The sequence below is a fragment of the Haliotis rubra genome, unplaced genomic scaffold (assembly GCF_003918875.1).
Source record: "Haliotis rubra isolate DU_JTF1 unplaced genomic scaffold, ASM391887v1 Scf298, whole genome shotgun sequence".
In the NCBI taxonomy this organism is placed as follows: domain Eukaryota; kingdom Metazoa; phylum Mollusca; class Gastropoda; order Lepetellida; family Haliotidae; genus Haliotis; species Haliotis rubra.
Genome location: NW_025766966.1, coordinates 890346 through 1162266, shown reverse-complemented (window position 1 = coordinate 1162266; position 271921 = coordinate 890346). Strand labels below are relative to the sequence as shown.

Genomic DNA, 271921 nt, shown 5'->3' with positions numbered 1-271921 from the left:
ACCGTTCGTAACTTATGGTTTGTGTGTTATGATTATTTTAGGGGAAGGGGGTCACCCATTTTGTTCTGGGGAGGTAGGGGGGTCAGCAATCTTGTACACATGTACTTGGGGGTCAGCAATTTTGCACATATGGATATTGAAAGATAATGATTAAAAATTTGGGAAATGGGGGTAATTGATATTGTACATGACATGCAGGGGGGTCGCTTACTTTGTACATAACTTTTAGGAGGGGTCGTTCACATTATACATGCTTCTCCATAAGAATGATCATCATCCCCCCAGACCCCTTATGTACAAAATTGCTGACCCCCAGACCAAACTTGGTGACCCCAACCCACCCCACCGCCTTAAAATCGTCATCATCACACCCAGCCCCACCACCCTTGCCATTAAATAATGAATGGTCCCTTACATTAGTAAACAGATTTTCACCAGTATTCCAGCTACGAATTTACGCTCATGAACGAAATTCTCGAGGCGGCAGAAAGACAGTGATACCTGGTCGTTAAAGTACACCTGGAACCACCAGGGTTCGTCTTGATCCTGCGTAACTGACACAAAATACGCAGGGAAAATAATTATTGCATCATATATGACGCAAATAACTCACATTTTCATATATTATTTGCGTCAACTGTGACGCAGTAGTTACTACCCAATGTGTACTGTTAATGTGCTAGATCATTTCGTTTGGCAAAAACACTGTCAAAATGAGTACACTGTGTGAAGCCCATTTCTTGTGTCCCCCGCCGTAATATAGGGCCCGTAGGTAGGTCAAGGCACTTCGCGAGACTTTACGTTGTTTAGTACTTCCGGTGACAAACACCGTTTTACGGCAATGGCGATAACAGTGTTAGATGGACAGTGCCCTGGATAATCATACCCGACACTGGATGTGACTCAGAAAACTATTACATATAACAGGTTATATGTGTCGGTCGCGCAAGTTGGAACCAGAACTGGTTCTTGAGTACTCGCTTGTCACCGGAAATCTGCAGACCCGTGCCAGTTATATTCGGCCACATAAAAAGTAACTTCCATAGACTTACATAACTGTTAATTTAGTGTCGCATAAATTATTTTCATGAATTTAATTTTCGTATGATCCAAATCAAATTTTGCACATTTTTGAGGAATCATCTTACCTACAATCACATAATTTCTGTTTAATTTTCCGTTCTTATTTATGAAATGGCAACAATTTAATCAACATATGTACAGTGCCGTGAACTCCTTTAACTTGGCGGCCTAAGGGATTGTGCATTGTTTGAAACTATGCGTAAGTTGATAAATGTGATGTCATTAGTTAAATAGTGGTCGGAAACTTGAACTGAAATTTTGTGCGCAGAGCAGAGATGATTTCAAATTTGCCTGTCAAATTTTACAAAGATCTATCCTAAACTCACCTCATGAACATTATTTATGCTACACTGAAATAACATGTAAGTCTATGGAAATGACGTCAAGTGTCCGAATATAACTGGTGGCGCTTCTCGAAACTTACTGGCGCTATTGCTGGAATATTGCCAAAGGCGGCGTAAATCTAAACTCACTCGCTCACTCACACTGTCATAACGATCAGATCTCGCTGGCTGTGATTGTAACATTGTTTATTTAACTGTTTAAATGTATGTACAGACAGTTTATTCTTGCAACCAAGCGATAAGTATATATGACCACTTTATGTTTCATACTTGTATTTAAGTTGTACATTATGTTGTAAACTTGTACCTCTAATGCCGCAGAACGCGGCCGGAGTGTAAATAAAGTTCAGTTCAGATTCCATTCTGGCTAGATATAGGGGGTGAGGGTGGTCTAGTAGTTAAAGCTACAATTGTTTACACTAACTAACATAAGACATGTAATATTAGCTTAGGAAAATCCATTTGGTGTGGGGAGGCAGGGTAGCTTAGTGGTTAAAGCGTTCGCTTGTCACGCCGAAGTCCCGGGTTCGATCCCATCAATATGTGAATCCCATTTCTGGTGTTCTCTGCTGTGATATTGCTGAAATATTACTAAAAGCGGCGTAAAACTAAACTCATTCAGTCACTGGCTAGATATAGACACACACGTCAGATAGTTCCTTGCTGCCTAGAAGGGAAGTGTAGTTGAAAGGCGGGCCTACTCTGATCCTGGCACAATTGCGATGTCGGTCAGAAAAAGTCATCCTCCAAGGAATACATTTTGATAAATCTCCACTTGTATACCCTAGAGATTATCGAGGACGAACGAGCAACCGAACCTGTGAATAATGTAGAAACCTGTATAAAACAAACATAGCTGTTTATTATTCTGTTTTGAGCATGCAGTAGCCACAGTATGGATGTTCGTTCTATAAATCTAGATTGGATGAGGTGTACATCCAGAGCACCAACGGAGTACGACAAATAACAATTAACAAATATTCATTCATCCAGTGGTCTTCTGCATCTTCAATTTTATTGATGTTTTCTTGACTGTAGACTATAACATTCCTCCCTGCCACACTGTCAAAAGAAGTCAAACCTCTTGCCTTGCCTTTCTGCATATTTATGTAACATGTCAATTATGCTTTCTCCTCGTTGGTATTTAGAAACATAAGTTTATTTTTATGGGTAAGTAGATGGCATATGTTGAACAGAGTGACCTCCCTTAATCATGTCAGGATGCAATGGTTGTGGACTCATCCAAATTTGAACTTATCTTATATATACAATTAACTCTCATACCTTGATAAAACTGAGATCTTATTTTTAGAAAACTCTAATGCGATATTACAACTGTGATTTGTTTATTTTTTTGCATTATGCTTTACCGATATGATTCACTAAATATATATATGAATGATATCATCATTCCCCATGTTATTTAATATTCAGAAACAGCAAGCCTTCGTCCGTATATTTGCCACACTTTTTGTGACACTTGCATGTCCTGGTGATGACAGTTAGCAGAGCCGGACCCCCCGTGGGTTCTGACAAACTATTGAAACTGAAACACGAACAGTAACACCAGTATTCTGAATACTTCCAACAAGCTGCGACCGGAGGCAAGCAGAACAGTTATCACAGATTGTGGTATTTGGTATTAACATATACTTAGTCACAGAACTGTAACCCTGTTCCCATGTATCGTTTTGCTACATATTTATTGATTATACAAAGTCTACTAGTACATACTAACTACATTCTCTTCCTACAGAGGTTACTTGTCATGTCTTCCTATGAACCTCTGTTCTAATACGGCCATATTGCTCGGTTCTCGTAAAATCCCCTAGCGGCAAAAAATCGCGACACGAATTATCTCCATTCTTTCTATCCAATCAGAACACGTGTTACGTCGACCTAATACAAGCAAATGTGGGGTCACAAATATCCCTCCTCTGTCGGGGACTTGTGTTGATATGACACACAAGACATTTAATGGCTAGATTGTCCGTTGGCAACGAGGGCGATGGAGACGCCATTGATCCGCCATTACGTGAATGAGTTCTGTGTAGAAGAAACGTTTGCGCATCGCACAGGGGAGGAGGTTCTAGTTTTCCAGAAGCATACGGAAATTACTTTCACTTTTGAAACAACGTCGCTGATTGTACAACTAAATCTGATTGCAACCAATAACGAATCCTGAACACTCACACCAGGAAAGGGTACCTTGAGTAACCTCTGTAGGAAGAGAATGACTAACGATGGAACCAACTGTTTCTTAATGTATATAAATTTAATATAGTTGACTTTTATAAGTTCAAATTCTGTCTAGTGAAATGCATTGATACCTAATTGATAATACTGTATTATATAGACTAACTATGACGCCAATTGTTTGTAAAGATATATAATATGATAAACGTAACCTTTAAACGTTCAAACTCTGTACGGGGAAATGTACTCACTAACGTACCGGCCAAGAAACATGACGGCAACAGATTTTCATGATATATTAAGTTTCCATGGTTATCTTTCAATAAACAATCTGATGAAATGAGACTATGCTGCTGCGGGGCTTCACTTTTTGAGAACTTTGTGGATATTTGTCCACATCTGAAAAAGTAACTTCAGTCAAAAGTCCATTCCATCCTGGTTTTTTTAGCTTTCAATAATCATTTTATGAATTGTGTAATAATAATTTATTCTCCTTATGTTTGGGACTAGGTTCTAAGACATGTTATATGCAATGAGTCAGACAGACAGTCTGTCAAATGGACAGCTGAACCCGACTCGTGCTCGAGTACTCGAGTACCCGTGGTACCACTAGCAATGACCAAATGCATGTCGAAGAGCCCGTCCATTGATCTAACAATATTATTCCTTGCATCACTGTATTTACATTAATATGATGACGTAAAATAAATATGTTTTCATTCAAAATGACGTTCCAAATGTTTATGAAGCTTTAATAGTGTGTGTACATGGTATCATATTAACACACTCTTGCAGGATTTACATTGACGTTACCGCTTCGAAGTCATAATTTATGTCCCGAAGGACTGTGCACTTTCACTCCCAGTCAGTGTTCAAAATCACAGCATTGGAAGCAAACTAACTGGTGACGTATGTAAGCTTTTATTTTTTCCATATATATTTAATGCAAAATGCGTGTATGTCTTACAGCAGTGGTTGAAACACATGTAGCCTCCTCCTACCATCTCCTATAGGTTTTGAAACACGGACTGCTGGGTGAGTATAAACTAAAAGATAATACAATTTATATCATCCACGTGGCACACTCGTGTTTCAAACATTGATAATATTAACAACGCAATATGCAATAGGCAATAAGCCGTGTTATAACAAAACGATGGATTGCAAAAAGGTCGTTTCTAAATATAAAATCTATAAAATCTCACAAAGATTGTTTCTGACACCCTTTTTCAGTTGATCGCACCACACGTTGCTGTTGCTATGGAACAGGAGTGGTTGCTAAACGTACCTACAAGACGCTCAGCACTGCATATTTCTGTTCGGTATCAGGTCACTTCTCATATGAATAACAGCTGCCAACACAAGAACACAAATCTACTCCATGTAATCATCCTGATATGGATCCTGAAACAGAAAGATTCCTCCAGGAGCCAGGATGCCAAGGCAAAAGCTCCCTGAAGATGGTCGTAATGGGTTATCAAGGAGCTGGGAAGAAGACGCTTGTGGATGGCATACAGAGGAATTGGTCGGAACTTAGAAGCAGGAGTAGCAGGAAGGGCGAACGTACTGATGATTTAGGAATCAGAGGTAGGGATGTCAATATTGAAGTCATAGAAACTGCAGTTAAACGACCTTTCCCCTTCATCCAACGATTGCCGTCTTGTGATGCGTACCTTCTGGTATATTCCATGGTCTGTGAAGATTCCTTCAAATCTGTGACGGCAGTCAGGGACCAGATCATTCAACAGAAGGGAGACAGCATCCCCATAATATTTGTGGCCAACAAGACTGATATAGCTCAAAACGTGGACAAGACTCGGCGTGTCTACAGGGACCTGTTCATCAGTTGTGAATGGGAACATGGCCACTACGAGATATCAGCAAGGAATAGCACAGACATCAACAGAGTCCTACAAAACACAATGAGGAGAGTCAATAAAACGACCCCTTGATGGCAGTTGCGAAGGCTGGTGTAAATCTAAGCATTGGCTGAATGTACAAAATGTTACTCAATATTTAAGTACAAATATCAGATTATGTTGTAAAAGCGTGTTGTATTTAACTAGCACTGATCCTATTGCAACTGGGCATTCAGGTTAATCAAAGTCACATGTAGTCTGGATTGTGATGATTTGTTATTGATGTAAATTTTAACTGAAATGGTAAATGTGATAATGTATGTCAACATGCCGTAGGGGTTATGTTGCTATTCTAAACAAACAAAACTTAGAAGTAATAGGGGGTTGTGGTGTGTGTGTGTGGGTGGGTGGGGGTGTTTAGGGGTAGGGTAGCCTAGTGGTTAAAGTGTTCGAGTCCCGACATCGGTACAATGTGTGGAGCCTTTTCTGGTGTCCCCCACCGTGATATTGCTGGAATATTGCAAAAGCGACGTAAAACTAAACTCACTCACTTAGCAGTAATAGGGTACATTGGCGTTCACGTGTCAGTATTGTGTCCATGCTGACAGATCAGGGATTGTATTCGTTCTAAAAAGTATATACATTTTTACACACACACAATTACAAAATGTATAACAAAATTACGTACTCCTGGCAGGTTTTTGTCATCGTATCGCGTGGTGACAATCACTGGGTTGTCTGGTCCAGACTCGATTTGTTTACAAACAACATCGTACAGCTGTAATACTGCTTAAACAAATATATGCTCATGATATAGTCAGAATTGTACACTCGACTCCGCATTTAGCAGACATATCTTGTGGATGTGGAAAGGGTTTTGTCACTTCTATTAACATATGACAAGAAATTACAGTAAGTGTGTATTTTACTCACGTGTCCTATACAAAGACCCCGACCAACCATCCTGACATCCATTTGGACGAAGTCCAGATCTCTTGTCACAGTGGACACCTCCAGCACATTGACCACATGGCTGACAGGAAGTCCCATACGTGTTTGGAAGACATGCTGGAATGTTGACACTTTAGGTGTTAACAGAAAGGTGGAAGACAGGCTGGAATGTTGACACTTTAAGTGTTAACAGAAAGGTGGAAGACAGGCTGGAATGTTGACACTTTAAGTGTTAACAGAAAGGTGGAAGACAGGCTGGAATGTTGACACTTTAAGTGTTAACAGAAAGGTGGAAGACAGGCTGGAATGTTGACACTTTAAGTGTTAACAGAAAGGTGGAAGACAGGCTGGAATGTTGACACTTTAAGTGTTAACAGAAAGGTGGAAGACAGGCTGGAATGTTGACACTTTAAGTGTTAACAGAAAGGTGGAAGACATGCTGGAATGTTGACACTTTACGTGTTAACAGAAAGGTGGAAGTCAGGCTGGAATGTTGACACTTTAAGTGTTAACAGAAAGGTGGAAGACATGCTGGAATGTTGACACTTTAAGTGTTAACAGAAAGGTGGAAGACAGGCTGGAATGTTGACACTTTAAGTGTTAACAGAAAGGTGGAAGACAGGCTGGAATGTTGACACTTTACGTTTAACAGAAAGGTGGAAGACAGGCTGGAATGTTGAACTTTAAGTGTTAACAGAAAGGTGGAAGACAGGCTGGAATGTTGACACTTTAAGTGTTAACAGAAAGGTGGAAGACATGCTGGAATGTTGACACTTTAAGTGTTAACAGAAAGGTGGAAGACATGCTGGAATGTTGACACTTTAAGTGTTAACAGAAAGGTGGAAGACATGCTGGAATGTTGACACTTTAAGTGTTAACAGAAAGGTGGAAGACATGCTGGAATGTTGACACTTTAAGTGTTAACAGAAAGGTGGAAGACAGGCTGGAATGTTGACACTTTACGTGTTAACAGAAAGGTGGAAGTCAGGCTGGAATGTTGACACTTTAAGTGTTAACAGAAAGGTGGAAGACAGGCTGGAATGTTGACACTTTACGTGTTAACAGAAAGGAAGGGCATTATTGTACAATCGACTCTGCTTTCAGCAGAGATTTCTTATGGATGTGGAAAGGGTTTTGTCGCTTCTATTGTATTCCTTCATATTGTATGAGAATCGTGTTAAGTGTTGTACGGTTCCTCTGTGAGTAAATGGCTGTGTTACTACACCCCTCTTTGTTTCATTTGTTCGTGATAGTATAATAAACCTCTCATCAGTTATAATTATTGTTCACAATGGAAACAGTAGACCTGGGTTTCGTGAAAAAATCGCATTTTTTTTATATGCTGATAGATCACCAAAACCGTTAAACCCATCTCACTCACTCACACCAGTCTTGGAAATGGTGTTAAGTATCATTAATGCACTTACTCACACATTCAGCTGAGATACTCATATCCACTTGTTCGCTGAATGTCATGTCAACATTCGATATCTCAGGGCCGGAAACATCATACCAGTGTTAACGTAATTTCAAAATCCAAACATTTCCTGAACATCGATCACCTGAGATTAGAAACTACCGGCGAATTATCTTCGACATTTTGACTATATGAAGCAACGGAAATATTTCATAACCTTATTTGAGTTGGTTTGTTAGCGCAAGTAATTTCTGTACAAGGATGTGTCACCTATATACTCACAATACACAGCGCAACAAATTCGACTGACAACGATATGGAGGAAATATTCTGCATGTAATTTCGGTTTCGCTTCCCGTGAAAGACAACCTTTACATTCCGATCATATTTTAATCTCACTGCCAACACCACTGGAGTTGTGGACCAGTGTGTACTTTAATGGAGATTGAATGAGGATGTTGCTGACTACATGAACGGCTTTCCACGTGTAAGGGCATTACGTACTATGAAATATTACCGGTTAAGGGGCGGGGCTTTAATTATCCCGGATGTGTTAGGGATAAGATCATTTTCCGCGATTACTGTTAAAACACATTCTTTCTATGAAAGACGAAACAAGCAAACTTTCTATGTCCAGAAAAACACACACACATGCATACTCGCACACACACTACTGCAAACACTGAAACATATACAAACACGCTCGCGCAATGCTTGGAAACATAAACCGACTACCGACATAATTAATTATATACTCGAAACATTGATTCGCAGTTATCACTACTATGCCAATGGATTTGTGAATATCAATAATAAAATAATAAGGCCACTTGTATAACGCTAAACTCCACGCCCCACAGGCATGCTCGAAGCGCATACAACGTAATGGACATCATTACCCCGGTTAACCCATGCTGCCTGTAAGGCGCTAGAAGGTTAATGGTCATATGTACCAATCCCACTGGGTACCCGTTTTTGCTTGGTGACCTGAGAATTTTGAACAAACTCGCTTGCCTAAAGGGAGATAGCATGTGTCACGTGTGCTTCGTTTCGGGCAGACTCGTGAAAGATCCGGGTTAGAATTGGTCTTCAGTAACCCATGATTGTCGTATGAGGCGACTAACAGGATCGGGAGGTCAGGTTCGCTCACTTGGTTGACACATGTCATCGTATCCCGGTTGCGTAAAACGATGTTCATGGTATTGATCGCTGGATTGTCTGGTCCAGACTCGATTATTTACAGACCGCCGTCATATAGCTGGAATATTGCTGAATGCGGAGTTAAACAACAACCAACCATCATGAAAGTCCAATGAACTAGATCTACTTCAATTACAAGTCAATAGTGTCAGTGACAAGTGTGACAGGAAATAGAAGGTTGTACTGACGTACGGAGTATCGGTATCGATGTGAAACAAGGACGTGCCCCACAAAACTGTTCTTCCACTGAATAAGCAGCGAAAGACAGGGTAAGTTCGCATTTCTAATGATTGCATGAGAATGTTTCATAAGATAAACAGCCTATTTCATTCATCAAACGTTCCTTAAAAGCCTCACACTCAGAAATATTAACGTCTCATTGTCATACATGGGAATTTGTATTTGTCGTTAAAGGGGGAGAACCATTTGCCATATTGTATTTGGGCTCACCATGGTTCTTCAGATGCCATAATAACCCACAGTTGAAGACATTGTGAATCTACAAAAAACACTTTACCATTTACTTATTCCTTTAGGATGAATAACTGCACAATCTCAGGTAAGTGAACATCGTATCACCAAATTTCAGTTTCGTGATGACGTGTCCTCAACATTATTAGTGTAAGCGGAATGCAAAACACGTATCCTGGATAATGTTAATTTTTTACATCATCTTGCACCTGCTTCTTACTTATGAAACAGGTAATTAAAGTGTGGGGAATTACGATGAAACACTACCAGAGGCAATGGAGATTACAGAGAACTTACATTTCACAAGCAATGAAGGTTGTGCCAGTATAACGAACTGTATATGACCTATATTCGTCCCTCCTATATTCTTAAGACCGCCTCCGTGGTGAAGTGGTTAGAGCGTCCTCCCGGAGAGCGGAAGGTCGCGAGTTCGATCCCCGACCGCGTCATACCAAAAGACGTTAAAATATGGTACTTGTTGGTCCCTGCCTGGCGCTCGGCATTAATGGGTACAACAAGGACTGGTCGCCTCGGAGTCAGTATAATGTGTCTGAGTGGGGTATTCATGCTTCACTGCGGCATGGTATCTCAGTGGGCTAGCACTATAAAACCAGCTTCAGTCTGGGCTAGTACAAGCAGCCGCACATACACATACACACGCATGCACGTCGTCATATGAGCGAAATATTCTCAAGCACGACGTTAAACCCAATTTCACCTCAACCTCACCTCACCTCACCTCACCTCACCTATATTGTTAAACTTCTACTTATCCCGGCAGCTGGCAGGGGTAATGGAAGCGAGGATGATTTTACACCTTTGGGGCGGTTGGGTAGCCTAGTGGATAAGGTGTTTGCTCGTCACGCCGGTGCCGAGTTCGATTCCCTACATTCACACATGGTGCAATGTGTGAAGCCCATTACTGGTGCAAACCCAGCACCCACCCCCCGGTGATATTGCTGGACTTTTGCTAAAAGCGGCGTAAAACTAGACTGACTCACGTTCACTTTTCACGTTTCATTTGTTCTGAAAGCAATTTATCGGCGAGTACTTTATAAATTAATAGATAAACGTGAATGTTATATAATTTAATATAAATTAATTTTAACCTATAATTTGCTGGCTTATGCAGCGGTTTAAATCTGCTTCTAGTGAATATATTGATTCAACTATTTTCAACAGAAGAGGTGCACAGAATAGTCACATCTATATCAAGTGGCTTGCTTGCGGTTATATTTGTGATAGAACTCATCACGTGCATCTACCGTGTACGCCGGTAAGTCCTACATTACGTCAGCCTGTATACTGAACATGTACGTAATACGTTAAAAGGAGTTTCACAGTGTGCTGCCCATCTCTGCGGAAGTAAAACTTATCAGACAGAAGTTTAAAAAAATATAAACGTTAAAAAGTAAAAGTTGATTAGGAACCCCTTTCTTTATAAATGGGTTAGTCAATGATTTATCGATTCATCCAGTTCACACCCGTGATCCGGATTAGAATTGATCTTCAGTAACCCATGCTTGTCGTAAGAGGTGACTAATGGGATCGGGTGGTCAGGCTCACTGACTTGGTTGACACATGTCATCGGTTCCCAATTGAGAAGATCGATGATCATGCTCGTTGATCACTGAATTGTCTGGTCGAGACTCGATTATTTAGACACCACCGCCATATGGCTGGAATATTGTTCAGTGCGGCGTGAAACTAAACTCACTCACTCACTCACACATCTAGATCACAACACATATAGTGTGTTTGAATCACCTGGTTGATATATGTGTATACGTACTCGTGTTATATGCAGGCTTTATTCTAGACATATGTTAATGTTCCGACCAAAGTAATCTGTTGGAGGGGCGGTGTACCCGCGCGTCTACTCGTCCGGGTTCGATTCCCCATATGGGTGCATAGTGTGAAGCCCATTTCAGGTGTCCCCCGCCGTGAGATTGCCGGAATGTTGCTTAAAGCGGCGTACAATCATAGTCGCTCACTCATTCATCTGTTATAAGGACACCCCTAGGTCAATGTTTTGTCTGTTTTTCAGTCACAGGTATCGCCTCGTCAGAAACAGTCGCCGTGTCAGGGCCAACTCTCGTCGGTGAGTCCAACTGGATGTCTCACTTAGTTCTAGCCATATATTATATCCATATACATTATTATATTATGAAGGGATCACTGAAAATCATTGATGACACCAGGTGTTCAATGAGTACACCGTGTTAAGACTGCTTGGACTCACTCACCCACTACCCGTACTCATCCGTACGCGCCAATTGTCAGATTTGCGTAGCACTACGTACTCATACGTACTCAGTACGTTTCCTTGTTCAGTTCCAGGTTGGCAACTACTTCTCGTGACGGTTCGATGAGCTGCCTGTCCAGAGGGAATGAAAGCAGCCAAAGTTTTTGTTTAGAAGCGGTAAACGGTATGGTATTTGATTATATAATAATTATTGGTGAAAGTTTCATAAGTACCTTGCGATAGACAGACCGCCGATCAATTGGTGTATACACGTGCATCGTTGTAATTCAGAATAATTGATATTAACCAGAGTTAATTTGACTATGTATTGAACCACACTCTGAGTAGGAAAGATTGTTGTCCATTGAAAGATATCAAATTTAAACTAACTACATCTGTGAAACACGATAGACTATGTATTGAACCACACTCTGAGTAGGAAAGATTGTTGTCCATTGAAAGATATCAAATTTAAACTAACTACATCTGTGAAACACGATAGGTACGTGTTAGTGACACAAAGATAGTGCAAGACAGACTTTACACTAAAATACGTGAAGATCCGGGTTGGAACTGGTCTTCAGCAAGCCATGATTGTCGCAAGAGGCGACTAACGGGATCGGGTGGTCACGATTTGGCTGACACAACTCATTGCATCCCAATTGCGTAGATCGATGTTCATGCTGTTGATAACTGGATTGTCTAGTCCAGACTCGAACAACCAACCAACCATCTTTACACTACAAAAGCCAACTGTTTATTTTAGAGCTCCAGTCAGTCGGGAATGCTGCTGTCGACAACACAGTGTACGACTCCCTCAGCCTGCAACGTGGCCATCTCCATAGACGTCCTTCGACAGAGCCCCACGAGATAGACATGAAGCGATGTCTACAGCTCTTCCTAAGTACCAAGTGTTTATTCAAGCAGTTTGAAGTAAGTGTCATGGTAAATACACAGGTCAAACGTATCTACTACTGAAATGTGATTGGCAAGTTTGATGCATGTTTGTTTTTTTCATTTGACATAAACATAATCATTTTTCTTAAATTGACTTCAGTAGTCTTAAATATACTTTGACCATGACTGACCTCAAATAACATCCGATACATCTCATGACCTGGTAGGTCAAGGAAGACCGCCCTTCCACAACCCACACCGTGAGAGGTGAAGGTCGGGTGCTCGATGCCCCGACCCGGCCTAGTCATACCAAAGGACATTGAAATATAAGTACTTGTTACCCTGCCTGGAGTTCGGCATTAGGGGCATAACCAAGGACTTGTGGCTCGGATGTTTAAGACATCGCGCAAGTGATAGTTAAAAAACAATTGGTTCCTTTCAAAATTCTTTTTTGAATCTAAATAAACAAATTGTGTCTAAAATATATTAATGCCTTTAATGTTTGATTTTCCACGTGTTTTCAGGACCTACCCAGAGCCGACTACACGCTGTGTTGTGAAGCGCAGAAGGGAAATAACATTTGCAAGAACAGATACCGGGATGTTCTTCCTTGTAAGTAGCCTCTGAGTACCGTAGGCCATGCACAATTACACCCGGACAAGGCAGAAGTGTGACTGATATGTTCCTGGTGAATTCATCGCGAGCCTTCATGAGAGACACCATGATAACTAACTCAAGGGAGATAATCTGTATATAATCAGCGTGGACAGAGATAACAATTCAGGGGAGATAATTTGCTTGTCGCCAAATGAAACTACAATGTATATATTTTGCGAGTGGCCCGGTTGATGTACAAAGTTAAGCGTTAGGCTTGCCTGTTTTCAGCTTTTCGAATCCCAGATTCATCCTTATCATGAGTACAAGTTTTCCCAGTTAGCGTCCAAGAGTTGCGAGCTCGAGCCTTTGGACATTCCGCCCCGTTAAGCAGTGAAAACTGCGAAAACTGAAATGATTGTCAAAACGTCATGTACTCGAAACCATTCTTGTGTTCGTCAAAGAAAGCGGGTTTGTGAACAAAGATTTACTCTATGATGGTAAACCATCTTAAAACTTGTTTGTCAGCATTATTCCAGACGGTTTGCTGTAAATAATGGAAGCTACTTAAAATGAACAACGAGCCATATCGCCAACGTACAACAACATCTGTTACTGTGCATTAGAGTCCGATCAATTAAACTGCCTCGGACAACAAGCACATGTGGCTATTTTCACCAGTATATAATGGCATTGACATGCGGGAGTCTTTTTCTGTAAATCTCACTGAGAAATATATTACCCATATGTTATGTTAATAAACCTTACAATTTCAGATGACAACAGTCGAGTTGTGTTAAAAGCGGTCGCCGAGAACGTCTTCAGCGGATACATCAATGCTAATTACATACAGGTATGTAGCTTGTTTATGGCGCTATTTACCACACGGGGCGCAGGTCGTGTTCCAAACACCGTAACAGTTTGTTTCAAGCAGTGTCTCCAAGACAGCAGTCTCCACTGACTGTTTAAATTCCATGCATCATATTCATGGTTTGAAGTTTCCACTCTAAGATTAACTAGACACACGACAAACACTGAACACAATGGCGGTGAACCCCTCCTAGCCATTTAGGTAATTCCACGTTATATGTAATCATTCTTTAACAAACAAAATATTGTACAGTTTATAATTACATCAGAAACAAGGGAATTCAAATAATTTAGCAGTAAATGTTTAAAAACTACTATACGTATTTCCTCACCTTTATATGAGTCACAATACACCGTATATACCCTATACACATTGACAACGATAACCCTTTGCATCAGAGTGTATTTGACTGTGTCCAGTAAGTGAGTATAACCAATATAAACTGCTGGGAAAAGAATATAAACACTTTGGATGCTGCCGACACTGTAACACAGCGCGACGTTATATTCACTCAATAACGAATACTCATTTCGTTTTCTGTTACATTTAAGACTCAATCATACAGGAGTATACACTTTCTTTTGTCCAGTAGGGTACGTACTAGTACCGTGTATATAAATGTGCAGAAAACCCCGTTAATACGGTATCCCCGCCCAGTGGACGATCATCACATTACTACGCGTCTCTTATACGTAATACCTGACCTTTGTAAAACGGAAGTTTGCACTTGGAAGGACGAAATAACTGGTTTCACTGTGTTCAAATATAGACAGACATACAGACATATAATTTATTTGAGTCTCACCTCAACTTCACACCTATGTACATAGAACAAAATAATACAACGTTGAACCAATCTTTACAGACTTATGAGAGACTATATAACATATAAAAATACAAAACTAAAAGAATATAAGATACATTTAACATTATTTACCAACATAACCAAGTTAAGAGTATAAAAGGGCATGTCGCCGCCGTAAGATAAGAAAGCAGGTTTTGGCTGTATCAAAAGACACTTGTGGATTGGACAGTAAAAATCTAATCTTATCAATGTCACTAAATGACATAAAACTAACAGTAAGCTGTTCTCATTAACTAAAAAGGGCATCTCTTTCAAAGAATAAAGCGGACAGTGTAATAAAACATGACATTCATCTTCAATAAACTCTTTACAGTAAAAACATGTTCTTTCCTTTAGAGGAGTACAATTATAAATGCAGTTTTAATGGCATTTTATTTCTCACCAGGGTGTTGGCTGCCTGCAAAAGTTCATAGCCGCTCAAGGTGAGCTACAACAGTTCTGTGAAAGGGATTAATAATACGAGCATTCCACAGCAGAGGTAGCTGGTACAAACGTGGAAACTGTGCATGAGATTCTAATATTTTACCCAAACTGTCATGTTTGTTTTTCTACCACTTCAAGTGTTGTCTATTCTTAAATCACACACTTTTCATGACCCGAGTCCTGACCTGACCATGGATGAGATGACACTGATCACATTGACTTCATGTTTTCAGGACCATTTCTACGTGTTGTTCCTGACTTCTGGAGGATGGTCTGGGAGACTGAATCTCGACAGATTGTCATGCTTACAAACATCATCGAAGACGGAAAGGTTGTGTTACAAACGCCCATTGATTCATTTGATATATACTACCCATCAATAGTTTAGACTCACTAGTGTAAACTACTTACTTCAGTCAACTGTTCTAAACTAGATTTTGCAAAAGATTCCATACTGTTTAAAGGTACTGTTTAACACATGAGCTGATGTATTGTAAAACAAATTCGTAACGTTGAAAAGATTATTGTCATGAGTGTGGTACCCATGTCAGTGTAATAACGAGGTTAACACAATGACACGTTATACAGAGTACTGAGATACTAACATAAACTGTGTTGTTTCAGATGAAGTGTGCCAAGTACTGGCCAGGCGAGATCGATGAAGTAAAGGTATTCGATGACATCACGGTGGAGTTTGTGCTGGAAGAAGTCAGCGACTCCTATGTAAAGAGGACGTTCAACATCAAGGTGTGTAAAATAAACCTTTTAGTTAAAATCCACTGATGAAAGAGGGATGCAGTTAAGATGTAAGTATATGAAAGTCAGTGAGTTTTATTTTCTCTGTAACCGGATAATTTAACTGATTATGCACATGACCTCAAACAAATCACACATCATATATGTGAATTATTCACACGCGCACGAACGCAAGCGCATACATTTATTTATACACTCACTGTGAGGCAGTTGAAGCTTTCGCTCACCACGTTGAGAGCCTTGGTACGGTTCTCCGCATGAGCACATTGTGTGAGGCATATAACCCTACTCCACCAATCTCTCTCTCTCTCTCTCTCTCTCTCTCTCTCTCTCTCTCTCTCTCTCTCTCTCTCTCTCTCTCTCTCTCTCTCTCTCTCTCTCTCTCTGTCTCTCTCTCTCCTCTCTCTCTCTCTCTCTCTCTCTCTGTGTGTCTCTCTCTCTCTCTCTCTCTCTCTCTGTCTCTCTCTCTCTCTCTCTCTCTCTCTCTCTCTCTCTCTCTCTCTCTCTCTCTCTCTCTCTCTCTCTCTCTCTCTCTCTCTCTCTCTCTCTCTCTCTCTCATGGTACAGTTATGACCAAAAAAAATCCTCCACAAGGATGTATAATAAAGGGGATGATTTCAACTTTCCTTTCATGTTGATCAATATCCCAACAGCTCCAGCCTTTTGTAGTTTACATTTCACAAACTTTGAGGTACAATCGAGTATGCTGTTTTTACCAAGATTACAAAGAACGTCATACCACTCTTGCACAGAATTTGTTCGATCAAGGTGACAACATTCAAGGCCTCAGTAAACTTTTTAAAGACGTTTTATGGTAGACATGTGGAGAACATTTCCAAATTAATGCATCAGAGACAAAAATGTACTTTTAAGGGACGCACGTATGAACGTCGCGCTTGCCTGCGTTACATTTACAGTAACACGTTCTTTTGTGCCAGTCGGGAGAAATGTCCAGGGAAATATTCCATTACCACTACACCGCCTGGCCTGACTGTGATTCTCCACGTGATGTGTCGGCATTCCTCGACTTCCGGTCAGCGGTGTTCCGGGATGCGTCAGCTGTACATGGACCAGTCATCGTCCACTGCAGGTAATCCTACTTTCATTGTGCTATCTGAATCAAGTTCGTTGAGTTTGGTGATTCAAAACAAAGATGTACTAACACATTACCATTCATTTACAGTGCTGGGATCGGCCGAACTGGAACATTCATCGCTCTGCACTACCTTCTGTCTCAGGCTAAAGCTGACGGTATTGTGGATGTCTTCGGGTGTGTGGCACAGCTCAGACAGCAGCGGATGGAGATGGTCCAGACAGAGGTTGGTACAGAAGCAGAACTGACAGAACTGGATTTTGTGACGAGGGTGTCAAGTGTCTCTCCTCCTGAATCCATATTATATCATATTCTTCGCTCTCTTTGCTCAGCCCTGATTCCCCAATACCAACAACACGAAGCTTTGGGAAAGGGGTATCATTTGAAGTTAACTTACTGACAAAATATCGGGGAAAGAAATTATTAAGATGAAAACCATAACCCGTTATTATTTTCTTTATATATATTATTGATAAATTAGCGTGCCAAATACGATTATATTGGCCTCATGCGTACAGCCTAGTTCGTACCCTTTAAGTAGATCCCGTATCCCACGTTACCAAAAGAAAGTTGTCAGCAGTAGCTGATTGCCCAATACTTGCAGACATTAAGTTTCTTTTGGCTCCAAAAACCATGTCCTGAACCCTACATTAGTTTTCAATGTGTTCTCCTGTATTTATGTTACCCGTGAAGATCCGGGTTAGAATATTGATCTTCAGTAACCAATGCTTGTCGTAAGAGGCGACTAACGGGATCGGGTGGTCAGGCTCGCTGACTTGGTTGCCACATGTCATCGGTTCCCTATTGCGAAGATCGACGCTCATGCTGTTGATCACTGGATTGTCTGGTCCAGACTCGATTATTTAGACCGCCGCCATATAGCTGGAATATTGCTGTGTGTGGCGTAAAACTAAACTCACTCACACCCTGTATTTATGTACAATATTGTGAAGCGTGTCGGTGTTTGATTCCAGGAACAGTATGCTTTCCTGTTCGAGGCGCTGTACGAATATACAACGGAGCCTACAGTGCGTATCGGGCATACTCGGAGATGAGCCTGAACCTTGGCCTTGACATTGTAGTGGTAAGTGCTTACTGCAGCTCAAGGGGTGTAGCATGGTAGGATTGAGTTAGAGTATAGTTTGTGTCACCTGTGGAGTGACATACACTGCAATTGGTACTGACAGTTAAGCTTCGTGTAGCAATGGAATATATAGTTCAAATGCCATTTAGAATCACTTTTGCAAAGTGAACAAATATTCTCTGTTACATTAAGGTTCATGTTCAGTTTCACTAATAATAGCATGGTGGGGTTTAGTTAAGCGTATATTTTGTGTGACCTGTGGAGTGACATACGCTTGTTACCGACAGTCATGCTGTGTAAATATCACACTTCGTGTAGCAATGGAATATAGCTGTGCCGTTTAAAATCCCTTTTGAAAAAAAGTGAGAAAATATTCTCTTTTTCTTTAAGGTTAATGTTGTTTTTCGTCCAAATTCACTAATACCATGACACTGAAAAAGTTGACACAAACATGAAATCGGAAGTTGCCTGTGTTTGTCAGTGTTTATGTATGGCAGTTGTGATATGAACTAGGTTCGATTGCTCTGTTGTGTTGTGTTGTACCTAGGCGGATCCAGAGGGGGGTGCAGGGGTATGCGCGCGCGCACCCCCCCCCCTTTTGAGCTGAAAGTGTGTTAAATGACCATTGAAAATGAAGTGTGCACACACCCTTTTCCAAAAAGCTGTATCCGCCCCTGTTGTATAATAATATTCACAAAATGTCATCACCAGCAAAGACGGAAGTATGCAGTAACGCTAACACGTGAGAGGTATCGTTTCAGAAACTGAACCTGACACAGACCATATTGAATACAGGGTTACCTCCCTTTGATAATGTTGAGGCTTTACTGCAGTCACTGTCAGTGGATTAGGCGCAGCTTCTTTCTGATACTGAACATTGCTAAACTACACCTGATACAACTGGAGGTAGAAGCCAAACAAAACTACTCATGGGGGACTAGCTGGAACTGGCAACTATTCCAAGGGTGGTCCCCTTTAAGGTTCCAATATACCACTGCTGCTGCAATATAAAACGGACATAACATCAAGTGAATCGAAATATACTGTACTTCATCCCAACTTAGTTTTTATGTGACGATAGGCAGAAGTATTTTATGTAAATGTTTTGAAACTCCCCTTTCAATAGGAAAGAAGTTTGACAGTCACAAAATAACAATATCCGAGCACATTTGATGGTATATACCTTTGTTTGTTCAGGTAATCATCCTGTTTTGTGAAGTTTGTGATCCGTTAACAAGAATTAATCATATGCTAGTGATGAATTATTTGAAAATTATTCATGTTGAATATTTTACTCTGCGAATGGGAAGATTTGAGATTGTCGACATTTCTGTTTCCAGACGCACCTGTAAGATCCTGAATCCTTTCATCTCACCGAGGTCCAGATCAGCGACCCGGCTGTACATCTGAACGCACGTCTTCTATATACAAATCATACAATATACATGTAAAATAAAAATAAATGTTCTTGTTGAGTTCAAGCTTTGTGTTTTAATCCTGGTATTAAACCAGGCGGGCCAAGGTAGTGTTGCTACCGCCTTTTGGCCTACGAAATCATCAACGACACGTAAACGATATGGCCTAGCATTGGTCGGTCTTGTGGTCAGAGGATAATGAGTTTGAGGATGTTTGAGTGGAATTTTAGAAGTTGAGACGTACAATATAGAACACACTTTATGGGTAACAGCTTCTTTGTTTCGCGAGTGCGACGTTTCGATACAGATTCTTGTACCGTTGTCAAGGGGGCTTGCATTCTTGTACCCTGACAAAGGTACAAGAATCTGTATCGAAACGTCGCACTCATGAAATAAAGAAGCTGTTACCCATAAAGTGTGTTCTATACAGAGAATGGTCATCGTAATATGGTAAAAACAACCCTGTCTAGGATGTCCACGATTTACCGTTGTCCATTCAGATTTTGTCTAATCATCACAAGGTCGGGTTCACACTGATGTGAGACACCACGCCATTAATGAACTCCAGCCTAACGGTACTTGTTCCAAGATATTTCGTTGTGCATTTGCAACGTTTCTGCAATGCAAACACGAGTTCCGCCATCAATAGAGAGTGAGTTTAGTTTTACGCCGCACTCAGCAATATTCCAGCTATATGACGGCGGTCTGTAAACAATCGAGTCTGGACCAGACAATCAAGTGATCAACAGGATGAGCATCGGTCTACGCAATTGTGAACCGAGCTCAGCGAGCTTGACCACCCGATCCCATTAGTCGCCTCTTACGACAAGCATGGGTTGCTGAAGATCAATTCTAACCCGGATCTTCACGGGTTTCGCCATCAATAACACCTCTAAGATCAGTCATGAACTAAAGAAATCGACTTTCGTCCTACCAGTGCACCCTTCCCCACGACGTCGAATTACAGTGACCGTGACACCAAGGTAGTCGTACTGCTTGCAGCTCTGGGGAAAACAACGGACGTGTGATAAGTCGTCTGGCATTGTGCCAGGGCTGATGTTAGGCGACTTCGGACCGTTCTGGTAGAAGCCGATTGCCACTTCACATGAAGGAATGAAGTCTTGTGACTCTGAGGGCTGTATCCTCCTTGGGTGTTGTTACTCGTGGACGACTTGAACGCTGACGGTCCTTGACGTCATTATTTGGCTGATGTTTTCTGACCAATCGGCTGATATTTGATACTTGCTATCTGCTTCATGACTTGATGCGCACTTTGTTCGCAGCACATGTATACCTGAAATCAAATCAATGTACATGAAATTAATGCATGTTGCACCCTAAGAGTCAAAATATTCATACAAACAAACATAATTATGATATGATTATAATTGGCAGTATGGGTGTTAAAAGATCAGGGCCTTGATTTTCGAAGCTTTCTTAGCGCTAAAGATAGTCGTAAATGTCATACATAAACATTAACTTACGACTATCTTAGCGTTCCCTTACATTTATTCCATACGTTTTCCATGTGTGCATTCATACAAACACATTTTCCGTTCTTAAGCGGGCATGAGGAAACTACAAATGATACTACATCTTGATACAGGCATATAGTCATCAAGGTCCAATCACCCGAGATTCCACTAGCCGGTACATGACATAGAGTAACATTTACGTATGCAAAACGTTTAGAACTGCGGTAATGACAGAAACTCGTTTCATAAACATTCAGAAATACTTTACAAAGATGGAGAGGAGAGAAATCAGCCAGCTGAATATAACCCATTCAATTTTCATTGTTAAAATGAAACTAAACCAACTGATAAATGAAATATAAAGTTTTCGTCCAACTAAACCATCTCCGTATAAATGAAATATAAAGTTTTCTCTTGGGTCGTCCAACTAAACCATCTCCGTATAAATGAAATATAAAGTTTTCTCTTGGGTCGTCCAACTAAACCATCTCCGTATAATCTGATTTGTTCCAATTGCCTGTCCACATAGTTCACAACACTGCGTTGGTCTCGATACGCAAGAGAAATAATCATTGAATTCAAATATGGAAACAGTTATCGCCACAGGTAAAACATGAGGTTAGCTGTATCGGACTGAGTGACAAATGCAACATACTAACATTTTAAATTAGGTGATAATGATTAATCTAATGAAAAATAAGCTATGTGAAATTGTTTTACGCCTACACACCAGATGTAAATAACCAGGAACACTGACGACCAAATGCGGGGACACCAGTTAACTATATATCATCGACAAAATTAAGAAATGTCAATGAATCTAGTCTAGCTAAACTACACCCACATACTAAACCCAACACTATAAACCTATGAAACTCATATGTTTAGTAACAGGATAAATACGGTAAGTGTGTGGTACTGGGCAAAGCTGTGTAGATAAACGTGAGGTTCGTGCTTGAGTCACGTGAACAAGGTATTATAAGTTACATACCTGGTAACTCTCACGCATTTGGCTTGAGACAAACGCGATTCATTACTCATCTCAATACAAAACTGATAAATCTCAAGCAAAACTAGGTTCATGTGAAAATGAAAATGAAAATTCGTAAAAATCACACAAACAGTTATGATTACATCGTTTTCAGTTTCTGCTTTTAGAAAGGAATTTTCCATTGTGCGTTGGCTTCTGTTGGGCTTCAGGACCCGGCCGAGGAGGGCGGCCCTGGAACCCCTGCTTATCAAGCTTTGATCTCTCTGGAGGTTCCAAGTTTTGAAGTTATACGTTATTACTTTCAAATTGTTTTTTTTTTTGCTTCTTTACAAACCAAATTATGTTGTGCAAATGTTATATTTGGGGTTATGCTATTCTGGCACTCTTTGGTGTGTCGCATCCATGAGAGTGAGGCACACAAAATCGGCGATCTAACCCACTTAGCCATGTAGCTATATTTGGCCGCACTCAGCAATATTCGCTATGGCGGCGGTCTGTAAAATCGAGTCTGACCAGATTCTGGCATCGATCTGCGCAATTAGGAACCGATGGTGTCAACCAAGTCAGCGAGCCTGTCCCGGCACCGTCCAACTGGTACTGGGTTACCTACTTTGGTTTGTGTTTGCACTCCCATCAATGGGTTTTAAGAATGTGCTCAAATGAAAAATTATGTTATTACATTCAAGTCCCTCAGGATGGGGTGGGTGATGAGGTCTTTATTTGTTTGTCTATCATAACCCAATCATGGAAGGGTATCATTTAACTATCATAACATGAAATATCAATTATCATACCTAAATACGTGAATATTTGCAAACATAAAGATCTCAAAAGGTAAATTCCGACCTTGGACGATCTGGACGTCGGAGTAGACATGAGTCATTGTGTCTTGATAAGGGACCACAAGGTCTGCGAAGGAGATAAGCGAGGAATATATATATGGATCTGATGTGAGAACAGATTGTCACACCTGTTGGGCAGCAGCCATGATTCGAGGCAGTGCTCTTGCTCTAGCTCTAGTTCTTGTCCAGATTGTATCTGGACTCGAGGTGCTGAAAAACCCAGGGTTTGAGAGTTCAGATCTGTCAGACAACTGGAATGGATGGGGTTTCAACATTGTGAGCATCACTGATGATGTTCATGGTGGGACTCGTGCTGTCAAAGTCTCCGGAAGGTAATTCAATATTGACACAGAGGTAATCGGCTTATCTGACATTAGGAAATCTGTATATCTTATCGCCTACATACACGAGTTAATGGTCAGCCTAATGCGATATAATAAATATATATTATAACAATACTATTTGACTATGACAAAGGTCCCGTTCTACACGTACACTAGTTACAAGAATTCTTACCTGAAAAGGAAGTTTAGAGATATTTCCATTGTACTTTGTATGCATTAAAGTTGTTTATTGAAGTTAAATATAAACTGCAATGGTTAAATATGTCAAGGTCAGTGTCTGAGGAACCTTGATTGCATTATCATATTCGCGATAAGGTTCAATATTTGGAACGGAAGAATTAGGTATACGGATCAAATGTAGAGACATTTGTACGAGGTCATTTTTTCACACGCTCGCACGCACGCACGCACGCACGCATGCACGAGTAAGCTTCAGTCATAAAGAGCTCAAAGTGACCATTAATTTTTAGACTAAAATACACAGCAAGTGCTCAAAAAACAACAACAGTTCGTCATGAGTGTTTTCTTTGTAAATGTTTACAGTAGTAAAACCGACAAAACACTTTCCATATATATGTGCAGTTATCAGAGGTAATATCAGGTTAGTGAAATATAGTGTTCTGTGAATCTGATTATTAAGCGAGATGTCTTCGACAAGGATGTTCCACTTGTCTCAAAATGTTTGTGAAATGATCCTCTGGTCACATTAGCTGTGCTAAGAATGTTATCACTGTTCTCCTTGGCGAAAGAGGATATAGGCATTCAATAATCATCCGTTTGGACAAATGATCAAGTCTGGGATGTTGGTGTTATTTAGTTTATAATCTGGTCGTAAATCTTTTCATAAAGAACAACACTAATTGTTTCGGAAACTTTAACAAGTCACAGCATGATGTAGAATATAAGTCGATGTAGTTCGGATCAGACTAGGTCGTATGAAATGCAATGTAAAGCAAACAATGTTATCACGTTACAGTACTAAATACTTAAAATATATCTCAAGATCATAATTATGCAAGAACTGTCTGTTGGGGTCGTTTAATCTCTAATATGTGTGAAGTAAATATCAAGTAATATGCGTTTCAGAACAAAGACGTACCAAGGTCCTGCTCAGAATGTCCAGCTGCAGCCGGGTGGCCGCTATTCCTATACCTCCAGTGTTAAACAGCTGAATGACCACACAGGAACGTTGTTCCAGACCATCAAGATCACCATTGCATATACATGGGCTGATGACGGTATGTACTGTAGTGCGAAGAATCTATCTCTGTTCTATTCAGGTCTCAAACGGGTGGTCTAAGGTTCTAATCCCTGATTCGCCTTGATCAGTTTTCATCATACCCATTGGTTGTGGGTGTCAACAAACTGGTAAGCGTCGAAGACAAGGATGGTGTAGAGCTATCCTCCGATATCAAGCAGTCATCCTGCAATGTGACGTCACATGCTATTCAAAGCTGCACTCACACACTCACTCTGATGACTGGACACTTTTCGCTCTACGTTGGTTTACGAAGTTTGAGCCCCAGAATTCTACTCGGTGGGAAGCAAAACTACAAAATTAATTCCACTTTCAAGTAGTTTTGAAAATGCATTCAAAGTGTAATTAAGGTTGGGGACAAGCGAAAAAAGAACGGGGTGGTGGCGGGAGGAAAAGGCACTTCTGTTTTCGGCACTGATCCGTCACGATTCGTCATACTTCGCCACCATAAGTATTTAAGATATATATATATAGGTTTTGATCACAGTATGTTCAACTATTTAGTCTTATATCAGCAACAGAGGTTGCTACTTTAACGTTCTGCTTACTTCTGATTGGCGGAATGAAAAAATATATATTATCATTAAGTTTTCATAGATATGTGATCTGAATAAGCGACATTCAAAGAGTTTAAGTAAGAAGGTTATTTACAGCATACCAACGTCAGTGAGCAATGATCTGTCTCCAATATCAAATAGATTCCATAGGTCATATAAATGTCTAAATAGCGATTACCATCTCAGGGGCGGATGCAGGATTATAGGGAGGGTGGGATTGCAGATAAAATATGAAGCCTAATGGTCAGGAGGAAATGCTCCTCAGGGGAAATATTTGGGGGGAGACGGTTGGCGCTGGTGGTGATGGGTCTCTGGATCCGCCCATGCATGCTTATTACTGTAAATAATAAGAGTGTTTTATGAGACACGATGCTAAATATCCTAACCCAATGACGATTTTTGCCCTACGTAGGTAAAACGGATTATTACGACATCGCTCAACACCCATTTGTTCAGTCTGCCAATGGATGGTTCAGCCTAGACGGGGATTTCACCGCTCCTTTGAAAAGTAAGTCCAACTAATATAGATATTCACCCGTGACGATCAGGGTTAGACTTGGTCTGCACATGACTGACGTGATCGCTTGGTCATGTTTGCTGACATGGTTGCATGACAGATGTCATCGCATCCAAATTGTGTAGATCCATGCTAATGATGTTGATCACTGGAGTGTCTAGTCCAGACTATATTATTTTAAGACCGCCGCCATATAGCTGGAACGACACTCAACAAACTAACACAAACAAATTCAGCACTGTCATTTTCCATGTAATCGTTGAGGCGAATTCGTAGCTTGACCACATTGTCAAGTCAAGCCAAAGACCCATAAGTGTATGTCCACTTGGGTGCAAGTGTGCGAAGCTACGGATACCAGCATGCTTGTGCTGCTGCTCCATTTATTCACCGTACATAATGAGCTCAACTGACCAACTGACCAACTGACCATCGAGCAATATCTAGTGTCAGTCAGAATCATCATATTTTCATGTTTGGCTGGCGGTCAATTAAACGATTTTTCAGTCAACAAACGGAGCACAAGACATTGTGTATGCAAGGGGTGTGTCCATGTATTTGGCAAACACATACATTTCATGGAGCGGTACTTGTAATATCTGATACCATGAATCGCTTTGTTGCTTCTATTAACGCAACCCTAATATAATAATGTCTGAGTCTCCAGAAGACATCAATAAGGCCAATCTGTATCTCTCGTAGACAAATTCCAGACATGATCTTGAACTGTGATTAAGCTTCCGCTTTTAAGGTGTGCAATAAAGATTTCCATTGACATATACTTGAATATATGTCATGCTGTAATGACTATTCTCCATTCACCTCCAGACTTCAGCAAGGCGAACCTGTACTTCCAAGGCCCCGATGCAGGAATCGACTTCATCGTTGACGACGCTTCTCTCCTGACGGTGGACGAGGACATGAGTTGGAAGGCCGAGGCTGATGCCAGAATACAGAAGATTAGGAAAAACAACATCAATGTTCAGTAAGCCTGTCTACTGTTAACCTCGTTCTGCTCTGAACATACCCGAACCAATTGCAAGCAGAACCTTTGCAGTAATCCGTTTGATAGTCGTTTTGTCATACAATACTCACCACATGTATTACTCAGTCTGAACGAACTATAAAGCGAAACGCCTTGTGCCTATGGATATTCATATTTGCAAGTTATATGACTTTTAAGGGCTGAACATATTACCATAAAGTAATTCAACTTAAGGTAAGACATACTGTTAAAAAGTGGTCGAATCCCGGCAAGTGACCTGAAGGTTGAAAATGTGTGAATATATTTCAAACGATTAATCAAGAACCAGCATTGCATTAATATTTTTGATATGGAATGTATGTGAAGACAAAAGTTTTTTATAGTGTGGACCACAATATGAGACATTTCTGTGTTATATTTACTTGTCTTGAACAAACATGTGACTAAAACGTACATGGATCATCATGTGTTACAGAGTGACACATTCATCTTCATTCAACCCAGCTGATATTGAAATTAAGGTTAGATATAATAATTCTGTTCATGTTGTTTAAATATGATAACATCCAATACTCAATATACTCAATTTCGATGAAGTATAATATAAATATATACAGTATACAACCTCTTTGCATATACCTATGGTACACTTGTTATAGTCATAAAATATTCGGAAGCGAAAAAGTGTATATTCCCAAGTGTTGAATGTCTTTGATATATGTACTTCAGGACATTTTATGTACTTCTCTGAGTTACAGATTGACCACAAAAGACATCTCTTTGGATTTGGGTCAGTGATAAACGAGGACTATATGACCGACCCTGGTTACAAACAATATCAAAACTTTGTGTATGACATGTTTAACTGGGCGACAGCAGGGTCCTTCAAGTGGAAGTATAACAGAGGCACCAAGGTCTGTTCATGTCTTCATTTGTTCCTTCTGAAAGTAAAATCGAATTATTGTCCATTATTTGGATTAGATTTCTGCATGCAAAGTAATTCTCCGAAAAATTACCATCACAAATATGTATGCAAGACTTACTATGACAAAATATTTGATAAACATTATAGTAGCTATCCGTCTTCTACAGGACCATCCTGACTACACAACTGCTACAAATGGTGTGAAGGTGCTTAAACAACATGGGTACGTGTCTTACAAATGCGGATCAGTGTTATTTTACCATTATCAGAGAAGTTACAACAGCTGAGAGGGGGGTTACAAACAGCTGATGTTTTTCAGCACGAAGGTTCGAGCACACAATATGTTCTGGGGGTTCCAAGGAAGTTATAACAGCTGGTATGATATTTTTCAGCATGAAGGTTCGAGCACACAATATGTTCTGGGGGTTCCAGGGAAGTTATAACAGCTGGTATGATATTTTTCAGCATGAAGGTTCGAGGACACAATATGTTCTGGGGGTTCCAGGGAAGTTATCACAGCTGGTATGGTATTTTTCAGCATGAAGGTTCGAGGACACAATATGTTCTGGGGGGTTCCAGGGAGCTCGCCTAGCTGGGTTGAAGCCTTAAACGGTCCGATGCTGAAAACAGCCATTGCAGACAGAGTCAAATTTATGACTGGCATCACAAAGGGGATGTAAGTGAACTGCATCATTCGCCATGACCGCGTTTAAAATAATAACAGTAAAATCAAATATACAATGAACACACGAAGCCAATTATTCATACATGTCTATTTAGGCCTGATTAATAGACTGAATCAATGAATATATTTGAAAGTATAATATCACTTTTTGTACTTTAGATTAGATCATTGGAATCTGAAAAAATGAACTTTTCCATGGTCAGTTATATAGGAGAAAACATGTGCTTACGTCTATTTAGTGTCCATTAACAGATGGTGATAGGAGAATAAAAATATATTTGAAAGTATAATATCATTTTTGAGGGGCGGTGGGGTACCCTAGTGGTAGAACCGTTCGATTCCCCACGTGGGTACAACGTATGAAGCCCATCTCTAGTGTCCCCTATTGCTGGAGTATTGCTAACAGTATTCCTAAACCCTAACACTCATTCACCAATTGTTATGTTGCTGCTATAGACTGGATCATTGGGACGTGAACAACGAACTTCTCCATGGCCAGTTATATGAGGAGAAAACAGGCGATCCCCGGTACTCTGAGAAGATCTACGATATGGTACACAAGGCTGATCCGGTGCCCACGCTCTTTCTCAACGACTACGATGTCGTCGCAGTGGGAGCCGTCACTGATGTATGCTGACAATACTTTTCGTAAACATGATGATCGTAGCCCTCACTCTACCATGTGTGTCACGTAATAATCACCATGACAACAACGTCAATATGTAAATTTGCAGTACCTCCATCTACATGTAGTCTAAAGGATAAAATGAAGGTATAAAATTGTATCCTTCGGTGTCATATATGGATGAAGATGAAAGTATGAGATGTCGGGTAGGTAGAGCTTTCAGTGTTGATAAATATGGAGTCGCCAATGCCAATATCCTGGTAAATACCCTACGCTAGGAATGAACCTCATGAGTTTGCTCTTAACACAATATATTTACTCCCCTTATATAACAACTAGCATGAGAACTGTACATACCATGTGTTTGTATTTACATACCATCTCCCCATTCTCAACACAATTGCCCCGCCCGCAGTATATAGTTCAAGTATTGTTTGGTGCTTTGCTGTGTATGGACATTGTGTGAGTTAACTGCGACATACTTCACTTTTTCGCGAACACCTGGTGTCATCACGGACTTTCATTGATTTATTCATATACTTTTCACCACTGTTTTGCCTATTACACCCAATGGAATCTGTTTGGTATATGTGTGTATGTGATGATATATGTATTTCCAGGCTTACGTCGATCAGGCTAAAGAGTTCAAAAAGGCCAATGTTGGCCTGGGAGGTCTTGGTCTACAGAGTCACTTCAGAGACTATACGCCTCCAGATCCCACACTTCTGAAAGTAGGCCTTTTCTAGCTAACGTTTATATTATTGTCAATAATCATTCTCATTCTACTGCGTAATGACAAACATAACATTGCCAAGTACCATTACTACATATAAGTACTCTTTTACATTTCCACTAACTGTATGTAAACGTACTATAAATATCAATGACATTTTGAGAACGAACGGGTGTCGTATTTAATGTTACATCAGTAAAACGTTGACGACACGATATATATCTATTGGCAACATAATATTTCAGAGGCGTCTGGACAAACTGGGGTCTGTGGGACTACCTCTGTGGATTACCGAGATGGACCTGGTGCACCATGACGAGAACATCCGGGCGGACTGGTATGACTGGGCTCTGAGGACATACTTCAGTCACCCAGCAGTGGAGGGCGTCATTTTCTGGGGATTCTGGGATCATCAAATGAAAAGCCCTTACGCCGCTCTTATCAATGGATACAACTTCTATGTGAGCATAATTAACTCGATCTTTTAATATATTCTTAAATGGTATTGTTACTGAATATTTGTCAATGTAAAATGTCACTCTGTAAGATATGTGTAAAGGTAAAAATCGGGCCGTATTTAAAGGGATAAATAAGATAAATTAATGTTGATTTAAGAACACGTCTACTGATGAAACAGACCATATATCAAACCAGGTACAGATAACACAACAAATATATTTCAACACCGGGTACAGATAACACAACAAATATATCTCAACACCAGGTACAAATATCATACCCATATCTCAACACTAGGTACATATAACGCAACAAATATATCTCAACACCAGATACAAATATCATTCCCATATCTCAACACCAGGTACAGATAACACCACAACGATATCTCAACACCAGGTACAGATAACACAACAAATATATCTTAACACCAGGTACAGATAACACAACAAATATATCTCAACACCAGGTACAGATAACACCATAACGATATCTCAACACCAGGTACACATAACACAACAAAGATATTTCAACACCAGGTACAGATAACACAACAAATATGTCTCAACACCAGGTACAGATAACACAACAAATATGTCTCAACACCAGGTACAGATAACACAACAAATATATCTTAACACCAGGTACAGATAACACAACAAATATATCTCAACACCAGGTACAGATAACACCATAACGATATCTCAACACCTGGTACAGATAACACAACGATATCTCAACACCAGGTACAGAAAGATTAACAAAGATATCTCAAGACATGGTACACATAAAACCACAACGATACCTCAACACCAGGTACAGATAACACAATTGAGCAATAACTCATACATTGTACCCATGTAAAAACCAAAACGGTCTTTAATGTAAAGCCAAACAGCTACCGCGTTCGCCCGTCATCCGTTCGATTCTTGTATTCGCGTAGTTGTGAAGCCAGATGTCCACAGTATAATACTGAAAGAATATATTACACACTCAAAACAATTAATTAAACCTATATAACTAATTTACTTTTTTTCTTGAAATACATCATTTCATAGCATTGTATAACTCGGCGTAAAACCAAATCAGTTCGCTTACTCACTCACTCATAACATCATCTAATTAGTACTGGACAAAAACTAGATAAAATATACTGAAATACAAAAAGTATATTCTTGCAGGTGAACGCTGCTGGTCAACGTTACTTTGATCTAGTCCAGAAGGAATGGTCAACCCATGTAGCTAAAAATCTCTCCGATGGATCGTCCTTCACTGTGAACGGTTTCCATGGAGACTATGACATCGTTGTGAACTACAAGGGGAAGTCCATAATGTACCAGGAATTCCACCTGGGGAAAACAGATACAACGCTTAACCTGGACATCAGTGGCGATGGACGTAAGATATTGCACCAGTATAGAATACCATGGTGGTGATATAATGTACGGCATGTTCATGTCTATGACGGGTTGGATAACCTCCTGTACTATTTCAGACAATGTTATCTACATTCTTCGATGTCTGTACCTAGCTACCAAGCTCACAGATATTAGGTGAGGTGAGGTGAAATTGGGTTTAACGTCGTACTTGAGAATATTTCGCTCATATGACAACGTGCATGCGTGTGTATGTGTATGTGCGGTTGCTTGTACTAGCCCAGACTCAAGCTGGTTTTATAGTGCTAGCCCACTGAGATACCATGCCGCAGTGAAGCATGAATACCCAACTCAGACACATTATACTGACTTCGAGCCAACCAGTCATTGTTGTACCCATTAACGCCGAGCACCAGGCAGGGACCAACAAGTACCATATTTTAACGTTTTTTGGTATGACGCGGTCGGGGATCGAACCCGCGACCTTCCGCTCTCCGGGCGGACGCTCTAACCTCTACACCACGGAGTCAGGACTTTTATCTAGAAAATACTAAACTGTTGCAAGACAAATGGTCCATTATTGTCATGTAACGGGACAATTGATAAAGTCGTTGTATGCAAATATTATTATTTATTAATATGAGCGTAGGTACTAACACCGTTATCAAGCAGGTAGTGTATCCATAGAACTCTTCCCGTTGTTTATCAGAATCATCACACCAACTTCAAAATGCCACTCAAAGAAGTCAAACATAATTCCTGAACTTTTCAGATCAAGTGACACTCCCAACAACCATTGATCCATTCGTGCACATCACTCAAGCTATTCAAGTCTCCCATAACAACGAGCATATTGTTGGTAGAATGTCATCCAATGCTAACAACAACGACCTCCAGTGTGTGACCCGCTCGTCCCAGGTGTCGGAGGTCGGAGATGACAAGCCTGCATTTGCTTCCTGCCTGAGTGACGAAGTGATGACTAGCTGCTCCGGTTATCACAAGGTATATATATAATCGACACGATTAGGTCCTAATATGATTATAACACTGATTCAGGTAGCCTCAAACCAACCTCACTCACCGGTTGGTTGGTTGGCTGACTGGTTGGCTGGCTGGCTGGTTGGTTGGTTGGATAGTTGGTTTTTTGGTTGGCTGGTAAATGGCATTGACTAATTAAGTAGTTTTAGCATTTTTTTAAAATTTGTATTCTGGCTACTGGTTGGTTTCACTAAACTTCGAAGTCTTGCAATCCCATCTACACGTGGCTTGTATGATGTGATATACAAAATTTATACAATTCAAATTGAGGCAAAATGAACTCTCTCTCTCTTCTGATATATTTTGTTAGTAAAACTTCAAGACATATTCTGCAGGTAGTCCATAACCAGTCTTAATTTTAGACGATCATACATATGAAAACTATATTGTTTTCCCATCAAATGAAACAAACTGTGAAAATTAGTACAACTGATGTATGTGTTTTCAGCGATGTACAAATATTAGAACCACTGGAGACGGAAGAAATCTATAAATACTATTTAATTACAATATGTATCTGCATGTAAAGTTGACAACTTCTTATAGTCCTGTGTTCCGGGAAAAAGAGACGGTTGGTAGCCTTATGGTTAAAGTGCATTTCTGGTGTTCCCTGCCGTGATAATGCTGGAATACTGCTAAAAGCGGCGTAAAACCACACTCACTCACTCACTCACTCACTGTTCCGCTAAAACGTCAAGAAATATTTCAAAGAGTGTTTCAGATTATCGTCTATCGAACTCATTTTTCCAGCTTTATCTGTAATTCAAAGAGCAACAAAGGTGAAATCGCAAATGGTAATGACCGATTTTCTACAAGAATAACGTCTGGTTTTCTTCAGGACGGAGAGTGGTACCGGGATGGAGAGACCATCGAGGTTAATAATGGCCGGGTGGCTTGTAAATCAGTAAATGGTTGGAGGTCAAAGCAAGGTGAGCATGATACTCATAACACGCCATAGGACAGATGCTCAAAAGTACGCTTTTTGTTAGTTTGTTTGACTGGGGTTTTTTAAACGCCGCATTCCAGTATTCCAGACATATGGCTGTGATCTGTACATGACTGAATCTGAGCCAGACAATCTAGTGAACAACATCATGAGCATCAATCTACACAATTGGGATACAAGGACATGTTTTAACGGAGTTAGCGAGCCTGACCACCCGATCCCGTTACCCGCCTCTTACGACATGCATGGGTTGTTGAAGACCATTTGTAACACGTATCATACATACATACATACATACATACATACATACATACATACATACATACATACATACATACATACATACATACATACATACACACACACACACACACACACATACATACATACATACATACATACATACATACATACATACATACATACATACACACACACATACATACATACATACATACATACATACATACATACATACACACACACGTACATACATACATACATACATACATACACACACACACGTACATACATACGTACATACATACATACATACATACACACACACACGTACATACATACATACACACACACGTACATACATACATACATACACACACACGTACATACATACATACATACACACATACATACATACATACATACACACACACACGTACATACATACATACATGCATACACACACACATACATACATACATACACACATACACACACACACATACATACATACATACACACATACACACACACGTACGTACATACATACATACATACATACATACATACACACACACACATACATACATACATACATACATACATACATACATACACACATACACACACACACACGTACATACATACATACATACATACACACATACACACACACACACGTACATACATACATACACACACACGTACATACATACATACATACACACACACGTACATACATACATACATACACACACACACACATACATACATACATACATACATACATACATACATACATACACACACACACACACACACGTACATACATACATACACACACACGTACATACATACATACGTACTAACATTTGTATAGCGCCGATATCCAGTTCTGCTCAAAGGCGCTTTGTTTTTCCCTCGTTCACTGGATGTCAATCTCAACGGCACTTCGTATTGTCAATCTCAACTCCCTGATGATCATACAACTCTTGCAGCCACTAGGCGCACCGAGATATTGTGGCATTCCCATCCTTACGAGGTACCCATTCACAACTGGGTGGACTGGGACACATAGTTACAGTACTTTGTCCAAGTTCACTGCACGTTGTTGTACCCGCAACTAGGTGTTTGCACGTATTCATGTGATCATCATCTGGTAATATACCAACGAATTCGTGGGTTCTTTTAAGTGCACAGGGTTGTGTACTGTACACTAGGGACGTGCTCAAAAGTATTTTGATCAGAATAGCAACACTCAAAACCAAAGGTGGCTTTCAAAACAAAAGACAATTTTCGAATTATACGCTCTAATGACCATAATGACGTCCAATGCGATTCCCTATTTTGACTTTTATCATGTGGTCTCGTGTTTGTATAGACAAACACTTGACTTGCCATTTCATGTGTTTGTGACTATTGGTAGGTCAGGAAAGGCTAATTATTTAGTGTACATCGGTAATCATCACTATTAGATAATAATTCTTAAACACATAGTCCAAATTACACAATGTTCATCTTCTATTATCATTATTATTATTACTGAAGGTTTTTTGGGGCTGCCATGGCTAACAGGACATTAACTACGGTGTGGTGTCTAAGTCTGGCTATTGAAATATTGGGCTAACTTAAAGGAATCGAGGTATTAAGAAAAGGAATCGAAACGATATGTTTGTTACCATCCATATTTGCCATTATGCCATTTGCAATCCATATATTATAATTTAATTGTAAAGTCTTTTGTTTGGTATAGTTTGGCTGTGATGTAGCATTTTCTTGTCCAAACAGTGTCAGAAACGGTTCATTGACAGATTCATGTGTCATTTTCATAACTTATGTTGAACCTCGCCATACCAGGTGTTCAAGCAGTCATCCGATGCTGTAAGTCAAAGAACATGCAGTGTGCATACAGAAGCTCAGGTCCATCTGCTAAGTCTGTTGATGCCAGAGTGGAAACAACCTGTATGAATGGTGAAATAGCCACAGGTGAGTTGACAGAATTTGTGAATGGCACAGCTGACAGTACTGTATGTGATCTATGACAACTTTTGAAGCATCAAAGAGAAACCAATCATGATCCATGGACAAAGAATGGCATCGCTTTCCGTTCGTGGTCTTGTGACGGCTTAACATTAAAAGCTTTGAGTATAATGCTTAAACTTTACGAATGACATGTTGGTATATAAAATATCACACTAACAGGTAAACGTTCAATTAAAAAGTGTGAATGAGAATTATGTCTGTTAGAATGTTGTAACTACGCTACTTATCATCATTATACTGTGATCTTCTGGACGTCGTTACTCGCTCTGTTGAGACTAAGAAGGCGAGGAAAGAACCCATGCCGGAATCAGAGCTGATAGGAATAAGGTCGTTTCGTCGGATGTTTCGAACTCTGGATAAGTCAAACAATTACTCCGGTCCCCAGACTTAAAATCAACGGGACTCGACTTTTTACTCAATGAATTCATTCTAAATGGTACATCGATTTGCTTCCTCTTCCCATTCAGGCTGTACGGCCTGGACATGGGACTCCGAGATGATAGGAGCGTTTCCTTCGGACAATCAGAAGGGATGCACTGCCTCAAATGAAGGCACTACCGTTGGTCAGTATAATATTATTGAAGCAGCTACTATATAGTTGAAGCTTAGTTTAATGCCCTTACATATTTATAGAAATAAACCGCTTAATGTTATCTGAATGTTCTCTTTCTGTTTCTTTCCAAATGCAAATATCTGAAAATGATTTACGCATCCTCTCAACAAACATAATAATGATAACAATATTTGTTAATTTTTTTTTGAAGTAAGCGGTTTATTGGTTGACACCAATACAATCAATGTGTCCAACTAAAGAAGTGATTTCAATTCTAGGTACGTGGTCTTATGCTGCCTGCTGTACTGCCCCCAAACTGACCTGTAAGACGGTGGTGTCCAAACCTAGTGGTCTCATCAAGGGAGAGAAGGCTACTGTCTCCTGTGGACCTGGTACGGAGTTACTGGGATGCAGCGTCCGAGCCAACTATGGAAAGTCAGCTGGGGCATATATTGGAGGTAATTACGTTTCTCTTAGAGTGAGTGAGTATTGTTTTACGCCGCTTTTAGCAACATTCCAGTAATAATGCCGCAGGGGACACCAGAAATGGGTTTCACACATTATACGCATGTCGGGAATCGAACCCGGGTCTTCAGCGTGACGAGCGGACGATTTAGGCTACCCCATCGGCCCCGTTTCTAGGTACTTGCGTAAGAAATTAAATACTACTCATATGAATCATTCCTGTCGAAGCTAAAGACTTACCTTCTATATGAAGCCATGGGCATTCACCATCGTGGACACCGCACTGAAAGCGTTATGTTTCTTATGGTTCAAATCCGGAAGAAACAAAAGCTTATATCACTATCACGAACAAGAACAGGTAGATTCCAGAAAAATCCCATATCAGTTACATTTGATCATTTCTTTGCTGGGCATTTAGAAGTTGAGGTGATAAAGAATGATGTATCATCTTCTACATTTGATGATGTCTTTGAACATATACCTCCATTCTGAATTATCAGCGAGTGTGAGTGAGTGAGTTTAGTTTTATTCCGCTTTTAGCAATATTCAAGCAATATCACGGCGGGGGACACCAGAAATAGGCTTCACACATTGTACCCATGTGGGAATCGAACCCGAGTCTTCGGCGTGACAAGCGAACACTATAACCACTAGGCTACCCCACCACGCCTGTCAGCGAGAGGTTTCATATAACAATAATTACCTATAACTGATAGAGCAGGAAATGTAGGAATTGAAGTTAATTTATTGAGTATTTTACAAGTTCCAGACACTTCCGAGAGCTTGACATTTAAACCTCGGTATCGCGCATTACGGACGTATTTGTTGCGATTCTTTCAGTTCAGCAACCTGTTCAAACCTACACTACTTCACCCACTATCATCGATGACCCGTAAATTCCAGTTGGATAATTTTGAATAACAACTGCTGTGAAGACGTACAGATATTCCGATGCTTATAAGTAAAGAATTTCAAAGATGTTTGGAAAATAGATTTATTATTACCTGTCTGCATACTGAGTCGTTCCATGTGTCATGCTATCTCTCTGTTTGTTTTCTAGGGACAAAGGCTAATGGAGAACAGTGTATTGCCGTGAATGGAGAAGATAAGTTTACTGGCGAAGAAGGGGTGTTGGCTGTGGCCACGTGTTGTTCGCTTAATGGCCAAGGTGGAGGTATCGTCGGTTAGAGTCTGTGCCTATATATATATATATATATATATATATATATATATTTCACTGATACTTAAGAAAGGTCAATAAAAGCCATAGTTTACATGCTCACCATATTTTGTTATTATATTTTGCATTATTATTATTATTTTGTTCAGAGTGAGATGAAAATGCAGCAGAGAGGGTTGAGGTGACCCTGGCACAGTCAGACTGGTAAGGCTTATTATCAGCTCAGGGCCCTTGCCCCTTCTACACGCAGCCCAGACAGCGAGTTGGACTTCTCCCAGGAAACGCTGTCTAGTCGAACCCACCAAGAACTTTGTAGACTCCCCAACACTGCAGCCTTCTGTATTACCCAGAGTGTCAGAAGGGCTGTGTTCCCGGTGGAGAACCCGGGCACTCTCCTGATCTCCTAAAAATGGGGAAACTGACGACTGTGTACTTGGGATGCAAGCGAGACATTTCAAAAGCGAGGTCCGCATATGTAGCATACTTTTCCCGAATCTTGCCAGTCACGATGCTGTTAGAAGGGACAGACAATTCAATAATATAAATAAATTCATTGGCTTTTTCAAAAAGGACAAGATCAGGTTTGTTGGCTGGAATATTTCTGAGGCCGCATATGGGCCTATTCCAAAGAAGTTTAAAGCTGTTTTTGCCATGACGCCCTGAACATGTTCAGGGTCGTACCATGGATGGATGGACCTGGGAGTCAAAGCCACAGGCATGGCGAAGACGATGGTAGAAGCAACGAGCCATGCCATCATGTCTTTTAACATATGCTGTTTGTGTCAAGTAAGGGCATCCACTCACTAGGTGTTGGACAGTCTCTGTAAATTCATTACATAATCGACATTTCATGCAAATACTTTCTTTAAGAATCACATTTAGACGATTGCGAATGGGAAGTGACTGGTTCTGGGCAGCCAAAAGGAAGCCCTCTGTTCCACATTTAAGACCAGCCAACGTCATCCAGGCAAAGGAGTCGGTTGGATTACTGTTCTGTTCCACACACCGCATATATACACGATGCAGTGGTTTTTCAGAAGGCTTCTCCACAAAGGACCGACTCTGGGCAGACTTGGTGAAGGACTTCACCTGGTTTACTCCATCGCTGTACTGTCCATCAATACATCGCCATCAACAAAATCTACCTCAAATTTAAGATTCTGTCCAACAACCTTGGCAAGCTTAAAATAGCTGTGGAATTCCTTGCTTTCATCACGAGCCCTGACATGCATCACCAGAGGATAATCCGATAAATAAATATGTGCAAAAGTACACAATAAAATTCTATCTTGAAGAGCCTTCACATTAATCAAACCCCACCCTCCAGAATTGACTGGCATATATAAACGATTAAGAGAGGACCGAGGGTGGTGGGCTCTGTTATCAGACATGATCCTTCTGGTCAGGCGGTCAAGACTCTGGATGTCTTGTTTTGTCCAATCAACTACTCTAAAGGAATAGGAAATGACTGGCACAGCAAAAGTATTGGTGGCTTTGACCTTGTTTCGAGCATTTTGCTCTGAGCTCCAGATTTTCTTTAAGCGAGTCTTATACTCGGCCCGAAGTTTGTCTTGAATCTAGGCATTCTGGAGTTTGTCTCGAACTTGCATTCCAAGATAGGTGTAGGCCTGATCTTCCTCCCCCTTATTATGTTGATTGTAAACAAAAAGACCAGACAATACTGTGCCATACGATGACATGTGTTTATGAATCACTATTGTCGTCACTGGGGTTTAGGCGTTAGTTAACCCTATTAACAGTCAGCTATTAGCATGGCCGTTCCACATTGTCTGGGGTGATGTCAGCTCAAGTTATACTCGCTTGGTCCGTCAGGGGCTGCTATGTCTAGGAGTGAGAGGTCGGACGACCGGGAATCCTAACTACAACATTGCATTCAAGTACTGGCACTCTGGCATACAATGAATAACTCAACACCGGGTTCTATGCTCACATAGGTTTACTCGATCCCCCTCTTCATTACAAGGTGACTTGGACTGGACAGGACAGGGCAAGCTCTTTACCAGATATGGAACTGATCGATCGCGATGCGAACGTTCTGCTGACTTTGCAACCCACACCACTTGCTAGCGCGGACGGTATCTTTTTAAGCTGTTCGAGCCTGCTCCGCCCTTGTCACATGCCCAGAGACAATCTTTCTGATTCGTTTAAAGTTACATCACTTCATGGTCTCATGTCGTACCGCGTGATCGGAAATTACTGTCCACTACTCATCGGTAATTCACCGTTAATTGCTACTTTTGAGTCTTTTGTGTTCTGTTACTGGCAGTTATTATGTTCTATAGCAATTGGTTTATTACCAAGCGGTGATAGCGTCAATTCTATCAAGAAATAACCGTAATTCTCAATAATGGATTTGTGATACTTTTCTTGTATAACAGACGCATTTTTTAACCTTATAACACTATGTAATAGCGCTGGTGCCAGGTGTCCGCGAAAGGGTGAGCGTTTACTGCCCCAACGGTGGCACCCGTCATAAACATATGCAAAGTTTAGTCAACCCGAAATAATTTGGGAACATATCGACAACATATTTGTCAAAATATCGGACATCATTTTTGTCTCTGATGTCTTCCACATGTCTACCATAAAACGTCTTTAAAGGTTTTACTGAGACCTTGAATGTTGTCACCTTGATCAAACAAATTCAGAGCATGAGTGGTATGACGCTCTTTGAACTCTTGGTAAAACTCTGCATACTCGATTGTACCTCAAAAGCTGGAGCTGTTGGGATATTGCTCAGCATGAAAGGAAAGTTGACTATTGGGAAGTTGAAATCAACCCCTTTGATCTTGTGGAGTATTTTTGTCTTTTTTTTGTCACCTTGAACCATGTTGCACTATGACAGATGTTTACAGAATGTATTGACAGTAATCAAAAGCATTCATTCTTGTCACCACACACACACTCTATAGACATTCACCGAAAACCTACATTGCACACGTCGTTCATCCTCCCTAGCCCCGCCGAGATGAAGCTATAATGAGAGGTGCTATAACCTGAAAATCGTTGTAAATACGTTTTAAACCAATGCCAAACCCACTAAAATCGGTAGTATATGATATTGTGTTATTTTTTTATCTATTCAAAATAAGAGGAAGAGGAATTCAGGTGTTAGCTTTCGTAAATATTTGCATAACGGTGCCAGGAAGTATTGCGTGAGCAAACACGACCGAGCTAAAAATAGTTTATACGAGTCGGTTTCAACAGACATTACACTGAGATATGGAGTCTAGAGGCTGATTCTCGACGGTTAGACAACCAAGGTACAGTGGAGCTCTGAAACGAGCAGGGCTGCAACGCTGCACTCAGCAACATTCCAGATATATGGCGGCGATCTGTAAATAAGTCTGGACCAGACAAACCAGTGATCAACAGATCCCGCTAGTCGCCTTTTACGACGAACATGGCTTGTTGAAGACCAATTCTAACCCGGATCTTGACGAGTAGCTCGACGTTTTGGATAGATCTGCTGGCTAACACAATTGTTCGCACAACCTTGTCTACTGTCCGTAAGGGCAGCGGAATTAAACTTTGAGAGAACTTTCTGTACCCTGACTGATGTGTGTGTGTGTGTGTGTGTGTGTGTGTGTGTGTGTGTGAGAGAGAGAGAGAGAGAGAGAGAGAGAGAGAGAGACAGACAGAGAGAGAGACAGAGATAGAGGGAGACAGAGACATTGAGAGAGAGAGAGACAGAGAGAGAGACAGAGAGAGAGAGAGAGACAGAGACAGAGAGAGAGACACACAGAGAGAGACAGACAAAGAGAGACAGAGAGAGACAGACAGAGAGACAGACAGAGAGAGAGACACACACACAGAGAGCATCAGCCGGTATAGATCGTTTTATACGACACGACAAAAGATATATTTTCATCCCTAATTCCTGTACACTGGTAGCAATTTATTGCTGGCACTATTACTTTTCCAACATTCGTTCATTACAAATTTGAAACATTTATTCATTCATTATACTTTTCAAACATATATTGGGATGTGGTGGAGTGACCTAGTGGTTAAAACTTTCACTTGTCACGCCGAAGACCAGGAATCGAGTCTGGTGCACCTCCGACATATTGCTGGATTATTGTTAAAGTCAATCAATCAATCAATCAATCCATCTCTACTTTCGTAAGTATGTCTTCAGTTGTTGTTCTTTCATTTTGCTTATCATATCATGTGTACGTGCCATAGTCAGTGTATAAACTGAGTGACATTTCCACTTAGGTCATGTACAACATGCCTGATATTTCACTTATTTTACAAATTGGCTGACAAATCGGTCCATGTATTTCAATTCATAATGCCAAACATTTTGATGTTTAATGGATTCACCTCGTGACTGAAATGATATGACAAAAAGAAAAAGAAAGTCAATACATGTATATATAAATTTATATATTGTCAGTTGTAATTTGCATTTGCATTCTGTTGGCGCTGTGATACATATATATTCACTGAACGTGTGTTTTCAACATAGACGTGAAACGTTGCTTTATGTTTCAGTGATAGTAGTGTGTTGATAATGAAGAAAGACGTTGACTGGCTTGCCTTCATATTGCATGTAATGGTAACACTTCAGTTTATCGCGATCGCACCAAATGTCCGCACGATTTTCCGCTGTCAAGCGACCTCTCTAAGAAGTCAAATACAAGATCGAAGCCTTATCTAAGACACGACACCGAGGACATTCTTCTCACAGCTGTGAGATTTACTGATAGCATTACCGAGACCTTGGGAATTGTACTGTAATCCTGATATAGCAACCTTTCAAAAAATGGCGATCTGTAATGAGGAAAAACACTGACTGGGCTGCCTCCCAGGTGCCTGTAAACACCTGTATAGTATAACACGATCGCACCATATGTCCAGTACCACATGTCATTATAAAACGAATGACCTCAGGTGATCTGTCAAATGGTCAAAAACTAGATCTGTCCACTTTGGGAGCAGTATACCGAACACGCACCTGCTATTGGGCGTGGCCCTGGAGTTAGGCAGGGAATCTGGCCGTTAGTGACTACTTCCAGCATTGCGTTTCGTCATCTGAAACATCTTTGCATGTTATACATTGTCACAAAACTGATAAAACATTTTTTTCTAAATATTTAATTATGAATATTCTGTCGCCTCTAATTGGAAGAGGGGCGGTGGGGTAGCCTAGTGGTTAAAGCGTTCGCTCGTCACGCCGAAGACCCGGGTTCGATTCCCCACATGGGTACAATGTGTGAAGCCCATTTCTGGTGTTCCCCGCCGTGATATTGCTGGAATATTGCTACCAGCGGCGTAAAACTGAACTCGCTCACTCACTTATTGGAAGACCAGGTTAAAACGCCGAGTTGCAGTTTTACCCAAATACATTCAGGGATATTTTGCTATAACACTTTTCGATCTGTTTGAGGGGGCGGTGGGGTAGCCTAATGGTCACGCTGAAGACCTGGGCTCGATTCCCGACATGGGTACGATGTGTGAAGCCCATTTCTGGTGTTCCCCGCCGCGATATTGCTGGAATATTGCTAAAAGCGGCGTCAAACCAAACTCACTCACTCACTTCAGGAACCAATGTTTCTTGTAAGAGGTGACTAACGGGATCCAGTGGTCATCCCCGCTGACTTGCTTGACACATGTACTTGAATCCCAGTTGTGTAAATCGATACCCATGCTGTTGATCACTGGATTGTCTGGTCCAGACTTGATTATTTACAGACCGCCTCGATATAGCTGGAATATTGCTGAGTGCAGCGTTAAATATCTATGTATCTATTTATATATCACCTTTAAGTATGTCTTTCAAATTTAATTAAAGAAATATGGACAGTTTTGCAAAACTGCTCCAAAAATAAATTATGTACATTTGTACATGTTGCTCAATCTGTCGTCAGCAGATGGCGTCCTGATACCAGCATACACATAACGTCGATGATCGACGCGGTTCCGCACGCCAAAGGGCAATAACTTCACTTAGTGAAGGCGAGGGCAAACTGCCACTAGGATAAGGTACTGGTTGTAACAGGCTTTCCTGGACGGTGTAGTATACATGTAGTCTGCATAGATGGCATCTGCATGCACGACGTCGTGCAATCCCATTGTTTACTACACGTCAAGTCAATCGTTGTCGTCAGATGAACGCCATCACTGGGATATTCTAATGTCACTCTTTCTGAGGGATTAAGGTCCATTCTCAATTTGCATGCATGATGGAAGGAATACACCATTATCCACATGACGTCGAAGCCAATACCCAGTTCTGTCTTTCTATCCGTAAGTGTATGTGTAAGTACGCGTCCGAGTAAATGTAATTCGCAAACAGAATCTGCCGGCCATGCGTGTGCGTGCGTGCGTGCGTGCGTGCGTGAGTTTATGACGCATTCATGTCTGCAGTTTTCTGGGAATGGGGTGGTGATGGTGGTGCAGCATCTACTCAGCAACTAACCAAGAAGTGTACCTGACATCATTAAAGACACGTCTTCACTGTCAGCCTGCATAGACTATTTGTAGATACACGGTATATCCCCGTTACCAATGTATACCTTGGCATTACAGCCATAAAAATAAAACTGTAATGAAGAAGACCCGCGCCAGGGTGAACTTTTAGAGGAGACGATGTTTGGGACAGTACTAGTGAGTTTCACCCTTTGTGTTTGCCACATTGTTACAGTTTAGAAATTGCTGTGATAAAAGGCTTGTCCCCTTTAAACCAGCAAAATATAACACAGACTAATATAATATTAAATTGTATATTGAATAAACAAGGTTACAATGAATGACAGTACAGATTTCTAATACAGTACTATTGCATCACAAATCTAAAATAATAACTCACCGAAGTATTGATATTCCCAGTAAAAACAGACGTACTGATTGAAGATTCTTGACAGCTGTTGAAAATTCAATGACATAATTTATACAAACATTTTTGCCTTTACCTGCTTATTTTGAAAGTGTTATTCGTTTGCGATTCCAATGCAGGAATGAACTGTATTTTATTTCTTATCATTCACGAAAACAACTCTGCTCCATTCGTGTCAGCCACTTTCCTTTTCTTCGGACGATTCTCGGGAACACGTGGCACATATGATGTGAAGCTGAGACTCTAGAGGTTCCGTGCACAGTGACCAAGATACTATGTTGCCATAAGCGGACCTGATGCAGAACACCCCTTACCTATACTACTTGTTGCCAATGCACGAAATGTTCATCAAATGTGTGAGTGACATTTTGAAGACGCCGCCCCCTGTTATTGGCGAATATATTCAACCTTATCTCAACTGACATACCAGAGTCTTCTTCACTCAGTTGTAAGATTGTCGATATACAGCTATGATTCTTTCACTATCTTGCTCTGCTGATAGTATTAATAACATCTGGGCATGGACTCGAGTTATTAAAAAACCCGGGATTTGAGAGTCTGGACCTTTCTGACAATTGGAGAGAATCTGGATGCAGACTCGACGTAACCACCGACGACGTCCATGGGGGAAGTCGTGCCCTGAAAGTTTCCGGCAGGTGGGTAGATCCCGTGGGAAGGGAGGTAACTGCTGCTCTGACGCGCGAATTACTGACAGCTACATTCAGACAGAACTTTACTGTTGTGTAAATGTATACTATGAAAAAAGAATTTAGGCAACTTAGTACATCCAAGAAGGGAAAAGTTTCTGGTAAATGAGGTTGACTGGATTTTACACGTTAATATAGTACGCAACAAGGACGGTGATGAGTTCCTCCGACAGTAAGGGACCGTTCATAATTTATGGCTAGGGGGGCTGATGATGATTTTAAGGGTGAGGGGTGTCACCCATTTTGTTCTGGGGAGCAAGGGGGGTCAGCAATTTTGTACACACGTACTAGGGGGGTCAGCAATTTTGTACATAATAATGTTTAAAATTATGCTCAGAAATTATCGGAAGGGGGGGGGTTCATTGATTTTGTACATGACATTCGGGGGGTCACTGATTTTGTACATAAATTTTAGGGGGGAGGGCATTCACATTGTACATGCTTCTCCATAAAAATCATCACCACAACCCCACCCCCACCCCCCTAGCCATAAATTATGAACGGCCCCTAACAACAGATATTTTAGGTTAACTGCAACTTCTTTTGCAATTCCCTGTTTTGACTTGTACCATACGTTCCCAAATTATTTCAGGTGAACAAATGACTAGACTTTCATATGTTTATGACGGATGTCACCGGTGGGGCAGGATACGCTCACCTTTTGGCGAACACCTGGTATCATCACTATTTCATAGTGATTCATAAACACATGCCCTGTCATTGTATTGCATGCTGACAATCACTGGATTGTCTGTTCAAGACTCGCTTTTTTTGTAAACAACATCGTACAGCTGTAATACTGCTGAAACAATATACACTCATGATATAGTCACAGTTGTACAAACGATTCCTTATGGTCGCTACTATACACTCATGATATAGTCACAATTGTACAAACGATTCCTTATGGTCACTACTATTGAGACAGTCGTGTTCTGTATCTTCGATCATAATTTGGACATTTATAACAAACACATGGCATGATGTAACCATAAGCTTCCAAGAACGTTCGAAAAATAGAATACAAACTGTTTGATTGGCGTTTTATAAATTAGCAAATAAATAATAAAAACATTATAGATAACTATACTCAGGATCTACCTGGTCTGTCTGAATTTGGTGGCAAAACAACGGCATGTGTCCAGTTTCCTACTCGATCGCCTTAATACTAGGCGGCGACATGTTGGTCTGTAAAAGTTGAAACCTGTTTGTACACAGCATTTACATATATATATTTATCTGTAAATGTCCCCAAATGTTACCCTTTTTCCGTTGTTCTTGTTGAAATACGAATCCGTTATATGATATGAACCAATAACAGATGAAAACGTTATACACACTTGCTTGTAACACAAAGCCTTACAATTTTTCTGAGAGGCTAATTTGCAGGGTTGTATTGCCAACAACTGCTTATCATAGGTCTGCTGTACTTTATCGGAGTTGAAAAGTTTAAGTATGGAAACTGACAGGTTGTGTACGGTAAATTATGTACACAAGGATATGTATATATACATGGAATATTCCATGGAAAGAATTGCACCAGTTTCATATGTCATTACCAAACACATGTATTTATCGACCACGAATTGCGACATTACAATTATATGATTTAAATGTCGTTTGTTGCATGTAAAAACAGCAGGTTGAATGAATATTGTAATTTATTACATGTCCCCAATAGAGTCCCTGGTCGAGATTTCTTCATTGCCAACTCGTCTAGGTCGTGTTATTCATAAAAGTTATCTTTTAAGTTGTCGAAAAAAAGGAATCATATTTAAGTGTAACATTACAATATTAATCATTCTTTTTTTTCTCAGAAAAACCTGGGATGCAGATCCTGGTGAGGTAATTCCTCTGACACCCGGTGGTCGCTTTCACAATATTATCCATTCTGTGTTTTACTCAGAAAAACCTGGGATGCAGGTCCTGGCCAGGTGATTCCTCTGACACCCGGTGGTCGCTATGCCTACAGGACCAGTATCAAACAGTTGAACGACCAGCCCGGCACCTTGTTCCAGACCATGAAGATGAACATTGCATACACCTGGTCTGATACTGGTGTGTACAGTAGTCAAACAGACAGTCAAACTTGTTTTGCGTTTTCACCTTGCTATACTCATCACGTGACGTACAAATGAAACAACCACGGTGACAATTACGTTTGACATATTTTGAGGTAAACATAGATAAGTAGAAACAAAAAAATCTAAACTTTCACAAAAAATCGTATTATTCTTTTTATAATTAACGCTTTTTCTACATGGATTACAGGAGGGGTTTAGATAAAAAAATGTTCAAATATTTAAGCAATGAACCCTGGTTGGGACTGGGACCAACAACATAGGCGACTTCAAGTATTCTTATAATTCTTATTTTGTTAGGATTCTTGCTGTCTTGTGTTATCTGGTGCTGATTTTAGAAATATACGTCAGTTTGGAATTTTCCGTCGCAGAAACGGATAACTGTACTTTGACGGTATATTTCTCCATGTTTTTCATGCAACTCATGCTGCACGTGCTGTTCACAAGGACCAGCCCTATAAAATGCACCCCCAAACCTGGTTGAAACAATCACATTACAACGTCAGCAGGATGCCGCGACTCACGACAGCTCAGAGGAACCAGGCGCTAGGAAGACTTGAAGCTGGCCACACTGCACAAGCCGTTGCCAATCACTTCCAGGTCAACGTTCGGGCCATCAACAGGCTGCAGCAACATTTCCGGGCCACCAACACCACAAATGATCTCCCCCCGTACTGGCAGACCAAGGGTGACCACAAGACGACAAGACCGCCATGTTGTGCGACAGCATGTACAGAATCCCTTCATGCAGGCATCTGAAACAGCACGCCAGACAGTGGGAACACACGGAAGACCAATCAGTACTGATACAGTACGCCGACGTCTTAACAACGTGAACCTCCATTGCCGTAGACCTTACCGTGGACCTATCCTCACCCCTCATATTCGGCGTGAACGTCTACAGTTTGCCCTACAACACCAAAACTGGCGATACAGGCAATGGAGAAATGTTCTGTTCACAGATGAGAGTCGGTACTGCGTATCAACTGCAGATGGCAGAACAAGAATATGGCGACGACGTGGCCAGCGTTACTCAGACCAATGTGTTATGGAAAGAGACTCATCGGAAGGTGCAAGCATCATGGTATGGGGTGGAATAGGCCTGAACCAGAGAGTGGGTCCTGTGGTGTTCCAGAACCTTGGTTCAGGGAGAGGAGGCGGCATCAAAGCGGTGCGCTACATCGACCAAGCTCTCAGACTCTACGTCATACCACATTTCGCACGTCACCAGAACAACATTTTCCAGCATGATAACGGGCCTAGAGCTACACGGGACTTCCTACAGCAGAACGGTGTCAACATTATGCAGTGGCCAGCCCTTAGTCCTGATTTAAACCCAATTGAACATCTTTGGGATGAAATTCAGAGAAGACTGAATAATGTCATACCAAGGCCGAACACAGCCGATTTATTGCGCCAGGCCTTCTTCAGAGTGTGGTTCCAGGTGCCAATGGCCTTCATCAATCGATTGTTGCACTCCATGCATAGACGCTGTGCTGCAGTTATTGCCGCTCGTGGTGGTCACACTAGATACTGAAGTCAAGAGTCTGAATGGACTGCAAACGTTCACGTGATGTCTTGAAATTGTGCTGAGTTATTCATTGATGTGTCAGGATATTGTACACAAAAAATGTTTTGATCCTCTTATTATGTCCATTTCTGAAATGATTTGATTACAGTGCCTATCTAATTTTGAATTCGTACTGACGGGGTTTTTTTTGCTGCTGAGTATGTTTAAACGCACCAAACATGATTCAGCTGTAATCTGTTTGTCTGTGTGACTTATCTCGGCTATTTATGGCCTGGAAATAAACCAAGGACACGATTATAAGAAATTGTAACGTTTTCTCAAACACGTTTATGTGTTTTTCTCTCAGACCTGAGGGCAGTGGCACCTCATCATCACCCAAATATGTGTAGTTTAATGCGTCTCAATTCGATTGATACCAGGCTACGTTATTTGCTAAAATACAAATAATACAACATTTCTAACAATTGTTGGAGAAATTAACTAGTATGAGACAAAATGTTCGTACTACAGAATTCGCAAACACCTGGTATCATCACTGAGAATGATTCTTAAAATAATCGAAATCGGATCATGGACTGTTTTCATGCATGGAAATGATTTTGTCGTTCATATTTACAGCATGTATGCGGCAAACGGATGAATTTGTAATCGGCTAATGTATTATGAAAGACATTATTGAATTTGGATCTGTATCGAAGGACAATCAAGACTGGTTATTCTCTAGTGACAAAAATAGGTCCGATTTTATTCCATATTTTGACTTGTACCATACGCTCTCGATTCCTTGTCAGGTGAACAATTTGCTAGCCTTTGCATGTACTTATGTCCAGTGGCACCACTGGGGCAGGATGCGCTCACCTTCTCGCGAACTCCCCGTGGCATCACTGTTTGATTAACACTTACTCTGTCATTGTAACTCAACCCGTGAAGGTCCGGGCTAACTTGGTTGACACATGTCATCGGTTCCCAATTGTGCAGATCGGTGCTCATGATGTTGATCACTGGATTGTCTGGTCCAGACACGTTTATTTCCAGACCGCCGCCATATAGCTGGAATATTGCTGAGAGCGGCGTAAAACTAAACTCACTCACTCATTGTATCTCATGCTGTTGAGCACTGGATTTTCTGGTCGAGACTCGATTATTTACAGATCGCCGTGATACATCTGTAATAATGCTGAGAGCGGCGTTAAACATTCAAACGCATGGTCCTAATTTGGTCGGGACTGTAAATCGACTTTGTTTTTAGCAGAGATTTCGTATGAATGTGGAAAGGGGTGTAGTTTTACTTGAAGTGGGTTGATGTTTTTGCTGGTTGAGTTTCATCTGAAGCTAAGTAGCATTTAATTTTTAATATCTATACTGCATTAAAACAACACACCACTGTGATGCAAGACGAATATATTTCTGGAACATAATTTGTGTGTGCTTATGCTCAGCAGAACTCCTGCACCTGTTTACATCAGACGCAATTCGAAAATAATGCTTTGATAGTTTTGACAAAAACGTTTGTATGAGTTTCAACAAATTCTGTATTTTCACTATCGTTACACTTGAGTTTCCATAGCTTGATTGTCTGGATTGTTCCAGGCCGCCGTTGCTTGTATGGCAGATGCTGCCAGAGGGGCAGGACATGCTCACTCTGTTTTTCAGTACACCTATAACATTCGGGGCGTTGGGGTAGCCCAGTGGTTTAAGCGTTTGCTCGTCACGCCAAAGACCCGGGTTCGATTCCCCACATGTGCACAGTGTGTGAATGCCCATTGCAGGTGTCCCCCGCCCTGATTTTGCTGGAATATTGCTAAAAGCGGCGTAAAAACCACACTCACTCTCTTATAAAATTCACAGTTAATGTGCTCTTTGCCTGAAATGGAATCTGTTTCAGGCGGATAATCAAGACCTGTTTAGAAAATTCAAAAAAATGTTCTGCTTACAGGCAAAACCGACTACTATCCCATTGGTCAGCATCCTTATGTCCGGTCCTCTAATGGGTGGTTTTCCCCTGAACGGAAATTTCACCGCTCCCCTTAGAAGTAAGTCAACAGTTCATGAGTTTATAACAACCACCATCCTTTCAGATCATAAATCTGTACTTCATTCAACAGGTGTGTGATGACTGTATCATTATGCAGGCTTCAATTTTAATACATAATTTGTGATTTCCTGAACCATAATGTATGGCACATAATGTTAGAAACGTATAGTGCCATTAGACATTTGAATATTGATGCTTTTCATCAAACAATCGTCGAAAACTTTTCGAAATAGACATGAATTACTAACAAGTATTAGACGGAATACTAATTTACAACCATCTTAACCAACAGACATGAGCAGGGCCTATATACATTTCCAAGGGCCAGTACCTGGCATTGACTTCCTCATCGACGACACGACACTGGTGGAAGTAGATGAGGATGTTAACTGGAAGGCGGAGGCGGATGCCAGGATCCAGAAGATTAGGAAAAACATCATACATGTCAAGTAAATTACCCTTACTTTAAAGAAAGAAATAATTCATTGACAACGCTATAACAACGACCCCATGCAGTGTTCCAACATCACGGGAAAGTATTCGTGTGGACCCCAAGTAGCCCATGCATGTAAGAGGCGGCTAACATGGGATGACGAGCGAACGCTTTAACCACTGGGCTATCCCACCGCCCCTCAGTGCAAAAGACTCTGCTTTCAGCAGATATTGCTTTAACTCCCCTGGTCAGGATTCGAGTACGCACACAGACTATCGTGATATAGTTGGAACATTGCTTAATGTGACGTCAACCACAATTCAATCACTCATGGCCAGAACAAGCAAGCCCTTTGACAATTTGCATATGAATTTCCATTTTCTAATATGACTGTCATTTGTTTCAGTGTTACCCGTTCATCTTCTTTCAACCCAGCTGATATTGAAATTAAGGTTTGACATACACAGATTATCAGTGCAAATGAATCTTGTATTTCTCATTTCACTTAATACGTACGATTTTACCTGTTTTCATCATTCAATCTTGTTGATCCTATCTTTTGCATAATTCATTGCATCCCATTTCGTCTACAGATAGATCTCAAGCGACACCTTTTTGGATTTGGATCTATGGTAAAAGAGGCTTGGATGACAAACGATGACTACAAAGGATATCAGAACTTTGTCTACAAGATGTTTAACTGGGTTACTGCTGCGTCTTTTAAATGGAAGTATAACAGAGGAACAAGGGTATGTACATCTGTCGCCGCAGTTGGATTCACACCGCGTCAACTTCACGTTTGAAGGGAATGTACTAGTGTATGTGCAGTATATGTTCTATAGTGGACTTTTTTATGGATGAATGTAATACATTTGATTAATACTGAGCTAAACCTAAAACCATGGGTTCATGGATTCTCTATATCTCTTCGGTTCTCATTTCTGGAGCCATTCCAGTCGTTATCAAAATCTTGAATTACCCGCCCTTGGTTTTCATATGCAGATTTGATTGCGCGATACTTCTGTTAACGTACCAATCAGAATGCATGTAACAGCCAGCCTTAATGTTGCGTTGGCAACATCAACAGCTACTGCATTATGATCGTGTTTGTGAGAAATTGAAATCAGACAGTGACGTAAAAGAAAGCCCTACAATTGTTTTTGATAGAATGATATCTTCATATCCATTCCAGCTGGCAGTGGCGTTGGTTTCTCGATAATACGAGTTACCTCCCCTACATTTTCCCTTTGCTTTATTTCTACGTTTGATAAAAAAGTTAATAAAACTCAAGGGCGGTTACTTTGAGATTGCGACAACTCCGGAAATGGATCGAGGGTTTACCGGAAATACAAGCCCTGGGAATATGGAGGATCGGGAGCATGCGGGTTAACGGTACTTCCTGTCTGACTTCACTCCAAGGACTGCTGGAAAATAGTAATCATCATAAATACTGTCAATACACGACAAACATAGGTATATTGATTATAATATGACATCATGTCGGAAAGGGATGTCGTGGGAATGCAGCTGCGTAAAATTAGGAATATGTTTTTCTGGTTTTTCACTTTTGCTTGACAACGGTACAAGAATCTGTATCGAAACGTCGCACTCACGAAATAAAGAAGTTGTTATCCATAAAAACGTGTTCCATAATGTTTTTCTGGGGTTTGCAGTTTTATGGGGTAAAAATTTAAAGGTTTGTACAACATTAGCTAAAGAACAAATACATTCTTTGTAAGAGTTAAGAGCAGTAAAGGTATACAAGTTACACTATGTTGTAGGACAAGCCAGACTACAAGTATGCTACTGATGGTGTGAAGGTGCTGAAACAACATGGGTATGTTGTCATCACTACTGCTATTAGATTTACACGTACGTGTGTTTCCATATAGTACATTGAGATGACTGGAGCGATTTACATTCAAGTTAACATATTAACTGAGTTATGTTTTTCTTTCCATTTGCGCGTTTTCAGTATGAAGGTAAGAGGTCACAACATGTTCTGGGGAGTACCAGGACACTCTCCAAGTTGGGTTGAAGCTTTGAACGGAACAATGCTAAAGGCTACCATTGAAAAACGGCTCAAGTATATGACTGGCATCACCAAAGGACAGTGAGTAGATATGTAATATCATAGTGTGGCTCAAATATAGTGGGCGAGTGTGTTAATGATAAACAAAAGGTAATTTGCTTTAACTCCTAATTAATACCTGGATCTTCTAAATTACCGTGCACAGTCAGTCATATCAGATTTCATACTGAAATGATTTTTTTTAATAATGCATACATTGTTGTCAAGAAAACGCGTACGTTTGATATGATACGAGATGATCTCAGATAATTTGCGTTATGTATGTATTACAATAAAATGTTAACATCTGGTTTAACATTGTTTAAGATATTCTAAAATTCCGTGGACCACCCACATGATTCCCACAACTATTGTTACACCAAGTGGAATCTGTTTCTAGGGGTAGTCAAGACGAGGTATTTTATCCAAAAATTCACACTGGCGTTCTCTATTTTCAGATTGAACCACTGGGACGTGAACAACGAACTTCTCCACGGTCAACTGTACGAGGAAAAGATAGGCGATCCTCACTACTCCGAGAAGATTTACGACATGGTCCACAAAGCCGATCCTTTTCCCACACTCTTTCTCAACGACTATGACGTCGTTGCCGTTGGAGGCGTTACTGACGTACGCTATTAATACTTTCCGAACTACATTACGAGATGGGTAATTCCATAACCATTGTGGAACCTTTCTTCACTGATCTTGAAATGAAGATTTAGTTTCCGTAGTTGTAGAAGCCGGTGGTGCAGTAGCAGAAGGGCTGGATAAGTTTCTTCATATTGTTTATATTGTCCTTTGTCGATATATTGCTTGGATATTACAACACGTCACACGATATGCAAAGCGATATTGACTCGTTAGTTGGTTGGTTGGTTCGTTCGTTTACTCACTCACTCACTTCATTTTCGCAGGCAACTCATTCATTCATTCATGTATACAACTATACTGTTTCTTTGCAGGCATATGTCCAGCAGGCTAAGGCTTTCAAAAACGCTAATGTTGGACTAGGCGGCATGGGTCTTCAGAGTCATTTTAAACCCTACACACGACCCGACCCAACGTTATTGAAAGTATGTTTTTGTCTTGAGCATTTTTAAAAATAGCTCTTCCTTTCAATTATATGAGAATCGAATTTCATTTCAGCACATTAATGAAAATATATACCAGTTAGTAGTCAAATATTGAGAAAGATAAGTTAACCTTTCAGATTACACCATTTAATATATTTTTCAAAATAATTAAATGGCATCACTCACAACCTCATGTTTTGTTAAATTTGCTTTCTGTTTCCAACTGTTGAGTAGGTTTTTAGGAACAGTTCTGAAATGATTGATTTTTAACAAACTTATTCTAACTATAGATACGTTGTTCTAAAACCAAATTTCACCTAAACATATTCAGTGATCTGCAGACGTTATCCCTGTTTCATCTGTTCTCGACCCGTGAAGATGCGGGTTAGAATTGATCTTCAGTAACCCTTGCTTGTTGTAAGATCCGACAAACGGGATCGGGTGGTCAGGCTCGCTGACTTGGTTGACACACGTCATCGTATCCCAATTGCGTAGATCGATGCTCATGATGTTGAGCACTGGATCACCACCGCCATATAACTGAAATATTGCTGTGTGCGGCGTAGAAATATACCCACTCACTCATCTGTTCTTGGTAAAACTTACCACCCAATGCATTAACATTAGCGACACAATGCTGCAGACCCGTCTGGACAAACTGGCAACTGTAGGACTGCCCCTGTGGATCACAGAGTTAGACCTGGTGCACCACGACGATACTGTCCGGGCGGACTGGTACGATATGGCTCTCAGGACCTACTTCAGCCACCCAGCAGTCGATGGCATCATATTCTGGGGGTTCTGGGATCATGACATGTCGAGTCCTCTTTCATCGCTCGTCAGTGGATACAACTACTTTGTAAGCGGGGTTTTTTTCATCACGAACGTGGTGATATTGTTATGGTTATTCATACTATTGGTCAAGAAGTTATATCTTTCACAATAATTCTAGGGTTCTGACGGTAGTGGTGGTGTTTAGAATAACTCGAGTACGTTAAAGACTTCAGTCCAGCAGTGGTGGAGATACCCCACGTAATGACTTCTCCGAAGTGTGCTGGACGAGCAACTATACAGTGTTTGGCTACAGTTTCAATTGTCTATTTGTTGCATAGTACACTTTGGGAGTCCAGTCGGCTTTTTAGATATTTGGCTCTATTTGAATCAGTAAATAATTCAACATGTGTCACGTTAAATTCTATTAAAATCGATGAAATTCGTTCAATTATTGTATGAAATATTTACTAAAAGCAGAGACGATTATACAATTCCGTCAAAATAACCAGCATGTGTTTGTGAAGCACCATCAAACAGCAATAATACCAGGTGTTCGCGAAATGGTGAGCATATTCTGTTTCACCGGAGACAGTTTTGGTGATTTAGCAAGCATGTGATATGATCCAATATGCAGTCACACCAGACTGTACCACGGTTTACGACGGTCCCGATCGTCACAACAAACTACCAATCGTTCAGACCCAAAGTGAACATATTTCAATACTGCACCGCCCTTCACTCTTGTTGATTATGATTGCAGTTGAACGCTGCTGGTCAACGGTACCTGGACCTTATCAAAAAGGAATGGTCAACCCACGTAGCTAGAAAACTCTCCGAGGGATCGTCCTTCACTGTGAATGGTTTCCATGGAGACTATGACATCGTTGTGAACTACAAGGGGAAGCCCATAATGTACCAGGAATTCCACCTTGGAAAACAGATGCAACGCTTAACCTGCTCATCAGTGGCGATGGACGTAAGAGAACAGGGTTCACTTTTATATTAACATTATATACACCAAAGAATTCTACTTAACATTGACTTGAACCATATCGCGGGGCAGTACGGCGGTGCTTCACGTAACACTATATTTCAGTGGGTATGGTTTTACGTACCATCATAAACGTGATTCACACATTGTAACCAGGGAATCAAATCCGGGTCTTCGGCGGGACGAGCCTACGTTTTAACCACTATGCTACCCATCGCCCCCTATATTTCGGGGACTCGGGAGAACAATGAACTGTTACACGTACTTCGTGTACAGAACTATTCAATAAGTACGTCGTGATGTAACAAGCAGACGTCTTTAAGGTAATGATCCGATCCTATTCATGAGCATTTATATGTCTTGATATATTTTGTTATTATAAAGCTGTCACGTTTAAACAAAATGGAGCTTTAGCACTTACGTCAACTTTTGCTTGGGATATAATAATGTGTGTTAATTTGTGTTCACAAGCACATCGCAACATTGTCATTGTCGGGAACAAATAATGAATATCTGCCCAAATCATGTAAATATCTACCAAATCAATATCGAAACTATCCTGCTTGCATGAATCCGCAGTGATCTCAAATACCCTGCAGCTGATGACAAGGAAGAAAGGCAATGAACAATTAAGCAGAGTAGATTGTTTTTTTGTCTTTTAAATTGATCAAATAATTTCTTGAAAAAGCGTGATTCGACCACGCACAGTCAATGTACATAGCATTTGAATAAGTTTATAAGGGATACCGGCCAAAAGCACCTCAGAACATATACCCCTTGGTACAAAAGCCCTTCGACCAAAAGCCACACTGGTCAAAACCCTCTCGCTTCATTTATTTCATAAAAGAATGAGCACTTCTCATGGCTCTTACATATTTTATACAGTATTTTAAGTAGGAAATAGTATTTTATATTTTATAAAGTATAATGAACTTTTCTCATTGCTCTTATATATTTTAAACATATTGTAAGTATTTTATTGCATCAATGTAATCATTTGCTAATGACATATTACTATATATATTACTGTGGTCATTATATTATGAAGCAATAAAAGTGTTCATGTCATTGATCATTTCTTGTCTTTAATCTTATTTTCCCATTAATACATAAAGTGAGGGGCTTTTGGTCATTTTTCGAGGGGCTTTTGTCCAGAGGGGCCTTTGTACCAAGGGGGCTTTTGACCTAGACTCATTTATAAGAGCAATCTATAAATGAATTGGAAGAAACAGTTTTTACTCAGTAGGTTTAGCTGTGTAAATACAAGTAGTTGATAGCAAATACAGAGGATACATCGACATGTTCAAGTTATTTGTAGATGATAATTAACATTGCCTATGTTGGTCATATAAAACGTTACCCTGACATCGAATTTATACATCTGGAATGAACCAAACCATTGGAAATATCTATCTTTTTATACAATTTTAAGTACCAAGCTATTGATATGTTCTGTCAAGATAGGCATTCTACCCTCTATGATAGCTCATTGTATGACTGTTACAGGACATTTAAACGTTTACTTCAGCCTGAAAATTATTTATATTTCATTCAAAAGATTTAAGAAATATTTCTATCAAATTTAGACTTGGTTTGTTAAATTTAATGGTAAATGAAGGCAGAAAAATGCCCATAGAACAGAAAAGGAGAATTTGTTTTGAATGTCAGTAATGTAAGACTACATAGACAGCTGAAGTGTACACCTATATTAACTCACTCACCCATATATTTGCGGACGTTTCACACTGTTGTTATTGCCCCCTAACACTGATCCCTCCACTGACCAGACCAGGTAACTCTTCCCACGACGGTTGATCCGTTTGTCCACATTACCCACCCTGTACAAGTGTCTCATAACAACGAGCATGTGATTGGTCACATGTCTTCTGGAGCCCACAACACCGACATCCAGTGTGCCACTCGCTGGTCGGGGTTCTCACAAGTCGGTGATGACAAGATGTCGTATGCTTTCTGTCAAGGGGATGAAGTTATGACAGGCTGCTCGAGTTATCATAAGGTATTTTTGTGATTAAATGTTCACTCGCAACACGAAATACATTTTTCACATCCAGATGTCGTAACAATCTTAGTATCTCCTCCTGCTTTAAAACGCAGCCGCAAGTTTGTGCAAAGTGGCTTTGTATTAAAAAATTCAATGTTCTTTATCTGCTTTTGTGATCCGACCATCAGACTGAGCAAAGCTCAATCTAACGTCATAGCTTTGAGTGGGTGGTCAGGTTCCTGTTAAGTTCTGGCATATGCGGTACTGTGATTTTCTTTTACTCATATGGGCCTCTCTCCGTCAGCATCAATTCAAAGAGACTGTTCCGCAACATTTAACACACGGCGACTCTACCCCAATAACATGGTCTAGTTAAACCTTTACACTTATTAAATCACTATTTGATCATTGAAACGGTTTTGTTTGTCTGTACAGAACGGGGAATGGTACCGTGATGGCGACCAGTTCCTGATGCACAATGGCCGGATGTCTTGTAAGGCTGTTAATGGCTTCAGATCAACGAGCGGTAGGTATATTTACATGTTTCATATCCATTTCAGTCCAAACATACTTTATCAACAATTTCAAGGAATATTCAGATGACACTGCGTTGTCAGAAAAGTGCGATAATGAAGTAAATGTAAACGAAACATGAGGGCTTCTATATCTATTGCACCAGAGATAATGTTTGTTTGTTTAACGCCGGATTCAGCAATATTCCTTCTAGATATATATCCAGCTGTAAATAATCGAGTCTGAACCAGACGAACCAGTGATTGAGCATCGATCTACGTAATTGGTCCAACATTAATATTCACGGGGTTAGCCCGCCCTGTTGTTCAGGATGCAATGACATCTCAAACATGTATCGCAACTTTGCACATTCGCGTGTTTTCAAAATAGTATGCTCTTTACACTCATCACCACTGTCGGTCATTAAGAGCACAACATATTACGTACATAGTTGATGTCAGCGTCAGCAAATAGGTGAACAATTTAAATGTGAACACCATTTTGTGCGCATACAACGGTTCAAGGAAGACAGATATTGAACTGATTCAAATTCTGATTGACTTATAAAGCGTCATCTTTCAACGTAAGTCACCGCTAACCTGTAAGTGATTCCTGAATATGTAACCAGGTCTGCAGGCAGTTGCCCGATGCTGCAAGACAAAGAACCTCAAGTGCACGTACAGAGGATCAGGACCATCTGCCAAGTCTGTGGATGCCAGAGTGGAAACAACCTGCCTGCACAATGAAGTAGCGACAGGTATATATAGGGTTCCTTCAGCCTGTACATGGAATTTGCCTTCAGAAACATGCCTGATAACAGCCAACAGCCTTTCACTTGACTGCCATGAAAAGTAATAGCGTGCTAACTGAAAAACATAAAGAAACAAATGGCTGTATCATTCAAGCAGAGTTTACCGTAGTATAGTTATTAAAGGTTGGCCAATTGTTAAAGAAACAAGATGTATGTGAAATTCACAATATATTTTGGAAAATCCAAACTTGGTAATATTATCGAAGTCTGAACCATATTTTTCCCATAAAGACAAACGCCCAAATTCCTAATGCAAATAGAAAACGTGAATCTTTCCCAAAAGAATGTGTCATCGAATTCAACATTTAATTGAAACTTATTGAAGTCATTTATGACATTTTCCTAAACAAGATCTCCACCCATTTTTCTTGTGTAGAGTCAAGAGTGTTAATTTGCACTATTACGCAAGATCATAGGGTCATTATGTCCAAATAACGATGTACTTCATACAACATCAAAGAGATTGGTTGTGTCCTAGGCTGTTCTGCGTGGACATGGGATTCAGAAATGTTTGGAGCCTTTCCATCACTGAACAACAAGGGATGCGTTGCCTCCAATGAAGGCACTACAGTAGGTTAGTAAAATGTTATTACATGTATCTAAAACTTTAATTTCAGAAATATATTCTAGTCCATTTGGACTGCATTCGGTTTTAGCAAATGCGTGTATTCAATTACTGAAGAGGATATATCGTCTTTTTTATATTCTAGTCCACTTGGACTGCATTCGGTTTAAACAAAATGCTTTTATTTTATGACAGGGAGAAGATATATCTTCTTTTAAGTTAGATCGATGTTGTGTAGTGTCTGGATACATGTATTTATTGTTTGTGATCATTTCCTCTACTCTTCAGGTTCACAGCCAGAATGGTGCACTGCTGTGAATGGTCAAGATAAGGTTGCTGGCGAAGAAAGGCGTATTGGCTGTGCTACTTGCTGTTCACTTGAAGCTCAGGGTGGACCTATCATCGGCTAGAGCTGGTGAACTTAATGGTCCAAAATGTGTATTCGTGTTTCTTTATACAAAAACAATATCTACCTCTGCCAATGTCGTGGTTTTATGTCTTTGATCATAGACTGTTCTGGGTTATAACATTGTGATAGAAAAAGTTAATTCATGGCATCAAAGAACTTAGCTTAGTAGCTCTTAGTTTGCCAGGTAATGTTCATATTGAAAGCATCAGTCAGTGAATGGGTGACAGTTTAAGGCAGCTGTAAACAGTGTTAGGCTAGAGGAACAACCGAATGCATGTCTCAGAAGTTTACTCCTTTGCTGACAAACAACAATTGTGATGAGATGACAACGGCACGTAACAGAAGGGAAGCCAGGAGTTATTTGGTGGTCGAATGATGTCTTTGAATGGCTTCACTAAGTAATTTCTGGCTTCCCTTCTTAAGTGCCCACCATTGTCATCTTATTACTGTTGTTGTTTCACGTGTACTGATGTAGCTACCTGCTTCCTGGTTTCTTCACCTGACGAAGGAGTAAGAATATACCCCGAAACGGCGTGTCCCTCGTCTTACAGAAGTTGACATCTATAAACTTTTACCAGTTCTATACTCAACAATGATCCAACCTCAGTATTTTCTATGGGTCTGGGCGTATTAATACCCGGCCAACTTTATGTACAAATCTCATCTACATTAAGAAAATGGCTTGTGAATCCGTAAGTTACCAGTTTAGTGGTGTCAACTCGGAAGCTTTCAAGTTACAAAACAATCTTACGCTGATGTACCCCAGCAGACTGTTGTGGTCTTGTTATTCACACAGCCAGGGTGGTGTTCCAGAAGTAAATAGACCCATGAGAATTTACTGTTCACATACTACCAGATAATACTTCGACTTTCTACCCTCGTGCACTAAAACCTCACTTGTATAATTAGCGCTCTACATCGCGAAAACTGTTGTCGATAGTAGTTTCCTGGCAATGACAATATAACAAACATCTAATAATTTGAGATCTTTGTTTATACTTCATGCAACAAATATAAGCCCTTGACCATGCTATATTTATTCGAATGTGTTTAAAATAGTCCGTTAGAATTTCCCAACAGGAAACAGTTCCCATTGTGTGTATAAGAATAGGACACTGGGCATTTCACACACATTACATGTGACATCTTGAATGATACTAGGTAAATGACAACTAACGGTCTTCAAAGGTACATTTGACGACAATGTCCGATAACGCAGTGTACACGATGACATAAACGATTAGTCGCAGCATCACTTGACATCACGACATCCACTGAACTTCAATTCAATAAGGACAACCGCACGACTCTAGCTAACTTAACAGGAAGGGGTGTATTAGCACTTGTGGTCTTCTGGTGTGTTTCTGTTTTGAAAAAGACCTTCATAGTGCAATCATGTGCCTCTAACTCTAAGATTCGTCACGGTAAAATAGTCAGAGGTCTACTCGTTCGAGGACAGATGACGAAGACAATGATTAGTGGACAAAGAACATGACCAGTTACAACATACCCAGTTTCAACGTCCTTATCCGTGTAATACTGAGGTCAAACCATCCATATCAGCATTTTATAAGACGGATTGACCAAGGGAATTCACATCAGGCGGAGAAGTAAAATACTTCACACTGAGTAATCACTAGTATGCAAATCTGAGAATGCTGTGGCTTCACATGAGGATGGGATCAGTGTTGAAATGTAACCGAAACACAACACATGACATTTATTTCACGCTACCTATACAATGTTTAATTTACACAAATGGATATTTTATGCGCGTGTACAGTGTGCATACGATGGCAACGCGTGATCATATGGAACGGATCAGTATTATCCAGATCTGTACAATATTTATACTGTTCCGTTAACAAAGTGATGTTTGACAGTAATCTTACCAGGTATTTACTCACAGACCAAGGAGGAAATATATGCCAATGTGCCAACGCTTCGCATTAACAAAAGCGCATCGAAATGTGCATCACCACGATTAAGGAAAGCGAGTTTTTACAGCTGAAGCCGTGGTGTCGGGACGTTTACAAAGATCACATTCAGTGTGTTCTTTCTGTGATAAGGAATCAGAAACCATTATTCATATGTTCTATGAGTGCAAACAAATAAAAATATTGTAAAAGCAATTAACACATTGGATAGACATTGCACCTAGAAAAGCGAGTTTTTACAGCTGAAGCCGTGGTGTCAACGTTTACATTACTTTCTGTGATAAGGAATCAGAAACCATTATTCATATGTTATATGAGTGCAAACAAATAAAAACGTTGTAGAAGCAATTAACACATTGGATAGACATTGCACCTAGCACACAGTTAGAAGTGAACGTAAAACACATTTTTGTTTGGATATATTGAAAGAAGAGAGGACGTCTTAAATCTAATTGTAATGTCCACAAAACAATTCATCTATTCAAATAGATGTTTAAAATCTATCCCAACCATAAACGGACTAAAACGCCATCTAAATATCTTATATCAGGTAGATAAATGTGCAGCATACTCAAGATGGCAGTACACGAGGTTTTGGTCTACATGTCATAACCTCTTCATATGACAAATTTAAATTACTCTTCAATCCTTGGTTGCCATGTGAAAACCCCTTCACATTAAAGAAATTACTTAATGGTTTTTTTCATTCGATGTTCTCCAAATGTACAAATGAAAATATATTATATACAATATTATATCAAACGTATATGTACATGTATCTCAAATTATTCACTTGACTGTGTCTTTAATCATGTAATAACCTGTACCTTTCAAAAAAGAAATAAAGTGATAAAAAAAGATGCACATACAACGTATAAGAGAAGAAAGGAATATGCAAGCATGTAGATAGGAATATGTACACGGAAATGTGTCCCCATGCATGGAAGACTGTACGAGTATCATGTAACCTTCACAGTAGAAACTGTCAACATACGATAGAAAATCTCAAGTATCTAACAAACCAGATTCCATTGTGCTTAAAATACATAGGAGCGGTGGACATCTTATAAATCAATGACTAAAAATCAGTGATGACAGGTGTTCACTAAAAGGGTAAGCAGGCGATATCAGTAGCCCCCGATTTGCGCAAGAATATGCATTTGTTGCCTGACAATTCAAAGCAAAGCTTATGGATGGACTTTCTATTGATAACGTAAGTCGTCCACAGAGCAATAGGTGCACTCTTTGTGGGGCTATCTCATCTTAACCCCAACTTAAAACAATGGTGTTTCATATATATGGTCTTCTAATTCCTCCGTTGGCTGCCGTGTGGTGTTACTCATGGGAATGTACGCGTCAGCTTGGGCATCATCGGTTTGGATGCTGGAAGCATGGGTGGGCCTCATGATGCCCAGGTAGGCAGGGCATTGGTCGGATGGGACGCGATAGCCACCGGTCAGCATTGGGGGACCAGCTGTGTCGTATTGGTCGATGGTCTTCTGTCGTGGTTGTCGCTTTCGTCTGCAGGAAAGATTGTTCAGAAACATGTTAAACGTGTAACATACCATTGCCATTACTTACCCTAAACGAGCATTGGAATAAACATTAAAATATACATTTAATGACATGTCACGATCGTTCTATGGCGTAGTAGAGTAGCTCAGTTGTTAAACCTTTGGCTTTTTATGCCGGAGATTTAGGATTAATTCCCAAAACTGGGGAAAGGATGCAAATTAGAATAAAGTGCTTCATACAATATTTTGGTTTCGTGAAGCTCACAACGTTTCAGTTTACAACCCTCAAACAATGAACATTAATTCTCTCTGCACAGAATTGTGTATTTGATATACATTACCTGACTAGTACGGCTACAGCAACAATGGCAATGATGACAAGCAGGACAATGATGACAGATGCGGCAACAACTACAAATGCAATACATGTAACTTACAAAACATGTAGTGTACGTTTACATAGTTTCACAAGTAAATTCTCCATTATCCAGACAAATTGGAGATATTCAAAACGAAAGACGATATGTAGAGGCATGTATTACATATGGATCCTTCATTATACATTCGTGATAGGAACCAAAGCCCCCACCCCTTTGTCCTGAAAGTATTTTAAATGACCATTGAAACTCTCGTGAAACCGGGTGAAAATGAACTGTGCGCGCGCGCAAACACACACACACACACACACACACACACACAGAGCGATGGACAAATACATTATGCTTATGGTAATAATTTGGCTTCAATGTATGTAAAGAAAATACACTCTTCAAAAATGAAACGCACAGGCGTTTTCAGCAGTTCATTTCCATATATTTTGACAGCAATCGTCATTAAGACAATTCCTATGTTTGAATCCCTTTAATCATGTCGTACATGTTGTTTAGTGCGCGCGCAAACGCATCCCAAAATGTGTTTGTAAACGTTTGTCATAAAAAATGAAAATGATACATGAAAAAGTACATGCAGAAAAAGTTGTCCACGTAATGCACGTGCATTGTGGACGTTTGGAAGCAGGTGAGTCCCAGTCTGCCGCTGCAAGACACTTCAACGTCCACCACAGCACCAAATCTCGATAAGGCATCGATATACCCGTTTCAATTCTACCCAAGATCGTCCCAAAAGTGGAAGACCAAGAGTGACCACTCCTGCTCTGGACAGATTCATCCGGGTGTTTCACCTAAGTCACCGATTTGTTACGGCAACGGACACTGCAGGACAGGTACCTGGTCGTCGAAGAATTTCCGACCAAACCATTGGAAATAGTCTGAGAGAAGTAGAAATTCGAGCATATCGACCAAAATTTGGACCTGTCCTGAAATGACTACACCGACAACGACGTGTCTAGTGGTGCAATAGGGTACAGGCATGGGAACTGGCGACGCGTAGGGTTCTGCGATGAATTGCGTTACCTCCTGCAACGACGGGATGGGAGACAACGTGTCTATCGACGTCGACTTGAACGTTTTGCGCCGAACTGAGTTCGACAGGTGGACATATTTGGTGGAGAAAGCGTCATGATGTGGGGAGACATGTCCTACACGGCTACATCAGAGCTAGTGGTGGTTCAAGGCAATCACTAGCAATCACAGCAAATCACTACATCGACCAAATCCTGCAACGTCACCTCCACCCACATTTTAACAGCCAGAGGGAACTGTTTCAACACGACAACGCGCGACCCCACACAGCTCGTGTAATAGGTGCAAACGTCAGTGTCCTTCCCTGGCCTTCCAAATTGCCTGATCTGAACCCAATCGAGCATGTATAGAGCGAACTTGATCGACACATCCGTAATCGTCACGATCGTCCTCAGACACTTGCAGAACTTGCCAACACGTTGCAGGGGGAATGGCGAAGAATTCCCCAAGCAAATATCCGACGAATTCTGCCATCCCTTCCCAGGTGGTGTCGAGCAGTGACGGCTGCAAGGGTGGTGGCACCAGGTACTGACCTGAACGCCCCATTGTATCCACATATGTGCAGTGAGTGAACTGGCTTAATGCTGACAATGACAACAATACATATGTTTATCCGTGTGTCAAATTTCCTTCATCTATGTTCAAGCTTAATCGACTTAGTACACTTAAATACGTTCAATACATTTCCTTATATTTGGCCTGTGCGTTTCTTTATTTGAAGAGTTTATATCATTGCACACGCATAATGTGCACATTGCCGACGCATATGGAAAATACATTGATATAATCCCAATGTTAGTCATTCTTAATCACAACCTTATTGAACACACTGTTTCATCCGGAGAGATTACATGAATTCTGATAAAGCAAATATTGTAGTTGATAAAACATGGTTTATCCAACACATAATTGTCTTACTTAGAACGGACATATTGCTTGCTTCTTGCTTGGTGCTGCCCTGCATGTCTGAAATGTTAAGAACAAAGTGTTAGGTTATCTGATATTCGAAGATTATAATATAAGTATTGTTCAGGAGTTGCTCGAAAGTGGTATGATACTCGCACATGTATAGTAACATCACAACAGAGTGACGAGACGTCATCACCTTAATGATTTATGACAATGGCCTTATTCATTGTCTATGCATGAAATACGTCCGGTCGTCATTTTGGGTCGGAGCATTAGAGCAATGTATCCAAGCCCGTCACATTATCTTCGGACATTTCGATAGATTTAATGTGTGCTTTGTATGACTCTGTCATACGTGTTTCTAAACATAAATAATAGCAGATAACGTGGCGCTAAAAGAACGAACACCCAAAACAGTCTGGGCCCCGTTTCACAAAGCTTTCTATGCTGTAACATTGACTCACGACGGTCGTAGCGCTACGAGAGCTTTGTCAAACGGGGTCCTGTATTTCACTGAGACCAGTTTGCAGGATTATCTAATCTGCAGGATGACTACGTTACTTTTAGCAGAATGAGGTTAGCAGGATGTACACGCTTCCTCTTCAGCCCTGGTGTTTAGGTGGTGACGAGTTGACGTGATGGCGTGTACGTCATTCATTCGACTCTGCTACAATATATATTCACCGTTTGTCTAACTGAGCTCAAATTCACTTTGATTACTCAAGTCTGAAGGTATTTGAATACCTTCATCACACCTGTCTCCACTCCAACCTGACTGACACCCATCTGGGCATTGGCCCGTCACGTGATTACACACACTTCCCAGCATGCAGTGCGAGCAGAGTGATGCGCAGTTTTTACCGTAAGTGCCCGGTTCACATTCTAGAAAGAAAACAACATTCAGAGATTGCTATGCTCTACTAATTTTGTAATCTCATTTATGTCATTCGACCTCAATCAACGGAAGCACACCCAACGCTAAATTAAATACCTGTACACAATAGTGGGGTAAGATCTTATCATCATGCAGTGAATTTAATTGCGGCGACCATTGCGGGTGGGGATTGCATAGTTTTGAAAAGATCTGCTGCAGAAAATGCGTTAATGATTTATGAACATTACCTCACAAAACTGAGGTGAGGTGGTGTAGCCTAGGGGTTAAAGCATTCTCTCGTCACACCGAAGACCAGAGTTCGATTCCCCAGATGGGTACAATGTGAGAAGCCCATTTCTGGTGTACCCAGACGTGATGTTGCTGGAATATTGCTAAAAGCGGCGTAAAACCATACTCACTCACTCCAAATGTAACGCCATGACATCGACTACTGACAGGCTTACCCTCGTCACATTTAGCACCGCTCCATCCCTGTTGACAACCTGCCGGACATCGACCAGTCGCCTGGTGACACACACTTCCTGTTTTGCAGTGGAAACAGAGCGATAGACACCCCGCACCATATGTACCAGGAATACATTCTGGAAATTAATACATCAGCTATATTAAAACATTACATATTTCATTCCGGGCCATTTGCATTATCTTGTAGACACGTGATTCCGGGCCATGTACACTTGTGTTCGATTACCACGATAGGCAGTCTGCACCAGACGTTGGGTATGGTGACACAATAAGCCTGGTTATAAACTGTAAATGAGACAAAAGCAACAAAGCCCTTTCAACATCCATAATAAAACTCTTGGTCCATTAGGTGCGGTGAGGTAGTCTAGCGTTAAGGATTTCGTTCGTTAAGCCGCGACCACGGTTCGATTCTCCACATGGGCACAATGCGTGAAGCCCATTACTTTTAGTGAAATGAGGTGGTGTCTAGGTGGTGACGAGTTGACGTGATGGCGTGTACGTTATTCATACGACTCTGTTACTCAAGTCTCATGCCCATTTCAATATGTCGTACCTTCATCACACTTGTCCCCACTCCAGCCTGACTGACACCCATCTGGGCATTGGCCCGTCACGTGATTACACACACTTCCCAGCATGCAGTGCGAGCAGAGTGATGCGCAGTTTTTACCGTAAGTGCCCGGTTCACATTCTAGAAAGAAAACAACATACCGGAGATCCTACACTTTCAAATTGTACAACAAATTTTATGGATTTCATTTATTGTCATTCGACCTCAATAAACCACATAAACCTCTGCCATGGAATATAGTTTCACTCTCACATATGCTCCATAAAATACGTGAAAGAATTGTGAACATATCCACACAACACTGAGGTTACCAGATAAAAGGCTTTATAATTATATTCTTCCACCACGTCTTCCAATCTTAATGATCCGTGAAGATTTTGGTTAGAATTGATCTTCAGCAACCCATCCTTGTCGTAAGAGGCGACTGACGGGATCGTGTGGTCAGGCTCGCTGACTTGGTTGACACATGTCATCGTATCCAAAATTGTGTGGATCTATGTTCTAGATGCTGATCACTGGATTGTCAGGTCCAGTCTCGACTATTTACAGACCGTCGCCATGTAGGTGGAATATTGCTGAGGGCGGCGAAAAGATAAGTGCACTCACTCACTCCAATCGTAATGGGGAATGTGGTGTAACCTAGGGGTTAAATCATTCGCTCGTCACGCCGAAGACCCAACATTCCACACATGGGTACAATGCGTGAAGCTCATTTCTGGTGTCCCCTGCAGTGATACCGCTGGAATATTGCTATATGCGACACAAAACCAAACTCACTCACTCACTCACTCACTCACTGCAAACGTAACGCCATGACATCGACTACTGACATGCTTACCCTCGTCACATTTAGCACCGCTCCATCCCTGTTGACAACCTGTCGGACATCGACCAGTCGCCTGATGACACACACTTCCTGTCTTGCAGTGGGAACAGAGCGATAGACACCCCGCACCATATGTACCAGGAATACATTCTGGAAATTAATACATCAGCTATACAAAAACATTACATATTTCATTCCGGGCCATTTGCATTATCTTGTAGACACGTGATTCCGGGCCATGTACACTTGTGTTCGATTACCACGATAGGCAGTCTGCACCAGACGTTGGGTATGGTGACACAATAATCCTGGTTATAGACTGTAAATGAGACAAAAGCGACAAGGCCCCTTTCAACCTCCAAAATACAGCTCTTAGTCGATATGGTGCGTTGGGGTAGCCTAGCTGTTACGGCGTCATATTTGGAAGTGTCCCCCTCCCTACACACACATGTCTGCAATAAAACCTTTTGAAAGCTTTACTGAGGCCTTGTATAATTGTAACCTTGATCAAAGAGTAGACAGTCGTGTGTCACTCTTCGGTATTTTCGTGCTCCTCAATACTTGTGAAATCTAGTCTCCGAAGGTTGGAGCTGCTTGTAAACTGATCGACAAAAAGAGAAAGTTGAAATTTGAAATCATTCCTCTTGTCATAAAGAGCGTGTGTGTTTTTGTTTTGTTTTGTTTTGTTTTGTTTTTTTTTTTTTTTGGTTTTTGTGGGTTTTTTTGTTATTTTTATTTTTATTTTTTTTGAATTTTTTTTTTTTTTTGGGGGTTGCTTTTTTTTCTTATATTATTTATTTTATTTATATATTTATTTATGTTTTATATCTAAATATGAACCCGGACCTAAACAAGCAGGTCAGCGGGAAGGGGAACACAATTAGTTTCCATTGTGTCTAGGGCTGCGCAATATAACCGGTTTACGGTATTTACCGGTTCAGACATAAAAACGATACGTATTGCGATACACTGATTGAAAACCGGTATTTTGACATGCATTCGGAAAACTTCGTACGGAAATCGTCGGATATTTCCGTTTTTCAGACCGGAAGTTTTGGCGACCCCTAACAACGAACAATTTATTGTGGTGCCAAAATACAAGGACAAAAGCTTCAGTATGGCAGCATTTGGGGTTGAAAAACTTCACGGTAACTGGAACTATTGATAAGACTAACGCGGTATGTAAAATATGCAATGGTAAAGTGAAATGCTCAAGCGGGGCGATTAAAAGTTTTTAATTAAGCTTAATCAAGCATAATGATTTTGTTCTGTTTTTGCTATATAAATCAAGCATTACCTCGATTATGAGTAGTTTTTTTGTTAAAAAAACCTTCTTGCAATATATTGCAATACATATCACAATATATGCTTTCGCATCGCAATATATCGCAATATGAAAATTCTCTGCAATACCCACCCCTAATTGTGTCTCTAAGCCCCACCAACTATACACCGATTAATAGATATTTTCACTGACAAAGTCTACCATTTCGTATATAGTTTTCTGAGAAATCTGTCCGAACCTCTGAAGAGTCGTTGTTTCTAACGATTGTACAAACTTAACTTCGTACTTTTGATAAATAAACAAAAATGATATACATTATCGTCAACTACAACTCTGACCACACGACATCGGCGACACCCATAGACCTGAATGTACGTACCACTTATTTAAACTCACGAGTAAACACACTTGATGGGGATTCACAACTGTCAGATAAATTGAGATAAAGTGGGTATCATCACTGTGATACATATTCATAAACACATATTCTGTCATCGTATCACTGGATTGTCTGGTTCAAACTCGATTGTTTACAAACAACAGCTGCAATGCTACTGAAACAAATACAGTCTCATGATTCTGTCAGAATTGTACAGTCGACTCCGCATTTAGCAGACATATCATGTGGATGTGGAAAGGGTTTTGTCGCTTCTATTAACATATGACAAGAAACTACAGTAAGTGTGTATTTTACTCACGTGTCCTACACAAAGACCCCGACCAACCATCCTGACATCCATTGGCACAAAGTCCAGAGCTCTTGTCACAGTGGACACCTCCAGCACATTGACCACATGGCTGACAGGAAGTCCCATACGTGTTTGGAAGACATGCTGGAATGTTGACACTTTAAGTGTTAACAGAAAGGTGGAAGACATGCTGGAATGTTGACACTTTAAGTGTTAACAGAAAGGAAGGACATTATCAGATAACGATCACATCTACTCAAAACAGTATATGAGCTTTATCTATTGAAAGACCACACATTCTGGATTATATAAGATCCAGTTCTCTCAGTGCATGACATATTATGCTTACCCCGGTCACACTTGTCCCCAGTCCATCCATTTTGACAGCCAGCTGGACAGACACCCAGGACCTTGTTACATGGGACCACTCCTGCACACATCCCACACGGGGCACAGTCAGGGCCGTGGGTGTTGGCTGGACATGCTTTAGGGGTGATTCCTTCGTTCATGAAGTAATGAAAGTCAGTCGGTCAGTCAAACCACTAGAATCAGCAAACGTTCATGTAAGTCGCATCTTACAATTTAAGGTAGAGTGGCGTGGTTGTCCCAGCATGCCCACGTAGTACAAAATGATACATGCATGTAAAATTAGAATTACAGTGAACGATATCTCGTTACCTCTAATGTCCTTAATGTCTTAATGATTCTTAATGTCATAAGAACTATCAAACATGTACACAGTAAGGGAATGTCAACACCAGTCTACCTGCTACCGATGTTTTGTCCTGAACTTGTTTGCAGTCACTGCCTTTGTAACCAGCGACACATCCGGCCAAACATTTTCCAGTGGTCTTCTCACAGACAGATCCCTCATTGCAGTTCCCACATTGCTCGCAGTCGTCTCCATATTGTCCCACAGGACACTCTACAATGCCCATAGTAATAAGTATTGATGCGAATTACATAAAAGACTTACGGCAGACATCTGAGGCTCAAACCTAGGTTTGTACACGGTACACATAGTTTCTGTCTTTCTTTCTATGTTGTATAATGCTGTATTCTCTAGGGTTGTGAGCACAAATACGCACACACATATAAAGTAATACGAAAAGACGGTACTGTTCATTATATTTGATTTGACAGTTGCAATGCAATTTTTTTTTAAACATATTCTAGTAATCATAAGTAATATACCAGTAAGGCAGAAGCAGTCGAACTTGCATATGTTGTTCTAAAGTTGGGCAGAATGTAAGCTGCAGAGACTGACTGACAGAATCACAGATGTCACTGTTTCATTAAACATTGAGACCATGCGGCAGTTTCCGGTTGATAGCCATATCAACACTTGTTCTCTTAGAATCGTATAATCGCATGTTTCTATGAATATCGTGACATTTTCAAACAGTGTAGATCAAGGTGTGACATGGTGCTTCTTAGTTTATACACTGTTCGTTTCTTAGTTAGGTAATGTTCCAACACTGTGTACATTACATTGTATTTAGTTGTAAACGATTCCTCGTCAAGCCGAAGATCCTGGTTCGATTCCCCATATGCTTACAATGTGTGGAGTCCAGTTTGGATCAGAATATAACAGTTTAATGTATGCTCTACTTCCAGTTCCAGTAACGTGAAAAGACTTGTAATTCAATGTTTCTATGGCACTTACACAATTGTAGAGCATCATTACAAATTACCCGATGGTTTTCTGTTTGAGAATACGTGGATTCCCACAGGCGTTGTGATCTGTGTTGACGTCATGGTGCCCGTTGTCCCACCGGTTGAAGGTATGTTGAATACTGCCCTAAAATGACAATGATCAGTAGATGTTGATATATGCTTGCATTTTGATAAACGGCCATTTCAACCACGGCGTTTGTCTGGTTAAATAGTGTTTAATATGCCGCTCCATGGGTCATGACGTTTAATCATTATGACGTCATAGCGTTGGTAGGTAGGACACATATTTTAGGAAACATACATCTGTATGTACATTCTTTTCTTGTTAAGACTTAACCATAGAACAAACATCTGGACTTCACTATGGGAAAACTCTTGGAAGCCATAGAAACCCAATGTCAGAAACCTTTGATTAACAGAGATCAAGGGTTATTCAACCTGTCTAATACGAAGTATATATCAACCATTTAATTACTTTATCTAGTCAGTCTATCATAAATGGATTTAACGCTTTCATATTTACGGACTTTGCTGTTTCATTACATACGCGCTCTTGGTTGGTCTTAATTAGTTTAACCCGCCAATCCAACTCAAATTGATTTAACCTGTTCATATTTACTTTGCTGCTTCATTATGTGCTGTTTGTTGTTACTCTAAATCTGTCTGCATCTAGTTAAGTGCTACTTGTTATCCATTGTCGGTTTGTGCGAATGTTAATTCGTGTTTATCACTGACAGCATATCTTGTGCATATACCTATCATTAATCTCTCATTTGGCAACCATATAAGAATCCACATCTACACTCGCTTAATGCTATAAAGATAATATCTTTCCCTCGTTTCTAGAATGCCAAACAAACAATCACCAAGTCGTTTTATCCCTATGCTGTACTGGTTTTGGTTACAAACTCGGTTTCACTGTTTTATGAATTTCAAAGTCCGTAGCAAATCACTCGGTACGCGGAAGTAGTACTTCCTTCACTTCCTGTGACTTGTTTCCGTTTTCCGGTTACAGCGTCACGTCACATGTTGGTGTTGGTCAGCTACCCTACATTACGAATGTCGTAGAAGTTTAGCACCGTGGTGTCACCCATCGGCACTGGTACATTGTTGACCCGCCCGGGATGATGATAGGCTTGAGCCCAAGATTGGAACCTCAGTACCGGATCCGGCCGCATGCCGATTGTATCTATTTTTACGTGCAAATCGAAGCGACAAATAAATGTTATCGCTGCTAAAACAAAAGGGGTTCAGTACGATTTCCACTAATTCATAAGCAAGTCTGACATTTAGATATGACACAAGGCAAGGTGGGCATATACTGCATTGGCACTCATTGCAAACAATGCAAAGGCGCGTCAAATAAACACGATTGCAAGTCAGAAAGCAGACTTCAATCGGACACCATTTTGGTCGCTGATGTCGCAAAGAAGTATGACGTCTATTAAGGCACTCACTAAAAGAAGTGGCAGAAAGTCACCTTCTGTTCCTGTCCGTGAAGTAGATGACGCCGTCGTGAAAAAAGATCCCGAAGTAGCGAGCCCCAGGTTCAATCAGCAACACTGTTCTCTGTGTCCCGTCTACCCGCACTGATTCTAATCTGAACGTCAAGGAGTCGCACCAGTAGAGTATTCCATCTTCAGTTGCATGAGATAAGGAAATAACATACAACTGTTATAAGGTAAAAATGCATCCCTAAATCAGTAACTGAATTACATCAGATTCCGTATATAGATTTGCAGTTTGGCTCATGAGTGATAACGGTTAGACACTGTTTGGAGACAGAAAGACTAAAGAGAATGGGGCTTAGCCGTAAGTCGTGAGACAGATCAATAAAAATGGGAGAGTGACCGAACGGTACTTACCGATAATTTTCCTATCATAATAGGATTAACGAATCAAAACAACAAGTTGAAACATGTGATCAAGATCAGGCCAGGCTCGAACCCTATAAAAAGACAGCTGAGCAACTGGTGCGCGCTTTTAAGTGACGGTAGCCAGTCCACGCCACTCAGTTTGCCCGTGTGGTACGAGCCTACCTTGTCTGTTGATAAAGTTGTACTTAGAGATGGACTGAGACAGAGTAAACTCTGTGAGTATAAAACTTGGTGTTGCGTTTATCTATGAATGTATGTGTGCCAGTACATGAATGTAATGTGGTTAGTTAGGAGTCACAGTCATCCGACCCCTCATGATCATTCCTGGACTAAGCATCCTGCAACGGACCAAGCGAGTGGAGCGCCAGAGCTACTATCTCCCCCTGACAATGGGAACGGCCACAAGTAATAGGTAACTGTTGTAGGGTTTACTGAAGCCCAGACGCCAGCTACGACACTACTAATGTGGGATGTCGCTTTGCGTAGTGTTCATGGCTTGTGGGCACTGCTACTCAAATCTCGAAAATTATTCTGTTCCAGATTTTTCTAATGGAAGATGTATGTATCTTATAAGTTTCGTTGTTGTATTCTGTAGTCCGGTCTTATATTATGTAATAAGTGTTAGTTAATTGATTATTAACTGATCTGATTCGTTTACTTTATGTATATACCCAGTGTGTGAACTATAAGTATATGCTGTACACACAGAAGGTGTATCTTAGCAGGTGCGACATTGCAGATGCATTTTCCGTCACTGTTATATTGACTAGCTTCAGCGCCTTGAGCATGCACTAGTGCATTGATATGTGCGCTATATAAATATCCAATCATAATAATAAATAATAATAGCTTCAATAATTTGAAATCATTTTTGTCAAAGTGAACTCAAATGTTACCTATTCTCTGACAAAATAGTTCAACCGGCTATGCAAAAAAGAATATTAGGGTATCTCAATTGGAAATAGAAGGAAAATGTCTGCAAGCTCATACTATATATTTTAGTTCCTAAGTGAAAAGATTCTATCATTAGAAAATGAGAAAACCAAAAGTACCAATAGAGAGAAGATTTGGTTTCATGCTGCTTTGCAAATCATTTCAGAAGCTCGAAGTCGAAGAGGTGGAGTTCTTTACGATTTTACCGTTTGATGGCACCCATGAGCATGGGTATATTTCGGACAAACTTGGAAACATAAGAAGGCCAAGCAGAATTCAAATCCACGATCATAGCTTCCTGGCCCGCGATATGAAGGACGTAACTCTGTACGGCAAATGATAAAAAGACGTGTGCCTCCAACCTTCACTCTTAATTTAAGTAAGATACACTATAGAAACTCACTCCTCCTGTCCATTGTTAGTCCGTTCGGCCAACCAAGACCTGTAGTGACGATCCGACTGATGTTCGTACCGTCATAATTAGCTGATGCTATGTATGCGTCAAGTCCCCAGTCTGTCCAGTACATCTTCCTGGAATGAGAAATGTTCCAGATATTAATTGATCCTTCATGGATATTTCATTTTTTCTGTAATTAACATTATATATGCACACCTGTTTTCTTCGTGAAGAACAATTCCTCTAGGTTCGTTAAGTCCACTATCAACGACGATCTCACTTCCGGTACCATTCATGTTCAGTACAACAATGACGTCATTTCCGGTGTCTGTGTAAAATATCTTCCTGGCGATGGAATCAATAGCTATTCCATCAGGCGTGGCATCTGTAATAAAGAAGAAAGACCACAAGTGTATTTCGAACTCGTCTATGGCTTTTAGGAAATCTGGTGTTAGTACAGAAAATTAAGTATATTTTATATAATTATTTTATATAAGATCGTTAAATAGTATATATACTATTCCAAACAAGAAACGCATAACCCAGAAATCTGTTGCGAAAATGTTGTATTTTCAAACATGTATAACTCGTCCACAAAGAGACTTTACTACATGAATTTTTACATCAGTTCAGAGGAAGGAAATGTCTACACAACCAAGTGGATACGTTTAGATAACGGAGACGTTGAGCGCGATGGTGACGACGTAGCACGGTCTCTCTCAGTCCAATCTCGCTCAACCAGTTCCGTACAGTTTGACCGGATATCCTCCGATGCCCAGGGCCCCGTTCCTCAAAGCGATCGTAGCGCTACGACAGTCGTAAGTCTATGTTAAAGTATGGGAGTTATGATCACCTTAGCGCTACGATCGCTTTGAGGAACGGGGCCCAGGCACCCTAGCTGCTGTGCTCTCACCCGTGGCAGTACGATCACGCAAATGTAGTACTCGGATGTACCGATCTTGGGCTGCAGTGGTGACTCGAGGTCTTACTGTACGGGGACGGTCATTTGTTATGCCTGTTTGGTTGTAACGAGCTGCAACCGTGATATCATGCTGGAACTAACATTCAGACGCCTGGCAACAGAAGATTGGTAATCTCCAGCGTGCATTCTTTCAATGGCGATATTCGTGTTGCAGCGTCAAGACGTGGCGTAGTGATTTGACCTTGAAACTCCTTCAAACCGAATGCCGATTTCCGAAAGTAATCTGGATTTTTATAGCCAGACAGTGCATGCTCTTTGCTGCACAATTTCAACTGGAAGGTGATGTCTGTTGCGTTGTGGCGATGCCTTTTTAATCCTTGTATGAAATCTCATCAAAATCAACATTTTTAGGTAAAGTCGATTTTTCACTTGTGCAATTGTGTAAAATCATGTTATCAACACTTTTGTTACATATTTTGACGATTGTTTGAACACAATAGGTAATGAATAGATTTTTTTAAATGCAAAACGCCCATGCGTTTCTTTTTTTTGGATAGTATATTAAATCAATGGAAAACGTGATAGTCAAAGATGATTTGATCATTGAGATATTATTTCAGGAAGTTTAAATCAGGATATATTTCGTATAGCGTGTAACGGTGAGCTTGTTTAACCTGTACTAGACATTCAAAGACTCTAACTATAAGAATATGCAAATTTCGATTGCCCCACAAAGGATAAGGTTAATCAGTTATAATTACTTTGCTATAGCGTATTTCATGATATTTCAACTTTTGATCGTATCACTATTTTGCATGTAGTTCTGTGACTTCCACTCCATGACAAGTGTGTTTGGGAGATGTCTCTACTACATCGGTTGACCATCATGTGAGACTGACTGTCAAAGAACCCCGATTGCGCGGAACAGTGCCATGGTATTATTTGTTGGATTGTCTGGTTTCCTACTCAAACAGCTGGAATGTGCCGTTAAGTAACGAGCAAGTAACAACAAATCCACATACTTGAATTCAAGGACAGGATGATCTCATTACTGTTATCGTTGACGTCCCTTGCTAAGATCGCCTTCAGAGCAACATCAGTCCAGTAGACTTTCTGTTCTATGGGGTCATAATCGATCCCTACAGGGCGCAAGCTGTTCACCAAACCGGATATTCGTGCCGCCGATGCAGTAATAGATAGTTTTAGTATTTTCCCGGGGTTCCAGTTACTGACGAGAATAGTCAGTTCAGGGTTTTCCACTGCAATCAGAATTAAATGAAATGCATAACTTAACGGACTTAGCTAGCAAGATATTAAAAATCTCCATATTCATAAGAAATACGATGTCCATAATACGATGTCGAATGTGTCATATGTATTAATGAATATCTATGTAGAGTGAGCTTATTGCCCTGAGGTAATTCCTGCAAGGGCAAGTCCGATGTTCCTGAAAAGAACATAGGAAAGGTGGAAGCCAGGATACTTTAACGAGAAATGTGCCTTAAAAATGGCGTAGACATGGTGTTAATGGTGTTAAATGATGTAGTCATCATCAAACAAGCAAATTGGCTATTTCTCCATTATTGAGTGAGTGTGTACGGTTTTACGCCGCTTCTAGTAATATCACGGCGGGGGACATCAGAAATGGGCTTCACACATTGTACCCATGTGGGGAATCGAACCCGGGCTTTAACCACTAGGCTACTCCACTGCCACTCTCCATTGTTGAATAATATCAGATCATGGGCATAATGAAGCTCAAGTTGAACATCTGGTGCCGTTTTCTCGAAACAAATTTAAGTTTTTACTCAAATTTCAAACTGAGTTTGACAATTTGAAACAGCTGAATTTTTAACTCAACTGCATTTTTTCAATAAAAAAAGCCCAAACAACTTAAGTAATCTATCCACCAAACTCAAATTGTCTACTAAGTTTAAGTTTAATATTGATTTCAGTTTATTCTGGGAAATGCATTTTCCTGCATTTTCTCAAATTTGAGTAAAAACTCCGACTTAAGTCAAAACTCAGACTTAAGTTTGTTTCGAGAAATCGGGGCCTGGTGCCCATTCGAATGCCTACGTCTTGCCTAAAGGCCTGCCTTTCAGACACCGGTTTCTTATCACCACAGTGGTATATTCTAGTATTATCATACTTTCACCACAGTGGTATTATTCTAGTATTATCATACTTTCACCACAGTGGTATATTCTAGTATTATCATACTTTTCACCACAGTGGTATATTCTAGTATTATCATACTTTCACCACAGTGGTATATTGGTATATTCCTAGTATTATCATACTTTTTCACCACAGTATACTTTCACTCCAGTGGTATTCTAGTATATATTATCATACATACTTTCACCACAGTGGTATATTCTAGTATTACCATACTTTCACCACAGTGGTATATTCTAGTATTATCATACTTTCACCACAGTGGTATATTCTAGTATTACTTTCATACTTTCACCACACCATATTCAGTGTATTATCGTCTTAGTATTATCATACTTTCACCACAGTGGTATATTCTAGTATTATTATCATACTTTCACCACAGTGGTATATTCTAGTATTATCATACTTTCACCACAGTGGTGTATTCTAGTATTATTACACTTTCACCACAGTGGTATATTCTAGTATTATCATACTTTCACCACAGTGGTATATTCTAGTATTACCATACTTTCACCACAGTGGTATATTCTAGTATTATCATACTTTTCACCACAGTGGTATATTCTAGTATTATCATACTTTCACCACAGTGGTATATTCTAGTATTATCATACTTTCACCACAGTGGTATATTCTAGTATTATCATACTTTCACCACAGTGGTATATTCTAGTATTATCATACTTTCACCACAGTGGTATATTCTAGTATTATCATACTTTCACCACAGTGGTATATTCTAGTATTATCATACTTTCACCACAGTGGTATATTCTAGTATTATCATACTTTCACCACAGTGGTATATTCTAGTATTATCATACTTTCACCACAGTGGTATATTCTAGTATTATAGAACACTTTCACCACAGTGGTATATTCTAGTATTATCATACTTTCACCACAGTGGTATATTCTAGTATTATCATATACTTTCACCACACCACAGTGGTATATTCTAGTATTATCATACTTTCACCACAGTGGTATATTCTAGTATTATCAGTGGTATTATCATACTTTATTCTAGTATTATCATACTTTCACCACAGTGGTATATTCTAGTATTATCATACTTTCACCACAGTGGTATATTCTAGTATTATCATACTTTCACCACAGTGGTATATTCTAGTATTATCATACTTTCACCACAGTGGTATATTCTAGTATTATCATACTTTCACCACAGTGGTATATTCTAGTATTATCATACTTTCACCACAGTGGTATATTCTAGTATTATCATACTTTCACCACAGTGGTATATTCTAGTATTATCATACTTTCACCACAGTGGTATATTCTAGTATTATCATACTTTCACCACAGTGGTATATTCTAGTATTATCATACTTTCACCACAGTGGTATATTCTAGTATTATCATACTTTCACCACAGTGGTATATTCTAGTATTATCATACTTTCACCACAGTGGTATATTCTAGTATTATCATACTTTCACCATTGATCATCCTGTTTAAAACCATAGCCAGGTGGTCGGGGTCGCTTTAGTAACAAACACATCCAACAGTGGCGGAGAGTTATCCGGTAATGACATGAGTATCATATATGAGTCCCCTTAATACAGCTATTATCCTGCCTGCATCATGGTGTAATGGTTTCCGAAATCAAAGGCAGCTAAGTGACCAAGCTTAAACACTGCGCATGAACTGTCTGATATTGAGAACATTATGTCCAAAAGGTTAACCCTAAAGCTAATGTGTACAACTATTTTTATGATTGATTATTAAATTATTGCCCGACGATTCTTTCTGTCTTTTAAATACTCTATGTGTCTTTTCATGACGTGGATTACTGAAGGTACGTTTCAATAGACACAATAATGTATCAGTGATATATTTCTATCGTTAATCTGTCACCAAATATAGATGACATGTTTTAGTAGAATATATCAAATCACGTAGAAAAAGTGAATTGCTTACCATTGGCATAAACCTGGTGGAGACACAGACATGCACACAGAGTAGCGTATTTCCCTACCATCTTGACAGGCGGCTATAGTTACAGTGCAGAGGTTGTGTAAAGTACTTCCTCTTATAATACTGCGTATGGGATGTGATCAGGTTGTGAGGGGGAATTTCTGTAGTTTTTCGTAGAAGTCATATTAGTAATCGGAAGGAATTCATATATTAGATAGGGTTTTGAGAAGGCATGGGGAGGGTGGGGGAATACAAATTTCTTCTCTCATGATTACTCTTTTAAGATTGAAAATAATTCTTCTTTTCTGAAGTCGCCTCTCACAAGCATGGGTTGTTGAAGACCCATTTTAATCCCTCTCTTCAGGGGTAGAAAAAATACTACTTGTAGATTTCTATAGCATGTAGTGTCATGACTTCAGTAACCATACTCAAACATGTTGCTGTATGGTTCTAATGACCTGACAATAGTTTGGATAAACTGGAAATTGTATTGTATTACATTGTGAAAATTTGTGTACAAACGAAGTCTGTTAGTCATACACAAAATGAAGTTCCGACCTGTTAGTCATACACAAAATGAAGTTCCGACCTGTTAGTCATACACAAAATGAAGTTCCGACCTGTTAGTCATACACAAAATGAAGTTCCGACCTGTTAGTCATACACAAAATATTAAATTCCGAAAGCAAGTTGCAACTTATAGAATTAGTTACTGAAATAAATATTCTAGTGAATCAAATAAGTATTGTAGTTGTGACTGGTGTTAACGTATTTGTGAGATGCTAACAAACTATCGATCACAAGCATTATAACTGAAGGTCCGAACCCCCGTTCAAGGGATCATCGCAAGGGACGCAACTCTGCGCGTGGAACTGTGTTTTGACAAGGCCATTTTGCGATTGGTTGTTAAGAATGCATGGGATGTTGACAGAACAAGTCTTGTACAGAAGCCATGGTTCCTACGGATATTCTCTCGACATACAAGAATTACAATCTTAACATTGGACTGTTAAATGCCAGATCTATAAAGACATGTGAACCTTTAAATGACAAAGCACGAACAATTCATGATCTTATTGTGGATAGTAAATTAAATGTTCTGGCAATTACAGAAACCTGGTTAAAAAGTGATGAAACTGATGCCTTGCCAATTAACAAACTTGTTCAAGATGGATACAAACTTACTCACGTACCCCGATCTAACAGGCGAGGTGGCGGCGCGGGTGTTGTGTATGAGGATAGATTAAAAATGCGTCGTCTGACTGATGTTAGACACTTTGATTCATTCTGAGTTTCTACCGATTCAGTTCGTTACTGAAAATCAGTGTGTAAATGTTATTGTGCTTTACAGGCCACCAAATTCTGGAAACATATTCTTTGATGATTTCTCGGCACTTTTGGATACACTGAACACAGTTAATGGAAAACTGTTAGTGTGTGGGGATTTCAATTTTCACATTGACAATCCTGAAGATGCTAACGCAAAACGTCTGCTCTATATCCTGGATACCCATGGTCTCATACAAGTTGTCAGTGAACCAACCCTTTCTAGGGGCCATATTCTGGATCTAGTGATCGTCCGTGAGCAGGAACTGGACATAAAACACATGACCTTTGATCACTCAGTCAAGTCGGACCACACATGTATTATCTTTACTGTGAACATCAGAGTCAAGAAAAGATCGAGGAATGTTGTCACGTACCGGAAATGGAAAAACGTTGACATTAAGTCTCTCGGTGAAGATATATCAACAGCATGTGTCAGTTACCAAGGCATGTCTGTTTCTGACGCTGTGGACATGTGGACAAAATTGACCATCCACAAACAGATGCATAGTGAACAGTGTAATGCATTAGCATCACTGATTGAGGCTGCAAAATCAGACTTCTATAAAGATGCCATTAATACAGCTACTGGACAGAAGGAAGTGTTCAGAATTGCCAACAGCTTGTTGTTTAAACGGAACTCTCTTGTTCTCCCATCTCACACATCTATTGATGAACTGGCTAATCGGTTTTCGGGCTTCTTCACTGACAAGATCAACATCATACGCCAATCCTTCAAATATCACCATGATGCCGCGAAAGTTCCAGTAATCACGAACTCCCTCCTTTGTCCTCGTTTAGATCTGTGACGGAAGATGAAATGTCCAAACTTGTCTCCAAATGTCCAGCGAAATCATGTTTGCTTGACCCATTACCAACGTGGCTCCTGAAACAAACCATTCAATCTCTTCTTCCTATCTCTACGTATATCACCAACAGTTCGCTAAGCCAAGGTGTAATGCCTGATCAACTGAAGACTGCAATTATCACTCCCTCATAAAGAAGAAGAATCTCGATCACGAATTGTTAAAACACTACAGACCAATATCCAATTTGACATTCATTTCTAAGCTGATTGAGCGTATTGTTGCTTCTCAATTCAGAGACCATATGAGCAGAAACAGCTTCTATGAAGAGTGCCAATCTGCCTACCGATCCTTCCACAGCACGGAAACTGCGTTGCTGAAGGTTCAGAACGACATCCTAAGAGGAATAGACACCGATGGAGCGGTCATTCTTGTATTGCTGAATCTCTCAGCTGCTTTTGACACTGTTGACCATTCTGTGTTACTCTCTACCCTTGAAAACAGGTTCAGTGTCAAAGATCTTGCATTAAGGTGGTTTTTGTCTCCTACTTAACAGACCGGAGGCAGGCAGTTGTCATCCAGGGTGAAAGGTCAGAGGCAACGTACTTGAAGTTTGAGTGCCTCAGGGCTCCGTTGTAGGCCCCCTACTTTTCACATGCTACACATCTTCCCTCGGTGATATTGTAAGGTCCTACAACTTAAGTATGCACCTCTATGCTGATGACACGCAAGTCTACTCTATCCTTCAAGCCATCTGACGCATCTTCAACCAAGTTCTCCTTTTTTAAGAGAAGAAGAATGTGTTGATTGTATCAAGAGTTGTATGTCATCGAAATATCTTAAATTAAATGATGATAAAACTGAGCTCATTGTGTTCCACCCTCTTCGACTTCAGAAAAAGCTTCTGCTTCCAGTTTTGCATCGGTGAATCTGCAATAAAAATGCGGCCACACGTTCGCAATCTTGGTGTAATCTTTGACTCTGCCCTCAGCATGGAACCCCATGTTCGCAATGTCTGTCGCCAATGTTATTTCCATCTGCGCAACATTGGTTTGATCCGTCGATACTTGGATGTGAAATCTGCACAAGCTCTAGTTCAAGCATATATAACATCCCGCTTGGATTATTGTAACTCTTTGCAGTCTGGTGTGCCAAAACAAGTCCTCTACAGGCTACAGAAGGCACAACATTCAGCCGCATCGATTGATCTGTCAAATTAAAAGGACTGAACACATCTCTCCTGCCCTCAAAACCCTACATTGGCTTCCAATTCGCTTCAGAATCGACTACAAAATCCTGCTCCCTTGTTTTCAAGTGTCTAAACGGTCTAGCTCCAAAATACCTCTCGGATCTCCTTACACCATATCACCCAACTAGATCACTCCGCTCAAGATAATATCCATGTGTTGCGATCATACCTTAGAACTGTCTTCCCATGATCTCAATGTGTCTACAATATGGCTGAAATACTGACAGTGTGGCTTAAAATCTTAACTCGCTCCCAATTTGTCAAGATGGTTGCAAGGGATGAATTGTTCCCTTCTTCAGTAAGAGCATTACCGAGTTCCGCCGGAAGTACAGGACGTGGTAAAACAGCAATCTGCAGCTCCTTCTACGTTTTAATAAAGTTGAAATCTGGTGAACCGAGTGGCCACTGCAAGAGGAATATGCTCTGCTGCTGTAACTAGACATCAACGGGCACGGCATGAAGTTGCTACTTCACTCGCGCCTGACTTCACCCTTGGAGACGGTAATCCACAATCACATACGGTCGCACCAGCAACTCAAGAACAAATCCAGATTGCCTTGCCTGTAACACACATCTACCATTATTGTTTGAGGACATGGGGACTGGTTCTACAGCTCTACTGATACCAGCTGGAATCATGGCCTCGGTATCCTCAATTTTTTTCCCTGTTTATGCCACACACCATCTGAGAATTCCAATGCCAGTGATGACATGTATTGGTATGTCATGGGGGTCTACGTCTTTCAGTCAACAGGACAGGGAGCAGAATTTGGTGTTCATTCTGGTAGCACAGACTGGACATTCAATGTTTGTGGTTATTGGAGTTAGAAATCAGTGGCACTGTTATACCCAGTGATAGTGACATTACACCTAATGATCTACACCATGATGCAGTCGGACAAACGAACACTATTCATGCTGTCATCATTTTGTCAAAAGTGAAATAGCTCATACAGTCATGCAAAATTGAGTCACGAAATCAAACATTACAGGACAATTTTATCTGTTTATAGTTTTAATATATTGGTACAGTTTTAATCTCTTACCAAATGCACTCTATGCTCTGAATGTCATATCTAGGTGGCACCTTTGAGGTGGGAAATAACTATAATGGATAGGTTAATGTAAGTAAACTGTCAGAAGAAAGCACAAATCCAATGATGTTATTGCTAATATATCAAGTCTTATAATGCGATATCGTTTTTTGACTGGCCATCTGGCATCCCGAAGGGTTGGGTGGAGTTTGGACCTTATCAACAAAAATACAGCAAACTACATCTATAAGAAACATGTATATAATGAACTAACTGATATGAAGAACAGTTTTGGACCTGGCCACTTGTATCAAATGCATAGAATTACGGTTATAAGAAAATAAACCATGTGGTATCTTTGACTTCCTTATAACCTTAGTTTACTGACCTTGTTCCAAATAAATAAATGGGTTGAAGCAAGAGGTGCATGACAAAATTCCATTGTTGCAAGGTGTTTTAAGTTCTTTTTACAACACCGCAACACACACTCAGATCCCTATACTGTCACATGCTTGTGGGTGGTGGACAGTCATGGCTGTAGATGCCCTTTATACACAGCTGGGCAAGTTTTAACATATACAGCATATACTAAAATTTCAAGTTATAAGCTGAACAGAAACCAACTAAAGAAACAAGAGACATAAATATATCCCAAACAAAATATTGAAAATAATTTGAAATATGTATAACAAAAACAGGTAACAAAACAAATAACAAAGACATATATTGTAGCATTCAGTACAAAATATATAACCACTATTAAAGACATCAACTTCCTCGTATATTGTATGCTAGGACTTGCATTGCTAGATGGGTTCATTACTTACATGATTTACAGTACGTCTATGAATAACTAGCAAGTCCACAAGGGATACATAACCTACATCAATTCCATCCATGCAAATATAATGCCTGGCAAGGGAAACTATACACCTGACAACTGCGTCCACAAATAAACTGACAAAGGTTATCAAAACCAAGCTAGGCCGAAACAGTGATCAAAACACTGAAAACCTAAGGCCTAAAATTTAACTATACCAATATCAAACATATCCTCATTAAATAACCATTTTAATACTTTTTCATTTTTAGCCAACATCAAAAATGGGTGAATATATTACTTAGCCCAGCAGTTTATACTGTATGTCTAAGCATCTAACATTTTGACCAATAAAGAAAATGTAACACATGCATCTCTTCTGGTAAGCATATTTGAATAAATACAAAATAAAAACCTACAACTATTGTCTGTGCTGATGTTTGTAAAACAAGAATAACAATAACAATTTTCTCATGACCCTCATAATTTCCCAAACCCCACCCCTTCCCATCCACAATCTCCATCCAGTCCCTTATTTTTTATATTAATATATTTTATCAAACTTCAACAAACTCTGACAGTCTCACAACTGACCTCCCATGATGACAATGACAGTACACACCCAGTACACACACTTGTATTTGCTGTAAGACACACACACTTTTAGCACACTCACCACACACACCAGTACATGCCTGTCAGTACCACAAACACTTGTATTTGCTGTAAGAAGTCCCTTCAATTATTGCATACAAGTATTCACACATGAATATTCAATACATGTATTCATGTTTGTGCCAAGTTAATAAAAAAAACATGCTGAAAATGAAAAATTGTATCCATATTCAGTTAACCAGGCTCATCTAAAAACATAGATAACAGTAAATAATATACATTAGGAGATGCTGTGTGAACCGTTTGAACCACAGTAAATGCAGCATCATGCAGCTCTATGACAATACCCCCCTATACAACACAAATGTCTAAAATGTAAAAACATTTTCTAATTGTCTTAATTACACAAAGAGATATAGTGTAGTTAAAAATAACAACAAAATTAAAGCTACAATGATTAAGACTGAATGAAGCTGACGCTCTCTATTTTACCAATACTTGGGCTTTGTTGGCTCTGACATGGAATCAAAGTCACAATCACAATCACAATTACAGCTTAACACATGTTACTCCTGTGGTCATCATGATCAGTTTTTGCCACATTGTTTGGCCCAGTTATATTAAACTATGAGAACTAACATCGTTTCAGCACAGATCAGTGGATCCTTATAGCTAAGGGAAGCAACTCTTCAATGCAAATAGTGGCAGTTTGGACCACAAGATCACCACAAGGCCACCAATGAGCTATCACAGAAAATGTTACACATATACATATAGACATTACACTAGGAAATATTATATATATCATAACACCAATAAAAATTATAATGGACTTTACAATAACTTGTCAAATAAAATTAAAATAGTAACAGCCTTTATATATCATAATATCACATTTTCTTTATAACAAATTTGGTGCTATACATTATGATAAAACATTATCACAGGTTCTCTATCCATGTTCTCTGTGCAGGTGAGCTTCTACAGCACTATTGGCATCATGTAAACACTCGGACATCTTTATCAGGAGATGACACATGTCCGGGACTTCTTTTCCTTCGTCACTTCCTGTTCCTGTGCCCCTTCCGGCTCCCCCTGTGGCTCCCCTGGGGCTCCCCTTGAGGCTCCCCTTGAGGCTCCCCTTCATCCTGCTTGCACTGATGATGGTACTTCAGCATTTGCTGCTCTCTGGAACAGTCATGAAGAGTGAGTGAGAGTGTTGGGTTTTACGCCATTTTTAGCAATATCACAGTGAGAGACACCAGGAATTGGCTTCACACATATTACCCATTTGGGGAATCAAACCATGGCCTTCGACGTGATGAACAATCACTTTAAGCACTGGGCTACAGCACCACTCCAACAACAATCATGAAAAGTGAGTGAGTGAATATGGTTTTACGCCGCTTTTAGCAACATTCCAGCAATATCACGGCAGGGGGACACCAGAAATGGGCTTCACACATTGTACCCATATCAACCAAATATACCACTTTTTGGTGACCAATGACAAACCTTAATCAGGATAAACTGGGATTCAAACCCATGATCACTGGTTCCTGACACTCCTAAGGGAGACAACTCCTTATTGATAAAGAAGAGTCACTGACAACTATTGACAGACACTCTTTGAAGACTACATCACATTTGGTTCTTTGATTTCTTCACCTTACAAGCTTCCTTCCCAGAGAACAAGCTGTTAGTATTTCTGCTACAATGATAATAATGAGTTACAAATCACCTTTCTGCTCTGGACAATCCTCGGTCTGTTTCCATTTCACTCTCATCTCCGGAATATCTCTCTGATCGAGCTGTTCCAGCATCTTCTCCTGATTGGGCAGTGTTGTTCAACTGCTGAGTCTCACCAGAGTCTTGAGGTCTGATAGTCTCATACACTGTAGATTCACTTCGGCTTGTCCCCGCTTGATTAGTGAAATGTTTGAAATTAGATTCATGTATACACATCATATAACTAGCAGTGATCAGCATATATCCAAACCTATTTATTGACATAGAACAAGTGTTGCAAAGAAGTTACTCAAATTGTTTAAGTGAGTGAGTGAGTTTAGTTTTACGCCATACTCAGCAATATTCCAGCTATATGGCGGAGGTCTGTAAATAATCGAGTCTGGACCAGACAATCCAGTGATCAACAGCAGCAGCATCGCTCTGTGTAACTGGGAACCGATGACATGTGTCAACCAAGTCAGCAAGCCTGACCACCCGATCCCGTTAGTCGCCTCTTACAACAAACATAGGTTACTGAAGATCAATATTCTAACCAGGATCTTCACGGGTCAAATTGTTTAGGTGTATAGATATAACTATCAGTGATATTAAACATGTCCAAACTCATTCATGTAAATAAAACAGGTGATGCAAGGAAGTTACTCAAATCGTTTAGTTTTCTGATCAGAAAACTTGTTTGCTACAAATTAGAGAAGTTTGTATTCTATATAATCTAGTCACACTCTTCAGCTAAACAGAATATGACAGTTAAAAAGGTTATTTTGTTTCAAAGAAACCCATTGCCATGGTTATAGAATATGTATTTCTTGAAATATTATCATTGGAAGTGCTCACAATCAAATACTGGTGATGGTAAGATGCACAAAAGTGAGTACTTTTCCTGAATCATCAAACATTTTAGGACTCAAATGATGTGAATTGTTATGAATTAAGGTTTAATGTTTTCTATGAATAAATAATTGCATCGTCTCAAGGAAGAAAGTTCTACAAATATATGCTCTGTTTTCAATCAATTGCCCATTGGAACATACATTTAATTTTCACTTCAAGTCATTTTCAGCATTCCCAGTTTTAACACTGCTAGCACTGATTCACTCAACACAAGCTAGCAGCACCTCAAGATCTGGAGGTTGACAGACTCAGTGGCACTGATCTACGAATTGGTCCTATTCTTGCAAATGTATGTGATATTGCTCAATTACTTCAAAGCTGTGTTACCAATCTAAATTCCTTATCAATAATAATAATGTCTGCACCGTCTATATCTCCTGGGTCACATTTAAGTAAACCATCACCCCCCTATCTACCCACATGTTATTCTCCATCTTGAATTATCTGCCCTTGATTTTCATTCACATTCTACCAACCAATCAAACATAAGGTAAGGAAAAAGGTAATCAGTAAAAGAAGATAAAAAGAAGAAATCCTTTCAATCAGAAGGATTTTTTCAGGTTTCTCTTGTCCATCAATCTTTAAATGTTGAATATCTCGTCTCATTAATACCAAAATAAATGGGATTGACTACAATGTTGTTGATACCAGCAAACCAACATTGTTTGAAAATAACATTCTGATTGGTCGATTAGATCAGGAGATTACAAAACTGATGAGAATGGATCCCGGGGTTAAACCATTAGCCAGCCCTGTAGATATACAGCATGTATTGTCTCATGACTGTCGATAAACCAACTCATTCATTTTTTCACAGACCTTAAGTCGTCTTGTCCAATATTATTTAAATATGAGCAGTTACTTCTCTTCACTCTTGTTCCAAAACTTCTTTTCATTGTGTTCATACATGACATTACTGTGCAGTAATATTAACTTCTTAGAGTCAGCTTTCATCCTCCCCTACAAAGTTGGAACATATCAGGCTAATATAAGTCCAACGATAGGCCCAATATTACAGGTTTCATGAAAATTGGAAGAGCTTATCCAAATTATTGACTACAAGCAAAATAGACCATAAGTTCATAAATTCAACACTTGGTTAATGGGCCCAAGCACTACCGTGGGTGTCTGGTTTTGTCTGTAACAGGGTCTCAGAAATAAAATATTAATTACAAAGAATGATAAAATATGAAATCAAGCTGTCACATGAATACACAAAACCTTTTAAAAGTGTTACATTTGGGATTAAACAGAAAAGTACAAATTGTAGAACACTTTGGAGTGAGTCCCATATGGTCCATATGAACCAAAAAAGTACAAGAATCTGTACTTTACTGATAAAGTTGTAACATGTTTGTTAGCAATGGCAACATGTATAAATACTCTTTCACATCTTTTTTTTTCACATTAGAGACTAAATTAGCAGTATAAATACATCACACTCAACTCATTACAAGTATTTGAGCTGGTACAGATACAGGGTGAGTCAGTGTCTCTGATACACTGCAACTGAGGGCTAGGTGTACAGATACAGGGTAAGTCAGTATCTCTGATACACTGCAACTGAGGGCTAGGTGTAGAGATACAGGGTGAGTCAGTGTCTCTGATACACTGCAACTGAGGGCTAGGTGTACAGATACAGATCAGTGTCTCTTATACACTGCAACTGAGTCAGTGTCTCTGATACACTGCAACTGAGGGCTAGGTGTAGAGATAGGGTGAGTCAGTGTCTCTGATACACTGCAACTGAGGGCTAGGTGTAGAGATAGGCTGAGTCAGTGTCTCTGATACACTGCAACTGAGGGCTAGGTGTAGAGATAGGGTGGGTCAATAGATCAACCTGAATATCAAGAGCATTGCTGGAGATGGTTCAACCAATCATTAACATCAGAACAACCAAGATGAATCTTTATACTTGTTTTGAATTTGTGAAGAAGACATTTTTCTTAACTGCTGAGCTAAAGAAACCATAAAATTGAAACCTGCATTCGACCAAAAATTACTAATGCAATGCCATCAATTGTGTACGATAGACAACATGTTGTCATAGACATATTGCAGGTGGACCAAGATAATACAGTGTATCATTAGCTGAACCAATAATTAAACCCCTGTTAGGCGTCACACTTCCCATCCTCCTCCTGTACACAATGTCATCATGAGTAACTTCAATAAATATAAACAAACATTTAGCATTTACTTACTCATAGTCTCTCTGTATCTGCAATATTGTTATAAAAAGTCTTAAAAGAAGGGCATCATTTTAATATCTGAACACTAAGACAGTCATCATATGAAATGCACCTGGTGGAGTAAGACCTCATTATTAGTAAAATGCTACTTATTGGAATTGAAATTTACAAATATGTCAAAATTAGTAATATTGCAACTACTTCTAAAAACAACTTAATTGCAAACTGTTAGGGTATAATCGAAGGATGATTATTTAAGCTAAGCTACCACTATCAATGCCACTGTCGTCTACAACGAACCTCCAAACCTCTCAGACGCTGGAACACCAGTTTTCCTGGGATCACACACAGCTTTATCAGCCTCACTTTCATCTGAACTGTGGAAGAAGTTAGGTCCTCGACGCATTTTATTCTGGAACTCAGCAATAGAGTTGGCCATCTCACCTTGTCGAAATTCAGCGCAGAAGTGCCAAAGTCAATATCTGCATAATGTCCCGTGGACTCCCGTAGTCTGTCATCTTTGTACAATGAGTTCTCTCTCATGTTCTGAGCCACTGGTGTCTCATACGTGTTGCTAGGGGAGACAGGTGGCGATTGAGTTGGGACAGGCGGAGGTCCGCTCCTTGTGGTCACAAAATATTCACATGATTATAGTGAAAAAAAGAGTAGAGATGGGGTAGCCTAGTGGTTAAAGTGTTCGCTCATCACACCAAAGAATAGGGTTCGATTCCAAACATGGGTAAAATGTGTAAAGCCCATTTCCGGTGTTCCCGCCATGATATTGCTAGAATATTGCTAAAAAAACTCACTTACTCACATAGCTAAGAATGAGAACTAAAACGTATAGAATTATCACAAAAATGCCCCATGTTATCAGAATCTCCGGGCCATAGTAAATGTACAGTTGACCTGCATGACCATAAGTCTGCATTCCCTAATGATGGGTTGCTATCTGTTTGACTTATGTGAAAACCCTGGCATCACAGTCTTTTGTGATGTCATGATGTTTAATGTTGCATGACACTGCTATTTGTAAATCAGTTACCTAATTGTCATGATTTTAATACAGCAACTATACTATCCAGATGTTAGCTGTATTTAACATTGTGGGATTAGCTCCTTATAGTACATTGTTAGATTTCACCTATAACAACAATGGGGTGGTGGGGTAGCCTAGAGGTTAAAGTGTTCGCTCATCACGCCGAAGACACGGGTTCGTTTCCCCACATGGGTACAATGTTGAAACCCTTTTATCGTGTCCCCGCCGTGATATTGCTGGAATATTGCTAAAAGCGGCATAAAACCATACTCACTCGCTCACTATAGAAATTATGGTTGCTGATAGTTGAACAGTTTGTCAGAAGTCATCATGGGGCAGCTAAGGCCCTCACATCATGACATGAACATTCGCTAGCTGGTCTTAACACTATCGTTAAATGTGCATTTAAAACACAATGTTGCTAGATGATTGAACACAATTCAGGAAACAATTTCCTGATACCAGCCAGACTTTAGTCAAATTAATGTATACTTTGGATGAAAACATGTCACCAAATGAAGATTTGTTTCTGCACCTACATGCCCTCTATTCCGGATCCATGATGTACGTCATCCAACAGAACAAGGACTTACGGTATGTCTGTCTCCTCGTGGCTTGATTCTCTCTCAGAATCTGAATCTGAATCTTCTGTATCCTCCAACTCCGACTCTTGGCTGTCATCACTGCGTGGCAGCTGGAAACAGTTACAATACTGAGAAGTTTACTGTCTACATACACATGATAAGTATCGTGCATTGGCAACACCCCATCAAGCAATGACATCACATAGGACAATGTGTCCACAATGGGAAGTCAACCAGAACACCCCTTCAGATAATGGGAAGAGCACACTGACAGTACAGCATCACCCAAAATTGTATCTTAATTTGAATGTCTTGATTCCTACATCCTTCTATAATTTTGACTTCATCAACCAATGATACCCCATATTGGGGGAGTATTTTTTGTTAACATTTTTCTGATTGATTTAGATCAACATGAGTATGCAGAAATACAACAATGCCAAACAACTCTCCACTCAAGTTCCACTCAAGCACCACCACAAGACATCGCACACCACATGCCATTCTAAAACTGCCAAGCATCTTAGCTTGTACCTCTTGTCAAAATATCAGATGCCTCCTATGACAGAACGTCACAACAACCAATAGCATGACCTGATAATATTGAATGGTTCCAATCATTGAAATTGAACCTGCCATACAAAGACATCTGAAAACTACAACAGATTTCCTTGAACGAGAAAGCAAAATCCAAAATCCTAAATGCTGCAGCCTTGGTGCTATTACAAACTCCACTATGTCTGCACGGAAGTCAAAGCATTTGTTTCTATTTACACACATACATACTAACATTTGTATAGCGCCGATATCCAGCTCAGCTCAGCTGCTCAAAGGCGCTTTTGTTTTTCCCTCGTTCCCTGGATGTCAATCTCAACGGCACATCGTATTGTCAATCTCAACTCCCTGGGGAGCATACAACTATTTGGTAAACAGATGTTCACACTCACCTTTTCATGGTGGACATCGACCTTGACCTGTTCTCTATGGTTCACTTGTTGGTTGTCATCATCATCTGAACTGTCCACAGTTGGTTTCCTAAACCTCAGACTCTTGGTGTGCGACAAACCGTATTCCTCTCTCTTCATAGCTGTTTTGAGTGCACTTTCTGGCCTACTGGAAGAGGGACGTCCCTTTTCTTCCACTTTCTTCTCTGCCTCCTGATCTTCCTCATCATCTACTTCTTCATCTCTTTCTTCCTCTTCTTTGTCAGCGTGGCGATGTCCATTTACTTGGGGCACCCTGGGTGTTCTAGGTGTCTCAGTTTCATCAGGTGTATCTGCATCATCATGCAAGAGATTATAGTCAAACCATCACCATCTCAGATGGCTGGGCAAAGTAATCAAGTGAGACTCATAAAAACTTTGCAGAATATGTGTTGTATAAATGAAGTCAGATGGAAACTTATGTCGAACACAATGCAAACTTTTACTGTCAAACAACAGTGCTATAAGAGTCTGGTACACATCGTCAGGTGAAAAAAGAAGAGATCCTGTGGCTATATATGCTGTTACACTCACCACAACCTGTGACTGTAGTCATGGTAACCCTGTCCACTGGACCTCTCTCAACTCCTCCCTCTACACTCACCACAACCTGTGACTGTAGTCTTGTTAACCCTTTCAACTACACCCTGCCTGTACACTCACCACAACCTGTGACTGTAGTCATGGTAACCCTGTCCACTGGACCCTCCCTCTACACTCACCACACCCTGTGACTGTAGTCATGGTAACCCTTTCAACTGGACCCTGCCTATACACTCACCACACCCTGTGACTGTAGTCTTGGTAACCCTGTCAACTGGACCCTGCCTGTACACTCACCACACCCTGTGACTGTAGTCATGGTAACCCTTTCAACTACACCCTGCCTGTACACTCACCACACCCTGTGACTGTAGTCTTGGTAACCCTTTCAACTACACCCTGCCTGTACACTCACCACACCCTGTGACTGTAGTCTTGGTAACCCTTTCAACTACACCCTGCCTGTACACTCACCACACCCTGTGACTGTAGTCTTGGTAACTGCCTGTACACTGGACCCTGTCTGTACACTCACCACACCCTGTGACTTTAGTCTTGGTAACCCTTTCAACTACACCCTGCCTGTACACTCACCACACCCTGTGACTGTAGTCTTGGTAACCCTTTCAACTACACCCTGCCTGTACACTCACCACACCCTGTGACTGTAGTCATGGTAACCCTTTCAACTACACCCTGTCTATACACTCACCACACCCTGTGACTGTAGTCATGGTAACCCTTTCAACTACACCCTGCCTGTACACTCACCACACCCTGTGACTGTAGTCTTGGTAACCCTGTCCACTGGACCCTGTCTATACACTCACCACAACCTGTGACTGTAGTCTTGGTAACCCTGTCAACTGGACCCTGTCTATACACTCACCACACCCTGTGACTGTAGTCATGGTAACCCTGTCAACTACACCCTGCCTGTACACTCACCACACCCTGTGACTGTAGTCTTGGTAACCCTGTCAACTGGACCCTGTCTATACACTCACCACAACCTGTGACTGTAGTCTTGGTAACCCTGTCAACTGGACCCTGTCTATACACTCACCACACCCTGTGACTGTAGTCTTGGTAACCCTGTCAACTGGACCCTGTCTCTACACTCACCACACCTGTGACTGTAGTCTTGGTAACCCTGTCCACTGGACCCTGTCTCTACACTCACCACACCCTGTGACTGTAGTCTTGGTAACCCTTTCAACTACACCCTGTCTATACACTCACCACACCCTGTGACTGTAGTCTTGGTAACCCTTTCAACTACACCCTGTCTCTACACTCACCACACCTGTGACTGTAGTCTTGGTAACCCTTTCAACTACACCCTGTCTATACACTCACCACACCCTGTGACTGTAGTCTTGGTAACCCTTTCAACTACACCCTGTCTATACACTCACCACACCCTGTGACTGTAGTCTTGGTAACCCTTTCAACTACACCCTGTCTATACACTCACCACACCCGGTGGCCGTAGTCTTGGTAACCCTTTCAACTACACCCTGCCTGTACACTCACCACACCCTGTGACTGTAGTCTTGGTAACCCTGTCAACTGGACCCTGTCTATACAAGCACCACACCCGGTGGCTGTAGTCTTGGTAACCCTTTCAACTACACCCTGTCTATACACTCACCACACCCTGTGACTGTAGTCATGGTAACCCTTTCAACTAGACAATTCCTGTACACTCACCATCACTAATCAGCCTGCTCATGGCTTCCCGTACAGCTATGCCCTGTTCCTCTTCCGACGACCCTCCCATCTCCAACAGTGTCGTGTTGAGACCACGATCACTGCTACGTCGTAATGTACCAGACGATCCTAGGGAGGATGGTCGTTTACTGCTATTTCTAAAACATGAAAAATAATTGTGTTTTGGCTAAGGCACCAACTTACTCCTTTCCACAATGTTAAAAGAAGAGGTCCACGATCAGGCTTCATAACTTTATTGTTTGATATGGAACAAACATGTAGCATTTATCACCCCACTCTGTGCTGCACATCAGGAATTGGAGGAAATGATTTAAGACTGTTTTCTCAGATTCATCAAAGCAAATCAGAACAAGAAATGGGCTTCACACATTGTAACCATGTGGGGAATCGAACCCAGGCCTTTGGCATGATGAGCGAATGCTTTAACCACTAGGCTATCCCGACGCCCCCTAACCATAGTGAACCCAAGCACATAGCAAATGCAGGCCGTGAACTCGCTAAGTTTAGTCGCCGCTAACTTTATTCACAGAAATAATTGTTGATAACCACCCTACTATTCCCAATTTGGAAAAGACCTGACATGCCACGTTTTATGTGGGATACATGGACAGTGGAAGTGGGCATTACGGCCGGGACGGAAGCGGTCAGGTTAGGACGTGTGGGCCGACGTGTGTTGTCGACGTCAACACACGTAGATCTGGACCCGCTTTGAATATACTGCCGCTTTTCGCTGCTGGCGGATTTTCCAGCTTTGTAGTTTCTTCACTGGCATTAGGGTCAAGAAATTCTTCTTCAAACCATTCGCTTTTTACTTCAAAAACACCAAAGATGCTGCCGAGATAGAAATTGCCGATGTCCGACATGTTTGTTTACAAACAATAGGGTCAACGAGTTTGTTGTATTCATAAGCCGTGAATCGGTCACTTTAATTAGCGGTCCCTAAACTGTCATTTAAGTGTGGTTTTGATGAGCTCTCAGCCAATCAGAATCGAGTATCACACATTGTCGTGCTAGAATTTATCTTAGAGACTCCAGGTAATTTATGTTCCTGACATACTAGCCATCCTGTAAAGATGTGACATTTGTAATGCATTGTGTGCAATTTGCAAAGAAAAAACCCTGAAAGAACTACATATTTTTTCTATATTTTTTGTGCATTAACAACATAACCAGGAAAATTTTAATAAATGACGCTAACCAATTATTTTCGAAGATTGATTGGTTGTTATGAACCAATCATCAATTGTGAGAATATAACCAATTCCCAACACTAGACAGTACCAAGCAAATTTTTAATATTTCCATTTCAGAACATGCAAACAAATCATAGGAAAACCTCTCTTAAATCCTAAATTAATTTGCTTTGCTTTAAAAATCCATCCAAGAAAACTTAACATGATGGAAGTGCAAATATAAGATAAAAACTGCCAGTTTATTGGTTCTGCTGTTTAGAACATGTCATTACAACTATTCCATACATATCCCATGCAATGTCTCACTACGACTCACTACCCCACACTGCTGTTGACGACCATGGGGTACAAAACTAGCTCACCTTCGTACGATGACCTTTCTTTCAACCTTTGCGTATGGATTGCTGTAATGCAAACAATATTGTAGGCATTGTCCTAAACACTGAACAGATCAAACAATTAGTCTTCCTGAAAAGGTTGATAGCAGAGGATACAGACATACACTGGTCTCTGAAATGACCAAATTTTTCAGAACAGTTCCTAAACCATCTTAATGAAATAAAATCAAAAGGAGCCAAGAAACTTTCTTCATTAAAATTACAGAAATCTAGACAGGCATGGGCTTTGTGGGATATGTTTGGGACTGTAAGACAGATGACACAAGATGTTGTGGATTTACTTTGCCCATGGTTCCCTGGACAGAGACAATATGTGGTAGGTGTCTGCCTTGGGATCCCACTGGGAGCCAAAGCATGGATACTTGTCAACAACTCCTGCCCAGTACAGCCTTGTCAGAAGGATGACATTAGGAAATGAGTTGCACACTGAGATATCAGATGAACAGGCATCTGGTGTGAGAGCACATGACCAGATGGTGTGAACACATCTTCACTCAGAGGCCCAGATAAGCTGCGTATCCGGGTAAAATACGCATAGAAAATTTCCAATTTCGCATTGAAAAATAATTGTTGCGTACCAATTACGCATTTAAAATGTTAGATACATAAAAAGTTTATAAGGAAAATATTAAGGAATATATTAATAAAAATCGCTTGCGTAATGAAAAAGATATCGATTGCTATCAAGTTGTACTGTTAGTATAGGATGAGTGATTTTTTTATGAAATCATTTCCATTATAGTTAAGTTGGTTTTGATTAGGTATGACATAAGGCAGAACATACCTGCTTAGTAAACTTACTCACTGACATAATACTTAGGTGAGTAAAATCACTGAAATACCCACACATTTGAAAGCAGTGGGTAAGGAAAAATGAAATACCCACTCAACATTCATAATACCCACTCCAAAAACATACAGTGGGTACAGTACCCACATGAGCTAAATCTTATCTGGAGCTCTGTTCACTGATGGTTTTTCGCCCAGAGTCATAATCTACATTGGACTAATGTCACATTGTTGGACGAATCTAGCTTCATTGTCGATAAGCGTCTCTGGACATTAAGTCTGAGGAACAACAGGAGGGATGATGACATTGGTCACCTCATCAGAAGTATACCTCAAAGTATCTGTGCATTTCTGAACGACAAATTTGGGTTTTCCTGATATTTTAGATGGCTACAAATTGCAAACTCTGAACAAGACATACGACCAATGACGGCACATCACAAAGCATTACAAACCATCAGCTGAAAACCACATATGATCATATCAGTTCCTTTTGCCAACACCAATGGATCAGAAGATTTTGTTGATTCCCATTTATTCCACCTCTACTACCAGCAAACAATGGCTGCCATATTTAAACAACCTCTGTTGAGAGTATACATATTCTCTCACTCCTCTCTTGTCCAGATGGTCATAGTTACAACAATACCTTGACATTCGGAACGGTCTTGTACATGAGGCGGACGAGGACGATGATGACGAGGTCGATGTCGATGATGTTGAAGTGGAGTCATCAGAATCATCGCTGGTTTGCAGGGTAGGATCTAGTGTACCAGCAGCCAAGCCATAGGCAACTTTTGGAAACTGTCTCAGCGAGCCAGATCTTCGTACTTTTAGCTCTCTGTAACAACACAAAAACACAATTATTCAGTTTTGATAGTTTCTTTTGTACTGAGAAATACTGTACCAATCATTAAGGAAACAACAAGTTTAAGTAACTGTTTTTACAGCTCAATAACTTAGAACATCAATTGATTTTTGTTGATAAGCAAATACAAGGTTTCTTTAACTTGCTCAAAGATGGAGAGTCATTGGTGTACAGAATGCTGGCATGTCATTAAAGGCTATTGCAAGAGATGCTGGTTGTCATTCACTGACTATCAGGAAATTGGGCAGAAAACATAAGTAAATTAATGACTTTAACGAACCATCAGTATTCAGTTCGGATACGAGTTACATCTCTGGGGGTTGATAAAACACTTATCAGAATAAAACACTTCATCCATTCATGTCAAGTGGCATGTTAAAAACAGACTGACTTCCACACTATCCTTTGTACAATAGAGGTCCAATATTGAATAAAATCATTCTGGTATAGAGCGAGACAACCTGTGAGATATCTCTAGTTATTCCCAGAGCACAAAACGCATCACTAGTATGGTGTCACTGGAATTTGAGGTCATGGGGAAGGGTACCATTTTCAATGTGTGTATGTGTATTTATATGTCATCACATGTTTCACCTTATTTCCCTTTTTGTCAGTTTCCTGTCTTCTTCCTCCATCTCTGTAGACCTAGATCCACGAACAAAGCTTTGCGAAGTTTTTGTGCCTAGTCCACTTCTCGTGAGGTCAAAATCTCCATGCTGAAACATAATATGATATCAGTAAATACAACATTAAGATGGCTGGTTTGTTTTTGTTTTAAGCTGCATTCAGCCATAATCCAGCTATCTTCAGACCCTCTGTAAATAAAACAGACAGCACCAAACCATCCTACAACTCTCCCCTTGGTATCCCTGACCACCATAACTGAAACACTTCTCTTGCTAACCCAACCATTCTGAAATGCTTGCTTTGTTATCCCCTGACCATCCCAAAACACTTGTCTTGTTAACCCAAACCACCCTGAAACCCTTCCCTTGTTATGCCCAGACCATCCTGAAACACATCCCTTGTTAACCCCAGACCATCCTGAAACACTTGACTTGTTATCCCCAGACCATCCTGAAACACTTGACTTGTTATCCCCAGACCATCCTGAAACACTTGACTTGTTAACCCAAACCACCCTGAAACACTTGCCTTGTTATCCCCAGACCATCCTGAAACACATCCCTTGTTAACCCAAACCACCCTGAAACACTTGACTTGTTATCCCCAGACCATCCTGAAACACTTGACTTGTTATCCCCAGACCATCCTGAAACACTTGCCTTGTTATCCCCAGACCATCCTGAAACACTTGACTTGTTATCCCCAGACCATCCTGAAACACATCCCTTGTTAACCCAAACCACCCTGAAACACTTGCCTTGTTATCCCCAGACCACCCTGAAACCCTTGACTTGTTATCCCCAGACCATCCTGAAACACTTGACTTGTTCTCCCCAGACCATCCTGAAACACTTGACTTGTTATCCCCAGACCATCCTGAAACACATCCCTTGTTAACCCCAGACCATCCTGAAACACTTGACTTGTTATCCCCAGACCATCCTGAAACACTTGCCTTGTTATCCCCAGACCATCCTGAAACACTTGACTTGTTATCCCCAGACCATCCTGAAACACTTGACTTGTTATCCCCAGACCATCCTGAAACCCTTGACTTGTTATCCCCAGACCATCCTGAAACACTTGCCTTGTTATCCCCAGACCATCCTGAAACACATGCCTTGTTATCCCCAGACCATCCTGAAACACTTGACTTGTTATCCCCAGACCATCCTGAAACACTTGCCTTGTTATCCCCAGACCATCCTGAAACACTTGACTTGTTATCCCCAGACCATCCTGAAACACTTGCCTTGTTATCCCCAGACCATCCTAGACCACCTTGTTATCCCCAGACCATCCTGAAACACTTGACTTGTTATCCCAGACCATCCTGAAAAACCCAAACCACATCCTTGTTATCCCCAGACCATCCTGGAAACACCCTTGACTTGTTATCCCCAGACCATCCTGAAAACACTTGACTTGTTATCCCCAGACCATCCTGAAACACTTGACTTGTTATCCCAGACCATCCCTGAAACACTTGACTTGTTATCCCAGACCATCCTGAAACACCCTTGTTATCCCCAGACCACCCCTGAAACACTTGCCTTGTTATCCCCAGACCATCCTGAAACACATCCTTGTTATCCCCAGACCATCCTGAAACACTTGCCTTGTTATCCCCAGACCATCCTGAAACACTTGACTTGTTATCCCCAGACCATCCCTGAAACACCTGACTTGTTACAGACCATCCTGAAACACTTGACTTGTTATCCCCAGACCATCCTGAAACACTTGACTTGTTATCCCCAGACCATCCTGAAACCCTTGACTTGTTATCCCCAGACCATCCTGAAACACTTGCCTTGTTATCCCCAGACCATCCTGAAACACTTGCCTTGTTATCCCCAAACCACCCTGAAACCCTTGACTTGTTATCCCCAGACCACCCTGAAACACTTGACTTGTTATCCCCAGACCACCCTGAAACCCTTGACTTGTTATCCCCAGACCACCCTGAAACACATCCCTTGTTAACCCAAACCACCCTGAAACACATCCCTTGTTAACCCCAGACCATCCTGAAACACTTGCCTTGTTATCCCCAGACCATCCTGAAACACATCCCTTGTTAACCCCAGACCATCCTGAAACACTTGACTTGTTATCCCCAGACCACCCTGAAACACTTGCCTTGTTATCCCCAGACCATCCTGAAACACATCCCTTGTTAACCCAAACCACCCTGAAACCCTTGACTTGTTATCCCCAGACCATCCTGAAACACTTGCCTTGTTATCCCCAGACCATCTTGAAACACTTGACTTGTTATCCCCAGACCATCCTGAAACCCTTGACTTGTTATCCCCAGACCACCCTGAAACACTTGACTTGTTATCCCCAGACCACCCTGAAACCTTGACTTGTTATCCCCAGACCATCCTGAAACACATCCCTTGTTAACCCAAACCACCCTGAAACACTTGCCTTGTTATCCCCAGACCATCCTGAAACACATCCCTTGTTATCCCCAGACCACCCTGAAACACTTGACTTGTTATCCCCAGACCATCCTGAAACACTTGACTTGTTATCCCCAGACCATCCTGAAACACTTGACTTGTTATCCCCAGACCATCCTGAAACCCTTGACTTGTTATCCCCAGACCATCCTGAAACACTTGCCTTGTTATCCCCAGACCATCCTGAAACACTTGACTTGTTATCCCCAGACCATCCTGAAACACTTGCCTTGTTATCCCCAGACCATCCTGAAACACTTGACTTGTTATCCCCAGACCATCCTGAAACACCTTGACTTGTTATCCCCAGACCACCCTGAAACACTTGACTTGTTATCCCCAGACCACCCTGAAACCCTTGACTTGTTATCCCCAGACCATCCTGAAACACATCCCTTGTTAACCCAAACCACCCTGAAACACTTGCCTTGTTATCCCCAGACCATCCTGAAACACATCCCTTGTTATCCCCAGACCACCCTGAAACACTTGACTTGTTATCCCCAGACCATCCTGAAACACTTGACTTGTTATCCCCAGACCATCCTGAAACACTTGACTTGTTATCCCCAGACCATCCTGAAACACATCCCTTGTTATCCCCAAACCACCCTGAAACCCTTGACTTGTTATCCCCAGACCATCCTGAAACACTTGCCTTGTTATCCCCAGACCATCCTGAAACACTTGACTTGTTATCCCCAGACCATCCTGAAACACTTGACTTGTTATCCCCAGACCATCCTGAAACCCTTGACTTGTTATCCCCAGACCATCCTGAAACACTTGACTTGTTATCCCCAGACCATCCTGAAACACATCCCTTGATTATCCCAAACCACCCTGGAAACACTTGCCTTGTTATCCCAGACCACCCTGAAACACTTGACTTGTTATCCCCAGACCATCCTGGAAACACTTGACTTGTTATCCCCAGACCATCCTGGAAACACTTGACTTTGTTATCCCCAGACCATCCTGAAACACTTGACTTGTTATCCCCAGACCATCCTGGAAACACATCCCTTGCTATCCCCAGACCATCCTGAAACACTTGCCTTGTTATCCCCAGACCATCCTGAAACACTTGACTTGTTATCCCCAGACCATCCTGAAACACTTGCCTTGTTATCCCAGACCATCCTGAAACACTTGCCTTGTTATCCCCAGACCATCCTGAAACACTTGACTTGTTATCCCCAGACCATCCTGAAACACTTGCCTTTGTTATCCCAGACCATCCTGAAACACATCCCTTGTTAACCCAAACCACCCTGGAAACCCTTGCCTTGTTATCCCAGACCATCCTGAAACCCTTTGACTTGTTATCCCCAGACCATCCTGAAACACTTGACTTTTGTTCTCCCCAGACCATCCCTGAAAAACACATCCCTTTGTTAAATCCCAAACCATCCTGAAACACCAATCTTTGTTATCCCAGACCACCTGAAACACATCCTTGTTATCCTAGACCATCCTGAAACCCTTTGACTTGTTATCCCTAGACCACCTGAAACACATCCCTTGTTAACTCCAAACCACCCTGAAACACATCCCTTGTTATCCCCAGACCATCCTGAAAACCTTGACTTGTTATCCCAGACCATCCTGGAAACACATCCTTGTTAACCCAAACCACCCTTGAAACACTTTGGACTTGTTATCCCCAGACCATCCTGAAACACATCCCTTGTTAACCCAAACCACCCTGAAACACTTTGACTTGTTATCCCCAGACCATCCTGAAACCCTTATTTTGTTATCCCCAGACCACCTCTGAAACACTTGCCTTGTTATCCTAGACCATCCTGGAACCCTTTGACTTGTTATCCCTAGACCATCCTGAAACACATCCTTTGTTAACCCAAACCACCCCTGGAAACACTTGCCTTGTTATCCCCAGACCATCCTGAAACACTTGACTTGTTATCCCAGACCATCCTGGAAACACTTCACTTGTTCTCCCCAGACCATCCTGAAACACATCCTTGTTAACCCAAACCACCCTGAAAGACATTGCCTTGTTATCCCCAGACCATTCTGGAAACACATCCCTTGTTATCCCTAGACCATCCTGAAACCCTTGACTTGTTATCCCTAGACCATCCTGAAACACATCCCTTGTTAACCCAAACCATCCTGGAAACACTTGACTTGTTATCCTAGACCATCCTGAAACACATCCCTTTGTTAACCCAGACCACCCTGAAACCCTTTGACTTGTTATCCCCAGACCATCCTGAAACACTTGACTTGTTATCCCTAGACCATCCTGAAACACTTGACTTGTTATCCCCAGACCATCCTGAAACACTTGACTTGTTATCCCCAGACCATCCTGAAAACCTTGCCTTGTTATCCCAGACCACCCTGGAAACACTTGACTTGTTATCCCCAGACCATCCTGAAACCCTTGACTTGTTATCCCCAGACCATCCTGAAAACACATCCCTTTGTTATCCTAAACCACTCCTGAAACATTCCTTGTTATCCCTAGACCATCCTGACACCTTTGACTTGTTATCCCAGACCATCCTGAAACACATCCCTTTGTTAACCCAAACCACCCTGAAACACTTGACTTGTTATCCCCAGACCATCCTGAAACACATCCCTTGTTAACCCAAACCATCCTGAAACCCTTTGACTTGTTATCCCCAGACCATCCTGAAACCCTTGCCTTGTTATCATCCCAGACCACCCTGAAACCCTTGCCTTTGTTATCCCCAGACCATCCTGAAACCCTTGACTTGTTATCCCCAGACCATCCTGAAACACATCCCTTTGTTATCCCCAGTAAACCACCCTGAAACACTTGCCTTGTTATCCCCTAGACCATCCCTGAAACCCTTGACTTGTTATCCCCAGACCATCCTGAAACACTTCACTTGTTCTCCCAGACCATCCTGGAAACACATCCCTTGTTAACCCAAACCACCCTGAAACACTTGCCTTGTTATCCCCAGACCACCCTGAAAACACATCCCTTTGTTATCCCTAGACCATCCTGAAACCCTTTGACTTGCTATCCCCAGACCATCCTGAAACACATCCCTTGTTAACCCAAACCACCCTGAAACACTTGACTTGTTATCCCTAGACCATCCTGAAACACATCCCTTGTTAACCCAAACCACCCTGAAACCCACTTGGACTTGTTATCCCCAGACCATCCTGAAACACTTGACTTGTTATCCCCAGACCATCCTGAAACACTTGACTTGTTATCCCCAGACCATCCTGAAACACTTGACTTGTTATCCCCAGACCATCCTGGAAATCCTTGTTATCCCCAGACCATCCTGGAAACACTTGACTTGTTATCCCAGACCATCCTGAAACACTTGCCTTGTTATCCCCAGACCACCCTGAAACACTTGACTTGTTATCCCCAGACCATCCTGAAACCCTTGACTTGTTATCCCCAGACCATCCTGAAACACATCCCTTGTTATCCCCAGACCATCCTGAAACACTTGACTTGTTATCCCTAGACCATCCTGGAAACACTTGACTTGTTATCCCCAGACCATCCTGAAACACTTGACTTGTTATCCCCAGACCATCCTGAAACACTTGACTTGTTATCCCCAGACCATCCTGAAACCCTTGCCTTGTTATCCCCAGACCACCCTGAAACACTTGACTTGTTATCCCCAGACCATCCTGAAACACCTTGACTTGTTATCCCAGACCATCCTGGAAACACATCCCTTGTTATCCCCAGACCATCCTGAAACACTCTGCCTTTGTTATCCCAGACCATCCTGAAACACACTTGCCTTGTTATCCCCAGACCATCCTGAAACACATCCCTTTGTTAACCCAAACCACCCTGAAACACTTGACTTGTTATCCCCAGACCATCCTGAAACACATCCCTTTGTTAACCCAAACCACCCTGAAACACTTGACTTGTTATCCCCAGACCATCCTGAAACACTTGACTTTGTTATCCCTAGACCATCCTGAAACACTTGCCTTGTTATCCCCAGACCATCCTGAAAACACATCCCTTGTTATCCCCAGACCATCCTGAAACACTTGACTTGTTATCCCCAGACCATCCTGAAACCCTTGCCTTGTTATCCCAGACCATCCTGAAACACATCCCTTTGTTATCCCCAGACCATCCTGAAACACTTGCCTTGTTATCCCCAGACCATCCTGGAAACACTTTGACTTGTTATCCCCAGACCACTCCTGAAACCCTTGACCTTGTTATCCCCAGACCATCCTTGAAACCCTTGACTTGTTATCCCCAGACCATCCTGAAACACTTGACTTGTTATCCCTGTAGACCATCCTGAAACACTTGACTTGTTATCCCCAGACCACCCTGAAACCCTTGACTTGTTATCCCCAGACCACCCTGAAACACATCCCTTGTTAACCCAAACCACCCTGAAACACATCCCTTGTTAACCCCAGACCATCCTGAAACACTTCACTTGTTATCCCCAGACCATCCTGAAACACATCCCTTGTTAACCCCAGACCATCCTGAAACACTTGACTTGTTATCCCCAGACCACCCTGAAACACTTGCCTTGTTATCCCCAGACCATCCTGAAACACATCCCTTGTTAACCCAAACCACCCTGAAACCCTTGACTTGTTATCCCCAGACCATCCTGAAACACTTGCCTTGTTATCCCCAGACCATCCTGAAACACTTGACTTGTTATCCCCAGTCCATCCTGAAACCCTTGACTTGTTATCCCCAGACCACCCTGAAACACTTGACTTGTTATCCCCAGACCACCCTGAAACCCTTGACTTGTTATCCCCAGACCATCCTGAAACACATCCCTTGTTAACCCAAACCACCCTGAAACACTTGACTTGTTATCCCCAGGCCATCCTGAAACACATCCCTTGTTAACCCAAACCACCCTGAAACCCTTGACTTGTTATCCCCAGACCATCCTGAAACCCTTGCCTTGTTATCCCCAGACCACCCTGAAACCCTTGCCTTGTTATCCCCAGACCATCCTGAAACCCTTGACTTGTTATCCCCAGACCATCCTGAAACACATCCCTTGTTAACCCAAACCACCCTGAAACACTTGCCTTGTTATCCCCAGACCATCCTGAAACCCTTGACTTGTTATCCCCAGACCATCCTGAAACACTTCACTTGTTCTCCCAGACCATCCTGAAACACATCCCTTGTTAACCCAAACCACCCTGAAACACTTGCCTTTGTTATCCCCAGACCACCCTGAAACACATCCCTTGTTATCCCTAGAGAGAGAGAGAGACCATCCTGAAACCCTTGACTTGTTATCCCCAGACCATCCTGGGAAACACATCCTTTGTTAACCCAAACCACCCTGAAACACTTGACTTGTTATCCCCAGACCATCCTGAAACACATCCCTTGTTAACCCAAACCACCCCTGAAACCCTTTGACTTGTTATCCCCAGACCATCCTGGAAACCCTTGCCTTGCATCCCCAGACCATCCTGAAACACATCCCTTTGTTATCCCCAGACCATCCTGAAACACATCCCTTTGTTATCCCCAGACCATCCTGAAACACTTGACTTGTTATCCCCAGACCATCCTGAAACACATCCTTGTTATCCCCAGACCATCTTGAAACACTTGACTTGTTATCCCCAGACCATCCTGAAACACTCTTGACTTGTTATCCCCAGACCATCCTGGAAACACTCTGACTTGTTATCCCAGACCATGCTGAAACACTTGCCTTGTTATCCCCAGACCATCCTGAAACACATCCCTTGTTAACCCAAACCACCCTGAAACACTTGACTTGTTATCCCCAGACCATCCTGAAACACATCCCTTGTTAACCCAAACCACCCTGAAACATTTGACTTGTTATCCCCAGACCATCCTGAAACACTTGACTTGTTATCCCAGACCATCCTGAAACACTTGCCTTGTTATCCCCAGACCATCCTGAAACACATCCCTTGTTATCCCCAGACCATCCTGAAACACTTGGACTTGTTATCCCCAGACCATCCTGAAACCCTTGCCTTGTTATCCCCAGACCATCCTGAAACACATCCCTTGTTATCCCCAGACCATCCTGAAACACACTTGCTCTTATTATCCCCAGACCATCCTAAAACACATCCCTTTGTTAACCCAAACCACCCTGAAACACATCCCTTGTTATCCCCAGACCATCCTGAAACACTTGAACTTGTTATCCCCAGACCATCCTGAAACCCTTGACTTGTTATCCCAGACCACCCTGAAACACTTTGCACTTGTCTTATTATCCTCAGACCATCCTGAAAAACACATCCCTTGTTAACCCAAACCACCCTGAAACCCTTGGACTTGTTATCCCCAGACTATCCTGAAACCCTTGCCTTGTTATCCCCAGACCATCCTGAAACACATCCCTTTGTTAACCCAAACCACCCTGAAACACATCCCTTGTTATCCCCAGACCATCCTGAAACCCTTTGACTTGTTATCCCCAGACCATCCTGAAACACATCCCTTTGTTAACCCAAACCACCCTGAAACACTTGGACTTGTTATCCCCAGACCATCCTGAAACACATCCCTGTTAACCCAAACCACCCTGAACCCTTGACTTGTTATCCCAGACCATCCTGAAACCCTTTGCCTTTGTTATCCCCAGACCATCCTGAAACCCTTGCCTTGTTATCCCCAGACCATCCTGAAACCCTTGACTTGTTATCCCCAGACCATCCTGAAACACATCCCTTGTTAACCCAAACCACCCTGAAACACTTGCCTTGTTATCCCCAGACCATCCTGAAACCCTTGACTTGTTATCCCCAGACCATCCTGAAACACTTCACTTGTTCTCCCCAGACCATCCTGAAACACATCCCTTGTTAACCCAAACCACCCTGAAACACTTGCCTTGTTATCCCCAGACCACCCTGAAACACATCCCTTGTTATCCCCAGACCATCCTGAAACCCTTGACTTGTTATCCCCAGACCATCCTGAAACACATCCCTTGTTAACCCAAACCACCCTGAAACACTTGACTTGTTATCCCCAGACCATCCTGAAACACATCCCTTGTTAACCCAAACCACCCTGAAACCCTTGACTTGTTATCCCCAGACCATCCTGAAACCCTTGCCTTGTTATCCCCAGACCATCCTGAAACACATCCCTTGTTATCCCCAGACCATCCTGAAACACATCCCTTGTTATCCCCAGACCATCCTGAAACACTTGACTTGTTATCCCCAGACCATCCTGAAACACATCCCTTGTTATCCCAGACCATCTTGAAACACTTGACTTGTTATCCCCAGACCATCCTGAAACCCTTCTTTGACTTGTTATCCCAGACCATCCTGAAACACTTGACTTGTTATCCCAGACCATGCTGAAACACTTGCCTTGTTATCCCTAGACCATCCTGAAACACACATCCCTTGTTAACCCAAACCACCCTGAAACACTTGACTTGTTATCCCCAGACCATCCTGAAACACATCCTTGTTAACCCAAACCACCCCTGAAACATATGACTTGTTATCCCCAGACCATCCTGAAACACTTGACTTGTTATCCCAGACCATCCTGAAACACTTGCCTTGTTATCCCCAGACCATCCTGAAACACATCCTTTGTTATCCCCAGACCATCCTGAAACACTTGACTTGTTATCCCCAGACCATCCTGGAAACCCTTGCCTTGTTATCCCCAGACCATCCTGAAACACATCCCTTGTTATCCCCAGACCATCCTGAAACACTCTGCCTTATTATCCCCAGACCATCCTGAAACACCTCCCTTGTTAACCCAAACCACCCTGAAACACATGCCTTGTTATCCCCAGACCATCCTGAAACACTTGACTTGTTATCCCCAGACCATCCTGAAACACTTGACTTGTTATCCCCAGACCACCCTGAAACACTTGCCTTATTATCCCCAGACCATCCTGAAACACATCCCTTGTTAACCCAAACCACCCTGAAACCCTTGACTTGTTATCCCCAGACCATCCTGAAACCCTTGCCTTGTTATCCCCAGACCATCCTGAAACACATCCCTTGTTAACCCAAACCACCCTGAAACACATCCCTTGTTATCCCCAGACCATCCTGAAACCCTTGACTTGTTATCCCCAGACCATCCTGAAACACATCCCTTGTTAACCCAAACCACCCTGAAACACTTGACTTGTTATCCCCAGACCATCCTGAAACACATCCCATGTTAACCCAAACCACCCTGAAACCCTTGACTTGTTATCCCCAGACCATCCTGAAACCCTTGCCTTGTTATCCCCAGACCACCCTGAAACCCTTGCCTTTTTATCCCCAGACCATCCTGAAACCCTTGACTTGTTATCCCCAGACCATCCTGAAACACATCCCTTGTTAACCCAAACCACCCTGAAACACTTGCCTTGTTATCCCCAGACCATCCTGAAACCCTTGACTTGTTATCCCCAGACCATCCTGAAACACTTCACTTGTTCTCCCCAGACCATCCTGAAACACATCCCTTGTTAACCCAAACCACCCTGAAACACTTGCCTTGTTATCCCCAGACCACCCTGAAACACATCCCTTGTTATCCCCAGACCATCCTGAAACACATCCCTTGTTAACCCAAACCACCCTGAAACACATCCCTTGTTATCCCCAGACCATCCTGAAACACATCCCTTGTTAACCCAAACCACCCTGAAACCCTTGACTTGTTATCCCCAGACCATCCTGAAACCCTTGCCTTGTTATCCCCAGACCATCCTGAAACACATCCCTTGTTATCCCCAGACCATCCTGAAACACATCCCTTGTTATCCCCAGACCATCCTGAAACACTTGACTTGTTATCCCCAGACCATCCTGAAACACATCCCTTGTTATCCCCAGACCATCTTGAAACACTTGACTTGTTATCCCCAGACCATCCTGAAACCCTTGACTTGTTATCCCCAGACCATCCTGAAACACTTGACTTGTTATCCCAGACCATGCTGAAACACTTGCCTTGTTATCCCCAGACCATCCTGAAACACATCCCTTGTTAACCCAAACCACCCTGAAACACTTGACTTGTTATCCCCAGACCATCCTGAAACACATACCTTGTTAACCCAAACCACCCTGAAACATTTGACTTGTTATCCCCAGACCATCCTGAAACACTTGACTTGTTATCCCAGACCATCCTGAAACACTTGCCTTGTTATCCCCAGACCATCCTGAAACACATCCCTTGTTATCCCCAGACCATCCTGAAACACTTGACTTGTTATCCCCAGACCATCCTGAAACCCTTGCCTTGTTATCCCCAGACCATCCTGAAACACATCCCTTGTTATCCCCAGACCATCCTGAAACACTTGCCTTATTATCCCCAGACCATCCTGAAACACATCCCTTGTTAACCCAAACCACCCTGAAACACATCCCTTGTTATCCCCAGACCATCCTGAAACACTTGACTTGTTATCCCCAGACCATCCTGAAACACTTGACTTGTTATCCCCAGACCATCCTGAAACACTTGCCTTATTATCCCCAGACCATCCTGAATCACATCCCTTGTTAACCCAAACCACCCTGAAACCCTTGACTTGTTATCCCCAGACCATCCTGAAACACTTGACTTGTTATCCCCAGACCATCCTGAAACCCTTGACTTGTTATCCCCAGACCATCCTGAAACACTTGACTTGTTATCCCCAGACCATCCTGAAACACTTGACTTGTTATCCCAGACCATCCTGAAACACTTGCCTTGTTATCCCCAGACCATCCTGAAACACTTGACTTGTTATCCCCAGACCATCCTGAAACACTTGACTTGTTATCCCAGACCATCCTGAAACACTTGCCTTGTTATCCCCAGACCATCCTGAAACACTTGCCTTGTTATCCCCAGACCATCCTGAAACACATCCCTTGTTATCCCCAGACCATCCTGAAACACTTGCCTTATTATCCCCAGACCATCCTGAAACACATCCCTTGTTATCCCCAGACCATCCTGAAACACATCCCTTGTTATCCCCAGACCATCCTGAAACACTTGACTTGTTATCCCCAGACCATCCTGAAACCCTTGACTTGTTATCCCCAGACCACCCTGAAACACTTGCCTTATTATCCCCAGACCATCCTGAAACACATCCCTTGTTAACCCAAACCACCCTGAAACACTTGACTTGTTATCCCCAGACCATCCTGAAACACTTGCCTTGTTATCCCCAGACCATCCTGAAACACATCCCTTGTTAACCCAAACCACCCTGAAACACATCCCTTGTTATCCCCAGACCATCCTGAAACCCTTGACTTGTTATCCCCAGACCATCCTGAAACACATCCCTTGTTAACCCAAACCACCCTGAAACACTTGACTTGTTATCCCCAGACCATCCTGAAACACATCCCTTGTTAACCCAAACCACCCTGAAACCCTTGACTTGTTATCCCCAGACCATCCTGAAACCCTTGCCTTGTTATCCCCAGACCACCCTGAAACCCTTGCCTTGTTATCCCCAGACCATCCTGAAACCCTTGACTTGTTATCCCCAGACCATCCTGAAACACATCCCTTGTTAACCCAAACCACCCTGAAACACTTGCCTTGTTATCCCCAGACCATCCTGAAACACTTGACTTGTTATCCCCAGACCATCCTGAAACACTTCACTTGTTATCCCCAGACCATCCTGAAACACATCCTTGTTATCCCCAGACCACCCTGAAACACTTGCCTTGTTATCCCCAGACCATCCTGAAACACATCCCTTGTTGTCCCAGACCATCCTGAAACACATCCCTTGTTACATCCCAGACCACCCCTGAAACACTTGACTTGTTATCCCCAGACCATCCTGAAACACATCCCTTGTTAACCCAAACCACCCTGAAACACTTGACTTGTTATCCCCAGACCATCCTGAAACACTTGCCTTGTTATCCCCAGACCATCCTGAAACACATCCCTTGTTATCCCCAGACCATCCTGAAACACATCCCTTGTTATCCCCAGACCATCCTGAAACACTTGACTTGTTATCCCCAGACCATCCTGAAACACATCCCTTGTTATCCCCAGACCATCCTGAAACACTTGACTTGTTATCCCCAGACCATCCTGAAACACTTGCCTTGTTATCCCCAGACCATCCTGAAACACTTGACTTGTTATCCCAGACCATCCTGAAACACTTGCCTTGTTATCCCCAGACCATCCTGAAACACATCCCTTGTTAACCCAAACCACCCTGAAACACTTGACTTGTTATCCCCAGACCATCCTGAAACACATCCCTTGTTAACCCAAACCACCCTGAAACATTTGACTTGTTATCCCCAGACCATCCTGAAACACTTGACTTGTTATCCCAGACCATCCTGAAACACTTGCCTTGTTATCCCCAGACCATCCTGAAACACATCCCTTGTTATCCCCAGACCATCCTGAAACACTTGACTTGTTATCCCCAGACCATCCTGAAACACTTGCCTTGTTATCCCCAGACCATCCTGAAACACATGCCTTGTTATCCCCAGACCATCCTGAAACACTTGCCTTATTATCCCCAGACCATCCCTGAAACACTTCCTTGTTATCCCCAGACCATCCTGAAACACATCCCTTGTTATCCCCAGACCATCCTGAAACACTTGCCTTGTTATCCCCAGACCATCCTGAAACACTTGCCTTGTTATCCCCAGACCATCCTGAAACACTTGCCTTATTATCCCCAGACCATCCTGAAACACATCCCTTGTTATCCCCAGACCACCCTGAAACCCTTGACTTGTTATCCCCAGACCATCCTGAAACACTTGCCTTGTTATCCCCAGACCATCCTGAAACACTTGACTTGTTATCCCCAGACCATCCTGAAACACTTGACTTGTTATCCCCAGACCATCCTGAAACACTTGCCTTGTTATCCCCAGACCATCCTGAAACACTTGCCTTGTTATCCCCAGACCATCCTGAAACACTTGACTTGTTATCCCCAGACCATCCTGAAACACTTGACTTGTTATCCCCAGACCATCCTGAAACACTTGCCTTGTTATCCCCAGACCATCCTGAAACACTTGCCTTGTTATCCCCAGACCATCCTGAAACACATCCCTTGTTATCCCCAGACCATCCTGAAACACTTGCCTTATTATCCCCAGACCATCCTGAAACACATCCCTTGTTATCCCCAGACCATCCTGAAACACTTGACTTGTTATCCCCAGACCATCCTGAAACACATCCCTTGTTATCCCCAGACCATCCTGAAACACTTGCCTTGTTATCCCCAGACCATCCTGAAACACACGTGCCTTGTTATCCCCAGACCATCCTAAAACACATCCCTTGTTATCCCCAGACCAAAACACTGAAACACTTGCCTTAGCCATTGTCAATCCTCCTCTCCTCAGTGCAAGCAGCTTCTCCAAGATCCGATCACAGGCATTGGCTTGCGAGACATCATATTCATCTTTGTGAACCAGTTCGAGAGCTTCCTTGTAGTATTTCTCGGCCTTTCTGTTATCCCTGTAGTGGCAGGCCACAGCTCCTAGACCTTCCAAAGACTGCCACTGTGTCCGGATATCCCCTGAAAACATGAGGAACACCATGTTGTCAGGGTGAAGGAAACAGTGGACTGAAGAGTAACACCATGTTGTCAGGGTGAAGGAAACAGTGGACTGAAGAGTAACACCATGTTGTCAGGGTGAAGGAAACAGTGGACTGAAGAGTAACACCATGTTGTCAGGGTGAAGGAAACAGTGGACTGAAGAGTAACACCATGTTGTCAGGGTGAAGGAAACAGTGGACTGAAGAGTAACACCATGTTGTCAGGGTGAAGGAAACAGTGGACTGAAGAGTAACACCATGTTGTCAGGGTGAAGGAAACAGTGGACTGAAGAGTAACACCATGTTGTCAGGGTGAAGGAAACAGTGGACTGAAGAGTAACACCATGTTGTCAGGGTGAAGGAAACAGTGGACTGAAGAGTAACACCATGTTGTCAGGGTGAAGGAAACAGTGGACTGAAGAGTAACACCATGTTGTCAGGGTGAAGGAAACAGTGGACTGAAGAGTAACACCATGTTGTCAGGGTGAAGGAAACAGTGGACTGAAGAGTAACACCATGTTGTCAGGGTGAAGGAAACAGTGGACTGAAGAGTAACACCATGTTGTCAGGGTGAAGGAAACAGTGGACTGAAGAGTAACACCATGTTGTCAGGGTGAAGGAAACAGTGGACTGAAGAGAAACAGTGGACAGTGGACTGAAGAGTAACACCAGGCAGTTGTCAGGGTGAAGGAAACAGTGGACTGAAGAGTAACACCATGTTGTCAGGGTGAAGGAAACAGTGGACTGAAGAGTAACACCATGTTGTCAGGGTGAAGGAAACAGTGGACTGGAAGAGTAACACCATGTTGTCAGGGTGAAGGAAACAGTGGACTGAAGAGTAACACCATGTTGTCAGGGGTGAAGGAAACAGTGGACTGAAGAGTAACACCATGTTGTCAGGGTGAAGGAAACAGTGGACTGAAGAGTAACACCATGTTGTCAGGGTGAAGGAAACAGTGGACTGAAGAGTAACACCATGTTGTGTCAGTGGGTGAAGGAAACAGTGGACTGAAGAGTAACACCATGTTGTCAGGGTGAAGGAAACAGTGGACTGAAGAGTAACACCATGTTGTCAGGGTGAAGGAAACAGTGGACTGAAGAGTAACACCATGTTGTCAGGGTGAAGGAAACAGTGGACTGAAGAGTAACACCATGTTGTCAGGGTGAAGGAAACAGTGTAACACCATGTTGTCAGGGTGAAGGAAGAGTAACACCATGTTGTCAGGGTGAAACAGTGGACTGAAGGAAACAGTGGACAGTGGACTGAGAAGAGTAACACCATGTTGTCAGGGTGAAGGAAACAGTGGACTGAAGAGTAACACCATGTTGTCAGGGTGAAGGAAACAGTGGACTGAAGAGTAAGACCATGTTGTCAGGGTGAAGGAAACAGTGGACTGAAGAGTAACACCCATGTGAAGGAAACAGTGGACTGAAGGTGAAGGAAACAGTGGACTGACTGAAGAGTAACACCATGTTGTCAGGGTGAAGGAAACAGTGGACTGAAGAGTAACACCATGTTGTCAGGGTGAAGGAAACAGTGGACTGAAGAGTAACACCATGTTGTCAGGGGTGAAGGAAACAGTGGACTGAAGAGTAACAAGTGTTGTCAGGGTGAAGGAAACAGTGGACTGAAGAGTAACACCATGTTGTCAAGGGTGAAGGAAACAGTGGACTGAAGAGTAACACCATGTTGTCAAGGTGAAGGAAACAGTGGACAGAAGAGTAACATCATGTTGTCAGGGTGAAGGAAACAGTGGACTGAAGAGTAACACCATGTTGTCAGGGTGAAGGAAACAGTGGACAGAAGAGTAACATCATGTTGTCAGGGTGAAGGAAACACAGGACTGAAGAGTAACACCATGTTGTCAAGGGTGAAGGAAACAGTGGACTGAAGAGTAACATGTTGTCATGTTGTCAGGGTGAAGGAAACAGTGGACTGAAGAGTAACACCATGTTGTCAGGGTGAAGGAAACAGTGGACTGAAGAGTAACACCATGTTGTCAGGGTGAAGGAAACAGTGGACTGAAGAGTAACACCATGTTGTCAGGGTGAAGGAAACAGTGGACTGAAGAGTAACACCATGTTGTCAGGGTGAAGGAAACAGTGGACTGAAGAGTAACACCATGTTGTCGGGGTGAAGGAAACAGTGGACTGAAGAGTAACACCATGTTGTCAGGGGGAAGGAAACGGTTGACTGAAGAGTAACACCATGTTATCCTGTTTGCATGTGTTAATATCTGCGTTAATATGTATATGTAAACTAATATCTAATCCCTTGCATACAGTTGTTGAGCATTTGCTTGATGAAGAGATGAAAATTAAATCCTGACAACATTGAAGCTTACCTCCATTTTTGGCAGTGGTGAGTGCCAGTAGATATGCCTCTTGTGCCCCGCTGATGTCTCTCGTAATGCTTTCAGCATATGCCTTGTTGACATGACAGTGGCCTTGAGCCTTGTAACTCTTCTGCCTGCCTGTAAAGAAATGAACATAGATTTCAAACAATTTTCATACCAGCATAGTTCTGTGTCTCCTTCTACAAAGGCAAACACAATATTGAGTATTTTTGGTGATCAGTTCAACTGGCTTGACAGCAATGGCCAAACATACCATATTTGGAAATTGCTTCTTCATGGAACTTTAGTGCAATCTGTGCCGCTGGTCTGTTGTCCACAGACTTGAAGTTATGCACAGCACCGATGTTCTGGATGATGACAGCCTCATTCCTACGGACATTGTTGTCTGCATATGACAGCATCTGCCGAGCCTGGTTGAAGCAGTCAAGAGCCCTATCCATCTCTCGCAGCTGGGTGAACAGCAAGCCTATCTCGTTAAGGATGGGCACTGAAATACACAACGTCAACTTGTACACAAAGTTAGGTAGCAGTGATGGCAAAGCTGACACTGAAGCTTTGGTGCAGAGTTGTCTCCCCTGTTGAGTTTCTGCATTTACCCTGAGAAAGTCCATATGAGTGAAAATATACTTTGTGCCGCAGGGTATATTTTTAATCAGGGTGAACAATTTCTATAAATATTAACAACTTTTAAAAAGTTTCAGCTAACTTTGTAAAATAAATTAAACAAGTTTAACTAGGATTAGTATTGAATTTATTTTACACTAGATATTTTAAAATTGTATTTCTATTGTACTAGCCCAGTCATGTCTGTCTTTAATAGTTATTTCTGGATGGTTGTTTTTACATCATCAATTCCTTTATATTTCCCCTGTGGTTTTAAACATATTTTTATTCATGAAAATGAATTGGGATTGGTGAACAAGCGTTACTGCTTATGTTAACACTGCTCCCAGGATGTATATCTCACAATATAACAGTGACTATGGTAATAAAATATGTTAATTAAATGAAAAATAAAATGAATAAACAAATAAATAAACAAAAACACACAATCACTATTCATCTATATCTTATAAAGATCAGGATGATTTTGGTTGACCCTTACATATTCACAAATCGTGAACTTGGTGCTGGACATCGCCATGAATGAATGCTGTGGTTGAATGTTCCACTGAAAAATCCAGTTGTACTGAAGTTTCAGTTGGAATAAGTTTGTTTGCTACCTACAATTTTCTCTTTTTAACAAGACGTTAAAATATGGTACTTGTTGGTCCCTGCCTGGCGTTCGGCATTAATGGGTACAACAAGGACTGGTCGGCTCGGAGTCAGTATAATGTGTCTGAGTGGGGTATTTATTAGAGCTGTGTATCGTGGCCTAAGTGGCGAGACGATATATCCCGATACCAGTTTTATGAGGCGAGACGATATATATTGAAAGTATTGGCAAGGAGCCTGCGAGACGATTATCATCACGATACAATGGTGGCGATACGATACGTATCCCGATACTTTCTAATAACAGAACAGATATGACAGATAAAATGACTGAAACTTTAATTGTTATACAGCAGAACTTGTGTTCCATTCACACACATTTTAAAAGCTGTTCATCTGAAAAAGTTTAAGCATTTAATGCTTAAGAAAGTCAAACATATTCAGTATACCTTGATTTAAGATATATATATAAATTTGAAAGTGAAGTTTCCCTTAGGAGGTTGTGTTTTTACACCAATGCTTTCACAAACAACTCAATGTAATTTATATCAGCGTTCAGAAACACTTAAGTCTGCTTTCTAAATTTTATCTTCTCTTTGTTCTCTTTCTTAACAACGCTAAGACATCGTTCATAGTTGTAAATAAAATAGTGTTATTTGTCAAACAACTAAAACATATCTGCATATTTCAATTACGTGAAGACAAGTATTCTACAGTTCACAGAGTTTGTAAAATGTTCACACTCTGTGACTTGTACACCAACTCCTTCGTTCATGTAACAGAGACAACAGACACAAACAAATTCCTTTAAAGTTCAATTTGCTTTTAGAATTCAGAAGAATTTCAAAGAGACTCCTTTCCTATTCCTAATGCAATACTCCTTTCAACTTTAAGTAGTATTCAAATTGTATCGGGATATATCGTCTCTTGTGGCGATACATCGATGTATCATGGGCCCTTGCGATATAAATATCCTGATTTATTGCCTAAATGTGTTTTGCATCGATACTCTCGTATCGCGTAGTTGACGATGTAAATATTGGTACTATCGATGAATCGTTACACCACTGGTATTTATGCTTCACTGCAGCATGGTATCTCAGTGGGCTAGCACTATAAAACCAGCTTCAGTCTGGGCAAGTACAAGCAGCCGCACATACACATACACACGCATGCACTTCGTCATATGAGCGAAATATTCTCAAGCACGACGTTAAACCCAATTTCACCTCACCTCATTTTAACAAAGAGTGGTTCCTTTCACTCTTGAACGTACCCAAGTATTGTGAACTCACTGCTGAGCCAGCAACTTCCAGACACTTCTCTGTCGTCCTCCTGATCTCATGGTCAGTTTCTCCTTGGATTTTTACTGCACATGAAACAAAGCATCAATCCCTTAGTTCAGTCCATCAATAAACAAACACAGCAATACAGCTGGGAGACTGAAAGTCAAATTACTGTCTATATCAGAAGTGAGGTCATCTGACTAACACAGTCACAGCAATTGTCCCAAAGCGGAAAATCCCCAATTGGAACTACTCTGTGTACTCCAGTTTTCTTCATAATCCGGACCTCTCTCTGAGTCCCAGCAAAATTGTTGCTAATATATGTCAAGTATACACACAAATGGGTTCATAAAGTGATTTGTATTTCAGTGTAAAAAAACAGAGGTAAGGACCGTTAATGATTATGACTTTGTTCTGGAGAGGTAGGGGGTAGGGGGGTCATCAATTTTGTACACATGTACTAGGGGGTGGGGCAGCAAATTTGTACATGACATGCAGAGGTGGGGGGTGTAGTCAATTACATTGTACATAAATTCTAGGGGGGTCATTCACACTGTACATGGTTCTCCATAAAAATCATCATCAACCCCACCCCACCCCAGCCATAAATTATGAATGGTCCCTATTACTGCATATTTCTAGATTATTATGTTGTACTCTCACCTGTCCTCCCTAACTGTTGAACCACCAACAGACAATCATCAGCTGCAGTATATGCTTTATCCTTGTTATTGACTGCAAACAAGAGATTGGCTACATCACACAGCATCTGGATCTGCTTCAGTGGAGACTTCAGATACCCGTACACCCCGGACAACTGCTGCTTGTAGTCAATCAAGGCTTCTTCGTTGTCTTGCTCAAGGTCACACAACTGTTCCAGAATGTACTTCTTTAATGACACATTCAGATTACTCTGCAACAAGTTTAACTGATTCAGAGCCTTCTTGTACAAGAAAACAGTTTGGGGCTGCTTTCTTCCAGAATGTTGCTCCGCCAGTCCACGAATGAAAGTCAGTTCACCTTCATTCAATGTGTCATGGTAACTCGTACTTAATTTTCGTAAACACTCGAGCGCTTTTTTTCCATTTCTGTTTGCAGCATAGGCTGTGGCCAGATTGTAGAGACAGGTCTCCTTGACTGAGATGGAGTCCGTCTGTGCGGCAAGCTCATTTGCTTTCTTGAATTCCTCCAGAGCGTCTGTGGCATTGCCCTGTGTGTACAGGTTCTGTCCATTCTGAGCCAACCTGATGATGTCCATCACCACTGTGTCGCCCATCGTCATTGTTGTGTCTGTGGTGAAAGAAAAACCTTTAACAAACCGACTTTTATCAACTTCATGTTCATTCTGGTCGCAAAAAATATTTCACCCAATTTAGCGTTCTAAGTTATGTTTTGTGACTCTGAAGTATATTCGATATATACCAGTAATTGTCTAAACACATTTTCCCATTGAAGGAACCATAAAGTTTGAGATATATAATGGTTATTTGACAAGTTTTCATCCGTCGGCTCTCTCACACCTTGTAACATCCAGAACAAAAACAGCAGTATTCTGAAAGTTTCTCCTATGTGAGGGTTTCAATCAATCCTTCCAGGTGAGGTGTGTGTTCGTGCTTGTTGTTCATTGATATTTGTTATCACATCAGGTTTTACAAATTCAGTACTTCTGCATTTATTATTTATTATTATTTACTATTAATTAGATGCTGTAGAAAGGCAAATTTACTGCTTTTGAATAATTACAGTATATTTCACAAGCAAATAGAACTGTCTGCCACTAATGACACAAGTGACATGATACTCTAAATAAATTGGGATTTGTCTACATCAGTTTCATTGAGAAAGTGACACATTGTTGTCTCTGTTTCTCTTGCCGGTTGTCATGTATCCCAAGGCAGTTTCAGCAGCTGTACCCATAAGAGAGGTATGCATTATGCAATACAATATACAAACATCTTCAAGAATTAAAATATAAAAGTAAAACTGTTATAATTCAATCCAAAGGTTTTCCCTATAATTACATGGCATCATGTAATGTTAATACAGTCAGTCCTGCATTCCCACTGGTGTGACCACGTGTGTGTGTGTGGACCCATGCTAAAGACGTATTTTTGTCAGACACCCAAATATTTTTCAGAAAGGACAAGGCAACCAAATATTGTTAATATTTAAGTAGCTCCCTGCGAAAGTCACGATGCAGCTCAAGTTTGTGTCATCAGAGTCTTCAGTGACCAAACCCAAGGACAGACCACGGAATGGCTATTAGGACCTTTAAGTGCAAAGACTATTTTGCCTGGTCTGAGTCTTGCCCTCAATGCTAGATGTTTGGGGTACGGCCAAGATCAATTCAAATGTTTCACATCATTATGTGGAACTTTGTGCAGGGCATACTGTCTGGTGGTTTTCAATATAAATCAAATATGCTTTAATTGGATTAAAATATGTTTTCATAAATTTGCTCATAGCCTCAAAAATTGTTTTAAAAATATACAATATATCAAGTACCTGTAATATAATTTCAAAGTTTTCTTGGCCCAATATCAAACTATCCAAAGGTACTCTACAAATAGGCCTACCATACAAACGGTGAACAAATCATCAAAACTGATCTCATATACACCAAAACAGAACAAAAACCACCAAAACTGCAACAATATCCTCTAAAACCGAAACAATACGTCTGTAATGGAAGACTAATCGTTTGAAATGGAAACAAAACTCGCGTATCAGCTACAAGAGCGCGCGAGAATGGTCGCCGAGCCGTACAAAGCGGCATTCATAGCATCCCAACACGGCAGTCATAGCATCCCGAAACGGCATACAAATCGTCAAAGATGGCGGCGAGGGGAGACGAATAGGCTTTGGTACATAATTGTTTTTCGTCACTATGAGTCTAATCTTGAAAATTTGATATTGGGATGTAGTGCATAAACCCCCTATTGTAGTAAGCTTCAAACCTATGTCAATACTTCTCAGTGTCAGGCTTGCAATTCTACACAATGTGGTCCCTCGTTCGACCGAATAGGATTTCTTGTCAACATGCCGTGGTCCTGTTTCTCTTCAGTTTTGTAAATAAAGTGTTCATAGTGTCACATTCAACATTACTATATTTTAGTGATTTAAAAAGTTTACAAAAACTTTGTTCATTCTTAGTGCAGCTGATACGCAAGTTTTGTTTCCATTTCAAACGATTAGTCTTCCATTACAGATGTATTGTTTCGGTTTTAGAGGATATTGTTGCAGTTTTGGTGGTTTTGTTCTGTTTTGGTGTATATGAGTTCAGTTTTGATGATTTGTTCACCGTTTGTATGGTAGGCCTGTACAAAGAATGTCTCCATTTCATGGGGCTGCTATTGAGCTGCTATTGAGCTGCTATTTCAAGCATAGAGGTCAAAGTGAATTCAGCTTGAAGAATGTATTGTTGGCTTTGTGATAGTATTGCTGGATTTCAGGCAGCGTGGGGATATTGACGAATACAGACATTCATCCAACATTGGGGTTACATTTCTTTGCCAACTTTGAACCAACATAAGCCCAAGCGTGTTTTGCTTAGAATGTTGACCCAATGTTGCTTCTGTTGTAGTCCTCAATACCTGCCAGCTGGGTGAGCATTAGACCATCAGGCTGATCATTCAGAGGTAAAGATATTGTCCATTGCTGTTAAACATTAATCACTGTTACCATTAGTTTAGACACAGAATGATTCCATAGTTTCAGAGTGAATTTCTTAATTGTGTTCACTAAGATAGCTTGTAATGGAGATATATATTCAAACTCATTCATTCCTACACTGACTTTTTCCAAGACTGAGTTCAAGACTTACAGATCTGAAACAAAGCCTCTGTATGTATTCATGCTATGGTTCATTACCAAGGACATCCCAGTGAATGCAGGAGCAGTCTGTCAGTGTTTACAGCACTGTAATAAAGGTGAGGTGAAATTTCTTCCCCACATTAAACTGATGCTGACAAACATACTCTAGAAACACCAACATCACAAGATGAAATTCCTTGTGTCATAATGTACCTAAAAAGTGGAAAAGCTCCTAACCATATTTTGGTGGAAACGATAAATTGTTCCATATTTGAGATGATGCCTTTCTTCATAAATGTTTCAATTAAAGAAGTTTGACAGTGGTATATTAGCCAGTAGCTGGTCTTGTTTGGTAATCATCCCAATATATAAGAAAGGAGTTTTAACAACTCTGACAACTAAAGGGGAATGTCCTTAATGAGTATTCCTGGGAAGATCTCACCTCATTACTTAAAACCAAATAATAATTATGAATACGCTAAGTAAATGAATGATACGATTTCCAAAACTCAAGCTGGTTTCAGAAAATAAATGCTTGACGTCAAACCATATATTCACATTATATGGGTTACACCCAATCTGTGCAACTGCTTTTGCACGCATGTGAAAGAATACCATATTGTATCACTGTATCAGTACACTATTATTAAACTCCACATTATAGGAGATACATGGCATTCATTTCCATTTCAAGGACATACACAGGACAGACATTGTGTCATGTATAATGCTGGGCCCTGTTGCACTACACAGCCTGACTGCAATAAGGTAGGAAACTCCCATACTTTAACATAGGTGTAAGATCACTCACTAGTGTTGGGAATCGGAAACCAAATCCACTATCGATTATCGGAGGATTGTGGATTATAATTGAAATATATACAAATTTAATGAAATCACCAATTTAAAGGGTTTTTCCCCAGGTTGTTTCTAATAAATGTTTCTTACAACTAATACTGTCATGCAATGAAGTGCATGCATGCAAGAAAGATACTGGAATTGTAATTAAACAATAAAAGTAGTTAGAAAAGACATGCACTGTTGAGCGCATGTCTGTACGTGAATATTTGTCAAATTTTATCGCTAGTTTACTTCATTCAAGTGTGTTAAACTAAAACAACAAAATTCCAATTAATTGAAAATATGTTTTTTTTATAAACGATAATCATTCTTAATCCTTCTTTCGATCGATTTTCAATTATTTTCGATCATCGGAACACCACTATCACTCACACACACAGCAGTGCTAAGATCACATTGTGGAATGGGGACAATATCCTCAAGGAAACAATAATTATGCAGATGTATTAAACAGATAACATGCGCTAACCATAAACGATCTTCAAGTATACATCACTTTCATCCAGTTGGTTTCATTAATCTTTCACTTGTGAATCTATGCAGACCTACATCTGATAAATATGAAAACTGAAATAGGAATACATAGCAACCACGTACAGAAAGTCAATACATTATGTCATATTCCTCCACGATCAGCTATGGCACTGACAATCGAACAGTGTTTACATACATTAAGGGTAACTGATCGGTACTCGGTTACATAATCAATCACTGGCACATCCATGAAGCTCACTGGTCATGATTGTAGCTGATTGTCTAACAGGATAACCGTGGACTGATCGTACACAAGGAGGAGAAGCCAGTGTTTACAACACTATCTCCAACAAAACGTACCAAGACGTTAAAATCAGTTGATGTTCCATTTTTTTTTAATGTCACTAAAAACAAACCCGATTCACAAGACGACGCTAATCAGTACGTTTATGTAATAAATGCAAATTATTCTGCTGCAGTAAGATGAAATATTACCCTAGAGTTGATCTCTGGACACGCTTGCATACCTCATATAAGTTACAAAATTAACTGTGTGAAAATGTACACATGAACCCCAATCATCAGGGGAGCTCTGAGATAAGGCTATGTCGATACGTTTGTATTGACCAGACATCTGAGGGAACCAAAACATTAAACACTACATGTGTCAAAAGGTACACGTAATCTTAAGTCATCTAAAACATAAACATACCTTCGTCATTAACATGCAACCGTCTTAACCCTCATTTGCGGTCCACAAGGCACGAGCACCTGCTTTGTTTTGTGCTGTTATGGCAACGTCCGCGTTTAGAGTTACTTCCCTTCCATTTTCCGACAACACACTGTTTCAGGGCGTGTGACCATTTCGTTACTTTCGTTCACTACACATTTGTAATTGGACAGCTTGGTGGCATCTTGTTAGTTATCACCGGACTCCATCTGAAAAGTCTTAAACGATTAAACCACACGAAACAGAAGTAAATGGACAAATTATAGGCTTGTTTTTAAAGGACATGTTGCTGAAACACCTAAAATGTCAACATGACTGCATTATTTACTGAAGCGAACGTAAAATCGCTAATTTGCACGGAGCGTATGAAGAGGATACTAATTCCGAGAGATTCTTGCATGAGAAATAATATTCCAATTTCCAGATTCCAGTGGAATTATTTCCACAGATAGTTTGTGCAATAATTTTCATATGAATATTCTTTTCTCTGGAAACTATTGAACAGAACTCACCGCAGAAGAGTTTGTTTGCTTTGTAACACTGCATTCAACAACATCCTGGTAAGCTATACGACAGCTACCCGGAAAAAAACACTGTTGCCAAGATGACCAGTGATTGAGCAAAACGATCTCAGACAAGAGTTTCACTGACACACAAACAACCGTCACCGCACCTGACCGTCCGATCCTCTTGGTCGCCTTAGCTTACTTGCCAGCATTGAGTGAGTGAGTTTAGTTTTACGTCGCATTCAGCAATATTTCAGCTATATGGCGGCGGTCTGTAACTAATCGAGTCTGGACCAGACAATCCAGTGATCATCATCATGAACATAGATCTACGCAATTGGGATACGATGACATGTATCAACCAAATTCAGCGAGCCTGACCACCCGATCCCGTTATAGTCGCCTCTTACAACAAGCATGAATTGCTGAAGACCAATTCTAACCCGGATCTTCACGGGTTCCTGCCAGCAATGGATAGTGAGACCTGTTATTTTCAGGCAACGTGTATTCCATGTTTTTCACATTTCTTGAGGATAGTCTGTAATGGTCTACGGAGTGGGGACTAAAAGGCTAGCACAACCCAGGGGGAATGTTTACGCCAATAATTAGAAGTCGTTAAATGATTCGTTGAAACAGTTTCCTGTGTCAGTGATTGAGAAAGGTATTTACCGTATAATACGTCCTAAATGTTTGTCTTTAACTTTCCTTTCTGATAATGAGTGAGTGAGGTTTTACAACACAGGAATTCATGGGATTAGCTATGCAAGTTAACAGTCTGGAAATAGGAACGTTATATGTGTGGCAGGTTGCTTCAGCTGGCTTTTGTTATACTTGCGACTGGATGAGGAGTATTGTTTTACACGGGTTGCAGTAATAATCAACAACTATCAAGAAAGCGGTCTGACTTGAGCAGGACAAACGTTGTCAGAGAAGATTATATAGCTGAGGTTTAACGAAGTTTTATAGTGATACCTTTGAAAAATGACTAAAGACCACATTGAAGTTAATGTTTTGCAATGGCAGAGTCAAGGTGGGGTTCAGGGGGTTAACAACATAACAACAGGGTTAGAAAATACAAACCCCTAAACCCCAGCCCCCACCCCACACACTCACCTTTAAAACATTCTGGGTCCGCCTATGTATAGGGGTACCACCATACACATCACGATACACGTAAAGTGATACAATCTGTAAGTATTGAACAGGAATACAAGTTTAACGTAGGCGAAATAAGCAATAAAGGAACCTCAGTTAGACGTCCGCGTAAAGATGCTGCAACACTAAAATATATGTACAATGTCAGTATATCGGTAGGTCGACCTTTATAGCCCTACCAACATGTATCCGCGAATAGCGCCCTTCACTGCAGACATCCTGTTCGAGATTTTGTTTTCTTGCGAGTCCTGTGCATCAATTGACATAAATCAATGACACTAAATCAACCAACAAATAAAGACTGAAATATATCAGTACACATTTATTGAGTGACCCCTACAGGGCCTTGGTTTCACGATGAATAGACAGGCAAAGAGTCATATGGGCACGATGTGCAGAAGGGGCTAGAAAACCCGTCTTTTGATATATTACGGCAGAATCGTGAAATTATGCCAAATGCCAGATTCATGGGCATACTTTAAAATGGCCCTTGGTCAAGTTGCAAACATCTTTGGTGTTAGCCAAAGTGTGATCAGCAGCCACGGGATCTGTGCCAGACGTCTGGATCGGCCAACAAGCGACATGCCGGTGGTCGACAGCGTTCCACCAAGAAGAGGGAGGACATGTTTCTCTTGACAGCAACAAGGCGTCATCACTTCCTAAATGCCACCATATTCAGAAAAAAAACCTTCAGAAATTAACCTCGGAAAGCCAGTGGCGTTAACATTTCCAGTCAGTGCGCGAGGCTGGTCTCCGGTAACAGACGGCGTGCATTCGCATACTTCTGACCCGATATCACATGCTCGCATGTTTATACTGTCCTTTGGATAGACCACGCCTAGACATCAGTGCTTGACACCAGTGTTTTTCACATGTTGAAACGAGATACTGTCCAGATTTCACAGATCGTGAATCTATACGCGAGACCTCATGCTGGTGCAAGTGAATCGGCCTTCATACCCATGGAGGATAACATATTGCCCGATGGTTCCAAGATCGTTGATGACTGCTAAGAGTTAAAGTGAGTGAGTGAGTTTAGTTTTACGCCGCACTCAGCAATATTCCAGCTATATGGCGGCTAAGAGTTAAAGTCCTTTCAAGTTTGTCATATGTTGTTTGTTGGTAGTGTGCCACATGGCAATGAATGTAAGTTCAATAAACATGTCTTCATGCACTGTTTTCCTTGGCCATGCACACAATTCAATTTTGCAGCATTATCACACCCTGTCCTTTTTATGCTGACATGGCGTTAATGAACCAAAGGGAAGTGTTAACCATAGCTGCTTGTCTGATAATCGTGAGATGTTTGATAATCTGGAAGCACTGATTATTTCATCCCTAAAGTCTATGTTTCACGGTTACATGCTGTGAAGTTGAATCTTATTCTTAATCCAAGGGCTGTAAGCCTACAAAATTGCTGTGTTTGCCTTAGTTTGTCCAAACAGTCTATGTTACCTCAGCAAACAAATGCTGGCGTTAGAAAGTGTTTCATGCTGCAGTCTAATGTAATCCCCACGTGGCAGACACCTGGTCTCAGTCAAGGTCAATATTGATGCATGCTGCAGCTTTAGTATTACTGTCATATCACAGCAATCTCCACTGGAGTCAAACAGACCATCCTGAGCTAGTCGCCACTACACCAGGGCTGAATGACACGAGCTGCCAGACAAACCTCGCATCTCCCCGATCACAATGTCAGCTGGTCAATACCAACTATGGAATCAGGGCCTTGGCATTTAGAAGTGATGCACACAAAGGGTGAAAATGTATGGCTGTTGACTTCTGTAATATGAAGGACATGACGTTTCGGAGTATGTTCTTACTGCTCCATATATTTTCACCCTTTAACTATTGAATTACTCAAAATCTGTGGCAGTTACAAGAAAGATTATCACGCCCAATAACCCATACCTGTCATTAAATGCAACAACTGAATAGATTGTGTAGCCAGGCTCAGTGAACTGGTTCATCCCATGTTGTCTCCAAACTGCATGGAGTGAGTGAGTGAGTTGGGTTTCACAACGCTTTTAGCAAAGTTCTAGCAATAGCATGTGGGGAACAACAGAAATTGGCTTCACACATTGTACCCGTATGTACAGTATTGAGCAACAAGTGAATACGTCATAACAAACGTTGTCCAAATACACACGTAAATGTTTGTCCTGATATAAATTTATTTCATATTTACAAATTCTTACAAAATGATTACATTGACACATGTCAACAATAAATATATTTACAAAACTATTTACAGAGATTCCTACAGTTTAATATAAGATTCAAACTTTACAAACATCTAAGATATAAAACATTCTAGATGAAAGCTAACAGTCAAGGCATCATTGTAATGTCTATGCCTGTAAATATTATATTTACACAGGTACACAGGTCAGCAACAATAATGGCACTGCTATGACCTACCAAGCACTTAGTTCCTCTCCACCTTACATCACAGGTATATCTTCCTTCGGGAAAATCAAGCTCATTGTGATATTTTATTTTATCAAATGAGCAGTAGTTTGTCTGTTGCCCATATTAAACAGAATTGCATACATCAAAATATGTACTGCTCCAAAGACATTACAAAACACCTGATGTCATCATATGACTATAGTTAATTTGTCATGTCAATGCTAGTTCTCAGATACACCTTGCTTCACTGTCTTACATGGTTGTCTTCAAAAAACATCGAAAACAGAAGACTTCCCCAACAATGCCAGGATATTGATAAATGCATAGGAATATCATTTATTTGGCAGTAAATTCTAAAATAACACCAAACAGTTTACAAACTGAGCATGTTATATGTACATTGTATCAGGTCACTGATTCCATGGAAGCATTTACTCTGCATTTCTATTGGACAAACAGCTGTCGATGGTTGCAGGATACTGTGTTTCATCCTCCTCACAGCTGGAGATGGTGACTCTCAGTCAAACCCTGGTGATTCAGATGGTAGTTTCCAGTGTCGACTTGCAGAATTCCAGCATAACAAATGACTGTTACTGAGTCATGAATTTGAATGAATGATGACATTCCTGACTATAATCATCTGGATCCTGGCATAGAAATTTGCACTAGACTACCAGAGTCACTGAAGGTATATGTAGCCTTAAGAGCTGGTTGAACCTGCAGCAATATGCAGGATGTTCCTATATGACATCATCATTTTGGCATGTATATTTTGATGGCTAATGTCTACTCCTGATAACAAATCCGTGTTATTCAGTGCTATGTGTCAAAGGTTGGATCCTGAGGTTTCCTCTAGACCAGTAGAGTTTCATAATTTCAATAACTTCAGTTTCCAAGACCAAATTTGCAAGCATTGGCATTAAAAGGTGATATTCTGCCAAATTAAAAACATGAGATTGGACACAATGGATTAACATGGGAAGGTTGATATAATTTATCATAAATGTGGATTATTTTACTTGGAGATAATTTTGTGTGGGTTTAGCAGGAGAAAATCAATGTTAAAACTATTCAAAGTTCTTGATGTATACTATCTTAACCGTAACCAATAATCATCTGTCAGGGAAGGGTTTGTTCCGTGTTATAACTGTTGACAGTGAAATATACTATGTGCAACATATTTGACAGGCAGCTCTTTGGTCTTGTTGGTCAGTCTGTGCTAAATGTCTCTCAGTCTATATCTTTAACACATTTATTGCCTAAGAACATTTCTACTGCTCACTCAGCATGCTTTGATGTGGTCATGTACGAGTTCTGTATAACTAATATTTCCAACATACTGGGGAGTTAAGATGATATGACAATAGACCTATGGTATACACTACAGAGCCCATGATGCTATAGGACCACTCTAGCCAATGTCCTGTCTCACAAGCCCCACAAGAGGCTGATCACAGAAAGGTGATATAGTTATGTAACACTTGATACTGAAAATATACCCATCAGCATGCTGTCAGTGTGTTAGCTATTTTTATGTGCAATGGCCTCTCTAATCTGTCTGTCCAGCTCTGCAATGATCTTGTCTTGAGTGGTGTAGGCTCCAGTCTTCAGTAGGGTATCCCTCTCCTCTATCAGGCGGGTTATGTGTTCATCCAGACTTGAGTCCAGATCATGGGACTTGTGACCGTTTATCTGTTTGGGACTATTAAGTTGCATGTTGTTGGAGTCGGTTGATGACTTCAGGCGTTCTTCTTCTATCAACTTTAATCTGAAATGCATTGTACTTCATGACAAATACTGAAAAACAGGGTCTTGATGTAACATTTCAACATTCACTAAAACACTGGAAATATATACAACAATATTCAGACATATGAAAGAAATAATACTGCTCAGTTAATAAGGGCATAGATTGCAGGGACCTACAGCTTGATTAGTGATAATGGTTCAAATGTACAGGATAAAAGCTATCTTTGAGATCTTGAATGAAAATGTAAGTGATGATTGTCAGTGTCAAGGGCTGTAACAGCTCAGTGAAAATAACTGATCGTTAATTATGGTAAAACGTTGATGTTTGGGAGACTGTAGATGTAACATAAACTTGTAACTAAATTTGACATGTTAGGTCAATTTTACACTTTTGTAGGGAAATCTCTTATCTCTCTGTCATCATAAGCACTCTTACTTGTTAAGCTGGTTCTTGATGTCCTCAAGCTCCTTCTTCTCAGCCTGCACGACATCCTTCTCCTCGGCAGCGAGGTAGCGCAGCCTCATGTGCTCTAGTTCCTGCTGCTGCTTCTTGAGCTGCGCCCGGGCCACATCCTGCTCCCGCTGCTTCAGACGAGCCAACTCCTTCAGGGCACGGCCCCACTGCTGCTTGTAGTGCACCTTCGACTTGCCTACTGCATCTAGCTTCCGTTCCAGCTCAACCTGACCAAATAACAGTGTTTTTTTATACAAACAGAATAGGGAATGGACAACACAACACTGTCTGTCCATCTCGACAGATCTTAAAGCTATCTTAGCAGTATGACTGTCAGAAGTACAGTATGACTGTAGCACATAAAGTGTTTTAGTTACTCTTGGCACAAAATCCCTGATGACGTTTCTTCACATACAAAAGAACACCACCAGACATCAGGCTTAAAGCATAGCAAAATCAGCACCCACATAAAGTTTCTACCCATCTTAACAATCTGAGTGGATGTGGACCTGGGTCATGTTAGAAAAGAGGAGTAACTATGACACAGCTGCCATAAGGTGATACGTCCCAAGCCACCCAATACAGCAGTAGGGATCCTATTAAAAATGCTAAAACTACAATAAAATGTAGTCAGTAATGGCCCACAGTAAATGGAATGATAGAGTTAAGTTGTACAGTATTTCAATCCTACAACCGAATCTTGTCAAAAGAAGAAATGGTGTTGACCAATTAGGAATGACATTGGCCTGAGACACCCTAGTTAACTTGTTCACCAATCCTTCAACTACTATAACGGAGCGCAACATAAATGTATGGAAAGGCATGTAACAGTAGAATAGACTCTGAATAACAGTTTCAATAATATAAGAGCATTTCAGTTTCATGAGGGAGGGAATGAACGTAAGAGTATATTCCCAAGTCTAGTGCAACAACAGGTAAGAAAACTGAGCTCCATCATAATGAGCTTACCTGAGATTAGACCCAGGACCACTGAGTTCATGATACTGTGTTACATAATTCTACACCCGGTCACCCATGCCCATCCCAGCAAGGAAGATATATACCTTATCACAAGAATCCCTGGAATCAAAACTCACCTTTTCTAACGTGAGCAAGTTGATCTCTGACTGAAGCCGCACTTCAGGTTTTGTGTTCTGCTGTTCCTTGTATATAGAAAATTCCTTCTCTAATGCCTTGAGCTTCTTATCTCCATCAGCAACCTTAAAGAATATAACCAAGCCATATAGCAGTGAATTAACCTGAAAACAAAGTGATATGTTTGCCTATTTTTGTACACATATGGTGTTGCAGAAAAGGCTGATACCATACCACTAGTTTGTCTGGTCCAGACTCAATCATTTACTGTAATTTAAACAACAAATTGTCCATTATAACAACACTTCAGATGTATGAAGCTGAGTCCTCACTGTTATGTTACCTGACAATCGAAATATACAACCAAACATTTCTAACTACTACACTTGTTATGATTTACTTGAATATTTTGTGAATCGAAAGATATCCTTTCATGATTTCAGTTCATTAATTGTGGTTACTAGAATCGAATATTTACAAATACTTTTAAGAGAGTGTTTTTACTTGAAACTAGTTTGTTATTTATCTAAGTGAGATATGTAAAATCAAAGATACACAAGCCATGCAGTGGCATATTTTGAGCTATTCTGCAAGGCCTTTTACAGCATTAAGCTATAAGAGCATTATTTATAATATATTGCTCTTTTTGCTTTATAGAAAATTTCATTTAAATGTTTCAATCAAGCAATTATATGACATGCTTGTTATTCTAATTTCTTGATCTTAAACATAAAGTATTCTTGATTCAATATCCATCTTTGTTACTATATATATTCATAAAACATATCGTATTTGTGTCATAGTGCAGTCCTACTACTTACCTCTTGTTTGTATCTGGACACTAACTCTTCTAATTCATTCACTTTCATCCTGAAAGGTTAAAACAAAAACATGTAAAAGATGTTGAAGAAGAGAAAGGAAACATGAAATGGCAATGGATTAATACATTGATGCAGGTATGTGGGAGAGAGTTGGGTGTAAAACTGCTATGAACAAAGCCTCTGTTATCAAGTGTACAACATCTGTTACATAATCAATACCCAGTATCTCCGTTTGGGAAGTGAGGTCACAATCTTCATGCAGGTGACTTCCTACTTTTTTATACCCATGAAGGTCCGGGTTAGAATATTGATCTTCAGTAACCCATGCTTGTCATTAGAGGTGACTAATGGGATCCTGTGGTCAGGCTTGCTGACTTGGTTGTCACATGTCATCGGTTCCAAATTGCGTAGATCGAAGCTAATGCTGTTGATCACTGGTTTGTCTGGTCCAGACTCGATTATTTACAGACCACCGCCATATAGCTGGAATACTGCTGAGTGCCGCGTAAAACTAAACTCACTCACTCACTCACTCCTACTATATGTCAATTCGTTATGTGTCTAGTGGATGGCCATTTTCAGGGCTGTGTTACACAAATCTGTCACAAATCGTAGCTGCAGTAGAGAAGGGTTCTTGGTTTCTATAATGACAGAACTGTGTTTTGTTTCTTAACACCTTACTCAGCAATAAAATGTAAATAATAGAGTCTGGACCAGACAATCCAGTGATCAACATCATGAGCATTGATCTACTCAGTGTCAACCAGGTCAGTGAGTCTGACCACCAAATCCCATTAGTGGCCTCTTACCACAAGCATGGGTTGCTGAGGACCAATTCAAACTCAGACCTTCAGGGGTCAGAATTGAGATACAGTCCAAAGGATGCTAGGAACAGTATGCAATTAGTGCCACAGTGTGTCATCTGGTATTGATGAAAACTGCAGCACTACCCAATATGCAGTGCAGTATTATATTCACCTCTCTAGTTCTACTTTGTGGTCACAGTCCTCCTTGTGTCGATGTGAGGCTTCCTTCATCTCTTGCAGTTTCCTCTCATGGTCATGCTGAAGGTCTGTCCGGAGACGCAAAACCTGATGAGGAGACGAGTATCACAGTATTTAACCAACCACCAAAACCGTCCAATAGATATCAGCTGATCAATGAAGTGGACAATATTTTTTTAAATATTTTCAGAAGTCGCACATTGCCCTAATACTGGCCATGGAGCTATATGCATACAATCTCTGATGTCATGAACTTGACATGCAGAACTTAGGGACCATTCATAATTTATGGCTAGGGGGCGTGATGATGATTTTAAAGGGGAGGGAGGGGGTGGGGTGTCACCCATTTTGTTCTGGGGAGCTAGGGGGTCAGCAATTCTGTACACACGCATGGGGGTCAGAAATTTTGTACATAAAACTATGTTTAAAATTATACTTAGAAATCATGGGAAGGGGAGGGGGGATCACTTATTTTGTACATAAATTTTAAGGGGGGTCATTCACATTGTACATGCTTCTCCATAAAAATCATCATCAACCCCCCCCTAGCCATAAATTATGAACAGTCCCTTAGTGGCCAATTTCAGGGTAAGATATTCCATGTATCTCCTGTATACACTGGTAATGGTGGCAGACCCTAAGACATTTATACCATGTATCCTAGCTAAATTGTTTGTTCAATTATAAATTCTCTTTGTCAAATAAATCTGACTCAGCAAGCCAATACTTACAATATCTTATCATACTGAATGAACAATAGTATCAATTCTCTCCTCATGTATATTCACTCAATAAGGCAATTATCACAAAGTCTGCATTTTATCTTTTGTATGTGTGACCACACCCACCTCCTGTTCATTGACAGCCAGCTGCTTGTCTCTCTTCTCCAGACTGGCCAGGGCCTTCTTCAGCTGCTCCTCATGCAGGGTGTATTCCGCCACCTGGAGACACACAGTTGTGACAGATGTCAGCTATCCAGTCAAGATACAACCCCTTCACTCCCTACTGGCCACCTTGTGACAGATGTCAGCTATCAAGTCAAGATACACCCCCTTCACTCCCTACTGGCCATCTTGTGACAGATGTCAGTTATCAAGTCAAGATACACCCTCTTCACTCCCTACTGGCCACCTTGTGACAGATGTCAGTTATCAAGTCAAGATACACCCTCTTCCCTCCCTACTGGCCATCTTGTGACAGATGTCAGTTATCCAGTCAAGATACACCCCCTTCACTCCCTACTGGCCACCTTGTGACAGATGTCAGTTATCCAGTCAAGATACACCCTCTTCCCTCCCTACTGGCCACCTTGTGACAGATGTCAGTTATCCAGTCAAGATACACCCTCTTCCTCCCTACTGGCCATCTTGTGACAGATGTCAGTTATCCAGTCAAGATTCACCCCTTCACTCCCTACTGGCCACCTTGTGACAGATGTCAGTTATCCAGTCAAGATACACCTCTCTTCACTCCCTACTGGCCACCTTGTGACAGATGTCAGTTATCCAGTCAAGATACACCCTCTTCCCTCCCTACTGGCCATCTTGTGACAGATGTCAGTTATCCAGTCAAGATTCACCCCCTTCACTCCCTACTGACCACCTTGTGACAGATGTCAGTTATCCAGTCAAGATACACCCTCTTCCCTCCCTACTGGCCACCTTGTGACAGATGTCAGTTATCCAGTCAAGATACACCCTCTTCCCTCCCTACTGGCCACCTTGGGACAGATGTCAGTTATCCAGTCAAGATACACCCTCTTCACTCCCTACTGGCCACCTTGTGACAGATGTCAGTTATCCAGTCAAGATACACCCTCTTCACTCCCTACTGGCCATCTTGTGACAGATGTCAGTTATCCAGTCAAGATACACCCTCTTCCCTCCCTACTGGCCATCTTGTGACAGATGTCAGTTATCCAGTCAAGATACACCCTCTTCCCTCCCTACTGGCCACCTTGGGACAGATGTCAGTTATCCAGTCAAGATACACCCTCTTCCCTCCCTACTGGCCACCTTGGGACAGATGTCAGTTATCCAGTCAAGATACACCCTCTTCCCTCCCTACTGGCCACCTTGTGACAGATGTCAGTTATCCAGTCAAGATACACCCTCTTCCCTCCCTACTGGCCACCTTGTGACAGATGTCAGTTATCCAGTCAAGATACACCCTCTTCACTCCCTACTGGCCACCTTGTGACAGATGTCAGTTATCCAGTCAAGATACACCCTCTTCCCTCCCTACTGGCCACCTTGGGACAGATGTCAGTTATCCAGTCAAGATACACCCCTCTTCCCTCCCTACTGGCCACCTTGTGACAGATGTCAGTTATCCAGTCAAGATACACCCTCTTCCTCCCTACTGGCCACCTTGTGACAGATGTCAGCTATCCAGTCAAGATACACCCTCTTCACTCCCTACTGGCCACCCTTGTGACAGATGTCAGCTATCCAGTCAAGATACACCCTCTTCACTCCCTACTGGCCATCTTGTGACAGATGTCAGCTATCCAGTCAAGATACACCCTCTTCACTCCCTACTGGCCACCTTGTGACAGATGTCAGCTATCCAGTCAAGATACACCCTCTTCACTCCCTACTGGCCACCTTGTGACAGATGTCAGCTATCCAGTCAAGATACACCCCATTCACACCCCTACTGGCCACCTTGTGACAGATGTCAGTTATCCAGTCAAGATACACCCTCTTCCCTCCCTACTGGCCACCTTGTGACAGATGTCAGTTATCCAGTCAAGATACACCCCATTCACTCCCTACTGGCCACCTTGTGACAGATGTCAGTTATCCAGTCAAGATACACCCTCTTCCCTCCCTACTGGCCACCTTGTGACAGATGTCAGTTATCCAGTCAAGATACACCCTCTTCACTCCCTACTGGCCACCTTGTGACAGATGTCAGTTATCCAGTCAAGATACACCCTCTTCCTCCCTACTGGCCATCTTGTGACAGATGTCAGTTATCCAGTCAAGATACACCCTCTTCCTCCCTACTGGCCATCTTGTGACAGATGTCAGCTATCCAGTCAAGATACACCCTCTTCACTCCCTACTGGCCACCTTGTGACAGATGTCAGTTATCCAGTCAAGATACACCCTCTTCCCTCCCTACTGGCCACCTTGTGACAGATGTCAGTTATCCAGTCAAGATACACCCTCTTCCCTCCCTACTGGCCACCTTGTGACAGATGTCAGTTATCCAGTCAAGATACACCCTCTTCACTCCCTACTGGCCACCTTGTGACAGATGTCAGTTATCCAGTCAAGATACACCCTCTTCACTCCCTACTGGCCATCTTGTGACAGATGTCAGTTATCCAGTCAAGATACACCCTCTTCCTCCCTACTGGCCATCTTGTGACAGATGTCAGCTATCCAGTCAAGATACACCCTCTTCCCTCCCTACTGGCCATCTCTTGGACAGATGTCAGTTATCCAGTCAAGATACACCCTCTTCCCTCCCTACTGGCCACCTTGGGACAGATGTCAGTTATCCAGTCAAGATACACCCTCTTCCCTCCCCTACTGGCCACCTTGTGACAGATGTCAGTTATCCAGTCAAGATACACCCTCTTCCCTCCCTACTGGCCACCTTGTGACAGATGCCAGTTATCCAGTCAAGATACACCCTCTTCACTCCCTACTGGCCACCTTGTGACAGATGTCAGTTATCCAGTCAAGATACACCCTCTTCACTCCCTACTGGCCACCTTGTGACAGATGTCAGTTATCCAGTCAAGATACACCCTCTTCCCTCCCTACTGGCCACCTTGGGACAGATGTCAGTTATCCAGTCAAGATACACCCTCTTCACTCCCTACTGGCCACCTTGTGACAGATGTCAGCTATCCAGTCAAGATACACCCTCTTCACTCCCTACTGGCCACCTTGTGACAGATGTCAGCTATCCAGTCAAGATACACCCCATTCACTCCCTACTGGTCATCTTGTGACAGATGTCAGCTATCCAGTCAAGATACACCCCATTCACTCCCTACTGGCCACCTTGTGACAGATGTCAGCTATCCAGTCAAGATACACCCTCTTCACTCCCTACTGACCACCTTGTGACAGATGTCAGCTATCCAGTCAAGATACACCCCATTCACTCCCTACTGGCCACCTTGTGACAGATGCCAGTTATCCAGTCAAGATACACCCTCTTCCCTCCCTACTGGCCATCTTGTGACAGATGTCAGCTATCCAGTCAAGATACACCCTCTTCACTCCCTACTGGCCATCTTGTGACAGATGTCAGTTATCCAGTCAAGATACACCCTCTTCCTCTCCTACTGGCCATCTTGGGACAGATGTCAGTTATCCAGTCAAGATACACCCTCTTCACTCCCTACTGGCCACCTTGTGACAGATGTCAGTTATCCAGTCAAGATACACCCTCTTCCCTCCCTACTGGCCACCTTGGGACAGATGTCAGTTATCCAGTCAAGATACACCCTCTTCCCTCCCTACTGGCCACCTTGTGACAGATGTCAGTTATCCAGTCAAGATACACCCTCTTCCATCCCTACTGGCCACCTTGTGACAGATGTCAGCTATCCAGTCAAGATACACCCTCTTCACTCCCTACTGGCCACCTTGTGACAGATGTCAGCTATCCAGTCAAGATACACCCTCTTCACTCCCTACTGACCACCTTGTGACAGATGTCAGCTATCCAGTCAAGATACACCCTCTTCACTCCCTACTGGCCACCTTGTGACAGATGTCAGCTATCCAGTCAAGATACACACTCTACACTCCCTACTGGCCATCTTGTGACAGAACTCAGTTATCCAGTCAAGATACACCCCCTTCACTCCCATAACAGCCACTGGTTTGCAGCTGCAGAATATCTGGATAAACATTCCCAAATTGGAATAACCCCCCACCCACGCCTTGCCTCTCCCTACAGGCACCTGTGGTCATATGTTAGTCATACAGTCTAGGAACAGATCCATATCCGAACTATATCCAACATAGGACTATGCCCTGACTATATCAAACTCCTGGCTCCTCTGTGCCCTGTCAATCTTTATTTCATACTGAAAGGCCACAGGCCTGTAGTACATGTCTCCCTACCTTCTTCTGCAGCAGCACCTCTCTTTCCCGGTCTCTCTTTTTCCACTCCTCTGCCAGAGCACGCATGTAGGCAGCTTCTTTCTGCTTCAGCTGGGAACACACAATTCCCAAGGTTAGCTTAGTATTTGCTGGAATCTAGTTCACTGTAACACGACTGTCAACATTACAAACTGTATCATAAGCGGCATAAGCTGTCAGCATGGAAATTCTGATATAAGGCATCGACTTTGATTGGAAGGATCAGTTTGATATAAATTCAAATGAACACATGCTAAAAGCATTAATCACATCAGTATAAATGGACTGTTACCTGATTCTCAAATGCCTGTTCCTGACCTTCCTTCCACATCTCCAGCTCTAGGGCTGCCTTATACTCAGCTGACTGTCTGGGGCTCGTCTCCATGCCGCTGCCTGCCTCCACTCCACTGGCTGCATAGCCTGACGATAGGCCCTGGACACATACACAAAGAAATAGGAGAACTTGTCTGAAACCTGTGTCTGTACCTTTCTGTCTTGTATGGTCAAATAGTGAAAGACAGGATTGGATTAGAATTCTGAAAGCATTTTGACAATGTCTGAAATTGTAGTTTGATTAAACTGAAACAGTTGCCTTACTTGACTCTCTGACGATGGTATCACAGGTTGTGTGGGCAGAGGCCCCCAGTCCTCCAAGCTCAGAACTGAGCTGATCTCAAACATACAGGCTGACTTCCTGCAGGAGACAACATCATCCATCACATTACAAAATCACATTGCAAAGAGGAAGACATCTGGAATCATGCAGCTCTTCTCAATACCTGATGGGTCACATTACGTTATCTGCTCAAGGAGTTGGAAGGTTTGTGACAGAGCCCAGATTGCACCTGTTTATACTTTTAATGATCTCCAGCTTCAGAAACCTTATACTTTCCTCCATGAATACAAACATCCATACTCCAACAGTTCTGTACTGGTCAATATAACTGACCATAAAAAGAGTTTAAAACAATGTGCTAAAATGGAAGCAGCCCCTTTATCAGCTTTTCCAATCAGTATTTTTCTACTTTTGGGATTTTCAATTTTCAAAAAAACATAGGTCTATACAACAACCTTAAATTGATCAGAAAAAAGCACCTTGACCCTAAACTTCAGTGAGGGCTCAGTCTTTCAGAACTGCTGAACAACCTATTTCAGTCTGCTGCCACACCCAAAAGATGGCACTACCAAATGTCCTTGACCTACGAGCTCTTCAAGTAAGAAAATAGCTAAGACAATTCAGGCTGACCACGAACCATGAAAATAAAATCAACATCTCAAAGACATTGATATTATATTAAATTGCTCCTGTGAAGTGTCTTGCGACGGGGTTCGGTTCGGTTCAGAGAGCGAGGTCGATGCCCCGAAAAAGAGGACAGTTCATCGACGAAGTAGGGTTGTTCACCGTACTGACGTGAATCAACGAATCGGCAGAGAGGTTAAGCTGGGTCCAAAGATGATTTCTTCTGATTCGCTGAATGTTCCCCAACCACAACTCATGAAGCGACATTGTGGCAAAGGTGAGTCAGATGGATGGAACAGACAGCGTAGATTCTCAGAAAGGTAAGAAACAGACGACGAAACATCCAAAAAAAATTGATAGTAGGGGATGTAGGGGTGAATACACGATGAGTGACTTAACCAGGCATTGTTTCAGAGATTTCTTAGCGGGAGAGGGATCATGTTCATCAGATTGCTTGCGTGAATCCCTCTCATCACAGCTACTTGTGCCAACCTGACGATAGACTGCAAAGGCGTTGGCATCCTAAGATAACACAGGTTATATCTGTCTACCCATGAACTAAGTCAAATGCAGTCTATGCAAGACGTGTGCAGGTCAGACATAGATAATATATCCTTACATTGATTGCAAAATTTCTTCCGAAGATGAGGAATCCGTTTCCCATAGTGGCAAAGATAAGCCAGCTGTGCAACAAGAAGAGGACAACAAGAGAGGGGTCACTGCATCCCAGGAGCTACCCCAGCTGTCCAATTAAGGGAGCAGCATGGAGTGCACTGGCCAGTGGACAAGAGAGGCCTAGGATTTAGTTTGCAGTTTCTTTCCACTCAGCTAGTCAAACTGAAGAGAAAGAGAGTACAAAACATGAGATAGGATAAGTTTTAAAATTTAGCTAAACCTAAACAGAAGATTCTTGATATAAGCCTGAGAAGTTCAAAAGCATTGTGAGGCATCAACAGTTGAACAGTGGAAGTAGGCAGTTCTAGTGATCATTCCCTATTCTGCAGGCACCTACCCATCCACACTGGATGCTGCTATCCTGTCGCTATACTCCTGTCTCCAGCCACTGCCCCCTGTATTGTTCTGAAATATTAAGACAGTGAGGGTGAGGTAGAGAAATACCACTGACAGCTGTAATATACCAATATTATTTCATGCTCCTAATAATATTAGTGAAATATACTGAGCTGTCATGAATCTGACCTCCACTCAGTGTGTGAAGTGTTTCAAATGAAGGGTCTGTGAGGGAGATGATTCTTGACACTTGTTGCTGTAGTGTCTGAATCAAGGAATCCCTAATTCATTACTGGTTAGAGCGCCCGCCGATGGACGAAGGTCTCTGGTTCGATGACATTAAAAGACGCAACAAGGACTGGTCACGGTTCGAGTCAGTATAATGTGTCTGGAGTGGGATTATTCATGCTTCACTGCGGCATGGTACCTCAGTGGGCTAGCACTATAAAACCAGCTTAGAGTCTGGCGCTAGTACAAGCAGCCGCATTACGCACATACCGCATGCCGATGATGGTCATATGAGCGAAATATTCTCAAGCACGACGTTAAACTCAATTTCACCTCACCTCACCTAATTCATTACTTTTAAACATAGCATTAAAATAAGGGCTCCTTCACTTTCATGCTTAACCTGAACATTTACACCACAAACAAGCACGTACCATCACTTTTGATTTGTCCACTGTAATGATCTGTCCAAGAGGCAGTCTGGCCCCACCTAAGAGAATATCTTTTGACAACTGTCGATCTCGATGCCAAATCTCTACTATAAGGGGAACTCTGAAACACGGAAATGTAAACAGAAATTGACAACAATGAGTTTAATGTAACAAGTTTATTGCATGAATATCCAATCATATTGACAAGTGGTTTGCAAAAGGTAGTTGAACATTTTGGCGATGTACTACTTGAGAGAAGGGAAATAAGAATATACTAATAAACAATACACAGGACTCACTCGAGAAACAAGGAAACAACTCACTGAAGGAACAATATTACAAGGGTTTCACAAGGAACAATAATACTAGATTCTCTGGAGGAACAGTGTTACCGTTCTCTCTTGAGTAAAAATACTACAGTTGTCTCTGGATGAATAATACCACAGTTCTCTCTGGAGGAACACTACTACAGTTCTCTCTGGAGGAACTATACTACAGTCCTCTGTGGATGATCAATACTATAGTTCTCTCTAGAGTAACGGTACCACAGTTCTCTCTGGAAAACAATACTACAGTTCTCTCTGGATAAACAATACTACAGTTCTCTCTGGATAAACAATACTACAGTTCTCTCTGGAGGAACACTACTACAGTTCTCTCTAGAGTAACACTACTACAGTTGTCTCTGGTGGAACAGTGTTACAGTTCTCTCTGGAGAACAATACTACAGTTCTCTCTGGAGGAAGACTACTACAATTCTCTCTGGAGGAACAATACTACAGTTCTCTCTGGAGGAAGACTACTACAGTTTTCTCTGGATCAACAATACTACAGTTCTCTCTGGATGAACACTACTACAGTCCTCTGTGGATGATCAATACTATAGTTCTCTCTAGAGTAACAGTACCACAGTTCTCTCTGGAAAACAATACTACATTCTCTCTGGATAAACAATACTACAGTTCTCTCTGGATAAACAATACTACAGTTCTCTCTGGAGGAACACTACTACAGTTAACTTTGGAGGAAGACTACTACAATTCTCTCTGGAGGAACAATACTACAGTTCTCTCTGGAGGAAGACTACTACAGTTTTCTCTGGATGAACAATACTACAGTTCTCTCTGGATGAACACTACTACAGTTCTCTCTGGAGGAACACCACTACAGTTCTCTCTGGAGAAACACTAGTACAGTTCTGGAGGAACACTAGTACAGTTCTCTCTGGAGGAACAATACTACAGTTCTCTCTGGAGGAACAGTGTTACAGCCCTCTCTGGAGGAACACTACTACAGTTCTCTCTGGAGGAACACTACTACAGTTCTCTCTGGAGGAACACTACTACAGTTCTGTATGGGAGGGAGAGGAACACTACTACAGTTCTCTGGAGGAACAGAACAGTTCTCTGGAGGAACACTACTACAGTTCTCTGGAGGAACACTGCTACATGAGGAACACTACTACAGTTCTCTCTGGAGGAACACTACTACAGTTCTCTCTGGAGGAACACTACTACAGTTCTCTCTGGAGGAACACTACTACAGTTCTCTGGAGGAACACTACTACAGTTCTCTCTGGAGGAACACTACTACAGTTCTCTCTGGAGGAACACTACTACAGTTCTCTCTGGAGGAACACTACTACAGTTCTCTGAGGAACACTACTACAGTTCTCTCTGGAGGAACACTACTACAGTTCTCTCTGGAGGAACACTACTACAGTTATCTCTGGATGAACACTACTACAGTTCTCTCTGGAGGAACACTACTACAGTTCTCTCTGGAGGAACACTACTACAGTTCTCTCTGGAGGAACACTACTACAGTTCTCTCTGAGATGATCAATACTACAGTTCTCTCTGGAGGAACACTACTACAGTTCTCTGGAGGAACACTACTACACTGGATGATCACTACTACAGTTCTCTGGAGGAACACTACTACAGTTCTCTCTGGAGGAACACTACTACAGTTCTCTCTGGGAACACTCTACTACAGTTCTCTGAGGAACACTACTACAGTTTCTCTGGAGGAACACTACTACAGTTCTCTCTGGAGGAACACTACTACAGTTCTCTCTGGAGGAACACTACTACAGTTCTCTGGAGGAACACTACTACAGTTCTCTGAGGAACACACTACAGTTCTCTGAGGAACACTACTACAGTTCTCTCTGAGGAACACTACTACTCACTGGAGGAACACTACTACAGTTCTCTCTGAGGAACAATACTACAGTTCTCTCTGGAGGAAGACTACTACAGTTTCTCTCTGATCAACAATACTACAGTTCTCTCTGGATGAACACTACTACAGTCCTCTGTGGATGATCAATACTATAGTTCTCTCTAGAGTAACAGTACAGTTCTCTCTGGAAAACAATACTACATTCTCTCTGGATAAACAATACTACAGTTCCTCTGGATAAACAATACTACAGTCTCTCTCTGAGGAACACTACTACAGTTAACTTTGGAGGAAGTTCTCTGGAGGAACAATACTACAGTCTCTCTGGAGGAAGACTTCACAGTTTTCTCTGGATGAACAATACTACAGTTCTCTCTGGATGAACACTACTACAGTTCTCTCTGGACGAACACCACTACAGTTCTCTCTGGAGAAACACTACTACAGTTCTGGAGGAACACTAGTACAGTTCTCTCTGGAGGAACAATACTACAGTTCTCTCTGGAGGAACAGTGTTACAGCTCTCTCTGGAGGAACACTACTACAGTTCTCTCTGGAGGAACACTACTACAGTTTTATCTGGAGGAACACTGCTACAGTTCTCTCTGGAGGAACACTGCTGCAGTTCTCTCTGGAGGAACACTACTACAGTTCTCTCTGGAGGAACACTGCTGCAGTTCTCTCTGGAGGAACACTACTACAGTTTTATCTGGAGGAACACTACTACAGTTCTCTCTGGAGGAACACTGCTGCAGTTCTCTCTGGAGGAACACTACTACAGTTCTGGAGGAACACTACTACAGTTCTCTGGAGGAACACTACTACAGTTCTCTCTGGAGGAACACTCACTACAGTTTTCACTGGAGGAACACTCACTACAGTTCTTCTGGAGGAACACTACTACAGTCTCTGGAGGAACACTACTACAGTTTTCTCTGGAGGAACACTATCACAGTTCTCTCTGGAGGAACACCACTATAGTTCTCTCTGGATGAACACTACTACAGTTTTCACTGGAGGAACACTACTACAGTTCTCTCTGGAGGAACACTACTACAGTTCTCTCTGGAGGAACACTACTACAGTTCTCTCTGGAGGAACAATACTACAGTTCTCTCTGGAGGAACACTACTGCAGTTCTCTCTGAAGGAACTAAACTACAGTTACCTCTTCAGGAACAAGACAATAGGACTCTCTGGGTGTAGGGCAACAGAGTCAACTTGAGGAACAAAACTACTGCATTTATTGAGATACAACACAACAAGACTCACCGGAGGAACATGTCCTGCAACTGCTGAAGAGGACAGGCAAAAGAGAAGGCACAGAATGATTGTGGAAGAAGAACTTCCATGCCTTTTCTGATCTCTACTGGAGGGTTTGTCAATACTGGAGATGCAACCCCAAAGAAGGGATAGGAATACCTGTAACAAAGGGATTAACTCATTATTTTCAGGAAAAACATGTTATCAATGATAATGGCATATCAGTGTTATTACTTATGTTAAAAACAAAGTAGACAATGTAACATTTCCATACAGTGCCGTTACTCACTTGAGGTAAACATTATTGGTGTGGGTGGAGATGTGGTCGCGGATGCTGCGGAGGTCAATGGAGAAGATGAAGTGGTGTGACTGTGCTGGAATGCTCACATGATGCTGGGTGGTGCTATCAGATATTGGGGTTGCTGGACAAAAGGAAAATTGCTCAACTTCAATGTGAGAACAAGGCATCGATCTTAAACTCCCTTCTGTGCCAGTCATATGTGCAAAACATTGTACTGTAAAACAAGTATTGTCACTAAGGTGACATAATCACCTGCCGCAAATTATCAAATCAAACTTATAAAGTAATGAAAGTTTAAGATGAAGTTAAATGTAAACCAAAACATGACCAGTCATCCTCTCTTGATATCTTGTTAGTTGTTCAAACACACATATATTTTCAAGACTGAATTTAACCTTGACATGAATGTCATAGTGTATGAAATATGCAAAAATGGTACTAAAGAAATTGCTCATTGAAAAACATTCAAGGGAAGTCTTGAAAGTCTATGAAGAAAATCCAGTGAACCGTTCTTGAAATATCTTGCTGACAATTCAGGTTAACATGCTGAAATCTTCAAAGTGTCGTCGTGACACTGAAAATTATGTGAAGGTCACCAAAATTGACTGGGCCCTGGGCCTTCCCTAGATGAAGCTTTGTGTCAAATATGAAGAAAATCCAGTGAATATGTTTTGCGATATCTTGCTGACTATCTTAACATGCAATTTAACATGCTGAAATCTTCAAAGTGTCTCTGTGACCTTGAAAATTAAGTGAAGGTCACCAAAATTGACTGGGCCCCGCGCCTTCTCTAGATAAAGCTTGGTGTCAAATACAGTGTAAACCTGATAAGTAAAATTTCAAGGGACTCGCCAAAATTGTTTACTTATCAGGTATTTTACTTATCCAAACTTATAAAAACCTGCAAATGACAACCAATATGCATGTATATGTATGCATATGTAACAATGAACAACTTATCAGGGCTGGCCTCCAGTTGTCAGTGTATTGTCAACTGCATAACGCCAGCGGGCTGTAAGTAGGATGTTTGTTTGACTGGAGACTGACACGACTGCCCCTCATGTCGGATTATGTGGTGATCGCTAATTTAGTTATCCAGTCTCTTTTGTTAAGTAATTTACTTCCAGGGACCATGAGAAGACGTTTAGTTAAGCGGTATTGTTTACTTATCCGAGTTTAGTTAACCAGACTCTAATAGTGATAATTAAAGAAGAAATTTGCCGGGACCAAAGAAAAGTGTTTACTTATCAGGTCTGTTTAGTTAAGCGGTCTTTACTTAGGCCGTTTCCACTGTATGAAGAAAATCTAGTGAACGGTTGTTGAGATAGCTTAACATGCAGGTTTACATGCTGTAATCTTCAAAGTGTCGCCATGACCTTGAAAATTATGTGAAAATCAACTGGGCCCTGCACCTTCCCTTGATAAAGCTTGGTAATGAATATGAAGAAAATCCAGAGAACGGTTCTTGAGATAGGTTAACCTGCAGGTAAAACGTTTAAGTCCCCTTGTGACCTTGAAATGAAGGTCAAGGTCACCAAACCTGACTTGGGCCTTTCTTATACTGTGATGTACCTAGGCACCAAATATGAAAAGAATCTAGTTAACAGTTCTTAAGATATTCCAATTCGTACAGATGGACAGACGGAGCCTAATACTATATCCCCTGTTTCGCGCTTAACACGCGGCAGGGGATAACAAGGTGAGCAGTTTCACTCAGGCATATTTCATAACAGGGATAGGTTGATGTCGACTTGTCGTAACACCCAATTCCAAAATGGTTATATAATGTATGATATCTTATGCTCTTACAAAGTTGAAACATTTTGAATGGTTTATGAGTTAATCTCCAGAAAATTAAACACACTTATCTGAACATAACTTGTTGCCTTGGATATGAAAGGTATGTACTCCCGAATTAAAGATTAGCAATTGACACATTTTAAAAACAAAACTTCACAAAGAAATGTTAAACAGTTAACAATTTTGCTCTTGAAATGATCCCTACTGTCATTTGAAGCCAAGTAACACTTAATGCCTTGGAAACAAACCCAAAGGAAAATAGATCAGCTACATTTATGAAACAAAAGCCCCAGGTCAATGCAATTAATGAATTCTGAACATAAGTCCAATCTGAACATAAGTCCAACTTGCTAATTTGGGAAAATAATCAGACTTCCCAAAAACAAAAGGCATCAGTTCTGTGCCCAATATGTGTTTAAACCCTCACAAAGAAATACCATACAGTTTCTGAATGGGGCTCCAGAAACTGAAAAGTCAACTGATCTGTTACTTAATAAAACAAGAAGACAAAGTCATCAATATCCCCCGCAATGGCAAAATACTCTTCATGATTATGTCTACGAGTTATGATTATGTCAAATATTTAGGTGTGTATATAGAAAAGTGGAAGAAGAGTATTGAAAGGTTTTGAAAGTTCTGCTCCAGAAAGGAGCACTATCACCAATTTCAGTCTAAGTCGAACTTGTTGCTATGGAAACGCCCAAAATATTTTATTCAGAATTCCAAAACTACCAAAAGGCACCAGTACACCACCAGATCTATCTATGTGCCAAGTTTGGTGAAGAAATAGTGAACGGTTTTAGTGTTCTGCTCCGGAAAAGAGCACAACCACCAATTTCAGTCTAAGTCAATCTTGTAGCCATGGAACGCCAAAAATATTTTATGCAGAATTCCAAAACTACCAAAAGGCACCAGTACACCACCCGATCTATCTATGTGCCAAGTTTGGTGAAGAAATAGTGAATGGTTTTAGAGCTCTGCTCCGGAAAAGAGCACAACCACCAATTTCAGTCTAAGTCAAACTTGTTGCCATGGAAACACCAAAAATATTTTATTCATAATTCCAAAACTACCAAAAGGCACCAGTACACCAACCGATCTATCTATGTGCCAAGTTTGGTGAAGAAAAGTGAAAGGTTTTAGAGTTCTGTCTGAAAAGACAATGTACTACCATTAATTCCAGTCCAAGCCTAACTTATACATGGAAACGCCCAAAAAATATTTGATCCAAACTACCAAAAGGCACCAGTACACCAACCGATCTATCTATGTGCCAAGTTTGGTGATGAAATAGTGAACGGTTTTAGAGTTCTGCTTCGGAAAAGAGCACTACCACCAATTTCATTCAAAGTCGAACTTGTTGCAATGGAAACGCCAAAAATATTTAATTCAGAATTCCAAAATTACCAAAAGGCACCAGTACACCACCAGATCCATGTATGTGCCAAGTTTGGTGAAGAAATATTGAACGGTTTTAGAGTTCTGCTCCGGAAAAGACAAATGTGCACGGACGGACGGACGCACACACGGACGGAGTCCATTTTAATACCCCCCGCAAAACGCGTTGCGGGGGATAACAACATCACTGAAGACTTATCTCCCAAAGTGAGTGAGTTTGGCTATTGCCCCTTAGTGCATTACCATGTGACCTCATTTGACCTCAAGCCCTGAAGCTGGACAGCAAGGTCACAGGTTAAACCCCTTTGTAGTTTGACTCATGTGGCTGAACCAGGATTGAGTTCAGAGCTCAATTAGGCACTGGAATAACGTAACCATTCCACTACACATCATGAAAACAGAATGGATATCAGCAGTTTTGAACCATTAAAAGCCTATCAGAAAGATCGACAATGCTTTGGCCATTTTTAATGAAAATCTGACTTGGTCACCCAGATGTGTCTGTCACTGGTGCCATTAGCTAATCAATCGCATCAATGACAGAAATATGAACATAGCTCTAAACAAGAGAAAGAAATCAACTTCATATTGAGGCCACCATCTTCATCAGTAACAAAAATGTTCATGAAGTATCACAGAGTTTTCATCATTATCAAAATGTTCATGACAGATCATCAAAGAAGTGTGACCCATCATGATCTGGGGGTTGAACATAGGATTCAGTCATACATAATGGACACATCCATACACTGCAGTGCCATTGCAACCACTGGCCTCTGTCTCAAAGATACTAGTGTTTGGCTTACCTGCGCTGTGTAGAACTGTTGTTGTTGGATACTGGTTCTGTTCTGGCTGCACACTGTCAACAGGGGGAGCCACTTCACCATTCGACTGTTTAACTGAAACGAGAAACACGTATCACCTGATTTTGCAATCAAAAGCTTTCCCTGGCCAGCTACAGTTTGTAATTTATTGATATGTTTAACCAATATTTGTATGCAATGAACATACTCATGCCTTCTACTGCAACATCAAATAGTTGCTAACTGGAAAATCTTGAAAAATTATTTCCATAACAAAAATTGAAGACCTATCAAAACAATTACTTTAGTGAAAATCACATACAAAAAGTCAGTATTAGTTACCATGATGTTGCTTGTCTTCACCAAGGTCACTGACATTGTCAGGTGTATTTTCATCCTCAAATGTTTCAGTGTAATCATCCTCATCCTTTTCCTTCTCTTTGGCCTTGACCTTCACCTCCTCTGGTCTTGGCTTTGCCTGAGTCACCTTGGGCCTTACCTGCTGTGCAACCTCAGCATGTGAGGGGCTATGATGGTCAGGGTGCCCCTTTAATATTGGGGATGCACCCACACCAACCGATGTGTCTTTTACAGGAGTCATTGTAGCCTGAAGTACAAACACATTTCATAATCATGATTCTTTTTCAGAAGAAGTCCTCCTTGGGGTACATATAAGCATTAAAATGTCCATTTTAAAAGCATACGACAGTTGTAACAATATTTCAATAAAATATTTTACCAAACAAAAAACTCGTTATGTGTGGTGAGACCACCCTTACAGGGCCCCGTAGAGGGCCCCCTACAGCCAAGAGCAGGTAACTCTGGCTGTGTACCTCGTGACTCACTTTTCATGCTGTCGCCGGGCCGTAGGTCGCATTGCATGGTCCAAGAAGCTACTTAATAAGAGAGCGCATGAGTGAGATAGAGTCAAATCCTGTATGTATGGTTCCTTTTTTCGCCGGGCTTAGCTGGAATCTTTGTATGACTTTTTTCATTCATCATTTGTTGTAACTTTATCCGGCGCTGCTTCGCTGTCTCCAGCCACGTGGCAGGCAAGATGGCGGATCGGCGGGGTCCCGCTTTTGCTTTCCTTCTCCTGGCTTTAGAAAAGCCTTGTAGTCAGGTCTTGAAGGGGCTGATATTTCATTTTGTAGATTATGCTTGCCTAAATTCCTCTCTTTTCCAGGCTTTAGGTAAGTTTTGCTTGAGTGTTTTCGTGGACGCTGCCACGGTCGCTTCACACATGTTGCTCTTTGTCACCTATGTACGCTAATTACGCTTCGCTATTATGGCTTGGTGCTAGTATTTAATAGCTTTGCTGTAACAGTTAAAATATCGCCTCGCGCTGTATTTTGTTCTGTTTTGTTGTGTGCATATTATATTATATATATCAGACAGTCCTTGCTATTGTCATAGCTGCGGTTCTGTTTTTTGCAGCCCAAGGGGGTGTGTCACCTGTAGCGCAGTTTGTCGCCTCAGGATCGCCACCTGGTTTGCTTACGTTGTTTAGCCGGAGGAAGCCCATGACGAACAAGGTTGTTCTATGTGTCAGGCTTTCTCCCCGCACCATCAAGTCCAGACGCGTTGATTACATGTTCTACAAGTCCTTACTTCAGGCGGGGGACATTTGGGGTCAGGAGCCTCCTAAAGACAAAGATAAAAAGCAAAGAAAAGAAGGCTTCGCTTCCTCTCTTTGGGGATGCTGCTCTAAACGAGGCGAAGGGTGCGGGCCTCCGCTCCTTCACCTGCCATCCCTCAACATCACAGGCACCTTCCCCTCCTGTCCCTGTTTCTAACCAGCTAACAATTGATTTACTTTCTGATATATTGCAGAAGCAGATGGATTCGGTCCACACTCTAGTGGCCGACGCCGATGGCTGGCCTCCGCCCGGGAGATTGGCGCCAGGCCAGGTACGGGTGTGTGTTCCGGTCTATGGCGGGCAGTGCTCCCAACCTTAGCTTAGGCTCTGGTGTGGGGTTTCTGTCGGGTGCGCCGGCCCGAAGTCTCGCCTCGTTGCTGGCCACCCTCCGCTGTAGTAACTACTACCGCCCGAGCCTTGGCTCTGGGTCTGGTCCAGTAGTTAGTGCCGGGTTGGCAGGCTCAGCCCCTGTAGTTGCCGCTATCAAGATTTGGTCCCACCGCTGCGCCGCTTGGCCGGGCCATTCGTGTCGGATCATTTTGTCTACCATTGAGGAATCCCAGCATCGGCTCTTCCTCGCCACGCCACCGCGACTCAGTGTCGAAGTCTTGGGTCAGGTGTGTGCCGGGCAACCCGGCTCTGCTCGAGCCTTTGTCACTTCTGTAGACCCCTCGATGATCCCTCAGAGCTCTCTGGTTACAGAGACCTCACTCATTGAGGATCGATTCGAGGAGGCTATGGAGGAGGATGAGGGTCGGGAGGAGTTGGGCACGCCTTTGGTTTCGGCCGGTGCGCCCCTGAGGCAGGTACGGAGCCGCATTGCCTCTGTCCTGCCCCAGGTAGTGGTCAGTACTGGCACCCGACCTCAGGGAGTTTCGGGCTCCCAGGGAGGCTTTTGCTCCCACCAAGGTGGGGACACAAGGCTGCGCGATATTACCCTCAGTCTTGTTCGAGGTAATCAACCCTCCTCTGTGGTACCAGGTCCAGGTTCGATTTGCCAGAACTTGACCGCCGGTACCTCATGGGGAGGCTTGCCTTTACAATCCCCCAGTGGTTGACGATTGTGTTTACGCATCCGTCGCCCTGGGGGGTTCGTCAGGTAATTCTATGGCTTCAGCCAAGCAAGGTCGCCGGCTTCCGCCGTTCACGACTAACGCTACAGCGCTTAAATCCGCTTATCGATCCTTTGAAGAGCAATACCGCAATGCGGTTCAATGCCTCAAAGTGACGATCCATTCCGCTTACATCTCGGGTGTTGCAGAGGCAACTACTGGATGTGGGTGGGGTGGAGGAAGATTCGCCTCCACCTTGGCTAAGCAATTAACGGAGGTACAGTCACATCTGCGCCAGCGATTCTATCAGGTCGCCGGCTTGCCAAATGATGTCGGCGTGATGGGCCCTCCGCCGCCTGTGGCTTTCTCCGTATGCAGGTATTCGCCTGCCACGCAACAGGCTCTGCTGGCGCTGCCATTCGGATGGGTTCTACCCTGTTCCCCGGGCAGCTACAGTAGTCGGGGAGGCCGCTGGAGGCTGTCTCAACCTTCAAGGACTCTAAGCCCTTGCTGGAACAGCCTCACATGTCTCGCCATGCCCCCGGTTGTTCTCCGCGATATCCTTCTGCCGCCGGGCGAAGGAATCTGTTAAATGGGCTCAGCCCTTGCAGTCGCTGAGGGTAAGGGCAGAGGCAGGGCAAGGGGCAGGCCACGGCGCCCCACCAGCCTTTTCAGAGGAAGGGGAAGTCAGCCCCGCTTCCCAGCTATAATTCCTCCGAGCCCCTTGTTGGTACCCAGACCAAGCAGTCGGAGTACTGCCGGGTCAGGTATTCAATGTCTCATGCCACATATCCCTGTGGGTGGTCGACTTTCCTCTTCCTGTCGGAATGGGAAAAGTCACGCCCAATCCCTGGGTCCTGTCCACACTCAGGGAAGGCCACATGCCACAGTGGAAGCTGGAGACCCACCCCTTCTCCGGGATCCGTTGCACTCCAGTGCCGGGCTGCCCTAGAGAAGGCGGTAGTGCTCGCGCCGAGGTCCAGTCGCTGCTGGACAAGGCAGCCATAGAGGTGGTTCCTGTGGGACAAGAAATGTTGGGTTTTACTCAACTTATTTCCTTGTCACCAAAAGGACGGAGGGTTCAGACCTATTCTAAACCTCAAAGGTCTGAACGACATGTTAGAGGTACCGCCCTTCAAGATGGAAACACTGCGCTCGGGTGATTTCGCCTGTGGAGAAGGGAGATTGGCTCACGCCAATCGACCTAAAAGACGCCAGACTTCCATGTCCCTATGCACCCCAAGTTCAGGAAATACCTAAGGTTTTCCTTCGACGGGAGGTGCTATCAGTTTCGGTACTCCCTTCGCATCTCCACAGCCGGGTGTTCACCAAACTCATGCTAATTCCAGCTCAGGTAGCCAGGTCACAGGGCAGGTGCTGTCACCCGCATCTAGACGATTGGCTCCTTCGCAAGCTTGCCACTCACTTGAGTCGAAGGCGACACTTTCTGTGATGAGTATTCTCACCAAGTTGGGCTGGATTATCAACCTCAAGAAATCAGAACTGGTTCCCACCCAGGATCTGGTGTTCTTGGGAGCAGATTCGAGACAGCGTGAGGGATAGTCTCCCTGTCTCCGGACCGCATCACCAAAGTCCAGAGAGTTGTGTTACAATTTCTCGAAGTTCCCCAGGGCCTCAGCTCGACTTGGCTCCAGTTGCTAGGGCAACATGGCGCAACGGTGGACATCGCTTTGGCGAAGCGGGTTGAGGATGCACCCATTCAGCAGGCTCTAGCTCAATGTGGGTCCACACCCAGGGTTACGAAGTTGATTCTCCACACCCAGGGTGGCTAATTCCTCATTTACGGTGGTGGACACTGGCAGGAATTTATCCAGGGGCTCCCTTTGGACATCCCATCGCCAGATCTCTCAATTCAGACGGACGCTTCCCTCACAGGGTGGGGCGCTGGCTGCGCTCTGTCGGCCCCAGGCCTGTGGTCACAGAGAGAGGCGAACTGCACATCAATGTGCTAGAATTGAGAGCAGTCAGGTTGGTGTTCAAACGACTTCGAGCAGGTTCAAGGTCGCGGTGGTCCGCCTCGAGATGGACAACCAGACGGCAATGACCTACATCCTGAAGCAGGGCGGTACGGTTTCCGCCTCTTCTGCAGGAGGCATGGCAGTTTCTGCTCTGGTGCCACCAGTTCGACATACCGGTAATGCCTGTTTATCTCCCCGGGCGGACAACGCTCGAGCAGATGCACTCTCTCGTCAGATCCTGGCCCCACACGAAAGTGGATGCTCCATCGGGGATATTCGGGCTATCTCCCAGTTGTTCGGTCGCTCCAGGTGGATCTGTTTGCATCTGGGGACGAACCAGATTCCGTGTTTTGCTCTCGATACCGGATCCGGTGAGCCATCGCCCCAAGACGCTTCCAGCTCGATTGACGGACAGGGTTCTGTATGCTCCCCGCCACTACCCCTGATTCCCAAAGTCCTCTTGCAGCTTGCCACCCAACCAGCTCGACTTCTTGTGCTCCTTGCACCCCTTTGGTCGGCTCAAAGCTGGTTTCCGTACTACTCAGGTTTCTGGCTCAGCCTCCTGTACTATTACCCTTCGACCGACTTACTATCCCAGAACGGAGCGCCGCACCAATCCCAGGATTCAGTGGGTGGCCTGGCCTCTGTCCGAATCGCTTCCACGCTGAAAGCGAATTCCTGCACCAGTTGCAGACACAATTCTGGCTTCGCTGGAGGGATTCGGACAAACGCTCAGTATGAGGATAGATGGGCCTGTTATGCGCGCTGGTGTGTCGGCAGAGGGATTCTTGATCCCTTTTCTTCAACTGTAATTGAAGTACTGGAGTTCTTGCAGTCTCGTTAGAAGCCGGTTTAGCCGCGCCTACTATCCGGGCTACTCCACGCAATCTCTGCCTTCCATATCCCTGCCGACGGTGCTCTCTTTGGGGCAGCACCTCTAGTACAGCTTTTAGCAGGCGCGGACAGAATCCGTCCGACTGTCCGGGCGGATTAGTCCCCGCGGGACTTGTCAATCGCTCTTGATTGATGTCCGGTCCTCCTCTTTCACGATCTGTCGCCTCTTTCACTCCAGCTGTTAAGTTGGAAGGCTGCCTTTCTTGTGGCGTAACGCCTGGCAGGCGAAGTAGGTGATATCCATGCGATGTCAGCGATCCTGCTCTGACTGTCTTTCACAAAGACAGAGTCAGTATTCGCTGCCAGACTCCTACCGTCCCTAAGGTCGCAGGGCTTTCATATAACGGCGCTTCTATCGAACTGCCAGCTTTCACTCAGCCTCCATCGTCCCGTACCTCTCTTCGGGCGCGTGCTCACGCCTTTAGATGTCCGTGAAGACTCTCAAGGCTTATATCAAACTTAACGGCTGCTATCAGGAAAGATAAGCAGCTGTTCTGTTGTTATGGCGGTGGCAAGGCTGGTCTTCCGCCAACAAGCAGACCATTTCTAGGTGGCTTGTCTCTGCCATTTGTTCGAAAGTTACTCTTACAAAGGATTAACCATCCCTCAGGGTTTAAAGGCTCATTCGGTTAGGGCAGTGGCTTACATCAAAGCATACCGCTGCACTGCCCATTGAGGAGATCTGCTCAGCGCTATCTGGAGCCGTAATCGAGCACGCTCATCCGCCACTATCAGCTGGACAAACATTCACGGAGCCGCGCTCGGTTTGGCCAGACAGTTCTCACCAGTGGACAGTGTCGCGGATTCTCTAACCGAATGAGCCTTAGAAATCACGCTTTGCTTTTCTCATGGTGTAGGTGTTAATAAATTCCTCACTTTTTTTATCGGTGGTGGTATCACTTTGGTGGTGGTTTTTACCGCATGTAGCGATTATCACTTGCTACAGTCACTGTGTTCATCCCTGCACCACGCCGCTGGTTTGGGTTGCTGAGGGATATATATTGACTCGGCCATACTTTCCTCCCATTTTGATGGTTGGGGTGGACTTAAGGCCAGTCTTTCTAAATTCCACCAATAGCCTATCGGCTAGGCTCCTTTTCCTCCGCTTTGCGTTCGCCTGATTGACATCAGCGTCAGGTGACTAGGTGAGTGTATTTTCTCTCTCTGTCGCTTCGCTGTGCCTTCTCGACTGAACTAGGGGTATGTTAGGCAGACAGAATACCGCCCCGACTCAACATCGCTGGGGAGTCTGTCTTATGCTTATATGTACCCCAAGGAGGACTTCTTCTGAAAAGAATTTTACAAACCTGGAGAGGTTATGAATTCTTTGAAGAAAAGTCCTCCTTGGGTACGGCCACCACCTCCCCTCATTCTGTCTGACACGCTCAGCATGAAAAGTGAGGTGACGAGGTACACAGCCAGAGTTACCTGCTCTTGGCTGTAGGGCCCTCTCAGGGGCCCTGTAAGGGTGGTCTCACCACACATAACGAAGTTTTTGTTTGGTAAAAATATTTTATTGAAATATTGTTACAACTGTCGAGGCTTTTAAAATGGACATTTTAATGCTTATATGTACCCCAAGGAGGACTTTTCTTCAAAGAATTCATAACCTCTCCAGGTTTGTAAAAGTTTAGGGTGGTTGGTTGTTGTTTGTTTGTTTAAAAACTGGAGCAAGGCACAGTAAATACAGTGCATACGTCCAGGATTTTGTGTCAGCGTACTGTACACCACCAGACACATGTAAAGTACTGTACTCCACACATGAAACTTCTAAATATACTCTCTTTCCTATCTTACCATATCCTCCTTCCTGAGAACAACTGATACACCCACATTTGGGGTGAGATCAGAAGCCATTGGGGGCAGCTGCTGTTTGGTTTTGTTCGGGGGGATCAGCTGGAAGAAGAAACATCTGGCGTGAGTAATCTAGGGATTACTTCATGTAAGTTCAGATTGGAATCCATGTTGATTTTATGATGATAACTGCTCATTTTAAAAAAAACCCACTGATTTTCATACAAAACCATGTCTGTACAAGTATGGCCCTGGAATGTTTAATGTTGAATTTATTGGTGAATGTCATTTTGCGTGTCTTACACGATTCAAGGTCAATACCAAGTGTAACCTCCATGTGACTGTGTGACAGCCAACACTCTCCTCCTCATACCCCCTGTCAGCCTCCTGATCCTCTGAGGGGGCGGTCTATGCCATTCCTCATATAAAGCAGCTTCCAATTGGGCCAAGTTCTGCACATGAGGATCCCTTTGTTGCACACAACAACCAATCATGTCCCAGATATGCTCCAAAGCGTTAAGATCGGGGCTCAATGAATCATGAGCTATGTCAGAGGGTGCTTAACTAAGTTCTTTGTGTATACATATCAAGGCTATCCACATATATAGCGAAGTGACTGAAGGTGTTTGTGTGTGTCCTTGTTATGTCACAGTAATATGAAGCCCTAGAGAGGGAACAAAAAGTACCATCTTTGAACATCTTGGGTACAACCAATACTAGGAAGAAACTATCCACCTCTCTTAGCAGCAATCATCTATCAACTATACTACAGGAGAGATCAAGTTACTTCTCCTAAGAGGCGACCAACATAATCAGAGTGAGTGAGTGAGTGAGTTTAATTTTACGCCGCACTCAGCAGTATTCCAGCTATATGGCGGCAGTCTGTAAATAATTGAGTCTGGACCAGACAATCCAGTGATCAAAAGCATGAGAATCAATCTGCGCAATTGGGAACCGATGACATGTGTCAACCAAGTCAGCGAGCCTGACCACCCAATCCGGTTAGTCGCCTCTTACGACAAGCATAGTCGCCTTTTGTGGAAAGCATGGGTTGCTGAAGACCTATTCTACCCCGGATCTTCATGGGTCCAACATGATCAGCTGGTCAGGCTGCCTAACTTTGATGATTCATGTCATCATGTCCCAAATGCACAGATCGATGTCCAAGATGTCAACCTGGAAATTTGCCGAGATTGTTGCTAAACAACAAACAAACAAAAGTAACTTGTGGCTGACCTGGAAGGCTCCGTCTATGGTGACTGGCTTCATGTAGATTTCTGTGCTGCCTTTCTTGATAAGGGAAGCTAATGGAACCTCACAGCTGCCTAGAGACTGATCTCCGCAACACAAATGTATCTGTAAATGACGGAACACTTTCTACAGGATAGTTACAGTACACTGAGTGAATACTGTTTTATGCCCCAACCAGCACACAGCACACAGCTTCATGATAATGGCCCCTGAATAACTGAATCTGAGCCAAACAAACATGTAATTTTTATGATAAAATTATTATTTTTATACTTATCCTGACTCATGATTATTGCTTATCTCCCTTCTCCTTCGACGGTTGAGTGGAAACCTTGAATCCTATTCGTATAGCGCTTGTACAATCACTCACCCAGAGTTACCTCCCTTGTTCCCCCCCAAAACCGGTCCCACGCGACCTGAGACCAGCTCTTATCACTCTCTCCGAAATATGCCCACATTGCGACTTACAGTGAAGACTAATGCTGAGAGTGGGGACGGCTGGGAGGGTTTACCTCATGAGTCAGGATAAGTATAAAAATAATAACTTTATCATAAAAATTATATATTTTTCCTTATCCTGACTCATGATTATTGCTTATAGAATCAGACGGAATAGGTGGTGGGTCAGCCACCTACAGGATTCACTGTGACTGTCTATCTACAGTCTGAACGCTTACCCCCTGGTAATTCCTGTTGCGACCTTTAGTTGTCTAGATGTTATATTGGGGGACCACCTTCTCTTAACTGATTAAGAGAAGTAAATCTTATAGATTTTGTGGATTTAGATAATCTAGTATTTTAGAAATCTTTAGAACGATCCATATGTTAAAGTAAGGACTATTACCAAAACTGGAATCGCAACCCATAAGTTAAGTAAGGACTATTACTTAACAAGGTTTATATCACTCATGCTCTGACTTATCAAGTAAGACAGGTGGACATGGACCCTCTGCTGGTGGCAATGGGACAGTTGCCAAGCGTCTACAAGTCAACGTGATTAGGGTGAGTTCCTCAATGTCTGGCTGGATTCGCGAGCTGTTGAGCCACTAGTAGTGGACAAAACTGGTGAATGCCTGATTTATTCTTTGTAGCAATATTTTGTAGATAGTGGTTGCAAACACTGTGTCAGATTTTAAAAGCAGCTTTCTATGATGGATGATAACGATCAATTCCCATGTAGTGCGAGTGTCGATGCTAATGCTCTTATTTCGTGTGGATTAAATGGATTAAATGCTGTAGGCAGAGTTAATCCTGCTGCTTTGTAGGCTCATAATATCACTGCTCTGATCCAGACCGATATTGTGGTTCGCAAACCTCAATAGTCATGACTGGTGATAATGGAATGATGAGACGTTTAAAATTTCTCTTTCTCGTAGCCGTCCGTTGTAAATAGATTCTTAGCACTCTTACTGAACACAGGGACAAGTCCTCTGTGTCTCGATGTCCGAGGACTGATGATAATGCTGGTACATGAAACTGACGATCTGGTTGATCCGGTAGTTGATTCTTAGCTATAAAGTCCCATCTTAGTCCTAGATGGACTGCAGCATGTACTCCTGTGTCGAATCTCGTTCATACTAAGTTGAGAGCATGAATCTCAGACATTCATGCTGCTGTAGCTAAGGTGAGGAGAAATATTGCTTTCTGAGTTAACAACTCAAGTTGTGTCTCTTAAAGTTTGTAGTCGTCTCTGGTGGGATGTTGCAGCACTATATTAAGATCCCCTGCTGGGGTTCTAATTTACTGCTTTTGATCATTCAGTTAACATGATCTCAGTAGAGCGATGAGTTAGGTACATTGGTGAGTTTAATTCCCATGTACATTGTGATAGTCGAGTTGATCGTCTCCCAATATATTGAAAGTGTAGATCCTTTCAGATGTCTAGTCTCTATCTGTTGCTCGGCGTGAGTAGCTGCACAGAAGTGTCTGCTAACACGAGGGTTCTTGAACCCTAGTAAAACAGTAGGCGCTGAATAGTGTTGACTGCTATTATAAATGCAGGCTTTGCGTAGATGTCTAGTAGCTTCTAGCTGACACAAGCATTCTGCTACTTGAGCATGTGTAGCTTATACGGCCGAAAATCCTTTGCTGATGGTGGGCCAGTCTTGTACGTAAACTCAGCTTTGATTCTCCAATGAGAAGTATGAGGTGTGGGAACTAAGTTCTCACTGGTCAGTAGGGCATGACCAAATCCGTCATAGGACTTTGGTCTAGGTGGTCTTTGTGTAATATCTATGGTAGTAATATCGGTGGTGAAAACAAAATGCGTAGCATTTAATTGATGTGCCTGAAGCGTTGAGAACCCAAACTAGTGGGTCTGATACTAGTGAGACAAACTTTACAGTTTGATGATTGAAGTGTGTCGCAACAAATCTACCAGTCTGACTTCGATGCGTATTCTATTTATAGCAGGACTGGTTCCCGTGTAGCATCGAAGCAGACAGGAGCACTGTCGTTTATATCGGTGAAAACTCCAAGATAAACATAGTTTACCTGCTGTCAAGGTTAGAAATCTATTAGATTTCCAAGATGATACCAGAACAGAGTAGTATACTGTTTCTCAGGCTGTAGATGAAGTATTCCCACATATAATGGGTTTGTTTACAACCCAGTGGGTTTGCTGTCACTTGATCTGCGTATCAGGCCTGCACAGGGCGTTGTCTTCCATCCTGGACCAATCAGCTTGTAGTATGTGACGTCACCGGTGTTGTAACAAGTTGGCCCTCATGAATTCTGATGCTGTAGTTGGTTGAGTAAAAGTACGCGTAATATTACTCTGTTTGCAAACACCTCCCAAATCCCTTGAATAAGGGTTGTTCCGAGTGTAGAATTCTTGTTGAGTGATGATAACACATTGCGATTGTGGTTACATATGAGCCACATGCATGGATGGAAGAATACTAGATTATTGCTCATTTTTCAGGTGATTCACAACTAGGGCTATAGTTATAACTGAATTGAACGCCGTGCTGTTCATAAGGGTTCGCATAAGTAACCCCTCCTTCTAGTAGTTGTTTGTAGATTAGCCAACTGTTTATCCTCCACTCTGTAACTGCAATACCGGTAGTTACAGTTGTTGAAGAGTTGGAATTTATTGTCTGCTCTGAAGAAATTTTTCATGTTCTGAAGACGTTGGTGTATGTCGACTTAGTGTCTAATAGTGTTTGTGAATGCTGACTTGACGGTCTCAGCTTATCAGTGGGATTATCCCAGATAAGACTTCCAAATCAATGTAGATACTTGAATTCTCTCATTCATGTATACTAGTATCCGAAGTCGGTGCTTCCTCATTGAGGGAGTCATTGATAGATTTCGTAGGAATCAAATAGTTTGTCAGCTGTTGTATCCCTGTTAAACGTTGATGTAGCATATCTAAACCCACTTGTGTGGCTTTCGCCACAAAATTGTGGTCCAATGGTAGGGTAATATTACCCCGAGAGTTTACTCAAGCGTGTAATAGAGCCGTAATACTTCGCTGATGATCAGTAGTAGTCTACGTACAAGAGTTCGTGCATGCTAAGTCTCTCTGTACAAGTAGAGACAAAGTAGCATAACTTTTGATTGTTGACTGAAGGGTTCGCAACTCCTGATGGCGTGGACGAGTCTGCTTTGAGATGGGTATTTCCTTCTCAACGTTGAAACTGTTATGATTGTTTCTGTGAAGTAGGGATCGTGAATCCTGTAGATATAATATTAGAACAAGTAGACTGCGGTGACGCTGGCTAATTATTAAGAGAAAGTTGACGTAAGAGTGTCTTAACGTGATACTCTGTCCTGTTGCAAAATACGAGAAGTCCTTGTCGACGAAGTAAAGTAACCCGCTTATGTCGATGCCAAATGATCAGACATATATTCCTGATCCTTCTCTGTTGCATACTCAGTGATGATAATATCATCCTGTCTGTTTCTGTTTTCGGGTTCTGGAAGTTGCTGATTAGAGTTTCATTTATCATACCTATGTGATCTGGATTCATTGATGAATAATAATCATCATCAATCTCTGGCGCTCTGAAGAATGGTTCCATGTTGTGTAATGGAAACTTTCTTGCATTAAATGTCTGTGCGTGCTGTCTTTGATGTCTAGTAGCATTATCAAATGCTGATTTGAGGGTTCGACGAAACCTGTGATACAGGTTATTAGGAGGTATAATGAGTGTCTCTAGATCCTCATCTATAATACGATAAGTTTCGGCTGAATTCTCGTGCGTAGGTGAAGCAATTGGTAACGTTGATTGAAATGCTGAAGGATGTAGCATGCGTAATCGTTTGTGATTCTCTGACGACAATAGTTGTTGCATAACCAAGACAACTTGGTGTGTAATGCTCTAGCTACAAAAATCTAGATCTACTTGTTGATTCGTCGAACCTGACGGGTTAGCGGAAGGTTGTGTTGTATTCCTCTGTCGATTATGACTAAATGTAGATCTATGTTGTTGTCGGTTCGTCGAACCTTCGTCCGTTTCTGTTTGTAAACCAACAGTTGATTGGTTCGTCGAGCCTATTGTTATAGTTGTAGACGTTGTATTAGTATGTTTAATCTGCGCTGAGATGAGTGTTTTTTCCCCGACGACTACGATTTGGATGGATGTGAAGCAATTGGTAACCCATCCGTTATCCAAGACAATACCTCCGCATCTGGATATATTGTAGATTCCTCCGTTTCTTGAACACTCGTTTCTGAAGTGTGTGTCTCTTCCTGAGTGTTATCATTCATTGATGTAACATGTGTAGTTGTCTGTTGATTATCTGATGATGATCGTTGTTGCATAGCCAAAACTACTTGGCGTGTAATACTGGTTACAAAATCTTGCATGTATTGATGGATCTGTTGAGTGTGACGGGTTCGCGAAAGGTTGATTTGTATCTCTCTGTTGTAGAGGGTTCGCGAACCCTCCGTCAGATGAAAAATCTCTTTCTGTCTGAAGCACAACAGTTGCTTGGTTTGACGAGCCTTCCGTCAACCTTATAGAGGTTGAATGATCAGTAGATGTTGTAGTATGAGACGATTGTGACGATCTATGCTGATTGTCTGTAGAAGGGTTCGTGAACCCTGATGCAGTGTTGGGAGGGTTCGCGAACCCTGATGAGGTGGTGGTCGATCTACGTTGGGACGAATGTTTCTTTCTCGACGATGACAATTTTGATGAATGTTGTTGCGAATCTGACCTCGCTAACTCTCTAGGAGTACTAGTAGATGTGGTCTGAGATGTAGTCAAGATGATCTGCGGTTCTAAAACCGGTGGTGATCTATCAAGTCGAGATATGGCATTCGCAAATGTCATAGTTGTATCAGATGATCTAGTAGACGTAGATGATGTAGATTTTGCAGACAATCTAGACGATTGTTTCTTTCTTGCTAGACGTTGTAGTTCAGTCTCCTCTATCTGAGGTGACTTTCTCTTGGAGGTAGACTGCGTAGCTGTTTCTGAAAGCGTGATAGAAACGGAGAAATTCCTGGGAATTTCTCATATTGTGTTGTGACATATTATTATTTGTTATATGAGAGCAACCCCTTACTGCTGACTTGTTGACACGATGCTGTTTATCTATTGTCCCGCGTAAGCAGGCTGATAAATATTTAGTAAACAATTGTGGTGATAAAATACTACAATATTGACATCGTGATACAAAAGAGCATGTATGAATTGAAGGCGACAAGAGGAGCAAACAGGATGTTGATCAAACGCAGATAGTCTCAATCTGCATTGTTGACATGCCACCATTGAACAACCCCCACCTGCAACGGAGTGAAAACAACGTAATTTTAGTAGAAATTTACATGATATTATACGTATAGAAGCATCAAATATGAATATAAATACAATCTGCGGCCACAAATTTGTAATATAAGGCCGAAAAGGAAGGATATATGCCGCAAATAGGACCCGTAAGGACCGCCCGACCGTCGACTAGGGCGATGAAGGAGAGAGTGATAAGAGCTGGTCTCATCTCGCGTGGGACCGGTTTGGGAGGGAACAAGGGAGGTAACTCTGGGTGAGTGACTGTAAGAGCGCTTCAGTGAATTTGAATAGGATTCAAGGTTTCCACTCAACCGTCGAAGGAGAAGGGAGATAAGCAATGATCATAAGTCAGGATAAGGAAAAATATTACATTATTACAAATTTCTTGAAGACAATATTGCAATACACAAAGGGGTATTGTGATGCTTATCACAATACATTGTATTATTACACATTTTGAATTCAGAAGCAATCAGAAACATTGCATTTTTGAACATTTTGAAGGTGTTTGTCAACTGTATAACATTAAACACATGATAAAAATCGCTACCTGAAATCAAATGATACACCATGCATTCAAAAATAATATCATGATGCTGATCATGTAGAGAATGAACCTCCTGAAACTGATATACCAATAATACTGCAAACTCTTAAAGTACTGTCGGAAATGCTAGAAAAATGCTTTTTGACTTAAAATTCAGAGGTATTACAGTTACTTAAATATGTAATTTTTAGAGTAAAATTGATATTTTATACTTATCCTGACTCATGCTTATTGCTTGTCTTCTTCTTCTTGCGAACCTAGTGGAACACGTGTATCTCCCAATTGAAGTTCCCTTCAATAAAGAAATCACTAATTAGTACTCACCACGAGTTACCTGCCCAAGCTGAACGAGGGCGTCACCTCAACCCATGTGCCTCACTCTCTCCTCATATACTGAGCCCAACACTTGAATTTCCAGGAAATCCAAAGTGTTATGTGGGGAGGATGGGAGGGTTTACCTCATGAGTCAGGATAAGTATAAAATATCAATTTTACTCTAAAAATTGCATATTTTTCCTTATCCTGACTCATGCTTATTGCTTGTAGAACTGGACGGAAAAGGAGGTGGGAATATATAATACTTTGGATTTGAATAATTAGTGATTTGAACTGTGATGATTGTAATAACCCTATGGGAACTTCATAAAGGCACTGAACTGATGAATTCCTGCTGCTAACTTATCAGCTGCCATATAAAGGTTATTACAATGTACTTACTATGATAAAAGTATATATAACATTAATACAATGCTTAAGACTAATAAACTTAAGCTTGTTAATATGATAGCATAAACTCCTTAGAGTTTGTTAGCTAAAATACTTTTATGAAATAAACATAGTACTGAGCTTAAGATATGATTAAACTTAAACTAAATATATAATAGCAAAACTCCTTAGAGTTTATTAGCTAATATACTTTTATGAAGTAAACATAGTACTAAGCTTAAGATATGAATAAAACTTAAGCTATATATATAATAGCAAAACTTGGTAGAGTTTGTTAGCTAATATATTTTATGATATGAGTATAGTACTGTGCTTAAGATATAATTAACTTAAGCTACCTAAATAGCCAAAAAAACGCCATAGAGTTTGTTAGCTATTACATTTTATAATGTAACCATAATGCTTAAGATATGATGAAACAAGCTAAATATATAATAGCAAAAAACTCTTTAGAGTTTGTTAGCTAATATACTTATATGATATAAACATAGTACTGAGCTTAAGATATGAATAAACTTAAGCTACATATATAATAGCAAAAACTCTGTAGAGTTTGTTAGCTAATACATGTTATAATGTAACCATAATGCTTAAGGTATGATGAAACTTAAGCTAAATATATAATAGCAAAAAACTCTTTAGAGTTTGTTAGCTAATATACTTATATGATATAAACATAGTACTGAGCTTAAGATATGAATAAACTTAAGCTACATATATAATAGCAAAACTCCGTGAGAGTTTGTTAGCTAATATATTTTTATGATATGAGTATAGTACTGTGCTTAAGATATAATTAACTTAAGCTACATATATAATAGCAAAAACTCTGTAGAGTTTGTTAGCTAATACATTTATAATGTAACCATAGTACTGAGCTTAAGATATGATTAACTTAAGCTAAATATATAATAACAAACTCCAGAGTTGTTAGCTGACATATATTGTATGATATAATAACCATAGTACTGAGCTTAAGATAATAAAAGAACTTAAACAAAATATATATAGCATGTAGCTATTTAGTACTGTTATAAGATAAGTAGAAATCTGTAAGATTGACTTATCTTCTCCGAGAACTGTTAACTGTTGTGCGAGGACCATGGGACCAGGAATGGTGGATACCTGAGACGTCCCCGGTGGTGATATCTCTCAGATAGTGGTTGGCAAACACCATATCGGATCTCCAGAATTAACCCTCCATTATGTTATTTCAATTGCACTCTGTCGAGTAGAGCAAGTGTAGATGTTAGCGCTCTAATATCATGAGGATTAGAAGCTCTTGGAGGGTCGAGTCCTGCAGTTTTGTAGGCACGTAGTATGACAGTTCTGATCCAAAAGGAGATAGTAGTACGTGAGACTTCAGTCTGCGTAGCTTGTTGATAGAGGAAATAAATCTCTTGAATTTTTCCCTCCTGTTTGGCTCGGTGGAGATATATTTTCAGTGCTCTACTGGCCATCGTGATAGATTCAGTGTACATGTATCATGGGGTCCAAGTATATCAGCAAAGCGTGTTCATAAAACTCACTTGTGAGGTGTTGGAACACTATAATCAGATCCCAAGTTGGAGCGTGAAACTTCCGTCTTAATCCTCCAATCGGAAAGCTCGTAGCAAGGCCAGTAACTGGGTTTAGGTTAACTTGACGCCCGTTCTCAGTTATGACAGAGCTATTGCTGCAAGATAGGTGGACAAGTTGAGTCTGACGTAGATAACATAAGTAGTCAGCCACTTGAGGATGAGTAGCATATGTAGCTGTAAATCCTTCCTTTGCAGCATAATTGCCAAACTGTGCCATTTGTCATCGTATAAGTTGCAAAGTTGAGTTACGCAGGGCAAGCTAGACTGCTTTTGCGGCCTGGCTGAATAACTTGTTATTCAGACGACTTTTGATACAAATCCATACGCCAAGTTGGAATATATCTGGCTTTCCGCGCGCTTGTTTGGTGTGCGGATGTATTAACAGATTTGAGCACTCTGTAAGATGTAGTATTGGTTGTCCGATTTCTTGAATAAGAGTTGGAAACCACGCTCGCTGGTCAGTAGGCCGCTGACCAAATTCAGATGGAGGCTCTGCGCTTGACTAATTTAGAGTAAACTTGTAAGATTAACGCTGGTGGATGAACAGCTATGCGTTGAGTCCTTCCCGATATGCTTAGTGCTTCCGTAGCCAAAGCTAGTGGGTCTGGAACTAGCGACATAAATTAATGCTGTCAGTTGTTTGTTGAATCGAGTGGCAAATAGGTCTATTAGTGTAGTTCCTATTTCCTTGATAATTTAAGTGAATATCTATGGAGCATTCATTCTGTCGGGCGATGGTATGTGTGGTCGAGAGAGAGCGCCTGCTATCACATTCTTTGCTCCTGGAATGTGATATGCTCTGGACATGTATGTTGAGATTGTCGATTAAATCGAACAATTGAAAACATAGAGTCGATAGGTTCGGGACCTGGTTGAGCTTAGTTTGTTCACATAAAACGCCACTGTCGAATTGACTGTGTGAATCATCCACTGGGTATACTGTAGTAAGTTGCTCCAGTGCATTAAGGCATTTATTACTGCTTGCATCTCTAGCAGATTTATGTGTAATATGCTCTCTTGATTGCTCATAGCCCTGATGCCGTCCTGTTGGCAAGATGGGCTCTAACCTTTGTAGTGACACATCTATCGTGAGAGAAGTGTTATCGATTCCAGCTCTATTAACGAGACGCCTATTCAAACATTCGATCTCTTGGTCCACCATAGTAGATGAGGGTTTGACCTGAACCGTAAATTGAACGGTAGAGATTCGCCTAGATGCTAATTGATGATGACTTGTAACGGATGTAATAGTAGTCTGCCTCTGCCTGTCATATCCTGAGCTGAAGTGCGAACCCCAACAGGCTCTGTCACTGTGAAGTAGTGGTAGCGGAGATAGTAAGGTTTGTGGAATGACTGTTGGATCTTGATCCATGGTCCTCCGGTACAATTATACGGATTCTGCCGCGCCGTTACAATAAAAACCTACAATAGCAGAACTAGCGGTTAGTTCTAGGTCCAACTTAAGTAGGTTTACTAACCATCTAGTTGTGTTAGTAGCTTGATGATGAATTCAACTGTAGTCTGAGACGCTTATGGATTTGGATCCATTTGTATCCTCGTCGAGTTAAATTCCGCGAAGTCCTTGACGATGTAGGTGCACAACCAGGGGTGACTGCCATCGCTTGAACTTTATGTAAAATAAGCCTGTCTGCCGTGCCCTCGTCCTTACTTGACATGGGAGGTCTCTAACCTCAAGAAGGCAGCCCAATCATAAAGGTTCAGATTAGCTGGACTGTAAGGAGGCTTGCTCGCTCACTGATATATTGTTGTCACTTCGCAACCTATGTCTTGAACTGTGAACTATGATCGACTCTGCTGAGTAGGTTGTCCATCTCGGTCCAATCAGAACAAGGCATTTTGATTCTGTAGAGTACCCGGCTGTGATGTCACCGTGTAGCAGGAAAAGGAACCTTGTATAATATAGTGCCGTCGTTGATATTAGAACAATCGGCCGGTCTTCATCGCGAAGCCTCGGCAACCCGGTGACCCACGTGTTTCGAGGGTTAATGGTAAACGTTGCTAAACCTCCTCGGGCGAAATACCTCAGCTCTGTAATATTATTGCTGGTAGGTTATTTCCCAGGCTGTCGTGAAAATAACTTCAGTCTTGAAGATAATTCCGACTTCCTTATATAAGGTTCAATAAAACTTGCAAGTTGTCAGCTTGTAGACTGTTAAAGCTGAACTTGTTGTACATATTTCTTCTCAGGAAATTGTTGACGATTATGAGTTTTACTCGCTGTAACAAGGCTGCTGTACAATTTCGATTTATTGAATTGTCTGTAGATCTCGTGTAATGGTCACTGCAGATGTAGATAATCGTATCAGAAGGTCCGATTGCATACCTAGCAATCTATACAAAAATGTTGATTCCTGTGAAGATCTACTTAAACGCATCGTTGATGCCTTTGATGTAGGTAGTCGGGCTTGAAGATCCTTAATTAGGCTCTTCATCTGTTGATAAATTAATACAGCGACGTTCTGTGTTGTAAATAGCCTGTGCAATTGTCTTCAGCGTGAGGCTTGTAGACGGATATGGTATACAGTTGATAGACAACTCATGCGATGTCTTGAACGGACTGACGAGAGGCTATATATGACGAGTGGCTAGTATATGGAGACCTTGGAGGAGACTTCCTCGGCGAACCCGCGGGATATATCTTATCTCAGCATCTCAGAAAATGATACCATCCTCCTCTTCTGACGTATGGTCATATGTCGGAGTCCCAGATCTATAGGAAGATCTATGAGAGGACTGTGGAGAACGGACTGACGAGTGGCTAGTGTACGGAGACCTTGGAGAAGACATCCTTCGCGAAGGCTGGGGGCTTCGCGAACGGTGAGGGCTTCGCAAACGCTGTGGGCTTCTCGAACACTGGGGGCTTCGCGAACGCTGGGGGCTTCGCGAAGCTCTTCTAGGCGAGGTAGAAATGGAACCACTTAGCCTTCGCGTCCTTCGCGAATGTCTCGAGTCAGTGTCCGAATCGACATATGAGCGCTTGCTTCGCGAACGACCTCTGTGAATTACAAGGTGCGTGCTCGGCGAAGCGCTCCTTCTCCGCGAAGCCCATTGCAATAGGTGAGGCTCTAGCCCCTTCGCGGAGGTGGCCTGAGACTTCCTATGCAAGAAGAGCTCGCTCCGGCTGGGATGCTTCAAGGAGGCGCCTGTCAGGCTCTGGGGCCCTACGCTGAAACCAAGGCGGGCTCTGGGGCCCTGTATGACTTTAATATGGGTTGGGCTCTGGGGCCCGTGGCTCTGGGGCCTCTGTAAACCGTAACGGCCTTCCATCAGCCTCATGATTTGGTTGACCAGGTCGCCTGAGGCGGTCTGCGCTGATGATGAGGATTGTCTCTCTCATGAAGGTGGACGGGACCCCTCAGTCAAAAATTCTGGTGACAGCGTAGGCATCTCCGGGTTGTGTGCTAATTCATGCCTGAGGTGACAGTCGCAGATACAGGACGTTTCTTTTTGTGACGCAACATCTGGAATAATAATCGGAATGTCATCATCATATAAAGGCTAATTCTGTGACTGGTAAAATATCAGAGGCAAAATTATTAGATTTTGTAGATTTCCCTTTGGCGAAGTTGTAGACCTGGGTGTCTGGCGCGCACGAGATGATATGGACGCTTTGCTAGTCTTAGACTGAGAAGACGGCAGATCTTGAGATGCAGGTCGCTTCTTGACATAGCCGATCGCGTCCCCACACTTATCCCCTGCGGAAACTCAGGCATGCCACCAGCCGGTGGTAGATCAGTCAACAGTTGACAGGGTATATTAGCTTCGATCTATTAGCGCATGACTGAAGATTGTTTACAGAGATTTATCTGCCTTCCGTCTCAAAACGGAACATAGATATTTATCAAAAGTAGAAATTGGTAAATTAATACATAATTTACAACTAGAAACAATAGAACATGGAGTAATGCAACTAGGGCATTTTAAATGTGGATCGGTAGCTGAATAACATAGTTTACAACCTGTGTAGATTCTCATTAACGTAAACTGCTGAACAAACACGGCGAACCGTGAATAAAACAGCAGAAACACGACTAATAATCAATGCAAGTTGAATAAGGATACTAGTAACACCTCTATAAATGAATATAAGAGGTACTAAATTAAATATAAATAAAGGATATAGTGTGTCGGGAGACACAGGTGCTCTCACGACCAGCTCACTGGGCGAAGAAGGAGAGAGTGAGGCACATGGGTTGAGGTGGCCCCCTCGTTCCCTAGCTTGGGCAGGGGAGGTAACTCGTGGTGAGTACTAATTAGTGATTTCTTTATTGAAGGGAAATTCAATTGGGAGATACACGTGTTCCACTAGGTTCGCAAGAAGAAGAAGACAAGCAATAAGCATGAGTCAGGATAAATAAAAATAACAAATATCACTTCAAGAAACATCTACCTAATGTAGACCGAGGGAATAAATTTTGAGACATGCTCTAAAATGTGTTTTTACTGATGAAAATACCAAAAACTTAGAAAAATAAGGGGTAGTGGGATGTTATTTGATACAAACATTAACTGCCTGTGTTACGTCATTAGCATGCACGGTATCGACAGGTGAAACTGACAACTGAGCACGTACACGCTCGGGCGAGGGGTCATCTCAATAGATGTTTTCTGCAAAATGTTGAATATGTGTAATGCATTATAGTATCACGTATTGGTTATGTAAGGGATCATTTGTGTATGTGTGTTTGTTTTTGAAATAAGCATCACGAATTACTCTACATTTTAAAGAATCCTATCACTTGTGTTATCTTATCGATTGATTGTAGAAATGTGCAACGTTTTAATAAATGTTTGCATGTCAACAGTATATTTCAAAAATTAAAAAAGGATGTAATTCGGTCAGTTTAATTTAGTTGTGAACATTGGCCAAAGATTTAACTTGAAGTCACTGGTGTAGCATCGTTAGAATATATATATTTTTCTTCTCATAAAGTTTGTAGACCGCCGCCTAAGCACTCCCTTGTCAAAGTTGTCAAGGATGGTTTTATCCCGGTGTTGCTTTTTGAGACGGTCCCTGTCTTGTCTGATTTGTTTACAATATTGTAAACTTGTTGGTAAGACAAACCAACAGCTCTACAAGTTCTGTAATAAACCCTTTCTAAACTAATGAAAGGTTTACCTCTGTCTTTTTCAAGCAGAAAAAAATTATAAACCTTTGCAACAATCAACTGCAAATTCTTGGCCATAGTGGACGCTGTGATAAAGATGTGCATGCATGACGGGAAACTTATTTATCAAGACTTAACATTTATATTAATATTTCTTCAATAAAGAAACGATAATTAAGTAAAGTAACACAAACATTCAACGTTTATTTTGTTCAGGAAAAACGTTAATTCATATTTTTACACCACCTGTATTATTAGCATAAATGTAAAGACTATTTCAGATTTCTGTTGTTGAAGTTGAACTTTGAAAAAATCTTTAGTTGCTCTTTTGGTACCAAATTCTCTCCTGTAAACTGCCCTTTGAATGCATGGGAATGTTAAACGATTGAAATAAAAATTAGGTACACTATAGGCGAGTTGATATATTGACAACATAGTACATTTATCACCTTCATAAAGATATTAAGGCTAAAAAGCATTTTTCTAGATTTCCGACAGTACTTTAGTGTTCACCATCAACAGTACAGTATCTGGCTTTGACATTAAAAGACTCTCTGTTGTCTAAATGTCTGGTTCCTGGGTGTGGATCTCTATTCACTGATCTCCCATAAATATTACATCCAAATGGTTAGTTGTATTAGGGTTAGGGTAGGTTAACCCAACTCTAGTTCTTGCCTTGAACTTTGTTCTGCTCAAAAACTCCTTCACTATCATTATGGTCAGGAATCCCTCTAGTGTCAGCATATTCAATTATGATTCAAAGATGAGGGTAGTAGAGGGCACTGTGATGGAAGCAAATATTATGTTCGAGTCGGTGATAAAAGTATTTTTGTTTAACTTGCTTGGAGCTATTTAAATTTCAAATCACTGTAAACTGATTGAGCCCAATGTCCCTGCAATAACAAATCATTGTACCATTCTTAATCTTTTTTCGAGAATTCCACAAGACCGCTGCCTTGGCAGAACATTGAGCCTTGGGCCCTGTGTCTGCTCAAACACTCCTTCACTATCATTAGGGTAAGAAACCCTTTAGTATCAGCATATTCAATAATAGTTTGATGCTGAGGGTAGAACCAGTGATCTGGACGTGATGAGTAGCACTGTAGAGCGCGTGAGTTCGGTTTAAAAGCAATATTCCAGCAATATCACGGCTGGGGGATACCAGAAATGGGCTTCACACATTGTACCCATGTGGGAAAGAGTAGCACTGTAGAAAGGTCTAGACTGTAACATAATGTTTGTTACCTGTATGCCTGGCTGGCTGTTAAAGAAGACCCTGAGTGCATCAACGCTGCTCCGCAGTCTCACGGATGCCCGCTCAGCGGGGAAGCTGGGGTTGATGAGGTCGGCGAAACTCTCGTTGGTCACGTCATTACCCAGGAGTGAGTAGTAGAAGAAGTAGCCGCCACTAGCAGGCAGTGGCAAGGTGCTCGGGATCAACTGGAAAACAACAGTATTAGATGTCACCACTAGCAGGCAGTGGCAAGGTGCTCGGGATCAACTGGAAAACAGCAGTATTAGATGTCACCACTAACAGGCAGTGGCAAGGTGCTCGGGATCAACTGGAAAACAACAGTATTAGATGTCACCACTAACAGGCAGTGGCAAGGTGCTCGGGATCAACTGGAAAACAACAGTATTAGATGTCACCACTAGCAGGCAGTGGCAAGGTGCTCGGGATCAACTGGAAAACAACAGTATTAGATGTCACCACTAGCAGGCAGTGGCAAGGTGCTCGGGATCAACTGGAAAACAGCAGTATTAGATGTCACCACTAGCAGGCAGTGGCAAAGTGCTGCGGGATCAACTGGAAAACAACAGTATTAGATGTCACCACTAGATCAACTGGAAAACAACAGTATTAGATGTCACCACTAGCAGGCAGTGGCAAGGTGCTCGGGATCAACTGGAAAACAACAGTATTAGATGTCACCACTAGCAGGCAGTGGCAAGGTGCTCGGGATCAACTGGAAAACAACAGTATTAGATGTCACCACTAACAGGCAGTGGCAAGGTGCTCGGGATCAACTGGAAAACAGCAGTATTAGATGTCACCACTAGCAGGCAGTGGCAAGGTGCTCGGGATCAACTGGAAAACAGCAGTATTAGATGTCACCACTAGCAGGCAGTGGCAAGGTGCTCGGGATCAACTGGAAAACAACAGTATTAGATGTCACCACTAGCAGGCAGTGGCAAGGTGCTCGGGATCAACTGGAAAACAACAGTATAGATGTCACCTGTCACTGACTACATCAACACTGATAGTGAAGAATCCATACAGACAGGATCTGTGTTGTTCAAACTGAGTATATAACATATATTTGTAATTTTGTGCATTATTAAACTGAAAGTTTAAAATAACATATTGTGGAAGAAATGTCAAGGAAGCTAACTGTGACTATTGAGGGGAAACAACTATTGCAATAGCCTATTGCAACATACTATTGACATAACAATAGTCTATTGCGACCAACTATTGCAATAGTTTTTTCCTCCTTGAATTGTCTCATTTGAAGTCATTTCCCGAATGAATGTTTAGTTTATATGAAATAAAAACAAGCTGAAGTAGTTTCAGTCTCTTTTAATAACTGAGAAGAAGCTTGAAACCCAGATGAAGTTTGTTTAAGAGGTAACTCTAAATCAAAGTGAATGAATCTGGTACTTCCTGTATTTTGCACTGTGCATTTATCAACGGAGGTTAAATACTAAACTATTGATAGTCACACATACTATCAATGCATTGAGACTCAACAATAGCAATCCATCGATAGTTTGATGCATCGTTACAACCCTAAAGCTAACAAAATGTCCCCGCATAATGTTTAAAACCTACCACATTTTCTATTGAGGTGGCAAAAAGTAGATGTGCTCTTGTTTTGATATGGTCTGCATGATTTTCTGAGGTTGGTTCCATTGAAAATGTGGCAGGTTTTAATCAATATGATGCCAACTTTATTGTGACTTTGTCTTCTTTGTAATATGTGTAGCTATTTCTATTATAATTGTGTACATATTCCACGGTTTGGTTGCTCTCCATTGGTTTTTCAGTGGTATGCCTCAAGATAAGATTTTCTCAGGATATGGCAAGCTAGGGTTGAGCATGTTGAGTCATGCTGCCTTCAGGACAGCTGGTGCCAGATGTCCTAAATGCAAATACTGCTGCATCCAGAAGAAGAAGACCTTGCAACATGTATGTCAGGAGAGTTTCCTATTGCTCAAGAAGCATGAATGTACCATGTTCTGTTTCCTAGACATCGTTAATTCTAACTGAATAAATCAGCATGTTTTTGTTTGATGCAGTGTTTCAGTTATACATGTTTTATCAGCTCTTTCTAGAAGCAGAGCTGGAACATCCTGTAGAGAGGCCAGGCCTGTAAAAGTGTAGGCAGCGAAAGCAAGACAATATGGCTGATATAGCAATCAACATACACCCCCATACAACACAGGGTAACAACCTACCTGGGCTAGATTTGCAGCATATGCAATAGTGACAGACAAAACAAACTGTCCTGTGTGTCGCTTGGCAGGACCAATCTGATAATATCCTTCATCTTCATTCAGGGCTGGCTTGAGAGTGTGTGGTTGCAACCCCTTTGCCAAGTCTGCCTCATCTTCAAGGAAATACTGACTCAATATTAACTGGTTAAAACTGACAGAATGAGTGAATTTGATTTTAAGTTGTACTGGCCTTCCACAGTATCTCTTCCTGTCAGGGTAGAGGTAGCGATCAGAGTCTTACCAGTCAGAGTATCTACCAGTAGAGAGAGTATATATCAGAGTATATACCAGTAGAGATTGCGATCAGAGTATATACCAGTAGAGATTGCGATCAGAGTATATACCAGTAGAGATTGCGATCAGAGTATCTACCAGTAGAGATTGCGATCAGAGTATCTACCAGTAGAGATTTGTATATCAGAGTATATACCAGTAGAGATTGCGTATCTACCAGTAGAAGTTAGATATATACCAGTAGAGATTGCGATCAGAGTATCTACCAGTAGAGATTGCGATCAGAGTATATACCAGTAGAGATTGCGATCAGAGTATATACCAGTAGAGATTGCGATCAGAATATATACCAGTAGAGATTACGATCAGAGTATCTACCAGTAGAGATTGAAGATTTGAGATCAGGTATCTACCAGATCAGAGTATCTACCAGTAGAGATTGATCAGATCAGAGTATATACCAGTAGAGATTAGCGATCAGAGTATCTACCAGTAGAGATTGCGATCAGAGTATATACCAGTAGAGATTGCGATCAGAGTATCTACCAGTAGAGATTGCGATCAGAGTATCTACCAGTAGAGATTGCGATCAGAGTATCTACCAGTAGAGATTGCGATCAGAGTATCTACCAGTAGAGATTGCGATCAGAGTATCTACCAGTAGAGATTGCGATCAGAGTATCTACCAGTAGAGATTGCGATCAAGAGTATCTACCAGTAGAGATTGCGATCGGAGTATCTACCAGTAGAGATTGCGATCAGAGTATCTACCAGTAGAGATTGCGATCAGAGTATCTACCAGTAGAGATTGCAATCAGAGTCTCTACTGGCAGAATCTCCGATCCTACCAGAAGAGATTGCAATTGGTGTCTCTACTGGTAGAGACTCTGATTATATAGAATAACCTATACAAATGCAATCTCTACCAGCAGAAACTCAAATCTGATCCTACTAGTAGAGATTGCATTTCTACACTTGTGCAAGCAATGAATGAACAAGAAGAATGAATGAACAAGAAGTAGTGTAAAATACATTTCATTCTGTAATATTCAGGTCCCATCTGACAAAAGTTCTTCTTGGTGTAGCATTTTGTGTACATGTATCCATCATGACAGAGCTTCAAATCACCATAGCTCTTGATAATGTCCATCTTTGTGTAATAGCAGGCTTTAACCATCATAGTATATATAGTACACATGTAATGATTTATACAATTGATCATCATTGTAATCTGTTTTGTAAGATGTGTATATACTGTAATATGATCTCAAATCACGTTTGTATTTTAGCTCCAAATATATCTGTTGAACTGGAAACAGTCTAGTGTTATCCTGAATAAAATGCATGTTATTGTTCAGCAAATAAAGTGTCTTTGTTGTTTGCCCACAGATGAATTGGAGTTTCTACCAGGTGAATAGGAAATTGTACATAGAGACTCCAATTGCAATCTCTACTAGTAGGATCGGAGATTCTACCAGTAGAGACTCCGATCTCAATCTCTACTGTTAGAGACTCCGATCTCAATCTCTACTGTTAGAGACTCCGATCGCAATATCTACTGGTAGAATCTCCAATTCTAACAGATCGCAATTGCTACCCTTACATTTGAAATTGTTTCCTGATCACTACAAAACAAGAAAAGAAAACTGGAAATGTACATAATAATTCTGCACTGTGCAGATGAAATCTATCAACCAAAAAGAATATCACATAGTAAACCATCCCATAAATGTCACTCATAAAGAACACGTAAAATACTCCCCTTTAAAGAAGTTCAACAATTTGAAATGAATTTTTCATGGGTCTCACCCATATATAATATGATAGTATTACAGTCACTAACAGTCTACAATCAAAGCTCTCAGCATAAATTGAATACTTGTAATGTGTACATACCAATTGGTCTGACTGGACTCAGTCCTGGAAGTATCCCAGGTGATGGGTTTTTGTCATCATCTAAGTATAATGCCAGACGGATTTCTGGCTTTGACTTGTGGTACTTTGAGTGAAGAATCTGATGCCACTTGGCAACCTAGAAAACAAGAGAACAAATCTTTTAGATACTTTTTAAACACTTTCTTGATAAACAATGAGAGATGTTATTTTGTTAATACATTGACAAATGAAACATTGTTTCAAAATTTAATAATTACAGTTCTGTTTCAAAGCATAATAACATTTTCAAGTTCCACAAAGTTTCAGCAATTAACACACATTGTGTGTTGTCATAGCAACGAAACAGTGGCCATGTATTTCACACAAGATCTAACAGTGCATGCAATAGTTGGTTAAGGGTGTAAACCTGTTTATTAGTTGTCGCAGCTCTCAAATCCAGTATGACATAGCCTATGGCCTCTTTCAAAGTACTTTGAACATCATAGGCAAAACACTGGATCTTGATGGACGTTCTCTGTAATCTGTGCTGCTGGAGAGCTTTCTTGTCAAGTTCCCACGCCAGTTCTTGTGTAAAATCTGGGGGATTCCACATGATCAACTGGATCTGTAGCAAGCAACTCTCCATCAAAACGAGCTTCAGCAATAATCTTGTGACGAGCACGTTTGGGGAATTTTCGACCTGAAATTATCAAAATCAAATAATTTTTTTACAGTACCAAAATATCAACTGATCAAGGAGTGTGTTTAAAAGTATAAAGAAAATAATAGAGATTAAATCAAACTACTAAATATAACAAACATGATAAATACAGGCAAACTTTGACATAAAATCAATGGTTGATTTGTTAATAGAAAAATTGCAAGATCGCTGTCATGACCTCCTTCACATTTCGGTGTTATGCACCATAAAATAGGGACTGGTTATAATTTAAAACAAAGTATTGGTTTCGACAAGCAATTATTCATCAACTTAAGATCAATATTACACAAAACAATAAAATCCCACATGATATCACATTCATTCTCTTGAATGTTCATGTAAATAAAAAACCCATATCAGTTTCAGTATTCTTTACACACTACACAAAGTCATCCAAATAGAAAATAACAAAACGAATAATAGATTTTATTATTTAGTCCTGGGTTGGATAATGAAACCAACTGACCAACAAATATTCTCATTAATTGGATCACAATGCGATATCAAACTATTAAATAGTTTTCATCGTCTATCTCCAATAGAAGTAGTAATAACACTTCCCAATGATGAATAATCTGATTTCAGTAATTATATTCCATGATAACCTGCACATGAGTTAAACACTGCAGAGATATGATGATTTCCAAGTGAGTGAGTGAGATTAGTTTTACCCCGCACTCAGCAATATTTAAAATGGACATTTCAATGCTTATATGTACCCCAAGGAGGACTTCTTCTGAAAAAGAATCCAGCTATATGGTGGCAGTCTGTAAATAATCGAGTCTGGACCAGACAATCCAGTTATCAACAGAATGAACATCAATCTGAGCAATTGGGAACTGATGACATGTGTCAACCAAGCCAGCGAGCCTGACCACCCGATCCCGTTAGTCGCCTCTTACGACAAGCATGACTGAAGGTTCATTCTAACCCGGACCTTCATGGGTGGATTTCCAAGTGAAGGAGTAGGGTAGAGTGCAATTGGTCACTATTCAACCTGATTACAGCAGAGGACACAAGAAATTGATTGTAACACCCATCTCTGGAATGGAACCCACTATCTTCATCTTGACAAGCCAACAGGATTCTCAACAATTTATCAGGCTTAATAGGAAAACCTAAACCAGGTTTGGGGCAAGACAGATACATTTGGGATGTGTGATAAATCGTTTATATTTTTTTAAGTAACAAAGGAAAACCATCATAAAGTGACAAAAACAGAGCCATGATATGGCAATTATGTCATATATCATGTTATTGAGATTTTGTTTTAAAAGATAATCATTATGTTCTTCATAATGTTGTAAAATTTACTTTATAATTTTACCCTTTGTTATCAGACTGTAGGGAAACAAGTGACACTGTGAGTATGCTAATCATTCGTTTGGCTGTGCATTGGCAAATAAACTGTATTGCAATATATTGTGATTTGGGTACCCGCATTGCGATATGTATTGCGATATATTGGGAACTGAGGTGTTTGACAGTCAGTGACACTAATTGTGCATGTCAATCCTATTTGCTACATTATAAATTCCTAAGCATAAATGTTATGGTTCTGATAACAACAATCTCAAAATTGGGTTGTATAGTCATGGCTTCTATTTTCTTTTCCATGCAATTTATAGCATTACAGAATGCCGTTTTGTCATTGAATAACGAAGGAAAACATCTGTTGTGAATGAAAGTATGTGTAGATTTTAACTTAAACCATAAAGATATATATGTTCTTTACCCAATATACCGGTTCTCAGAAAAAATATTGCAATACGTATCGTTTGAATAGCTTATTGCGATATACCGGTAATAGCATGCAATCCTAATCATTCGTCTATCTGATAGTCCCTGAACATTATTATTTCCCCTTCAGCCCAGTCCTTAATGTAATGCTATAGCCCAAGATAAAAAAGGTATACACTTTCTGAAACCCCCATCTCACTAAGGCTTCTTTTCAATATGAAAGCTGTTTGTTTCTATCAAAATTACATATTTACTTATAGAAATCGTTATTCAAGTTAAATGTTAAGACGTCTGGTCTGTTTGGGCAAACTGTAGCTTTCTTTTATGCTTCAAACATCATTTATAGTCCCTAGAATTAAAAAATAAGTAACAAATATCTCCAATAAATGTTTGGACAAAAGCCTAGCAAAAGTTACAATCTGTATCAAGTGTAATGGACTAAACCTGATGCAGTCAAAAGACTGCCATGATTGAGTAACTTTACTGTGTTATGAAACACAATATGCCCAGTGTGAATATGTTTGTGAAGTTGGATATGAAGTAGCCCTTAGTTTGATACATCAGGTTTGATCATGCTATAATAACACATACCCAAAACTAGTTTGTTTGCATAATGAAAAAGAGACTATGACGCAAAGTGCGAAACACTGATTGAATAGAATTTGCTTTACAGTAGTACTTGTCAGAATGTTACATTTGGCTTATACTTTTAAAGTAGGTGAAGCTCTCTGTGGACATTGGCAAAATTTTGCGAGGATTATGCAAAATGGGAGGAATGGCATTTTTCATCCAATCTCAGCCTTAGCTCCACAATAAGCATACAGGTTTTCCTTGGCAATTCCACAGAATCTCCAGCAATTTCACATTTTTAATGGAAAAGAATATGTACGATTTTGAGACATATTCTGAAACCTAAAAATGCAAATTCTTTCAGAAATCTGATGATGTGGATTGAAAAGAATGTATACATGTTAATAATTTATCTCCATGGAAAGATTAAATAGCATAACATCATTCATCCTATGATCTCGTATATAAGAAAGTTGTGGATCCATCAAATGTATGTGTGAACTGAGTAAATTGTCTTACATATATATTCTTTCACTCTATAAGCTGACATCATTTGTCTATCAGTGGTGTTTTCGTCACAAACAAAAGTAGTTTATATTTACTAACATTTTGGAATTTGGCGCCAGCCATTGCTCTCATAACTCTACATAGAATTTCTAATACTGCAAGACAGTTAACATTGTTAAAGCAGTCTTTTCAGATTAGTATAATGGATGTACAGACAACTAACTTGCACAAAACATGCAAACGATCATGGGACATGGTGAATATGACTATTCGGTCAGGACATCTTTAAAGTGTAATGTTTCATGAAAAGAATGTTCAGGTTGTCTGCCCTGTATTGCGTTTCAAAGAACATAACTAACACTTCTATGTTTATTTCTAGAAGGAGTTTTCTGTGATTTCAATGAAACCGCTGTATCAAAAACGAGATCAGACCTGCAAATTTGACAGGTGCTTTACTTTTCTAGTTTACATCATGAACATGCACCATATGTACACGGGAATGAAAACTCAACATAGACATACCTTCCAAAACAGAAATAACGACAAGATAACGCTCCTTTCCCGTCATTTCAAGCAAAATTATGCAGCTAAACTTGCAAAAACATACTCCGATCAGCAGAGTCAAATTTCGAAAACATCCGCCATGCTTGTTGACACGGAAGTGACGTCAAAGTTATAATCAGCTGACGAATTTGACCTATCATTATGCCATTTAAATTGTTGTATTCATTTGACGAATGCGTACAAATTACATCAAAAGACTGTATCCTTTAAACGTATGTTTTTTAACTAGTTCGCACACACATAGGTTTATTTGTTCGTTGTCAGCAAATAGACAGTTCCGCACTTGGTAACGGGGAATCCCTTAGTGCGCACGCAGCCGGATGAATCATTAACATCTTCCTGTTCATATCCATCCGATGCAAAAACATAAACCCCCAATATTTAAAGTGAAAAACTTTTCAAGATATAACCCGTAAATGCTGATGAACCCAATCAAAGCTTTTGAGGAAATACTTTTGAAATTTATATGATATATGTACCTGCCCTTCAACAATTTGCGGTCGCGGATGAATTTGAGAGAATCGAATGTTATAGTTCCCCTGCATAGACGGCCTTTGAGACAGGAAAACAAGATATCTTACGGAGGAATATATTAATTTGTTGATCTAATTATTCATATTCGTTGAAATGAACGAAAGGAATGGGATCTTTTGTTTATCCGGTACCTAGCAGAAATGTTTGATTTTTCACGGAGCCCCAAAGAAGAACCAGGAAGGGGCATTAGATGGGGCTTGGCAGCCCTGGTCGACTAGATCGCCCATTTGAGATCAATCTCCGATTTTATTTCAGTTGGATACCTACCTCCTAGTTAATTTTTAGAGTGGCTCTCTACATAAAAATCCCCATGAGTACACCAAAAAGAGAGTACGAAAAAAGTGACGAACAAACACGACGGAAATCTAGTGCCAGAAGCATGCACAGTTCAAACCGGCAAAGTGCTTCTAGCAACTCGGGTGTGCTCATGGTTGGGCCAAATTTTCGAGTTGGAAAAAAGATTGGATGTGGAAACTTCGGTGAACTGCGTCTAGGTAAGTATTAATATACTCATCATACGATCTGAGGTGACCAAGCTCTCAGGTATTTTATGTGTGAAAGTGTACTTGTGACCTTAATGTAAAATAAACAATGACGCTAATGAGTGGCAATACATACTGAGATTTGGGTAGTTTTTCTTGCTACTTTGTATGATTCATCCTGTGAGGTCATATTTAACTTGATTAAAAATTGTTTTTCAGGTAAGAACCTGTACAACAACGAGCATGTGGCAATCAAATTGGTAAGTATTTACAATAGGTGATACATAAAGTGAACAGTCAAATGTGACTGGATGACAATATTATTATGTCTGCTTTTGAAATGTTTACAAACATTGAAACTGACTTGTGACTGTGAGATGTGTATAGTGGTGGTAGTACCCCAAAGAATTACTGGGAAGTAGAGTTAATATAACAATAGCTAATAGCCCAGGCCATGTTTATACCCGTTGTGGTGTATACATACATATACATACGAAGGTCATGTAAGTTCTGCGTTGTCCTATAAGAACCATGTTAACAAACCACAATGGTGTTATCTCAGCAAAACTTCCAAAACTGGTAGATAATTTATTATTCTAATCATTCTGCATTCACCTGGTGTACTATTCAACTGTCCCTTTCATCCATGGATTCAAGGATGTATGTGCAAGGGGATACAGGGGTTGGAATGGCTCTCCAAATTTCTGATATTCCCACTTTTCACTTAATAAGTGACATATGCGTCAGTGGTAGATAACAATGTCAGTAAAAATGTTAAAATTGTTAGCAGGAAATATTTTGTCTGGTAGCATCTAATGTTATGTCTTTGAGGAAATAAAATGTATTTCACTGATATCAAGACCGATATAAAAAAAGATTGTGTAATACTTAGTTTTATGTTATTGCTTTGAATGCACTGTTAGAATACCTCTGAATTTACAAAAATAAGAAAGTGTATTCTTTATCCAACACAATGGCAATAGGCATTTTGTTTTTCCTATATGCCTGCCACATGTATCTATAATTTAGAATACTAATTTAGAGACCAGGATATGAAATAAGACTTAACACCAATAATTAGCTTATAAAAAATCTCAATAGCCTATTTGTGCAATATGTTCGTTGTGAAAGGTGTTATTATCAATTTGATTGATCATGAAGATGCTGCAAGTGTTCTAAAACATAATATATATATTTCCCATTTTTTCATTCTCAGGAGCCTATGAAATCTCGGGCACCACAGCTACATTTGGAGTACAGATTCTACAAACAACTTGGACAAGCAGGTAAGAAAAGATCATTCTTTTATTTTTCAACAAAGTGTATTGAGAGTAAGTTCAAATCTTCTATTATGTTTTTGTTCTTACGCTCCTTTTCATAGGACTTCTTGCTTTGTGTTAGAATGCTTGTGTTTCTTTTGTTGTCACAAGCATAGTATTATACCCAAATATATCCACAAGGGGATGCATTCAGTGAGTTTAGTTTTACACCACACTCAGCAATATTCCAGCTTAATGGCATCGGTCTGTAAATAACGAGACAGGACCAGACAATCCAGTGATCAACAGCATGAACATCAATGTACACAATTGGGATGCGATGGCATGTGTCAACCAAGTAAGCGAGTCTGACAACCCAATCCCGTAAGTCATCACTTACAACAACCATGCCATGGGTTACTGAAGATCAGTTCTAACCCGGATCTTCACAGGTCGGGGATGCATTCATGTTAGTTAGGCATTGTTGTTTAAAATGGGGACTTTCAGACACAGATCATGGTTGCCTTGTTACTGCACAAGCTTTTCAATCTTGGATCAAGTCCAAATTTTACAATTTCATGTCAACCATCCATAAAAATGTTTGATTCTCTGCATTCAAACCACTGTGAGTGGGCATTGTTTTATGCACATTTGTTAGCAACAGTGCAGCATCCTGTAAATTTATCTGGTCATACATACCTTTGGAGTGAAGTGCACCCATTCCAAAAACGTACACAACCTGGTCTTGCAATAGGAAGTAACTGGTTTAGCTTGTGGCTACTTGCATCAATGGGATCTTTTGAATTTGTAGTTCTATTTCTAATAGCAAAGAGAACTGTTGAAATATCACATTTCATCTATTAGGCACCAGACCTCGAATATATGCAAACGTTTAATTGATGCCAGGTCATGAGTTAGTTTAGTTTTATGCCGCACTCAGCATTATTCCAGCTATGTGGCAGCGGTCTGTAAATAATAGAGTAGATCATGAGCATCGATCTACCTACTTGGGATACAATAACATGTGTTAACCAAGTCAGCAAGCCTGACCACCCGATCCCGTTAGTTGTCTCTTTCGACAAACATGCCAGGTCATGTGCTTTGCCCGAAAAGTGAAAACAGGTCTGTATCACTGTGACTCTTTATATGCCTGTAGAATTTTAGAGTAATTTTTGAACTGCCATTGTGCATTCACTAAACAGAATATACTCTGGCCCCCAAGTAGATATTGAGTCAAGGACTTGCACAAGATCAATTTACCTTTGGATATCTAACAGAGGATATATGGCATTCTATACCTGGCAAACAGGCCTGTTTTTCAAGAATGATGAACATTTTATAATCTCTCCCATTGCCTTTGTTTGTCAATGGTAATGCAACCTAGTTCATTTTGTATCTTTTGGGGCTGTCAAATCTGTTGCTGGAAAATTAATGGTTGATGTGAGCATGAATCATGTCTGTAACATACCAGACCAGTGTGTGATGATGTGTAGGCTGTAGTTGAGTTGCCTTCATTGGTAAACTTCTCTCCAGTTACCTTCAGTCTGCTGTCAAGGATCCATATGCTGTCCATAGGTGATCAACAACATTTGGAGAAGATGTACACCCTCTCATGTAGATCTAGTTGTGATTATGGTGCCGTGATATAACTGGAATATTCCAGAGTGCTGCATTGAGCAACAAAATGCGTGTTCTCTCATAGAGATTCTTGGGTAGATGAAATGTCAACCTGTTTTGATTCAGACATCCAGTGTCATTTGCAGACTTTAGCTGTCATTTGCTGTTTATGTTGTTAATTTCAAAATCAGAAAACAGTGTTGTTGTAATAGTACTAAGACCAGATCAATAATCTTAGTTGTCCGAAGCCCAAGTCAAATAAATCTTCTTCTGAGCCATGTAAGATCAGCACATGCTAGTTATAAACCTTTGCCTACACAACAATATTCGAAAGTGATACCAAAATGCATGATCAAGTTAGTAGATCATTTGTGTTATGTAATATGTGTTATTTTTTGGTTACCATAGCAAATATTACTGCAGGAAGTTAATCATGGAATATCTATTGAGTGTTGGATGAGAGATGCCAAATTTTGATTTTCTTTGGTGATATTTTGATTTGAAATCTCAGGTTGACTTATCATATTCATGTATTATCCATCCATTTTACAAGTATTAGTTATGGATTAATTGGATAGGATTAATAGCTTTCCACATAAATGTGTTCATTGGACTAGGGTTGACGTTTATTAGAAACCATCCAAACATATTGAATAAGCCCTGTAAAGCATTGTCATATCCTGTCTGTCATTGAAACCAGTGTCTACAGAAGGCTGTGCACTGAAGGTCAGCAAGGAGATATCAAGTTGTTTCAGAGCTGTTACATACTGAACCTTGAAATCAATGACATGATCTGATACCTAAGTCTGTGCTAACACTGTCACTGTCTTAAAATATTACTTGGGACAGGTTGGTATTGAGTTCAGGACTCCTGTTTTATCACTGGTTGCCACAACAATACTAAACACAGTTCAATTGGCAGGTGACTACAAACATCCCTCCCTGTATTGGTAGATACAGACAGCTGCCAAGCAGTGCATGTAATAGTTGACGATAGTTGACGCTTGTCAGTGAATAATTACCACAACAGATCGATCTCCTGGTCAAGTAGAATACAGGAACAGATTCCCATATCCCTAGTATAATTACTGAAAACATTACCAGCTCAATTAACCTCGATCAGTGCTAATTATATCCATTCATCACTAACTGCTTGTGCGTACCATGTGTGCTGTGTTTCAGAAAATGTCCTGTGAACTACAAGCCTTACAAAAGCTGTAGTTTTAGATTAATATTTTTTGTTGGTTTATATATTTTTTTAAAATAGCAGCATGAAAATAAAACTTCTTCTCTGTTTTAATGTTATCAGCTTATGTGGTATAAAAAATGTATGGTTAGTGTAAAATACTACCCAAAACACACCTGATTTTAGACCAGTGAACATATGTGGATGGATACATGAATATTTATTTTGGTACTTTGAATCCTAGTTTCAGTTTGATTTTCTTTTCTTTCGTTTTTTTATCCCCCGCAACGCGTTTTGCGGGGGGTATTAAATTGGACTCCGTCCGTGCATCCGTCCGTGCACTTTTGTCTTTTCCGGAGCAGAACTCTAAAACCTTTCACTATTTCTTCACCAAACTTGGCACATAGATTGGTCTGGTGGTGTACTGGTGCCTTTTGGAATTCTGAATAAAATATTTTTGGCGTTTCCATGGCAACAAGATTGACTTAGACTGAAATTGGTGGTTGTGCTCTTTTCCGGAGCAGAACTCTAAAACCGTTCAATATGTCTTCACCAAACTTGGCACATAGATAGATCTGGTGGTAAACTGGTGCCTTTTGGTAGTTTTGGAATTCTGAATAAAAAAATGTTGGCGTTTCCATGGCAACAAGTTTGACTAAAACTGAAATTAGTGGTAGTGCTCTTTTCCGGAGCAAAACTCTAAAACCGTTCACTATTTCTTCACCAAACCTGGCACATAGATAGATCTGGTGGTGTACTGGTGCCTTTTGGTAGTTTTTAAATTCTGAATAAAATATTTTTGGCGTTTCTATGGCAACAAGTTTGACTTAGACTGAAATTGGTGGTAGTGCTCTTTTCCGGAGCAGAACTCTAAAACCGTTCACCATTTCTTCACCAAACTTGGCACATAGACTGGTCTGGCAGTGTACTGGTGCCTTTTGGTAGTTTTGGATTTCTGAATAAAATATTTTTGGCATTTCCATGGCAACAAGCTTGACTAAAACAGAAATTGGTGGTAGTGCTCTTTTCCGGAGCAGAACTCTAAAACCGTTCTATGTTTCTTCACCAAACTTGGCACATACATATATCTGGTGGTGTACTGGTGCCTTTTGGTAGTTTTGGAATTCTAAATAAAATATTTTGGCGTTTCCATGGCAACAAGTTTCACTTTGACTGAAATTGGTGATAGTGCTATTTTCTGGAGCAGAACTTTAAAAACCTTTCAATACTCTCCTTCCACTTTTCTATTTACACACCTAAATATTTGACATAATCATAACTCGTAGACATAATCATGAAGAGTATTTTGCCATTGCTGGGGATATTGATGACTTTGTCTTCTTGTTTGTATTAATTTAGTGTTATACATTTGAATACATTTGCTGGTTATTTCACTTGTGTTGTTCAGATAAGTTCGGGCAGAGTGAAAATCAGTGTGTCACACAACTCAAACCTTTCAGGAACCGTTATTGATACAAGGGTAACTCTTTGCATGCACCAAGGAAGCACATGCTAAGTTTGGATTGCAACAACTTCGACTTAGACTGAAAATGGTCTTAGTGCTTAATCATGAAGATATATTTCTCTGGCAGTATTTGACCAAACTTTGCTCACGAATAGGTCCAGTGGTGAACTGGTGTTTCTTGACAATTTCTAGTATTTTAAACAAATATATTTTCCAGTTGGCATGTATTTAGTTTTTTAAATGTTCATTTTTATAATGTAGGAAAAGTAGCAACTAAACTGACAAGATATCGAATATGTTAGTCTTTCATGCAGGAATTACACAGAATGTGAAACTTTGCATAGATTAAAGGCCAGATATGTGTGTCAAATTGAATCTGGTGTGTCTACCATGTAAGGTTGCTGTAAAGATATTTGTGTTGTCTGTTCCATGAAGTGGTTATGACATTTTCAGTTTGCCTTTTGTCATGCCAATGTGTGTCGTGTATGTTGTATTTGAATGAATGAAGTCTTGTTTTAGTTCCTTTTCAAATGCATACAATACATTCAAGGACTGTTTGCTATTAGTTGACCTATCAATTAGGTGAACTGTATGATAGGGCTGCAATAATTCAGCCAGACCTCGATTCGATTCGAATTTCAATATTGGACCATTGATTTGATCATTTTTGATTCGATTCTTCATACAAGTAAAACATCAGATTTCATTTAACTTTCAGAGTCTGCTTTTTAGATTGAAATCCATCGTAAACTTGGCAATGTCTACTAACAACAGTTCTCATTGGATAATTAGCCCGGTGTCAACCAATCATGTTTTGCCTTATTTCAGCGCTCAAAACCGCTCAAGCTGGAGTCAAAATTACGTTCTGGCTGTGTGGAAATAATTTTAAAAAGTATTCAAATATCGAATCAAAATAGTGATAATGGTTATCGAAACTTTAAACTAAGGTGTCAGATTCGATTTTCGGTTGCAACCCTATTGTATGAACAGTCCTGTTGTAGTCATTGTTGCTTAGTTGCATCAGTGTCGTCTTACTCCAAGTAATGTGTAGCACTACAAATAATGTATGCATATATTAAATATGCTCACAGATATTCATACCTGAAGCATTGGTACTTTAAGTTGAATGTCAGAATGCTCCTTTTGAGATTAGGGACATGAAAGTAGGGTATCAGATTTACAACCTGGCACAACACCACCACATACAATATAGGGCAAGTGCACAGTGCATGTGTTTGGGTTATTTTTGCATAATCTTTATCAACACTTAATGCTTGATTTATTTTGTTCTCCTGTTGATTTGACAAATGTGATTCAAAGGAAAAGATAGGATAAGGGTCCATAATGGTCGGCTGGAAGTGTCAGATTTTAAAATTCCTGAAAACTGTATAATAAAGCCATGAAAATTATCAGACATTTTGAAATGGTTGACAACAGCAATTTTATGTCAAGAGGAAATCTTAACTATGAGCAAGTTTGACACTAATGTGACGAGATAATGTGAATTAAGAGCAAGTCCAACTCATAAACTTTTTATGGTTTGTTCATACATATATATAAATATACACATAAAGGGTGTTTCTTGTTCAAATAAGTTGCACATTGATTTTATAACTTAGGGAATGAAGCAATATGGTACAGTCTTAGAATCTAGAAGGGTCCTTCAGCCTTCAGGGTTTGCTTTTGTAGCCTAAATGTTTACAACAAGGATCCTTTTGATTCGGGTGCTGTTTGTTTGTTGTTTAACGCCACACTGGGCAATATTCCAGTTACCTGTAAATAATTGAGCCTGGACCAGACAATCCAATGATACACAGCATGAGCATCGATCTATGCAATTGGGATACAATGACGTGTCAGCCAAGTCTTTGTATCGCCTCTTATGACAAGCATGGGTTGCTGAAGACCAAGTCTAACCCAGATCTTCACAAGATTTCTGGTACATACATACACATTGCTAGGTATGATGTCCCAAAGGAAGACAGTATGATGTCCCAAAGGAAGACTGTCAATGAGCAAATATAACATCTTGGTGACAAATGTCATGATTGCCACTTCCATACGGTCAGGGTTTGTATGTTTGTGGACCCAACCAGTTTTGTTACATTGACTATTCATGTTTTCATCAGGAAAGATAATTGAAGAATTGTTAAGAAACATAAATTCTTTACTTTTGCCCACATTGGGAAAGTGTAAATTCCCACATGACATAAATTCTTTCTTGCAGAATTAAACCCATGAAATTCTGGGTTTCAGGTTCTGAGCTGAGCAATTTAATATGCTATGTTTAATCAAGAGGCATGTATCTATACTTCTGGGAAATCTTGAGCCACAAGTTCGAATGTTATTCTGGGTTTTGTCTAGACATATTGTTGAAAATCAACTACAGCAGACTGATGATGCCCACCCATCTACAATATTGTTGCAATATTGCTTAGAAGGTGGTTAATTTAACTCAATAGTTGTCTGATAATTATGATGATGGAAATGAATACTTGATTATATTTGATTTGCTTTGAACACAAATTTTTGTTCAGGTAATCTTTTACATGTTGCCACTGACGAGCGAATCCAGAGTGTTCAATGATTAATCATATGCCTACTCATGTTGCACACAGTATGCTAGGTAGGTGGATTTAAATGTCAAATGTTGATCATTGGGGTATTTTTTAGGTGCAGCTGCCTACATGAAATCAAAAATAGATGTCTGAAATGTTATCCCTATGATATCAAAAATTGTATTGCATTTGCAACGTGCTTGAAGTTCAGTCCAAGGCATGAGCAATAGTTGCAATCATATTTCCATCATGAATCTGTTAGTTTATATGCATGCCATTTCGCTGAGTATGTCTGCAAATCTTGTGATTCTATTGAGTAGAACCGTGAAACGGAATGTATGTTGCATTACACTGAACAACAAACAGCACTACCTGAACTGCACAAGTTGTTATTGATTTGCAGTCAAATGTAAACATGACAAAGTGAGCAAATACCTATTTGCAGCATCTTTATCCTGTTCATAATGAACAGTCAGGCTTGGAGCTTTGAACATCAAGAGGAATACTCTATGATATAATAGTGACCTGTGTTAAGACATTTGGAAGTGTGAAAGGCAGACCCTGGCCCGAACGCTGTAGATCACTGTTCCCATCTGATGGTATGGATAATCTGCTGTGAAAGCTCATATTGATTTTCCAACAGTTTGCAGTAGCTAAACCTCCCCAAGATATTACCAAGTGGTGAGTCTGTGAGCCAACAGACTGTCGATTTGTCCCAACACTAAATGTTAGGACCATTTCACTGCACTGCTTCCGAAATCTGATTGTCTATCAATTGACAGGTCTTATCAATAGCTTGCATTTACATGCCTTTCAAAATTTCCTGTATTCAAGGAGCAGTAGATATGTCTTTGCAATAAATATGACAGCTATGGTAAAGGTTGTGGTGGTGTTATGAAAAGGGAGGTACTAATAATCCAGCAATAGTCATGTTTCTACAGTTACAACTTAGCTCTTGAATTCATAGAGATCCTTGAAACATTACTTTTACACGTTTGTAGTCACTCATTCGAAACCAACCAGCATCTCGTCAATATTGTGAACAGACACTTTTTGTTGTTTTGTATTTCATCCTCTTCAATTTCATTACCTCATTACAGTCAAGGGATATGTTTCAGTTAGTTCAAATTTACCATTACCTAATGCTGCATTCAAGCTGGACTAGTCCATTCATTATCCCCCACAACGCGGGTTTTGCGGGGGGTATTAAAATGGACTCCGTCCGTGCACATTTGTCTTTTCTGGAGCAGAACTCTAAAACCGTTCAATATTTCTTCACCAAACTTGGCACATACATGGATCTGGTGGTGTACTGGTGCCTTTTGGTAGTTTTGGAATTCTGAATTAAATATTTTTGGCGTTTCCATGGCAACAAGTTCGACTTTGACTGAAATTAGTGGTAGTGCTCTTTTCCAGAGCAGAACTCTAAAACCGTTCAATATGTCTTCACCAAACTTGGCACCTAGATAGATCTGGTGGTGTACTGGTGCCTTTTGGTAGTTTTGGAATTCTGAATAAAATATTTTTGGCATTTCCATGGCAACAAGTTTGACTTAGACTGAAATTGGTGGTAGTGCTCTTTTCCGGAGCAGAACTCTAAAACCATTCACTATTTCTTCACCAAACTTGGCACATAGATAAATCTGGTGGTGTACTTGTGCCTTTTGGTAGTTTTGGAATTCTGAATAAAATATTTTTGGCGTTTCCATGGCAACAAGTTTGACTAAAACTGAAATTAGTGGTAATGCTCTTTTCCGGAGCAGAACTCTAAAACCATTCACTATTTCTTCACCAAACTTGGCACATAGATAGATCTGGTGGTGTATGGGTGCCTTTTGGTAATTTTGGAATTCGTAATAAAATATAATTGGCATTTCCATGGCAACAAGCTTGACTAAAACAGAAATTAGTGGTAGTGCTCTTTTCCGGAGCAGAACTCTAAAACTGTTCAATGTTTCTTCACCAAACTTGGCACATACATATATCTGGTGGTGTACTGGTGCCTTTTGGTAGTTTTGGAATTCTGAATAAAATAGTTTGGCGTTTCCATGGCAACAAGTTTGACTTAGACTGAAATTGGTGATAGTGCTATTTTCTGGAGCAGAACTTTAAAAACCTTTCAATACTCTCCTTCCACTTTTCTATATACACACCTAAATATCTGACATAATCATAACTCGTAGACATAATCATGAAGAGTATTTTGCCATTGAGGGGGATATTGATGACTTTGTCTTCTTGTTGTCTTCACATGAAATGGAAAGGTGTTATTCGTGATCAACAATGTTTTCATCATATACAATTTTTACCATTTTATTCAGTTCCATGGGTCATAATATGGCTGAAATAATTCTGATGTGTCTTTGAAATTTAACTCGCTCATTTCCATTATGTCACCTAATTGAACCTTCGAGAACAGATTAAAAAATCAGAGCCCAGGATGCTACGAGGCAATAAATATTACCATCATTTGTGCTTGTCTTCAGCACAATTCAGTTGTCACAGGCCAGCAGCCTTGCTTGGTTTTCGAAGACTGTACATGTTGTGTCACTTGTTTATGCAGAGAAAACCCCAGGAAGTACTATCTACATTCTAATGTTAGCAGCCCATGTCCTTGTGTGCATATATTAGATTGTCAGTCTTTAAAGATATTCCATTTACTAGCTGTCAATTTATCGCAGCATATGCATTAACTGCCCTGGTTAAAAATGAATTCTGGAGCAATCAAAATATTTAACCCTGCTCTACCATTTCTTGTGACTGTGACTGTGAGTGGATCCATCCCAGTGGCCAAGATGATATACAGTGAATAAAAATACTTCTCAACAGTAGAGTAGGTCTACACTTTCCGCTGTTGACATTTGAAAGGGGAAAATGCTGAAAATATGTCAACAAGAATTTTTGTATTTCATCATATGAAGAACAAAGTACCTAATGTGTATGAGAGTTAGATCACTTCCTATGCGACACCACTATCAGTATTTGTCATTGTTGTCAATAAGATGTCTGAGTAAGACCAGCCAAGACAAGTGGCTGACATGTGACATTTACAGCTACGTGCATCCAGTGGAAAGGATGATTTTCCTGGCGACTTATTGATCAACAGAAATATGTTATATGTAACTATACAGAGACGGTCATCTTTTGGCATTTTCTCAAATAGTCTGGAAATTAGAGATGTTGAGTGCATAGATGAACTGTAACCAGTATTTGTCAGTTTTTGTGTGTGTGTGTGTGTTTTGTTGTTTTCTTTTATGCTCGGTAAGATTGTCCTTTTTCTAAAACATTGAAGGTGTTTCAATCGTAGCACTTGCTTGAACTACCGGTTACAAGAGCTTCATGTGTGTATTTTGCATTTGGACACATAATCAATATACATTACTGTTTGTGTGATAACAATGATTTTGCAACGTTAAATTAATAGGTACACGAGACCCTACTATGCCCAAAATATAGGTTACCTTGAGCTAATTATTATGTTTGTTTCAGGCCGTTACAGCAATGAGTCAGGCAACTCGGATGAACTGAATCTAAATCACTAATTAATGTTCCTTTGCAAAATGTGTTTTGAGACTTCTCCTACAATTTTGGTGGCTCTATAAAGATATTGGTGCCCAAGAATGTCCAGAGTAAGGCATAGTTAGAATTCTTACTAAGATTGGAAGAACTTACCTGTTACACTGTAGGACTTGGCATCCAGGGATTCCTTTCACGAAGCAACCATTATTAAGGTTAACCTTAACTCCATTCTTTAACATTGCACTAAGGTTACGTTAGTGACTTATGGTCACCTTAGTGCTTTGTGAAAGGAGGCCCAGGGCTCAAAATCAGAAAACAATCAGGTGTGCCCATAGGCACTGGGAACTGATTTTCAGGAATGCCATTTTCAAGTACAATGTGCCTTGTCTATTATACAAAATAATCAATTCAAAAGGCAGCTGGTGCTTAGATCCAAAAATTTATTACATAAAGATTATGTTGTATAGTACAAAGAGATTCTGTTAGTCATAAACTCACTTAAATACCTACTAATTGTTTCTCGAAACATACATATCAACTGATATGGTTATGCACTCCTTCTCAATAAATGGGTGTATTGTATTGCCATGTGTTTTTCCTGTTTTCAGTAGGTTCTCTTGCATTTGGCATGTCACTACCCCTGCTTAAGTTATTATTTCAACACATGTCTGCCCCATGTCAGGAATACATAAAATACATGTATGTATTATTGTATGTTAATTTTGAAATGTATGTGAATGCTTTACACACAATAAACTAAATGATTTACTAATGAGCTAAACCAACTGTAGTACTGTGCTATGTCAGACTTTTTATTTGCCTGTCAAAGAAACTTAAAAGAAGATAAAGTAACTTAATTGTCAACTGTTCGTGTACCACAAATTTATCATTCTGAAATTAACAATTTCAGTGAATACATGATACTTGATATTGAAATATAAGGATGTGCAGTATTGTGGTAAATCTTCTTTCTTTTGTGGATATATATCACAATTACTGATTTAGAAGGTGCATCTATGGGGTGAATTTAAATATCAGAAAATGTGTTTAGTTTTTAGTTTGGCACATGGTTTCAAACATAGTTAAATGTCTGTGGCCCTAACATGGCGAACATGTTTAGTTGTTAGGAATGAAACGTCAGCTGAAACAAAATGGATGGAAAACATGTCATAAGTTTGGTCAATACTGTCAGAATTCTGCAGTTTGTTGTTATATGTATCACAATACAACCTTGTTTATTGCAGTGTTTTGATACTCTATAGACCTCAATTATGAATAGCAAATGTTGATCTGAAAGAAATGGAGCTTGATATTTTACAAAACAATTGAAGCTGTAGCATACGACCAAGTGCAACACTGTGCTTTGGTATTATTTTGATACAGCTTAACATACATTCAACACAAATGTCTATTCATTCGAATGCTTGTCTGTTTAGAGCACAGTAATTGTTCCTTTTTGCCATCATGTTTTACTTGTGCTGCAGTTTCAGGGTTGTACCATGACCAACTATACTTGGGATCTTGGAGACCCCCAATTATACATTTCAAAGGTCTTCATCAAATATGAGGGTCATGTATATGTGTGAACTGAACTCTGAAACATGCTAATAACTTCAAATACAGGAACTTTGTTTCTTGACAAGAATTTGATATGATGAATGTGATTGTCCATCCCTCAGGATGCAGTTTAATTTTTCTTCATGTATTCTACATATTTGTGCGCACTGGATTGTTCATCTCTGCATTGTTTAAAACCCACAATGTGCTGTAGTTGATGACATCAAGGAAAATATGAAACATATTACCAGCCATGTAGTGATGCCCATGTCTTCATGCTGACACACAAGAAGTTGAAATCATTTGCTTGCCGCTCAGAACAATAATGTGAGCATATTGAATATATGACAATTGCAGTCTAAATTTGATGTAGCAAGCGAGTCTGCATTTAATGGCACCAAGGAAGGAGGACAGTGCATGTTACGTCATGCCAGTCCTTTAAAAGATAATGAAGGCATTTAGATGGAGTAGAAGTCATTCACTGTACCCATATGCTTAACAGCAACCTGAGCCTTCAACTGCAGACAGCCTCAAGGTCACATGCCACCATTTCCTTTCTCAAGGCTGACTGAAGGTGGTTCTTCTGATACTCCTTTGTACAAGTTATGTAGTGAAGATAGAATATTTCAGTTCAGGATAGCTTGAAAAAACATTAGTTAATTTCAATATTCCGATCATTAACCATTATTACGACCTTTTTAAAATAGCGCCGTGTAAGGATTTTTATCAGATTTTGCTGCTGTTTTATCCATCAGAGACTTCTGTCCCATAGAAACAACATCTATTTGTTTTATGGATTTTAGTCTAAATTAGTGAAAGATCAAAGCCACTACTCTAGGGTTTGTTAAGCTGAACTGTAACATTTCAAGATTTGAGTCAGTATTGCTCATTGTTATGATTGCAGTTCTTATGTGATAGTATTTGAAAACTGCTGCAATTAACATGCAGTTTCACATGGTTTAGAAGTTTTCTGATTTGAGATATAATCTATGTAGCCCATTAGACTTGATAAAGTTGGTCTTGATCTCCCTAAACTTCATATGGTATTTTGAGGACTCAAGAGGGCACATGCAGGGTAATGGATAGCATTGCTAGTGTACTCCGGTACCATGGCACATGTAAAATCACTTGCCCTGATAATTTTTCCACTATACCAGCTGATTTTCTTGTTCATTTTTTTAAATAAACAACATAATTAACATTGGAAAGTCAACTGGACACCAGTACAGCATGATATATGAATTTGCTAGCCCGACAGAAAAACCCACTGGACTGGGACGTCGGGCAATGGGTCATTTCAACCCCTGGATAGGCTATTAAATATCTGAGTTGTTGTAAAGTTAACGCCTTGCAGTTATGTTGGTATCTGTTTGTGCACCAGGTAGAGGCATTATGTGATTGAAGTTCAAGGATTGTGCACTTGGTCTTCTGTATGTAATTTAAACCCAACATTGAACAAAACATTTCTTGTTATGCCTTCACTGTTAAATTTATTTCAGACCAGCTAGGTGAGCTACAGAACTTTAGGATTTTCTTAATGTATATGCTTTACAAAGGGTGACTTGCTTTTATGCTATCTCATTCATGTCATTTTTATGTTCCATTTTGTTTCAAACTTTCATCACTCCATATATTCTCTTCAAGACCGGTACATTTACATAAAACAGTGTACGTTTCTTCCAGATCCAATCCTAGTTTAGGAACCTTGGACAATTTGGACTGTGCAATTTGACTATCTTATTGTCATTGATCCAGCAAAGTAGGAGAAGTAGCTTCATAAAAAGCTGAATGGTAAATGAGTTTACGTTAGATTAGTCCAGTTTGGTTCAGAAAAATCAATTCAAGATGATGCAAATTTGTGGAGCATTGCTTCTTTAATGGTACTTTGAGATTGAAAAGGTTAGGTGGCGATGGTTTCTGGTATGCTTTGAGGTGACAATCTGCCTCATGGTACCCATTTACAGTTATTCCAAGATGCAAATCTTAGTTTGAAAGCTTTCTTAAATTTAGTGCCTAATATTTGTAATTTTATGGCAAAGCATGATGTCTATCCTTCATAAATGATTACCTTTTTGGCATCACATCTAAAACCATTGAAGGAAATTAAACTTTGCTTAGATGATCCCTGTTCTGTTCTCTAAATAGTGCTCTTATAATTTTGATATTTTAAACATGTTAGCTATGGCAGCGTATTGAAAGTGGTGTTCATTTCGAAAAGTGACTTTTAGTTACAATACTCCAGATGATGAAAAAGTATATTTCATCTTCTCTGCATTCAAAGCGCACGACATAATGTCTGAGGACTAAAATGAATGTTTTATATGACTTTTATTTTAGTTTCATTGATATTTTGTCAATACAAATCATTAACCATGTTCAAGGGCCCCCTAAATTAGGTCTGTGTAAGGTATTTTTCAGAATAAGGCTGCTGTCTCGTTCATCAGAGACTCCTCCTGCGGAACAGCAGTTAATATCTTCTATACTTCTCTTGGGAAATCTTTTGTTGGCAATTCTAAAGGAAAGGTCAAAGTTCATGAGACAAACAAATGCCCACGAAAGTATTGGTATTGTATTAAATTAACAGTTCCAATAAATGCTCCCTGACCAACTGCTAGACCAATTTGTAACTAACATCTGAATCCCCCATACTAAATCCGAAATCTTCATCAGAGTCAATATTTCTAAAATTATGTACATTATATACAGGACAGAAGTGGAGTATAAATGAATCACAACTATACAGATGGAAAAAAGTATCGCTGCACCCCATATTTTCCATTATTTTAATATGTTTCAATTAACCAGAGCAAAGGAACTAAACCTCAGTTTTTCTTACTATCTGTATAAATTGACCTCAAGGTATAATTTTTAACTAAACACAAAAGAATGAAAAACTGCTTTATTCTGAGAAGCAAACAACACAAAATCGACTCATTTTGTAGTGCTGATAATCTAACATAAAAAATGCGTTGTGTGAAAACAAACAGTGACAGACAAGTTATATTCCTGTGGGACATTACAAAAGGTAGCTTTGGCAAAGTTTTATGTGTTTGTTTCAAATGTTATTGAGTCCCCTAGTTTCAACTTAATCCCCAATTCTTAGAATGGAAGGGCCATTGGACTCCTTTTCAAGCTTCCGAAATTAACATTGTGAAAGTGTCTTGACACTTCTCTATACATCATTTCTTCTTAGTGGTATACCTCATAACATTCATTTTATTTTTGGAGATATTGATAATGTGGTGTTTGATTTAAACTTGCTTAATGTGTAATTTAATTTATGACATGTAGTGAAGAAGCCTATTTTACTGTTTGAAAGAGATCTTGTATATTTTGTGTGAGCTCTGCAGTTTGTTGTTTGTTTTATGCTGTCTTATTGAGTCAATTCAAGGTTGGGGTTATTTGACTTTGACTTATTTTACTTAAATACATGTTGTTTAAGAAAACAATAACTCACAGATTTGTTAAGGGATCCATTTAAAAATAACAGCTGTGTATTAACCTTCCATAATAGCATCATAGTTTTAAGATTATATGTTACTGAGATCTTTAGTACACGTTTAGAAAACTCTTGAGTTGAATAAGCTTCAAAGCTTATAAAACCTTTATCATAATGGTTGTTGTAATGCTCGTCATTGATTGGCATGTTGACATGATTGAAACTGTCAAAGGATCAGCTCAGCTGCTAGGTTATTTCCAGCATCACCTGAGAATTTGTGAGTTGCCATGGTTACTGTGATCACATTTTCACAAATGTGACATTTGTGTCTTTGAGCAAAATACTAGATGCAGACACACTCATTACTTGACATTGTTGTCAGTACATACAGGGCAATTATACACTCACACCTTCAGATGTGTAGCACATGAAAACAGTTTGAGTTTTTGTGACAACAGAATATTTAATGAGCCTGTTAATTTTGTTATGAAAGAGTTGAAATGCAATGACATGCAAAACTGTTTAGTACTACAAATGCAGGAGGCAGATGTATGACCATGTTGACCTATGAGGTGTTAATAGTTCAAGGAGGCCCCTCAACTTGACTGCTCTTGTCTGTCTACTTGTGTGTTCATCATGTCTCCATGACAGTTGGACAGGTGCCCACAGGTAGAGGAACAATATCTGTGCTGTTAGGGAGGAGCGTTTTACCTTGATAATGCTCAACTGAAATTGCTTCTTTCTTTGGAGAATTCAAAGCAAAAGTGTCATGGCGTGAAACATAGTTTGCATGGTTGCTCAGGCTATCAGCCCCAGGTTTAATATTCTTTCCCCTAGGGATATTTCTGGCCCTTTCAAAACATCACTGGTCATTTGAAAACATCTGTCATGCAGTTAAAAGTTCTTCTTTTTCATGGCCTTTTAAATTGGAAGGAGCTGTTGTTGTTAATAGTTAAGTTCCCCCAAAAACCTTTGCTAAAGAGGAGTGGGTCAGGGGCTGTAATTTGTCTCACAGTAGGGAACCAGTGTCATGATTTGTTGATACATGTCAACATATCCCAATTGCATAGATCAATGCTCATGATGTTGATCTCTGTATTGTCTTGTCCAGACTCAAATACAAACCACTGCCATATACTGATACAGCTGGAATATTGCTGAGTGCAGCATTACACATCAAACAAACAAAACTTGGATCATTGTATATATGTGTGATATTTACTTCTAATACCACAAGGTTTTAATTTTACCCAGTGCAGTGCATGGATATCTAAGTCATTTATTCTCTGTTGATATTTTGAAGTGGTTTCAAGTGGATATTTTAGCGGTGCCATGAACATTCAAGCATTGTTTTCATAAATAGCATCACAAGAGAGTAAGTCAAATAATAAATAAATCTGATCAGGCATGGCTTGCTGGATCCATTTTGTTTTCAGCAACTAAATCCTAGTAATTATGTGTACACTATCATGAAATGGGGGGTAACAAAAGTGTTGCTTTTTCTTGGCCATGATCACACTGCTCTTGTGCTTTCTATAAGGAGTTGACTCATATCTGAAGCATAGAATTCACTGGATTCCGTCTTGTGTGTGCCTCGCTGCTAGGTTATATACTGTGCTGATGCAACTTGTGTCCTTCGTTCTATTTATGTGATACAGATTTGAGAAAGGTTGGGGCTTTAGCTTGCCATTCACGTACTTGTACTTTCTCCTGAAAGAAGAAATACAACAGTCGGAAAACATTTGAATACAATACTTTGAAATATTATCTGGTCATTATGTATCTATGTTCATGATAAAATGGATGAACTTGAGCTAACATTGCTAATATAGTGAAAACACTTTCCACACCTGTTACCGGATAGGCTTTGACAGACAGGTTCACTGTATATATTTTGTAAGAATGTTGTTTTAAGATCAATTTTCTTCAGCAAAGCTAGAGGATTTCGATATTGTGGATATAAGTTCAACTTTAAAACATATCATTTGTTCTTGGGCAATCAATATTCCAGTAATAGCATTTGAGATGTCATTCTTTCTACTTTCCTGTAAGCAGGGCTCCAGATAAGGGCCGTATCAGCGTATGTACGGATAAAAAATATGCATGATACGGTAGGAAATAATTTAGAAAACGTAGCAGATTCGCACCACGGCAATGGTGTACGGTCATAGAATCATTTACAGACGTATTTATCTGAAAACGTACTGTTTTATTGTTTATTGACCTGTTTACACAAGACTAGCAATGTTGTGGTGCATTAATGAAACGAAACACAAGATTACTGATACTCCATTAAATTCCATTCAGTACTCTAAATGTACTCTTAAGGTTGTCCAGTACTCCTATATTGAAAAGCAGTATATACTCCTGATGTTGAAAAATTATCTGGAGCCCTGTGTAACTTACTCTTTCCACAAATCTACACTCTGGCAGTAGGAGCTGCTATCTCTGAGGACATGTGAAACCTGTCATTTGCAAAAGGAATAAAGGCTACTTATAACCTTATAATCTGCTTATAGTATTAGAACTATATAGAATATATTGTGTGATTTTGATGCTCCACATACATGATGTACTGTGTAACAAACAGGCAGTCAGTAGCTTCCACCATGGAAGCCACATCCTTGTCAGAACTTGCCCTGTGATGATTTGTTGAATGAGCCAGCAGAATGAAGGTCATATGACTGATGACCCAATAAATAGATACCTCACTAAACAAACTTGCTGGTGGGGGTCAGGACACAAGATAAAATAGTCCAGCCTTTCTTGATAGCATTCATCAAGTGGGTTATGTTTGTAAGAGAAGGAGTCCCTTGTTTGAACCTACCCCTGACCTGGTGAAGAACCTCAGCTCACTTGCCTAACACTATGCTATTGATCCTGTGCAGGGCAGATCTACTTAATTGGGTTTAATATGATAAGCATATTACGATAAGAGAGTGATGGTTATATTGGCTATATATATTCCTGTCAGTATTACATAATGACATTAATCATAACAATTATTGCCTGAAGGTCTTATTTAATTGATATTAACAAGTCTGATATGCATATAGTAAAGTTGCATCAGTCAGATAAGCTGATGATATGAATGGTGTGAAGTACCTCATTGCTTAGTGAAAATATTCAAGAAATTGGTAGCATTGTTTTCAAATGTACACAATGAATTGCAGATGTGGCAGGCTTTGTGAGGAACACATTGCACCCACTGAGTGACTTAATTGAACGAGTTGAAAAGTATTACAACACATAATATTCTCACTTACAATACTGTGTTTAAACATAAAAAACCCAACCTTTTCTAATTGTGTTTGAACAAACATACTTGAATCTAACTTAGAAGAGTACAAGTGTGGTTATGGTTGTGATAGTGGAAATTGTGATAGTTTGTTTGGACAGAGAACAAAAAAATATTTACCAAGAAGATAAATTTTAATGACGTCTCCTGTATGTTGCACTTTCTGTTTTTATATTATCACCATATTAGAGAACCCTGATATCATGTTCTGTACTAGAGCCTCCATTTTGTCTTGGTCCTACAGCAACTGTTGCACAGACACGTTGAACACATATACGTAATACCTGCCTGAGGAACTGTTACGAGAATCCCATTATGTTAGAAAATACTTTGTATCTTGCCAGCAGTACTGCAGCATTATTGATCGAGCAAAGAAGGTCTAAGTCCTCCTGATTGAACCGTTACAGTGAAGTTGTTTATTGTCCCCTACCTCCCAAGTCAGACTCCTAGGTTGGGTTTCTGTGCCATGTGTTGGTGACCACGTAGATTTGTTAAGGAGGGCCCAACTTCCAGCATGTTACTCTCTAGCAAGCACGGATGTTTGACACTTTTGTTTGATCACACTCAAAGTTCAACATCAGATGGAACATTTCACAAGAACAACTGTCTCAGTCACATATATGCAACAGTACACTACCAAGAGGATGGTCTCTATTGCAGCTTGTGATTAGGTAAATATGACTGGCTATTGATCTAAGATGCAAATGTAAGAGTTCTGTTAATCTTTATTGCATTGGAAATTAGTTTTGTTTGTTTCTGCTGCAAAAGGGGAAAATGTCATTGATTGAATCAAATATGTGCTCTAGACTGAGCCCAAAAGAAAGAGTCAGCTGTAGGGTTACTATGGTTACTCTGATCGTTGTTCAGCTGTGCGAGTAAAGGTTGTCACCCTATTGATAAATATCGGTTCATTTGATTTAAAGTCTTCTTTTTCGTGTTTATTTGTTGTTTTATGCCACATCCAGCAAAAATATTGCAGTAATTTAAAGAATCACGTCTCAACTAGACAGTCCATCCTGTGATTGGTATTATGAACAAACCTGGGGTACAAAGTCACCATTTGATCACCACTTACAACCAGCATGGGTTCAGTTTCTAAAGACTAGTGTTGTGCATCTATTGTCATACATGTACTGTCAGTATTATATGGTCACATCTTAGCGTGCTAGGTGAATATGTTCTCACCAGCCTAGACAAAAAATATTCAAACACTAAAAACATTCTGTCTTGAAGAATGTTTCCATAGAACTTAAAATTATGGACAAGTATATACGAGTTTAAAGCACCACCTGTCTGCAGTTAATTTAATTGTAGCAGTGATAACAAAGACCTTGAACCCATCAAAGAAACGCCTCAGACTTTATTTTTGACATTATATTATTAAGTCTTCTGAAGTGAAATAAGTAGTTCCCATGGCAGCAAGCAAATGTGGAAGTTCCGAAGAAATCCTTCTTGTGCAATTATCAACTTTGTGATGTGGCTGACACGAGAAGAGTGCTTGTGTTGACTTTGCTTGCATCACATCAGTGCACAGCTTTTACACTGACACTTTCTGTCAGTTGGGGACCTTGCATCAGCAACACATTATTGTCCTTATTTATAGGCTGTGAGTAATAAAACTCTGATTAAATCATTTTTACGATAACTGATGAGTAGAGGTGTAACAATACAATGAGTCCGCTATGTGATATTCATCCTGATAATATGGGTGTCATACGATTTATATCCTAATACGACCCGTGAGACCCGTGAAGGTCCAGGTTAGAATTGATCTTCAGTAACCCATGCTTGTCGTAAGAGGCGACTAACAGGATTGGATGGTCAGGTTCGCTGACTTGGTTGACACATGTCATCGTATCACAATTGCGCAGATCGATACTCATGCTGTTGATCACCGGATTGTCTGGTCCATACTGGATTATTTACAGACTGCCGTCATATAGATGGAATATTGCTGAGTGCGGCGTCACTGTATCCTAATACAGAACACTATATGTTTCATAGTTCATATTGTCTCCCTTGATCTCATTGACAGCCCAGAATCTATCTACTGAAAAGTATTGAAATCTTCACGAAAATATTGGGATACTTGGGGCGCTAAGAAGATTTTGCTATTTATATCCAGCCAGAAAGGACTAGAAAATCTGCATAAGCCAGTACTAGAATGGTTTCTGTTATACTTTTCACACATACATCAGTATCACTATCGCCTATCATTGTGTTGAACATATTGCGATACAGATGAAATCTATTTATTGTGAGCATAGTATCTGGATGGTTCATGGTACATTCTTCATTACAAACCCCTTCAAATCTAGAAGCTGTAATATCGTGAGTACTTCAGATATCATGGCCAGCAAGACTATCCAGCAGTAGGTCAGCCTCCTGCTAAGTCAGCTGAGTTTTCAACGCAGTTATCAGCTATTCCCCATGGTCAAACCAGGGCTTCTCTTTACCATCTATTGATTCTGTGACAGAAGGCATTGGTTCCTCAGTAGAATGTCCATATTTGGCACTTCAAAGATGCCAAGTATATGATCCACTGTTGCACAGTCTTTGTGCTGATGCTTACTAAGTCATGATGATTTCAAACTTGGATTAAGGAAAGTTAAACATACCTTACAAGTAGCATATATATACGTCTTTTGAAAGAATACTTAAAGTATAGGGGGTTGAATATCTGATGCCCTATTACGAATTCTTTTGCTAATGGATGGAATATAGGTGTCATTGTATTTCTGACAAGGTACACAATTGAACCTGTTTTCAGCCATGTGTTTACATGGCCCAGGGATATTTATTTACTGGTGTAGCTGGGATATTGCTGACTTGCATCAAACAAAACTCACATCACAACAACTGCAAGGTTGCACTGAGCAAGGCTAAAGAGCCCCTGCTGTTGGTGACCTGATAGTTACTGTCAGCCTTATTCCATTTTACCTTAGGAAAGAGTAGGTTTAGTTGAGTTCAATGCAAGTTTACAGGTCAGTGATGAGCTAATTTCACACAATATGATGTACAATGGATTAGTAAAATAAGAAAACTATATTTCTGATTTTCAGATAATAAATAATTAATGTTGACTTTGTGCATTGTTATCTCCCAAGCATTATGTTCGGATTATGACACTTACCCCAATTATCCTGTGTTATTATCTCTGCTAATGGAAACAAGTGTTTCACTGATAACAAAATCATCGCAGAAATATTTGTGTGTTTTTTTTGTCTTTGATGGCAGACCCTTCTGAACATTCTTGTAAGTAACAACAAATGCTCAACCCAGCTTTGTTATCTGGCTAAATCATTTAACACTATGTACAGTGATGTGGAAATTGAAACCATTTTTTACTTTTCCTTGCGCAAATACAGGACATTTTAAGGCACAATATATACTTTTACTTCTGCGTTTTGTGACTATCTGTGTTAAACCTTGGTTAAGCTGGAGGTAGAAGTGCCTTCATAAATCATTCATCAGCACTTTCTTCAATGAATTGCATACCTTGAATATCAGTAATAAAGATGAAACAAACCCTCATTAATCACTTAAGTAGGAAGATTTTGGAAAGATCTAAGCAACAGCAGAACAGAGCCGAATGTGCTTGGTCTGGCGTGTCTGGCAGGCATGGTGTATTGAATCTCTGATGTAACTTCATGTCCCTGGAGGGACCTTATTGTGGCTTCATATCACCACTCAGATTTCCTTGACAGACAACTCGGGGTCAGTTTGTTCTTACTGTAGTTCATCCTGAAAGTATTTGTAATATAATAGTACTAACACTAACACTGGCACAAATGGTGCATCTCAGAAATATTGTTCATGATGTTAATCAGTATCTGTTCTGTTAATTTCCCATTCAATCATTTTTTTTGTTCCTCTTTAATCATTTGGATACTTGTTGTCCAGAACTGACAAGAGCTGACATCACACTTCTCAGGGTCTTGTTTACATGATTACTGGTCGAGGGAAGAATCTGGAGGTTCTTGGTTAATCTAGTAGAAGAATTATATGCTTAATGTAATCTTAATGTACCCAGCTTTCAGAGATGCCTCACTAAAAGATCAAAGACATCAACAGTACTTTATCCTGTGATAAAGTAAACTTTATGGTGGACAGTCATCTTTACCCTGTCAGTTTACCCCCTTTGATAAAAATTTACCTTGGCAACATTGTTCTTTCATTACTATCAGACAAGATGGTTAATCCACAGCAAATTATCCAAAAGAATATCTTTAAACATGTGGAAGAATTGAATGTTAATCATTGCTTGAGAAGAATGATGACAAAATTATACCAATTATTCTGTGTGTTTTCCCCAAACGTAACAAGCCACGATGTTCATGCCACCACAGACTCAAACATGTCCAAGCCTGGTAATATTCTAGCTGTCTCTGGACACGGGCATTGGGAGTCCTTGAACAATTTCATAACCACATTTACACCTCATGCTCAGTGCAGTTTTTTAGCAACTACCTGCAGTCAAATAGATTGACAGTTATTGCTCTAACTTCCTTGTTTGTCCCACAGCGACATCTTATCAGACCACAGGCCATCGATTCATGTTAGTTAGTCTCGTGTACTGCAGCCAGTAGGGTTAGCAGACTATTTCATGACTCCATTTGTTGTGTCTGCTAATAATAATGGGGGAAAGAATGTTGCAATTTTATGACTTCAAGCCCCCCCCCCCCCTTCTCATGAACTGGTGCTGAACAAACACACATTGCTGTCTTGAGCTCAGCACTACAATGCACTTTTCGCATGTTTCAATAACTATGATTTAACCGGAGCATATTAGTTTAAAACTTAAATTTACATACATGTTGCTTCATTGGATTAATGTCTAAAACATACTTTTTTTCCTAAAGTAAAGGCAATTAAAGGGGATAGCCAGTCAGTAAGCCCTGTTGACGAGTTTCAATTTGAAACACTGCTTAATTGCAGATATGTTTTAATCCCATCTCCAAAAAATCATGGTCTGTTCAATTTTGGCACCTTACTAATGTTATGATTTGGGAAAAGCTATGGTTCATTAAGTTTGTACAGCTAATACAGGAAGTTTGCTATTTTGTAAAATACTTTCATGAGACCTTTCTTGATCAGTGACGGTTCTTGTTGGCCACCCCAATAGCAGAGGCGGAAACTTCAGTATTATTTATGTAATATTAAACCTCTTCGCCTAGTGGACAGATACATTAAGCTACTAAGACAGACATATTTGAGAATGCGGTATGTTTAAGCACACAGTTTTGACCTCGGAGTTTATCAGATTTTCTTAACCATGTCTTCCTGTTGCCAGCCAGTTTGTAGTATTAGTAGCTGAGTCCCTGGGAAATCATCCATTAATGCAGGAACATATTAGTGGTCAATGTGAGTAGCACTTGCGAAGGCTTGCAAAGCTGGTAGGGCATTCGTTGTTTGAACTGTTTGTCAGAGCAGCCAAGGAACTGAGATAGGCAGCAAGCGTGATACAAACTATAAATCAATAGGTTGTATCATGCCTGGGATCTCAGGCTTTCTCTAGCAAGTCGAATCATACAGTAAAAGAATCGGGAATGGTGTCCAACTATATATTGAGTAGAGACAGAGTCCATGTATGTCCAGGAGTAACAGTCTAAGCTTCATGGCATGTTTTTTGGTTTCCACAACTTGTCATATTTTCTTTTTTATGTTGTTATAAATTTGGGTAGGTTTGTCAGTGCAAGTAACTTGCATTTAGATCTCTCATTGAACATGTTCAAAGGTTATATTTATTTTTTCGAAAGTAGTAATAATCTCATAAATTTTATATTCCTGCACATTTGTTTTATGGAATTTGGAATCAAAAGAGTTAAATTTGGTCAACTCGATATAGTTGTGTCTGAGAGCTTTAGCCTCTTTGTCTTAGCAGGGCAACTAAACTGGCTGTCAGGATATCCTTTAGGGAAATAGGTAGCTGCAGAATAGCAGCTAATGAAATGGAAGGTATCTACTGCAGCAGTAGTAATCATCTAATTGGAGATTAACCAGATCTGTCTGTCTGCTATGCAGGCAAGAAGTTGTTGACTACTGGACAGATACAAGATGAGACAACAGTGGCCACTTTTTGTGGAACATATTCCCAGATCAAACTGCTAAAATTTTGTCATTATTCCAACAGACTATTTTAATTTAGAACCTCATGTCTTCTAGAAAACTTGATTAACTCTGATGCAGGAAAGTTAATAGTTGGTTTACTTCCAAACATCCAGGGCCAACCTAGGTATTTGACACACAGAAATAAATGAACTAGTCTAATCCAGCAACTTTAAGACACATGGACTGCTGACAAAAAGTGAGATTCACAGGTGGTAAAAAATGCTGGCTATGTAGTGACAAGCAGTATGTTAAGGGAACAAGATCTTGTATTGATAGGTATTGGGATAGTGTTGGGCAGTATTGGTATCACAAGAAGGGATTTCAGAAATTGGACTGGTCTGCAAAGCCCCCAACTTCGATAAGTCCCCAGTCCCCAAAAGAATCTGTGGGATTTTCTCTGACAGTGTCTACAGCGTAGTCCCAGCAACCATTAAGGGGGCCCAGCTTGGGGTAGCTCTTCAGGTGGAATGACAGGCAATACCAAAGACAACCTGTACACAAGTTAATCACAGTCACGATCAAAGTTTCCTGCATGTATCACCAAACATAGTGGACACACCAGGTATTTGATAGACATTGATTGAAATTAATTTACCGACATTTATCATCATGCCTTAACTATCACTTTACCACAACCAGTTCCCTTATGTTTTGTTTGTTTGGTATGTTCTAAAGTAGGGCATCTTTGAGTGTAAATATTAGTATGTTTCACTGATGGGTTGATGTTTACAGATGCATGCAGAATAAGTTGGAACTGGAAGTATTTTGATTGTTGAAAGACGTAATATGTGTATAGCTGAACAGCAGTAGTCAGTCACTGCTGTTACACTGCTGCAAGCCTTATTCTGACAAGTTGTCTTTCCATGGGTTGTTGATCACTGAGGTTCACTTGCCGGCCAACAACAGACAGACTGTTTGCCCTTCTTAGGACAAATGCTAATATTTCCTCCCACATTTTCATGTTTATACATGGCTCTCATATCACTTCCAGTCTTATGCAATGAAAAATAGCTTAGCAAATTTAACTTGGCCAGCCAGCCAGCCAGCCAGCTTAGACTTGGTTGTGCAATCTGCTTCATCTGCACAATATCTGCCGAATCGACTGTACAACTGCTGCTAACTGGATGAACAATGAGGCAGAACTGGGTTAGAGTAGCAGCTATGGTGTATTTCCTTGTGTGTTGACCTGGAATACATGATGGAGGGGAATCTATTGTTTACACCACGCTTGTTTACAAGCGTCTATACCCATTTTTCTGTCTCATTCTGTTTTGTATAGAGAAGCCTGCCATTTCAACACGCTTTTATTTTACCTGGTTACCATAACCTTGTGTATGGATCCGGGTACATGACATTGTGTAAGATATTCCTTCGCAATCATGACACCACCACTTGACACGGTGAAGAGCATGAAGAGGATGCCGTTGAAAGTACATTTGTGTTTTGCCATTTCATAGAGCTGTCTTGATGGGAATAGTCTTAAACTGAGTGAACTTGTCTATTTTCAGGCCATAGACACCCAGTCAATAGATGGTCTCTGTATTGATTTTAGTGTCACCAGTTAGACTTATTAGTGGTGCAGTGCTTGATAGCATTATTACTTCAGCTACACTACTTTCAGTTTAGGAGATTGCTAATACTCTGGTCAAATAATGTATGAAAGTGTGTACCTTCTGAACACTAATATGTCTGTCTGCTACTTTATCCATGTCTGAAGACCTGGTCTAGCTAAAGGCTGTTTCATCTAGGAAAATCATTTCATTACAACCTACATAATATTAAATCGAGTGGAATGATGCAAAGATTCAGTTTCAAGTAGTCGACTCTGAAGGTTTGACAGATATGGACATTTCACTTTATCTCCTTCTCACATTAACAAATCCTCAAACATGATGGGAACAATTATGACCTGATAGTAACACATGAAGGTATGAAAAGCTGCATCAATTATGTCTTTGCTTAAAAAAACACTGGCTATGGTCTGCTGAGTAAACTTGTAAAATTATGTCATCCTGAAAGCTCAGGGAAGTTAAAGCATTTTCAGGTGTTGTGAGTTACCCAATCATTCACATGAAATTAGATTTCCTTATTGTGCTGAGTTATCCTTTAGAAATGAATTCAGCGAATGTGAATACAAAGAGGGTATGTAAGTCTATTCTGATCCTAGGGATACAGATTCTGTAGAACTGATATGAAAATATACTGATTTGCTTTGTGTTGATTTCACAGCTCTGTGATTATGTTTCAGATGGCGTCCCCCAGGTGTATTACTTTGGTCCGTGTGGCAAATACAATGCCCTGGTCTTGGAGCTGCTGGGACCCAGTCTAGAAGATCTGTTCGACTTGTGTGATCGCAAGTTTTCACTGAAAACTGTGCTGATGATAGCAATCCAATTGGTATGTTGTAAATTTAATAACACACGTGGCTTACGTGAACATAATTCTGTTTGTATTAGTTTCAGAAAATTATCCTTTGATTGTATTCATAGCAGTGACGTTCACTGTGACAGTTCACATTGTGGTACATGATGCAAATAACACATCATGGAATAATGTACCATTACAAAACAAACCATGTGTTGTCTATACAAGCAGGATAAAGGTTTTCGGGATGGTTCATTTAATAGGACATTGACTGATAGTATTTCAAAATTATTTTTAATAATAGGTAATGAGAGAAGAACGTCCTGTCAAAACTTAGATCATGAAAATATCCTAATGACAAGTGTTGCCGGCAAAATTACTGTCTCCCTGTTTTCACTCATTGATAGTTTATACATACACATGGCATATGGTGTGAGTATGGTTTTATGCCACTTTAAGCAGTATTCCAGAAATAGGCTTCACACATTGTACCCATTTGGGGAATCGAACCAAGGTCCTCAGCATGATGAATGAATGCACACTTTCACCATTAGGCAGCCCCATACCGCCCTGTATTTTGTATGAAGTGTGTATTGTGTGAAGTGGAAAATGCTTCTGTAAGCAGGTATGTGACTGAACTCTAGCATGCTGATAGTGTGTCAGGATGGGGTAGATCATTCTTGTCTGCCTAGTTGAGACTTGATTATTTATAGACCATTTGTTCTACCTGGACTTAGAGTAGATAACATTCACCACTCCTCGGCAGGTTTTTGTTCGATAGCATTTACTCAATCACTATGTGGTTGCATCTACACTGTATCCTTTGATGATACATGAGAAGTTTTGAATTTTTCACTTGTTGTATCACATCCTTTCAGTGTCGTTTATGCATTGAATATGGGATCCCTGTATTTCACTTTCTCTACATCTTTCATCCATTCTAAATTCAGAAAATGGCTCATAATCCTGATAATGGCCCATTGTCAAAGTTCTCTATTCCAATCCCTGGGAGAGTATGGGAATGGGTGCTGACATATTTTTGTGTGTTTCCTTTGCAACATACCAGACTTTGACTGAAATGTGCATCGCATTTGTTTCTGGAGTGTAACCCAGAAACAGGTTAATATTTTATTATGTTAAAGGCAGGCATTGCCAAGTGATGAAAGCATGTGTCTGGTAGACTATCAAGGTAAACTGACCTGAGTTATCTGGAGTATTTGGTTATTTTTGTGTGACTGGTTCAATATGATCACACAAAAGTTGTGAACAAATGGTTTGTTACTGTGAACACTTGATGCGCAACCTTCATATATTCTGCCATTTTTTTTACAGTATTTCCAAATTATTTTTTGTGATATTTCCATTGAATGTCAATTATACTTTTTTTGAAAGAGCATTACAAAATGAGTACCGGGTACCTTGAAACTATTATGGACAACCAGTTTTTCAAAATTGATGTTTGATTTGATCCGAAAGATACAATAATGGATGATAATTTCCTGAACACTTGAACTGTTTGTTATTTGGTCATAGCATGTGTTTCTCCCTTTATATACTGGGGCGGTGGTGTAGCCTCATGGTTAAAGCATTTCCTTGTCACGCCGAGGTTCCGGGTTCGATTACCAATGCGTGAAGCCCATTTCTGGTGTACCCCCGCCGTGATATTGCTGGAATATTGCTAAAAGCGGTGTAAAACCCAACTCACTCACTCACTCCTTATATATACTATGCATGGTTTGTTTGTATTGATCCAGTCATTCCTAGTGTTTGGAATCGGAAACCAAATCCACTATCAATTATCGGAGGACTTGTGGTGAACCAATTCTAAGGGGTTTGCCCCAGTTTTTATCTAATTAATGTTTATGTAATTATTCTGTTTATTTATTTATACAACAAATATTTATCAGTATATCTCAGTACATTCACAATAGATGTAAAATTTATTCATAGACAGGTTAAAGTAATATTTACCATAGTCATGAATACGAAACTGAATAAAATGCTGTTGAGCGCATGTTTGTTAGTGAATATTTGTCAAATTTAACAGGTTAGTTTACTTCATTCAAGTGTGGTATACTAAAACATCAAAATTCTGATTAATGGAAAAGATGTTTTTTTACAATCGATAATTAATTTTATTTATTTTCGATCATCTAGTCATTCAGTTGGTAAATAGTTTTAAGCAGGGATCAAATATGTGTTTCTGGATCGACCTAGTGGCTTTTGATGCCTCTTGTAGATATGTCACCTATTGACTTATTCTTTTTGTGTTTCTTTTTAGATATCACGGATGGAGTATGTTCACTCGAAACACCTCATATATAGAGATGTTAAACCAGAAAACTTTCTGATAGGAAGACAATCGACCAAAAAAACAGCATATCATTCACATCATAGACTTTGGTTTGGCCAAAGAATACATTGACCCCGAGACCCACAAGCATATACCTTACAGGGAACACAAGAGTCTCACTGGCACGGCCAGATATATGAGTATAAACACACATCTAGGAAAAGGCAAGTAAAGGAAGCAGAACAGCTTGTGTTTTGAAGAATTAATTAGCTGCACATCGTATTGCGTGTTTGATAAAACGTTCTGTTTGATCTGTATTTTGCGGAAAAGATTTTGTGCTTTCATTAATTTTGAAGTGATACGTCAAATGATTACTGTAATAAATAAGATAAATAAATTGGATGTGTAAATAGCATATTGTATATTGTTGGAGCATTGATTACTAAAGATTATTTTTATTATTTCCCATCATGCATTAAAGAATGAATTCATCATTTTTATGACAGGAATGTTTCTATGCCAACAGAACAAAGTCGGAGAGATGATTTAGAAGCTTTAGGTCACATGTTTATGTACTTCCTGCGTGGCAGTCTACCATGGCAGGGACTGAAAGCAGACACATTAAAAGAAAGATATCAGAAGATCGGAGACACAAAGCGGGCCACGTCCATAGAGGTTTTGTGTGAAAACTTTCCAGGTGAATTAAGAAGTCAAGTGTAAACGATATGGCATGCCTTTTTTCAGGAAATACATTCATCTATGCAGTTACAACTAGTTCTGAAAAACGTCCTTGTAATATCTACGTGATAGAAGTCTGGGTAGTTACTAAATAGCTCATAAGGCTTGAAATATCTATGTGATAAGACTAGATGTAATAGACTATGTATGAATTCACTATGAATTTTAGAAAGTGTTCAAATGTAAATAAGGTCATATTTGTCATTTCACTTCCTCAGTAAAGTACAGATTCTGGTACTGTTTTGGGTTGAATACCATCAGGTAGAATGTCTTAAAATGGCAGCCCAGAGCCAGTAATTTCAATATAAGGAAAGTATGTCAGAGATGTTTAAGTCTGAGTAAAAAGATTACCATGACATGATGAGGTAGGTAATTGAGAAATCTGATTATGAAGATTGTGACAAAAAAATTCACTTATGTTTTTCTGTGCAGATGAACTGGCAACCTATCTGCGGTATGTTCGGCGGTTGGACTTCTTTGAGACACCAGACTACGACTACCTGCGTAAACTGTTGACAGGCCTCATGGAGAAAATGAGCTATGACTGTGATTGGCAGTTCGACTGGGTCGGCCGCCAAGTGGTGAGATCTCAAGTAAAATTGCCGCACGTTTTCATCTCTTTGTAGTATGGCAAATAATGCTCATTGTACATCCAAGGGCTCAATGTGACAGTAGCTGGTATTGACAGCATTTGGAAAAGCTTTACATATTTGGATCAAGTCAAATCTGAATCGATTCCTTTGAGATTGAAGAAATTCTGAATAATACTGAAACAATACTGATGCTGATTTAGACAGCTTACTCTAGTAAACTACCGTTTTCTGCAAACCAAATGCTGATACTGCCTGCGCATATATTGATTTTGTAATTTTGATCTTTTTGTGTTGTTTTATGGGACAATGTTGGAAATGATTGGGTCTTAAGTGGGCAGAAAATAGGTCACATACCTCATACATGTGCAGTGTGAATATATTTGTTTTAGTTTTGCCATTGAGGCATTCATAATCAGCTCATATTCATGCATCTCTGGAGATATTATTTAGAAAGATCTGTATTTCATGTCCATAATTATTTTAATTTTTCTTTTAAAAAGATCACCTCTTCCAATAACAGGTTGTTGTTTTTAAAAAAATGCTGCTTATTGATAATTCCTTTTTATCTTCAAGATGATAGTATTGCTTGCCTCACACCTCTACCATTTCATGATTTAATTCTGTATTGCATGCATTATGCTTGTCAAATATCGAAATTTCCATGGGATCTGATAATTTGCCTTTTCTTTCAATCAACTATCGAGAAGGCATGCAAGCGCCTCCACACCATATCTTTAGTTTCCATTATTTCCTGGATGATGCATGAATATTTGTGCTGATTATTTTTAGTCATGATATTATCTCATCAAATGAAATTTTTCTGGTGATTCTTAAAAGCTGAAAGATAAATCTTAAGTGCAGTTGTGTTTTGAAAAGTAAAAAAACACACGGAGTCTTTTACATTAAAGATAATGAATTTCTGAATTGCTGCTTTTTAACATTAAACACTGTAAGATACTAAAGTACATATTTTCATATTTCCTACGCTTTGCAAAAAAAAGAGTACTTGCAGTATGTGATATATATGTTGTTAGTACCTACTTGTGTGGAGCACTAAGAAGTGTGGTGTTGTATTACAGTCGACACCCGTGTCGTTGAGTGCCCCTGATACTGGCCCATCACCTCAAAGAGATATTGGTGGTATGAGGGAGAGGCACACAGGCCCCACCAGGGTGAGTAGATTGCAGGTTGCCACATGCCACAGATTAACGTCAGTGGGAACATCAGCTACATATCTACTTACAACTGTTTGGTTTTGTCATGTGGAAGACAAGCACGGATATAGATATATGCAATGCTTACAAGTTAACTTTAACGTAGGTTGGTGTCTATATGCTTGCATGATGTAGTATTTTGGTGATGTTAAGCCCTTGTTTAAGGTATTTGCAGTATGAACTATCAGTGTATTTTATTTTCTGTGAAGGATCTACATGATCATTTTTTAATCCATGTTGAACTGCTGTTGTTAGAGTTAGAAATGTGTAAGTGAAGACATGTTTTTGCTGAGAGAGGTTGACAAGTGCAGTCCATATTTTCGTCAAGTTGCCCATGTGGAGTCAGGGCAGCTCGTTTTCATTTGGGGCAACATAGGATGGTATCCCCGAGACTCCTCTTCCATTGCCTCAACAGTCATTCTGTTGTCTGGCCTGGACATGACTGGTGAATGGCCTGAAGTGATCAACATTCGCATTGCGTGACAGGCCAACAAACCACAGTGCTAGAATCATCATCAAGCTTGTAGTTAGATAGTTGTAAGATCTTAATACCAATGCACCTTCCCAGCAATGCAGCCAGTCCATGCACCTCCTTTGTTGAATGGCAGTTTGTTTAATAGGTGACACAACTGTGTTGTTTGATGAAAGTCATAAAAAAAAAATGTTCTTCGGAACTTTAACTGTGTGCTTGTTGGGATTAAGCTCACGTCATCTTAGATTATCTTAGATTGAATGTCTCCCTTGACAAGAAGTTCATGCCTGATAGGTAGTCAAACTGTTAGTTTAATGTGTTTTGTCAAGGGGAGATAATCAATGCTGCCAGTCACTTGTGAGTCCTTAACATTACATCATGATAGATCCCAGATCAAGAACTGTGGAATAACACTGCTCGCCAACAATGCTATTTTAAACATATTCATTTATATTTTGAGGTTCCTATTTATTTGTTTGAGTTTACTCTCAACGTGACTGAATGCATGACTTGTATATTGATTATGAGTTTGCTTCTTTTCCTCTCTGCTGTTTAGTTGTTTCTAATCCCCCTGATTCGGTTCTTATCTTCCTTTTGCATTTTCTCCTGCTGCATGTTCAGACATCAGTTTATGTCTTGTCATTCATTTGTGTTCTCCTTTATCAGTTTATTGTTTTATACCCCCTGATGTCATCATTTACAACTTTTGTATGGTGAATAAAACCACTGACAGCTTTTCTATAAGTAAATATCCTTGTTTTCTTCGGTTTTATTATGCATGAGAGCATGCTTTAAAATGGTTCAGTTTGAAGTCTGTCTTAATTCATTTATGAGATTTGCAGTTGTTTTGACCACTCTGCGTTATGAAGGTTTTCATTTCTAATCGGATATATACAGTCACCTCTGCAGCACCTGAATATTGCACACCATATGAATATATATTTATATGCATATCAGTGACACTGAAGACAGACCCTGACTGTAGAGACTGAAGCTTGAGTCTGTCTTCAGGTGCTATTTCTTCCTGCCCATCCAACCCTCCATCCGTACCCATCTGTACAAGACGCATCCTCCTCTAACCAGACTAATTTGCCTTTCAGCCAAGTTCAAATCAAAGGGGGCATGCATGGGGTGAGCAACCCAGGCACGCCAATAATTTACTGGGTGCCAACCTAGCCGCTGATAAACATGGGGGCTCGGTCCAGGTAGGAACTCTTTCTGAAGCTCATTTGATCATTTGCTTTTAGCAAATGGAAAGAAGTAGACAAAAAATCCCACCTTTTTGAAATTCCTAGAATGAAATGTTGAAAAGTAGCAAGATTAACCCCAATTGTAGATGTTTTGAGTGTGTGTGCAACAAACTGCTTTCCCCATGAGGTGGATGCCTGCCCCTGATTCTCTGCCTCAGCCGCATTTCACTGTTGTGCCAATAACTGTTGTCGTCATGTGACAGTCGTGACTAATTGTCCGCACAGTACCTGTGACAGTGATCAACTGTGTCGTGTAACCTTGTCATTATACTAGGGTAAGATCCTAACGACCCCCTGCCTCTCCTCTGCTTTGTCTTACACTCTTACTATTTGTACGTGTTCTTTAACCATTAACAAGATACGACGTATGTAGTTTACTTTAGTATATATTTTTAATTAATTACCTGTCGTGACTACAAAAATTTGGGTCTGTAGAAAATCACAATGGTTGTTAATACTGGGTTCGGTTATATAATCATCAGATGGCACTTGAAGAGCAATATAAGGAGAATACATAATATTTTTCCTTATCCTGACTCATGCTCTTTTTGCTTGTCTTCTTCTTCTTGCGAACATAGTGGAACACTTGTATCTCCCTAATTGAAGCTCCCTTCAATGTAAAATCACTAATTAGTACATCACGAGTTACCTCCCTTCCACAAGCGCGGGAACGAGGGCGCCACCTCTACCCATGTGCCTCACTCTCTCCTTCTTCGCCCAGTGAGCTGGACGTGAGAGCGCCTGTGTCTCCCGACACACTATATCCTTGGATTATATTTAGTTAGTTACCTCGTATAGACATCTATAGAGGTTTAGCTAGTATCCTTCAACAATTATATATTGATATTTAGTCGTGTTTCTACTGTTTATTCACGGGACGCCATGTTTGTTCTGTGGATTACGTTGATGAAAATTCTGTACTGTTGCAGATTACGTTTTTTATTCTGCTGCTGATCCGCATTTAATATGCCCTAGCTGTACTGCGCCATGTTCATTTTATTCACGTGGCAGTTCGCGGTACTAATTTATCAATTCTGCCTTTAATAAATAAATGCTTTATGTTTGAGGCGGCGCAGCAGATAGGTCGCGTATGCAGAGTCTAGCCATGACTGATACACCTGAACCCTCGCCAGTCTACTGCTGTTGGTCGACCCCCCTCCCGTCTGGTATTCCGCTAGAGTGGTGGAGAGGCGTGGGACGTAGTCCGCCGCCTCCAAGAAGCGTCCTGCTTCCCCAGACATCCCATCGTCGCAGCCGAAGACTAGAGGGCTTCTACTGCATCTCAACGCAGACTTCACACCCCCAGGGCAGCGTCGACCTCTGAAATCAATCAGCGAAGTCTACTAGAACTTTCTCAGCCGAGATTGTTCCGTCGCAGATTTGGGCCTGTATGATGATCAGCCGATCATCATACCTGATGTACATCAAAGAATGACCGATGTCGGCAGCAGTGATGTCAGCGCAGATCAACATGCAGCCTGATGTACCAGCGCTGATATTCGATGATCTTCCTGAGGGTCCGTTGCTACCAACACTCAGCGCAGACCCGCACCCCAGGGCAGCGTCGACCTCTGAGGGAAATCAGCGAAGTCTACTAGGACTTTCTCAAGCGAGATTGTTCCAGCCGCTGAACTGGGCCTCTCGATGATCAACCGATCATCATCGGCGTCACGCCACAAGAAGCGACCAGTGACATCAGCAGAGATCGCCATGCAGCCTGATGTCTCTACACTGATGTCAGGCGACTTCCCTGAGGGCTCAGCAGCTGTCATCGCAGAGGGCACCGACGACCGCCGTCGCAGACCATCCCAGGCGAGCTGTTGCGGCAGATCATGACCATGATGGAGGCCACTACAGGCGGGAGAAGCAGCCAGCCAGGGCCTGAGCAGCGCAGACAACACCCCAGAGGCACCCCAGTCAGCGTAGCAGCCCACGGTGAAGCAGCCCGAGAAGGAAGTCACAGACCACCTCGACGAAGGACCCAGATGTACAGTCTTAGCGAAGGCTTTAGCGAAGGCGGGAGAGATCGTCACCGTCCTCGGCCTCATCCTCAGATGCGGACTCAAGGTCATCCCATAGGACCAGATCACCTAGGCGATCTCCGCGCCGTTCACCACGGCGATCTCCGCGTTACATCACCGCGTCGATCACCTGCGCAGGTCACCACACAAGTCGGCAGCGTCACCCGACATAGAGATAGCAGCACACAGGTCACCATCAGAAGAGCATCAACCTCTCATCACCGATGCTGGTACAGAAGATGATGGAGACATCATCTTCTCAGGCGCTGAGATAAGATATTGGATGGTAAACAACCTAGATTTATCTTCACCGTCCAAGAGTGGCAACTCAGCGCAGACATACCTGATGAAGGAAGGCGATGTAGGCGTCGTCACCCTACCTCCGATCGACCCGATTGCTGCGGTGCCACAGAATGTGGACACAGCCTACCATAAAGGCATGTAAGTTCAAGCGCCAGAAGGCATTATGTTCTTTGGCCTTAATAGATCTAGAGCGATCAATGAGATTCTTATCACCAGATTTAGGTGACACGACTTCTGAAGATGATAGGATGATCTACTCGGCTCTACTTATGCAGAACCAGCAAGAACCACACCCTGTATGAAGCTAGCGGCTCATATATTGATCGGACTCTAGACGCCGATAAGGAAGTCCCAGGCGCCTCAGCGAAGGAACTAGAGCCTCACCAGTTACAAGGGGCGTCCGCGGAGGGCGGCCGCCGACCCACATCCTGTTGAACACAGAGGTCGTTCCGCGAAGCAAGCATGAGTCAGGATAAGTATAAAATATCAATTTTACTCTAAAAATTACATATATATATACTGATCGGGCTCTGACTCGATACCTTCAGCGAAGGTCGCGAAGGCTAAAGTGGCTCAAGTCTGCTTCACCCAGAAGATCTAGAAGGGATGCCGAGGCCGTGAAGTCTCGGCGTTCACCGAGGAAGTATCCTCCAAGGTCTCCATATACTAGCCACTTTCGTCATATATAGCTACTTTCGTCAGTCCGTTCAAGACATCGCATAAAGTGTCTATCAACTGTATGCCATATGCGATCTATAAGCCCTCTGCGAAGACAATTGCACAGGCTATTTACAACACAGAGCGTCGCTATATAAATTAGTCAGCGGCGTTTCATAGATATTCACAGAAATCAACTTTCCGTATAGATTGCTAGAATATGCTATCCCACACTACGATCACGATTATCTACATGCGTGACCATTACGCAGATCTGCAGACAATTCAATATCGAAATTGAACAGCAACCTGTTACAGCGAGTATAACTCATAATCGTCAGCGTTTCTGAGAAGTAATATGTACAACAAGTTCAGCTTTAATTCTACAATTATGGCGATACATTCATGTATACAGTCTACAAGCTGACAACTTGCAAGTTTATTGTACCTTTATATAAGGAAGTCGGAATTATATCCAAAACTGAAGTTACTTTCGACAGGCAGGAAAATAACCTACCCAGCATTAATATTACAGGCGAGGTATTTTGGCGGAGGTTCAGTAGCGTTTACCATTAACCCTCGAAATGCGTGGTCACTTTCGGGTAACTTTGGAAAGCTACGGTGAAGACCGGCGATTATGCTAATATAAGCGGCGGCAAGATTTTATACAAGGTTTTTCCTGCTACACGGTGACATCACAGCGGGTATTCTACAGAATCAAAATGCCTTGTTCTGATTGGACGCGATGGACAGCGACCTCGCGGGAGGTCGGTCTTAGTTCACAGTTCAAGACTCACGTTACAAGTGACAACTATATATCAGTGAGCGAGCAAGCCTCCTTACAGTCCAGTTAATCTGAACCTTCATGATTGGGCTGCTTTCTTCAGGTTAGAGACCTCCCCTGTCAAGTTAGGGCGAGGCACGGCAGTCAGGCGATTTTACATAAAGTTCAGCGAGGACAGACACACCTGGTTGTGCACCTACATCGTCAAAGGACTTATGGCGAATTTACCTAGGCGGCGGAATACAAGTGGATCTAAATCCCACAGCGTCTCAGTCTACAACTGAATTTCATCATCAAACTACTAACACAACTAGATGGTGAGTAAACCTACTTAAGCTTTCTGATTGGAGGATTAAAGCGGAAGTTTCAGCTCCAACCGGGATCTGTATATAGTGCTCCAACACCTCACAAGTGAGGTTTATGAACACGCCTGGATGACATACTTGGACTTCATGATACGATGATTCTATCACGATGGCCAGCAAGAGCACTGTAAATTTATCTCCACCGAACCAAACAGGAGGGAAAAATGCATCAGATTATTTCCTCTATATTCAAGTTCACGCATGAGACGGAAGTCTCATGTACTACCATCTCCTTGGATCAGAACTGTCATACTATGTGCCTACAAGACTGATGGACCCGATCCGACCCTCCATGAGCTTCTAATACTCATGATATTAGAGCGCTAACTGCTACAATTGATTTACACAAATGTTATTTGAAATTATGGAGGGGTTATTTCTGGAGATCCGATATGGTGGTTGCCAACCATTATCTGAGAGATATCACCGTCAAGGGCGTCTCAGGTATCCACCAATTCGGTTCCAGGGTCCTCGCACAACAGTTGACAGTTCCTCGAGGAGAAGATAAGTCAATCTTACAGATTTCTACTTATCTTATAACAGTACTAAATAGCTACATGCTATATATAATTTGCTTAAGTTCTTTTTATCATCACAGTACTATGATTATTACATCATACAATATATAAGTTAACAACTCTACAGAGTTTGTTATTATATATTTACCTTAAGTTAATCATATCTTAAGCGTGAGTACTATGGTTGCATTATAAATGCATTAGCTAATAAACTCTACAGAGTTTTGGCTATTATATCATTAGCTTAAGTTAATTATATCTTAAGCATAGTACTATACACATATTATAAAATATATTAGCTTACAAACTCTACGGAGTTTTGCTATTATATAGGTAGCTTAAGCTTATTCATATCTTAAGCTCAGTACTATGTTTATATCATCTAAGTATATTAGCTAACAAACTCTAAAGAGTTTTTGCTAATTGGCTTAAGTTTCATCATATCTTAAGCATTATGGTTACATTATAACATGTATTAGCTAACAAACTCTCACGGAGTTTTTGCTATATATATATGTAACTTAAGCTTATTCATATCTTAAAGCGCCAGTACTATGTTTATATCATATAGGTATATTAGCTATCAAACTCTAAAAGAGTTTTGCTATTATATATTTGGCTTAAGTTTCATCATATTTTAAGCTTTATGGTTACATTATAACATGTATTAGCTAACAAACTCTCTGGAGTTTTTATTATTATATATCTTAACTTAAGCTTATTCATATAGGTATATTAGCTATCAAACTCTAAAAGAGTTTTGCTATTATATATTTGGCTTAAGTTTCATCATATTTTAAGCTTTATGGTTACATTATAACATGTATTAGCTAACAAACTCTCTTGAGTTTTTGCTATTATATATGTAACTTAAGGTTTCCTTCATATCTTAAGCTCAATACTATGTTTATATCATATAAGTATATTAGCTAACAAAACTCTAAAGGGTTTTTGCTATTATATATTTAGCTTAAGTTCATCATATCTTAAGCAGTATGGTTACATTATAAAATGTATTAGCTAACAAACTCTACGGAGTTTTGCTTTTATATATATAGCTTAAGTTTAATCATATCTTAAGCTCAGTACTATGTTTTTTAACATAAAAAGTATATTAGTTAAAAAACTCTAAGGAGTTTTTTTTTTGCTATATACATTTAGCTTAAGTCTAATCATATCTTAAGCTTAATACTATGGTTACAATATAAGTCTATTAGCTAATAAACTCTACAGAGGTTTTGGCTATTGTATATGTAGCTTAAGTTAATTATATCTTAAGCACAGTACTATACTCATATTGTAAAATATGTTAGCTAACAAACTCTACAGAGTTTGCTATTATATATGTAGCTAAAGCTTATTCATATCTTAAGCTCAGCACTATGTTTATATCATATAAGTATATTAGCTAACAAACTCTAAAGAGTTTTGCTATTATATAATTAGCTTAAGTTTAAGCATATCTTAAGCTTAGTACTATGTTTATATCTTAAAGTAATTTAGCTAACAAACTCTAAGGAGTTTATACTAGCAATTTAACAAGCTTAAGTCTATTAGTCTTAAGCATTGTATTAATGTTATATATACTTTATCATAATAAGTACATTGTAATAAGTACATTGTAATAACCTTTATATGGCAGCTGATAAGTTAGCAGCAGGAATTCATCAGTTCAGTGCCTTTATGAAGTTCCCATAGGGTTATTACAATCATCACAGTTCAAATCACTAATTATTAAAATCCAAAGTATTATATATTCCCACCTCCTTTTCCATTAGGATTCTACAAACAAAAAGAGCATGAGTCAGGATAAGGAAAAATATGTAATTTTTTAGAGTAAAATTGATATTTTATACTTATCCTGACTCATGAGGTAAGCTCCCTCCCATCCTCCCCACATAACACTTTGGATTTCCCTGTAAATTCAAATGTTGGGCTCAGTATATGAGGAGAGAGTGAGGCACATGGGTAGAGGTGAAGCCCTGGTTCAGCTTGTGGAAGGGAGGTAACTTCGTGATGTACTAATTAGTGATTTTACATTGAAGGGAGCTTCAATTAGGGAGATACAAGTGTTCCACTATGTTCATGAGAAGAAGAAGACAAGCAAAAGAGCAGTCAGGAGTCAGGACTGAAAATGGGCAGTATGAAATGTCTCCCTTATGAATATGGAAGTATTTTACTCTATGCTCAAAATTCTCACTTACATACATTATGTTTCATTCATTTGGTAACTTTGTTTGGCATGAACATATTTCAACTACTAGTTTCTGTGATATGCAGTGATTAATGAGTTGCTGTTTCTTATCTGTTTGCATAGAATATATATGTATGGAAAGTGTAGATCAACACTTGAGCCAAATTGCATGATACGAGGGCTTGCTTGCTTGCTTCAGAGATCCAGAGTTAACTGATCTTTTTCATTCTAGATAACATGCTTTAACCAGTATCACAATCTGTGCCAAATCTTTTCAGTCTACTAGCCTGGACATGGCTCTCGGTATTATTTTTAGTGTTAATATGTAAATTCCTATGAGCTAAAGATACTAGACCAAACAGAATTCTATGAGATTCATGCTTCGTATGTTTGGCTGTAGGCGCAGACTGGTCTGTTTTTGTATTCGTAGAATTCACTATTCAGCTATGTTCATCTTTGGTGTTTCAAGCAGTAATCTAATTTGAATACAATTAGGATGTAGGTTTCATCACCTTTTAGAACAGTGAAAGTGACACTATGTATTTGATATTTCTTTTGAAGCATGCTGCATCTTACAGTGTAAAATTGTACAGCACTGGCTTGGTGAAATTGTGCATGTTTTGTGTATTGGGATACAACCATATATCCTGTTACCTCCACCAATACATATGATACATACCCAGTAGGTAACATGCATGTTCCTGTGTGGTCATGAATCATGTGAGACTAGGCCTGTTCCAGCTGCGTAGATGGCATTACAGAGCTTAGAGGTTTACTTGTTTCTCATGCCTTGTATTGAGTCAGCTTGAGCTTTGTGTGAGCCTTGTGGTTGTTTGATGCCACCTTATCTAGATTTGTTATAGTTTTTATTTAGTTCAAGGCCATTATGTCAAGGGTAATCTTTGAGAACATAAGGTGTTTTTGCCTGTACCAATCCTATGTTTTTGGTAGTCAACACTTGGATTTTCAACACACAGTTTCAAGGTGCATAGTTCTGTGATTGTTTTTTCAACAATGAACCGACCGTACAGGTATCTTTAGAATGTCAGAATATACATAAATATATGTTTGCCAAGATAGTAATGCATCAAAATTATATTTTACTGTAAAGTTAGATTTTAAATATATCTTTATTCTATGCGTTCATCTTAAAAATTGGAAATGCTATATAGAGAGTTGCTGTGAATCAGAAGATGGCACATATGCTTTAATATATGTTTGGGTTTTCAATTCATAATAAATGTCCTTTAGTTTTTCATGCAGTATGATTTTGTTGGCATAATATGATTTTGAGTACTCTCATCACAAGGCTTCTAATTAACTTATTTCAAATCTCAGAAAATGGTATTTTTTTCTTACATCATCAATTGTCGATATATGTTACGTACCTAAGAGATGTGTGTTTCACTGCAACACTTACATAAAATTCAGATATGGATGCTTTAAATATTATGTTGTGACCTGTGCATTAATTGTCCTGAAGTTTGTGTGTCCTTGGTGTTGTCACCTACTTTACTCTGTACGTTTGTGGTTGCTTCTGTGCATGCAGCCTCAATCAAATATATCCTTAAATCTGTTGAAATTAGTGCTACAAAACCTCATTTTCCATAGCAATTATGTAGGATGTCTTGTGTACAACGTGACTGCTGTTTCAGTTAATGTGCATCACTTGATAAGGGCCACATGTAGTGTGAATTACCTTGCATTGCCAGCTCAATAATGTGGACAGTGTTCTCAAGGGGATATATGTTTAGCAAGCAAATGCTAAATGTGTAATTGGAAAAATTATTACTTAAATCATTTTGTGAAAAGAAAATGCAAAGACGTTGTTCTAAGTTTTCGATACAGATATTGTCTGGAAGTCAAGACTATTCTAAATAGAAGTAGTTAACAAACTGACAGTTGTCCTTCAGAGCTTGTTTCAAGGATGCATGTATGACTTAGTCTGGCCTGACGTATACAGTCCATAATATCCTTGCAGGTGATGAGTTCAACAAATGGTGACTTGGGACCTGATGACCCAACAGCAGGACACTCAAATACACCAATCACAGCACAGCCTGAGGTGGAAGTTGTGGATGAAACTAAGTATGTTCCTTCGCACTTCCTTGTCTGTCTCTCACCTTACACATCAGCCAAGCAGCCACCTTGTTCTGAGCTTGGCACATATTTACTGTATGTCTTTAATCTACACTTAAAATGTAAAACAAACAATAACACTGGTGTTGATATTACGCATTTAGTCTTTTCTGAAGTGTTCAACTGAATTTGATTTGTTTATCTTCATCAGCAACTAAAAGTGTGTTGCACATTTTTAACAGAAATTGCAAAATTATCAATAGAAAATTATTTGCTTATGTTTCTTATATGCACGTAGTAGAAATACATGGTTTGTTTTCAAGCAGTGTCGGATTGTAATTTGTAACAAAAACGTGATAATCTTGCGTTATGATCATGTTCTCTGAAGTCATTTGCATTAAAAGACCTCCATCCTTGTCCCTCCTTCACTCTTCCTTCACCCTGTCAACCCTATCAATGACTGTAATCTGAGGATAGAATGTAAGTCCATGCCATTGGCCTCTCGACAGCATGAACAGATCGCCGAGCCAAGCCAACACAACGGCATGTCTGTCACTTGGGTTGATTTTGAACTGAAACAGTTTATCCAAACCGGTTAAGTTGGTTAGACAAGTTAGGACAATGAAATTAGTTTTGTTTTTCGTTCTCTGTTGTTTCTCGGAATCTTCTTAGTTAGATATGTGTGCCACTAACCAAACTTTCAGAAGACAATGCACATCCACCACTGATCCCTTTACCCTGCCTCATGAGAGATTTTTATTTTTTATTTTGTTTTTATGAACAGTTGATGTTTTCTTATTTATATATTGATTTCTGACTTGAAAAGAAAACAGATTTGAAACACATTGGAAATGTAATAACTTTTAGAAATCATTCTCCTTAAATTTTATTATATCAGTTTTATGAGTATGAATAGTTGCTAACCCTTTCTAAGTGATAGTTGAAAATGATACTGAATGCATGCGGTGACCGTGAAAATGATGACCGCTTCATGCACAGTTGGCTTGGACTCTGGTGTTCTCTGCTTGCAGGTGCTGTTTCTTCAGACGACGCAAGAAAAAGAAAGGCCGACAGTCGTAACCCAGGATCTCGGGGGGAACTATGCTATGTCCTTTCGTACTCTATCTGTAGCCATACTGAGCCTGCCCAGCCCACCCAACCATTGCCCTCATGCCCCTCCATTTGCCTGCCCACCTGTCTGTCTGTGTCTACTTCAAGCTCCTTATCCTGTCTCACTGCGGTTTCTAGTAATCGTGTCACTTTCTTCATTGCCCTGTTATCATACACAAACATTGAGGCCATGGCTTGGTGAGAGAAGGAGTGGAACGACTGTTGATTGGTCAGTCAGTCAGTCTGTCAAGTCGGTCCCTAGCACAGGAAGTCATGTGTGCTTTCTGACACCACAGGTGCTGCAGCTGTTTTCATCGCAGGCGGAAACGGGGGAAACCCAAGCGCCAGAAATGACTGCTTGCCTTTGGCCGAACCAGGGATACTGTACCACTCAAGTCAAGAGAAGAAGATTCCTACGCAGAGTCTCGGGATACTAGCACCCCAGAGCTGCAGAAGCGTAGCCCTGTCTACCACACAGCACTGGGAAGGGGCTATGTCAATCAGACTTTCTTGTAGCACCTTTCCCAGGGGTTAGGAATCTTCTGGATTGCTGAGAGTGTTGCAGGGACTTCTGGGAGATATATACATGTGATACAACTTTGTGGCAAAGTAAAAGTGCTTGGAAAAGAATATGTATCTGTTTCGACTTCCATCTGCTTACTCTGTTTCTGAAATAGGCAAAATACTGGTGAATATTCTTTTGATTTGTGATGATTCAAAATGTTGTCAGTCAGGCTGGCATTATGGGAATAACCCTGATGATTGGTCTTGAACATCAAAGCTATTTTCAACTGTCAACTTTGTATTGAATTTTGATAATAGTTGTGTGGATGTAGTGACCAGATTTGGTGTTAATGTATGTGTTAAGTGACTGTGCGAAAGATACCTGTTTCAATTGTGTACTTACCTGTACTGCTCATTGTGAAGTGATTGTCATAGGAGCAACTTCCTATGCAGTATCAGTTTATCTTAGTCTGTTTTTTGTCATTGATTATCCCTATGCATTATTTATCTAGTCTTTTCGCCCATGAAATTTGGAAAGGTGAAGAATGGTAGTTGTGTATTTTGCCATTTTCAGAGATTCTGTAAGCTTTTTCTTTCGTTGTTAAATTTTGATGCATATGGTTTGTCCTTTCTAGTTAGCCCAGCTGCAGCAAGAGACATGAAAGTGTGTGCTACTGCAGTGGAAAGTTACTCCTTGTTTGACTTAGTGCCATAAATAAACCCTTTTTCTGAAAGGGCATAAACAAATTGTAATTATGATAGTATATGAGGGTTACAGGAAGACTTTTCTGCACAGTAGTCGCTTGCATGCGGACCTGCTTTTTTTAAGGGACGGGGATGTTCAACTTTTTTAGCAAAAAAAAACATTTTCAGGGCATTCTTGTGAACATGTCAGTGGTCTGAAATGTTGATTATCGAGGATGAACATCCTCTTTTATCTGTGTTACAATGACACATGGATACATACATGTGTGCTGGTAACTTACAGCAGTTGTGGAAACAGGAGGCACGGTAGGGTTTAGTTCTATATACAATCATGTTAAAAGTCCTCATCGTGAAGTAGCCATCCAACTGCTGCAGTAACATTCACATTCTTTTGATTTAAGTAAAGATACTTTAGTAAAGAATGATCATGCAGTGGTTCGTATGAAACTATCCCACCCTTTTATTATGGAAATCCAGCCTTCGGTGTGAAAATGAGTTGGAATTCTAGTAAACGTTTCGAATGGTATTTGACTGGTTAATCCAGTGTGTTCTACTCCAGTGAGATGAGATTTAATGTTGCATTGTTACTATCTTCACCATATAGCAACAGCAACAATTCATACCATATCTGTCAGTAGGGACAGAAGAACAATAAGATTAATATCAGGTTCCATGTAAATCAACTAAATTGGTCTGAGTATCACATCGAAACAGCTCTTTGTACTCCATGTCCAACACCTTAAATTGGAACCAACATAGAATCAATTTGCTTGACAATCTTGACAGTCCGTGAGATTAACACAAAACAGACAGTCCTCATGGCCAAAACCCCATCTTACCTCTCTTATGTAACTGTAGTGTCATGTCAGTCAGTAACCCTGAATGGACTTTTTTAATAAACTAATCTTTTAAACACAACACTTTTAGTTTATAATTAACAAGTTATTTTGGGTAACAGAAGCATTATATTCTCACCTCACCATAGTCACTTTTTGGTATAGTGTGGCAAGTTTCTAATCCCAACAATAATGTGATGAAAAAGGTGTCTGGAGTTCAAGAGGGTTTCTGTAATAGCTTGTGTCAATTCTATCTTATCACTTCAGAACAAACAGATATTTGTGATTCACACTGTATTTAAATCCAAATTGAAGCCTTGGTTGGTAAGAATACCATTTTATCAAGCTAATTGTCAACCTATGAGGTTTAACCATGATCAAAAGTATGTGATACTTTGTACATTAAAAATTGTGTTCTTTTACATGCGAGGAGGACATGTCAGTGCATGGTAAGACTGGCACATGTTTTCTAGTTTCCTTATTCAGTCCTGTTTCTGCTAAATGATGTAAATATTTTCAGTCCCGAAGCAACAAGATAAATATTTTGAAATTTGAACTTTCTAATCACATGCTCATTTGTTTGTTTTGTTGTGTTGTTTCCTTGTCCTCTTGATACAGTTTTAATTAACACATTTTGAGTACTATCAAGGAACAAGTTAGGTACACAAGTTAATGTTACGTTTTTCAGTGATACAAGCACTTTGGTGTGTATATTTGGCAGAGGAATAAGAGGGTTGGAATTGAAGAAATGTCTTCATGCAAGTTGGTAAATTTCCATATGAGATTATACATTTATATATAAAGAATTTGTTAATTTGTCCAATAACATCAAGTGTTCATAGATTAAAGTTCCAACCCTTTAAGCATTCAGGTACATCGACCTTTTATCTTAGCTCAGAAAATGTAGTGAATTATTTCATTTTTCCTTTTGGAAGAAGCAGTAATCATGACCAAGGCTTTATCAAAGCAGTCTTGTTAGTAGCTGTGTTGTGTGAGTTACTTGCGCATGAATTTTGACAGTTCTTGTGCTCAGTTGGTAATGACAGAGCCCTACACCTGACCAAATTAGGCCAATGTATGAGGGTAAATGTACTTGAATGCTGCCAGATCGTTGAAGGGCCACCTACCTATCTCCCTGTGATTGTGATATGATGGTGACAGACTGGTCCAGACACCACACAGTAACCTGGTTTGACCAAAGGCAGACCCAATGTATGTATAGCTTGCCACAGCCTGTATTATGTGGAGGGCTTGATCAGTGTGTACATAGTTCATTTGTTATGCTTGTATATATTCCACACATAAACATAACAGTATCAGTCATTATGCACCATATGTTCAGTCTTGTGCAGCTTTCGGTGTCACGTCAGCCACTCTGCATGATCAGGTTCAGATTGGGCAGCCCTGAAGTTGATGGTTGTGGCACTTAGCTGTTAGCTAACATTCAGAAGCAGGACGGATGAGCACCTAGTAGACTGATCTCAAATTCTATAACCTGCCTGCAAATAGGTCTTGTTCTCCTAGGGAGAGGAAGTTGCAGAGCTCCCAGGGTTTCCATTTGTACATAAAACATGGATGCCACAATGGGAATTTTAGATGACAAACAAATCTTAATTGTTGTATCTAGTAAAGTGACTGTACCAAAATACTCCCAACTTCATTTCTTGAAAATAGGTATCCAAAAATTGCTTTTTAAATCTACCTCTCTCTCTCTCTCTCTCTCTCTCATGACAGATATTTTATCCTTCAGACAAAAAGAACATTTTGTGATAAAATTATTCACAGAAGTAGCTCTTGAAAGGACACTATGTCGATATTTTAAGGCTTTTTGAGTTGGTCAGTCATGTCATACCAGAATGAATGGAACAGTTGGTTTTTAATGGAACTTAATGTAGTGCACATTCGTCTGCTACATACAGTGTGCACTAACTGAAGAGGAAGCCCAAGTACATGTGCCATGTCGCAGTGTTGTACCTCATCCAGACTGCCCTATACACTTCAAATCAAATTCTTGAATCTTATCGCTACTGTCATTGGAATGAGATGTGCTTACAGAGATGTGTGCGCCTGATTTCTCTTGAAAGCTTTCGTCGCCATTATTCTTTCTTTTTGTTTGTTGCTAGATGTTGTCTCTTACTGAGTTTGAAAATAGCAGGCTTGTATGGCCTGGTACATATTTTTGTTGAGCTGGGTGCTACATGCATCAGCTTTGTTTACTTTGTACAATTTTATCATTGCCTTCTTTCACTGGCTCAGTTCACATGTTCATTTGAAGTATTTCTATGGGGTGACCACACTCCTCTCTTGCCCTGGTTAGGCACTTGAGTTTTAATGTGTATGTATCATTTCTCAATGCCCGGGTTTGGGAGAATTCAACATTTTTTTAACCTAGAATCATGTACATAACGTTACTGATAACTGTAAGCTATTTTATTGTGATAAATCTTGCTGTTTATATGTTGCACTGAGTTGCCTCGTTTGCACTTCACCAATAGTTGCAAGGCATGTACATCTATATCCATAACAGAAATCACCTGGCTTAGCCTAACTTTCATCTAATTTTTGTCATGGTATACGCAAAGTTGGATGATAGATATGCGATAGCCAGATCATTGAGACATTTAGAACATCATTGTGAAGAAATGGTGTAATTTCATTCATTATCATCGACATTCGACATGCCCCATTTGTCTGCTTAAGGATTTCTATGAACTTACTTATTAACATTGCCAAAGTTCAGGTACATTTGTCTCTGTTTTTGTTTTTTTCACCATATCACATTTTCTTATGGTTATAACACTATCTAAAACTGTAGGTCATTATTCAGAATTTCTGCTTTGCAATATTTTGATGCAAGTGTATTGAGGTGATGACCAGAGTACCACTGTCATTTATTGGTACAAGTCTTAAGAATTGTCCGTTTTAGTTGTTTTGTGTACATTATAAAATGATAAAAATATTGAAAAGAAAAAATGTTAAAATGTATGACTGGAGACTAGATGATATGTATGACATGATATGATGCCTACAGAACGTGTATATTTTTCATGCAGCTCCACACAAGTCTGCATGAGTCCTCCTGTTTCAGTGTTGCGCTGTTTCCACTAATCCTCTGCTGCACAGGTAGCTGCCACCCATCTATGCTACCGTCAGACCTGTACAAATTGCACTACCAACTAGCTGGTGTGGAGAGAGCGAAGCGCCATTTGGTATTATTACTTATTACATGTATGAAGTGGGCAAGATGATATTTTGTAATGTTTAAACATGATGCATGTACAGATTGACCAACTTGTTTGTGCTGACTACATTGTAGAACCAGGATTTGTTCAGCTCTTCAGCTGCCACCAGACTCATGGAAATAAATGACTGAGCAGCTGACCTCCAACTCTTGTCCGTGTCTTGTGTTAAAGCCGGCCACCTTCACTGTCTGGTTGTTAGAGCATGGTGGACTTTCACTATGAAACCAGACTACCAGTACAAACATACACAGTATAAGTGGAAAACTCTTAAGCACAATGTTAAATCTCTTCTCACCTCTCCTCATTTAAAGTGGGACTGTGTAAAACTGTGATGTGAACACAAAGATGATACATATATCAAACACCTGACTTTAGGAAAAGGTAGTGAACCATAGACATCAGCTCCCCTGATAGTGAAAACCTGGAACTCGACCTCATATTTTTTTGCCACTGGTTTCAAAATCTGCCTCCAATAAAAACTAAACATAATCAGGCATCATGGAAAGATTGATTGTGTAGCATTACAGTAGCCATATGTAAGTTTTGTTTGCAGTAGTTTGTGGTTTAAATTCTGCTACCAAATAGTAGTGCCAAACAGATGTTGATCTGTAAAATCTTATTCCATACATCCTCCATCAGATCAGACAAACGCTCTGAATTTTAACAACCCTTTCTAAAAGAATATATTAGTTTTTGAGTCAATCAGATGTCTGTTTTAAATGATTCAGCTTCATAGTGACATTGTTTTAATAGCCAGTTTACTAGGTGAGATGGAATAAACATATGGATTTCCTCAATGAAACTGGCACGTCATGTCAATTTCAAGTATCGCACCGATTCCACAATGTAGGCCTGAACACTCATCAACATCAGGCCTGTTGGTGTAATATCTGTAAGCTGCAGTGTGTCCTGTCAGCTGAGCCTACCAGGCTCCTTGATTTTCCATGTACGAGTCTGTGAATGAATGAGGCATTCAATCAAGCCCATTAGTATCTGTAGATCTTTAAATGGTGTACTCGACAAAGGTATATTTGTCTTCAGTGGTGGTTTTCGTGTGTAAAATACAATTTCCGAACTGAGGTGGTGAAGAATGACATCAATAGCCAAAAGTCCTTCCTTTGTTTAGATTGGGTGGCCAAAGTATGCTCATGTGACCATGCACTTGGTGTCATAGGATCTTGATGCTGGGAGGTATGGCATGAGCATAAAATATATCTGGTATTATTGAAACTGACCAAAGCACTTGAACTGGTGACCTGGGTTAATCAGTGATTCAGTGTTGGAGCAACTTGGCACAATCTGAAGGAACATCTAAAGTGGCTCAAGCTGGTGATATATTGGCCCACATATAAGCATTGATCAGGTATATCAAACAAGCATAATTATTGTTTTCATTAAACTTCAGCAGAATACATGTAAACAGGCAGTGGCAGATTTCATTTCGTGTATTTAGAGAATCTCACCCAAGTGTCTACTGATATCAATTACATGAACACAAGTTGCTAAAGTTACAAATATCCAAGGCTTATATAATTGTCAGGGCATTGTACAAAATCTGCTGTCCAAACGATATCTCCTAGTATGATCTCACACAAGCAATATCTCCTGTGGAACACATTTAGATGATAAATAAGGTTGAGTCGAACTTATTTTTAACTGAACATATTAGTCCATGGGCTGATATAGGTGACCCTCCTCCTTTCCCCCCAGGGAATTTTGAAGACTATATTTTTTTTAAAGCTTATCATATGTACGTTCAAATTCCAGGTGTTTGCAGGCTGGGTGCGGGGGGTTTTCCCGCCGTGACCCCCCAAAGGGGGTCAGGGTGGGAAAAATTTGCGAAAAATAGTTTTTGCTTTTTTCACAGAATACATTCTAATAACTGTTTTCTATCAGGAACTATAAAAATATTTCAGGTTTATTGATTACTTACAGGTACAGGGAAGACATTTACTTTGAAAATGCATTGCGTCTAAGGGAAAAATAAAACTTTTGAATTGAAAAAATAATACGTTCTTAACCAACTGCCAACTAGACAATGTAGAAAAACAGCTTTCAAGTTTGATTTCATCCTTAAACACAATGCATTTTTCAATTTTAAAGTCTTCCTGTGCCTCTAACTCAATAATAAATGTTAGATATTTTCATTGTTTCTGATAAAGGGCAGTTATTAGAATGTTTTTTGTGAAAAAAAGAAAAAACTCATTTTTCCAAATTTTCATCCCCTGCCCCCCTCTTGGAGGGTCACGGCATGAAAAATCCTTCGCACCCAGACTACAATAAACCATCTCAAAGTCTTTTCATGCTTTAAGTATAGCTGTAACATTAATTTTCATCATTTTAGAGCTATTGAAACAAGAATACCAATTGCCAACTAGAAAGTGTAGAAAAACAGGTATAAAGTTGTTTTTTTCCCTTACCGCCGTGATGTTGCTGGAATATTGCTAAAAGCGGCGTAAAACCTAACTCAGTCAGTCAGTATTTTTCCCTTAGACGCAATGCATTTTCAAAGTAAATGTCTTCCCTGTACCTGTAAGTAATCAATAAACCTGAAATATTTTTATAGTTCCTGATAGAAAACAGTTATTACACTACAAAAACTCCTTTCGCAAATTTCCTTTCTTCAACACACACACACACACACACACACACACACACCCAAACTTCTTTGTTTTCCATCGCTGACAGGGCTAAGACTAGTGCACGTTGAGAGAAAATGCAGCGGTGGAGAGGGGGGTAACCGTGATATATATTTGGGTGGGGAAATGACTGGATCCCACCCGTGTATCATAGATGATAATAGTTTGACCGATACAAGGCAGTATTTCTTGTTAATTGACTATACTACGTATATTAAGTAGCCATAATGTTTTTGCGATGGAAATATAGCGACACTACGGTAATTTTCAAACGGTGAGTCGTCAAACTGTTCCCTACGTGAAAGCCTCCGGCAATGCACTCAACGATATTCAGCAAAAGCTGAAAACATCTTGTCTTTTAAAAACTCTTTTCGGTAATGATATTGGGTATCTTTTTACTAAAAAAAATCGGTTTAACTAAATTATTCGTACCCAGCTAAAAATGTTATAGCCCGTCCCATCCGTACCTGGTTTGGAGCATTTGGGCTGACTCATTGGAATGACCCGTACACACATTTACTATAAATCCACACTTAACTCGCTTTGATTAGCGGGATAACTGGTTATTATCCACACTAATCAGCACAATCAGCGTCCCAAACAAGCAGTTGACACACAGCGAACACAAATCGCTTTCAATATCGACTCCGTTATCCATGACCATAGATGGCATATTGTTTTAGTACCAGTACTTCTCGGTACTGCGTAAGTCTTGAAAGTCAGCCGGTATAACATGACGTCTATGCAGTCGATGACTACCAATGTCTAGTACAAAGTAGTAAATGTGACATACATGTTTTACTGTTCGACGTGAAATTAGACCCTACTCATTCACCCAATAATTTAAACACAAAACAATGCCTCAATTGAAAAGCTGTTTCCTGTTGATCTGATAATTTTCAAAAGTGTTTGGAAGTACGAAACGGGTTTTCCGGAAATTAAGCTATTGTTTAAAAAGAAACGTCTCCGTCACCACAGCTGTCTCAAATAATTTCCGTGTGATTGCTATAGATAATGGTGTCCTCCCATTACGCAGACAGTCAGTTCGCAGACACCTTAAAACAACAACATTTACGGTTCAGTGAACAGATTATCTACTACCTGTTACCTACACATTATAATGGAATAGTCCAAATAAAAACACAGGAACAAACTGAAGCTATATTATTTATTTTGAAAGATGGACGAAAACACAGTAATTTGAATTTTCATTGCTGCAATATAAAAACAGTTTGTTTTCATAAACATTTCTGTTTAACCTTCTAGTCGGCATCATCATATTGAAAACATTAGCTGAGCTATTAGGAATTGCGACACTGTTGTATCATATAAATCAAATAAAGTCAAATGTGAACCTAAATATTATTCATATGGAATAAAGAAGTTATATGTTTTGCACACAATATTAAGATATATGACGAGTGCACTTAATTACGATTTATTTAGAATAAATATTCAAAATATGACGCATCATGACAATGTGGCCATTACTTCCTTGAATGACCATTGTATACTACTCAAAGACATAAACTGTTACAATCTTTAGAACGTATCGTTAAAATTAGAACACTGATTGGTATTATTCGTATCTTACATGGCAATGCAGGTGTCTCATTTACTGCAAATCAGAATGTTTTCAAAAATGTTCATATCTATACCTCTCCAACAAAACGTAACTTCTGTTTGTACATATGCTATTATTGGGAGGGGGCTTTTCTATCAATAAACACAATCAAACATCTCAGTGACAAACCTGTTTTTAAATTCGATAGTAATTGATAGTAAACTAAAATTTGAGAAGAGAAATCATTTATCATTTAATCACAACAAAGTTCTATTTACTCACAATCAAACTTCTCAGTAGCGAACCTGTTTTAGGCTCACCCTGCTCTACTCACTAAACAGTGGACTGTTCCATTATACCCGTAGGTGTTACCCTAATTAACCTTCTAGTTTAGTGTCTGTCAACTGGCTGGCTGTCAAATGGGTGTCTGTCAATTGGGAGATAATTCTAGATAATATACTGTTCAAAAAAGTTCTTTGACACCAGTGTTGAAAGGAACATAACAACAACAAATTGCATGCATATATTGATTTATTACAGTACATGCTTACAAATGAATCACAAGATTGATGTTTTTCAAAATGTCCACGGTTCACAAGTGTAAGAAGGAAGAGGGGGTCAGTACCGTGTGTGACCAACGCGAGCCTTGAATCACTGCCTCACAACGACGAGGCATTTAAGCAATAATATTAAGACGTTGGTGAGTATCCTGTGGGATGTTCTGCATTCTACCTGAAGGACTGAGTTGTTGAAGGTTCTCAGGCGCAACATGTCGCTCACGAACACGTCGGTCAAGGACATCCCATAAATGCTCAATAGGTGACAAATGCGGGGAACGAGCAGGCCAAGGCAGAACAGCCACGTTGTTTTGACGAAAAGGTCCTGACAAACAATGGCTATGTGTGGTCTGGGGTTGTCTTGCTGTGTCGCTCCTGCTTCCAGGCGACATAAGCATTTGACGTTGTGCTCCCGACATCCTCACCATGTTTAACACCATACACTGTCACAATGTGACATGTTACTTGGATTCGATTTATGGCATTTTATAGCAACCCCAAGTGGCTATCAGCATGGGTAAGTGAAGAAAACACAGCGACACGTACAGTTCTTGAGGGATGCGTTTTGGCGATATCCTTAAAACGTCGTCCGAACGTTGTCGTTAAAATGGTACTGATTCACTTTCACACAGATGTTGTCAATTATCCTTTGCTTTATGATCCTACATCCAATCTAGTGAGGTATCTTTTCAGCCCTAAACACTGTTGATCTACTTACCTATATAAAAGAACCTTTAACGTCACATGAACTTTGTGCAGCATATATTAACAAAAGCGAATAATGTTGAAAATCGTAGATTTGTATTGTGTTTAATCCACGTTGTTCAGGTAAGAGTCATCCAGCTAATGAGGTGCACGTGTGTGCGCGTTGTCTTGCGTTTTGTGTATAAGTCAGCCAAAATATGCAAGGTACAGATCGCATTTTTGCAAAAGAAAATATATCAGTGTAGAGTGGGGCTGGGTATACCCTTTAAATTTGTTCGTTGTTTAACGCCGCACTCAGCCATATTCCAGCTTTGTGTCGACGGTCTGTAACTAATCGATCCACTGATCAACATCATGAGCATCGATCTACGCAACTGGGATACGATGACACTTGTCAACCAGGTCAGCGAGCCTGACCTACCGATCCCGTTAGTCGCCTCTTACGACAAGCATGGGTTACTGAAGATCAATTCTAACCAGGATCTTCCCCGGATGTTCCCAATAATTAAGTAGTTTCCGTGAACATGTAATACCGAAATTATAGTATATCAAGTGAAAGGCACCCGGCAATAAACAAACGATTATCCAGTTCCCAATGGGTGTACAGATCGTTTCCGGCTTTTCTTAAAGCGCCAATAACATTTGATAATTCTACTCTCATCATGTAATAACAACGCCTAGAGTAAATTCGTGAAGATAAAGGCGGTTGGAATTGGTCCTCAGCAACCCATGCTTGTCGTAAGAGGTGACTAACGGGATCGGGTGGTCAGGTTCGTTCACTTGGTTGACAGATATTATCGTATCCCAATTGTGTAGATCGATGCTCATGATGTTGATACTGGATTGTCTGGCCCAGATTCGATTTTTTGACCGCTGCCATATAGCTGGAATATTGCCGAACAAACAAACAAACATTCGCAGAGAGTATAACAAGAAATACGACTGACTGAGTTTGGCTTTACGCCGCTTTTAGCAATATTGCAGCAACATCACGGCGGGGGACACCAGAAATGGGCTTCACACGTTGTACCCATGTGGGGATTCGAACCCGGGTCTTCGGCGTGACGAGCCAACGCTTTAACCACTAGACTACCCCACCGCCCCAGAAATACGACTGAAACTGTTATACAAGTTTCTTATCTCCTGTTTGTTGACGTAAGGCAATCACGTTGCAGTTATTTTACGTTTGACGGCACATTAGCTTATATATGGAGTCCGCAGTCACTATACACAATATACTCTCTAAAAAAGAAGCGCATATAAGAACTTTAATTACAGTTTACTCTGTATTTTGATACATCCTGTGGAATTTAAATGCAACAGAAATTCAAACAAAATTTGACAGCGGAAATGTTACAGTATCACTGTTTTGTAAGAGCTCGAGAAAAGTCAGTTAGTGGGTCACATATAGACGTTTGGTGGCGCTGAAGTCAGTACCTCGTGTGACCACCATTGGCGTTAAAAACTGCGCGACATCGTCTCGGCATGGAACGAATTAGTCTCTGGATCTGGTGATGCTGCATCGTAGTCAACTCTGCCTGTAGTGCATGTATAAGTTGCTGAAGAGTCTGGGGCTGTGGGTTACGCTGTCGCACCCGTTTGTCCAAGGCATCCCAAAGATGTTCGATCGGGTTTAAGTCTGGTGACCTGGAGGGCCAAGGCAGCACATTGATATTCTGAGTCTCTCGTGACACGCGCTGTGTGTGGTCAGGCGTTGCCCTGCCGGGAGTTCCCTCTGACGGTTGAGAATAGGAAGGAGGTGTGGGCGAAGGATTTGATCACAGTAGCGTTGCGCTGTCAGGTCGCCTTGGAACAACACCAACTCACTTGTTCTAGTGTAGGTTATGTTTCCCCACATCATCACGCTTTCCCTGCCGAATCTGTCCACCTGGGTGACGCAGGCGTCAGCAAAGTTTCCGTGAACGTGCAATACCAGAGAATTATAGTATATCAAATTGAAAGGCACCCGGCAATAAACAAACGATTTCATCCAGTTTCCAATGGGTGTACAGATCGTTTCCGGCTTTTCTCAAAGCGCCAGCCAACATTTGATAATCTTTACTTCCCATCATCGTAATACAATGCCTTAGAGTAAATTCGTGAAGAGAATCAAGGCGGTTAGAATTGGTCCCTCAGCAACCCATGCTTGTCGTAAGAGGCGACTAACGGGATCGGGTGGTCAGGTTCGTTCAACTTGGTTGACGAGATATTATCGTATCCCAATTGTGTAGATCGATGCTCATGATGTTGATACTGGATTGTCTCTGGCCCAGATTCGATTTTGACCGCTGCCATATGGCTGGAATATTGCCGAACAAACAAAACAAACATTCGCAGGTATAGTATAACAAGAAATACGACTGACTGGAGTTTGGCTTTTACGCCGCTTTTAGCAATATTGCAGCAACATCACGGCGGGGGACAACACAGAAATGGGCTTCACACGTAGTACCCATGTGGGATTCGAACCCGGGTCTTCAGCGTGACAGGGCAACGCTTTTAACCACTAAGACTACCCACCGCCCCAGAAATACGACTGAAACTGTTATACAAGTTTCTTATCTCCTGTTTTTATTGACGTAAGGCAATCCCGCGTTGCAGTTATTTTACGTTTGACGGCACATTAGCCTATATATGGAGTTCACCGGTCACTGTCACACAATATACTCTCTACAAAGCAGCATATAAGAATTTTAATTACAGCTTTACTCTGTATTTTGATACATCGTATTGAATTTTAAATGCAACAGAAATTCAAACGAAATTTGACATGGGAAATGTTACAGTATCACTGTTTTGTAGAGCTCGAGAAAAGTCAGTTAATTAGGTCACATATAGACGTTTGGTGGCGCTGAAGTCCAGGCAATACCTCGTGTGACCACCATTGGCGATAAAACTGCGCGACATCGTTTCGGCATGGACCGAATTAGTCTCTGGATCTGAAGTGATGCTGCATCGTAGTCAACTCTGCCTACCAATAGCCAGTGCATGTATATAAGTTGCGCTGAAAGAGTCTGGGGCTGTAAGGTTTACGCTGTCGCACCCGTTTGTCCAAAGACATCCAAAAGATGTTCCCTACGATCGGGTTTAAGTCTGTGAAAGTGACCTGGAGGGCCAAAGGCAGCACAGTGATATTCTAGAGTCTCCCGTGACACGCGCTTGTGTTATTATTGGTCGGGCGTTGCCCTGCCGGGGAGTTCCCTCTGACGGTTGAGAATAGGAAGGAGGAGGTGTGGGCGAAGGATTTGATCACGTAGCGTTGCGCTGTCAGGTCGCTATGGAACAACACTTTACCAACTCACTTGTTCTAAGGTGTAGGTTGTATTCCCCATCATCACGCTTTCCCTGCCAGATCTGTCCACCTGGGTGATGCAGGCGTCAGCAAAAACTGTCCATTGACGGCATCTATACACCCTCATTCTTCCATCAGCTCTGTCATTCAGCCATCTCCATTCATCTGCATTTCAGCTCCACCTCAATTGGTCTAAGCCACAATTTTCCTTGCTCGGCTCTTATCCCAGTATTTATTGCACAAAGTTCGTGCAGTCTTCTCAGCTCTAGACCATCAAGTCTATTTCCACCATTCCTGCATCGGCACCTGTCATTATTTCACCATCCATGCATTCAATCCTTTCTGCTACTCGTGTAAAGCTAATGTGTACCCGGGCTCCTGCCAATCTGCACTGCAGTAACTTTGAGTCATCCACATCAAGTCAAGCTATACCCAGTTCCACTGTTCGAGCTCCTATCAAGTTCTATTCGTTTGTCCCTTGTTTAGCTGCTATGCAAGGCTATACCTGCTGTATGTCCATGCACCCGGCTCAGTGTATCAAGCTATACCATTTCCATGTTAATCACTTGGCTGTGTTGATCTTTATACCCATTTGTCTGTCCCCAAGTTCCTGGCTCCACACATTACATTATATGTTCTGTGACATTACATGCGTCTGTCCCAGAAAGTCTTGGCCATTACATACTGTATTCACAGGCGGATCCAGAGGGTCACCCCTCCATGTCCACAAGTTGTGTGTTGGCTCAGGTGGTGTCCACTTCTGGGCTGTGTGCACACACACACACACACACACACCACTTTCTCCGTGTATCCGGCCTGGTATATCAAACGGGGTATGGGTCTGTTCATCTTCATGTTCAGCTCTATCCTTTTCCTCCAGCTCTATCCGTGCCATTCCCTCCAGCTCTATCCTTCCATGTCTATCCATCCATTCTCCAGCTCTGTCCAGGATCTGCCATCCATGCTCAGCTCTGTCCATTCCATGCTCTATCCATTCCACTCCATTCCATGCTCAGCTCTATACCATCCATGCTCCTCTATCCTTCTCCATTCCATGCTCCTTCCTTCCTATTCCACCATTTCCTTCTATCCATTCCACTCTTGTCCATTCCATTCTGTCCATGGTCCGGTGTCCGTGTCTCCACCTCTGTCCACATGCTCCATTCCACAGTCAGCTCTGTCAAGCTGCCGTTCCTGATCGTGCTCTGTCAGCTGTCCATGCTCCATGTCCATGTTCCTGCTCAGCTCTGTCTCCATGCTCCGGCTGTCGTGTCGTGTCCATGCTCTGTGTCGGTCGGCTCAGTCCATGTCCGGTGTCCATGTTCCTGTCTGTCCATTCCTGTGGTGCTCGGCTGTCAGTGCTCGCATCTGTGTGTTTCCTGATCGGCCCACTGTCCTGGCCATTCCTGTCATCCATGCTCTGCTCCGGCTGTGCCATTTCCTGCTCTCTGTCCATGTGTCCTGTTCCTGCTCCCTACTCCACTCCATGCATCCATGTCCATGTTCCTTGCTCGGCTCTGTCATACTCCATTCCTGTCCATTCCATGCTCAGCTCTGTCCATGCTCAGCCTCCCCATCCGCTGTCATGGCCATCCATCTGTGGGGTTGTCCTTGTCTCCTGTCCATTCCATCCATGCTCCGTTCCTGCTCTGTCCATGTTCAGCTCCTCCTGCTCATGCTCAGCTATCCGTATACCATTCTGTCCATGCTCAGCTCTATCCGTGTCCATACCCTGTCCATCTGTCCTCTGTCCAAGCTATGTCCATGCTCTCCATGCTCATGCTCTATCCAGCTATCCATGCTCTGTCCATGCTCAGCTTCTATCAAGTCCATGTCCATGTTCCTCGCTCAGCTCTATCAAGCTATACTCCATGTTCCTGCTCGTGCTCCATGCATCTGTTATACTCTGTCCGTGATCAGATGCTCAGTTCTGCATGTCGGCATTCATTCCTCCATGCTCCATCCGGCATGCTCATAGCCTTCCCTGTTGCTCTGTCCTCTCCCATTCCCTGCTCTAGGCTCTGTCGGCATCAAGCTCGTGTCTCGTCCGTGATGTCCATGCTCAGCTCTATCAAGCTATGTCCATGCTGTCGGCCGTCCCGGTGCTCAGATCCATGATCTGTCAGGCTATACCTCCTGTCGGTTCTATCCATACCATCCATATTCCTTCTATCCATTATACTCATCCATACTCCACTCTATCCATACCCATTCCCTACTCCTTCCTTCCATTCCCTACTCCTTTATACCCATTCCCTACTCCCTTTCTATCCAACTATACCATCCATATCCATCTATGCCATTCAGTTCCTCTATCAAGCTATACCTCATCCCATGCTCAGCTCTATCAAGCTATACCCATTCCCATGCTCAGCTCTGTCTCTATACATCCCATATCAGCTCTATACCCATCCCATGCTCAGCTCTATCAAGCTATACCCATCCCATGCTCAGCTCTATCAAGCTATATATCTCCTATAGCCTCAAGCTATCCCATTGCTCAGCCTCATGCTAGCCTATATCAAGCTATACCCATCCCATGCTCAGCTCTATCAAGCTATACCCATCCCATGCTCAGCTCTCTATCAAGCTATACCCATCCCATGCTCAGCTCTATCACTGCCTATACCCATTCCATGCTCAGCTCTATCCAGCTATACCCATTCCATGCTCAGCTCTATCAAGCTATACCCATTCCCATGCTCAGCTCTATCAAGCTATACCCATCCCATGCTCAGCTCTATCAAGCTATACCCATTCCATGCTCAGCTCTATCAAGCTATACCCATTCCCATGCTCAGCTCTATCAAGCTATACCCATTCCCATGCTCAGCTCTATCAAGCTATACCCATTCCCATGCTCAGCTCTATCAAGCTATACCCATCCCATGTTCAGCTCTATCAAGCTATACCCATTCCCATGCTCAGCTCTATCAAGCTATACCCATTCCCATGCTCAGCTCTATCAAGCTATACCCATCCCATGCTCAGCTCTATCAAGCTATACTCATCCCATGCCCAGTTCTCAGCTCTATCAAGCTATACCCATTCCCATGTTCAGCTCTATCAAGCTATACTCATCCAATGCTTAGCTCTATCAAGCTATACTCATCCCATGCCCAGCTATCAGCTCTACCAAGCTATACTCGTCCCACGCCCAGCTATCAGCCCATGCTTAACCTATTTTCACAACAGTACATCTTTCAAATAGAAAGCATAATAAATACCACAAGGACCTAAGAATAAATGTGTAAAACTCCCAGTTTAATAGCCTTGAACTATGAACTGAGGAGAGATGAAAACAGAGTTTACTGAAATTAAATCATAGATGCTCAAGATGTCTGTATACAAAAGCTTTTTGGCATGTCCACTGCCCACTAAGTGACCTTGACCTTCATCCATATACATTGACTTTGGTTGTATGAAAACAACCTCACAAACAAAACTTCCTGAATGAAAATATTTGTCATTTGACATTTGATAAACAGTCTAAGTTCCTATTGAATGACCTTGACATTTAAGGACATCCAATGATATGTCACAAAATATACATATACAAAACATATATCCCTGTGAAAAGTCATCAGTGTGTGGGTGAGACAAATAATTTTGGCAGTAGGCCTCAAATTCCTACGATTAAGTCTACGAGTATCTGCTGAATAACTACCTTAACCTTAAATGACCTCACTGAAATAAATGAGCTTTTGTATCTGTTTCACAGCCATTAAAATGTTTCAAGGACACATATTATCAAAAAGCGCCATCATGTATCTTGAATGCTGCTGGGTGTGGGTTAATCAACAAACAAACACATACATGTATTATCACAGCCTATTAATGTCATTTCCTGCTTGTGTTGAACTGTAATAACACTAAACCCTTCAGTGTTACACATCTAATAAAGAGTATCAAACTACATTCCACAATGTTATGTGGCTTTGACCTTTGAGTAGTGGGATTTATTAGTATAAAAATATACATATAGTTACATGCCAGCAGAATTAGAAACTGACACTGATTTAACTATGTTTGCATAAAACACAACACACCCACATGGCCTTGAGCTTTGACCAATCTTGCCTAAACTCTTGAAATAGCAGTGCCCAATCCATGTCCAAGCGAAAATATAAGTAGAGTTTGATAACAATTATAGATACGTTTTTGTGTGTTGCTCAGCTCTATTTTGTGACCGTGACTGAACAGCTCTGTTAGGCAACATGGTGAGGTAAGGTGAAATTGGGTTTAACGTCGTGCTTGAGAAAATTTCGCTCATATGATGACTTGCATGCATGCATGTGTATGTGTATGTGGCTGCTTGTACTAGCCCAGACTGAAGCTGGTTTTGTAGTGCTAGCCCACTGAGATACCATACCGCAGTGAAGCATGAATACCCCACTCAGACACATTATACCGACTCCGAGCCGACCAGTCCTTGTACCCATTTAATGCCGAGAGCCAGGCAGGGACCAACAAGTACCATATTTTAGCGTCTTTTGGTATGACGCGGTTGGGGATCGAACCCGCGACCTTCCGCTCTCCGGGCGGACACTCTAACCACTACACCACGGAGGTGGTCGTTAGGCAACATGGAAGATTGACATATGATTAACCCATAAATATGAGCTTACATTGACTATATGTAAACATCATCCCTGCAACATATTCCTGAGGCAAAACAGGCAACTGACTATGTCCATTTTCCACCTTGCCGAAGGAGGGACAAGCTTCTAATAGCTATTGGTATTACTATGATCGAACAACAAAATTCCAGGTTCGTTCGGCAAGGGACTTCTACAGTCAGTTAACTCCCTTGCCTCGCAAAGATGATAAGCAAGTTCAGAGCATGTCAGTAACTTTATACTGCACCACTTATGTCAATACATATTCAAAATTCCCGAAGGGTTTTAGAGGTATGATCCAGGAACCAAACAGATGAACATACAGACTGACTGAGCTTCCAGTGAGTAAATTAGTAGACATGCTTAATAGATAACAAGAAGTAATCTTACATTATTCATTTATTGACATAATATTTCACTTTTTCACAAAAGAAATTTCACCAATTCTGAATATCTTACAGGACACATTTTGTACATGCACCCCACAACAAGCAGAGGAGAATAATTTCAGACAGAAGGATTTGAACAGAGGGTGACAAACATGTGGATGATAGATTCAGAGGTGCAGCTTTTGTACAGCTTTGACACAACCACATTGGCCAAAACACATAACTTGAACACATTCACATTTTCAGTGTTGGTAGCAAACCATTATGCTAACATTAGCTTTAGACCTAAATATAGATAAATATTATTTGCACTTAAAAACAAGCATCTAATTTTCGATGTATACAAGTTGGTTAATCATCAGAAGCTAATACCACACATAATAATTATTTTTTATTGGTCTTTTTCAAACTTAATTTTCAGCATTTTTATTCATATATGCATGTGCACATATTCATGTATCTTGTCCAACATATTAATGCTTCTATGTTTCAATGAAAGAATGCCAATGAACTTCAAGTATGAACATGGCCAACTCTCATCATTGACACAAGGACACGTACGAACCAGAAGCATGGCTACCTTTAAGTACTCTCATGGCTTGTACCTGACACATTGAAAAGGCTGTGAATGAAGATAATCGTAACAACAAGCAACACAGTAAGAATGTCTATATACAATAAACACTGGAAGTGCCCACTTTATTTCAGTACTCCAAACACCTCAGAGACTTTCTACATGATGATCAGCTGCAAGGTCAAAATCACATAGTATCTTGAAGGTTAAAACCAGTTAAAGACTATTCTACACTAACTACCGTGTCAAAGCCATGAGCTTTCATGTATTTAATACCCAACCATAAATTCATATACTCAACAAGAATCATTCAGTATATTACCCATATAAACAAATAATTTGTAATCTTAAGATATCAGGCAATCAAATCCCTTGACTGCTAACAAAATGTCCCAAGCAAATTTCAGTATGGGTATTGTGATATGGGGATTTCTGGTATTTGATCAAAATGTTGTCTACTATGACACAGCTGTTGTGCTAGAATGATCAGTATTAAATGTTGGTAGTGTATATTTACATGAAACATGTAATTTTGTTCCATAAGTTCTGTGCCTTGTCTGGGCAGACCTGTGATAGCAGGCAGGTGTGACAGAACCAGCAGCCAATAATAACCATCACTTCCTACTTGTGCAAGGACTACGAAAAGTGATTTATCAGTTCAACATTGATGACACCACTACAAGCTAGCCCTCTTATCATTTGCTGACAAATAATTACACCTGGTAGCTGACAACGTCCATTTGCACAGTACAACATTTTCATTCCCACAGAATATTTATCTTGAAATATATGATAAAATTTACACACAGGCAAGAGATATACAACGCTCTTCTTTTCATATGTATTTGCACAATTACTTGATTGGTGCCCATGTTTCACGTTCGGTCACACCTATATGTTGTAAACATTAGGCTCAATATGATCAACAGTACAGCATCTTCTTCCACAATTCCTATCTGTCACCATTTTAAGAAGTTAGCCAATACAGGGTACACACCAAAACAAATATAGTTTGTCTATCAAAACAATAAATAATGTACTGAAGTAAATCAAATATTGTGCTATCTACAATGAGGGAAATGAAGAATGTTATTAGCAATAGCATCAAACTTCCAAAGAATCCTAATATAAAGAGTTTCCAGGAAACTGATGCTGTGATAACAGTTCCTGCCCATGTTACACTAGCAGTTTATCCTAAATGCAAAATGTGAGAAATTTACAACAACAATTTGGTAAGTGAGTGAGTGAGTTTAGTTTTACGCCGCTTTTAGCAATATTCCAGCAATATCACGGCGGGGGACACCAGAAATGGACTTAACACATTGTGCCCATGTGGGGAATCAAACCGGGTTTTCGGCGTGACGACCGAACGCCTTAACCACTAGGCTACACCACCGACCCCAATTTGGTAAGCATCAAACTACCAAGATGAAGAAATATTTATTTTCTTGTTCTTTTAACGTAAATAATTTTCTGAATCTCTGACTACCAGGAAACATGATTACATATCAATCAATAATACTTATTGTCGTCCATAAGCTAGATACTGATATAAACAGGTGCATTTTATTATAATTTAAGGTAAATGCATACTTGCATGATGCAGTGAGAAGTGTGCACATGATGTGTAATCCTGTTTATGTGTTAATAAATATACACACAAAGATAAAGATTTATCAAACCATTGCTAGTAATAAAAAGATTGAACAAAATGAAATTTTCATCATGCAATACTGGACTGGACAAAATCCAATGAATTATTTCGAAGTACAACTAGTCGAAACTTCGGTTTTTCTCTCTCTACCTGAACTATAAGACTTATTTAACTTCAATGTTGACAATTATTTTAATCTACAATGATTTGGATTGTAAAAAGTCTATCATTTCTACCCAGCACTGAATGAATGATCCAAGGCCTTTATGAAAATGGTAATGCAAAGCAGAATAAAAGGTATCCACATTAGCCAATTTGATACCTAGGCTGGAATGGTCCCTGTATGATTGACAATATCTCTCAAACTCTGATTGCAACAGGGTGTACAAGCATATTGCAAGACTCTAAAGTATGATTAACCCAATACCCTGGGGATATGAGTCATATCCATGTAAGCTTAGCCACTTGTCCTATTCATCATGGGACTACCATGAATTGAAGGTGATTCTAAAAAAAACAATCTTCTTTGCCGAGATGTCCACAAACAGTTCTACCATTTCCCCTCATGTGGAGTTCTACACTGTTCTGAAGTGACAGGGGAATAAATTAAAATATAACAAATAACATCAACTGTTTTGGGAAGTTGTCCTATTAGAAGATTGACAAAATCCATTACATTGATCCTTAGTGTGAACTTTCACATTCTCCAAGGTAGCTCCAGGGTATGGAGATTTCTGTCTCACCCAGAAACAGAATTCTCACTGCACATTTCTGATGTTGGACGAGAGTATTCCTTAGTGATGCGTTGCTCAATATCGGTTTCCAGACCCATATTGCTGAGCAGCACCACGAGCAGCCCCAGAAGCGGCATTTGCGGCAGCGTTCTGTACGGCTTCATTGCGCATGACACCTGTCGCAAATTCCTGCTGGGCCTTCTGGAAACTGGCTCCAGTGCTGCGATAGATCCTATGCACCTGAAAATAACAAAATCAGTCATCTGAAATCAAAAGGTATATTCCACATTTTGACACGAATACAAAGTAAAAACTTTCCACTAAATGAACATTATGCTACAAATCTTTCATTGTCAAGTCAAGTTTACATCTATTTTACAACATGAACAGATCATTACTAATGCGAAGAAACTGAAGTTGACAGCATACAGGGATAATTTTGATTATGCATCAAATTTCCACAAATCTGTGGTGACATGAAATAGTGAAAGGATGAAAATGTTTACCAGGTAGTTACACTTAAGAAAAGAATTGTAAAAAATGATGATAAAAGTGAACATAAAAAATTAGTGTCTGCATTTTGTTTATAAGGTGATCTTTCATGCCAAGATGGCAGTGTGAACACATCAACATCCAGTGGGTGTAAAAGCACAACAAATACCTCCATCAAGCTACGAGTAGGGTCACTTAAACTCAAACTGGCACTGAGTAGACAGGGAATACCAATAACTAACTTCTCACATCAGGTCGGAAATACTGTAACATTTTTTAAAACACTGAATACCAATATTATTCATACCATTTTTTTTACATGAAAAATAACTCAAACAAAACTTCAAAGTTTACTTTTATGTGAATGTACTCTGAACATTCTAACATAACTATTTGTTACGCACACATGCAGAACTACTTTGATACTAGAACAACATCAACCATGCCTGACTACTAATACATTATGTAGTTTGTCAGTAAACAACTGTGTTTAGCTGCATGCTGTTAATTTACATGCATCAGCAAGGCAAGTCCGGAATATTCTGCTAATCTTCCTGTACCTAGTTATCTCTATGATACCCTTCTTTAGATGGGATAGATGACTACAAAATCAACAAGTAAGGTCCACAATGACTACTTCGATGTTCCGAAATGTCCAACTACAGTAATCAAACCAGTGATGCCCCCAAATACCAAAACAACAGTCAATGTACAAATTGCCCACATACCAAAAGCAGTAAAAATCAATCAACAAAAACTGTATCTGGGACCCATATATCGACATATCTAGAATATGGATTCATCCAAGTACTTAGGTAAATATCACCATTGATAAATGGTATAACAGTGTTGACAGAAGGTAGTTCTCATGTTACAAGTACCTGTCGTATACATGATGTGCATATCACTACCAAACATGAAAAGGTTAAAAAAAATATCTTTATTTCTTAACATTTACACTGTTGAATGTGTTTATTTCAATACTTGGTCTTATTCAGACATAATGGTGTGTCAATGATCTGGAAAAAGTCACAGGATAGTATGGTACTAAAGAGGTCCTTGTGGCATAGGTACCACAGAAATGTACACCAGCTGCATTACACATACATGTACCTCAGTCAAATAGATCACAGAAATGCAATATCAACAATTGTAAGTCAAAAGGAGTCTATTGGTCACTATGCACCAAAAACAATCCCTGGAAAGCTGAGATGATGGTTTAATGTCACGTTCGATAGGTTCGATAGGTGGCGTGGTGTTGGGTGGTGTGGTGTGGTGTGGGTGGTGTGGTGTTGTGTGGTGTGGTGTGGTGTGGTGTGCATTTCTCTCTCCCTCAACCCCAAACCGGTTTCCGTTCATCTTTTGAAAAATACTGAAAGTACATTTGTGCCTGGACTCCAGTGTCATACATATTGTCAAGCTGCTGTATACAGTAAGTAACTGGGGAACATTTGTGAGTACAGAAAAACCTTGGGTACACTCCTGCCGCACCTTTACCGACAATGCCCCCTACAGTGATACATGAATATGAGTGATCCTGCTTTAGTTCCCTGGTAAGTACCTACCCTGACGAGCAAAACCATGCAGGCAACAGCCTTGAGGGAAAAAAAGAAGGCTACAATAAGCATGACAGCTGCTGCCCCTGGACTCTTGCCTATAATTCCAAGGCCGTTAATCCACCCTCTACAAGAAAAAAACAACTATTGCAACAGAATAGCTAGCTATGAAAGAATGCAATACCATCAAGACAATAACCACAGACAATGGCAACATGCTGGGTTAAATCTAGCTGCCTTCCTGCACTTACTCAAGTATAGCCAGACACGGTGTGAACTGACATGATATGGAAATAATTCCTAATTTCCATTTATCAACGACAAACATTACTGACATATTATTTATGTTTTCATTAATGTTTATTGGAGAAAAGCTGTTTCAAAAGACTTTTCTGGATATTCTTGAGTAATTGCAAGTCAATGTGAATGTCAGGCTTGAGAAATGTACACAGAAACTGGAAAATTGAGACTAATATAAATAAATATCTTTTCTTTACTTTTGAATTAAGACAAAACGATTATCCATACACAATTTGTCCAAGAAGAAATAGGTTGATAAAAGTACATTATCATGCACACAGCTGTCTCATATTCCGTTTCTGGGCTAATTTCCCGTAACAAACATTCCCTGCGTAACAGTCATACATGTGACCCACAACCAATGGAAGGTCTTCCCAACTCTACCTTTACAAGTGTGGCAAAGCTTATAATGGCCAACAGGCCAAAAAAGATGCCAATAAATATCATGATGAGCCCGGCAGCAATACTGTTGCGGACTGTCGAGAGACCTGTGATGATGCCACTGAAATACACAGTCAACTTTGGTCAGTGAGTGAGTGAGCCGGGTTCCAAGCTACTTGGAACAGTATTCCAGCTATATCACGACATATTGGCTTTATCGTGGGAGGAAAAAGTGAGGTGACGAGGTCTCAGAAGTTTACCATCACATTATCAGTGTGGACAAGATTTCGAAGCCACAATCATAGGTTTTGTGATGGCAGTTGGGACACAAGTCATCACAGTGAAATGTGGTGCCCAAGATGACTTGGCCACCCAAGAAACCAAACCATCTTTAATCATGAAAATGTTATTTCATATAACCAAATGTTAAGCTAATTTTTTCTGTAATTTTTTACATCAGGATATTATTGCAATTTGTAATTTCTATACTTGCAACATGAAATATTATTCAATCTGCTTAACAAAACAGTTACATATGGATACTAACCACTTATCTAATAGATCTGTTTAAATTTGATTAATTACTTCATAGCCATTTTCATGTGATGTTGTGTTAATGACCTTTTCAAAATATGAAGTTTGTTAGAATTGTTTCAAAGTTGTCAACTGTTTTTCAGTTAAAAATGACCTCTGACCTTATGAACAATCTTCAGTTGTTTCAAAATAAATCTGAGACAAATCTTAGTAAAAATGTTACCATGGTTACCAATGTTTGCATATAAAATGTCCATGTAAAATTTCTGACACAAAAACATACAAAAGATATCCTAGAAAAAAAACGAAACAGGACCATATTTTGATATGCTCCACTAGTCCAAGACTTGTATGAACAAAAAGAAACAATTAAATTTACAAGAAACATTACTTACACTGTGAAGTTTGTGATGCCCAAGCACTGAATGACATACACACAGAATTGGAAGAAAAATACAAAAAAAAATACAAAGAAATTGAATGAGCTGTCACTCCTGAAACAGAAGAAAATAGACATTAATATAATAGTAATAGTTGAGACATATAAAGATATGTAAACAAGACAATATGAGTTAGTCTCCTGCCCAATTTGTTGTAACTGCTGACCTCAATAGGGACTGGGTGTACAGACTAAATGTCTGAATGATTGTGTTCTACTGACAACTCTTTGTTTATCTCTAACACACTAACCCCTCTTGGTCAATGATTCTATCTAAGCTTAGCTTTATGGGATTTCTCCAGAGTATTCAAGGGTGGAAAATTGAATTTCTTAACATGATACTGTCTTTTATATTAAAGTATCAATATCTATCATCCTAAACACCGTTAAATGGCTGATATCCTGTCTCACAAACAACTACAAATGTTTCGAATAATAGTCTTTATGGAAATGAATAAATTCTAACCTACAATTATGGGTTGCTGGAATACCTAAGGGAGGCAACTCTGCAAAGTTGGGTGAAGATAGCATTATGTATATTTGAACAATAATAGTATTCAACTTACCTGAAAGCTTTGTAGAGTGGTCTGTACCAACAGATGAAAGAACAGGGGGAAAAGACGACGAACCATAAAATGGCCAGGCCAAATGTAGTGCCTCCATTTGAGTCCACGATGAAGTAAGCCAAACTTGCCAACACATTCAGGAACAACACAAATACATGGACTGGAAGACAAAGCAGAACAGATGTTCTACTTGACATTTTGATATTAGGTACTAAGCTGTTTCAAAATTAACTGAAGTTGCAATTTGCACAATTACCATTAACAAACAGTTAGGTGATAATCACTATTTGACATGGTCATAATAATTTAATCAAGGAATATTATACCTGAATGAACAATTCAATTCACAATGAGTCTTTTGTAGTCATACGAACCATTTATTCATGATTATATCAAACATTTTAGACAAAATCCAAGTAGGCAGTCTCAAGGCTGAAGTATACTTTATTGGCTTAATTCACATTGTCATCAGACCAAAAGTGTTTTAAGATCATCATCACAATGACTGGTGATTTCACGACCTCCTCAGCATATCAACAGTTGATTAGGGGTAGTTCTACAACTGCGGTAGTACTGTGATACTCAAAAACACTATTGTAAAGGTACTATGAATGTTGCCAATCACCTGTAATATGCATGCCAAGTCCTTGTTTCAGCCCTAGTTTGAGTGAGTGGGTTTAGTTATATGCTGCTTTTAACAATATTCCAGCAATATCACAGCAGGGGACACCAGAAATGGGTATCATATGTGGGGAATCGAACCCTGGTCTTTGGCGTGACGAGCAAACTCTTTAACCTCTAATTTATCCCACCGCCTCTCATAGTGTAAGGTATTCACACAAAGTGAAAAACCTGTTCTAAATGCACACCAATGTGTCTTTCCAAGCTAGATGCACTTTAAATCAGAGAGAGTGGAAAAGTAAATGAATGAGTACTGTAAACGTATTATATTTCGCGCAGGTTTTATTTTTATGGAAAACATTTTAGCCTTAAAATTTATACAACTAATAAACCTGTCATTCATTTAGTCTAGCCATTTCGCCCTGAGTTGTTACCATAACACATCAAGTTTGAAGACAGAAATCACACGGAATCTTGTAAAAATGACGACTGATAGTAGCATAAAGAATCATACTTAACTGTCGCTGTAATGGATTTCCCAAAACATAATTAAATAATGAGCCAAATCCCATCGCCGATTAGCTTAAAAACAGCAATGTCCTTGTGTTGTGGTCCGCCATGGAAATTGGTCACATGTTCTATTTTGACCAATCGTAGTGACAGATGGTTTTGATACAAAACAGATTACCATGAAACGACTCGGAAAGAAATAATACAGCAGAATTTTATTTATTCATTAAGATTTTATATACCAGTACATCATGAAGTTTAATAGCAAACTTTAACACTCAATCATCCATTCACAACCCCGGCTTGTATATTGTGCACACATAGGTATTCCTGTGAGTACACTAATAAACGCCACCCTGACAGGTTGTTCCACTCTGTTTGTTTTTCACTGCATTAGTGGTGCCAAAGAGAAGCTGGCAGTTCCGCAATTACTGACTTTAGAATAATTGACTCAGCTGATGCACCACCACAAAATAAGTACGTTTACAGTATTTATATGATTTTACTGCATCTATCGTGATCATAGCACGGCATCAATGTTAACTATGATTGTATCTTATCATCATTTATGGGTCAATTGTGATGTTTTAACAGTTCAGCCAATGGTCATGCCTTGTTTGAAAACTATGACATCTTGACATTGAAGTTTCAGGAAACACAGAAATGTGAGCTGAAGGTAGTGCATTACTTACACATCCAGAGGTAATAGACAAACTTGACAATCCTCTGAAAGTCTAATGGAATATCTACACTGAAGTCCTGGTAGAAGCAAGGGCCCAAAGGGAACCAGCTTGGCAGAGGTGGCCAGTTGTTCTGACGGTCTGAAAATGTACACACAAAGAAGGCACTACAGACAAAATGTTTATGCCAACAAGGTATTAGTACATCAAACTTATAAGCCAAAATTAAAAGGTGTGTACTCTTCCTAAATTGCATGTGAATTGCAAATACATACACAACAGTAAGGTGACATAATCCCCCGCCGCAAATTATCAAATCAAAGATAAAGCTTGGTGTTGAATATGACGAAAATCTAGTTACTGGGTCTTGAGACATCTCGCTGACAAGAGTAAAACGTTAAAGTCCCCTTGTGACCTTGAAATGAAGGTCAAGGTCACCAAACCCGACTGGGACCTTTCTTATACTGTGATAAACCTAGGTACCAAATATGAAAAAAATCTAGACAACAGTTCTTAAGATATTCCAATTTGATACGTACGGACAGACTGAGCCTAATACTATATCCCCGCCTTCGCGCTAAACGTGCGTCGGGAGATAAATAATGAGTGAGTGAGTTCAGTTTTACGCCACACTCAGCAATATTCCAGCTATATGGTGGCGGTCTCTAACTAATCAAGTCTGGACCAGACAATCCAGTGATCATGAGCATCGATCTACGCCATTGGGATATGATGACACGGTATACAAATAAACCTGGAAAGTTGGAAAGTGTACATTCTCTTCAAGTCATAACATTTAACTCCAATGGTTTGGAACCAACTAACACTAGGGACACCTTTAGCACTGGGCAAGCGGATTGTGATAATTCTGTCACTTATCTGACAACTAGAATACTGACCTTTGAACTGCATGTTTTTCATTTCTTGTTCTTTCCTCTGAAGCTCAGCAGCTTTCTTTTCTAATTCCTTTAAGAGAAAGGGCAATAAACATAAAAACCCTCTACAAGAAGAAATTATTCGTTCTAACATGTCAAACTCTGTTACTTGCGAACACAATACTTCATTTCATCTAAAATCTGCTCGTTTCATTTTCCTAAAGTTAACAAAAGGTAAATTTTTTTAGGATACTAGAAAACAAAGCCCTGGTACATTTGAACTTAATACCCAATATGTTGATAACCTCATTTCATCTAAAATCAACTCTTGTATCATTTTCCTCAAGTGAACAAGAGTGTTTGTTTTCGCATAGTGCAGTTTCAATTTCAGTTGCATTTAAAAATAAATAAATTCAATGCATTTTAAAAAAACAACAAACAAGCATAAATTGTAAAATCATGTCATTTGTAAACACAATAGGTGAAAGAATAACATTTATTTTTATTATAGTATATTTATATAGCGCACATATCCATGCAACTAGTACATGCTCAAGGCGCTGGTATTTTCTCCCCGATCATTGGATGTCAATCTTAACGGCACATTGTATTATCAATCTCAACTCCCTAGGGAGTATACAACTCTTGCTGCCACTAGGCACACCGAGTTATGGTGGCTTTCTCATCCTAACGAGGTACCCATTTCACAGCTGGGTGGACTGGGACACATAGTCACAGTACCAGGGCTCCAGATAATTTTTCAACATCAGGAGTACATACTCCTTATTTGTGCAATATAGGAGAACTGGAAAACCTTAAGAGTACATTTTGAGTACTGAATGGAATTTAATGCAGTATCAGTAATCTTGTGTTTCGTTTCATATATGCACAACATTGCTACTTTTGTGTAAATAGGGCAATAAACAATAAAATAATACTTTTTCAGATAAATACATCTGTAAATGATTCTGAGACCGTACACCATTGCTGTGATGCGTATCTGCTACGTTTTCTAAATTATTTCCTACCGTATCATGCATATTTTTTAGCCGTACATATGCCGATACGGCCCTTATCTGGAGCCCTGAAATACTTTGTCCAACTTCAATGCACGTTGCTGTACCCCCAACTAGGTGTTTGCACGTTTTCATGTGGCCACCATCTGGTCATATACCAATGGATTCGTGGGTTCTTTTAAGTGCACCGGCTTGTGTACTGTACACTAGGGGTTGTGACAACACTGAGTCTGCACACAAAGTTGACTCCAAGGGTTTTTTTACACCCGGTCACAGGTGGGCTCGATCCCGGCACCTCAACCTCGCTGGATCAGTAGCCTGGCACCTTAGCCAGCTCGCCCACCGTGCGCCCTTAACATGAAAGTTAATGAAGCCAATTTGGCCTCTTGATGCAAGGGGCACAACTCATTCCCACCCATAAGTGATTATTGCAGCTGATCAAATCAGGAATTACATAGCAGTCAATCCATTCAGTACTTTTTTCTAAACCTATCACAACTGATGTTTGGACACTGAAACATGTATACTATTACTTTTGAAGAAGGTTAGGTGAGGTGAGGTGAAGATGTAGAGAAGTCAATAGTATGAGGTATGACATAGGAATATATACTACCCGTCAAAAGTTTAGACTGACTTAAAGCACTCACTATATGTATATATATATACATATTTATATAGCGCACATATCCATGCAACTAGTACATGCTCAAGGCGCTGGTATTTTCGGCACATTCGGCACATTTAACGGCACATTGTATTATCAATCTCAACTCCCTAGGGAGTATACAACTCTTGCTGCCACTAGGGTAGTATTATTTCTTGCTGTACGCTCGGTATTCTCATCACTTTCTTTATATATATATATATATGGTTACATCGAAGATGAATTTCTCCACTAACTTGGTGGAACTAACTGCAAACCTTATGCAGATGAACTGCACAAGGATCATGCATCAAATTGCTGAAAAGCATGTGCAAATATCGTGTATGTGAACAGATGCATTTTTATGTAAAGTTTTGTTAAGAATTAGCCAATTTTTATCATTATTGAACTCATGACAATCTTTTCAACGTTACTAATTTGTTTTACAATACATCCGTTCATGTGTAAACAGTATCTTTAAACAGAATTGAATATTTTGCAAAATCTAGTTTAGAATAGTTGACTGGAGTAAGTGGCTACAATTACACTAGTGAGTCTAAACTTTTGATGGGTAGTATATTTCAGTTTTTGGATTTTGTGTTGTGGCCTTTGGGTGCAGTGATATTTCAGTTTTTGTGCCATTAGGAATTTTTGTGTGTGGAAGTCCCCAAAGTCTCATTCAGAAAAAATGAGACTGCATTCAATTAATTTTTTTTTAAAAATACAATAGTCATCATGCAACATGTGTCAAAGCGTTGCATATTTCTGCAATCAAAGACAATGGTAGTTGCATGGAATAATGTTCAGTTGATTTCCATAAGTCATAAACAGCCAAAACAGACACATGCTACTGTCAATATCTGTATTATGGGGTAGTGGGGGAATGACAAAATCTGTGAAGTATTCACAATGGTGGACATACCTCTTGCCTCCTCTGAAGTTCACTTGTGTCTATCTTCTGGGCAGCAGATTGTGTGTAGGGCGGTGGGGGCTCTTCTGATGGGGTCATGATGGCCGGCTGAGTTTGAGCAGGTTGAGGAGGTGGCACCAGTGGGGTGGTAGAGGCATTAGACTGAAAGGCAAATTCTAATCACATACACAAACTGTATTGTATTGCACCATCTTATATGAAGCTCTCCTCTGATAGAGGTCTATGATGAAGACAATTCTCAAACAGAAGGCTTAATAAATTGGGTCTAACTGCTGGGCAAATGTAACCTAACCAAGGAGGATAAATAAAACACAATATCTCAAGATCATAGCCTCATATTCTTCCTCTTATGCTTCATGAGCCAATACAGAACAAAATTAAATATATTCAAGTGTATAATAATCTAGTTGAAACATTTCTTAACAAAATACAGACTACATCCAGTTTTATAACCAAGAATGTCTGTTTCTTTGAGACAATGGACTCTGGATATGAAATAAACACATTTAGCATGTTCAGTTACCCCTGATGCTGGTCTGGTTTGGTTGCCCTCGGCAAAAGGGTTGTAGTCGTCGAGCCCCCCAGCTTTCTGTCCACCCCCTTGTCCTGACCCTGCAGCCTGCTGGACAGATGGGTCCTGGAACCAACATCATCCATACATTCTTGGGTCCTGACCCATGGATGCAATAGGTTTTCTCAACTCAGGGCAATGTGGAAAATAACCAGTGATACAACATCATCCATACATTCTGTGTGCGAGTTGGGTTCAGAGCCACCATGGATGCAATAGGTTTTCTCAACTCATGACACTGTGGAAAATAACCAGTGATATAACCTGGTATTAACCACCACTTCATCATGCTTGTCTTGATCCTTAGAAATTCACATTTAGCACATAGTACCTCAACAATGTCAAAGCTCAATGGTTATTGATCCAAAAACACGGAACACTGTGACAATACCTTCAGATTATCCCAGATATATTTAGGGTGATTTTTCCTTTAAGAACGAGCTGAAACAAAGCTGTAGTTATCTGTTTCACTAATGCTCCCTTTATCCACAAAGGCAGTGAATATGAAGATTATTCATCATCACATCCTTCCTCATAAATATAATGCACAGTACATAGAATGTGCATAGTAATGAAACTGACAAGTTTCAAACTGTCTTTCAAGAAAATCCAGAAGAAAACCAAGTCTAATAACACTCGTAGACTGTATGGACTAGGTCAAATTACTTCAATATGATCAATGAAATAGTTTCCTCTAATATGCAGACCTTTAGCAGGCCTTCGGGTTGATCGACTGCTCATGGGCCAACTGATCCATTATCTTCCAAATTCATGGGCCATTTAAAAGAAAAATTGGATCTGGGAAGCTATATTATTCAGAAATGGGATGCTCGTTTGATTTTTCAGGGCCCACGGCAATCTCAAGCACTATGTACGTTAATGACATGTAGTGGCTGCATTTACCAGAAGATTGGTCAGACTAGGCAAGTCTCAGCCACTGCATACAAACTGTGCCTGAAGCATACAGTCTGGCAATCAGCAGCAACGTTACACCATGTTCACTCTATAGCACAGTATTGATTTCTGCAGACCGAGCTGTGCTACATTAATTAGCATCCTAGAAGCCAGGTCGTCATCAATAACCAGTACCTGCACTATTGTACAGGTAATGTGGCCACCATGAACAAACATCAAGAATCAGATGTGAAACTGTCAAATCAAACAGACCAGACACCAAGCATCATGGCTACAATATTGTCCATCTCAAAGGATATCTTGTACTGGACTGAGTAGCTCTATACATCTAGAGAGAAGTAAAATGTTATGATTGTTATATTACAAACAAATAGCTGTATGTAAAAATTGTTCGCTCTCGGCACACTACTGTGTAATCTCGGCCACTAGTATGAAACCTGAATCCAGCAATATTTGTGTTGATTTGACACATGTAAGCTCAGAAAATACCTATCCACATCTTGAAAAATTAAAATCATATTGAAAATTTTAAAATGACACCAAAAGATTCTTTCTGTTTTACTGGAACATGCAGCAGACCTAGTTAATGTTGCGTACTCAATACCTTACACAGAATCACAGTAAATGACATCAGCACATAAATCCTTGAACCCTTCAATATGTTGTCTTCTTCCTCCTAAACCTACAAAGCTGTGTGGAGTACATGTTCTGTCCACACTTAGGATCTCAGTAATAATTAAATCCGAAGTCCCTCACCATAATGACAACTGTCAGTCCACTGTGCATCTGAGTGTCAGACGCCATCAGCTTCAGAGCTGTTACACTGCAGTATCACACTGTCAAGATTCACCTGCTGCGCACAGTGAATATCATTTTCATGTTGATGCCTGTCAGTTATCACCTTGCTGAATTGGAACATAATGTATAATTGCCTAGTGTGACAGCACTTCGCAGCTGATATTACACACATGGCACTGGCATTAAATACCCTAGCCCACTAAAATAGATTGACAATACAATTGTATGAGTCAAAGATGTAGATGAAAGAGTAAAAATGATTTAACAAACAAGCATCAAGACACAATCACTAAAGCTATGAAAATGTCTCCTTGTTACTTTCTTGTTATTTGAAACTGCAGTTGCCTTCATCAGTGCTGATCAGCATGATCACATTCTGATGGTAATGTGATATGTTTGTTAACCACCTACATTATGCTTATGAATAAACGTTATCTTAATCATGTTCTTGATTTAATTTCAGGAAACACAAACTCCTCTTTAAAAAAATAATTTTCAAAACCACAGGCGCAATACAGCCTACAAATATAATGAATGTTGTTTGTGAAACTAGAACACTAAACACGGCTTTTTAACTTCCTTATACATTTACATGTTTACTATGTAAATAAATGAAATTATACTGGTAATCTAAAAAGTTTGAAAAACTATCAATGCTAAAGATTTATTGAAATATATATATATAGGACTACTTTACCATCAAGTAATCCAGAACAGTAAATAAGACTGCTTATAAATATTTATGGGTCAAGTCAACCCTTGCAATATGAAACACTTCCATACAAAGTTACTGACCAAGCATTGTTTTATGTCCATATGCTTTTTGAATATGATGATCCAAGTATGGCACACATTATTTGCCCATATATATGGTAATGCAATGCAGTGGTGATAGCAATGATAACAAACTTAATCATATCAATGAACAGATACAGAAATCCTTTCACTAACTACATACTGACTGACTGAGTGAGTTTGGTTTTACGCCGCTTTTAGCAATATTCCAGCAATATCACGGCGGGGAACACCAGAAATGGGCTTCACTCATCGTACCCATGTGGGGATTCGAACCCGGGTCTTCGGCGTGACGAGCCAACGCTTTAACCACTAGACTACCCCACTAACTACATACAAAATATGTTCTCTTACATTTATCATTTTAATCAATTATCAGATCGGGATTAACAATTTCATAAAATATTTCATTTGTCTTTCCTGAAAATATAGTAAGTGATCCGCTTTTAGCAATATTCCAGCAATATAACAACGGGGGGACACCAGAAATGGGCTTCACACATTGTACCCATGTGGTGAATCGAACCCGGATCTTATGTGACGAGCGAACGTTTTAACCACTAGGCTACTCCACCGCCCCCTGAAAACATAATATTTGCAAGCATCTTCATGAAGCGACATCTGTGAAGTGTCAGTCAGTTATAACAATGAATATACAAGTAGTAGTACAGTGGGAATTCATACACTAACAACATGTGCAGCTTTCTGGATGATCAACCCAAATTAACAAAATTCACACTACCATGGGCATCCTGGAGGAAATCAAAACTACAAACAAAAAAAGGGTTTATTTACACCCTGTACTGAGCCTAAATTTGTGGTAACACATCATACACATTAATGTACAGTTTCACTTCAGGATTAAAACTTAGAACAAACTTGATGATAGAAAAAGGTGAATTGTGAAATAACTGTCATGAAAATATTATCTCCAATACTATTTATTATTCCACACATAATATACATAAATATTGCATCAGGAACAATGACAACACCATTAAGGATTAAGTTTAATTATTATTTGGACCATAATTATGATTAACTGCACCTGGTACATGTTGTGAAACTTGTGAACACATAGGTTGTGAAACTTCTAGTGATATTATTGTTAAGACTGTAGTTATCCTTTATCCTGCTGATACACTCAAAGGCTGAAGTTATTGTGGCACACAAATGGCAAACAGAATCAATGTTAAACTTTTACTGCCGTGAGTGAAACTTGAAAGGTTATTACATGGATAGACAACTGCTTCATGGTATGGTATTGGTAATGATGAACAGTCTGGCATATGCAAATGAGCCACAACACAAGAGGGGCTTCACAAGCAAGTTCGCAGGCCAGGCATCTTCACCTCATTTAGGCCAATAAATGGTAATGAAAGTCCTGAGGAAGATCATTCCATATCTGGGGAAGTATTTGGCAGAGTTACTGCAGCGCTATTTGACGATTCGAAACGTCACTCAATCTTATTCAAGACATGTTTAATTGGCAACAAATCAGAGAATCCTGCAGGCTAGGGTAACACATTAACATTGTTCTGATTACGGGCACTGATGTATAACCATGATAACTCGAGCAACATGTGGTCTATCATCATTGTGTTGAAATGTCTTGTGCCATTCTGTTTCAATGGTAAAGCTGCCAATGGCAAAATTTCATCTTGGTACCGACCGTGAAGGTCTGGGTTAGAATATTGTTCTTAGTAGCCTGTGCTTGTGCGGTACAAGGCGACTAATGGGATCGGGTGGACAGGCTCGCTGACTTGGTTGACCACATGTCATCGGTTCCCAATTGCGCAGATCAATGCTCATGCTGTTGATCACTGGATTGTCTGGTCCAGACTCGATTATTTACAGACCGCCACCATATAGCTGGAATATTGCTGAGTGTGGTGTAAAACTAAACTCACTCACTCATCTTGGTACCCAACAGCATTCAAAATCCCCGCAATCACAATCAGTGGCATCCTTGATGCATCTTTTTTCCAACCCCACATTATAAAGTCCCCAACTCCAAAATAATCCCTTTTCAGAACACATGGCCCGATGTAATGTTCACCTCCGCATCTGCAGACACATGTCCTTCTGTCAGCTCGGTGAAGAAAGAAATATCAGACTCATTGTTGAAAAGATCGAACCTCCACTCACATGCTCCCAATCACATGTTTGTTTGTTCCACTTAAGACATCAACATCAATGTGCTGGAGGCAGAACTGTCATACTGCATAGATGTGTAGACGATCAAACTGTTCTCGCAGATACATCTGTTGCCAGGTATGGTAAGGGCTGTGTGGGATGCTGGATGGAACCTGTGGTTCGAATCCACTAGTCATGACGTAGCATCGTTACTAGTAGGTGGCCACTATGGGGAAGGTACATAACTTGATTGTTTGCTGTAAACATCGCAGTTAGTGCCAAATAGTGCACTGAGTAGAAACCACAAGATTCTGCTTGACGAACCTTTTAAAGTGAACAATGTCAGTTTCTTGTAAATTACATTGCAATTCAATCAAAAACTGCTTTGTTGAGTTTCTTTGACCATCTAACACAATTTCTCTGGTTCAAATAAAAAATTAATTGATTCCCATTGATAAAAGTGCATGCCACAACAACTTTTGCTTCTGAGTATATTTTAGAAAATTAATCAAAATACAAAATAGCCTTCTGTGTCACCATCAATTAGCAACACTTGCCCAGAAATAATACAATGCTCCAAAGACAGCTGCCTTGAACATGATTAAGTAATTTAAAGTGTTTCTTCAATGGACCATTATCCCATGTTATTGTTTCCTCTCTGTGAACCTTGTTTTTTCTGAATATTTCAAATTTGTATTCCTAGAATTCCTAGAATACAAACAACTGACGGAGTTTGGTTTTACGCCGCTTTTAGCAATATTCCAGCAACATCACAACGGGGGACACCAGAAATGGGCTTCACACATTGTACCCATTTCTGAATATAGCGCTTTAACCATTAGGCTACCCCACAGCCCCAGAATACAAACAAAATGATCATAAAAGAATAGTTTAACCAAAAGGTAAGAGAGCATGGTGAAGGGGTTACTGTTGTATAAGACTGACTGACTGAGTTTGGTTTTACGCCGCTTAGCAATATTCCAGCAACATCACGGCGGGGGACACCAGAAATGGGCTTCACACATTGTACCCATGTGGGGATTTGAACCCGGGTCTTCGGCGTGACGAGTTGTATAAGAAGGATGAGTGCAATGAGTCATAGGTCTAAATGACACTGACCATGAGAACTGAAAACCCATGGTTCTCCTTAGCATCAGTCTTACCTCTGTAAACATGGTAAAAGGAAATCAGAGGTTGCATATTGTGTATTACTTTAAACATACTTAAGGACAGTTTTGTCACCATGCTCATGATCTTCATCTTGCTTCCTGTTACATTTAGTCTGACATATTGCTACCTCAACGACCTGATGTATGATCAGTGAAGCACAAATGCTCATTTAACATAAGCCATTTCATTCTATACATTGATTGACAGAGATCATGTCACTATTTGCAAGGTGTAATAATTTTTAAGAAAGGACAGTTTTACACACAACACAATAGTGTATGTTACTGTAATTAGGTGTCAATGTCAAATAGATACTGGCGATGTGAAGAATAACCCAATAACATGTATAGAACTAATACTATCAGTATCAAGTCAACAATAAATAACAGGGCTTACATAAATTACTTTAAATGCAGTGCTGCATTCAGTTTTATACTCAAAGAATGTATTTTTAGAATTGTTGAGATTATATTTGAAATAAGAGCAATTCCTCTTGTACCAGATAAGTATTGTGTTTTGAAATGTGGCCCTGATAAAAATGAATATTTTCATGGAACTTTATGTTGTGTAACCTTTTTATGTTGATGCCTGATTTTAAACATCAACGAAAGGCTTTGCTATATAATTTCTACGTTTAATCATATCAACTATACAAACAAATCCATGCAGGATCATATTTTGCTTATATCCAGTTTTGTGCCCACATTTTTCAAAATGAACATGCGCCTGTCAAAAGTCCCATATGGCTGACAGGTATCCATTTAAAGGCAAGCATGGTGTGTGTCCTTAGGATCTGAATCATCTGAGCCGTAAATGCCAAGTAGTTAGATAGCATCCATCCTCGATAATCTCCTGGGTATACGTTCCGATAAATCTCCACTATACCCTGGATGCATCTACGACTCTAGCCGATGATTTTATTACCTCCCTTGGTTGGCTTTTTATCCAATCAGGTGTCTACGCTGGGAAGTTGAGCATACCAATCACAACTCACTTTCACTTTTTAAATTATCTAACCGATTAAACTTGGCAACATAATAATATATTGTTGCAGAGGTACTCTGAAAGAGGTAGAAGGAGTTCTTGCATATATTTATTTAAGATATCAAACCTGTCAATTTGTCTGAATGTTTTCCCCAAAATCTGAGTCGCACTGTGACCAAACTTTTGCGGCTGCGACCACTATCTTTGTTGACACTGGCAAGCTCGGTTGTAATGGCGACTTATCTGATTGGCTACTGTGAGAATGCGGAGCCAGCAAAGGGAGGTAATAAAATCATCGGCTCGAGTCGTATATGCATCCAGGGTATAGTGGCGATTTATCAGAACGTATACCCTGGAGATAATAAAGAATGGATAGCATCCAAAGTAATTCTAATTTATTCCTGCATGTGAACCTGCATATGACGCTCAATGTTCATTGTTTGTAACTAGTGAGGACTCCAGTTTACCAGGTACACACTTTTCAGATTTCAATTAGCACCACCTGGAGGACTCTAGGCTAATGTTAATGTAATAAGTTTTCCCACAGTACCACAGAGGCTATCATAAATAATTACTGCTTTTTAACTTGATGCATATATATATATATACAAACCTATAAACATGGTAAAAAATCTGCACAGGTTCCCCTCAAATAACATCGGATTAACACATTAAAACAGATGAAATAGCTAACCAATAGTAAAGAATAACACACCTCAGGAATGTCATCCTAAAGCTAATGAGTGAGTGAGCAAGTAAGTTTCGTGTTAAGCCACACTCAGCAATATTCCAGCTGATTTACTTGATGACCCCTTTCAAAACACAAGTGCAAATGCTATTCATTATAAAAGACATGAATAATAGAGGTTGTAGTGTTACGATGTTATGATTATTATCGTCTTCATACCTGAAGCTCGTGCTTTTCCATCAAGTGACAGTGCAGGTGTTACAAAGTGGAATGTTAATGAATGTCCTATTGTACACATTTCACAGCTTTATTTGTAATCTAATTTAAGACGTACAAGAAAGTAAGTAGTGAGTGAGTTAGTTTTATGCAGCGATCTGTAAATAATTGAGTCTGGACCAGACAATCCAGTGATCAAAAGCATGAGCACTGATCTATGCAACTGGGATACGAGGGCATGTGTCAACCAAGTCAATGAGCCTGTCCACCCGATCGTCTCTTGTGACAAGCATGGGTTACAGAAGACCAATTCTAACCCAGATCTTCACAGGTCCCCCTACCCTAAGGATTGTCAAGGGGTGTACACTTGGGTGCTCAATTGAAAAGGGGTTCCAAGGCCAAGGGTTAACGACAGAGTTGCCCTAAAATAACTAACCCCAAAGAATAATTAAGCACACAAAACAAGAGCCACTGCCTGCAGCTGGATCCAGACAGACCTGTGATCATGCACCTAGTAAGCTGCAGTCCAGTCTGTAGCTTTGAAACATAAATATACACTAGATCATGCTTTAGATGACGAAAAGAAACTGAAACCTCAATGGGATGAATGATCCCCACTGGTTTTGACCATCAACACAGTGTTCAAAATATATTATCACTTGTGACATGTTCTTGGACACAGCCCATGATCAACACTACGTTTAGTATATAGACGTTCCACATTGTTTAGGATCGACATTTGCGTTTAGTATATCAGAAAGGAGGTTGCGTGTGTTAAAAACATATAGGCTACTAAATGACATTCAGTCTGCTTCATGATTCATGCTTCATTCGCGAAAAAATCGATAATTAATTATAGAGACATTCTTAGGTTCATTTTTCTTTCTTTTACCCACATAAAAACACAAACGACGGGCAACAGATCATCAAATTTGATATGAAGGCAACATAATTTGCCAGTACACGCCGACTTCCTGTTTCTGAAATCATGAAAATAAGACAAAATGCTCACTGAGAAGGGGTTGGCCGCTTCAGGATCTGCAAACGGGTTGCTGTCGAAGCCAGACATTTTGTTTCAGTTCGGTGACAACTTATATCAATCTGCTATCGACCCCACAAATCTAATCCGGTATTTCTTCTCATTTACCACAGGTGTTTAGACAAATCTGCCAATATTTTGTGAGGTGTTCCTGTAATATGGCAGATTACTTTCGGCGCATGCGCAATTGTCAATGTCACATGAAATTACGTCATTTCTGCCGGTAATGAGCTATTTGTTCGTGAATTTCATCTTAACGTATCATAATCTTGATATAATTAACGTACATTAATTAATGACTTTATTGTAAAATGCATATTCTTGTACAGCTATGTGTGGATGTGTCCATATATAAATATTCATTTGGTTTGCTCGAAAAGACGAACACGAAAACGGATCTTGTCGTCTGCTATATTTAGATTATACACTCATACGTACGAGGGAATTTCTCTTTGAAATAAACATACACCTCGTGACCACCAGTCATCGGATGGTATTGTTCGTGACTATACCACGATGACGGTACCACTACTATTAGTTTTGTGTATGCAGTAAACTAGCACTGGGAAGTCTAAACAGATACCTTTAATTTGGTTAATCAGTTTATCTTTGCGGGCAGTCGGTGTCAGTCACTATACTGATATCAGCTTTTATTATAGCACGATATGAAATGGACGTGTATATCTGTTAATCATACCAACATAAGACTGATCCACACATTCACTTGCAAGTGGTATCGTTTCGTATGTATGCTATGAACCGTTTCCATATGGTTAAACATATACACATTTTGCTGCACATAAGTTTCTTAATTTTAGTTTAGTCATAGACTCATTGTGTAACAATAGCCTTTGTTTAGTTTCTTTGGTCGTCACTCGACATACGTACTTTATCTTATGGTATTTTACTACGTCCATCATTAAGTTAGAGTAAATTGAGTACATTGCCTTGTAGAATGGTAACGTATCAACTGAACATCATGTCAAGGTCAGCCTAGGTTTTATCTATGTCAAGGTTAACAGTCGTCATCAGTACCGGGATGGAGAATAGCGAATACGAACGAATTGTGGCAAAGGTCTAGAATACGGTCCAATGTTTCTAAAATTTTGTATTTCTTTCATGTAGACGTGTCTTTAGAGGTTCTGTTTTCCAAACAACTGCCTCGATTCATAGTACCCACTGGTCAAAGTTAGTGTTGGGAATCGAACCCAGATCTTGTGCAAACCAAGCCAACCCTTTAGCACTGTGGTACATTCAAGTCTGTTAAAGACACGCAGTGCAGAGTTTCTGTCCTTGAATAGCATCACTATTCAATCAATCAATCTTTATTCATACTGAAGGCCACAGGCCCATAGTATACAAGAACATAGTACACAATATCATAGAAAAGAATGGAAATAGTCAAATCACAATATGTCATATCGCATCAAAATGTATCACATCATATAACATCGCATTACACATACTTTGTCGTATCACATCATATCATAACAACCCATATTAG

At 40.4% G+C, this 271921-nt stretch overlaps 9 protein-coding genes and 1 long non-coding RNA gene across 15 annotated transcripts; 6 read left to right on the top strand and 4 right to left on the bottom strand.

Moving 5' to 3' along the window:
• Positions 1-5020: 5020 nt before the first annotated feature.
• Positions 5021-5575, top strand: LOC124282331 (GTP-binding protein Rheb homolog 1-like). The gene has a single exon (XM_046718298.1). It carries the CDS (start codon positions 5021-5023, stop codon positions 5573-5575), a length of 555 nt encoding a protein of 184 aa, XP_046574254.1.
• A 3384-nt stretch (positions 5576-8959) lies between these two features.
• On the top strand, positions 8960-19824 carry LOC124282319 (receptor-type tyrosine-protein phosphatase mu-like). Of its 2 annotated transcripts, none has more exons than XM_046718289.1 (15): positions 8960-9319; positions 9587-9609; positions 10704-10797; positions 11569-11622; positions 11856-11950; positions 12533-12699; positions 13188-13275; positions 14034-14110; positions 15379-15415; positions 15650-15747; positions 16041-16163; positions 17111-17262; positions 17356-17491; positions 18240-18349; positions 19690-19824. In XM_046718289.1, the coding sequence occupies exons 2-14, from the start codon at positions 9588-9590 to the stop codon at positions 18318-18320; spliced, it is 1224 nt and encodes a 407-aa protein (XP_046574245.1). In that variant the 5' UTR covers positions 8960-9319; position 9587; the 3' UTR covers positions 18321-18349; positions 19690-19824. The 2 variants fall into 2 exon arrangements, with proteins under 2 accessions (XP_046574245.1, XP_046574244.1); XM_046718288.1 differs by having other exon boundaries at positions 9465-9609.
• Positions 19825-23181: 3357 nt separating this feature from the next.
• On the top strand, positions 23182-38100 carry LOC124282316 (endo-1,4-beta-xylanase 3-like). Its single transcript, XM_046718282.1, has 18 exons — positions 23182-23404; positions 24503-24654; positions 25644-25739; positions 26574-26730; positions 27206-27251; positions 27489-27644; positions 27823-27878; positions 28194-28331; positions 28797-28968; positions 29586-29696; positions 29944-30159; positions 31339-31555; positions 32306-32535; positions 33410-33500; positions 35615-35743; positions 36268-36363; positions 36632-36811; positions 37879-38100. Exons 1-18 carry the CDS (start codon positions 23217-23219, stop codon positions 38004-38006), a joined length of 2559 nt encoding a protein of 852 aa, XP_046574238.1. The 5' UTR covers positions 23182-23216; the 3' UTR covers positions 38007-38100.
• Positions 38101-45086: 6986 nt separating this feature from the next.
• On the top strand, positions 45087-60863 carry LOC124282330 (endo-1,4-beta-xylanase 1-like). Its single transcript, XM_046718297.1, has 17 exons — positions 45087-45519; positions 47477-47628; positions 51119-51215; positions 51510-51666; positions 52057-52102; positions 52244-52399; positions 53432-53487; positions 53626-53763; positions 54180-54351; positions 54687-54797; positions 55441-55656; positions 56332-56547; positions 58355-58579; positions 59000-59090; positions 59706-59834; positions 60367-60462; positions 60742-60863. The coding sequence occupies exons 3-17, from the start codon at positions 51155-51157 to the stop codon at positions 60861-60863; spliced, it is 1992 nt and encodes a 663-aa protein (XP_046574253.1). The 5' UTR covers positions 45087-45519; positions 47477-47628; positions 51119-51154.
• A 972-nt stretch (positions 60864-61835) lies between these two features.
• On the bottom strand, positions 61836-81399 carry LOC124282318 (multiple epidermal growth factor-like domains protein 10). Of its 4 annotated transcripts, XM_046718283.1 has the most exons (16): positions 81316-81399; positions 78203-78439; positions 76475-76643; positions 76265-76392; positions 74532-74688; positions 73069-73175; positions 72141-72299; positions 71724-71873; positions 71384-71518; positions 69413-69550; positions 68557-68694; positions 67982-68119; positions 67388-67525; positions 66653-66700; positions 64655-64724; positions 61836-64320 (listed from the first exon to the last, which is right to left on the bottom strand). In XM_046718283.1, exons 1-16 carry the CDS (start codon positions 81374-81376, stop codon positions 64074-64076), a joined length of 2220 nt encoding a protein of 739 aa, XP_046574239.1. In that variant the 5' UTR covers positions 81377-81399; the 3' UTR covers positions 61836-64073. The 4 variants fall into 4 exon arrangements, with proteins under 4 accessions (XP_046574239.1, XP_046574241.1, XP_046574240.1 ...); XM_046718285.1 differs by lacking the exon at positions 67388-67525; XM_046718284.1 differs by lacking the exon at positions 68557-68694.
• A 5681-nt stretch (positions 81400-87080) lies between these two features.
• LOC124282314 lies at positions 87081-87350 on the top strand. The gene is made up of 2 exons (XR_006900125.1): positions 87081-87184; positions 87215-87350. It is a non-coding gene; the product is annotated as an uncharacterized LOC124282314 (long non-coding RNA).
• A 72-nt stretch (positions 87351-87422) lies between these two features.
• On the bottom strand, positions 87423-126620 carry LOC124282313. The gene is made up of 15 exons (XM_046718276.1): positions 126537-126620; positions 121340-121966; positions 120667-120759; positions 118429-118662; positions 118164-118292; positions 115593-115798; positions 100720-100841; positions 99907-100098; positions 98433-98474; positions 96857-97014; positions 94565-94893; positions 93627-93727; positions 92439-92616; positions 88904-89084; positions 87423-88350 (listed from the first exon to the last, which is right to left on the bottom strand). The coding sequence occupies exons 2-14, from the start codon at positions 121956-121958 to the stop codon at positions 89010-89012; spliced, it is 2478 nt and encodes an 825-aa protein (XP_046574232.1). The 5' UTR covers positions 121959-121966; positions 126537-126620; the 3' UTR covers positions 87423-88350; positions 88904-89009.
• A 3745-nt stretch (positions 126621-130365) lies between these two features.
• On the bottom strand, positions 130366-183856 carry LOC124282312 (centrosomal protein of 120 kDa-like). The gene is given in 23 exon segments (XM_046718275.1): positions 130366-132395; positions 132813-133057; positions 133928-134050; positions 134747-134795; positions 135725-135837; positions 136599-136691; positions 140847-140936; positions 141157-141297; positions 141462-141558; positions 143117-143184; positions 143778-143895; positions 147233-147382; positions 147513-147645; positions 151529-151621; positions 151868-152132; positions 158888-158986; positions 160121-160240; positions 175104-175298; positions 177318-177469; positions 179487-179622; positions 179893-180069; positions 180071-180165; positions 183526-183856. Coding segments are annotated over 23 exon segments (3045 nt in total). The 5' UTR covers positions 183572-183856; the 3' UTR covers positions 130366-132148.
• A 230-nt stretch (positions 183857-184086) lies between these two features.
• On the top strand, positions 184087-234980 carry LOC124282311 (casein kinase I-like). The gene is given in 12 exon segments (XM_046718273.1): positions 184087-184595; positions 184803-184843; positions 185800-185869; positions 212841-212989; positions 215238-215338; positions 215340-215473; positions 215776-215946; positions 216420-216568; positions 217660-217752; positions 219367-219471; positions 228340-228446; positions 229844-234980. Coding segments are annotated over 12 exon segments (1362 nt in total). The 5' UTR covers positions 184087-184411; the 3' UTR covers positions 229902-234980.
• Positions 234981-251352: 16372 nt separating this feature from the next.
• Positions 251353-270603, bottom strand: LOC124282310 (secretory carrier-associated membrane protein 1-like). 2 transcript variants are annotated; one of them, XM_046718272.1, is made up of 9 exons: positions 270391-270603; positions 261629-261742; positions 261097-261246; positions 258540-258606; positions 257653-257781; positions 255830-255989; positions 255220-255318; positions 254294-254411; positions 251353-251801 (listed from the first exon to the last, which is right to left on the bottom strand). In XM_046718272.1, the coding sequence occupies exons 1-9, from the start codon at positions 270445-270447 to the stop codon at positions 251637-251639; spliced, it is 1059 nt and encodes a 352-aa protein (XP_046574228.1). In that variant the 5' UTR covers positions 270448-270603; the 3' UTR covers positions 251353-251636. The 2 variants fall into 2 exon arrangements, with proteins under 2 accessions (XP_046574228.1, XP_046574227.1); XM_046718271.1 differs by lacking the exon at positions 254294-254411 and adding an exon at positions 253619-253736.
• Between the last annotated feature and the right edge of the window lie 1318 nt (positions 270604-271921).

What these genes read in the sequence shown, in the direction of transcription:
- LOC124282313 (XM_046718276.1), bottom strand. Translation starts at nt 121,958, where the DNA reads ATGACGATGGGCGACACAGTGGTGATGGACATCATCAGGTTGGCTCAG. An exon ending in AGTGAGTTCACAATACTTGG is followed by an intron (nt 118,663 to 120,666) that starts GTACGTTCAAGA and finishes TGTGTATTTCAG; the next exon opens with TGCCCATCCTTAACGAGATA. An exon ending in CTGACAAAAAGGGAAATAAG is followed by an intron (nt 100,099 to 100,719) that starts GTGAAACATGTG and finishes GTGTTGTTACAG; the next exon opens with AGAGCTAAAAGTACGAAGAT.
- LOC124282331 (XM_046718298.1), top strand. Translation starts at nt 5,021, where the DNA reads ATGGATCCTGAAACAGAAAGATTCCTCCAGGAGCCAGGATGCCAAGGC.
- LOC124282318 (XM_046718283.1), bottom strand. Translation starts at nt 81,376, where the DNA reads ATGGTAGGGAAATACGCTACTCTGTGTGCATGTCTGTGTCTCCACCAG. An exon ending in CCACCAGGTTTATGCCAATG is followed by an intron (nt 78,440 to 81,315) that starts GTAAGCAATTCA and finishes TTCTGATTGCAG; the next exon opens with TGGAAAACCCTGAACTGACT. An exon ending in CGGTGCTAAATGTGACGAGG is followed by an intron (nt 68,695 to 69,412) that starts GTAAGCATGTCA and finishes TTTTCTTTCTAG; the next exon opens with AATGTGAACCGGGCACTTAC.
- LOC124282330 (XM_046718297.1), top strand. Translation starts at nt 51,155, where the DNA reads ATGTCCGGTCCTCTAATGGGTGGTTTTCCCCTGAACGGAAATTTCACC. An exon ending in AAGGTGCTGAAACAACATGG is followed by an intron (nt 53,488 to 53,625) that starts GTATGTTGTCAT and finishes GCGCGTTTTCAG; the next exon opens with TATGAAGGTAAGAGGTCACA. An exon ending in GCTGCTCGAGTTATCATAAG is followed by an intron (nt 58,580 to 58,999) that starts GTATTTTTGTGA and finishes TTGTCTGTACAG; the next exon opens with AACGGGGAATGGTACCGTGA.
- LOC124282310 (XM_046718272.1), bottom strand. Translation starts at nt 270,447, where the DNA reads ATGTCTGGCTTCGACAGCAACCCGTTTGCAGATCCTGAAGCGGCCAAC. An exon ending in AAGCGGCCAACCCCTTCTCA is followed by an intron (nt 261,743 to 270,390) that starts GTGAGCATTTTG and finishes TGTTGGTTCCAG; the next exon opens with GACCCATCTGTCCAGCAGGC. An exon ending in GAAAAACATGCAGTTCAAAG is followed by an intron (nt 257,782 to 258,539) that starts GTCAGTATTCTA and finishes GTACATTTTCAG; the next exon opens with ACCGTCAGAACAACTGGCCA.
- LOC124282319 (XM_046718289.1), top strand. Translation starts at nt 9,588, where the DNA reads ATGAATAACTGCACAATCTCAG. An exon ending in GAATAACTGCACAATCTCAG is followed by an intron (nt 9,610 to 10,703) that starts GTAAGTGAACAT and finishes TATTTTCAACAG; the next exon opens with AAGAGGTGCACAGAATAGTC. An exon ending in GTCAGGGCCAACTCTCGTCG is followed by an intron (nt 11,623 to 11,855) that starts GTGAGTCCAACT and finishes TTCCTTGTTCAG; the next exon opens with TTCCAGGTTGGCAACTACTT.
- LOC124282316 (XM_046718282.1), top strand. Translation starts at nt 23,217, where the DNA reads ATGATTCGAGGCAGTGCTCTTGCTCTAGCTCTAGTTCTTGTCCAGATT. An exon ending in CAGCTGATATTGAAATTAAG is followed by an intron (nt 27,252 to 27,488) that starts GTTAGATATAAT and finishes TCTGAGTTACAG; the next exon opens with ATTGACCACAAAAGACATCT. An exon ending in GGACATCAGTGGCGATGGAC is followed by an intron (nt 31,556 to 32,305) that starts GTAAGATATTGC and finishes TGAACTTTTCAG; the next exon opens with ATCAAGTGACACTCCCAACA.